The sequence below is a fragment of the Grampus griseus genome (assembly GCF_964374135.1).
Source record: "Grampus griseus genome assembly, chromosome: 1".
Classification (NCBI taxonomy): domain Eukaryota; kingdom Metazoa; phylum Chordata; class Mammalia; order Artiodactyla; family Delphinidae; genus Grampus; species Grampus griseus.
The window spans coordinates 135,570,997-135,859,354 of NC_139017.1; the positions used below are offsets into that span (position 1 = coordinate 135,570,997).

The window sequence follows — 288,358 nt, forward strand, 5'->3', positions numbered from 1 at the left end:
TACACCTGAGCAAGTTCTCCAGGCGTCATCAATTGATCGATCTTCTCCTTTGTGAAGCCTCCACTCACAGCATGACGCACGAAACCACTCTCCTCTGCTCCCGCTGCGCTCTCCTCTGCTCCCGCTGCGCCCTGGCCACATCCCCCCCTCTCTGAAAGACCGCCAACTTGTGATTCTGTGACCCTTGGAAGACAGGGCGGTGCTGGCCCAGAGTCTCCGTGCACCAGATGTGTGAGAGTCTGGGAATGGAACTAGCCTTCCACAGCCAGACTGACTTACTGTGCCCCACAAGCAGGCAATAAGGGACCACGGTGTGTGCACAGATATTAAAAACAACACTAAAGCCCACTAGAAGTCAGTCAGCTTTCGTTCGATCACCGTCTGCAGGCAATTCTAAACCATGTCTGTGGTGAAATCTCCTTCCCCACAGCCTTGCATGCTCCGTTTCCCTGCCAGCGCCACACTGGGAGAGCTGGTTCCTTTCCATCCCCCAGGACACTGGGAGCTTCTTGAGGGCAGGGGCCATGTTTCAGTCACCTTTGTATCCCCAGTGCTGGCACATAGGAGGTGCTCCATACTGTGTTTTATGCAGCACAGTAGGAAGATGACAGTTTTCAAGTCCAACATACCTGGATTGAAATCCCAGCACTATCATGAACCAACTGTTGCAACTTTGGACAAGCTATTTCACCACTATGCCTTAACTGCCCCTCCTGTATAATGGGTTTGATGATATATATACATATATATATATATAGCACACATAGACACACATAGTACCTCATAAATATTTGTTGAATTGACCTAAATTAACAGGCATTTCCAGGCAAAATCATGATGGATCCTGTTTTTCTTTGTAATCCTCTCACTTCTTGCCCTCTCTGTCGTGACCCTCTGCTCCAGAAACACACTCCTGTGACACTCAGGTGGGGGCTTGCTCTCAGTCCCATGACATCTGAGGAGTCAGTGATGCAGTGAGGGTCACTGAGAAACTGATACAGTAGACCTATGCATGTGTCATTTTTCTGTACGTTAGGCATCCCTATGTTATCAGGCCGTAGGTATATACCGCTTAAATGAGGCTTCTTAAGGATAGCGGCGCCTTTAAGCCTCAAACCAACAGTGACCCAGTGGATTGATCAGTCAGACCATAAGCTCTGGGAGGGCTACCCAAGCGTGGTGGGTTTTTTGTTTTTGTTTTTGTTTTTGCGGTACGCGGGCCTCTCACTGTTGTGGCCTCTCCCGTTGCGGAGCACAGGCTCCAGACGCGCAGGCTCAGCGGCCATGGCTCCCGGGCCCAGCTGCTCCGCGGCACGTGGGATCTTCCCGGACCGGGGCACGAACCCGTGTCCCCTGCATCGGCAGGCAGACTCTCAACCCCTGCGCCACCAGGGAAGCCCCCCAAGCGTGTTTTGTTCCGCATTGTACCACAAAGTAGCTGCATGTTGTAACCAGTTTATTACCTTCCTTCTATCAAGGATTGGGGCTCGGCACTGTGGGGGGTACTAAGTACTCAGGGATGGGTGGAGAGAATACAGCCCCTGCCATCACTGTGCCCTGCCCCAGATTGAGTGTGCCATGGGGACTTGCAGGGGGACCAAGCTGAGAGCATCCCAAACCGTTGCTTATCTGTGATTTGAGCTTTGAAGAAGGCGGTGGGTGTGCAAGGGTAGAAGTTTCCTTAGACAGAGAGGCGAAGAAAGGGCATTTCAGATGGAGGAAACAGCATGAGCAAAACCATGAAGATGCAAAGGGACATGACCAGTTTGGGGATCAACAGCTACCTGGTAGGCAGAGGCACAGGTAAAGGCCACATCAAAGGGCTTTTTTTTTTTTTTTTGGCCAAGACTAAGATGTAGATTTCACCCCTAAGCACCTGGAGGGGCTACTGAATAAATTGACGCAGCAGAGCCCCGTGATCAGGCTCTGGGAACACCTGGAGGATGGACTGGAGAGTGCTGAGCCCGAGGCAGAGAAACCAGCTTAGAGACTGACCCCCGGGCGCTGACACGGAAGGGGAAATGCTTGGGGGTGAGGGGGGTCGGTGGGAATTCAGAAGCTTGGGAGTCAGGCCTCAGGATGCATGTTTCGACCTCTGCAGGGTGGCATTGCATGACCTTGGGACAATCACCTCCGTGTCCACACCTGAGGGCTGACTCCTCTCTACAGCCTCCTTTGGGTCTGAAATCTTAGGCTTCTGTGATCCCGATCTGAAACCTTCCCCTTAGAACTACAGGGCTAGGAAACAAATCTCCATCTATTTCCAGACGCTTCAAGCTTCTCTTAATACTTTTATTCAGGGCCTGTCTTCCCAGGAGACACTCAGGGCTGTCAGCCTGTAATTAGACTTTCTCGCTGCTCATACAGCCAGGCTGTGCGGCACGGCAGCCGAAGCTAGATTAGCCCACTGTAAACAAATTTGGTCAGTCCCCTTCTCGCCGGCCTCCATTCCAGTTGAGCGGATTTCAGCAGCTCCTGGGTGAATGTTAATGCCTCCTATGTACATGGTTGCAAGAAAATAATCACGTGTGCCTCCCTTTGTTGAGATGCTGTGGCTTTCGCTTCTCAGGTGTCCAGGTGACACAGTGGGGTGGAGGTAGGGGTGGGAGGTGAGAGGATTGTGAGGGGGCAGGGAGACAGTGCAAAGAAACTCGAAAGAGCCTTCAGGCAGGACATGGGGGACCTGGGTTTCAAGGCAAGCTCAGCCACTAATTTTCTTTGTAACCTTGCAAAAGCTATTTCAGTTCCCTGGGCCTCAGGTATGTCAACCGTAAAATGAGGCCGAGAACACCTGCCTCGCAGACCTGCTGCAAAGGGTAATTGAGGTAATGGACGTGAGAGCCTTTGGTAAAACTTTGTGGCCGAGGGGCCAGTGTCAAGGATCACAGGCTCAGCTTTCCTGTGCAAAGGATAGGGGAGTCAGGACAGGTATAGAGCACGCAGGAGAGCTAGCTTCCAAATTCCCTTTGGCACCAGAGTCCTAGAAAACAGAAGGAGGGGTGCAGATCGGATGCGCCATGAACTGCCCACCGATTGAAATTGCCCTGAAACCGCATGTAGGTGTTCAATCTACAAGAAGAGTATTAACATTTACTGAATACTTGTGTTCTTCCTGTGATCTTTATGGTAGCTTTAGGTGAGGATTCTTATACCCAGTCCAAAGATGGGGAAACTGAGACCAGAAGAAAGAGAGGGGAGGGAGAGAGGATTTGAGGCCAGGTTAGTCTGACTTTAAAGACTGTCTCTACTCCCTGTCTTTGGAATTACAAGCAGATGAAGGTCAGAATAGGGGACAGATACATAGCACGTTATGAAAAAACAAGGGATGTATTTGGTGGAGAACCACTAATCTTTTCCCAGGGCATCTAGGAGGATGAAGCCATGTCATAAACTGTAAGTGTCATGAGGGCAGGGGCTGTATTCATCACGATGTCCCCAGCACACAGAACGCTGCCTGGGACAGAGCAGGCACTCAGTAAATATTTGTCGAATGAATGAATGAATCCCATGAGGCTCACAGTCATCCCCTTAGCTTTTCTGGCTGATCACAAATAGAAAGGAAAAGAAAGTCCTTCACAGAAATTGTCCAAGGAATACACACCTTTGTTGTTCCAATTGTTTCTGTGTCTACAGCTGTGTAACAACCCCCCCCAAAATTCAGCGGCTGGAAACAACGTTGATTTATTATTTCTTAGGATTCTGGGGAGGGTCACTCATGGGGCTGCATTCAGCTGAGAGCTGGGGCGCCCATAATGGCCTCTCTGCCTTCCGGATTTTTCTCTACAAGTCCTCTCATCACGCAGTAGTCTAGCCTAGGCGTCTTTCCAGCAAAGCAGCTGACTTCCAAGAGAGAATGCTCTGCTTATATCATGCTCGCTAATGTCCCATTGGCAAAGCAAGTCACATGACTAAACCCAGGATCACTGTAGGAGGAGACCGCACAAGGGTGTGAATCTCAGGACGTTCATGGAGGCCCGTTGGTCCCATCAGTCTTCATGAGCAGCACATAATAATGAATGTATGTGTGTAAAGCAGTTAGAAATGCGCCTGGCACTTAGTTTCTACTACTTCAGTATTAGTAATAGCTAATTATTATTAATAGATAATTACTGTAACTAAGTTAATCACTGCAATTGCCTTTATTTTATGGACTATGAAATAAGAACCCCCACTAGGGACACTCTGGTGTATCCCTCGAAGTCTGAGCGTAGGAACCCACTGAAACTGTATTTGAGGCGCTGCATCAGCGACAAAATATGAAGTTGGATCCTTCTTTCACCTCTTTCTCATTTCTTTTTACATCGTTTCCCTAAACGTGGGTATGCTTTTTGCTTATTCCTAAAAGTGATGTCGGAACCTACAGGAGGATTACTCATTTCTGTAAGAATCCATTCACTCAACAAGCATTTGCCTAAGGCCATTGTGGTATCTCTTTCCCTTTTCCAGAGATTCTTTTGGAGTTGGACAGGGTACCCAGTTCCAGCAGATGAGATGACAGAAAAATTTGTTGAGAACTTCTGAGGAAGACGGTCCATGCTGATGAAAAGAAAAAGGTATGCAAGGGGAATCCTCGGTTCCTTTCCTGCTTTTGGACATAGCCATATGAGGGCATGATAACTAGAGATGCCCTTTATGCCTCTGTTATCACCGTGAGAAGAATATGCCCTGGGTAGCCCTCTAGTCCCAGAGGAAAAAGACATGAAACAGAACAACTCAGCAAGCCTGCAGAACTTCTGCTTGAAGTAGATTTGCTCAGTCAGATCCAGACTCAATCTAGCTGCCACACCCTAAAGCAGAGCTGCTTAGCTGGCCATAGCTAGATCTGTGGTGAGAAAAAAATGTGATTTAGGCCACTGAGTTTGGGGATAGTTGTTACGTGGCATTAAGTGACAATAGCTAACCCATATAGCATCTTATTCCCTAGAGTCTGCTGTCTGCTGAGCTGTAGAACCTGAGGTCTCAGCCCAGCACCATCCTGAAATGAAGGAGAATACAGTAAGAAAGTTCTTGAGAGAGGTGCCCTTGGAGTTTAGGAATTTAGGAAAACACAGGGACTTGTGTCTGCTTCTCTCCAGGTTTCTGAAGACCGGAGACTTGCTGACACAGCCCACATAAGCAAGGTTGAGTAGGGACCAAGGCGTAGAATGGTTGGGACAAGGAAGTTAAAATACTGGACTGAGTCTATCCTAATAGCAGAGAGCAACCAAAATGCTATGGATTTACAAACAAAATATGAGGAAGCAGATTTAAACAGAGCTTAGTTGAAGTCCATGACTGGAAAAGAAGTGAAACTATATCTGGTTGATACCCCTCCGTGTAATTATTCAATAGATCTGCTCCACTTGGTACTTCTCTCTGCCTCAAAAATACAGTGTCACCTTCAACATGGAAATTTCACGGTGCCCTCTTTCACCCGAGCTGTCGGTGAGATTGTGGGCACTGCTCTCAATATGGCTTCCTTTCTGTTTATGTTTTACTTTCTCACTTTGTGCCAATACATGACTTATATACCAGGCTTTTGCAGGAGAAATCTTTCAAATGGTATTCGAATGTATACAGAATTTAAACCTTGTCTCCGAGCTTCCAGAAACTTTCAAGGAATATTAGGAATTTAGTCAAGTGTGATCAACACTGTTATTGCGAAAATTAAAATCATTAATGGCAGCAGCAGCAGTGACTACAATTTCCAGGGCACTTTCTACGTGCTTAGCTCCATGGAGGTGTTTTGCATGCAATTTATTCCATTCTCCTACCAGTTGATTAGGTGGTTATTATTATTCCATGTTCTTCTAATAATAATAAAACAACATCTGTTTGGCACCAGGTATTGAAGTGAGCCTTTTACATGCCTTGCCTCACCACCTTCTCGCACAGCCCTGTCAGCTGGAGTGATTATTTCCCCGTTTGTCAGATGAGAAAGCTAGAAGTCCTGACAGTAGAGGGACTTGCCCACAGCACACAGGCAAGAAGAGGCAGTGCCAGGCTTCGAACCCTGGTCTCCCTGCTTCGAAATCCATATTCAGTCGGCTTCATGATTATCTCTCAGAAACAGACCACGTTACCCATCCTGCGACTCTGACCTTTTCGCTCCAATCTAGATTGGTCTGCTCATTGGCTCCAGAGATCTCCCCTAGCACCAAAAAAACTGGATTACAGGATTCGAGTGTAATCCCATGTAGATGAAATCCACTGACTTCAGGGTACAAGGCAAGCACAGAAGGAAAGGAAAAGCTAACGCCCAACTAGCAGCTCCATTTTGTAGCTTCTGCCTCAGAGATCAAACTGTCACCAGCCCCAGGGCGAAGGGGACCCCACCCTGCTGATGCTGGGACGTTGACTGGGGAGCGGCCAATGGACGTTAACAAAAGAAACAAACACACACGTTTTTCTTTTGCAAGGTGTTACAGCTCACAAATCCCTTTTGTATATTTTGAGCTATGCACTCACTCTGTGAAATAAATATCTTTATGCCCAATTTATTTGCATGTCTCAGATTCCAAATTCAACTCTCCTTTATCGAAGACCTAGTATATGTCAGGAAGATTTCTGGGCTGTTTCCAGGACAACACCTCATTTAAATCTTGCAAAGTCTCTATGAAGTAGAGATTATTAGCCCCCTTTTGAAGAAAAGGGAATGAAGGTTCTGAGCAATGGAGTGACATATTCAATACCGCCCATCAGATCAACGCTAGAGTCTGGATTGGAACCCTGGTCACCGGTGATCACCCCTGTGCTCGGTCCACGGCACTAGGCTGCTGCAGGAAACCTCCCCGCTAGGCTCTGACACAGCAGCCCCGCCTCTGCTGAGCGCTGATGCTCTGATGGTTGGCCATGGTCTGTGTCAACATTGTATGAGGAGGCAGGCGTCCAGTCTTCTTTAGCTGCCAGGACGTCTGATCAAGAAGGAGCTGTATCTCAGGTCCCGTATCCAAGGAGCCTCACTGACACCTCGACCTGATTAGACGACAAAAGCCTGAACCCAGCACCCTATCCAGAGGAGACTTTCTGGGGATATTGGGAGGTGCTGGGTATAATTAGTCTGTGGAATAATATAAATAATTTGTGACCAGAGGACAGATTGGGGGTGAGCGGGGGGCTGTTTTAAAACATCCCCAAACCCACTGATGCTCTTCCCACTAAGAGGGGATCCTATGTCCCTTCCCCTTGCATCTGGACTCTGGAATGGCTTGGCCAGCAGAATATGACAGAAGTGGCATCTTGCCAGTTCCAGGTTTAGGACTTAATAAATTGAGCGCTTTCGCTTCCTGGGTCTTGGGACACCTACTCTTCACACCTAGCCATCACACTGTGAGGAGACCCAAGCCATGCTGCAGAAAGACCCACATGGGAGGCACCGACAAGCAGCTTTACCGGCCACATGGGTGAGCCGTCCCGGAAGAGGGTCCCCAACTGAGGCCCTCAGTCGTCAGTGCTGTATGTATGGAGCAGTCAGTGCTGTATAGAGCAGTCAGTGCTGTATGTATAGAGCAGTCAGTGCTGTATGTATGGAGCAGTCAGTGCTGTATGGAGCAGTCAGTGCTGTATGTATGGAGCAGTCAGTGCTGTATGTATGGAGCAGTCAGAGCTGTATGGAGCAGACAGTGCTGTATGTTTGGATCCATCAGTGCTGTATGTATGGAGCAGTCAATCAGTGCTGTATGTATGGAGCAGTCAGTGCTGTATGTACGGAGCAGTCAGTGCTGTATGTATGGAGCAGTCAGTGCTGTATGTATAGAGCAGTCAGTCAGTGCTGTATGTATGGAGCAGTCAGTGCTGTATGTATGGAGCAGTCTGTGCTGTATAGAGCAGTCAGTGCTGTATGTTTGGAGCCATCAGTGCTGTATGGAGCAGTCAGTGCTGTATGTATGGAGCAGTCAGTGCTGTATGGAGCAGTCAGTGCTGTATATATGGAGCTGTCAGTGCTGTATGGAGCAGTCAGTGCTGTATGTATGGAGCAATCTGTGCTATATGGAGCAGTCAGTGCTGTATGTATGGAGCAGTCAATGCTGTATGTATGGAGAGTCAGTGCTGTATGTATGGAGCAGTCAGTGCTGTATATATGGAGCAGTCTGTGCTGTATGTTTGGAGAGTCAGTGCTGTATGTATGGAGAGTCAGTGCTGTATGTATGGAGCAGTCAGTGCTGTATGTATGGAGCAGTCAGTGCTGTATATGGAGCTGTCAGTGCTGTATGGAGCAGTCAGTGCTGTATGTATGGAGCAGTCAGTGCTGTATGTATGGAGCAGACAGTGCTGTATGTATGGAGCTGTCAGTGTGCTGTATGGAGCAGTCAGTGCTGTATGTATGGAGCAGTCAGTGCTGTATGTATGGAGTAGTCAGTGCTATATGCTTGCAGCAGTCAGTGCTGTATGTATGGAGAGTCAGTGCTGTATGGAGCAGGGATGAGCTGTCTCTGCAGAGCCCTGACCACACTGTAGATTCACAAGCAAAATAGAGGATTGTTGTGGTTTTATGCCATGATGTTTGGGGGTGGTTAGTACAAAGCAAGTGGTAATTGGAAGAGAGGTGAACCTGACGTCTGTGGAGCCTCTACTATACAACAGGGTCATTACAGCGATGATCACTTTGAATTGTTAGAGAAACCCAGTGAAACAGATGAAGAAACTGAGGCTCACGAAGGATAGATGACCTGCTTGAGATCCCAGACCTAGTAAGTGGATCACCATGGATTTGGATTCAGTCTTGGTAAGGTCTCCAATCCCCTCCAATCCATGAAACCACAGAGAAGTGAAACAGAGACAACCACTCTCCAGCTCTGTGACCACCCGTTACCTTTTTCTAGCAAGATCCTGCATGGGTTGTAAATGCAAAACAAATGAACCGGACAACTGTTTTTAGTTTTTATTTTTGTTTTTCATGGAAAGGCATTTTATTTTAAATAGAGCAATGTGTACATGTCAGTTCTAAACTCCCAGTCTATCAGACAACTGTTTTTAGATTGCATGATGCTTATTTGGGATCAAATTCCAGACACACCTCCAGGGAGCACCCCTTGGTGTTGGCGGTCAGTTGAGCAACTTTCTCTCTTAACTTCTCTGAGCCTCAGTTTCCTCATCCATAAAATAAGGACAAAAACATCAATCTCATAGAGTTATCATCAGGATATAATGAGGCCATATTAGGTAAATGACTTCACATAGTACCCGGCCCCAAATAAACATTCAATACATCTTGTGACCCTGACCTTAAGGCTTTAAAGTCAGAAGGGTTTTCTTTGTTCATCTCTCCTTACCCCAGAGACAGACTCCCTAGGGTCACAATGAAACAGATGCACCCCACCCCCGAGCATCATTTATTTTAACCTCAAGGACTGAGCTCTTTATGCCTGCACTCCTGCAGCCCCTCTGGACAAGAAGAAAGCACAAGCCTCAGCCAGTGAGCTTTGCTCACAAATTCCTCCTTCACGACTGACTGAGCCCCGATACCGGAAAGAAACATTCCGTTGAATCATGTAAATCCCCACTCATCTCCAAATTGGGTGCTGGAGTGCCTCGGGGAAGCGATTTTACAAGCTCGCTGACTCCAGCCAAGGTAGTCGCCAGTTGCTGTTGAGAGATAATTCAGCCTGACCCCCACTCCCGCCCCAGCAGCAAGATTGAGGGGCTCCCTCCCTTCTCACTAGAGAAATGGCCCCCTGAGCTGCCAGGGAACAGTCCCTTCCCCCAGGAGGCAGAAGGAGAGAGGCCATAAGCCGCTTGCCTCCTGTCATACTCCCCAAACAGCACAGGTGGAATTCAGTGACTCGTGGCTCACCTTCTCACTTGAACAAAGGATCTCTGATACTGATGGAGAGGACTGTCTCGAGAGATGGCGTCTGGAGTACGAGGTCAAGGTTGCCTGTGCTTTCCCTCACAACCTCCTGGATTTCAGAGGCAGAGGGATGCTATGATGGACCCAGCCACCGTTGTGACTCCGGGCAAGAAGATGCTTTCTAGCCTGCTGTGCCTCTAGGGAGAACTGTTATCTTTTCTTGTATTGCTGCCTTTTTTAAAAGTTTATTCCAAAGCTCAGCTTCACGAATAGATTATTCAAGCCACAGCCAGCCCTGTGTAATTCAAGACGCTGTGTCTGCCTTGTCTTCAATGACACGATGCCCCATTTTTTTTGGAAAGATTATTTCCTTCCTAAGTCTTTGGGAGCCCAAGTCCAATCTAATATTTAGGAGCAAATATTAGAAGATAGGTCAGCAGCTCTACTGTGCTCATAATCATAAAAATTACTATCCATTTCTGAGAGCTTGGTCTCTAAGAATTTGATACCCACCCTATCATGGATTTCTTGCTTCCACTCCAAAAGCTAGAACTTACTGTCTGTATTTTGTGTATGCAGAAACAGGTTCAATAATCAAGTAATTTGTTTAAGGTCACACAGCTAATACATGGCAGAGTTGGGATTTCCATTCTGCCATCACTGACACTGCAAAAGTCTCTGGGGAAAGTCCTCCTCTGATGGCTGTCCACGCTAAAGAGGAACTTGCTATCGAGACTGGCTAAGCGACAGCACTTGCCTACCCCAGGCTCAGCTGGAGTCCCCTTGGATCTCCATCCATAGCTCACCTTCTCCATGTCCTGAGTCAGTATGGAACAGGCCAGAGTCCTGCTCTGTCCTCACCAGCAGATAGTGTCTGGGATTTGCCTTGCAGCCTCTAGCTCACTCTCTGGTATGTGGGGGACAGTGACCTCACCAAACCTCAAGGCCTACTGTTTTGGCCCAGGCTATATTCCCTCTGCTGTCTGCATTCTGCTTTCAGGGCTGGAGTAGATCAGCAGAATTCCTTGCAGAGGATGGAGCCATAAAAAAGACTCCCAGGGGCCGCAAGGGACCTGAATCAACAGATGTTTACAAATCATCCACAACTTCTTTATGAAGAGCACAAATGATTGACAGCGTTGCCCACGTACACCTCCCTCTCCGCCCCCACACCACAGCCCCCTGAGCTGCCACATTTAACACGTGACTCCCCGGGAGCCTGTGACTGCACTAAGGGTGGACAAAGGCCGGCTCTCATGTGGCCAAACATGGGAAGCTCCGCCCAGAGAGAGGTGAGCTGGCCAATCAGATTTTCACTCTAGGGAAGCTGAATTGAAAGATATAAGGAAAATCCAGTTATGAGTAGCAGAAACTAAGGCTGGTTGGATGCCCAGAGAAAGGCTATCGGGTAGAACAGAGGCCCTAAATAAACTGATGTGAGGTGCAAACAAAAGTCATGACGATGTGGAAACCCCAGTAACTAGAAGCTCTAAGGAAGGTGAAAGACAAGTGCAGAAAAAGAAGCAGAGAGAAGCCACTCCTTGGACAGAGCTCAGCTGTGCTAACGGCAGAACATAGGACGGCGATCCAGCCATCACTTCCTCGAGGTTCTGCAGGGACCCTGGATCCAGGCCAGGACTGGAGGGCCCAGCCACGCTCTGGTCCTGCTCTTAGATTCCCAGGGTACCCTCCTCTCTGTCACTGCCAAGGCCATCATTATGGTGACAGCCTCCCCGCCTCCTTCCCTTTCTGGCGCTGTCTGCACCATCCTATTTTTGTAACCTAGCAGGACCCTAAGGGGCCTTCCCGGGACAGGCCCTTACCCCGTTTCTTCTGCTTTAGCTCCTCCCTGATGAACCTAGGTAACAGTATTTGATGCACATTTCCTGAGTTGTTTTATACAGATGTGAACCCCCCCCCCCCCACCAAATGGAAGATGTTAACCACTTGATGACCTCGAGCACATAGCCCCAGGCCTCCTGGAGCCAAGGGTTGATACTGTTAACCCCTGTGACACCACCCCGCTACCTCACCATCAGCCAATCAGAGAATTGTGCAAGACCTAATCCCATAGCCTGTGACCTCCCTCCCTCACCTGGCTTTTAAAAATACTTTGCTGAAACCCTTCTGGGAACTCCAGCATGAGCCACTCATCTCCTTGCATGGCCCTGCAATGAACCTTTCTCTCCTCCAAACTCTGATGACGTTTCGGTGAGTTTGTTCTCACTGTGCATCCGGCACACGAACTTGTGCTAACATTTTCATTACAGCTAAGAGAAGGCTGCTGAAACTCCTATCTCCAAACACTTGTGTTTGTGCAGGTAACTGACTTATTTGTATTATTTGTATTTTATAGACTCGGAACTTAATAGATGCGAGACTTTGTGGGAGAGCAAGGGGCTGCGTGTGTGGCCTGCCAGTGATCAAGGGGGAGGTTACGATGCATGCAGTTTTCTTTTTTTGTGTTTTTGCGGTACGCGGGCCTCTCACTGTTGTGGCCTCTCCCATTGCGGAGCACAGGCTCCGGACGCGCAGGCTCAGCGGCCACGGCTCATGGGCTCAGCCGCTCCGCGGCATGTGGGATCTTCCCGGACCGGGGCACGAACCTGCGTCCCCTGCATCGGCAGGCGGACTCTCAACCACTGCGCCACCAGGGAAGCCCCCCAGTTTTCTTACTTTTATCTTTGGTTCCAAAGCATGCCCTTCTACCCACAGTTTTTAATTCTGCTTTTAACGTTGGTGATTTCATATCTTATATATCCTGATAAGCTCCTTTCTAAAACAAGATAATATATAAATAAATAAATATTCATAAAGGGATGCTATATCCATCAAGGCCCTGGTGGAAATCAGAATTTAGGTTGCGTCATTCAAAAGGAGAGATTTGAATGATGGGGCCTCTCAGGGAGCTGTGGATGAAGTTGAGGGAACTGACAAGGGGCGTTGAGGCAACCAGAGATTAGCAAGAGCAGGAAGCCGTTACCACCCATATGGCTGGAGGAAAGGTGGTGAATAGAGCCCAGTGAGTACCTGGCCAGGAGGAGGGCAGTGACGCTGTAGTGATGAGAGGACACAGGTGCTTCCAGAGACACCACTGCAAGCAGGGAGAGGGGCCGGGAGACAAATGCCCTGACCTCCTTCTCATCTCACCTTAGGAGTTCCCACTGGCGCTCCACAGCCTGAACCAAACAGTGAGGAAGGCCAGGTGATGCAGTCTGTGCAGGTCAGCCTCCCAGGGCCCAGAGAAAGGCTGAGGGAAGTGGCGGAGAGTGGGGGAGGTGGAATTGAGAATAGGCAGTCGTTATGCACACGGGGTCACAAACAGGGATCAGACCGGGAGGAGCGGGAGGGAGCAGAGGTGAGTGTAGGACCAGCTCTGGGAATGGAGAGCTGGCTCTGGGCTCTCCAGGCGGCTTGCTGGCAGTCCCTGTGGCATAGAGGACCTTCCTCCTAGGATCATCACTTTTCTCTCAGTTCTGGGGTGCTAACCTGATTCCCCAGAGTCCTGGCCCTTGCAGGATGCCTGCAACCCACCCTCCTTCCAAGCCCTAGGCCTGGCATGTCTGAGTTCCCCAGATGCTAGCTGAGGCTCTCAACTTCACCAGCTCCTGTTCTGCTTTTCATGCAGTCGGGGAAAAGGGTGTCTAAGTAACCATGCCAGCTGGTGGAGAACGTGGGGTTTATGTGTTCTTGTTCCCACCTCTCTGCTCCCTTGGTCTCTGTCCTTGAGAAAGCACTTGTTAGCTCAGTTAAGTGCCTGGGTCCCCTGGAGAGCGCACACCCCAACAAACAGGCTGCCTGTTCCAGAGCTAAGGGATCCGGGGAGAGAACTCCCGCTGTGCCTTCAAAGTAAGTCCTCATGAATCCAGGCCCACAGACTCAGAATTTGTTAAAATGCGGAACCAGACTCCGTTCAAACTTACTTGTTGCCCTCTTTAAGAAAACAAGGGGGCTCATCAAAGAAGAAAGCTGATATTCATTGACCACTCACGATGTGATGGTTACTCACGCATCCCACTTCATCTCATCTTAGTGCTCATTCTGTGAGATGGGTTTTGCAGAAACTGAAGATCAGAAAGGTTAAGTACTTTGCTCGAAGTCTCATTTTTACTAGCCCACAGAGGCAAGATTCCGGCTGTCTCTCTGGAGCCGAGGACCACGCTTGTCTCATTACCCCCAGGCTGCTGCTTAGCAAGAGTGCTGCTCAGAGGGTCAGCTGGACAGGGCAAAAGGGCCTGTCTTAACACAACAACCTGGTTTATGAAAGCAAGACCTTTTGAGCCACATTATTTTGTTTGTCTATAGAGCTGGGAATACCTAAAATAGTTCTATAATGTTCATCATTCAGTTGTTTGGACAAGATTATTCTGCCCTACCTCCCTTGTGCTGGGAAAGAATAAGGAGTCAAATGGGGTCAAATTCACTGTGGTTGCGCACACACACACACACACACACACACCACACACACACCACACACTACACACACACACCACACACTACACACACACACACCAAACACACACCAAACACACACACACACCAAACACACACCACACACACACACACACACACACACACACCACACACACACCACACACACACCAAACACACACCACACACCAAACACACACCACACACACACCAAACACACACACACACCACACACACACCACACACACCACACACACACCAAACACACACACACACCACACACACACCACACACATACCACACACACACCACACACACACACCACACACACCACACACACGCTACACAAACACACACCACACACACACACCACACACACACACCACACACACACCACACACACACACCACACACACGCCACACACACGCTACACACACACACACCACACACACACCACACACACACACACCAAACACACACCACACACACAACCACACACACAGACCACACACAGACCCCCCCCACACACACCACACACACACCACACACATACCACACACACACCACACACCCACACACCACACACATACCACACACACACACACACCACACACACACCACACACACCACACACACATACAACCACACACACACCACACACCACACACAGACTACACACACCCCCCACACACACACCATACACCCCCCACACACACACCACACACCACACAAACACACATCACACACACCACACACACCCATACACACCCACACACACCACACACACACACACACCACACACACCACACACACACACCACACATACCACCCATACACCACCCACACACCACATACACACACCACACACAAAGCACACACACACCACACACACAGCACACACACACACCACACACACACCACACACACCCCACACACACCACACACACACACCACACACATAGCACACACCACACACATACAGCACACATACACCACACACACCACACACACACCAAACACACACCACACACACAACCACACACACAGACCACACACACACACACCACACACACACCACACACACACAACCACACACACACCAAACACACCACACACACACCATACACCACACACACCACACACACACACCACACACACCACACACCACACAACACACATCACACACACCACACACACCCCCACACACCCACACACACCACACACCCACAGACACCACACACCACACACACCACACACACACCACACACACCACACACACCACACACACACCACACACACACCACACACACACCACACACACCACACACACACACCAAACACACACCACACACACACACCACACACACCACACACACACTACACACACACACCACACACACACACCACACACACACCACACACACACCAAACACACACCACACACCAAACACACACCACACACACCACACACACACCAAACACACACACACACCACACACACACCACACATACAGCACACACACACCACACACACACCACACACACCACACACACCACACACACACCACACACACAACCACACACACAGACCACACACAGACCCCCCCACACACACCACACACCCACACACCACACACATACCACACACACACACACCACACACACACCACACACACCACACACACATACAACCACACACACACCACACACCACACACAGACTACACACACACCACACACACACACCACACACCACACAAACACACATCACACACACCACACACACCCATACACACCCACACACACCACACACACACACACCACACACACCACACACACCACACACACACCACACACACCACACACACACACCACACACACCACCCATACACCACCCACACACCACATACACACACCACACACAAAGCTCACACACACACACACACACACACACACCCCACACACACCCCACACACACCACACACACACACCACACACATAGCACACACCACACACATACAGCACACATACACCACACACACCACACACACACACCACACACACACACCACACACACACCAAACACACACCACACACACAACCACACACACAGACCACACACACACACACCACACACACACAACCACACACACACCAAACACACCACACACACACACCATACACCACACACACCACACACACACACCACACACACCACACACCACACAACACACATCACACACACCACACACACCCCCACACACCCACACACACCACACACACACAGACACCACACACCACACACACCACACACACACCACACACACCACACACACCACACACACCACACACACACCACACACACACCACACACACCACACACATACACCACACATACACCACACACACACACCACATACACCACACACACAGCACACACACAGCACACACACACACACCACACACACCCCACACACACACACTCTCCAGCCACCTCCCCCAAGCCCATCAAATTCTACTGCCTTCAGGGGAATAACTCATGTCCACCAGGGCCAGAATTCACATCCTCTGATTTGAGTTTTAAAGACAGGGATTTACACAGGATTACCTTTTTTTTTTTTTTTTAGGTTGTGGTTGCTTCCGATTTCCATTGTCTGAATCATAGCCATGGAAATAATTGAATCTTTTTCTAATATAGAATATATTACTCTTGAAATAGTAGGAAGTGTTGATGATTTCCCTTTATTGGACTCACAAATAATTTATAAGTTGGTCCGGTTTGGAAAAAATATCATAGTCCTTTATTTCTTTGGCTTCTTCCTTGAGGCTAGGAGCAGCCTCTAAAATAGCTGCCTGTGCAGGGATGGGCCTAGCGCTCCCCCTGGTGGCCGTTACGTGGGATTGCGGGTCCAGTAAATGGACCGAAAGCTGCCGACAAGACATTTGAATAATTCTTTCTCCCCTAAGTACATAGAGAAATTTGATTTATTCTTCACAGTCATGTCTGCATTACAGAACACTTCTCCTTATAAAGTCCATCTGCTTTGAGGTTAAGTAAATGATCAATCCCTCATATACATTATCATGCAGTGAGCACTTCTCTGAGGTAGTAACAGCTTCTGGGGTTCTACCAAATGTCAGGGAAACTGGGAGTTTCTTCTTTCCTTCAGAAGATACTGAAGAAAAATACAAATTGACCTGTATGTAACTGCTTACAGAGGGAATTAACAAAAATGTGAATGTGTATGGTGGCCGGCAGGAGGGGGTGTTTAGAGGAGGAAAAAGGAGAAACCGGAGAAACAGAAGGCTTTGGAAACGCAATGCTCAGCTTAGAATCCTGGCTCCGCTTACAGAAGGTGGTAGGTGGCATCCTGAGATGGCCCTCCACAAGGGAGACAGACAGACATGCTCCCTCTTCCCTGGGGCACTTAGGAAGACTCTTCCCAGCCCACCTCTCCCACCAACTGGGAGCCATTGACTGAGTTCTGGCCAGTGGGATGTGGGCAAAAGTGATGCAGCCCTTTCAGACCTTATCCCTAAAGCATCCCTAGTGATTTTTCACACACTCTCTGTCTCTGTATCCACACCGATGGGAACAGAATAATCGAGGATGTCAGGGTCACACAAGGGAAGTGAGTCAAAACCGTGTGTTATCACTTAAGGACACTCACATAGGAGAACCACCTGATTACCTTCGAACTGTGATGTGAGCAAGAAATAAACTTATATATGCGAAGCCACTAATTAAGAGGTATTTGTTACAGCATCCAGTGTTAATTATCCTGCAAAAGCAAGTCAGGTCACCTGTTTCAGCCACAGTTTCCTCAACTAAAAATAGGGATAATGTATGAAGATTCAATTAAAAAACGTATATGAAAACATTTGGCACAGACTCAGGGCTCAATAAGTGCTGGTTTAAAAGCAATTGTGTCTCACATAAGCAATATTTTCATTCTACAAAAGAATTTTGTATTGTTATCACACAGGTTTCTATCACAAGAAAAAGAAGACCTAACTCCAAATGGCAAGCCAAACGGGGACTTTATTGGCTCCCAGAGCTAGAAATTCCATGTGTAGATTAAGCCTTAGGGCTGGTTTAATCCATCCAGCAGCTCGAGGACCCATGTTCTTTCTTCTGCCTGGTAAGCTTAATTCTTTTTTTTTTTAAATTTTTATTGACGTATAGTTAATTTACAATGTTGTGTTAGTTTCAGATGTTCTAAACCTGACTCTCCTGATGGTCAAAGATGGCTGTCAACAGCCCTCACTACTACATGTTCCTAGTGTACTTTGAGAACAAGAAGAAATCTCATTCCAGTATTCTAAGAAAGAATCCCCCAACTCCTCTGATTGGATTGGCTTAGATCACATGATCACCACTGACCCAATCACTTTGTTGGGGTGGAGGCAGGTGCTGATGACCTGTCAATCAAGACCCATACCCGGAACTAGGGGTGGGATCAGCTTTCCCAAGATCACATGGGCTTGTGGGGGAAGAATGAGGGCATACATTTTTTTGAAAGAATATTTTTAAGCAGGAGAAAGAGGGAACCGGGGGAAATGAATGCTAGCTACCAAAAGTGTGTGCTGCAATTGGTATGTTTATTTTCCCTGAAGCAAAAAAAAAAGTTGTAGGAGTAGATAGTAAATGTTATTTTGTGATCACTTGGAATGATCATCCAACCTTTCAGAAATCTGAAAGTTAACTGGACGTTATGGTTTTCAACTTCCAAACCTCTGACAATGAGTTCCCTAAAGTGTCCTCAGGTAGTGACGTCTTGAAATATATGCAGACATTGACTTCCTGTCTCTCTTGACAGTGCAGTGTTAAAAAATTGTCTCTTAAGAATAATTTAGTTTCTTGCCCTTCTGCCTCCTTTACCTATCTTTATTTCTTTGTAATTTCCTTGGATTTTGTGCAAGTGTTTTAGAAACCATGAGATGCTATACCAAAGGGAGGGGCTGTCCTTTTCATCTGCTCTTCATGCCTAAACTAAATCATAACGGTGCTCAATCATAAAATAATGAGACTGACTTTTAAACAGACTCCTTAGATATAAGAATGAGTACCGCTCTTCTGCGCAGCCACCTAGAGAAGTGACCTTCACATTCCAGTGATGGAGCCACAGCTCAGACTGTATTAATTACACCTCAGTTTTAGCCACAAAAGCACAGTGGCTTGTCTGACCACACTCTTCCTCTGATTGGATTCCCAATCCCCTGTGAGGTTTTCAAAAAAGTGAATCTGTCCTCCAAAGCAAAGTTGTGCCTTTTCAGAAAATCTATCTTGAGATCTGAAGACAGTTGTCAGATCAGAGGATTCCAAACCTATTTTGAATAAATGTTAAAAGTGAGCATTCAGGAGGACACATGCATTTCCCACTGGTTTAGTAGGAGAAGAGAGGATATTGGGGTATTAAACTTTTCCTGTGCAATGAAGATGATCTGCAAAGTCACCGGACAGCTGAATTCCCCAGGCCTCCAGGCTAAATCCGAACTCAGCAGACCCTTCAGGCCTCGGGCTGCCCCTGCATCCTGCTGTTACCTCCTCTGGGCTGCTTTCCTGCCCACATGCCCTGCCCTCCTTAAGGCTCTCTCTGCTCCTGGGGTTGCCAGCACCTCTACAGAAGCTGTGGTCCTCTGCATGCCATCGCCTCTCCTGAAATGTCCCCTCCCTGCTTTCACTTCATCCTCTCATGCCTCAGTCAAGACCTGGCTCATCTGTCGTCTCCTCCAAGAAGTTTTCCTAACCCTTGCCCTCCACAAAAAAGGCACGTTGTTACTCTATCTTTTCTTGGTCTTGCAACTTTAGAAAAGAAGTCATTGACTTTTTCTCTCCTGGTATTTGTATTTATCCTCTGTGCTTGACCTGGGTGAGATTGCCCACAGATCCAATCCTCACCCGACCCTGCTCTCTCCTGGGTGGCAGGGTGTCTGACCCTGCGGGCTGCATGGCTCAGGCCCTTGCACTGACTGGCATCTGCCTGGGTTTGTCTACTGGGAGGCACTGACAGGAGACAGGATGGGAGGAAGGGAGAAGCCAGGCTGATTGCATCCTTTCTACAGAAGCCTCAGGAGGTATATGTGCCAGAAACCATTTCTCTCTCATCGCCTCTGCGTGATTCCAGTTCCTGAGACCTGATAACACCACCTCTTCTTTTTCACTTCAGCCTAGTGGCTCCCAGCTGTTGGGAATCTCTAGGTTTCCTCGTGGTCCCCATTTTGGTCCTAGCTCTTCCATCCCCGGTGTAACCAATTCTTTGTGTTAAATCCCCTCTATTTCAAACATTTAGAGTGATTTCATTTTTCCGTACTGGACCCTGACGGATATACATCAGCTCACGTCCCCCATCCAGCAGTCAAGAATGGTTGGTTAAATGAATGACATCAGTGAATGTATGAACAGACGACCATGTTTACCTGTCATACATAATTTGTATATTTCTATTTCCTAAGACACTTTTACGACTCTTCCTATCGATCTTTTTTTCCTTCTGCTACCCCTAATATTTGTTTTCAAGCTCTATGCACTTTTCCTAGCTGAATTCCCCAACCCCAAACCCCTTGTTCAAGTTTACTCACACTCAAGTCCGGCATGGCCTCTGCGTCGCTGACAGATGGTGAAGACATCAGGTGTAGAGTGAGATCATCAAGATGAGAACAGCTGCGGAATCCAACAAACCCAGGCTGTTGGCCAGGACCCACAGGATGACAGTGGAGGATTCATGATCTCTCCGCTCTTCAGGTCTGTCTGTGACTTAAGCCAGAGCCAGGCCAATTCACAGTGATTCCTGGAGCCCAGTGCAATTTGCAGATAAAGGGAAGATGCACATTTGTGGCCAACGTGGAAGATTCGAGTATTAGCCTGGCTGCTAAAATGCTCCCCTGTGCGTGAGACCAGCACATGGCTCGTTGGTCTCCACAGCGCTGCCCAGAGCACCATTTTATTGCCATGGTCTGGAGGCCAGGTGAATACAAACCAGGCATTAGGAAGGGATCTGGGAGCGGCTGGAGGTTAATGCTCTGCTCCATGAAGAGGGAGGTGCCGCCCACCTTCCTGCTCCTTCCTGCCCCAGGCGTCTCTCAAATCACTTTGACCCCACATGGTTTAAAAGTTAGTTGCAATGTAGCTTTGCAAAAGTGACAAGAAAATGGGCTTCCTGCTGAGGACAGTTTCCTGCAAAGAGCTGCTTACAGCAGGGGGACCACCAGCCTAAGCCTACACCCCCCCCCCATATAGGGGATGGAGGGAAGCAAACTAGTTGAAGAGATGTTTTTGAGTACTCTTGTCATTTTCTGCGGTGAAACTAGACTGTAAGCCTCTTGAGGGCAAGGATGGTACCTCTTTTGTGCCAGAAAACCTCAAGTGCCTAACACAGGAATGGGCAAATATCTGTAAATATCTGTGAATGTTGTTGAATGAGGCACAGTCAATTACACTTGAAAAGTGAGGATTGATAGGAGTCAGGAATAGCAAGATTTCATGAGCTATTTGTACATTTTGGAGATTAATCCCTTTTCGGTCACTTCATTTGAGAATATTTTCTCCCATGCAGCTCAATATCAAAAAAACAAACAACCCAATCAAAAAATGGGCAGAAGACCTAACTAGACATTTCTCCAAAGAAGACATACAGATGGCCAAAAAAGCCCATGAAAAGATGCTCAACATCACTAATTATTAGAGAAATGCAAATCAAAACTATAATGAGGTATCACCTCACACTGGTCAGAATGGCCATCATCAAAACATCTACAAACAATAAATGCTGGAGAGGGTGTGGAGAAAAGGGAACCCTCTTGCACTGTTAGTGGGAATGTAAATTGGTACAGCCACTATGGAGAACAGGATGGAGGTTCTCTAAAAAACTAAAAATAGAACTACCATATGACCCAGCAATCCCACTCCTGGGCATATATTCAGAGAAAACCGTACTTCGAAAAGATATGTGCACCCCAATGTTCATTGCAGCACTGTTTACAATAGCCAAGATATGGAAGCAACCTAAATGTCCATTGACAGATGAATGGATAAAGAAGATGTGGTACATATATACAATGGAATATTACTCAGCCATAAAAAGCACAAAATAATGCCATTTGCAGCAACATGGATGGACCTAGAGATTATCATACTGAGTGAAGTAAGCCAGACAGCGAAAGACAAATATCATATGATATCACTTACATGTGGAATCTAAAAAAATGATACTAATGAACTTATTTACAAAACAGAAACAGACTTCAAAAACAAACTTATGGTTACCAAAGGGGAAAGGTGAGGGGAGGGATAAATTAGGAACTTGGGATTAACATATACACACTACTGTATATAAAATAGATAATCAAAAAGGACCTACTTTTATAGCACAGGGAACTCTACTCAATATTCTGTAATAAATGGGAAAAGAATTTGAAAAAGAATATGCGTATATATATATATATATATATATATATATATAAAACTGAATCACTTTGCTGTACACCTGAAACTAACACAACATTGTAAATCAACTACACTCCAATATAAAATAAAAATTAAATTCAGTTTGAAAAAAGGAATGGCAGGTTTTCTGCTTTGGAAAGTGGGTGAGCTTGATGCCATTTGAGTGGGTTTAGGGCATCAGGTTATGGCATTGGCTCAGTTATGGCCCTGTTGAATGTGAGATGTCTATGGAGCGCCCAGGTGAGCAGTCCATCAGGTAGTTGGATACATGGATCACTGTTATACAGAACAATGCCTAGCTCAACAAATAAACAAATCTTTGTGGGGGTGAATGAATGAGTGAATGGGTCTGGAATTCAGTTATGACCTAGACTCCTTAACCACCTTCTACAAAGTGGGGCTCCTTGTCATAGTGTTTCCTGTTGTTTTCCTTCACAGAAATGATGGGTATGAGTCATCAGATGACAATTCACCTGTTTGTTGGATGCCTGACTCCCTGGCTAGACTGCACGTTCCATGGCAGTGAGCACAGTGTGTGTTTTGTTCTTCACTGGATGTCTTGGCCTAACCTAGCTTAGAGTCAAGATTAGGTCAATACTGGTTGAATGAATGGAGGGCTAGAGATACGGATGTAGGCACAGACAGGATGTAAATACAAGCCAAGGGAAGGGATGGGTCTTTGTGAGCTGGAGCTTCCAGGTTCAGTTACTTGTTTGTAACATTTTTTTTCCAACTTCCTCCATTCCCTCCTCTTTCTCCACATGCTACTGCCCCCAAATCTAACCCTGATCAAGTCCTTTCAAGTCCTTCTCTGAGCTGCTTTTCCCTCATCTGTATAAGGGGGATTTATTATGTGCCCTGGTTGTGACATCAAATGAGGTAATTCAATTCACCAAATGTTTACATAGGTGATTAAATGCCGTGGTGAGAAATGCCTTTGAATAAGTACACTGACTTCCATGCTCTCTGTTCCACCTGGCTGGAGGCAGCATCCTCTGCTCTGGGAAAGAGTGGGAAACAGGATCTCTTTGACACACGCCACCCCTCTTCCCAGGAAGCCCTTCACTGCAACGACAAAAGGCTCTCATCTTGCAACCTGAACAGGGGCCGAATGGCCCGTCCCGTCCAACAGCCTCATTCAGACTTGACTGAGGTCTTTCACACAGGGCTTGGGGTGGGGGTGGGGGCCTGGCTGCAACCCACCTCCCTGCAAGCTGTTGGACCAGCTCTTGGTAGTGTGGGACCTGAGCTGCTGGCCGCTCTGCTAGCGTAGCTAGTGAGCAAGACACCAGCATTAGAGCAGAAAAGAATGCGCCATCACAGGGCTGCTTTCCGGACGACAAAGGGTCGGAGCAGCAACTCCTGAAAGCAGAGGCCATAAAGGGCCTGCTCGGGAGGCTTGGTTGTTAAAGGCAGGCCTTTGCACAGGCCCCTTTCTCCCTCTGGACTGTCCTCTCCTTGACTACTCTAGCACTAAGATCAAGCCTTGTTTCCTCCCTGAAGCCTTTCTCCACCCCCTGGGCAGAGATAGCTAACTCCCTCTCTATGGAGAGAGAAGAGGGGAGAGATCCAGCCTTCACCGAGTGCCTCCTAGGTGTCAACTACTGCACGGGATTCTTTATATTACCTTTTACCATTGCATACTCAGAACCATCTGAGGGGTTGCGTTTGTTAGACCCCTTTTAGATCGGGAAGCTGAGGGTCAGAGACACAGGTCACTTGGCTGAAGGAAAGCTCGTAAGTGGCTGAGCCAGAATTGGTCAAAAATCAAGTTCCCAGTGGATTTGCTTTCGCCATATTTCTAACAGAACACTAATTGTGTGGCTTTGGTTGATCTGTTCACAGTGGGCGCCTCAGAGCCAGAATCCCCTCTAATCCATCTCCCCTCCTGTCCCAGCTATACACTGAGCAGGTCTAGAGGCCTTTGACCACCAGGGCTCAGACCCTGAGCACCTCCTCACCAAGTAGGAGGATGGTAGCGGGCATCCACACCAGCAGGGGAGGGCTGGTGCTAATTTGCTACTCTGATCTGGTGTCCATTGTTCTCTGGGATGAATTTTCTGTCACCAGTGTGCCATTGTGCCTCAGCTGTCACCCAGCCTTTGCTGTGTGTACCTTGTTCCACGGATGAAACATTTGCCTCTATTCTTGGTTTTTACTCTTTTTGCTCTGTGAGTCCTTAAACCCTAGTCTGCTTGCCTGATGCCCTAATAACTTTTCTAGACGCTGCAGCTTCTTTCCCTAGGTGTTGAAATCTATCCCCCAGATGCTGCCAATAATCCCCTAACGAATGAATACCATCCCTCCCCTAAAATCACAATGATGCCACCCCTGTGGGCTTCAGCTTGGCTACAACCTATAGCATTGTGATCAATAGCACTTGACCCCAATCGAACAGATGAGTTTGAACCCAATTCTGCCTTTTATAGGCTTTGTACCTAAGGGAAAAACGCTTAGTCTCTTTGTGCCTCAGTGTCTTCATCCATAAAATAGGAGTAATGACATCTACCTCCTGAGATTAATGACAAGATTGAATGGTATATGTATTTGGTGTATATAAGGCAATTTGATATATGTAAAGTAATGACCACTGTGCCGGATACAACACAAGCACTCGATAAATAAAGGATGTCTGTTGTTATTCCCAGCAGCCCAGATAATGTCATTTAAGCATACATATCTGGTCTTCAATTCAATCCTCAAGAAGTTGGCTAAACCCACCCAAGGATTAGTTTCCTTATTCCCTGACCCAACTCTTCCTATTTCCTCTGCTTTTCCTACCAGCTCACTAATACATTTCACTAGTCAGAATAAGACAGATTATGCTGCAGGAACAAATAACCCCCCAATTTTAATAGCTTTATATAGCAAAGATTTATTTCTATCATAATCTGGTGACTATTGGACAGATCTCCTTAGTAGCTCTCTTAGAAGAAGGGACTTTGGGATCCAGGCTCCTTCTGTTTTGTGATTCCACCATCTTCAGCGCATGGCTTCTGAGACTGCTGCAAAAGGAGAAGAGAGAAAGTGGACAATTGAGCAGGCAGTCCTTCAAGTAACATTCACTAATTCTTCCCACCTCCCGTTGATGAGAACCTAGTCACACACCTAAATCTAATTGCAAGGGAGGTTGGGAAATATAGCCTTCTCATGTACCCAAGAAAGGGAGAAGGAATTGGGATTTGGTGAATACAAAGCATTTTCTCTGCTCATCTTACCTCCCTTAATAAAAGAACCTCCATAGCCCCCAACAAGTGAGAAGAGGTAGCTGTATCTCAGAACCCTGAGTCTTCCATCCCCTGTCCTCCAGGCTCACCAGCACTGAGTCTCTCATTAATCAGTACTGCACCCATCAGTACCTTTTCTACATCAGTACACCCATCAGTCATCAGTACTGCTGACCTCAGTGGACACTGCTCTTCCTTTATTTAACATTCCATCCCAAATGTGGACCAAAGGTGCTTCCTTTTTCGCTATGCCAGAGCTGAAGTTAAATATCTAACAATATTAGATTTTACCAAAGATTGGGGGATGATATATGAGGAATTAAACAGAGAGTATACATGTCAATCCCAATCTCCCAATTCATCCCACCCAGCCCCCCTTGGTATCCGTACGTTTTTTCTTTACGTCTGTGTCTCTATTTCTGCTTTGTAAATAAGATCATCTGTACCGATTTTTTCAGATCCCACATATATGCGTTAATACACGATATTTGTTTTCCTCTTTCTGACTTACTGTATGACAGTCTCTAGATGGGGATTGACATATATACACTATGGACACTATGTATAAAACAGGTAACTAATGAGAACCTACTGTATAGCACAGGGAACACTACTTAGTGCTCTGCAGTGACCTAAATGGGAAGGAAATCCAAAAAATAGGGGATATATGTATACGTATAGCTGATTCGCTTTGCTGTACAGTAGAAACTAACACAGCATTGTAAAGCAACTATACTCCAATAAAAATTAAACAAAATAAACAGAGAGGAAGTTACAGTTGCTAATTTGCTTTTTTAAAATGGATTTTATGCACCTTCAACTGAGTCTTCCGTAGGACCACCTGCCTGCCGCACTCCTATCCCACAGCCACAGGTCAGGGGCCATTTGACCCCTCCTACCCAGAAATGCTACACAGGTGTCTTAAGTCCACAAAACATAAGCATGGCATTTGAGGGAGAGTGGCTAGAAAGAGAGGGGGATGTGTACATGGGTGGAGGAGAGAAGGTATGCCTCCCTAACTCCTTGCAAGGAAAGCAAATCTAATTCTTATCCTTTGATAGAGCATTCAAATATATATAAAATCAGCTACCCAGATTATGATTCATGAGTCACATGCCGATTGACCTGTACCACTCCTATATCTTAGTACTCCGAGCCTCCAAGTTGCAATCATATGGTATTCCTGTGCCTTGAAGTCCAGACCCAAGGAAACATGACCAAAGAGAGAGAGAGAGGAATTCCTGCTTGAATTGTCCATCTGAGGACCCCTTTTTCTGGATGATGGGATATGGGAATGGCTGATACTGGGAACAATTCCCTACTTCCTGGCAAGCCCCATCTCCTTCCCGCAGAGGAGTGATATTCCTTTGATCTCTACAAGATAAGCAGATCAGAAAACATCTTAATCATTCATCTGAGTGATGCATACATAATGTAACTGGCATTAGTGGAGGAAGATGAGCCTAAAGGGCTGCTGTGTCTCCAGCTCCAAGCACAGCACTTGACATAAACTAGGTGCTTAGATTCTTGGTAAAAGGCTGTTAAAGGGAAGGCAACTTGGCTTGGTCATGTTGTTTAGCATCCTTCAAAAAAGCTCTTACTAAATTATGATATAGTGTTAAGTTGATACCTTAGATGAGCACAAAATTCAGCTGAGAGCTTCCTTCCAGGCAAAAGAGAAACCAGCTGGCTTATACAGTTTTTGCAAACCAGTAGAAAGGAAGCAAACCCCTTTTTGAACCCACATACCTCCTAAGATAATTTGAGGTATTTTATCCTTAAATGATTTCCACTTAGATAACTGTATACCTTGTAGTAACCATCCCATATTTCTGTACTGTTTATCCATCCCTTCTGCCTTCGCATGCACCCTGTCCTCTATATGGCATTTATCTTCCTGTTCAACCATCTTACTTTATTTGGCTTTGTATTGCCCAATCCTTCAAGTCCTCGCAGCATGGAAGGGAGGAAGGAGCCATGTGTGGAGGCAGGGTAGAATCCAAACAGAGAGTCAGACTTGGACTGTTCAAGGCCAGGGTATCTGCCTTGACCTTCCAGAGTCTCATGTGCTTCACTTGTCAACCAGGGATAACATCTCTTATCTCACCATCATCCTGAGGAATAGAAGAAAACATTTGCAAACCGTGTAGCTTCTTACACGATAGACTCTCAATAAATTTAAGTTCCCTTCCTCTTTCCTTCTCTCTGTCTCAAAAGTAGTCAGGATATAAATTATACATAAATAAATCATGCATTGTACTGGAAGTCCTCAGAAATGATTAATGTAACCAATAATAATTTTAATATTAATCATATGTTGCCCTAGCAGCACCGTCCTGATTCTGACAATCAATCTACTTGCTCCACCCTTGTCCTCATATAACAAATGGTGCTCAAAGTTTACCCTAGAAAGAGGTGAATGCACGTGATTCCCCATTTTTGGATGTTGTTTAAAACCTTTTCTACATCACAGTATTCTGCTACAAACCATTACTTATGGTGCAATTTGTAGCAATATGTTTGCCGAGAAATGAAAGACAGGAATGGAAACACTACAAGTCTACAAGCAGTATCTGAGACTGAAAGTAAGGTTTAGCAGCGTGAAGAATGTGCTGGAAATACTGATATCTACTGCTCAGTATGCCCAGGAATGGGGGGGACCTTGTTGGAGAGTGTGGTCCATTATCCCCATTACCACGGGGGCAAACTGAAGCTAGGGGCTTGAAAGACAGAAAGGTCTAGAAGATATCCAGCCTAACTTCAGCCAAAGTATCTGCTAAGCTTTCTCACTGAATGAGAGGAGGATTCAAAGAACCCTTCAAGCTCACAGATTCTGTGAGTTTATTATTCTGCATTTCTCTAAGATTTAAATGGGAGCGACCAGAGTGGTGGTGAGTGTGGGCTCTGGAGCCGGACTTCCTGGATTGCAAGGACTGCTCTCCCACGAGTTAACTATGTTGCCCTGGATTGGTGACTTTAACTGGTCTGTGTCTCAGTTTCCTCAACTGGAAATGAGAATCATAATAAGAACTAAATAAGGTGATGTTTCTAAGGTCTGGGAGACCATTCCCAGTGGGCAGTACACCCTCAGTCAGTCACTTCCTGGTCCATAATTAAGTGCAGATCACTGAAGCTCACAGTGGGCCACCAAAGCACCTTGTAGATAGAGGAGGATCTCATAGTTCTTTATTCAGTTGAATTACTTATTCCTAAAATGTAGCCAGAGCTAAACTTAGATCAAAACCCATCCCCCCCCATGTCTGCACTTTGTACCTGCCTCCACCCTCCCACATAAGCCTGTGTGAGTTCTCCTTGTATCAAGCTGGATGCAAGGACCTGTGTACTCACGGCGTGGGAGCTCATGAGCAAAATGAGATCATTATACGGAAATAAAACAATGCTCTTTCACTAGTACATCCAAGTGCAACATGTGCATTTTGACAGTGACATAACCACCATGAATTGAGAAGGAGAAAATAAAGGAAGAGAGGAACCAATGTTTTTGGTGCTTGTTAAGCAGTAAGCACTGTAGAGATTTTCACCTGGCACAGTAATCCTCAAACTAACACCGCCAGCCCTCTTTTCTAGCTGTACACAAGAGAAACGTACATCCTAGGGGTTTGTTGACGTCCCCAAGGCCAACATTTAGTGGGAAAACTGAGTTTAGCATCTCATAACGTAATAACAGGGTTCTAACAGTCATGGTTCTTAATCCCACTTGCAAAAGACTCCTAACAGCTACCAGTAAGTAGTGCCCACTACATCCTATGACCTGCCACTGTAACTTGTCCTGACCCAAACCAAAAAATCACAGAGCTGCCAGTCCTGGCAGGTTCAGGGAGGTGAGAGCCCTTCTGACCTAGTCCATCCGTCTCTGCCTTTGTAGGCTGGTCTGAAGCCACCAGGGGGAGCCCTTGCATTAAGAGCAAAGGAAATTTGACAGCCTAGTTATCACCTGGGATTGGGAGACGGGCTCAAGCTCTCCTGAGGGCTTCTGCCCTTGACTCCTCACTGTATCCTGTACACATGTATACAAGAAATACTTGCCTTTGACCTGAGTGAAGGCCAGGCCAGGAGGGAAAGTTACAGAGAACCTTGGGCTCGTGCCCCATGTAGCTTGGAGGAGTGGGCTCCTAATCTGATTGCAGGCTGAGCCCCCATAACGACAGTGTGGATCAAACTGTGAGTCATGAAATCAATGGAGTGGGTGTGTTGACCATTGATTTTTTAATTAAATATCACATCATGGCTCAGAAGAAAATAGAAAATATCACTGTGATCACACACAGCACGAGTGATTATTGTTTTGAGAAATTTTAATTTTAGTGTGTGTGTGCCTGTATGCTGACTCATCATGTAAAAGATAGGTCTGTGAGTCATTTATTATTAAAACATCTTGACCTAAAAAAGCTTATTGAAATCCAGATTCCCAGACCCTAGACTAGAAGAGTGGGCTCCTGTCTGCCCTGGGGCCTTGAAGCCTGTATTTGTAACATATTCCCTGGCAGCTGTGATGATCAGCACGGTATGGGAGCCACCTGTTAGAGGAAATGGGCAGGCAGGTGGGCTCTCCTCACCTGCCCTCCCCCCCCCCCCCACGCCTCTGCCCTGGACGGGGCAGGAGACGCTTTTCACTTCATGAGTTTGGCCCTAACAAAGCAAGAAAAGTCACACAGACTGCCTGCTGTGCTGGCCTTCCAAACTCCAGGACAGCTGTGAGCTTTTAAGAACTGGGAATTGACACGGGTTCGTGCCCCGGGCCGGGAAGATCCCACATGTCCCGGAGCGGCTGGGCCCGTGAGCCATGGCCGCTGAGCCTGCGCGTCTGGAGCCTGTGCTCCGCAACGGGAGGGGCCACAACAGTGAGAGGCCCGCGTACCGCAAAAAAAAAAAAAGAACTGGGAATTGGGTTTCCAGCACCAGCTCTGTCAGAAAAGCGAAAGAGCGCGCACACACACACAAACCCACACAAACCTAGAAAAATAAAATCCCTTTAGAGTCAGCCAGACCCGTGTTGAAACCCTGATCCTTCTACTTACTACCTGTGGGGCAGGTTACTGGGTCTCGCTGCACCTCAGATTCCTCCCCTTTTGAATGGGATTATAACACTTCCCAGGGCGATTGCAGGATTTGGGTAGAATAATGTATCGTGCTTAGATAGTGCCTGACCCCAAACAGATGCCCTATTATAGCAGCTCCCTTTCTGGCCTCCCTGGAATCCTTCTATGAGTTTGGGCACTACCTGCCCCCGTTGGGCTTCGGTTCCCCTGTCCTTTTGTGAGGGTGAGTAGCCATCCGCAGGGTCGGCCGGGATAGGCCGAGGCTTTCACTAAGGAAGATTACATGGTCGGGCCTGAGCCTGCTGCCCTAACGGGAGCCCCGCCGCCCCCTGTTCCCCAGCTACTCCCCCGAGCCTCGGGCACAATGTGAACTCCCTGCAGGGTGACTGTCGGCCCAGCCTGGGGGAGAACAGTGCGGACAGCCGCTTGCCGAGAAGGGCCTGAGTCTGCAGATCTTTGGTCGGAGAGATCCCTCTCGACCCCGGCAGGTGCCGGTCCTGCGAACTCGGCGGACGGAGGCCGGCGCGCGCCCCGCCGCGGGCAAGAGCGCTCCAGCCGCAGCAGAGGGAGGAGCTGCCGCCCAGGTGGGGCAGGTGGGGAGCCTGGGCTCAGGTGTGTGCGTGGCGGCCGGGGGAAGCGATTGCTTCCTGGCCGGTGCAGGCGGAGCAAAACGGACCCTTGGCCCCAGGACTCAGACTCTGTCTCCCAGCCTCTGCCTCGGAGGAAAGCCATGGAAGGGGTAAGTCTTGTGGGTCTAGCTGTGGGCTTTCTGTGGATCCTTTCTTGCCGGGTCCAGTTCCTCCCAGTAGAAAGCGTGGGGAGAGGCTGCCTGTGCACCCCCGCCTCCCATGGAGAGGAGTAAACAGGATGTGTTATTTGTGTTAGTGCCGCCCAGCTCACACTGGCCTGGCGTTGGGGGGGGGGGGGGACGGAAGAGGCGTATGTACCCGTCCTGTGCCACCTTGGAGGCTGAGGGCACAGAGGCTCTCAGGAGTGGTGGCATGAGGGACCCTACCTCTAACCCTACGAGCTGGGCTTCCAACCTCCCCTCCTCCCCCCTCTCCCCCACCCCGCCCCCAGCCTGGGTGTCAGTGAATGTTGGCCTCTTTGTTTGCTTGTCCTTGGGGACTGTGCCGGTCCTCCGGAGATTCGTGGGCTTCCTGGTCAGAGGGCAGGGCCGCGGGGGCTCTCCTGTGGCTTGTGACTTTCCTGCCGGCTCTGCGTCTTATAAACTGTGTGGCCTGGGGCCAGTAAGCGCATCTTCCTAAGCGTCTGGCTCCTCGCTGGTAGAATAGGATTACTTAGAATAACTCGCTTGTGAGATGATTGGAGCTGCTTGTAAAAAATAGACATGACCTATGGGGACGTGCCCAGCACAGAGCACGTGGGCTTCCCTTCTCCTTGGCTGGCCACGTGCTGTTTGCCTAGTTGGAGTTTCTCCGCCTGACTGACCATAGTTTCCTTTTTCCTTCTCTAATTCTCCACCCCCTCCCTTCCCCCCTTCGCTGTCAGTTTCTTTCCAAGGGAGCGGGGCAGGGACGCGTTTCACCTCCATACCTTTTTTTTTTTATACGTTTGGAGTCAAGTCGTTTTCTCCTGTGAATCAGGCGGCTTCCTTGCCAGAGGTACATTGGGATGGAGGACCCACTTCAGCAGTCACCCATCAGGAGAAGCTCCCCTTTGTCCCAGGGCAGCGGACATGTGTCTCTCTGTGGCTGACCCTCCAGTCTAACTAGCTGAGTTTTGGAAAAGAGAGAGCAAAGGCACGCTGGTATGGCTTCCGTCTCCCCTCCTCTGAATTCTCTCTCTCCCCTACCCTGCGGTTTAGCAACTTCTGAGAAACTCCTCCTTGATGGAAAAATGGCAGGCTGAATAGATCTAGTGTGATTGTGAGAAAAAGAAACGGACTTATGTTTTGCCCTCTCTGATGTGCCAGGATATGCACTGGCATCCATTATTTCAGTTTACCTACATGACAGCACAGTGAGGTCAATGCCAATTGCCCCAGCTCTTATGGCGGGAAACGGTCGGAATGTTGTCTGTTGCTCAATATCACACAGTAAGTAGCACAGGCTGCAATTTGCCAATAATAAATATTGAGTGCCAACTGTAAGCCAGGTATCACTAGCAAGGATGACAAGAAAACAGGTGGAATGTTAGGCAACTGAGGAGAAAAATGTACCAAAGGGCATGTTAGCTCATAACATTTTTATGGGAGAAGATAATGCAGTTATGGGGTAAGCTGATGTGGTGATGCAACTTTTTCTGCTCAAAGAGGGAAAAAAAGATCAAAAGAGAGATACGGGTTATTTCTCATTTTAAAAGGAGGATTTGGTTTTTTTCTTAAGTCAATAAAATATCCATTCAATATGTATTACTAAGCACCTGCATTGTGTTGTCAGGCCTGTTTCAGGGGCTACAGATGCCGCAGTGACCCAGTCAAAAATGCCTGCCTTTATACAACTTATATTCTAGTGGCGAAGACAAACACACACACATACACACACACAGTATATATATATATATATATATATATATATGGTCAAATGGCAGTGAATTCAACATAGAACCACAGCATGAGGAAGAGTTTAAGGAAGGGGAGGCACCAAGCAGGAGAGGCTGCTATTTTAAATGGGATAATTTCAAGAAAGGCCTCAATGTAAGGTGCCATTTGAACAGAATTTTGAAGCAGGTGAGGAAGATGGCCCTGTGGATCTCTTAGGGAAGAGTACTCTGCAGAGGGATAACAGCGAATGCAAAGGCCCTGGGGCAGAAGCTTGTCTGATGTGTTCAAAGGGCAGTAAAATGGCTGGCGAAGAGAAATCAAAGGACAGAGTGGTCAGAGGTAGAGGTCAGTTCACGCAGGGTGCCGGAGGCCATTGTCGGAATTGCAGGTTTTCCTCTGAGTGAGATGGAGAGCACCTGAGTGTCATGAGTGGCAGAAGGGAATGATCCAACTTACTTTTTAAAAGGGTCACCTGGCTATTGTTTACAAACTCGATGATAGAAAGAGCAGGATTAGCAGTTGGCTGACCAGTTAGGAGGCTCTTGCCCTAATTCAAGCAAGAGAACGTGGTGGCTCAATCCAGAATCTTAGCGGTCAAGGCGGCTAGAAGTGGTCAGATTCCAGATATATATTAAAGGTAGATTCAACAGGATTAACTGAAGGATTGGACCAAAAAGATGTGAAAGAAAATGACTCCAAGGTGTGAAGGCTGAGCCCCTGGAAGAGTGGAGTTGAGGTTGAATGAGATAATTTAAGGTAGCACAGGTTTGCAAGGAGATCAGGGGTCAGTTTTAGACATAGTAAGTTGTAGGTTGAGGGGCTGAGTAGGCAGTTGGATATTTGGGTTTAGAGTTCAAGGTAGAGGCCCAGACAGTAAGTATGATTAAGAGAGTAAACTTTCATTGCCTAGCAAATACTGGTGCATAGTAGTGTTTAGTATATGTTACCGTGGTGGTTTTCAAACTTGGCTACATATTTTCTGACATTCCTCCATAAAGAAGTGGAGTTTGCGTTCCCTTCCCTTGAATCTGGGCAGAATCATGACTGCTTTAGCCAGTAGACTGCAACACATGTGACATTATGTGACTTCAGAGGCTGTGACATAAAGGGCTATGCAGCTTCCATCTGGTTTGTGGGGACCCTCACTCTTGTAGCCCTCAGCCTCCACATAAGAGGTCTTTGGAGACACCTCAGGTAGGTGCTCTGGTTGAGCACCTAAGCCTAGCCTTCCAGCATTCCCGCAAGACAAGAACCAGGGCCCTGCAGACCAGCCCATCCACCAGTGAGATACCACTGGGTCAATTTCATCAACACCCTGTGGAACAGAAGAGTCACCCAGCTGAGCCTTGCTCAAATTCCTGTCCCACAAAATTGTGAGATATGGAAAAATGGTTATTGTTTCAGGCCACTCAGTTCTGAGGTGGTTTGTTTTGCATCAATAGGTACAAGTATCCTTCATTCTTTTTGGTTATAAAAAAACATAGCATTCACTCCTATAGCCATAAGGCTCCAGGGGGTTTCTATAAAAATATAGTTTATTATGTGGTTTAGCTACCCAAAGAGAGATTGATGAGCTTTTGTTTTTCTAAATCTGAGAGTGAAGTCCTACCCTAGTGCATTCCCTCAGCTGGGTAGCCCCACAGTCTTGGCAAGAGAGAATCCTACCATTTTTGAGCTGGGAATGCTAGTAAGCTTAGAAAATGGTACTTGAATTTTCGATCAATGAGCATTGGAGTTGGAGTTGAAAGATCCATATTTTGTTTACTTCTGCCTCTTAATAGCCAAGTGATTTGAGCCAGCCATTGAAAAATAAAATGTAGGAGTTGGGAGATTTCTCAAAGACCAGCCAGTCTAACAACTCCCATTTTAGAGATGGGAAACTTGGGACCCACGGGGGAAAGTGGGCACACACTTTGTAACTACTTCCCCACTGTGCCTCATACAGAGTGCATGCTCTTAAATGTTGTTAATTTTGAGAGTAAACTCCGAGCAGCAGATGCCTACACTCCCCCCTTGCATTATTTGATAGAAATTCACCAAACAGCTTCTCTGAATCAGGCCCTTGCTTAGAATTTCTGAGAGGGGACCTATCATAGATGCCCTCTCGTTGTTCAGTTTTGCAGGGGAGAGTGTCAAGAAAACAGACAACTGCAGTATTAATGAAAAGTCGAATAAGGAAGAAAGGCTCAGGTTTCAACAGGAGCACCGAGAATAGGGGGCTAACCCAAAGTGCAACCATCCTGGGCGCATTGGAGGAGTTGGTATCTGACTTGCACGTCAGAGAACTAGGTGGCCCTTCATCAGGGAAAGAGGAAAGGAGGGGAGGAAAGCAGAGCATGGACAAAGGAGCAGAGCTGAGCAACATGGTGGGGTGAGAATCCAGGAAGGAAGGAGCTAGAATCAAATCCCAAGAAGTAAATAGGGACCAGAAAGCCCCTGAATGCAGGTGTACTTCATCCTGGAGGCCAAGGGAGCCACTGAGGGACGGCACCTCCCAAATGGGACTAAACGTCCCCTGCAGTCTTCTCATGCTCTGATGTCCTGGGGCTGCAGGACTTTCTCAAGGTCTTATGTGGCTTATTTTTGACAGCACTTAGTCTAGAACCTGGGTTCTAAATACCTGTGAGACCACTTAGCAAGCCCTCAAGAACAATTTCAGGGTTTTTTCCTGAATATTCTGATTTTTAAAAAAAATTTATTAAAGTATAGTTTATAATGTTGTGTTAGTTTCTGCTGTACAGCAAAGTGATTCAGTTATTATACATATATCCACTTTTGTTAAGATTCTTTTCCCATATAGGCCATTACAGAGTATTGAGTAGAGTTCCCTGTGCTATACAGTAGGTCCTTATTAGTTATCTATTTTATATATAGTAGTGCATGTATGTCAGTCCCAGTCTCCCAATTTATCCCTCCCCATACCTTATCCCCTGGTAATCATAAGTTTTGTTTTCTACATCTATAACTCTATTTCTGTTTTGTAGATAAGTTCATTTGTACCCTTTTTTAAGATTCCACATATAAGTGATATCATATGATATTTGTCTTTCTCTGATCTTTAATAAATAGGTCATGAGACAGGGTAACATCTGAAAAAGGGGATGGGCCCGCTGAGAAGGATGTAGCCATAAAAATGGTCTGTTGTAACGAACTTGTTCTTGGGAGAGTGGAATTCACTGGGGATTCAGATCAGATCGTTGGGGTGAGGCTTCTTGGGAGTTCCAAGAGAATATCTGAGAAGGGGACAAGGAAAGATCACCCAATTATTCACGATTCCTAAAGACTGGCCATCTTACCACTGTCTTTGCGGAGAAAATGTGCTGCAGGGGCCTCTTGAACTGTGTTGCTTTGTCCTTGACCGTGAAACATCAAGTGGCCTGCACAGCTGCAGGGCTGATGTCCGGTCTTAACCAGCAGCTTGCACCCTGGATTCACCCAGTGTTACCTTGACATTGAGTCAAGCTTTCCCTTCCCCAAACTATGCACCTACATTTCTCCACTGGGGAGGTGGTTCTAATAGGCTAATCTGTTCATGTCACACCCCTGCTGAATCTCCTTCAGTTGTCCCCTGTTGCCTGTGCAGGTAGAACCCAAGCCCCTTCACCTGGCTGACAAGGCCAAGGTGCTCCCACCACAGCCTCCTGGCCCTGCAGCCCTTGTGCTCCAGCCTGTTCTACCCCATGCACACTCCTCTCTCCAGAATCCTGATTGTCATTTCATTAATACTCAGCTCAGGTATCACAGCCCTGAGAAGCCTTCCCTAGCCCCTGGGTCACAATTGGTCCTTCTCCACCTTGCAAGACCCCAGCCCTCTGAACAGCCCCAAGTTTGGACTGTGAGATCCCAGAGGCAGCACAGCCTGGCACTTAGAAGCACAGACTCTGGGGCAGCCCAGCTGGTTTCAATTTCTGGCTCCACCATTTACTAGCTGTTCAGCTTTGAGCAAGTTACCTAACCTCTCTGTGCCCAGTTCTCATTTGTAAATGGGATAATAATAGCTACCTCTCAGCAGTCAACTGAGTTTTATATAAAGAGCTTAGGACAGCTCAATGAGCTCAAAGGGCAGGTAATTCTACAAACTAAAATAGCAATACGGTACAGTAATAATAAATGGACCATTATGGATTGAACTGTGTCCCCTCCCCGCAAATCCATGTTGAGGTCTTAACCCCCACTGCCTCAGAAGGTGACCTTATTTGGAAATAGGGTCTTTACAGAGGTCACGAAGTTAAAGTGAGGTCATTAGGGCAGGTCTAATCCAATATGACTGGTGTCCACACAAAGAGGAGGGATGTGGACGTGGAGATACACACAGAGGGAGGACAGCATGAAGATAAAAGGAGAACATCTTGTGAACATGAAGACAGCCATCTGCAGGCCAGGGAGAAAGGCCTGGAACAGATCCTTCCCTCACAGCCCTCAGAAGGAACCAACCCTGATGACACCTTGATCTTGGACTTCCAACCTCCAGAACCGTTGTTTGAGTCACACAGTCTGGGGTACCTTTTTTATGGCAGGCCTTGCAAACTCTTACGTGGACCTGACCAGGAAATTAAGAGAATTTATGTGAATACCCAATGCAGTGCCCTTCCTCCATCATCCTGGGAAGGATTTTGTGCCATGTTGTCATTTTGACTTCTCAAAAACAGACAGCTGTGCTTAGCTCTTCAGAGAAGAAATCTGAGAAGTATTTATTAGTACCCCGCTTTGGAAATGGAGTGACATGCTCTCAGGGCCAGGGGTCAGTGTTCCTTGATCACTGACTCTTGGGTTTGGTTTTCCTCGTCTGTGAAACTCTAAAATAGCAAGCTCTTGGGGTGATTTTTTAAAATTAATACTAGTATTTTGTTAGGACATGCTAAATACAGGCAAGTTACAGATAACATGCTTCAGCAATAATGAACAGTTTTGAATCATAATACTGGGAAAAGTTAAAGTTTTACTCCTTACTCTTCACTCTATTACTGTTTTCATCTTACCCATTTTGCAGATAAGGCAGACTCAGGACTCAAACTCAGACATATTTGACTCAGGGTCCCTATTCTTTTTATTATTATTATTATTATTTTTTTATATTTTTTGCGGTACGCGGACCTCTCACTGTTGTGGCCTCTCCCGTTGTGGAGCACAGACTCCGGACGCACAGGCTCAGCGGCCATGGCTCACGGGCCCAGCTGCTCGGCGGCATGTGGGATCTTCCCGGACCGGGGCACAAACCCGTTTCCCCTGCATTGGCAGGTGGATTCTCAACCACTGCACCACCAGGGAAGCCCCAGGGTCCCTATTCTTGATCCCTGGTTTGGTTCCTTTTTAGAATGATCACAGTGAGTGGTTTATTGGACAGAGGTGTTTAGAAATGTTTCAAACAGAACGCCTGAATTTGAGTCTAGGTCTGCCATCCCAGCCACTTGTTATGTGGCCTTGAACGAACCACTTGTGTCTAATGATACCTACTTGATAGTTTGTCCGTGAGGATTACATAGGATAATGTATCTGAAGGTACTGTTGTAAATAATAAAATTCCATACAAATATTCAGAATTGTTGATATCATTACCATTCCCCAACCAAAATTTGAGCAGAGAAGACAGTAGAATTCAAAGCACTTTCCGAGCCCTGCGCTCTCCACTTTCTGTGAGCCAGCCAAGAGCTCATCTCAGAGATCGGTGTGTGATCTCAGGTAAGAAAAAGGAAAGAAAAAGGAAATCGTAAGAAGGAAATCATACTCGGGAAAGGTGTTTAACCATTTGAAGTTGATATACAAAAACAAAGCAGCATCGTCATTTAAATGTTTAAAGGATCAGTACAGAAGTACCACCTTCCACACCCTTAAAAATATCACCCCAAAGCCTCCTGTGTTCTGTTTTTCACCCGGTGCTGTTCCTGAGGACATGCTCTGGAGCTTTTCCCCAAGCTGCGGTACCCAGGAAAGGACACTGAATTGGGAGTCTGAGGACCGCTTTCTGAATTTAGTCTCTGCCGCTCCCGCCTGTGTGCGCTGAGGCAAATGTTTCATCTCAGGGAGGCCTCAGTTTCCTCACTTACCAACGAGGATTAAAAGAATGAGGTGACATATCGCAAAAAAGCAGCTAGCATCAAATATATCCATGCACTCTTAGTCTAACCTGCTAGTCCTTTTAAGCTGGGTGGTAAGACCTTAGGAAGAATTTAAGATGTTTCTGCCTCATTCTGATCTCCATGTCATGGGCAAGGGACCCTAATGCCTGGCTCTGTAATTCTCAGAAACAAATGCATTAACAGTAGATGTGCTCTAGCCAGCTCTGTGCTCTTAATTCCCCTTAGCGCCCACCCATGTGCCTTGCTTAGTGACTGTTGTGTTGAACTATATTGCAGGAAGGAAGGAAGACAGTATTGATGGAGGACCCACTCTGTGCCAATCCCTGCCTAAGTGCATTATTTCAGTCAAACTCACAAGTCACCTGAGAGAAATATTATCCCCATTTTACAGACGAGGAAAAAGAAGTTCTTTGGGCTTACTTGGTTTTGCTATTGTCATTATTAACAACAGCAGCTAACAGTGAGCACATCTGTACATCAGTCATGACTCTGAGCGATAGATATGTATTAACTCACAGCCACTCTAAGAAAGGCTCTGTCATTAGGGAGGTAGGCACTCCCTTTGAGAGACCCGGAGAGGTTGAACAGTTTGCTGAAGGTCACACAACCAGTTGGTGGTGGCACTGGGATGCAAACCCAGAAGCTGCAGTTTTAAAGAACATGTTCTGTAAGAGTTCCTCTCTCCCAGAAACTCTAGGATAGTGGTGTCAGGCTGTCAAAAGTACAGAGCTAGCTGAAAAAGGGGAGGTATCCCAGCACACTGATGCCGTGAAACCCAAGGACACAAGTAGCTTCAGTCTCTGCTTGGAAAACCAAAAGCAGTTTTGACCATATACTACCCCCAGGGAAAATGGCATAGTCAAAACATTCTTACCGTTCCTCAAGCCTCTCTTTCAGAAGACATCTCTGCATAGCATGCATTCACAATGAAAAACAGTAAGAAATCTCCCAGCAGAAAAACAGAACCTGGTAAACGCCCTTCATCTGAAAAGTTGTTTCCAAATGTATCTGTAACTGTTTTGAGTACTTTCCAATTAACTCCTTCAACAGGCAAGGCATTCATCTTTGCCTCACGGGCTATAAATCTCCCATATCTTTACTAGTGCTGAAGAGAGATTTCTATTGACTTTTAGCTTCACAAGACTGATTTAGGAGAGAATATTCGACTTTCAGACTCACTGTTGGGATGTTCCCTGTTTTCTCCTCCAACCCAGGAGTGCAGTGTGGACCTGGGGGTGGTAAGGGATGAGAAGGAATCCCATTATTGCCTTTCCATGCTACCAGCACTGATGGAGAGAGGGCCACGTCCACCCAGATGAGGCAGTGTGGTACAGGTTAGGAGCCTGGGCAGGGTTCCAGAGGCTGAAGGTTAAGCTGTACCCCTTGGGACATTAACTCCATGGACCTCAGTTTTTAAAACCTGAAATGTTGGAATAATATCTGAATCTATCTTATTAAAATGGTGCAAAGATTTACATGGAATGTCTTTCTCTGCTTCAATTCTCCCACCCAAAATGTTAAGAAAAGTGCTGTTTTGAGAAACAGTCTTGGCCTTGGCAGGAAATCTATGTGACTTTGGGCAAGTCTTCAGAATCTTCATCTATAAAACAACAGGTTGACTCAGAATCTTCAGTTACTACTTTGAGTGCTGACATTCAAAGATTTTATACCTAACATCAAGGGGAAATTTCTGGTTCGTGGGGAGGTTAAGAGGGTTAGTGACAGTTACTTTATTCATTGGTAAACCCACCGTTTTACCAAGTAGAATACGAAGCAACAACTCCACATTTCTCTTTGCTTCTCTGGCTAATGATCTCCAAATGTAGGATCGTAGTCAATACTGAGCATCTGATAGCTTCAAGTCAAACATTTGGTTCAAATTGTAGCTCCATGACTTTCAAGCCATGTGTTGAGAGGGTGACATCACTAGATGGCAGGTCCCTCAGTGAGGATGAGGAGCAGAGTCACTTCCAACTCATATCAGACATGTAGTGTGTGTGTGTGTGTCTGTGTGTGTGTGTCTGTGTGTGTAGTGTGTGTGTCTGTGTGTGTGTCTGTGTCTGTGTGTAGTGTGTGTGTCATGTGTGTGTGTCTCTGTGTGTGTGTCTGTGTGTCTGTGTGTGTGTAGTATGTGTGTGTCTGTGTGTGTAGTGTGTGCGTGTCTGTGGTGTGTGTGTCTGTGTAGTGTGTGTGTCTGTGTCTGTGTGTGTAGTGTGTGTCTGTGTGTGTGTGTGTGGGGTGTGTGTGTGTTTGTGTGTGTCTCTGTGTGTGTAGTGTGTGTGTGGTGTGTGTGTCTGTGTGTGTGGTGTGTGTGTGTATGTCTGTGTGTCTGTGTGTGTGTCTGTGTGTGTAGTGTGTGTGTGTGTAGTGTGTGTAGTGTGTGTGTGTAGTGTGTGTGTAGTGTGTGTGTGTCTCTGTATGTGTGTGTAGTGTGTGTGTCTCTGTGTGTGTCTCTGTGTGTGTGTGTAGTGTGTGTGTGTCTGTGTGGTGTGTGTGTCTCTGTGTGTCTCTGTGTGTGTGTGTAGTGTGTGTGTGTCTGTGTGTGTGGTGTGTGTGTGTAGTGTGTGTGTGTCTTTGTGTCTGTGTGTGTGTAGTGTGTGTGTCTCTGTGTGGTGTGTGTGTGTAGTGTGTGTGTGTAGTGTGTGTGTGTCTGTGTGTGTCTGTGTGTGTGGTGTGTGTGTGTGTCTCTGTGTGGTGTGTGTGTGTCTGTGTGTGTGTGTAGTGTGTGTGTGTCTGTGTGTGTCTGTGTGTGTGGTGTGTGTGTGTGTCTCTGTGTGGTGTGTGTGTGTCTGTGTGTGTGGTGTGTGTGTGTCTGTGTGTGTGTGTAGTTTGTGTCTGTGTGTGTGTAGTGTGTGTGTCTCTGTGTGGTGTGTGTGTGTGTAGTGTGTGTGTGTAGTGTGTGTGTGTCTGTGTGTGTGGTGTGTGTGTGTGTCTCTGTGTGGTGTGTCTGTGTGTAGTGTGTGTGGTGACTGTGTGTCTCTGTGTGGTGTGTGTGTGTGTGTAGTGTGTGTGTCTCTGTGTGGTGTGTGTGTGTGTAGTGTGTGTGTGTCTGTGTGTGTGGTGTGTGTGTGTAGTGTGTGTGTGTCTGTGTTTGTCTGTGTGTGTGGTGTGTGTGTGTCTCTGTGTGGTGTGTGTCTCTGTGTGTGTGGTGTGTGTGTGTGTCTCTGTGTGGTGTGTGTGTGTCTGTGTGTGTGTGTGTGTGTGTGTGTGTGTGTAGTGTGTCTGTGTGTGTAGTGTGTGTGGTGTGTGTGTGTGTCTCTGTGTGGTGTGTGTGTATGTGAGAGAAAGAGCGAGAGTGAGAGAGAGCGAGTGAGCCTGACCTCTAGGTTAAGCCGCTGAGATTGAGCAGTTGCTCGGTTACAGTAAAGCCTCCCCTATCCTAACCACCATATGCCGCAAAGCTTTATTTCAGAGCATGTATACTAGTTTCCTGTTGCTGCTCTAACAAATTACCATAAACTTGGTGGCTTAAAGTACCGCAAATTCATTCTCTTACCGTTCTGGAGGTCATAGGTTTAAAATGGGTCTGCGGGGCTGCGTTTCTTCTGGAGGCTCTCGGGAAGAATCTGTTTCCTTGCCTTTTTCAGCCTAGAAACTACCCACATTTTGGTCTATGGGCCCTTCCTCCAGCTTCAAACCCGCAGCAGAGTATCTCCTCTATGACCTCTGCTTCCGTCTTCGTATCTTCTATGACTTTCCTCCCTTCCTCTTATAAAGGCCCTTATAATTATATTAAGCCCACCTGGATAATCCAGGATAATTTCCCCATCTCAAGATCTTTAACTCAATCACATTTCTAAATCCTCTTTTACCATGTAAGATGACATATTCACAGGTTCTGAGGATTAGGGCATGGATATCTTTGGGAGGGGACATTATTCAGCCTACCACAGTCCTAGCCTATCCTGACCATATTCACCCCAAAGTTGTTGTGTTTTCTTTTTCAGAGCATGTGTCACAGCTTTTCTTTTTAAGTGTAAATATCTATTTAATTTCTCCCATTCTAGATTGTAAATTCCATTAGGAAGAAGCAGTGCCTACTTCTTGTTCACTGTTCTCTCTCCTGATGGTTTAAATGATTAAATAACAACAATAATGACAATAGATAACATTTTGGAGTCTAAGCACTGTGTCTAGCTCTTCCTTTGAATAATATAATTTAATCTGCCCAGCAATCTGGCAAGGAGGAGTAACATTACTGTTCCTGTGAGTTTAAGTGAGTTTAAGTAGCTAGACCCCAAAGCCACACAACTGTTAAGTTGATCCAGGAGTTGAACCCAAATCTGTCCCAGAGATCTTTCATTTAACAGACAAGGTGCTGAGGGACCACAAAATCAAACACAATTTATACCTTCCTCAAATTGCTCAGCGTTTAATAGGGAAGATATATAAAAATAACAATTATCATACAGTGTGACAATTATAACAATGTGAACAATGACACTATGTTCAAGTAACTGAGGGAGCAGAGAGAAAGAATCTTTTAACTAGACCTGGGTAAGGTAGAAAAGGCTTTCCCAAGGGAGGTAATTTCTGATTTGGGTTTTAAAAGATGAAAAGCGTTCACCAGGCAATGGGGGATGGGAAAGGGAAAGGCATTCCAGGCATAGGGAATAGCATATACGCAGGAACTGAGGCAGAAAATGACATGGCGTGTTTGGGTACAAAGGGACAGTGGCATAAGGAAAACTTGGGGACTTGTGTGCCTCTGCTGAGGACTGCATCCTCTGCACAGCAATGGACAAGTACTAGGGTGAAGAGTGTGTGTGTGGGCCGACAGCAAGGATAGAATAGATTCTGAATTAACTAAGTCCTTTCCCCCTTCCTCAAGTTGCTTGTGAGCCAGCGGATATGTGGTTAGGGAACTGCTTAGTTTCAAAGTTTCAGATAGAGCTTCATAGACTCATTATATTGAGTCCTGCTTTAAGCCATTCTCCCTCTTTTTACCCCAGCCCCCCATGAGGTTTATTCATCTATTCATTAATTTAGTATGTACTTTTGAGTATCTACCACGTGGTAGCTGCCTTGTTGAACACTGAAATCCCAAACTAATTGCTTCTCCCCTTTGGTAAGCCAATTCCAAGGGTTAACTGCTCTTTCCATCTGGAAAATCCTTTTGTGTCAGATCTATGGCATTTATACACGTTTTAAGATAATGTCTTAAATCTGTGTTGCATTCCGTTTATCTTTCATTTTATTCAAAGTGTCCTCATAATTAATTGTATTTGATATTTATAAGGACTTTGTGAGGTAGACAGGACAAATACAATTATTTACATTTTAAGTATTACAAAAAAAGAATGATTTTATATCTTCAATTGGTCAATATGTGTTTTAGCTAACTTCTTCAAGCCATGGTAAGTGCTGTGAGAAATAATTTCTAAATGGTTGAATAAGGTTGTGGTTAGTAAAGTTCTTGTATCCATGTTTCTTTAGTCAACATACATTCATTAACTGTTTACTGTGTGATCAGCATCAAGTTAGACTCAGGGATTTCTAATCCTTACCACGAACTTTCAAAAGCAAGGTATCCTATTCTATAGATGAACAAATTGAGGCTCTGAGAAACTAAATGACTTCTCAAAGATCACAGAGTGACATAGATCTTCACCCCTGGGCTGATTCCAATATTATTTCTATATTCAATTTGGCCTCAGTGAGTCAAAAGCTTACACATTCTTCACAAGGACCCAAGGAGATACACCTTAAAAATCAGCTAGATCACTTCTGTCCTAGTTCTCATATTTCTTCTCTCAAAGTTAGGCAGTTTTCAATGTTTTTTTTTTTTGTGGTATGCGGGCTTCTCACTGCTGTGGCCTCTCCCGTCGTGGAGCACAGGCTCCGGACGTGCAGGCTCCGCGGCCATGGCTCACGGGCCCAGTCGCTCCGCGGCATGTGGGATCTTCCTGGACCAGGGCACGAACCCGTGTCCCCTGCATCGGCAGGCGGACTCTCAACCACTGCGCCACCAGGGAAGCCCTCAATGGTTATTTTTTGTTTGCCAGCGTCATCTGTTATTAAAGCCTTATTATTTCCTCTGGTCACTTAACACAAAGAAAAATCTCAGTTAATATACCACTAAGCCATACATTCTCCTCATTTTGCCCTTCAATTATTCTGCCTGTTTACCTCAAGCTAGTATCTCTGAGCTAAGTGACAAAGTCTGACCCAGCACCCATGAGATCAGTACAAGGCTATCTCTGTCTAGTTGCCTTGTCATTTTTTTTTTCTTGCTTGGGGCCCCTTTGATATTTCTAGATTTAGCTGCCAATAAACAAGAAAAGCCTTCAGGAGGGAGTGCAAATGTAGATTGAGCCTCAGTAAAGCCACACTGAATGTTTGAAAGGTGGGTCCCGTATTGCCATCCATTATTCTGAACTAGCTTTGTTGGCTGGGTTGGGGCATGGGTGGGGAATGGAGAAGGATACAGAGATTTCACAAAATGAGTAGAACCAAGGGGTAAAATCCATGGATACTTCAGGTCAGCGAATGCAGAAGAAGAGGGGGGTCAAAATGGAAGCATTTCTGTTACTGGAAACCAAAATGCCACCAATTAGAATGGATACAATTTTTCCATCTGAAATCATCAGGCCAATTAATTCTGTACATATTTCCTAAGCATGTGCTCTTTGACACAGATAATCATTTCATCATTGTCAAAATCACCATGATAATCATGATCATCAACATCATGGTCCTCCTCCTGTTCATAATCATCATTCTTTTTATCTATATTACAGCTCTTCTCATCAAAATGTCGTTACTGGAGGCCTGCTTTGTGCCAGGCCCTGGGCCAGTGTTGATGCCATGGAGGTTCTATGATGTGAATAGTTGAATCTCCAACTTACTAACCTGGAAATAGGGAACAGAGAACAGAAATAGTTTTTTCAAGGTGACAGAGCCAGAATTCATACAGATAGGGTTTTTTTTTTTTTTTTTTTTTTTTTTTGGTATGCGGGCCTCTCACTATTGTGGCCTTTCCCGTTGCGGAGTACAGGCTCTGGACATGCAGGCTCAGCGGCCATGGCTCACGGGCCCAGCCGCTCCGCGGCATGTGGGATCTTCGCGGACTGGGGCACGAACCCGCGTCCCCTGCATCGGCAGGCAGACTCTCAACCACTGCGCCACCAGGGAAGCCCCCAGATAGGGTTTTAACCTAAGACTTTCAACTCCAAACAAAGCTCACATGCTTAATCCTATTGCTGCACTTACAGTAGCTCTTAGTCTAGGAAGGAAGGAGAAATGTAAAAGACAATAACTATGTAATCAACGCTGCAACTGAGAGAAGCACAGGATTTCCGGGAGCAGAGAAGAGTCAGTACCTCTCGCTGCATACTTGATGGACGGCTTCCTCAGGGAGTTACAACTGAGCCGAGTCAAGCAGTGCACACATTTCAGACAAGAAAAAAGGAGAAGAACATTCTAGGCAGAGGGTGAAGTGTGTGTGTAAGCATGGAGGCATTCATTCCTTCAGTAAATATTTACTGTCTTCTCTGCTCCAGGCACTATGTTAGGAAACCCAAGGGTGAGTAAGAAAGAAATATATCCAGTGCAATGGATGCCCTAGAGAAGATAAGTCTGGAAGCTTCAAGAACAATAAGAATTTAGAGGGGGAAATGAGAGGAAAACAAGCTGTTGATAATATCCTGTATTATGATTTAGCGTGCCTTTTCACATGCCTAGAACACAACCTAGTAGGCATAATAGGCATTTGACTAGTTAGTGAACGACTGAATGAATTACCTCTCTTGACCTTTAACACAATCCATTTGCTTATAATTAGTCCCACGAGGACAGAGAACATTCGTTCACCACGATCACCACTTGTATCTGCAGGGGAGCCACTGAGTGGCAGGTCTCCAGAGGACACTGTCTACAGGGTAGTCTATGTGAATGGTCTGTGTCATCACAATGTGACAAGTGCCCCTGGGGATGTGCAGCTTGGAAACTTGGGTTCACATCTGCTCCAGGGAATTCATATTTGTTGATTGAATAAGCTAACGAATGAAGAAGGCAGGAAGGAATGCTCAACAGGGATTAGTGTTATTCAGCCTCTTAGTCATGAAAGAGGCATTAGTTAACGCTCATGCTGTAAACCAGCATGTCTGTTTCGCAGATGGGGAAGGATATAAAGGGCCTCCCTCAAAACACACATCTAGGGAGAAGAGTCAAAAGAGGAACCCAGGCCTCCTCCAGTCAACGCTTTTCTGCTACAGTGTGCCGTTGCTCTGTAAATCCATCAGTGCATGGTTTCTTCCAAGGGGCCGAGGTTGCCTCTTTCCTAGGAAATGGCTGGGTTGCAGTTTGTCCCTGGTCCCACACAGCTGGCACCCTCCCAAGGTGAAGGAAATTGGGAGCTGGTGTCGGGAGCCTGTGTCAGGGATCAGTGTGTAAGTAAAATTGCTGCGGCAAACCTCTCACCAGAGGCTTTGCCTTCACTAGTTCCCTGATTAAGATCCCGAGGTTCAGTGAGTGCATCAGCAGGATATGTATTCAGAAAGTACAAAGATCGCTGAGCATCAGCTGTGGATGAAGAAATCTTGTCCCAGATGAAGGGCCTGGCAGACACTCTTCTGTTGCATTTCTTGACTGTTTTCAGACAAAAATTGAGGCTGCAGGAGTGTCTTAGAAAGAACTGGGGATGGTGGTCCCAAGGTCTAGGGTCAGCCATTTCTTAGCGCTTTGATCTTAGGCAAGTAACTTGGTCCCTCCAGTTTAGTCTCTTCATCTGTGAAAAGGAAGTGAACCACTTCTCCATGGCAGTGTTGAGTAAACAAAACAGTGTATGAAAAGGGTCTCACCCAATGCAGTAGAATGAAAGAGCTTGAGTTTTGGAATCAGACTTGATTTTTAAATTCAAATTTACCTCTTAATAATGATGCAAACTTCGACAACACCAGTAATAATAATAACAGCTAAAATTTATTGAAAACATGCTATGCACCAGGCCCCATGCTAGACACTTAACAAGGATTGTCTAAATTAATAGGCAACAGTAGAGTAAACACTATTGTTGTTTCCCTTTTATTCATGAGAACTGAGGTGATAAAGGTAAAGTTGGACATCACCTTGCTGAGAGTGAAAGGACAGGATCCAAACACACGAAGTCCACAACATGGTTTTTTTTAATTGGAGTATAGTTGATTTACAATATTATGTTAGTTTCAGGTATACAGCATAGCGATTCTTTTTTTATGCAAATTATATTCCATGATAGGTTATTATAAGATATTGGGTATAATTCCCTGTGCTATACAGTAAATCCTTGTTGCTTGTATATTTTAAGTACAGTAGTTTGTATCTATTAATCCCATACTCCTAATTTATCCCTCACTCCTCTCTCTCCCCTTTGGTAATCATAAGTGTATTTTCTATGTCTGTGAGTTTGTTTATGTTTTGAATATGGATTCATTTGTATTATTTTTTAGATTCCACATATAAGTGATATACTATTTGTTGTTCTCTGACTTACTTCACTTAGTATGATAATCTCTAGGTCCATCCATGTTGCTGCAAATGGCAATATCTCATTCTTTTTTGTGGCTGAGTAATATTCTATTGTATATACATACCACATCTTCTTAAGCCAATCGTATGTTGATGGACACTTGGGTAGTTTCTAGGTCTTGACCATTATAAATAGTGCTGCTATGAACACTGAGGTGCGTGTATCTTTTCAAATTAGAGTTTTCATCTATTCCGCATATATGCCCAGGAGTGAGACTGCAGGATCATATGGTAACTCTATTTTTAGTTTCTTAAGGAAACTCCATACGGTTCTCCATAGTGGCTGCACCAATTTACTTTCCCACCAACAGTGTACGAGGGTTCCCTTTTCTTCACACACTCTCCAGCATTTATTTGTAGACTTTTTGATGATGGCCATTCTGACTGGTGTGAGGTGATACCTCACTGTGGTTTTGATTTGCATCTCTCTAATAATTAGCGATCATAGCATGTTTTTTAATCTCCTAAGCTAAACTGTTCTCTCCAAACCTCAGTTTTCTTATCTTTAAAATGGGGATAATAACACCGGCCCAGCCTGGTTGGTAGGAGGTTATATCTGGAAAGCACCTGTTGCAGGGATCCACACAGCTTAGTGTGTGGTATGGTGGTGGGGCCATGGTGGTAGAGGTGGTGGAGGGGATGGTGATACCCATGGGGATTTTTGGCACTGCAAATCTTTAAGGTGACTTCTATTATTGGAGAGAGAAGATACTGAATAGACAGAAAAGGAGATAGGAACTGCTTTCTCTTCTTTAGAAAACAAAAACAAAACAAAAACATCAAACACCTGTAACATCTGTTCCCTGTTGCATTTAGAATGATGTCTTTGATTTACTGTTTCTTCATGCAGCTGGGACTGTAATATGAAAAGCAAACCTAAGAAATTAAAATGGCCGCATTGGCTAAGGAGTTTATCTCACACGCCGTAGGGTCAAAGCAATAAAGTGGCTCAAAGAAGTTATTCAGCCCTTCTCTTTTCAGTGTTCAGTGAATTGCACTTTAAATAAAACTGTCACAAACCCAATGGACGCTGAATGACTGTTCTGTCTGGGGCGCGAGAGGACGGTACGGAGAGCAGGAGCGTTTTCAAATAAGGACGCTCTGTGGTCAATTTTTCCAACTTGCTGGCAGCCAGTCTAGGGAAATTTCCCTGTTCTAGCCCCAACTTTCAGTGCCAAACAAGCAGGGAGAATGTAATGAGGAGGCTGGTAATGGGGTAGTTTAAGGACTGGCTGCTGTCGGAGATCATAAATTCTGACTTCAGGCCGTTATCCCCAGACTATTAGCTCAGTCATACTTGAGCCCCTCTGCTGGGAGTTGCATTTTGAATTAGGCATCTTAGGATGTATGGCCCAATATTTCCTCTGAGACCTTCACGCCACCACAAAATGCCCGTAAAAAGCAACATTTTGGTATCTTAAAGCAATCTCTAGACCATTGCGGTTTTTCTGGTTTAGGTTGTTTTTTTTTTCTTCTTCTGATTTCCTAAAAGGCATCATAAACCTCATTTGTTTGAAATGAATAGCTCCCTCCATTTTCTTCATCTTGAGGGTTTCTATATTGCCGTGACTTGAATGAGGGTAAATTGCAAAATATTGATTTCTAATTTACCATTTCCCTGTATAGCCTGTGAAGGTATTTAGAACCATAAAAATGCAAACATGTAAACATGTGTTGAGGAGTTTGTTTTTAATGGCTTGCAGGGCCTTTCAGGTTGCAGCCTTGGCCCAATTTCTTACCTCTCCCCATCTCACATTTCAGCCACACTCTCCACTTTGGAAACCCACACATACCAGACTTAGGTCTTATAAATGTCTCAGGTCTTACAAATGTCTCTTCTGCCTAGAATGTCCCCCACCCTTCTGATGGTCAAGCTCTGGTTTGTCCTTCACATCTGGTTTTCTCCAGGAAGGACTTTGCACTCCCCAAACCTGGTTAGGTTTTCCCTCTGCTAGCCCTGATGCTGCCTGGTCACAGTGACCATTGGGTGCTGTTATCATCTGTTTACTTGTCCGTCTTTTCCATAAGACTGTGAACACCATGAGGGCAAGGCCTGTGTGTGTTTTAATCATTCATGTTACCCATAGTAGGAATGCAGTACACAATTGCTGAATGAATTTGGGGAAAGACAAATGAAAGCCTGTCACAGAGAAAAGGCGTGCTATAGCATAGAGTTCATTTTAAAACATCACAGGCTTTAACTGTTTACAGTAGCCAGGACATGGACACAACTTAAATGTCTATTGACAGATGAATGGATAAAGAAGATATAGTATATATATACAATGGAATGTTACTCAGCCGTAAAAAAGAATGAAATAATGACATTTGCAGCAACATGGACGGACCCAGAGATTATCATACTCAGTGAAATAGGTCAGACAGAGAAACACAAATATTATATGATATCGCTTATATGTGGAATCTAAAATATGACACAAATGAACGTATCTATGAAACAGAAACAGACTCACAGACATAGAGAACAGACTTGTGGTTGCCAAGGCCAGGACCAGGGGGAGGGATGGAGTAGGAGTTTGGGGTTAGCAGATGCAAACTAGTATATATAGGATGGATAAACAAGGTCCTACTGTATAGCACAGGGAACTATATTCAATATCCTGTGATAAACCATAATGGAAAAGAATATGAAAAAGAATATGTATGTATGTATAACTGAATCACTTTGCTGTACAGCAGAAATTAACACAACATTGTAAATCAACTATACTTCAATAAAATTAAAAATAATAAAACATCACAGGCTTTAATGTCAGGACTGGGTTCCGCCCTTGGCTAGGCACTCATTAGCTGTGTGACCTGAGCAAGGTACAGAAAACTTTGATCCTTGCTTTGTCCTCACCTTCAGGGGTATAGCTCAGAAGCCCGTTATAAGGATTAGATTAACTGAGAGGAAATACATGTTGTGTGCACAGTGCCTGGAAGCTCAATAACATAATAAGGATTCAATGCACCTTTCTTTTTTTTTTTTTTTTTTTTTTTTTGCGGTACGCGGGCCTCTCACTGTTGTGGCCTCTCCCGTTGCGGAGCACAGGCTCCGGACACGCAGGCTCAGTGGCCATGGCTCACGGGCCCAGCCGCTCCGCGGCATGTGGGATCTTCCCGGACCGGGGTACGAGCCCGCGTCCCCTGCATCGGCAGGCGGACTCTCAACCACTGCGCCACCAGGGAAGCCCTTTCATATGCTTTTATTTGGAATTATTCCTAACTTTCCCTCAGTTTCCTCCATCTATAAATCCATCCAAATGCTTTCTAATCAGCTCAGTTCAATTCAAAAGAACATATACTGTCCATCTAAGTTCAGTGTGCCCAAGCATAGTGACAGAAGCACAAGTAGAAAAGAATATAGTCTGGTCCATGACCCTGAGGACCTCACAGTGTGAATGGGATGTGAGTAAGCAGACATAAATATAGAAGATTTTAATAAAATTAAACCAATGGGAAGGTAGAGGTAAGCCAAAGGTGCTACAAAATATGGATCAGGTATTCCTAGCCCAACCTAAGAGCTGGAAGGTGCTTCTGGGAGAGATCGATAACTCGGCTAAATCTCAAAAGATGAATACGTTTAGCCAAGTGAATAGGTATGGGAAAGGCATTCCAGGCAGAGGGAACGGCATGAACAAACGCACTGGCGCAAGTTCAGTTTTGCTGGAGGGGTGAGTTAGAGGCAGGAATTGGGAAACGAAGCTGGTGATAGAGGCAGGAAAATATCAGAGGTTCTTATATGTGTGCCTGAGGAAGGTATGATTTGTCATCAGGGTAATGGGGAACCACTGAAGGGTTTTAACAGGGAGTGACATAATCAGAACTGCATTTTTAGAACTGCATGAACTTGATTTGTAAGTCTCTAAGAAAGTCTTTTTAAAGAGCATCCTGGGACTTCCCTGGTGGTCCACTGGCTAAGGCTCCATGATCCCGATGCAGGAGACCCAGGTTCAATCCCTGGTCAAGGAACTAGATCCCACATGCCCCAACTAAAAAGACCCTGCCTACCACATGCCACAACTAATACCTGGCGCAACCAAACAGAAAAAAAGAAAAAGAGCATCCCCTCTAGGTCATTACCCCAGAAACCCATTTATTTGTTTCATTCAATATTCATTCGGCAAATACTTATTGAGTACTTACTAGGAGTAAAGCATCGTGCTTGAGCCTGTGGGCTCTACAGAGGTACATATTATTGTTCTACCTGCTGCCAAGGAGTTCACAGACTATTGGGGAAGACGAGGCATCTATTTGAGTAATAGTAGTAGGACATGAAAAGTGATAAGAGGCATGAGACCAAAAGAGATATGCAGGTAAAACTCTATAGACATGTTTCTCAATCTATTCCTTGGACCAGATGCAGGCTACATCATAAGCCCTCGAGATGATTCATAATACATGGGCTGTCCAGAAATTCTGTTTTATTGGGGCAGGTTTAGGAGTCCCCAGGACATTCCAGTGCACAGCCAGATTTGAGAACCATTGCCAGAGAGCTCTGAGGAAGGAGAGGTTACATTTTTAAAGGGGCCGGTGATGAAGGGCTTCATGGAGTAGGAAGCATTTGAGCTGTGTCTAGACAGATGAGTAGAATTTGGACAGCAGATGTCTGGCAAGGCCATTCCAGGTGGCAGGTGCATAGGCTATGATGGGATGTAGGAAAATAAACCACACACTGGGAGAACCCCAAGAGTTGTACATGACTGTAACATAAAGAGGTATAATGGTGGTTTGGGACCAGATCAAAGAAGCAAAGGAGTTGATACTTTAATTGCTAGATAATTATTAAACATTACTAATTTTTCAAAAAATGGAATGACATAACCAGAACTGTATTTTAGAGCCATTGAGTCACTGAAGAAATGTCTGAATGAGGCTAGATCACCTGTTAGAAAATGATTGAAAAAATCTTAGTGGAAGATGACCAGCTGAACAAGGGATAATTATAGTAACAGCTACCATTTACTATGCTTGGAGTTAAGATAATTGTTTCGCTTTATTCTCCTTCTTTAAGCCTTGAAAGAACCCTAGGAAATGAATAGGAACAAGTCCATGATTTCTTACCCATAGTTCCAAAATCCAATAAGCTCTAAAACCCACAAGTTTTTCATAAAAGGTAGGCTTTTTCAGAAGCCTACCTGAGCCAACATGAGCCATGTTATAGTCTTTATTTTTGCTACATTAGATGAACGTTAATATGTCTTACTACTGAAATAGTACCACATTTGATCACAGTATGCTGCCTTAGACCGCATATATAGAATTTGTAATCTGTAACCTTTCAAAAATTGAAAAATTTCTGAATTCTGAAGTACATCTGGCCCAAGGGTTTTGTAAAGGGATTATAGACGTAAATTAACATTGTTTTGTAAAGGCTGAAACTAAATCTTAGAGAACCCAAGTAATTTTCCAAGGAAAGAGGAAGAAATGGGGCCTGAGCTCCTATGAAGGGGGAGACATGGATGGAAGAGGCTTTACAGAGGTAGCGCTAACAGGATTTCATGTTGAATGCAAGGGAGGTGGTTATGTATGTTGGTGTCAAAATACGATTGGGATTCTTGAATGAAAGTTCTAATGGCTCTGTAGTTAGAGATGGGTGAGCAGAAAGGCCCTCATGAAGAGAAGGGCGTAGGTAGATGTAGATAAGAAAGTAGCAAAGTGATAGGATATTAAATCTTCCAAAAGGCTCTCTGCACCAAAACATCTTTTCTCTCTTATTGTCCATCAAAGGCAACTAAAATTTCTTATTACTTCTTTTTTAAAAAAATATTTCTTACTACTTAAAAAAAATCGTATTACTTCTTCTTTTTTTAATATAGTTGTGTAATTCCAGAAAGTTTCTCTTATATATATATTTTAAAAATTTTATTTATTTATTTGTCTTGGCTGCATTGGGTCTTTGCTGCTGCTCACGGGTTTTTCTCTAGTTGTGGTGAGCGGGGCCTACTCTTTGTTGAGGTGCGCGGGCTTCTCATCGCGGTGGCTTCTCTTGTTGTGGAGCACGGGCTCTAGGTGCGCAGGCTTCAGTAGTTGCGGCACGCAGGCTCAGTAGTTGTGGCTCGCGGGCTCTAGAGCACAGGCTCAGTAGTTGTGGTGAAGGGGCTTAGTTGCGCCACAACGTGTGGGATCTTCCCAGACCAGGGCTCGAACCCGTGTCCCCTGCATTGGCCAGCGCATTCTTAACCACTGCTCCACCAGGGAAGTTCTCTTATTACTTCTTTGAGTGAAAGCTTTGAAGGCCCTAAGTGAGAAGGGCTTCAGGGAAGAATAATGCCTTTCTCCTTCCACCTCACTCACTCTGTCTACTTGCCTGAAAATACAGTGGACCCGCATGCCTCCTGCCTTTGCCTATGCTGTTCCTTTAGCCTCGAATTCAGAGCCCCTGCCTCTCTCCAATGAAAACCCACTTATCCTTCAATCTTACCTCCTTTGGGAAAGACTCCTTGAATGCGCCAGGCCAAACTAATTTTTCATCTCACTGTATTTTCATGGGTCCCATACACAGACTTTGTTAGTTAATTGTTTACCTAAGTGCCTTCACTAAACAGGGATCAAAAGTTTTGAATTGGTCTGTTTAGCTAGCCTAGCAGTCAACTGAAGTCACAGTGATGGAATGACATTGTCTTTGCCCTGGAAAAAGATCCCACGGGTCAGTAAACCATTATGATAAGCTGGAGTGTGATAAGCACTGAGACAGAAGTCAGCAGAGGGAGGCACTTGGCCTAGAACTGAGAGAGGACAGGAGGTTTGGGAAACAATGCCTTGAATGAGACTTGAGTGTGTGGGGGTTACCTACTGTGTCTCTTTCCTGCTTACAATCTTTAGAGGCTTTCCAGTACCTACAGAATAAAATCCTAAATCCTTAACTCAGACTCCAAGTTTCTGCATGCTCCTACTCTGATAGATAATTCCAGCTTTTTATATACTGCAAGGTAGGAGCTACCGTGGGTACGCTACAGGTACAGATAAAGAGTGGGAAGAGAGTTTAAACAGGGATAGAATTATAGGCACATTTTATGCCTTCATCTAGGCATAAGTAATGGGAAGTGGGAGGGAGGCAAGAGAATTGATATACATGAGAGTGATTACAGTGACCATCTATGGGATCTAATCTGGGTATACGGGGAAATGAAGACAGCAGGGGAGACTAGACAGGGAAGAAGTACTGGGGCCTGAGGATTAACGTGATGGGGCCAAAAAATTGTTGGAGTTGAGGTACCAGAATAGGCAGGCTGAAATAGGAGGTGGTGATGCAGGAGTAAGATACTTGAAATTGATGTGTTGGAGATGGTCCAGTTATTGGTAAAGACAAAGTCTAAGGTGTATCCATGGAAACCAGTGGCTGAGGTCGGGGTGAAGACAAGGTCATCAGAAATGAAGCCAGGGTGTTGGAAGGATTATCCCTATGGATTCTGAATTTACTTGTTGTTATGGGTGTCGTAGGGAAGGGAGAGGAATGAGCCAGGTGCTAAAATCGTCATTAAAGAAGAGGATTGGCCAGGGATGTTGTAGATGACTTCCATAGGGAGCAGTGGGTTTAGTCTGGTATCCTGTTAGTAGCAGTTGGTATCTCTAAGGAAGAAGAAGTGATTTGGAAGCAACAGTGAAGAGCTAAGAGAACACTTTACCCACCTCCTGGCCCAGGAGTAGAGGAACGTGGCCGAAAAAAAGCCACACTTGGGAGAGCCTCAGGGGAAGCTGTGTCTTCAGGGGAGACAGCAGTTTGAGTTACAGTGAAGAGGCAGAGGGCGTGTTCCTAAACGAGACTGAAGATCTGAGGAATTTTCCTGACCACTGACTGTGATTTCCAGATTGCTCAGTGGAAGGATCGGGGAGGTGAGGGAAGGGTGAGAAATGGGATTCAACTGCGGATGTTGTAAAGGTCTGTGGGAGGTAAAGCCCTGTGCTAATGGGCTAGCTTGGCTTGCCAACAATGACCAAGGTAAACAGGGATATAAGGCATGATGGCCTGTTGTTTTAGGGGACGCTGAGTCATTGGCTAACTATTGCCCACTACAGCTTTCATGGTGATGCAGGGGATATTGTCGTGAGGGAGACACGGTAGTCTTATTAGGACCACGTGGGACTCTGTGGGCTGCTTTTAAAGGCGGCGGTGGGCAGTGTCATGGCTGGGGCAGGAGGGGTTTTACAAGTAGCATGGGGAGCTCTAGATGCCTCCATGCAGCACATGTGGTTGCAACCACAGGAGGGGCAGTCTCACCAAGAGCACTGGCCTGGGGCTGGGCACTTACCAGGCTTTGTACCCATTTGACTGAAACCTTACAATAACTCCATGTCTCGGGCATTCTTAGCCCCATTTCATACATGCAGAGAATTTAGTAGCTTACTCAGGATCACGCATCCGGCAGAGCTGGGCTTCTTGCCCATATCTAACGTGAAGGATGAAAAGTACTGAATTGACTTGATGGGTAATGGAGAGATGGTATGTGCAGTTATTGGTTCTTGCACGTTTATGATGGAAGCTTTTAACCTTTCTATCCTAGGTCTGTTCAGAGGGCAGGTGGGAGGATTTTAAACAGCACTTCTATGCTCTGTTGTTCCTACCCCTTCCTTGGGGGCTTTGGAATCAATCATTGGTACCAAGAACACAGACCACTTTTCCCTTGTTACAGCTCTTGTAGTATTGAGGATTGAATCAAAGCCCTTTTATTCATAAAGGCTGACTCAGATGCTAATATTAATCAACTTTTACTTCTTTACATCTTAGGTAGGATTTGACAGCTCTTTTCTTGGGCTTGTAATTTCTTGACTTCTACTGCCTTCCCCAAGCCTTGGATTTTGAGTCTGCATTCTCTTTAAGAGTCTTGCATTTGCTTACCAGAAGAATGTTCAACATTATAAACTGTTGCCATTTGATGTTGGTCATTGTTTCTCCCTGTGGAAGGCACTATTCAGTGATCTGCAGAAATTCAGGAATGAGTTCACTTTTCTTTTTAAATCAGCATCTAAACAGTGTCTTCTCCTTTGGGAACTTATTTTATGTATATTTTGATGGCGACTTTCACTTCCTGAGTCACTGCGAATCCACTGAGCACCTGTAGTCCTCGTTCACTGTGCTGGGATATATGTCATTGTAGATATAAACTCAGGGAGCTGTGACGCAGGAGCGGCTGCCACAGCAGGGCAAACTCCAGAGAAGGTGGAGCAGCTCCCTGTACCATATTTTATAAACCAGAAGTCAGGACATGTGATTTGACACAGAATTTATTCTCATTTGCAGGTCTATTTTGAAAGGTTATAACAACACTAACTTGTATTTTGTTATCTGGTTCTGCATTTTTTTATCACCTTTTAAATTACGTTAAACCACTGCCTTGAAAATACAAGATACCTGGTCATGGTGTAATATAGTTAAGTGGTTTTATTTTTTAAATTTTATTGAAATATAGTTGATTTACAATGTTGTGTTAATTTCTCCTGTACAGCAAAGTGACTCAGATATATATATATATATATATATATATATATATATATATATATATATATATATGGGTGTGTGTGTATATACATATATATATTTTTTTTCTTTTTCATATTCTTTTCCATTATGGTTGTCACAGGATATTGAATATACTTCCCTGTGCTATATATACAGTAGGACCTTATTGTTTATCCATACTACATATAATAGTTTGCCTCTGCTAATCCCAATTCCCATTCCTTCCCTCTCCTACCCACCCTTCCCCTTGGCAACCACAAGTCTGCTCTCTATATCTGTGAGTCTGTTTTGTTTCATAGAAATGTTGATTTGTATAGTATTTTAGATTCCACATATAAGTGATATCATATGGTATTTGTCTTTCTGACTTATTTCTCTTAGTATGATAATCTCTAAGTCCATCCATGTTGCTGCAAATGGCATTATTTCATTATTTTTTATGGCTAATATTCCATTGTATAAATATACCACATCTTTTTTATCCATTCATCTGTTGATGGACATAGGTTGTTTCCATGTCTTGGCAATTGTGAATAGTGCTGCTATCAAAATAGGGGTGCATATATCTTTTTGAATTATAGTTTTGTCTTGGTATAGCCCCAGCAGTGGGATTGCTGGATCATATGTCAACTCGATTTTTAGTTTTTTGAGGAACCTCCATATTGTTTTCCATAGTGGCTGTACCAGTTTACATTCCCACCAAAAGTGTACGAGGGTTCCCTTTTCTTCACACCCTCTCCAGTGTTTCGTTATTTGTAGACTTTTTAATGATGGCCATTGTGACTGGTGTGAGGTGATACCTCATTGTAGTTTTGATTTGAATTTTTCTGATAATTACTGATGTTGAGCATCTTTTCATGTGCCTATGGGCCCTCTGTATGTCTTCTCTGGAGAAATGTCTATTTAAGTCTTCTGCCTATTTGTTGATTAGGTTGCTTTTTTGTTGTTTAGTTAAGTGTTTAAACAATGCCTGGCCCACAGTGATGTCATGTAAGGCATGTGTACGTCAAATAGGCATGTAATGCCTGTCTTGGTTATTATTATTATCATCATCATGATCATTCCTTAGATTCCTGAAAAAGAAATACTGAATGAGAGACGTCTGTTTGATGGAGTCTTTTCCCCCTAGTTTGACTGTACATATTCATGTAGGTATAATACCACATGTAGAGAATGGGAGTTCAGACTTGTAACCTTCTCACACTGGTCTCCCTGTCCTTCTAGAATAGCAATGTCTTTGTTTTTCTTGGCCGATTCCTACCTCTTTGGTTAATTTCCATATCAAAGAGATAAATCCCTTCTGTTAAGAGGTCACCACCGTCTCTTATCTTCGGTTGTTCCTACGATATCTGGAATTGTTTTGGTCTTTGCTTCCCTGATGGGGTATCTGAGTCTTGTTCTATCCAGATCAGAAGCATGTAGATAACTTGCTTCTATGTGCATCCTAAGCTGTCCGTGGGAAAGAAAAGTTTTAAATTCTGTACAGCTACAGTGCATGCATTATATAAACCAGCCTAATTTTTCTAAATGTTCATTCACTGATTCATTCATTCAACAAACATTTGGTGCTCCCCAGGGCTCTAGTACTGGGGGTACCAAAATAAATGAGACACTATCCTTGTCTTGAAAGGATGTTGAAAGACTTGTAAATCAAGGATTCATTCATTCGCCTCATTTTTACTGAGCACCTGCTGTGGGCCAAATATGCTTTGGGGCACTGGTGCTATAGCGGTGAACACATACTGACAAAGTACCTGTCCTCAAGGAGTTTACATTCTGACGGAGGGATATAGATGGTATATTGGGCATTGATAGATGCTATGAAGAAGTGTAAACGAAGATGTACTGTCAATGGGTTTTGTTGTAGACAACCAAATTTGTAGTTGCCAGTTTGAGCAGAAAGGATTTTTAATAGGTTATGTTAGGGACCTCCAGAAAGGCTGGGGATGAGCTTGTATGCTACAACTAAGGGAAACGTCCAATGTGGGACCATTCCAGTGGGAACTCATCGATGCTACCGCCCAGTGCACAGCATGGAAACGTCCGTCACAGCTGCTCCACAGGGGATCCCCTCTCCCCCTGAGTGGCTACACCCTCATGTGCTCATTTCCCACACCCCACAGACATCTGTGCTTGGCAGAATTTTAGGTGAAAGACTGCCTGGGAAATATAATTCTGAGCTTTCCAAGATCTGTGTTAGGGGAAGGCTCACTGGGAAGAAAAATTAATTTAAAACCTTTGGTGGATGTTGAATCCCCTTCTAATTACTCCCCTCTCCTTCCTTTGCCATGCCAGCTTCCTCAAAGAAAAGTTACAGTCAGTTTTTTACTCCCTCACCTCCTATTCACTCTGGAATCTACTGCAGGTTTGCTTCTGCCATGACATTCTTTTGTAGTGTCCATGAAATGGTTTCCATCTTGACAGACTCCACCAGACGCTTTTCCATCTTTATTTTACAGAACTTCTTTGCTGCACTTGCCACTGTGGGCACTCGTTCCCCATTAATACTGCCCACTCCTTCTCTTTCTCTCCTAACCTCATACCTCTCTGCTTCTTCTTAGACTTTCTTCTTGGCCTCTGCTATTGTCCTATGACTCTGATCTCACCGCACATTCCCTTCCATGATCCCATCCAGTCTCACGGCCTCAACAACCACTTCTAATAATAACAGCAAGTGTTAAAATTTAATGAGCACTTATTATGCCTTCTAAATGCTTTATGTGTATTTATTAATTTAATCCTTATAACAGATGTGTTAGTTTCCTAGTGAGGCCTTAACTAATTACCACCAGTTTAGTAGTTTACAATAGCATTAAAAAGTTACTATCTTACAGTTCGGGAGATCAGATACCTAAAATCAAAGTGTTTGCCAATGTCATTCCTTCTGGAGGCTCTAGAGAAGAATCCCTCTCCTTACCTTTTCTAGCTTCTGGAGGCTACCTGCCTTCCCTGGCTCGTGGACCCTTCCTCCATTTTTTTTTTTTTTTTGCGGTACGCGGGCCCTCTCACTGCTGTGGCTTCTCCCGTTGCGAAGCACAGGCTCCGGACACGCAGGCTCAGCGGCCATGGCTCACGGGCCCAGCCGCTCCGCGGCATGTGGGATCCTCCCGGACCGGGGCACGAACCCGTGTCCCCTGCATCGGCAGGCGGACTCTCAACCACTGCGCCACCAGGGAAGCCCCCTTCCTCCATTTTTAAGGCCAGCACGTAGCATCTTCAGCCCCTACCTCCCTCATGTCTACTTGCATTGACACATCTCTTTTTCTGACTCTCCTGCTTCCCTCTTATAAGGACCCTTGTGATTACATTAGGCCCTCCGGTTAATAGAGGATACGCTTCCCATCTGAAGATCCTTACCTTAATCACATCTGCAAAGTCCTTTCTCCCATGCAAGGTAGCATAGTCACAGGTTTCAGGGACTAGGATGTGGACATCTGTGAGGTGGCATTATCTTACTTATGACATCCACCCTTTGAGGAATGCAATTATTATCTCAGATAAGGCAACAAATATAGAATAGTTAAGTAATTTGCTCTGAGTCGTAAAGCTAATAAATAGCAGAGCTGGCATTTAAACTTAGTTGGACTTCAGAGTCCATGCTCTTAAGCTCCATGCTAACCAATAAACTAATACTGTAATGCCAAATCTAAATTTCTAACCCTTATAGGATTCACCTGTTAGATGGCTTCCCTAAACATGCAACCCATCACATTCCAAACTGGGCTCATCATCTTTCTCCAATATCTATATCTCCAGTCCTTAGTGTTAGTTTCAGGTCCTAACATTCATCTCTCACCCAATTTAGAAACCTGGGCATTGTCCTGGAGTCCTTCCTCCCCTTTCCTTCAGACCCAGTAAATCTCCAGGTCCAGTCCATACCACTGTCTGCACATTTCTCTTATCTGTCCCCTTCTTCCATTCCCGCCAACATTGCCCAAGTCCAGCCTCTCATCATTTTTACTTGACCATTGTAGTGGCCTCTTAATTGGTTTCTGGTCTCTAATCAGCATGAAATAGAAATCGAACCATGTCATATCCCCATGTAAAACTCATCAGTATCTCTCCATCCACTCTGAAAATTAAGCTCAGCTACTTTAAGGAGACTTGATCTGTACTTCCTTCTCCAGCCTTACACACTGAACACTGGGGCTCCAATAAGATGGAATTCCTATTCTTCCTATATGTGATCTGTTATTTCACATGCCATGCCTCCTTTGTTGATGCCCTTCTCTCATCTGAGCTGCCTTTCCTGCTGTTCTTTGCTTGACTGCCTGTTTTATCCGAGGAGTTATCTCTAGGAAGCCTTCTTTGTACCCTCCCCCCCCCCCCGCCGTTGGCATCATGATCTCTTTTGATCTCTATGTTCTCAGAACAGGCTTTGTGCTGTGTACCTAATAACGTTCTGTTTTATGCCAGAATGATCAATTTGCGTCTGCCTCCCTCATTCCACAAGCTTAGAAAGGTCAGGGACTGTTTTTCCTCTTTTTTTTTTAATTGAAGTACAATTGACATAAAACATTATATTAGTTTTAGGTATATAACATAATGATCTGATAATTGTATACATTGAAGAATGATCACTACAATAAGTCTGCAAACATCCATCACCATACGCGTAGTTACAATTGTTTTCTTGGGATGAGAACTTTTAAGATTTGCTCTCCTATAGCAACTTTCAAACATGCAGCACAGTGTTATGAACTACAGTCACCATGCTGTACATTACATCCTCATGACTTACTTATTCTATAACTGGATGTTTCTACCTTTTGACCCTCTTTACCCATTTCTTCTACCTCCCACCCCCCACCTCTGGCAACCACCAGTCTGTTGCCTGTATCTATGAGCTTGATGGGGTTTTTGTTTTGTTTTCTTAGCTTACAAATATAAGTGAAATCATACAGTATTTTTCTTTCTCTGTCTGCCTTATTTCACTTAGCATAATGCCCTTAAGGTCCCTCCATGTTGTCAAAAATGACAAGATTTCCTTCTTTTATGGCTGAATAGTATTCCATCGTGTGTGTGTGTGTGTATCATTTTCTTTTACCCGTTCATCTGTCAATGGACATTTAGGTTGTCTCCATATATTGGCTATTGTAAATAATGCTGCAGTGAATATAGGGGTGCTTATGTGTTTTTGAGGTACTGTTTTCCTTGTCTTTAGAAAAATAACCAGAAGTGAAATTGCTGGAGATCATATGGTAGTTCTATTTTTAATTTTTTTGAGGAATCTCCTTACTGTTTTCCACCAATTTAAGTGGCTGCACCAATTTACATTCCCACCAACAGTGCACAAGAGTTTCCTTTTCTCTACATCCATGCTACCACTTCTTAGTTCTTGTCTTTCTCATAATAGCTGTTCTAACAGCCATGAGGTAATATATCATTGTGGTTTTGATTTGCATTTCCCTGCTTATTAATATATTATGTTGGGAAACTTTCATGTACCTGTTGGCCATCTGTATGTCTTCTTTGGAAAAAGATCTATTCAGATCTTCTTCCCATTTTAAAATTGGATTCTTTGTTTTATTACTATTGAGTTGTATGAGTTTTTAAATATACTTTAACCCCTTATCAAATATATGATTTGCAAGTGTTTTCTCCTATTCAGTACATTGCCTTTACATGTTGTTGTTGGTTTCCTTTGATGTGCAGAAGCTTTTTAGTTTGATGTAGCCCCACTTGTTTATTTTTACTTTTCTTGCCTTGGCTTTTGGAGTCAGGTCCAAAAAATCATCACCAAGACTGATGTCAAGGAGCCTACTACCTATGTTTTCTTATAGGAGTTTTATGGTTTCAGGTCTTATGTTCAAGTCTTTAATCCATTTTGAGTTAATTTTTGTGTATGGTGTAAGATAGTGGTCTGATTTCATTCTTTTGCATGTGGCTGTCCATTCTTCTGAACACCATTTATTGAAGAGACTGTTATCCCCATTGTATATTCTTGGCTCCTTTGTTGTAAAATAATTGACCATATATGTGTGGATTTATTTCTGGGCTCTCTGTTCTATTCTGTTCATCTATGTGTATGTTCTCATACCAATACCATACTGCTTTGATTAATATAGCTTTGTAATAAAGTCTAAAATCAGGACATATGATACTCCAGCTTTGTTGTTATTTCTCAAGATTGCTTTTGCTATTTGAGATCTTTTGTGGTTCCATAAAATTTTCAGAATTGTTTGTTGGAATTTTGGAATTTAGATAGGGATTGCATTGAATTCGTAGATTTCTGTGGGATATCTTTCCATTTATTTGTGTCTTCTTCAGTTACTTTCATTAATGTCTTTTTTCTTACTTGATTCTTTTTAAAAATGTTTTTAATTGGAGTATAGTTGATTTACAATGTTGTTACTTTCTGCTGTACAGCAAAGTGAATCAGTTATACATATACATACATACACGCTTCTTAAGATTCCTTTCCCATATAGGTCATTACAGAGTATTCAGTAGAGTTCCCTGTGCTATAGAGTAGGTCCTTATTAGTTATGTGTGTTATATATAGTAGTGTGTATATGTCAATCCCAAACTCCCAATTTATCCCACCCCTCCCCCCCTTTTCCCTGCTGGTAACCATAAGATTTTTTTCTACATCTGTGACTCTATTTCTGTTTTGTAAATAAATTCATTTGTACCATTTTTTTAGATTCAACATAGAAGTGTTATCATACTATATTTGTCCTTCTCTGTCTGACTTACTTCACTCAGTATGACAATCTCTGGGTCCATCCATGTTGCTGTAAATGGCATTATTTCATTCTTTTTGATGGCTGAGTAATATTCCATTGTATATATGTGCCACATCTTTTTTTTTAACATCTTTATTGGAGTGTAATTGTTTTACAGTGGTGTGTTAGTTTCTGCATTATAACAAAGTGAATCAGTTATACATACACATATGTTCCCATATCTCTTCCCTCTTTCATCTCCTTCCCTCCCGCCCTCCCTATCCCACCCCTCTAGGTGGTCACAAAGCACCGAGCTGATCTCCCTGTGCTATGCGGCTGCTTCCCACTAGCTATCTATTTTATGTTTGGTAATGTATATATGTCCATGCCACTCTCTCACTTTGTCACAGCTTGCCCTTCCCCCTCCCCATATCCTCAAGTCCATTCTCTAGTAGATCTGTGTCTTTACTCCCATCTTGCCCCTAGATTCTTCGTAACCTTTTTTTTTTTTAGATTCCATATAAATGTGTTAGCATACAGTATTTGTTTTTATCTTTCTGACTTACTTCACTCTGTATGACAGACTCTAGGTCCATCCACCTCACTACAAATAACTCAATTTCTTTTCTTTTTATGGCTAATATTCCATTGTATATATGTGCCACATCTTCTTTTTCCATTCCTCTGTCAGTGGACATTTATGTTGCTTCCATGTCCTGGCTATTGTAAATAGTGCTGCAGTGAACATTGGGGTGCATGTATCTTTTCAAATTATGCTTTTCTCTAGGTATATGCCCAGGAGTGGGATTGCTGGATCATATGGTAGTTCTATTTTTAGTTTTCTAAGGAACCTCTATACTGTTCTTCATAGTGGCTGTACCAATTTACATTTCCACCAACAGTGTGGAAGGGTTCCCTTTTCTCCACACCCTCTCCAGCATTTATTGTTTGTAGATTTTTTGATGATGGCCATTCTGACCAGTGTGAGGTGATACCTCATTATAGTTTTGATTTGCATTTCTCTAATAATTGGAGAAATGATATTGAGCATGTTTTCACGTGCTTTTTTGCCATCTGTATGTCTTCTTTGGAGAAATGTCTATTTAGATCTTCTGCCCATTTTTTGATTGGGTTGTTTGTTTTTTATTGAGCTGTATGAGCTGTTTGTATATTTTGGAGATTAATCCTTTGTCCATTGCTTTGTTTGCAAATATTTTCTCCCATTCTGTGGGTTGTCTTTTCATTTTGTTTATGCTTTCCTTTGCTGTGCAAAAGTTTTTAAGTTTAATTAGGTTCCATTTGTTTATATTTTCTTAATTTAATTACTTTAGGAGGTGGATCAAAAAAGATCTTGCTTTGATTTATGTCAGAGAGAGTTCTGCCTATGTTTTCCTCTAAGAGTTTTATAGTATATGGCCTTACATTTAGGTCTTTAATCCATTTTGAGTTTATTTTTGTGTATGGTGTTAGGAAGTGTACTAATTTCATTAGTTTACATGTAGCTGTCCAGTTTTCCCAGCACCACTTATTGAACAGGATGTCTTTTCTCCATTGTATATTCTTGCCTTCTCTGTCATAGATTGGTTGACCATAGGTGTGTGGGTTTATCTCTGGACTTTCTGTTCCGTTGATCTATATTTCTGTTTTTGTGCCAGTACCATACTCTTTTGATTATTGTAGCTTTGTAGTGTAGTCTGAAGTCAGGGAGCCTGATTCTTCCAGTTCCATTTTTATTTCTTGAGATTGCTATGGCCATTTGGGGTCTTTTGTGTCTCCATACAAATTTTAAGACTTTTTTTTTCTAGTTCTGTAAAACCTGCCATTGGTAATTTGATAGAGATTGCATTGAATCTGTAGATTGCTTTGGGTAGTATAGTCATTTTGAAAATATTGATTCTTCCGCTTCAAGAACATGGTATATCTCTCCATCTGTTTGTGTCACCTTTGATTTCTTTCATCAGTGTCTTATAGTTTTCTGGGTACAGGTCTTTTGTCTCCTTAGGTAGGTTTATTCCTATGTATTTTATTCTTTTAATGTGACAGTAAATGGGATTGTTTCCTTAATTTCTCTTTCTGATCATTTGTTCTTAGTGCATATGAATGCAAGAGATTTCTGTGTATTAATTTTGTATCCTGCAACTTTACCAGATTCATTGATGAGCTCTAGTAGTTTTCTGGTAGCATTTCTAGGATTTTCTATGTATAGTATCATGTCATCTGCAAACAGTGACAGTTTTACTTCTTCTTCTCCAATTTAGATTCCTTTTATTTCTTTTTGTTCTCTGATTGTCATGGCTAGGACTTCCAAAACTATGCTGAATAAAAGTGGCAAGAGTGGACATCCTGATCTTGTTCCTGATCTTAGAGGAAATGCTTTCAGTTTTCACCATTGAGAATGATGTTTGCTGGGGGCTTCTCGTATATGGCCTTTATTATATTGAGATATGTTCCCTCTATGCGCACTTTCTGGAGATTTTTTTAATCATAAGTGGGTGTTGAATTTTTTGAAAAGCTTTTTCTGCATCTATTGAGATGATCATATGGTTTTTATTCTTCAATTTGTTAATATGGTGTATCATATTGATTTGCGTATATTGAAGAATCCTTGCATCCCTGGGATAAATCCCACTTGATCATGGTGTATGATCCTTTTAATGTGTTGTTGGATTCAGTTTGCTAGAAATTTGTTGAGGACTTCTGCATTTATGTTCATCAGTGATATTGACCTGTAATTTTCTTTCTTTCTTTTTTTTTTTTTTGTGGTATCTTTATCTGGTTTCAGTATCAGGGTGACGGTGGCCTCATAAAATGAGCTTGGGAGTGGTCTTTCCTCTGCAATTTTTTGGAAGAGTTTGAGAAGGATGGGTGTTAGCTCTTCTCTAAATTTTTGATAGAATTTACCTGTGAAGCCATCTGGTCCTACAATTTTGTTGGAAGTTTTTTAATCACAGTTTCAATTTCATTACTTGTGATTTGTCTGTTCATAGTTTCTATTTCTTCCTGGTTCAGTCTTGGAAGGTTGTACCTTTCTAAGAATTTGTCCATTTCTTCTAGGTTGTCCATTTTATAGGCATATAGTTGCTTGTAGTAGGCTCTTTTGATCCTTTGTGTTTCTGTGGTGTCAGTTGTAACTTCTCTTTTTTCATTTCTAATTTTATTGATTTGAGCCCTCTCCCTTTTTTCTTGATGAGTCCAGCTAATGGTTTATCAATTTTGTTTGTCTTGTCAAGGAACCAGCTTTTTGTTTTGTTGATCTTTTCTACTGTTTTCTTCATCTCTATTTCATTTATTTCTGCTCTGATTTTTATAGTTTCTTTCCTTCTGCTGACTTTGGATTTTGTTTGTTCTTCTTTCTCTAGTTCCTTTAGTTGTAAGTTTAGGTTGTTTGTTTGAAATTTTTCTTATTTGCTGAGGTAAGATTGTATTGCTCTAAACTTTCCTCTTCGAACTGCTTTTGCTGCATGCCATAGGGGTTGGGTCATTGTGTTTTCATTGTCATTTGTCTCTAGGTGTTTTTTTATTTCCTCTTTGATTTCCTTGATGATCTATTGGTTGTTTAGCAATATATTGTTTGGTCTCCACATGTTTGTGCTTTTTACGTGTTTTTTTTTTTCTTTTAGTTGATTTCTAATCTCATAGTGTTGTGGTTGGAAAAGATGCTTGATATGATTTCAATTTTCTTAAATTTACCAAGGCTTGATTTGTGGCCCAGTATGTGATCTATCCTGGAGAATGCTCCATGTGCACTTGAGAAGAAAGTGTATTCTTCTGCTTTTGGATGGAATGTTCTACAAATATCAGTTAAGTCCATCAGTATCTAATGTGTCATTTAAGGCCTGTGTTTCCTAATTGGCTTTCAGTTTGGATGATCTGTCCATTGGTGTAAAGTGGGGTGTTAAAGTCCCCCACTGTTGTTGCACTACTGTTGATTTCCCCATTTATGGCTGTTAGCATTTGGCTCATATATTGAGGTGCTCCCATGATGGGTGCATATATGTTTACAATTGCTTTATCTTCTCCTTGGATTGATCCCTTATCATTATGTAGTGTCCTTCCTTGTCTCTTGTAACAGTCTTTATTTTAAAGTCTATTTTGTCTGATATGAGTATTGCAACTTTTGGTTTCTTTTGGTTTCCATTTGCATGGAATATCTTTTTATCAATCCCCTCACTTTCAGTCTGTATGTGTCCCTAGATCCGAAGTGCATCTCTTGTAGACAGCATATATATGGATTTTGGTTTTGTATCCATTCAGCCAGTCTGTGTCTTCTAGTTGGAGCATTTAAACCGTTTATATTTAAGGTAATTATATTGCCATTTTCTTAACTGTTCTGGATTTGTTTTCGTAGGTCCTCTTTCTTCCCTTCCTCTTTCATTCTCTTCTCTTGTGATTTGATGACTGTCTTTGGTATTGTGTTTGGGTTGCTTTTTCTTTTTTGTGTTTGTATCTATTGTAGTTTCTCGGTTTGCTGTTCCCATGAAGTTTTGATATAGCAGTCTATGTATGTAAAAGGTTGTTTTAAGTTGCTGCTCTCTTTCCCGCCTAAAGAAGTTCCTTTAGCATTTCTCGTAAGGCTGGTTTGGTGGTGCTGAATTCTCTTAGCTTTTGCTTGTCTGTAAAGCTTTTGATTTCTCCATTGAATCTGAATGAAAGCCTTGCTGGGTAGACTATTCTTGGTTGTAGGTTTTTCCCTTTCATCACTTTAAATATATTGTGCCAGTCCGCTCTGGCCTGCAGAGTTTCTGCTGAAAAAGCAGCTGCTAACCTTATGGGGATTCCTTTGTATGTTATCAGTTGCTTTTCCCTTGTTGCTTTTAATATTTTTTCTTTGTCTTTAATTTTCGTCAATTTGATTAATACGTGTCTTGCCGAGTTCCTCCTTGGGTTTATGCTATATGGGACTCTCTGCACTTCCTGGACTTGAGTGAGTGTTTCCTTTCTCATATTAGGGAAGTTATCAGCTATAATATCTTCATATATTTTCTCAGGCCCTTTCTCTTTCTCTTCTCCTTCTGGGATCCCTATAATATAAATGTTGGTGCATTTAATGTTGTCCCAGATGTCTCTGAGACTGTCCTCATTTCTTTTCTTTCTTTTTTCTTTATTCTGTTCTGTGGCAGTGATTTCCACCACTCTGTCTTCCAGCTCACTTATTTGTTCTTCTGCTTCAGTTATTCTGCTGTTGATTCCTTCTAGTATATTTTTCATTTCAGTTATTTTATTATTCATCTCTGTTTGTTTGTTCTTTAAATCTTCTAGCTCCTTGTTAAACATTTCTTGTATCTTCTCGATCCGTGCCTCCATTCTCTTCCTGAGTTTTTGGATCATCTTTACTATCACTACTCTGAATTCTTTTTTAGGTAGATTGCCTATCTCCTCTTCATTTAGTTGTTCTGGTCAGTTTTTATCATGTTCCTTTGTTTGCGGCATATTTCTTTTTCATCTCATTTTGTCTAACTTTCTGTGTTTGTGGTCTCAATTCCACAGGCTACAGGATTGTAGTTCCCCTTTCTTTTGGTGTCTGCCCTGTCGTGGATGAGGTTGGTCTAGGAGCTTGTGCAGGCTTCCTGGTGGGAGGGACTGGTGCCTGCCCTCTGATGGGTAGAGCTGGGTCTTGTCCCTCTGATGGGCAGGGCTGTGTCAAGGAGCATGTTTTGAGATAACTGTGAGCTCATTATGACTTAGGCAGCCTGTCTGCTGATAGGTGGGGCTGTGTTCCTACCTTTCTGGTTGTTTGGCCCGAGGAGTTCCAGCTTTGGAGACTGTAGGCTCTTGGGTGGGGCCAGGTCTTGGTTCCCAACTGGGGACCTCTGGGAGAGCTCACACTGAACAATATTCTCTGGGGCCTCTGCCACCAGTATCCTTGCCCACACAGTGAACTACAGCCAACCCCTGCCTCCCCAGGAGACCCTCCCAGACCCCTAGTTAGGTCTAACCCCAGTTCCTATGTAAGTATTGCTTTGTGCTGTGTCCCAGCACATGTGAGGTCTTGTGTGCAGCCTCCAAGAGTGGAGTCTCTGTTTCTGCCAGCCCTCTGGAGCTCTTACATTCAGGCCCCACTGGCCTTCAAAGCCAAATGCACTGGGGGTTCTTCCTCCTGATGCCTGACCCTCAGACTGTCTTGGAGGGCTATTTTTATGTGAGAACGTCCCTGGTGCAAGGGCTGTTTTTAGTATGGATGACTGCCCCCTCTTTCCTCTGTATGCTGGCCATTATCCCCTTGATAGGTGGTGTGACTGATGTTGTGGTGAACTGAGCCTGCACCAGATATTCAGCAGGGCCTCCCCTCTGCTCTGTGGTTGTTACTGCCCTGTCAGAGGCAGGGTCTGCTCCCTGGTTGCTGGAGTAGAGGCCCCCAGATCTGTTTCTGGGCTGTGTTTCTGATCTGCAGTGTGAGGTAGGTGGGATTGGAGCACTCCCACTGGGAGAAAAGCCACTGAGTTTTCCTTCTCTGGAGCTGTTCACCTGTGAGTGTACTCTTTTGTGTCACTTTTCACCCATTGTGCTGGCTCACAAATTACACTATTGTTGGAAGTGCTCTCAGCCCCACCTTAACTGTGGGTATGCCAGCAATTGGCCCTAGTGTCTCTAAGGAGTTGTTTTCACCAGGCCACCAACACGGATCCACCAAAGTCAGGTCCCAAGACTGTAATAATCATGTACCTGGATCCCCTGTGGGAGCTATGCAGACAGCTCAGATTCTGGCCTGGTCCCATCCCTGCATGTACATGCCTACTAGAGCTGAACCAATCTCAGCTGCGGGATCACTCATCCATTCAGATGTTCTGCAGGTGCTGGGTTTACAAAGCCAGCAGCGGGAGTGTAAATCCACGATTCCTGCAGCTGTGAGGAGAGAATTCAGCTCTTCTTTCTTAGCTGCATGGCCCCTGGGGCTCAGCTGTGGTTTCAGCCCCACCTCTGCATGTGTTCCTCCCACTGGTGTCTGCTTCCCAGGCTGCCCCAGAGCACATGCACCTGCCCAGGCAGGCAGGGGTGGAGACAGAGACAGGCGGGGCACGCGAACCCACTGGGGGCCAGCAGAGCTGGAGGAGGCATTGGTGGGAGGGTGAGCAAGACTGCTTAGGCGGGCAACCCTCCTAGTGCCCATGGAGGCAGGGGCTGGCACAAGGGAAAGGGGGCTGCAATGGCAGCCCAGCTCCTTGTGTGCCACTCAACAATGGCGCCTGGCTACTATGGTGGCCCAGGCTTCTTCCACAAACATTCCCGGTTGTGGAGCTCCTTACACCTGCCCCTTAGGCTGTCTCTTCCCAGCCAACAGCTGTCCTCTCCCTGAGTCTGCTCTCCAAACCCCATGTTGCAGCACCCAGCCCCACTCCATGCCAGCAGACATGACTCAGGCTGGGCCATGCAGGGCTGCAGCATGGACCATCCATGTAGGTCTTACTCGGTCCTACCTGCCACAGACTGGTTACTGTGCTCTCCTCCAAGCTTCTGAAGCTCCCTCTCTGTCCCAGCTGATCTCCCCACCTGTTAGGGGGCTTCTCTGAGTGCAGAAACCTCTCCTCTCCTGCAGCTGCCCCTGCAGGGGTGCAGGTTCCATCCCGTTTCCTCTTTTCTCCTTTTTCTTTCTTTTGTCCTACCTGGTTTGGCAAGGATTTTTCTTGTCCTTTTAGCATCCAAGGTCCTCTGCTAGTGTTCAGCAGGTGCTCTGTGAGAATTGTTCCATTTTAAAATGTATTCTTGATGTACTTGTGGGGAGAGGCAAACTCCACGTCTTCCTATTCCTCCATCTTGACTCCTCATCTCATTAATGTCTTATAGTCTCAGTGTACAAGTCTTTCACCTCCTTGGTTAAATTTATTTCTAGGTATTTTATTCTTTTTGATGCAATTGGAAATGGGGATGGTTTCTTAATTTCCCTTTCTGATAGTTCCTTATTAGTGCATAGAAATGTGACAGAATTTTGTATATTGATTTTGTATCCTGCAACTTTACTGAATTTGTTTATTAGTTCTGTTGACAAAAATTTAATTCCTATCAAGTTAAGAAGAAAGAAGGGAATTTTATTTGAGCCAAACTGCAGATTATAACCCAGAAAGCAGATTCTCAGAAAGCTCTGAAAACTGTTCCACCTTTTAGAAGTCAAAGGCTTAGTCATATACATTTTTGAGATAAAGGATCATACATCAAAATGACATACTGATATTTTACAGAAAGGTCACCAAGGATACATAGTCCAGGTAAGCATGTACAAAGTAAGCAGCAAGTCACCATGACCCCCTACAGAGCTGGCTAAGAACACTGTTCTTTTAAGAAGTTACACTGCTTGCGTCAGAAGAAAGAAAAAATGATCTTTATGGTTGAGCAGACACTCCCATCTTTGAGGAGCTTTGGTTAATGTGTAATGCAGATGCACACTGCATATTAGGGAGGGAGAAAGCCCAAACAAACACACAGGGAGAATTTTATGTTTGATTTTTTTTTCTTGTCCTGCCTTAAAATATAAATTTTATTTCATCAGTTTTTGGTGAAGTCTTTAGGGTTTTGTATATATAGTATCATGTCATCTGCAAATAGTGATAGTTTTACTTCTTCCTTGCCAATTTGGATCCCTTTTATTTCTTTTTCTTGCCTAATTGCTCTGGCTAGGACTTCTAGTTCTATGTTGTGTGAAAGTGGTGAGAGTGAGCATCCTTATCTTATTCCTGATCTCAGAGGAAAAGCTTTTAGTTTTTCATCATTCAGCTTGATGTTAACTGTGGGCTTATCATATATGGCCTTTATTATGTTGAGGCATGTAACCGCTATACCCACTTTGCTGAGAGTTTTTTTCTTATCATAAATAGATGATGAATTTTGTCAAATGCTTTTCCTGCATCTATTGAGATAATATGTTTTGTTATCTTCCTTTTGTTAATGTGGTGTATCACATTGATGGATTTGCCGATGTTTGACCATCCTTGCACCTCTGGAATAAATCCCACTTTGATCACGGTGCATGATACTTTTAATGGACTGTTAAAATTGGTTTGCTAATATTTTGTTGAGGATTTTTGCATCTATGTTCATCAGTATTGACCTGCAATTTTCTTTTCTTGTGGCATCCTTGTCTGGCTTTGATATCAGGGTTCAGGAAATGTCTTATTCATCTTTGTAACCCTATTGTCTAGCACATAATAGGAAACCAATGAATATTTTGAGGTGTCACAAGTTGAATTTTGAACAAGTAGGAATTTGCTAATTCAAGAAATTGGGTGAAAGGTGGGCATTCCAGGCAGAGAAAATGACATATTCAAAGGTATAGAGACATGAAAGAGCAAAATAAGTTTGGGAAAATGTAAGTAATTCAGTGAAGTCAGAAGGAAGAAAGCATGTCAGGCAGGGGGCCAGTATGATGTCAGAAAATTAACAGAGTTGGGATTTGGGAGTCCTTAGGTAGTAAGCAAGAGTTTAAGTTATATTGGAAAGCGTTGAAGATGCCAAATTGAAGGATTTTAAACTGGGATGTACATGATCAGATTCATGTTTTCAGTCAGATTTGTCTAACAGCTGGGTAAATGGTAGATTAGAGGGGCCTAGAGTGGAGGCAGGGAGGCCAGAAAGAAGTCATTTTAAGCAAAAAGTAAGGAAGACTCAAAGGCAGTGGCAATGGCATGAAGAAGGGGCAGGCTCATGGGCTTTTAAGAATTAAGATAAGCAGGATGTGATGACTGACTAGTTGTGGGCCCAGAAAAGTGGGGCATGCTTTTAACCAGAATGTCCCCTTGGCCACCTCCCAACCCATCCTCATTCAATTTGCTTCATACCCTCAACCCTGACCTCCCACCAATGGATGATGTATGATAGATGATAGTATGTGTAACTTTTATTTCCCATAGCAAGAAAAATAAAATCCAAATGTTAGTGATAGAAGGGGTCTTGGAGATCACCCAGGCAATTCCTTGAGTAGATAAATGATTGAACTCAGAAGAAGGGAATGACTTTCCTACGGTACCTCTGAAAATCAGTGGTAGACACCCAGTCACTCTTTATCGAGTCATCTATTTAATTCCCCACATAGAACTTATCTCTAATATTTTCAGGTGTATTTGCTTATTTTTTTGTCTCTCCCTGACATTAGAATGTGATATATAAAAGCAGAGCCCGTGACTGTGTAAAACAGTGTTTTGCCCATATAGTAAATACTTAATGAGCATTTGCTGAAAGAGGAATGAGCTAGGTATAATCAGGTTTAGTTCCTCCTGAACCAGCGATCTTTACCCAGGACCTTGGTTTGAAGGTTATCAATCCTTAATTCTGTTTCCTGCTGTGGTTTTTCCTAATCATTCCTATGGAGACTAAAATCTATCACAGTAACATTGTAGTTCACGTGGCTTCCTACAGTGAAGAGCTAAAAATTATCATTATTGTATTCCTTCAAAAATATTAACCACTGCTTACCTTGCACCTATTAGGATGGTTACTATAAAAAAAAACAAACAAAATAACAAGTATTGCAAAGATGTGGGAAAATTGGAACTCATGTGCCAATTAGGAATGTAAAATGGTGCAGCTACTGTGGAAAACAGTATGGTGATTCCTCAAAAAATTAAAAATAGCTTTACCATATGATCCAGCCACTACATTTCTGGGCATATAATCAAAAGAATTGAAAGCAGGGTTTCAAAGACATATTTGGACACCTATGTTCATAGCAGCATTATTCACAGTAACTAAAAGGCAGAAGCAACCCAAATGTTCATTGATGAATGAATAGATAAACAAAATGTGTTATATACATGCAATAGAATATTATTTGACCTTATACAGGAAGAAAATGTTGCAGTATGCTATAGCATGTGTGAACCTTAAGGACAATATGCTAAGTGAAATAAGTCAGTCACAACAAGACAAGTACCTATGATTCCATTTACATGAGGTACCTGGGGTCGTCAAGTTCGTAGATACAGAAAGTAGAATGATGGCTGCCAGGGTCTGGAGGGAGGGGGAATGGGTAGCTGTTGTTTAATGAATATAGTGCTTCAGTTTTGCAAGATGAAAGAGTCCTGGACATTCACAACAATGTGAGTGTACTTAACACTACTATACTGTACGCTTAAAAATGGCTATGGTGGTACATTTAAAGTTAGGTGTATTTTACCACAATTTAAAAAATATTAACCACTGAGGTATGTATATCTGTCATCTCATGTGACCCTTGCAATAACCCTGAACTGTTAGTAGCGTCGTCCCATTTTATAGTGAGGAACATAAGGCTCAGAGAAGCAAAGTGAACGTCCAAGACATGTGACTAGAAAATGGCAAAGCTGAGCCTCACACTTAGATCTCGAAGTTCCATGCCCAGTGCTGGCTTCTACCATATCAGGGGAAAGGAAGGTCAATGGAATCAACTTGACTGCTGGTTGAAATGTAAGAAATTAACCCTGGGCAATTTGTGAGGAAAGCTATAAATGTGGGTATGGGGTGTGTGTGTGTGTGTGTGTGTGTGTGTGTGTGAGAGAGAGAGAGAGAGAGAGAGAGAGAGAGAGAGAGAGAGGAGGAAAGAGGGAAGAGCATGCACGCAAGCTCCCAGACACCTGCTTCATATTTCCCGCTCAACTTTTCTCCCTTCCTAAATCTTCAGAGGAAGGTGTGAGTAAACTAATCTATAGTGTGAGTCAACTGTAAGCACAGTGAGAAAACGTCACCCAACAGTCATTCCTTCAGCAGGCAAAATCAGAAGTCACTAGCATGGAGGTTGTCTGTATACATGAAATTAAGACCTTTAAGATGATCAAGAGAAGATGGTGGCTCTTAATTTGGAAATGGCTCTATTAGATGTCCTCCCACGCTCTATGTCCTCCCCCTCCAACCTCCTCTGAAGACGGAAAATGACAAACGCACTTACAAAAGTAAATTAAATCTCGTGAGAGAAAGGGGGAAACTGGGAAGAGCACAGAGCAGGAGTCAAGCCTAATCCTACCTATGTAGTAGACCACCAACTCACCGTATAATCCCAGGTGTGTCCCTTCCTCTGCCCAAAGGGTTGCGCTGCTATTACTACCCCCATTTTCGTATACTGAATTTGAGCTGAATTTAGAAAGTGGAACACAGTCTCCCAAGGGGAGTCAAAAATACAAGAGCATCATCTCGTCTCTTATGAATAGCTTTTATTTATTATGTGTCAGGCACTGTGATGGACACTTTACATATGGCACCCCTCATCCTTCTGCCACTTGCAAGTTATTTCTATGATGAGACTGCACTGATGATACCAAGTTTCCCAAAGTATTTTTCTAGATGATAAAAGAGCAGAGTCTGAATTTGAACACAGACCTGTCTAGTTCCAAAGATTGCTCTTTTTTCCACCCTATGGTGTTAAGTTCAACAGCCAAGTTACGAGGAGCTGTGGAAGCAATGTGGAGTCAGGGAGGAGTTAGCTCTACGTGTCAGCCACAGGGGGAATGTTGATGGAGAAGGTGGGCGTTACTGTTGGAAGAAAGCAGTTGACAAGTATACGGGGGATGCACTTGGGGGAAGCAAGAACACGTGAGCGAAGTCGGGGTGGTGGGGAGTATAAAGTTACAGGAAAACTGTAAATTATCCTGTTTGGTTTAAGTGTGATTATGTTGACCTATGGCTGGAGATCATAATTCTGCCCTCTTTAAGATCATAATTCCACAACTTTTGCCAGTGTTCTTGAATGTCATGCAAAGGGGTTTATTTGCATAGGCAGCAGAGAGCCACCCAAAGTTTATATCAAGGGATTTATCAGTAATTGTTGGTACTGTCTCTTTTACAAGCGTTCTTTGTATGTTGTGAAGAAATTAAACATACCCGAAGTGTTTCAGAGAGCACACAATTGTTTTCACTCTGCCTCACATAGACAATAGCATTACTGGCTGGTATGACTCAATAGATAAGCGATGGCATTACATCAGCACCTACAGCCTCTTAGCAGGCACAGTGAAGTCAGCTAATCATGCTGCTTTCTTCCTCGAATAACAAGACATTACGGTTTTCTTTTATGCTCTAGGAAGCGTTAAGAAACTTCAAGGAACTTCGAGCCAAATTTCAAAAGCTTGATGCGCCATCTCTTCCAGGACCTGTTAAATTCCCAGAAGGTGTTTCTCAAAAGGGTGACACTGGAAGCAGACAGTCCACAAAGACTTTGGCCAGTGGGAAATACCCCTCTTCCAACCACAATGAGCCCCTACCAAACTGTGCCAGTGGTGACTCCCAGACTCTTAAACCCCAGAAAGTGAAGTTGGCTCAGAAGAGTGACACTCAGAAATGTTCTAATTCCCTGGAACCTCCTGAGAGTTCTTCTGGTTCTTCAGTAAATTCACAGAAGGCTTCTCTGCTGTTAGATGTGAATCAGTCAAATGCTGAGATAACCAATAAGAAGAAAGTAATGGTGAACAACAGCTTCAGAAAGAAGCTCTGGAACTGGGAGGTTTTATCTCAGAAAAGTAAGATGTCATCAGTCTTTATCCCTGCCAGTTGTGGAATCAGGGCCTTCTATCTGGAAGAGTGGAAAAGCATGGGGCTCACTCCAGAGGAGCCCAGGAAAAAGATGGAAAGAAAAGGAGGCCAGACCCTTCCTTCCCAGAGGCGCTTGATGGCCCAAAGAAGATTGTGTGCCACCTCTGAAGATCCCACTGTTCGACTTTCTCAACATAGCAGCAGGAGCCCAGCAAACCCCAGTCCTGAGACGAGCCCGGCAGGGAGCACCTGCCACCCTGTCTATGATGGTGAGCTCACCAGCCAGGCCCCAGGTGAGAAATCGAATCCCCACAGGCCTGGGGGGAAGGGGCACCGTGTTTCTAATGTAGAGCTTGCTGGCTTGGGATGGTCACATACGTGAGCTGGGCAATGTTTGCTTCAAACTCCAGCACAGGTATTCTAGGCCCATTTGCTAGGTTATAATTTCAGGTTTGGGTAAAGTGATTAATCTCCTGGAATTATATGGAGACACAGTTGGGGCAAACTTGGATTTGAATCTTAGCTCTACTTCTTACAAGATGCATGAAATTGGACAATCTGCTTAACTTCATAAAGCCTGGTCTGCTCTCCTATCAATCGATCCATCACCAATCTTCCTTGTCTTGGTGAATAGTGCAACCATGTCTTGGTTGCTCAGGCCAAAAATCTAGGAGTCATGCTCTATTCCTGTCTCCTCCTCATTCTTTGTGACTAATCCATCAGCAAGCTCTTGGTTCTATCATCAAACTATGTTCTGAATCCCTCTACTTGCTCCCATTTCTGCCTTCTGCCCATGTCTACACCACCATGGGCCATCTCTTGCCTGGACCTGCTTTCACACTCTTGCCCTCCTATATTGTACTTTCCTCCTTGCAGGCACAGTGATCCTCTAAAGCATAAATCCAATCATGTCACTCCCCAGCTCATTTCAACCACAGCCATATTACAGTGGCTCATATGATTTGCTCTTTGACTACCTCTCCTCTCTCACCACATTGGCCTTCTTGCTATTCCTTAGGTACGCCAAACTACTTCTACCCCAGGACCTCTGCACCTGCAGATCCCTCTTCTGGAACATGTTTCCTCTAGGACTTTGATGTCTCACTCCCTCACTTCATCAACATCTCAGCTCAATGTCACCTGCTGTGAGTGGACCTTGTAGATCGCTCTATCTAAAATAGCCACCCCACCGCCAGCATTCTTTATCTTCCTACATTGCTTTGGTTTTCTTCGTATCACTTATCCCTATCTGGTATATTATTATGTATTTGTTTGTTTATCTGAGTAAAATATAAGTTAAATGAGGATAAAAACTGTCTTCTTTACCACTGTATCCCCAGAACCTAGAAGAACAAGGCCAGTTTCAGTGGGTCCTCAAGAAAGTATTTTTTGAATGATTGAAGGCATGGATGGATGGATAGATGGATGTCCTGCTTATAATCTTATATGGTTTCTCTTTGCACTCAGAATAGCATCTAAACTACTTACTGACTTCATAGCTCTGCTGCTTTTGGTCCCTGCTTATGTCTCTGACTTACCTCCTGCTCCCTTCCCTGGTTCACTAGCCCACAGGTAGCACCCTGGATTTCTTGCTGTTCCTTGAACAGATTTTGTTATGACTCAGGACCTTTGCAATTGCTGTTCCCTCTTCCTAGACAACTCTTTTCTTTGATCTTTGCGTAATTGCCTTTAGATCTAAGTTCAAATGATACTTTCCCAGATAAGCCTTCTCTAACCAGAGATCTCCATCTAAAGACCACTACCTCACCACCAAGAGTTCACATTCTTTCATATCATCATTATTTCCTTTATAGAACTAATAGATTGCTATGATTTTCTTTTTTGGGTTTTTTTTTTATTGAAGTATAGTTGATTTACAATGTTGTATTAGTTTCAGGTGTACAGCAGAATGATTCCGTTATACATATATATGTGTTTCTATTCTTTTTTAGATTCTTTTCCCTTATAGGTTATTACAAAATATTGAGTAGAGTTCCCTGTGCTATACAGTAGGTCCTTGTTGGTTATCTATTTTATGTATAGTGGTGTGTATATATGAATCCCAAACTCCTAATTTGTCCCCCTGCTTCCCACCGCAGTCTGTGATTTTCTTATCTGTTTATTTGTTTGTATGTTTATCATCAGCCTCCTCGTATTAGAATGAAAATTCCTGAGGGCAGAACTCTATATGTTCTTGCTCTTAACTCTAGCCGCAGCCCCTAGAACAATGCTTGGAATATAGTAGATAGTTATTGATGAAGGGATGGAAATGAAGAGAGGATGAATGGGAGGAAGGAGAGATGGGAGGAGAGAAAGGGCTAGATAACCTACCTGATGGAGCTGTTGGGAGGATTAAGTGAGAAAACCTATGTAAACTGCTTAGCACAGTGCCTGGTAAAAATTAGGAGCTCAGTTAGTAAGTGATCATTCACTTTCACTGTCTTCTACCTAAGTTGATAAAGACTAAAATCTCTGACATTGCGGCTTATAATTCAAGCCTTAGAAGAATGCAGCTCTGGCCCTGACTATGTAACCCCTGCTGGTAGGGCTAGAAGGAAGCCCCGCTCCCGCCTGCAAAAGATAGCAGGGCTTTGAGGAGGTTGCCCTGAGGTACTTGTGAAACACTAGCCAACTTCTCTAGTTTTGCCATGTAGTCAACCACTGTATTATGTAAACCGAAAAATCAAGGTTTGAATAATGAATAATATAAGAATAATATTATTCTTGAATAGTATTGAGAATATTAAAGAATCTTGAATAATATAAGATTTGGGGCTATTTTCAGTGTAAGAGGCAGATACAATGTTTATATACAATGTTGAAATTTCTGTTGGTTGGCTTATCAGTGCAGAAAGACAAAATACATGAAATTGGGACGGTCCTGGAAAATTCTAGGACACAAAATCCACAGGTGCCCAGGTACCACAAAGCCAGCCTTGAAGCCTGTTCTAGGCATCGAGCCCCGGAAATCATTGACGAATTGTTACTCCTCTTCATGGCTCCCGTGTTAGTTGCCCGTCATCAGTGCTTGAAGAATCCTTTCAGGGAATAATCATTGTCCATTTCCCCTGATGCAGGCCCTGTGCTTGGTGCTGGGGGGAGGTCACTGGGGCCTAGTCCCTGCCCTCGAGGAGCCTACATTCAGTGGGAAGATAGACCAGCTCTTTTAATATGCCACCACACCGATGGAGAAGTGGTAACAATGTGCTAGGGGATACAGAACAAAGAGTGGTTGATTCTGAGTTTGTTTTCTGGTAGAAATCAAGAAAGACCTCCTAGAGGAGGTGTCATTGGAGCAGGGCCTTAAAGAATGAGTCAGAGTTCGCCAAGGGAGAAGTGAGGGAACAGCATTCCAGAACCAGGAGGAATGGCATGAACAAAATCTTGGATATATGAGAGCTATTTAAGGCTTTTAAAGTTAAATCTGGAATGCTGTTCCAGATTATATATATGGCTCATTTTGCTGTACAACCACAACTTTGTAAATCAACTGTACTTCAATTTAAAAAGTAAATTAAAAAAATAGAAACTATAAAAAAATCAAATCTGGAAAACGGAGAAGCCAGTGGTTGTGAGTGAAAGATGTTAGGGCTTTAGGTTGGGGAAGGAGGGTGGTAAAGTGTGATAAGAAAAGAAATGTAGATTGAGGCTGTATGGTGTTTAAATGCCAGAGTATGGAGTGAGTGGACGGCAGCTGAGGAAACTGGGCTTCATCCTCTGGGCAGCTGGTTGGTGACAAGATCAGGTTTGAACAGGGAACCCTATCTAAAAAAAAAAAAAAAAAAAGAGTGACTATATGTGTATGTATAACTGATTCACTTTGCTGTACACTTGAAACTAACACAACATCGATTGTAAATCAACTATATTTCAAGAAAAATTATTTATTTATTTTCTTTATTTTGGGGGCTGTATCAGGTCTTCGTTGCAGCGTGAGGGCTTCTCCCTCGTTGCGGTGTGTGGGCTTCTGTCTAGTCGTGGTGTGCAGGGTTTTTCTCTCTCTAGTTGTGACGCGTGGGCTCTGTAGTTGGCAGCACGCTGGCTGTCTCATTGGGGCACGCAAGCTCAGGAGTTGTGACGCGTGGGCCTAGCTGCCATGCAGCGTGTGGGATCTTAGTTCCCCGACCAGGGATTGAACCTGCGTCCCCTGCATTGTAAGGCGGACTCTTCACCACTGGACCACCAGGGATGTCCCTTCGATAAAAATTTAAAAAAACAAAAACAAAAACAAAAAAAGGTCAGGTTTGCATTTTGATCAGGACACTCTGTCTGCTGGGCGGAGAATAGATGGTAGGGGAGTGCGGCTGAGGCCAGCCATGAAATGGAAATATTAACCTACATTTTGGACTGTTTATGCTCAGAGGACCAGCCAGATGTCAGTCATCCACAACTTCCCAACACCAAGCCACTGCCTTCCGTCAAGTCCCTGGGTCCTCCTCCCGCAAAGCCACCGAGGCCCCCGGTCGTGAACCTCCAGGCCTTCCAGACGCAGGCAGCTGCCCTTCCCAAGACCCACAGGGAAGGTAAGGAAATGCGCAGGGCCCCGTGCACAGCCAGCCAACAGAAGTCACGGCTCCCGTGGCCGGACCCCCGTCACCTCCCGCTCTGCAGCATCGTCTCCCAGGGGACAGTGCCGGACTGCTTCTCTGTGGGGCTCGACATCCATCACTGCTTATTCTCACGTAGAGGCTGTGGCAGCTCGCCTGTGAAATGACACATCTGTGGGAATTGGCCCCTTATCGCTGCTGGGCCAGCCTGCTTCCCCTGAGAGCACTGCATTTGATCACTGGGAATCTGTCCAAGAGGAAGAAAACAAAAAGTAGCTGAGGAGGGAGGCAGGGAGTCTTCGTTTTCCTACAAAGCCCATGTTGTCAACACAACCAAGTGCCGTAGGGGAGGGGGAGGGAGTGAAGAGAGGAAAGTCAGTGTGAACTTGACCTGGGATCCTGCTGGGAGTTCCTTGGGCCTCTGTGATCTGCCTTCAGGAATGAATTGAAGGGCCCCTACCCCTGCCCCCATTAGTCCTTTCCAGGACCTGCATCCTTGGCAGCCATCCTCCTGTGCTCTTGTGTGTTTTCCTCTACTATGTAAAGGGAAACACCTTCTCACCCCGCGTTTCCCCCACTGCAGCTTGATCCTGCTGACACTGTAAACACCTTCACTTACATTTGCTCTAGTGAAACACAAGGTGAACATACACTTTGGGGTGATGCGTAGTGCTGTGCTAGCATTTGTCTTACTGTGTCCATGAGTGCCTGTGGATGGTACACTAAAAGAGCTAATTCTTCGTTCATTTATTCTTAGTTTGTTGTCTGTTCATTAGACTGCTTTGGGCAAACTTTGGGTGAAATTTCTTTAACTCAGTGATTCTCAAACTTCAGCATGCATCAGAGTTAGCTAGAGGACTTGTTAAAACACAGCTTACTGGGCCCAACCCCAGAGTTCTGATTCAGTTGGTCTTGGTTTGGGGCCTGAGAATTTACCTTTTTAACAAGTTCACGGCGAGATGCTGATGTTGCTGGTCCAGGGACCACACTTCGAGAACCACTGCTATAAGTCATCTGAAGTTTTATCCTAAAAGAAAATCCTATAGCGAGAAATCGAGCTCTGCTAAGTATACTTTGATAATATGGCCACCTCCATATCAAAGAAGGCTCAGTATGACTTTTATAAGCATTAAATAATTCAGGCCTCAAACCATCTCTCTGAAAAAGAAGGTTGTCAGAGAACAGAGAACATAGGACTAAGATTTCGGGAATAAAATGGGCTTTGTCGATCCCAGCTCCCCCCTCGCTAGCTATGTAAGTCTGGGCATGGTACTCACTGAGCCTCATTGTCGTTATCTATAAAATGGGGATGATAATAACCCTCGATGATTGTGAGGAGAAGTGAGATGAGGCCTGGGGAGACTTTGAACAGTGCTCGGCACTCCAGTAAATGCTCAATAAAGGCACTGTTATCATTCACTCAAGCACACGCTGAGCAGCTATACTCTCTTTGCCAGGCTCCGTGATAGAAACAAGGGATTAAGAGGTAAACCCCACAGGGCTTACCTGGAGGTAAGCCCCTCCAGGGCTCCAGGGGGTCAAAGTCTAATACAGGAGATTGCACTCATAAATAAGCACCATAAAGTGTAGGTGAACACTGCATGCAGGACCGACGGTCCCTGGGTGCCAGGGGGAGGGGCGGCTTGGGGCACAGGTAAGCTGCCCTTCTACATTTTGTCTTTGGGTCGGGGGAGGAGATGGCGGGGTGTGGTCATTGCACAAACAATTCACATAAACAGGCTGCCACTGAAACCCCTCTTTTTCACCCTGCCTCTTGCTCTTGCAGCAGCTGGGGAGGAAGGCGACATGCCTCCAGAGAGGTGAGTACCCGTTTTTCAATTGTGTAGGAGCGTAGCCCATCAAGGAGGCTGCTTAGCCTGCCCAAAAGCAGGCAATGAGCACACGCCAGGTGTCTGTATTTCTCAGAAGAGTTGCAGGAAGAGCAGATTTATAAGCACCAAACTGCAACTTTAGATTAAATGAGAGATTAAATAAACTGCATTTAAAAACCAGGCTGCTGTTAAGTTGCAAAGATGGTCATCTGAGGTCCTTTTACTTATGATACAGTTGGGTTCAGTAAATTGAAACATCAGCCTCTGTAGTAATAAATCAGATTACAGGCCACAGAGTGCTGTGGGCAGCCAGTGTGATGTTAGGAATCGGTAATGGGACAAAGGACCTTCTGGTTTTGGTGCACTCATTGTAAGATTTTGGCCATGAAGTGTCAGCCCATTAATCACTCAGCCACATACTATCTGTTGAGCCCTCTGATGTGTCATGCATCAAGCTGGCTACTGTATACAGATGTTCTCACTTCCTCTTCTCAAGAACGCTGTGAAGTTGCTGCCCCTGTCCTCATTTTCCAGCTAAAGACAGTTGGCCTCAGAAAGTTTGTCACTTGCAGAGGCATGACTCCAACCCAGGTGTGCCCAGACTATTTTTTTAACTGAGATATAATTGATATATAACACTGTATAAGTTTGAGGTGCACAGTGTATTGGTTCAAGACACTTATATATTACAATATTATTACTATGGTAGTATTAGCTAATGCCTTTATCACTTTGCATAATTATTTCTTTTTTGTGCTGCAAATAGTTAAAAATCTAGTTGCTCAGCAGCTTTGAGTTTATAATATAGCATTATTTTTTACTGTAATCCCTATGTCGTGCATTGAATCTCCAGAACTTATCTATCTACAGGTTGCAAGTTTGTACTCTTAAACAACATCTCCAATTTCTCCATCCCCCAGCCCTTGGTAACCACCATTCTATTTTCTGCTTTTACAAGTTCTGTTTTTTTTTTTAAGGTTCCACATATAAGTGATATCATGCAGTATTTGTCTTTCTCTGTCTGACTTATCTTACTTAGCATAATGCCTTCAGGGTTCATCCATGTCTTTGCAGATGGCAAGATGGCCTTCTTTTTCAAGGTTGAATAATATTCCATATATAAATGTGTGCATATATATATATCTCACATTTATAATATTACATTCATATATCTATAACATTATCTATCACATTTACACATTTATATATATAATATGTGGATTTTATATATATATATATGTATATATCTCATATCTTCTCTACCCATTCATCTGTGGACACTTAGGCGTCCATCCATATCTTGGCTATTGTGACTAATGCCGCAATGAACGTGGGAGCACAGGTATTTTTTTGAGATCCTATTTTTGTTTCCTTCAGGTGTATACCAAGGTATAGGATTTCTGGATCATATGGCAGTTCAATTTTTAAGTTTTCAAGGAAGCACCATACTGTTTTCCATAGTAGCTGTACTAACCGGTATGCCCAAACTATTTTGACTATACAAACTCCTTCACAAAGATGCTCCTGTTCTCTAGAAGGTCAGTCTTAGAAGGAGAACTAAACATAAAAATAAATAATCATACTACTTATTCATTCATTAAATGTTTATAATAGTAGAATGTGTTACATTTTGTAATAGAGAAAGGTATAAGTTTCAGAGGTTGCAAAAATGCAGAGGGATCATTTTTCCTTGGGAGGGTCAGGCAAGTCTTTATAGAAAACATATGAGTTGTCTATTGCTACAGTAATACTGCATAATACCAACAGAACATCAACAGTATACAAAGTGACTGTGGGTTCGGCTGATCTGGGCTGGGCTCAGCTGGTGTGGCTCACATGTTGAAGACTATCTAGACAGTTTTGCTGATACTGAGTCAGAGTGGAAGGGCATTGAAGCTTTACATGGCAGTGGGCAGGGATCCATGAAGGGGTGAAGAATAGGGGCATTAACTCAATCAACCTAACAGTGAAGAGGAAACATTTGAAATAAGTATTGAGGATAAACATCTGTTGGAAAACGTGGGAAGGTACACTATAGGCAGAGGCAGGAAGTGTGGAGTAACAAGTCTTCTTTTGGAAACTAGAACTACTTGAGTTAGAGTATAGAAAGTATAGTAAGGAATGGAAAGAAATGGGAGGGAGACAGGAACCAAATCATGGAGGATCTCGTACACTAAGGACTTGATACGATGCTCTTGTTCAACAAGGAACAGACCGAATGATGCTAGAAAAGATTCATGTGCTCTAGGAACTCCTGGTTCAGTTGTCTGTTTGAAAGAGTTCAAGGATGGCATGAGGTAGGTCAGTGGAACTGCCTTCTATGTGCATTTATATGAAAGAGGGAAAAAAATTTAGAAGGCTTGGGAGATGATTTGCACTATTTACTCAATGAACATGGGCCTCAGTATCACAGTTTGAGGGGAGAATGTAATTCTGCTGTGCTCTGAGTCAGTCTTAATTCCCTCTTGCCTCAAATACGGTGAGCACCTCAGTATGATTATGAGTGTGATTCAGCACACTCATAAGTTAGTGTTCAGCTAGATATGCATTTTCCCTACAGCTTGGCTCTAAACTAAGCTGACTCCTTCTCTGGCACTTGAATCATCCATTTCAACATGGGGGGCAAACTTGCTGTGATGGGCAAGTATTGGGAAACTGTAGTCAGCCTCTAACGTGACACCTTCTTCCTAAGAGATTTACAAGGACAGTTTCACTATTCTGTCCTTTCACACTGACTTTAGAACCTAGCCTCATCTAAGATGAGGCTCACTATACTTCGGTTATGATATGGGCCATACTGCTATAAGAGTGAAAGACAAGAGATGAAGAGGCACCAGAATACTTAGGCCTGTCTTCATAGAAGGAAAAACACCTTGAGATGTATCCTGTGTGATAGGTCAGGATTAGGTAGGCTTACTTATTTGTTCCCTTTTGTGTGACTGTAAGATAGGTGAGGGCAGGGTTTTGTCCCCAGAAATAACCACATTCTTGACTGGTAGTTGGTAGATGGATGGATGGACGGACAGATGGATGGACTAAAGGACAGAGCAATGGCTGGTCAGTATAGAGCTAGAACATGATTGAAAGCAAGGTGGTAGTAATAAAAAAGAGGATATAAAGAGACAAAAGAAGTATGCTGATGTGGAAAAGTAAGAGATGACATTAGATCCTGAAATACATTAAGTGCCATGCTAAGGATTTTGAATTTTATCTTGTCAATGATAAGAAATTAGCTTGAACAAGTAAATGCCATGATGCTAGGCAGCCTTAGATACAACTTCTGTGGAAACTGGCGCTTGTTTGGGAAGAACATCTTCCATGTTCATGGTATTAATTTTCAATAAAGATATTAGATTAGAAATAGAATATGTCAGATCTTATTACTGGAAGGAGACATGGCAATTATCTAATGCAGCCAGGCCATTACAGCATAATGTTAACAAAAATCTGGGCTTTTCATCTAAGCCTTACCATTTAACACCTATGTAGTACTGGACAAATGCCTTAACCTCTGCAAACCTCAGTTTCTACTTATGTAAAATGGGATATTGATAGATCCTAACTCATGCAATTGTGGTGTTGGTTAAATGAAGTAATGATTGTAAAGTGTTTAGCACATTACCTAGCATCTAGAGAGTGCTCAATACCATTTACTTGGCTGTTATACAACCTCCCACCAAAGGCAAGAATTCATGCTCAGAAGCTTAGTCTCTTCAAAAATCCTTTCATGGGGACCTCATTGCCTGGAGAGTCCAGTGTTTTTCTTTGTTGGGCCAGATTTTATCCACTGAACATATATTTATTGAGCATCTACTATATGCCAAGCCCTCTTATATACATTGAGAATACAGCAGTGTATAAAATATCTTACATGTACCCACACACACATTTGTTCGTTTGTTTATTCAAAAGTCCTTCAAGTTGGGCTGGAAAAAGAAATGACTTCCTTACTCTAGATTCCCAACCATCCCTCCAAGATCTATTCATTGGTATTATGGATGTTGTTCTTACTCCTCCTTTACGTGACAGTTTTTAAAACATCTAAGGACTACTTTCTTCTCTAATCTCAAACGGTCATTGTTTTCAACCATTACTCATAAAACGGGAGTCTTTGTGTTTTCACTGTATTTCTGTGGATATATTTTGTAATCCTCTTGTTAGGAACTCAGTGCATTTAGAATAGCCATTTTTACTTCTGAGCCTCTCTATATTGTGTATTAAATATAAGCAGCATTGTGTAATGGAGCAAGTACAGGTCTGGAGTCAGATTAGCATGGGTTCAACCACTCTATTTTACACAAGTCATTCAACAGCTCAGAGTTTTGACCTGTGCGTCTGTAAAGTGAACATAGTAATATTTACTTCATTGATGGTCACAAAGACTAAATGAGATAAATTATATAAAGCATGGAGTACACAGAAGATGATCAATGAGTCTTAGTTTCTTCAACTCTTGGCCTCTCCATTTCTTCTTATCTCTGGAATATTAATATCTCATTAATGAATTGACTCTGTGGAGTTTATCCTTTGTCATCACTCTTTCATGCAAACCAAGCTGGTTGGCATGCCTCTTGAATAAGCAGCTCCTATTTGTGTTTGTGAGCAAAGCAGGGTAGTCCCAGGGCAGTAAGCAGCCCTGGGTCTATATCAGTACTTAGCAGAGTTGGCTAATATTTTATTCATTAGCTATCAATATGGGTTTTCTCCTATTAAGAAGAGTCAGAGGGTAGTCCTGAGTCAGGGAATCTCTGACTTAGACACTAAGGCAGGGAGAGGCTATTTATTTCAGGAGTAGAAAAGATTCAGACAGTACACTGTTTCTCGCGTGAGGGTCTGTGCCTGGATCTCAGGATTCCACCATATTCTCTTCTGGACTTTTAATTTTGTATTTTCATTTTGATGATCATCTTTAAAAGATAATATAAGCCTATTTTCAATCTTCTGGATGGCCTCCTTCAACCTAATACTTTGGGACATACTTTTGTGTTTGGTTTTTGATATTTCTTTCCCATGCAGAGTGGGAAACACAAGCATCTTCTAGGGCTGAGCAGATTATGTGACTATGTCTAGGACCTGTATTAGACAACCGGGAAGAATAGAACCTGGGGAATAAATGCCTTTACTAAAGCGTTCAAGTAAAATAATGATGATAACAGAGAAATGACATCGTGGCCAAATAAGATGAAGCTGTAGTCCTTATTTGAATAGTGGTAAGTGCTATAAAGAAAAAAAATGTTTATACAAGTTTTAAAGGTTACACTCCACTTACAGTTATTACAAAATATTGACTATATTCCCTTTTTTGTACAACACATTCTTGTAGCTTATCTTACACCCGATAGTTTGTAACTCCCACTTCCCCACCCATATATTGCTCCCCCCAAATGGTAACCACTAGTTTGTTTTCTATCTCTGTGAGTCTGCTTCTATAAAGAAAAAAACTTAAAGCATATTAGGATAATAACAGGGGGTTGGGAGTGAAATAAAGGAGGTGTAGGATGATCAAGAAAAGCCTCCCTGAGGTGGTGACATTTGGGCTGAGACCTGAATGATGAGGACGCAGTTATGGAAGGTCTAGAAGATGTTCCAGGAGAGGGAACAGCTGGGCGAATTCTCAAGAACCGCCCTCTACACATTTCAAGAACCAGAATGGCAGGGAGCACAGCTAAAACACAGCGCTCTAGGGGAATGGCGGTGCTGGTTCTTGGGAGCCGTGGAATGAGTTTGGATTTTGCTCTAAATGCATTGGGAAGCCAGAGGAGAGTTTTTAAGCCAGGCAGTGACATGAGCTGACATTTATTTTGTAAAGATCAATCTGGATGCTGTCTAAATACTAAATTTAGTGGAGAAGCAGGTGGAAATAGGCAGACAGCCTAGGAAGCCATTGTGACAATGAAACAATGGCAATAACATTAAAAATAGCAATCAACACTGATATGGTGTCTGTTCTAAGCATAAATGATTCCATTTGTGACAATCTTTAAGAAGTAGATGAAGCTATTATATATTTTATAGATGAGAAAACTGAGTCACAGAGAGGTTAAGTAACTTGACACAGACAAGGGGGTAGAAATGGAGATAAAGAAATGAACGGATTCAAGTTATGTTTTAAAGGAAAGCCAGCAATTGCTGGATCAGCTGTGGGGAGTGAGATGGGAGGGAAAGAGAGGAATCTAGAACCTGTAGGTGATGTGTTGTTTCCATCCCTGTTGATATTTAACAATGTGCTTGGCACATCACCAGTGCTCAGCACAAGATGGTACTTTCCTAAAAGCTATTGGGGATTGGTTTCTATTTAACAAAACAAGCATGTCTTTGTACTGTATGCATGTAACACTAGAACTTCTGAAGGCTAGTTTTTAAATCGTTTGTAACTACAGTGCTGTTTCATGAATGGCTGCATTTTAGGTAGTTAATACTAGTATAGATCTGCTCCCAATGACCAACAGCGAAGTAGGCTCCTCATAATGCTATCTGGAATGTGAAAATTGGCCCCAAGATCCCAGTGTGTTAAACTGAGTCACTTTGGGGCAAAAATAAAGAGAAGGACTTTTTTTTTTTTTAAGCCTGTGCCTTTATTAATTTTTAGATCCAAACACTCAGGTGGCTTCAGCTCAAGCCGCTTCAATAACTTCTTATTATCCCTTTTTAATTGGACTTTAGGGACATACCAAGGCCACTGTTCGCTCTGCCTTTCACAAGGGCAAGGGTGGTGGGAACAGTGGATTTATTTAGGCTCTCTCTCTTCTTTCATGTTTTTAAGTTTTCCTCCTTTTAAAAAAAATCACCTAAAGATTCTACTTATTCAGCACTTTTTATAGACAAAGCCTTGTGCCCTATGTTTATGTCCCACTTTCATTTTAAAACTCCCAACTGCAACCACCCCATGAAGTAAGTGGTTAGTGGACTTTCTAACCATAGAGTCAGGTTAAGTAATCCAGGAAGATGCAACTGGATCAGCAGTGCCAGGGTCTGACCTGGTCAGCCCGACTCCAGAGCACAGCCTCCCAGGTGTCTTACTGTGGATTCGCATGGGACTCTTACCTGTGACAAAAGAGGGCAAGGTTTAAGAGACTCCTGGCCTCCTTGTGTTTTGTTTGGTAATTGACAGATATTTACAGCATCTCATGTGTGGCATAGCTGTGGATTCACCCCTCACGCTGTCCTCATTGCCTATTGTCCAGTTCTTTCTAATTAAAAATGAGTTTGTGAATAAAATGGAAATAAAATTATATATAAAAAAACAGACTTGTGGCCTTAGGATTTCATTTTCTCTTTGCAGAAAGATCTGTGTGAGGGAGGCTGGCTACAGTGGAAAGTGTTTAGAGTCGAGCAGTGCCTTCTCTCTTTGGTAGCATTCAGTTGATAAGGAAAAGGTCATGATTTAGGAAGAAATCAGACAATCACGAGTTGTAGACTTGGAGCCTTTTTTTGTACATAGGTATATTCAGCAAACTTGAGTGAAAACTAATCTTTGGTTACTGGGCACGTCCTGGGCATTGCTCAGCCCTTTATTTATATCTGTTAGACTCATTTGAACCCCATAACCATTTTAAGAGTGCAAAACTAATATTCCCATCTTGTAGAGGAGAAACCACGGGCTCAGAGACATTTCATGACTTGACCTAAAGTATAAGATAATACAGAGCTTATCCAGGTTGTGAACTCAGAACTGTGTGTTTATAAATATTTTCAACCACAGTGTCCTGTGTCAAGAGTTTTTCAACATGAGGGATTTTGGGACATTTCTGTCAGACTGTAAACTCAGTGAGGCAATGGATCATGTCTTTTTCACCTTTGTTTCCCCAGGAAGTAGACATGCAAGTAATAATGATGTATAACTAAGTAGGTGATGGACCAATGGAGTGACAGATAAACAGACTGATGGGGAGAAGGATGGACAGATAGAATGAATTACCCTCTATGGACTCTGATATAACTAAACATTCCAAGACTCTATCTGTATATTTTGCATTGCTTGTACATGCGATATCATATCCTTCTAATTTAAACAAAGCCGAATAAGGAGGATGATCTGACCTCTTCATTTGCCCTTGTGTATCACGTAAGTGTTCCTGCTGTATGAAGATGTGGATTTACATGAAATCCTCTCTCTTCTCTTCTCCTTCTTAGTCTAGCATCCAGCAAGTGACACTCCGCCAACAAGCTTATCCTTATTATTTTAGCCCTCTCTCCTCTCTTCCCTCTCTTCTGCGGACCCATTACACTCTGAATTAACTGTTGATATTTATTTAATCAAACTAATCATTGAGAACTTCACCTCTGTTTTACATTTAGAATAAAATTTTAAAATCCCGAACTCTTTACAAGGGCCAAGAAGGTCCCGTCATTCTGGCTGCTCTTTACTCCTCTCCTAACCTCCTCTTTCCCTTGTTCACTGTCTTCAGCCCACTGGCCTTTTGGCTTCTCTGCAGATACAACAAGCATGTTCTTCCCAGGCAGAAATACTTGCTTTTTCCTTTGTATAGAGTGGCCTCTTCCCAGATCTTCACCTGATGACTCCTTCTCATCATGCAGGATTTGTTCGATTGTTCATTCATTCAATTAATCTTTTTTGCACCTCGAGTATGTGCCAGACATCATTTAGATGCTGGTAATCCAACAGAAAACAAAAGAATCTCTGCCCTCATGACGCATACATTTCAGCTGGGAAGAAAAATAAATATGCAAATGATGGTATAACGTAAGGTAATGATAAATGCTGAAATGTCAGCCTCCCTGACTATAGCTTATGTTTCCTTTCCCAAGATACTATCTATTCCATATATAAGGCTGCTTTATTCTTCTGTTAGTATTTATTAATGCTTCCAATGATAATATTTATCCTAGTTATTTATTTTCTGTGTTATTTGAGACCATGAGAGTCTTGAGTTCAAGGACCTTGTCTCTCATTTGCCTTTATATTCTAGAACAGTGCCTGGCACAGAGGAGCTCAATGAAAAAATTAATGATATGACACCATCTACCTGTCCATCTAGTAGTTTTCAGTATTTCTGTGAGCATCAGAGGAGCACCCAGATCACTGGAGCCTGTAGTGTTATTCACTGGGGACCCAGCAGTGAGTGATACAGTATAAGACCCCAGAGTAAAAGAGACAATTAAACTAATAAAAGTAATGAAAAAATTTAAAGATTTATGACAACTATTAAGAATGGTATAAAGCAAAGAATTATGGTAGACGGAAACAGGTGGGGAAGAGGGCTCTCGGGAAAAGGTAGCAGGAGAAGGACTTTCTTGAAGGTGATGTCTGTCGACTGAAAAAAAAATGCACAACCTAAAAGCTGAGAATTGTGTTTTATTTGGCGGACTTGTTGAGGACTGAAGCCAGGCTGACAGCCTCTCAGATAGCTCTGAGAGACTGTTCCAAAGAGGTAAGGGAAGAGCCAGGGTATAGAAGAGTTTTGCAAACATCAGGTAGTTGAACATCAAAATATTTCTACTAATTAAAGGAAAAACAAAAATCTCAAGTGAATGAATTTAGCGCTTTTCTGTATGGGAAGGTGCAAGAGCCTGGGTTCATTGAAATTGTTCCTTTGATATGCACCTTAACTTACCTAAGGCCAGAATCCTGTTTTCTCCATCTTTAATCCCCTCAGGGTCCACAGTCAGGAGGTGGGTGGGGGTGGGGCGGGGTGCAGTGGCCTGATGGCCGCAACATCATTTTTTTTACTGATACAGCAGGTGACTTTCTTCGTCCACACATCTAAGGTGAGACCTCGTGGTTGAGAGGCAGCTGGCCATACAGGAGCATTCCAGGAAGCAGGAACACTATTTGCAAAGTCCTTGAGGTAGGAGAGAGGATAGTGTCCTTGCAAAACAGAAAGGAGGCCAGTGTGCTTAGAGTGTAATGAGGGAGGGAGAGGGTGGCAGGACAGGGGTTTGGAGAGGTTACTAAGAATGAGATCGTAAAGGTGAAGCGTTTGATGGTTTTGTTGTTGTTGTTTTTTTTGGTACACGGGCCTCTCACCGTTTTGGCCTCTCCCGTTGCGGAGCACAGGCTCTGGACGCACAGGCTCAGTGGCCATGGCTCACGGGCCCAGCCGCTCCGTGGCATGTGGGATCCTCCCGGACCGGGGCACGAACCTGTGTCCCCTGCATCGGCAGGCGGACTCTCAACCACTGCGCCACCAGGGAAGCCCTGTTGTTGTTTTTAATTAAGAATCGCAAGCAGGATTGTGACAAGGTCTGTTATCTTTAAAAAAAAATTTTTTTAAACATCTTTATTGGAGTATAATTGCTTTACAATGGTGTGTTAGTTTCTGCTTTATAAGAAAGTGAATCAGCCATACGTATACATACATCCCCATATCCCCTCCCTCTTGCGTCTCCCTCCCACCCTCCCTATCCCACCCCTCTAGGTGGTCACAAAGCACTGAGCTGATCTCCCTGTGCTATGTGGCTGCTTCCCACTAGCTATCTATTTTACATTTGGTAGTGTATATATGTCCATGCCTCTCTTTCACTTCATCCCAGCTTACCCTTCCCCCTCCCAGTATCCTCAAGTCCATTTTCTACATCTGCGTCTTTATTCCTGTCCTGCCCCTAGGTTCATCAGAACCATTTATATTTTTTAGATTCCATATATATATGTGTTAGCATATGGTATTTATTTTTCTCTTTCTGACTTACTTCACTCTGTATGACAGACTCTAGGTCCATCCACTACAAGTAACTCAATCTCGTTCCTTTTTATGGCTGTGTAATATTCCACTGTATATATTTGCCACATCTTCTTTATCCATTCACGTGTCGATGTAAGTTATCTTTTTAAAAGATCATCCTGGCTGCTGTGTGGAGAATAGACTGTAGAAGGACCAGAGAAAATAACACTTAGTGCTTTAAAGAACAAGTGGGAGTTTGTGAAAAGGACATCAGAGGTTAGGACATTACAAGCAGGGGAACCACACATACAAAAGCACAGAGGCAGGAAACCTCCTGGTGTGTCCAGGAATCACAGATAATTTGACATAATTGGAATGTATAGTGGTAGCGTGTATACAAGGCAGTGTAGCATGTAATAACAGTTCAACAAATGCTGGCTGAATAATAGAATGGACTTAGATGGTTCTTAGCTTGCGACTCTATTATATTCAGTCTGTTTTTTGTTAGTTTCCAGATCCTTGGGTGTAGTTCACCTCCCTGTCTAAATTATAAATTCTTTGAAAGCAGAGGGAGAATCAAATACTTCTTTCTTACCAGCTACATAAATGAAATTTGTTTAAATCGAATGACATAGCAATACTTGAAAACGAGAAGATCCAGGGAGTGTGTTATAAGGGGTTAAGAGCATAGAATTTGGGGTCAGGTCAGATAGCCTTGGGTTTATATTTTGAGCACCACAGTCTCTGTGTCATCTTAGGAGAGTTATTTAATATCTCTGGGCCTCCTATTTCTTCACATGGGAAAATGGAGAAATCAATAAATCCTACCTTTTAGGGTTGCTGTGAGGATTGAGATAAATATCTATAATTCTACAAAGTACCCAGCAATGTTGTAAACACTTGATAAATGGTAGCGATTTGTCGTGTGTTTCAAGTGGCAGGGTTTGTCTGTAACGAGGTGTAGGGCTACAGGAAGCAGCTGGGAGTCAGGAGGCTGGTCTCCTAGGAAAGTCTGCCAGCAGCTCAGAGGGTGACCTTGCCTTCTCCTTCTTAAAACAAATGCTCTCAGATATGATGGTGCACTTCAAAGCAGACACCCTGAAATTTGAAATTCAGATATTTTAAAGCTTGAGCTTAACAATGAAATTGAGGGCTTGAGGTCATCTTTTGTTCATGCTGTGGAAGTTGCCGCTGGATTATTGAGAAATTGCTTTCATGGTTGCATTAGTAGAAGTCAGGGTGCTTTTAAAGAGTCATTCCTAAGTTCAGCAGTGATTTCATAGATTCTGCCTTAACCTCAAAATACAGGTTAAGTAATACTGTTCTCTTATAGATGATAATGTCAGGCATAGGGAAGTATAGTAACTTCCCTCTCACATGTTCCCAATATAAGTGACTATTATATAGAGGAATTGATCTGTGAAACCGTTGGATCAGCCTAATGATATTTTAAAAAATATCATCCCAGACTCACTTGTTAGCTCCTTGACTTTCACCATCAACCTGGGCTTCATCATTTTCATTGTAGTTTCTCCTTGGTTCTAGAGTGACTAGTAGTTTAGAGGAAAAGAGCATAGACTAGGAATTAGAAGGCCTGGTTTCTGGACCCACAATGGTGCTACCTTGGGCAAGTACTGAATATCTCCAAGCCTTAGTTTCCACATGTGTAAAATGCCTTATAGTGCTACTGAGAGGATTCAAGGAGAGAACATACATAACATTAGCATGAAGAGTTTGGTCAAAGGGGGAATGAGGGCGTGTGAGTTAGTGAATGGAAATCTCAGATCTTCTGTACTTTCCCATCTTCAGCACATGTGATTGTTTCTCATCATGGCTTTGCTTCGTAGTTTGTTTTGTCGTCTGGGGGCCTCTCTGCTGTGTGTGCCAATGACCTCCTCCTGTGGTGACTTCCATGGCAGTGGAGCTGCTCATGCTCCGTTTAGCTTCCGCTGGCACTTCCGTTCCCTTCCGAGACGGTCTCCAGCAGAGTGGTTAGGACCCCAGATTCTGGACTCACATATCTGGCTTCTAATCTCTGCTCTGCCGCTTACTACTCTGTGACCGTGGATCGTGCCTCAGTTTTCTCATCTGAACGTGGAAAGAATGACAGTATCTTCATAGGTTCAAATGAGAATCAAACAAATTGATACGTATACTTGAAACAGTGCCTGCACTAGTAAGTGTGTAATAATTATTAGCTATCATTATTGTTGACACGCCCTCCTTTTGAATGAGATCAATGGTTTGACAAAGTAGCTTCAGAGTTAGTAATACTCCCGAAACTGGGATCACTTTAACAACATTTACTTGGTCATTGTATTAGTCAGGGTTCTCCAGAGAAACAGAACCAGTAGTAGCACATATATTTTATATACTTATATATTACATATTATATTGTATATATTACATATATAATATTTATTTAATCATTAAGTATGAGGAATTAGGGACTTCCCTGGTGGTGCAGTGGTTAAGAATCCGCCTGCCAATGCAGGGGACACGGGTTCGAGCCCTGGTCCGGGAAGATCCCACATGCCACGGAGCAACTAAGCCCGTGCGCCACAACTACTGAACCTGCGTGCCACAACTACTGAGGCCCACACGCCTAGAGCCTGTGCTCCGCAACAAGAGAAGCCACCACAATGAGAAGCCCGCGCACTGTGGCGAAGAGTAGCCCCCGCTCGCCGCAACTAGAGAAAGCCCGTGTGCAGCAATGAAGACCCAATACAGCCAAGAAATAAATAAATAAGTTAAAAAACAAAAAAGAAGGATGAGGAAATGGCTTACACAGTTATTGAGGCTAAGAAGTCCCATGATCTGCCATCTGTAAGCAGGAAAGCCAGTGGTGTAATTCCAAGTCCAACAGCCTGAGAACCAGGGGAGCCAATGGTGTAAATCCTAGTCCAAGGCAGGAGAAGATGAGTTGACATGTCCCAGCTCAATAAGTGAGGCAGGAAAAATTGAGCGAATTCTTTGCTTCTGCTTTTGTTCTATTCAGACCCTCAGTGGCCTGCATGATGCCTGCTCGCATTAGGGAGGGCAATCTGCTCTGCTGAGCCCACTGATGCAAATGCTGACTTCTTCCAGAAACACCCTCCAGACACATCAGAAATAATATTTATCAGGACACCCTGTGGCCACATAAAATTAACCATCCCAGTCGTCGTACTTTTATGACTCTTTATAGAAAGAATTGGGTTATCCATTCATGAATTGGAAACAAAGAAATACCTACTGCCCAGGGCTGAATGACATTGGAGGCCTTGTATATGTTGTTTGTTGTTGCTGTTGGTTGTAGACGTCATAGTAAAATCCGTAAGGTTATGAAACTTGCAATAGTAGAATTAGGCCTGCATACAAACACGTGTGTACATGTGTATATGCATAAACATATATATGATTCATAAAATATAGGCATGATATACAAAGATGTGTATGCAGAGGTGTGTGTGTGTTCTGTAAAAATGGTAGAAGTGAGAGAACTGGTGGTAGAGGTGGGAGAACTTGAAGTCCAAGTGGTCGATGTGTGTAGAGGTGGAAGTGGTAGTAAACGTAGTAGTGCAAGTGGAAGTAGTGAACTCTTTGTGCCAAGCACTGCACTAAGTACAGCATAATGTACGTCACCTCATCCTCATAAAAAAGAGGATTAAAGGAAGAAGTGACTTGGGTCCAATTACCAGTCCAGGATCACAGCCAGGTGAAGCTGAGATTCAACCCCACTCCTCTCTTTCCATAGCCTGTGTCTCCTTATAAGCATTCTGCTCAACTGCTTCGTCTTTAACCACTATCTTATATGTAGAAGACAGAGGTTGGAATAGCTTATGAGAAAAAAAGAATCCTTTAAAATTTCTCGTGCATTTTTGGGAACCTGGCATGAATGCATTTTGAGATCGATTTTAGATAGAATGGATGCCATTTTTTAAAGTCTAATTATCAGTTATTTGATTGAAGAGTTAATTCTTTTTTTTTTTTTTTTTTGCGGTATGTGGGCCTCTCACTGTTTTGGCCTCTTCCGCTGCGGAGCACAGGCTCCGGTCGCGCAGGTTCAGCAGCCATGGCTCACGGGCCCAGCCGCTCTGCGGCATGTGGGATCTTCCCGGACCGGGGCACAAACCCGTGTCCTCTGTCTGCATCGGCAGGCGGACTCTCAACCACTGCGCCACCAGGGAAGCCCAAGAGTTAATTCTTTCGTTCAAGAATTTCTTAAGTGAAAAGCCTATGGGGAGAGTAGTCTTACAAGAAGTATTTGTTGGAAACAGGAACTTTCCCAGTTTGGGACTTTGAGTAATTGAGAAATCGGATGGTCTCATCCTTCCTTGTCACCAGGAACCTGTGGAATGTCACAGAGAGCAGCTGCTGGCTAAGCTACAAGTGTTCTTCCTGTTTCCAGAACATGTGGGCCATTGACATAAGTGGAAGAAGCTGGATTTTTCAACTTAGGTCCACACCCCTGATAAAACAAATGCAAAAGCCTCACTGGTTTTGCTGTTCAAGTCTCAATCGTTCTACTTTAACGCAAGCTCTTTAGATTTTCCAGAACTGTCGCATTGAAACTTTTCGACCCACCCTCATGCAGTGTGGCACAGGAGAAGATGAGAAAGGAAACGTACCCGTCAGGCATTTTCACATGTTAACTCAGTTATTCGCCCATCAAACTGCCAATGACCCTATGAAGAAATGAAGGCTCAGAGGAGCTAACTGTTCGAGGCCACACGACCAATGAGAGGTGGATGGGATGAATCTAGGTACAGTGCCCAACACATGGTAAACCCTCAGCAAATAGCACCTAATCCTGCCATGAACAATGAGCAGATGTTTGAATGAGCTGCGTGAGCTGCTTCCCTAGCATGTACAGTCTGATACAGAGGTTGACGAATTATTTTCTCCAAAGGAAGGCGGTAGCCCAGGGGTGGACATGGCAAGTGGAAACAACCACAAGGGGAGTTCACAAGTCTGTGTTTTAGCCAGAGAGACCCCTAGTTGTTCAAAAATCTATTTTGAAGTTAGGTTTCCAAGCGTCCAAACACAATTAGAAAATACCTGCTTTTGTAAATCATCTGTAACATTTCCATTGCATTTATGGAGCTCTTGTTTCTCCAGGAACATGGATATTGTTGAAGATATCATTAAGAAACATTCGTGTTTTATTATGTAATATTTAAATTACTAGAGGTTTTCTATAAGAAAGTCAGAAAAGATAGAAACTGATGCTATGCCAGTAATAAAAGGAACTTTCCAAAATGCAAACCTCAACACTTCTTTTTTAAAATACTGTAATTTTGATAATATAATAAAATTACTAGCCCAATTTTGGTGATATGCCTATATACAGAGGGCAAATATTTCATTCAATATCTATAATATACCTTTAAAGTAGATTTTATTATTACTGTTGTATAGAGTAGGAAAGTGGGGATTTAAGGTATTTATTCAATACTTTAAAACTAGAAAATGGAAGAGATAGGACTCAAATTCATAAGTCTGACCCCAAGCTCCGAGTTTGTCTGTAATTCTGTGTTGCCTCCCAATAACGTCTGAAGTCCTGGAGACATGAATGTTTTAATAAATGTGGAAACAATGAAATTGAAGCATAGATGTATTTAAATTATAGAGTTATTTCTTCCCAGCAATCCAAGTTCATTATATTGACCCATGTTGTATTAAGTCAAGGTAGATCTCATATCCGGTTTGTTTTTTTTTTTTTGCGGTACACGGGCCTCTCACTGTTGTGGCGGAGCACAGGCTCCGGAGGCACAGGCTCAGCGGCCATGGCTCACGGGCCTAGCCGCTCCGCGGCATGTGGGATCCTCCCGGACCGGGGCACGAACCCGTGTCCCCCGCATCGGCAGGCGGCCTCTCAACCACTGCGCCACCAGAGAAGCCCCTCAGATCTGGTTTTAATGGACCGGGAAAAAGATAAAAGACATCCTCAGGTAACAAAAAGGGAAGTTTAAATACATGTACAATATCTTTTTTCCCTTTCAACATTAATCCTGGGACTGCGTCTCTACAAAGACAATTGATCTGAAAGACGACTTTTTTTTTACACTCTCTTGAAATTCTTTCAGATCATCTGAAGTCAGATATTTATTCATTTCTGACAAAAATAGTCCAAGAAATTGATTACACATCTTCTTTCAATATTTCCACAAATTGTTTCTTATTAATAAAGTTAATTTACCGTAGACACATTGAGATTGTTAGGCCATTGGAGCATAAGATATATGGCATAGTCTATAATTTAAGACCGTTTCTCTGGATTATTTCATGGAGGGGGAGGGGAACAAAATGATGAGGGGAGAAATTACTGGTGCATCAGAGTTCATATTTTTCCTCTTCAGCAAAATGAACTACTCATATACGTCTATTAAAATATTACAGAGATTGTGAAAAAAAAACCTGAAATATTCAAAGTGGTCAAACATAGATGGGAAAACAGTTGGTGGAATATGCTTATAAAATAAATAGAGGGAAAAATGTAAAGCGAACTCCAACCTTTTCATTGTCTATAACAACTATAAGAATATGGGGAAAATCAGGAAGATTACCAAAATGCAAAGAGCTCACTAGTGTGAAGGTGGGAGAATTATGGGTGATTTTTTTCTCTCTCTCTCCTATCCACAGTTGGGGTGAAGAAGTGGTTTTTCATTTGCTGTGGATACAGTTGAAGTCCCCTTTGTTTCATTCCCTAGTCCCATTTCTCATTCTTTCTTCCCAGTTGGAGGCAACTCCAACTGTGAATGTTGGAGTGAATCCAGTTAGGGTATTTCTTATTCTTCAGCTACAAACTCAGATATCTGTTAAAGATGCAGGATTTTATAGTTTTGTATAAACAGCATCTCATTTTATCCTTCTGAAACTTGAATTTTTTCAAAGCTGTTTTCATATTCTATCTATGATGATGCATGTACATCTAGTTTATTCATTATAATTGCATATTGTATGTTTCATCATATGAATGTATCACAATTTGTGTATTTTCTTACTGAGGGATATTTAGATTGTTTCATATTTTCACCTTTTCCAATGATACTGCAATGGTAATCCTCATGTATTTCCAGGTGAATATAAGCAAGTTTCACTAGGTTATTTACCTAAAGTAGAATTGCTAAACAATAGTAAATAAGGAGCTTCAGTTTTACTAGATATTGAAAAATTGTCTCCCAAAATGGCTGTGTCAATTCATACCCTCAAACCCGTGTAAAGAGTTTCTATTTCTCCATGTTCCTGCCAAATGTGATGTTATTTTCCAGTTTGGGGATTCTTGCTGAATTGTTGGATATGAACCAAATTCTCATTGTCTTCACTCCATTTCCCTGTTGACTATAAGATTGCATATTTACTTCTATAAACTATTCCCTTTTTCTCTTCTGTGATGTCTATCATATCCTTTTGTCCAATTTTCTATGGATTTGTTTTTTTTCCTATTTCAGGAGTTCCCAACAGAGTTTACATATCAGCTGAAGTTTATTACACTTTGCCATTAAGTGTGCTATTTGTTAGTATTTAATCTAGTTAAGAGAGTTATCTATGTGAAATGCTTTTTTGCATCTACTAAAATAATTTGGGTTTTTTTCCTCTCTTACTGTTTCAGTGTGATTAATTGCAATAATTTGCATCAGATAGATTTTCTGATGTTGAGCCATCATTGAAGTCTTGGAATAAATTTTAGTTATTCTTGAGTTAATTTTAATACTGACTAATTCATTTATTTAGTATTTAGTGAGTTTGGGCTAAAATTTCTTAAGTGAAATTGAGCTTTATTTTTATTTTATTGTTTGGTCATTTTGTGGTTTTCCTATCAAAATTACACTGTCCTCTGAAAATGAGTAGGGTAGCTTTTCTGTTTTTCTATCCCCTGAAACTTTGCTAAAAGTTGCCCATAAAACTACTTAGCAGACGAAAAGGAGAGAGGTGACCCGAGTGTGGAGGCGGGTGTGTGCACTATTGATTCAAGCCCTTTGATGGCTTATTGGCCTATCTGTCTTTCTAGTTCTTCTTCAGTCACTGTGGTAATTTTATATTTCCCTATTAATTTGCCAAATTTCCCTACATTTTCAAATTTATTGGCAGAGAGCTGATCTTAACATTTTCTTAGATTTCTGAAAATCTAAAACTAACTTTAGTTTTGTCCCCTTTCTTATCTGTGATTTACGTATGTGTGTGTGTATGCGTGCACGTGTGTGTAACTTCTCTCATTTTCTTGATCAGTCATGCTAAAGTATGGTCTAATATTTATATACCTACTTAAGCTTTCTTTTGGATAGTTTGTTTTGCATCTCTTTCTCCATACATTGATATGGGAGCTTTGGTTTGCCTGGTGGTTTTGAGCTGCATTAGCAAGATTTTTACAATGTCCTGTCAGATCCTCTCCATTTTTATTGGAGTAGACTAATCTATGTACATTTATTGTGATTCTTGATCGATTTGGACTTTTTCCCATTATATTTTATGTTTTAAATTTACTATGCAATTCCCTTACATGCATTTTTTTCCTTTTCTGCCTTCTTGTTTAATATTTAAGCTTTCTCATTGAATATTTTCCTTCTACCAGTTGAGAAGTTAAATATTCTATTTCTGTTCCTTTTAGTAATTACAATGAAAGGCATCCATAATTAACCAAGTCTAATGATAATCAAAATCTCTATCCTGCTCCTAAATGATACCTGAGAATAACTCCCATAGCCCTCTTTCACAATCTTCCATATTATTATTTAGTATTTTAAGTCTATTTTATTCTTAAACTTCTACAAATTAGTTATTTTTTACAGTCAGTATTTATTTAGATTTACCAATAGCTTTATTAATTTCTTTGATCACCATTGTTTCTTATATGATATTTCATTACTAGTTCAGTTTCATTCGATGTTTTCAGCAAGGATCTGCGAGCAGTAAGTACACGTATCTGTACTCTGAAAATGTCTTTGTTTCTCTCTTGCCCTTGAATGATAGTATATATGGAGAGGATTTTACATTGACAGCTATCTTAGCTCATTGCCTTAAGATATCCACAATACCCAGCATCTGTTGTTGCTAATGAGAAGTCCATTGCCAGTCTGACTGCTATTCCTTTGTAGATAATCTGTCTTTTCTCTCACACAGCTTTTACATTTTTTTTCTTTCACTTGTTCTGATTTATTAAAAACTGTATACCTGTGGATTTATTATTAAACCTGCTTCAATAGATAGATTTATTTCCCTTTTCAATATTAATGTCTTAGCTATTATCGTTTGAATATTGGCTCCCTTTCATCATCTTCTTTCTTTTTTGCTCTTAGAATCCCTTGTATATATAGATTGGACTTTCTCATTCTATCCTCCCTACTGTGAGCTCTCTTTTAATACTTTCCATCTCTTAATCTCTCTGTGCTACATGCTAGGTGACTTCCTCAGGTCTAACTAATTCACCGGTTCTCTTTTCTGCTGTGTCTAGTCTACTTTTCAACTTCTACATTTTTATTTCAAAAACTGTATTTAATGAAATATTGCCATTTGCAATAACATGAATGGACTTGGAGGGTATGATGCTAAGTGAAATAAGTTAGGCAGAGAAAGACAAATACTGTATGTAATCACTTAAATGTGGAATCTAAAAAATAAAACTAGTGAATATAACAAAAAAGAAGTAAATTCACAGATATAGAGAACAAAATAGGGGTCACCAGTGGAGAGAGAGAAGTGGAAAGGGGTAAGATAGGGGTAGGGGATTAAGAGATACAAACTACTGTGTATAAAATAAATAAGCTATGAGGATATATAGTACAACACAGGGAATATAGCCAATATTTTATCATAACTATAAATGGAATATAACCTTTAAAAATTGTGAATCACTGTGCTGTACACCTGAAACTTATGTAATATTGTACATCAGTTATACCTCAATTTAAAAATTAATTTTAAAAAAACTATATTTATGATTTCCATAACTCCTATCCTGCCCCCAAATCTATATTTTTTTCACACTCTATTGTTTTTCCTAATGGCTTTTATTCCTCACGTTATTTCTTTGAACACTTAAAACGTGCTTATTTTAATGTCACTTTCATATCATTCTAATATTTAATTCTCCCATTCGTTACATCTTCTGACTACCTATGGTGGTTCATCTCCTTGTGTGATTTGCACTTTTTCATTATACACTTGTTTTGAGTGGGAGTTGTTTCCTTTGGAAACCATAGGTGCCATGGGTGTGGGAGCATGTTTACAGAACGATTTCAGACTTCCTTTACAAGGCAGGTTGGGGGTGGATTTCAAGTAGCAGTTTTGGCTTTGTGTCTCAGAAATACACAGATCGTATGCATCTAGAACCCCTACTCGGTTCTGGGTTGTAGAGTTTCTGCCTTCTCGTGGGTGACTCTTTGAGCTCCAGTGGCCCTGGTCAGATAGCAAACTTCCCTGTTTGCTCCCTGGGAGAGTGCACAGTTATTTTTTAGAATTAATTTTAGAGATGGGATGGCATTTTGTGACCCTGGACCTTATTCTTTTAGCTCAGTTCCAGCTTCCCATTCAGGTGAGACCTGTGGCTCACACTGAACTTAAATCCCCAGCCATCAAATCCCCAGCCACCCAATCAGTGAGATCTTTCTTTGATCCCAATTTCCCATGGAGTACCTTGGATGCAATTCTCACTCATATCTTTAATTGTAAGTTTCCTCTTTATGTCTGGCACCTGGGGAATTTTACCTTATTGATTTCTAGGTTAGTTATGGGTTCTTGTTATAATTCTTTGCATCGTTATACTTCATCCAGAATTCCTCTGTATTTAAAGTGGGGGTGGAATGCCTTCCATGTCTGTTTAGGTCACCATATGGACCAGACTTACTTATATTCCTTCTCTAATGAGGAAAAAAATACCCAAAGTTTGAAAATATGTTTTAAAAATGTTTTGCTTTAAGTAACTTTTTTCCTCCACACTTCTCAGTGCTGAATTTGAAGAACCACATAATTCTGAGGCAACAATTTCCTGTCTGAGACACTCCAGCAACTCCATTAACCTGTGCACCACAAAAGAGATGGCTGATTGTAAGTCTGCTAAGCCAATTAATATTGTAACCCTGTATGGAATGAAAATGTGTCCAAAATGGTATTTTCCCCCCAGCTAACTCTAAGTTTAAAAATTCACAGTCATGTTGCTTTACTATCCCATTTCCTTTTATTTTGTCCTTGTCTAGTCTCTTAAAAACATAAATAAACCCAGTTGGGCATCAAGGCTATCTCCCAGCCCTAGTGCTGCCTTCTCTCTACCCTCTTCTATTCTCTCCTTCACCAATCTGCTTAGATGCTTTGCCTTTTATAGATACGTGGGAGGGAAAATCAAGATATGGCGATTCATTTTTCTTCCTTCTCCTCCCATGGAAACGTCATCTCTTTTCTCGTGGTGTCTGACTTGAAGTCCCCTGGTAACTCAGTGTGTGGAGAGGGAGATAAGAGACTGTGGGAATGAGGTCCTTTTGTTTAGCCTGAATAGAAGCAGAGGATGCGTTAAAAGGATCTGACCGCTCGTTCCGAGTTAAGTCTTCCGACAAAGCTCAGAACTTTCAGTGAAAAAAGAGAACCCCTCAGCCAAGATGATGAAGAAGCAGGGACTCAGAGCATTTCTACAGGTTTCTATATCTTTGTTCTGCCTATAGGATCAGCCAATTTTCTACAAAAGGCATAAATATTAGTGCTGGAATAAACACTAGTATTTATGGAGCCTGTACTATGGGCCACAGTTCTGTCACGACCTCTGTGTACATCCCTTTTGATCTAGAGGTTGTATGAACCCACTTTTAGAGACAGAAAACTGAAGATCAGAGAGATTGAGTTGCATAAGGTCACACAAGTAATACACGGTAGGGCTGTAATGTGCAACGGTTCAGACTGCCTCTAAGATCCATGCTCTTTCCACAATTTTATGCTGCTTCTCAGTCAGGAATGTTGACTTCCCTGAAAGGAGAGTTAGAGAGAGATCCTCTGCTACAACCTCTTTATTGTATAGACAAGAAGCCCAGGGCTCTGGGAGAGGAAGTCATTTGCCTGGGATCACACACTTAGGAAGTTCACGTGTAACAGTTAGAACCCGTTGAAATTTCCCTCCCCTCTCCTGGGAAATAAGGGGTTGAAGAACTCCTGGAAAAATTCTCTCCTAGACTGGGCAAACTCTAGGTTCTCCCATTTGGCTTGTAAAGTACTAGACATAAGAAGCAGGACTCCTGTCCCCATCAACCCAGAAGGCAGTGCTGCTCCATACTTGGGGTGTCCAGGCCCTTGCCTTAAGGGCACGGCTTCTCAAATTATAATGTTTGCATGAATCACCTGGGGATCTTGTTAAAACATCGATTCTGGTTCAGTAGCTCTGGGTTGGGCCTGAGATTCTTCTTTTCTAACAAGTGCCCTAGTGATTCTGATGCTGCTGGTCCACAGACCACACTTTGAATAGAAGGGCTGTGGGCTCTGTTGGGACTACATTCCAAAGCTAAGAGCTCACAGGGCCAAGGGGGCTCTCCAGTCAGAGCCTGCACCTTTTCTATGGATTACAGGAGACCCCCAGAATGCCCTCCCACAAGTGGCTTTCTAAGATCCTGCTTGGGCCTCTTCCCTAGGTCCTTCCTCCTCAGGACATATTGGGCTGCAGAGACATCTGTTCATGGGGGGCAGGAGAGGATGGGGTTGACATATGCAAGGCCCCTCCTGTGTAGGGTGAAGCTGAGGATTGAAAAGAAGGAAGGAAGGAAGCTGGACCAGAGGCCTACATTTGTTCTCTCCAGGCCACAGATGTCCAAGGTGGGCCTGTGGGGGACATCATTTGAGATACCCAAAGAAGGAACCACTAACCCAGGCCTCTCTTGAGTCTTCAACTGAGGAATTCTTTGTGTCCCTCCGTGCTGCTAAGGAAGCAAGTGTTTATGACTGAAAAGAGACAGGGCTCAGAAAATAACCCACTGTTGCAACTGAGAGGTAACTGAGCAGAGGGCAGTAGGAAGGCGGTAGGGTGAGAGAAGGGTGAGTGTGTGGAGAGCTTCCCAGGCCAGAATGGCATCTTGTGGGAGTTAGGAAGAGGCCTGCCAGGGCTGAAGAAGCTGGGGAACTGCAGCCTGGGATCAAAAAGATTCTGTTATATCCCCCACTCCTTTCTCTGTCCCTCTCTAAAGAGTCAAGATACAATTACCCTACAGGAGAAAAAGGGAAGGAAGTGGACTATTTGACCCCCACTTGTCCCTGTTCGTTTGACTGTTCCCATGTATTTCATCCTCTTTACACTTACTGGTTGAATGATATATGAACCTCAGTTTCTTCATCTACCAAATTGGTATAATGTCTCCTTTGTGTAATTGTTCTGTATGTTTGAGAAGGTAATACATTTAAAGTCAAGCGAACTCTGCTCTGAGATGATGGAGCAGATGTACTTTTCCCTGGTCCCCCTGCTAAGTACAACTAAAACCCCTAGATATTCTATATAAAAGTTATATATATATATATATATAGTATTTTTTATATTCAAACATAAGAAAACTAGAACATTCTGAAAATGTAGAAAGAAGAAGGTAGACCAGCTAGGGACCTCTGGACCCAACAAGGATAAGTGGTGAGATCCTTGGCTTTTCTTCTTGCTTCATATATCCCAGACTTGGAGCTGAAGTAGCTGCCAACCCAGAAACACCTATGGGCACAGACAAAACAGCTCCAACAGAAGCCTGCTCTTTCTGACCAAAGGACCAGGAAAAGGGGAGCCTAGAAAGGCCTCTAGACAACAACTGTTCTCCCCCAGCTGAATGTAACAGAAAACAAAACAAAACAAAACTGGCCCACCACCACCAGCCAATGCTGAGTGGGGAGTCTGGACATCCACCCTCATCAAGCTACAATGATGCACCCCAGCCCCTCCATTGAGGTGTTTTCAGAGAAGGCCAAGTAGAGAGCTGGGACTTTCATCCCTGCCAGGGTAACAAAACTCCACTTACAGTGATAGCCAGTGAAGACCATATGGGGAGCATAGACTCCAGCCCTCCACCCAGAAGTAACAAGGCATCCCTTCCCCTCCCTGTTGGGTTGGTGTCAGAGCAGACCTCATGGAGAGTCAGGACTTTAACAAACACCCAGTAGTAAAGGCAGCCACCCTCTCCCTGTGGTATCAGCAAAGGCTGTGTTGGGAGCAATAACAAGACTTAGCAATCCTAAATGTATACGCATGAAATTCCAGAGCTGCAAAATATGTGAACAAAAACTGAAAAAAGAAATAGACAAATAGACTATTATAGTTTGAGACTTTAATATTCCTCTCTCCACAATTGACAAAACACCTAGACAAAAAATCAGTAAGAATACAATAGAATTCAAAAACATTGTCAACCAGTAGGATCTAATTGACATCAATAGAACACACAAGAGCAGAATACACATACTTTTCAAGAGCCCATAAACATATTCCAAGATAGACCATATTCTGGGCCATAAAACAAAGCTTAAAAAATTTAAAAGAATTGAAATTATACAGAGTATGTTTTTAGACCACAATATAATCAAACTAGAAATCAAGAACTGAAAGGTAATAGTAAATTCTCCAAACACTCAGAAACAAAACAACACTTCTAAATGTGGATCAAAAAGTAAGTCTCAAGGGAAATCAAAACATACATTTGAACTAAATGAAAATGAAAATACAACATACCCAAAATTGTGGAACACAGCTAAAGCAATGCTGAGAGGGAAATTTTAGCCCTAAATTCTTATATGAAAAGTAGGAAAAGCCTCAAATCTAAAATCCTACCTCAAGAACATAGTAAAAGAGGAGCAAAATAAATTCAAAGCAAGTATAAAGGAAGAAGCAATAAAGAAACTTAAATAAACTTGAAAACAGAAAAACAATAGAGAAAATCAAAGAAATCAAAAGTGTGTTCTTTGGAAAGAGCAATACAATTAACAAACCTCTAGTAAGACTGACAAAGAAACAAAGAAGACACAAATTAACAATATTAAGAGCAAAACAGAGATATCATTACAAACCCTGCAGATGTCAAAAGGATAATTGAATATTATGCACAACTGTATACATGTAAATTTTGACAACTTAGGTAAATACTGAACAATTCCCCCAAAATCACAACTCACCCAATATAAATCATTTGAATAGCCCTGTAATTATTTTAAAAATTGAATGCATAATTTAAAAACATAAAAAAGTGATCTCAGTCTAGGTAATTTCGGTGGGGAATTCTACCAAATGTTTAAAGAAAAATTAATACCAATTCTACACAATCTCTTTTGAAAAATAGAAGTAGAAGCTAGCATTAACCTGATACCAAACCCAGATATCAGTACAAAAGAAGAAAACTGCAGCTCAATATCCTTCATGAGTATAGTCATAAAAATCCTTAACAAAATATTAGCAAATAGATTTCATCAAGATAGAAAAATAATTATATACCACGACTAAGTGTGATTTATTCATTGTAAAGTTGGTTCAGTACTCAAAAATCAATCAATTAAATCTGCCATATTGACAAGCTAAAGAAGAAAAAAAACACACAAACATATCGATCAATGCAGGAAAAGTGTTTGACAAATTCAACACCAATTCATGATAAAAAAAACTCTCAGAAAAATAAGAATAGAGGGGAACTTCCTAAACTAGATAAGAACATTTACAAAAAGTCTGCATGATACTTAATGATACAACTCTGAATACTTTACCCCTAAGATTGGGAACCAGGCAAGGATGTCCACTTTCACCACTCCTATTCAATGTAGTGCTGGAAGTTCTAGTGAGTGCAATAAGGCAAGAAAAGGAAATAAAGGAATACAGATCAAAAAGAAAGAAACAGTCATTATTTGCAGATGACATGATTGTCTAAGTAGGGTATCTCAAGGAATTTACAAAAAAAAAAGAAAACCTTCTAGAACTGATAAATGAGTTCAGCAAGGTCACAGTATACAAAATAAACATTAAAAAATCAATTGTGTTTCTATATACTACCAATGAACACTTGAACACTAAAAATGAAAAAAATGTAATACCATTTACAATCACTCAAAAAAGATAAATGCTTGGACTAAAATCTAACAAAACATGTATAAGAGTTAAATGTTAAAAACTACAAAATGCTGATGAAATCAAAGAAAATCTAAATAAATGGAGAAACAGTTATGCTACATTTATGGATTGGCAGACTGAATATAGTAAAAATATTAATTATCCCCAAGTTGATATACAGGTCTAACGCAATTTCTAGTAAAATCCCAGCAAGATTCTTTTATAGATATAGATAATATTATCCTAAAATGTGCATGGAAAGGCAAAGAAACTAGAATAGCTTAAAATAGTTTTGGAGAAGAAAAAGTGGGGGAGGTATCAGACTACCTAATTTTAAGAATTATAGCTTCTGTGACCAAAACTGTGTGGTATTGTCAGAGAGAAACACATAGAACCATAGAACAAAATTGAGAACCCAGAATTAAGACCTACACAAATAAGCCCAACTGATTTTGTTTTTTTACAAAATTGTAAAGCAATTCAATGGAGGATAGATAGCCTTTTTTTTTTTTTTTTTTTTTAGATAGCCTTTTGACAAATGGTGTTGGAGCAATTGGATATCCATAGGTAAAAAATAAATAAATAAACCTCAATGTAAGTCTCACATCTTATAAAAAAAATTAGCTTAAAATGGGTTTCTTCCTTCCTCTGCCTGCCAATGGTGAGGAATCTAAATGCTACCTTTCTGGGACAAAGAGAATGAGGGGGAAAGGAAGGGAAGGAGAAAGAGGCTTTGACATCGCTTTTGGGTGAGTCTGTCCCTTAAACAATGCCCAGAAAACAGAAGGCCATCACCTCAGAGGTGCATAGTTCGGCATAGGTGCCTTTCTGAAGCTTCACCTTTTCGTACAGAACTTGGTGATGTTTATGCAGGATTTAGGCTTGTCTGGAAGCTCTGCAGAATTGTCCTCAGAGCTCATCTAGACCAGTGCCTTTCAGACTGTGCTTCCTTGGACCAAGGGCTGTCCTAAGGGGTCCTGGAGACCCTCGGGGATAACTTCCAGAGAAGTTCTGTTTATGCTCCTGTAATACTGCGTTTAAATGAATGATTCCATGGCTAGAAGAAAGTTTGAAAGCCATTTCCTATTGAGCGAAGCTGGGCAAGTTGCTTCCTTTCTCTGGTGTCTATTCCTCATTGGTAAATCAGAATCTTAGTAGTGATTTTCATAAAAATAGTTAGCTATTTTTTATTATTGTCTTTATAATATTAGTAATAATTGTCTCACCTCCTGGTATAAAACAGGTGAAGGGACTTTTCCAAAGTCACACAGGGAGTTAGTAAATGGAAAAAGAGCTGAGGCCTGGAGGATGACCATGATAGGATACTGCAGTTGGAGGTTCGCTGAGGACCATCTTCTGATATTTGTCCTTTTTCTCCCAGCTGGGACAAAGCTATTCAGTGGAAAGAGTTATATAACTCCCTATGGAAAGTAAGTGAGGGCTCTAATGCTTTGGGTTACATCCTCCTGTTATAATTCCTAGTCCTTTCCTGACCCCCTGGGATGTGATATTTGTATTTTATATTCCTACATTGGGAGCAGGTTTTGATGGCAACACTTACTATTGGGAGAACCTCCACTTTGCTAAAAAACAGTATCAGATTATGAATGCATTATTAATTGTGTGTAGATTATCTTTGTTTACTAGCCTTAGCAAGTATTGAACAAGTCCTCTCTGAGCCTTGGTTTTCCCATTTCTAGGACAGAATAGTATCTCCCTCCCCACCAAGTAGCAGGTAGAAGCAAAGAGATCATGATTTGTTAATTCTTTCAAAAACACAGAACAGTAAATAAGTAGGGGGAGGGAGACAGAAGGAGATTATCATTTTTAAAATTGGAAAATAAACTTATGTTTGAAAAGGATGAGGCAGACTGCATTATAAACAGGTATTCTTAAATGTTTTTAAAGCACGTAATAGCAGAATAAAATGTGTTGATTCAAAAACTGGTGAAAATAAGAGTGTACAGTTACCGAAGCTGAAGTACATGTTATTAATCCTCCACACAGAATTTTAGGTCCCTGTGTCAACAATCACATGCACATAGTCCCTAAAGAAAAACTGTGATTTCATTTACTTTATTAATGGATTTTATGTGTAGAATAATAATGGCTAAGAAATGCATGTTATTGTTTGGTCAGTTCTATAAACTAAAGCTTTAGGACTCTAGCAGCCAGAAAGAGAAAAGGAACTAGGGAAGTCCTGTTTATTATGCATGCATATTCATTAACAGTAGGGGGAAAACTTTTATAGATAACTTATAAGCAAAGAAAAATTAAATTAACAATTTTATCAAAATACATGTCACTTTCTATACAACGTCTGGTGTTCTGCTAGGTATACGTGACCTACATCATTTCCTTTAATCTCCCCATGAACTCTGGAAGGCAGGTTCCAGTTGTCCCCATTTCACAGATGAGCAATCTGAGGCTCGAAGAAATGAAGTAATTTGTCTGCAGTTCCACAGGTAGGAAGTGGCAGGACTAGGCTGTGAACCCAAGTTTTTGCTACTACTTGTATTTGTTAATGGTTAAATTTGGCATCGTCATTAAATAAAATCCACAAAAGCTTTGAAAAAATCAAAAGGTATTCGAGCCTTAGTTGGTGGTCAGTCTCCTCTTTCCAAGCTGTACCAAGGAAACAAAACGCTCAGGGAGCCAAACACTTTTAGGCGTGCTGTGGAGTTTGACTTGTTGAAGTGGGATTTGGACTTTTGTTGGCCTTTTTCCTTTCCCTTTCCTTTCAAGTTTGCCTTCTGATTGCTACCACTAAATTGCAGCACTTTCTCTTCATCGTAGAGTATGAATCTGCTTAACAAAAAGGAAACTGAAAATTGTTTCAAATGTTTTTGAAACAAATTCACTGTCCATTCCATCCTAGAAATCCCCCAGAAGTGATACCGTGATCAATGACCTGAGAATTTCCCAAACCACGTGGACAAGTCTCCCATAGGCAGATTGTTCTGGAGGTTGAGAAAACTGAACACTGCCACCTTCTATAATTGCTTTAATCCTGCATACTGTATAAGAAATGGGTACTATAAGAAACTGCCTTGAAATAATTTTTTCATGTTTATTTTAGCAACTTATGAAGTCAGAATTGAAGAACTCCAAAAGGTATTGTTTCTTCTCTTCTTATCAGCTTCATAACTAAAGCAAGTGTGCAGAGTTGATTCTGAAGTAGTTTCTTTCATGAGGGAGGAATGGTCTTTGTTTTGGGTTTTCCCCTGATTTGGGGGGCTTTTCCAGACTCTAGCTGCTAAGATTCTGAAGCCTGAGGCCCTATAAGGTCAGAGACAGAAAATGTGTTAGGATGGGAGAAGGTGGTCCTAATCCATTCCTGGCCCCTTATCTAGGGTGGCCAGCACCAACTGGCCTGTAATAACTGTCCCTTCAGAGAGAAGAGCTCCTGTGCTTTCACACGAATGACCAGACTCATGAAGGCATATTTTCTGGGCTTCTGGTGGGCACAGTGCTAGCAACTTGATTTAGGGCTCAAGCAGAATCACGGGCTTTGATCCCGGCTCCTGTCTGTGTGACCCTGAACCTCCCTTTCCTCACGTGTAAAATAGTGGTCATAGAAGCATCCCCATCAGAAGTCATTGTGAGAATGAAAAGAGGTAAATTCAGGTAAACAGTTTAATAGGAAGTGCTGGAATCTATCCCAGGCATTTTACCTCTCTGAGCTACAGCTGTCTTCTGTAAAACGGTGTGTTCCCCATGAGGGCAGGAAGCATATGCCTTGTAGTTACCTAATCTGCAGTAGTAGAGGCTCAATAAATGAGGGACCAATACTTGTTTCACTGAATTGCTAAGAGAACTAAGCCAGACAAAGTAGATGAGCACCTAGTACAGCACATGGCACACAGTAGGCACTTACCTAATGTTTTAACTGGGACAGTTAAGGTACTACTCCTTTATCACTGGGTACATTTAGTTGAGGTCCTTCGTCTTTCTGCTTCATGGTTCTAATGCTTACTGGAAAGGATTGTTCATTTGTGATACACTTTATAGATAGAAAACTTTAAATGATTATTATTCCTATTAACGAAAGCAGAAACAGTTCATTAAGATGCTTCACTTAGCTGGCAGTATCAGCAAATAATAAACTTCTCTGCACAAGGGAACTTTCCAAATGACCAAATTTTATCTCATTCAAAATAAAAAGCATGAAAGTATTTTTTTTTTAATCTTTCACCCTTCAGATATGCATTATGTTCATCTCAGTGTTTTTGAGCTTGGTGGCTGGAATCTGATTTCACCCTTTCTTTATGACTTGGAGTCCCCTGGAACATAAGGGGCTGAATGGGCACTGTTTATGCTTTTCTTATGAGATGCTCTTGGGCCCTCATAGGTGTTCAGAGCCAGTTGCCCTCACACCAAACCACCACGGTCTGTTTGCTGTAGTTGTTTTCTTATCTCTATCAATTATTATTTCCTTCTCCTGTCAGCCTCTTGTGTCCAGCAGTGAGTGTCTTTCATGTGGTCGAGCACACACCAAGTCCCTGTTTGGGGACAGGCACTTGTGCCTGTGTGTGTGTGTGTCCCAGTCACCCTGTGAGCTGGTATCCCTGCTTGCATTTTACAGACGAGAACTCAAGGCTCAGAGAGGTTAAATAACCTATAAATAATATAGCAAAGATACAAAGCAAGGTCTGTCTGACTTGTCTTTCTACCAGTGCTGTCATCCAATCTGCTAGGATTATATGGAAAATGAGAGCCAGTCATCCCTGAATGAAAGCTGTGAGGCTGTCCTCAAAGGAGGGTATATGAGCTCTTGAGTCTGGACTTTGTGGCAGCATTTTAGATGCTTAGATATTTTCTGTTCTCTTCAGGTTCTTGGCTAGAATCCAGATAGGGAATGGCATCAGATATGTGACAACTGACTAAATGAGGAGCTATGTTATGGTCATTGGGACATAGTTTTAATGGCACCAAGTCTAGATTACGTGAGAGCTGAATTTTGATCAGGTGGTACGTGATCAGGAACGGGGAATTCCCAGCATGGCTTGCACACTTGCCTGTACCAATTTTGCCCACTGGAACATTGCTCAAATATCGCACATTCCTGTTTGCTCATAAGATTTAAAAGTTCTTTATTCTACAGATGCATTCCTGGAAAGGTGTGCAGAGAACAGTTTATTTTTCTAAGTCAAATTACACGTTCCCGCTGGCACGCGCCGTAACTTCAGAAACGCCTGTTTTCTTTTCGATTGATCTTCAGTTACACTGGCAGCAGTTCATGGAATGTTCTGTTGTCAGTGTCTACCTTTGCTCTGTACTGAGACCTCACTGGCCGGTCAGGTCTCTAATGATCTGTAACCAAACAACAGAGGCCTGGTTGGGGTTTGACTTGGGTAGGTTTCTGAAAATGACCGTTTTCCTCTTTACTTTCAGCCTTGGAAGAGTTTTCTCCATCAAGGACTCAGGTGAGTTTTATCGTCCAAAGGAAAAGCATGAATCAGCTGCTGACACTCTGCACTGCACGGGTTTTCCTTAATGGGCCAGCTGTTTCCAGTGCCTGACCTGGTTTAACACCCCTAGCACCTTTCAAGGTGCCTGGTGCAGAAACGGTGCTCAGAGGTCCTGCCTGGCCTTTCGGGTTCATCTCGTTCCAGCACACTGCACTCACTCAGCAGGGGCTTGCTGAGTCCCCAGCATGCTGGCCATCTGCTAACCACTAGGGCTGAAACAGAGACAGAGACCTAGCCACTACCCTTAGGGGTTCCCCAGCGGGAGAGACACAGTCAAACAGGCATATAACAATCACATGAAGCCCAAAGAATTTACAGTTTCCAAAATGCACCATGCTGTTTCAGGCCTCTTTGCCTTTGCTCATTTAATTCATTCACCCCAACTTAATGATCTGGCAGACTTCTGCTAACCATCAAATGTCCCCTCCTGTAAGAAGCCTTCCTAATTCCCCTCCTCAGAGAGAAGTAATCAGTCCCTTCCCTGCAGTACTGCTGTAAGGCACACACACGTTTGCACTAATGTCACGTATATCGTTTGTTTGCTAAGATTCCAGTTCATCCTCACTCTCCCCTCCCCTTCTTGTCTGTGTGCTCCTTGTGGGCAGGGCCCATTTTTCTCATTCTTGGTCCAGATCAGGGCCTTGGCACATAACAGTGCTTTCATCTGACTCTTCAGAGTCCGGCTCGCTCGCTCTCTCTCTCTCTCTCTCTCTCTCCCTGGAGGTTTTTTTTTTTTTAATTTTGTTTTAGCATCTTTATTGGAGTATAATTACTTTACAATGTTGTGTTAGTTTCTGCTGTGTAACAAAGTGAATAAGTTATACATATACATATGTTTCCATATCCCCTCCCTCTTGCGTCTCCCTCCCACTCTCCCTATCCCACCCCTCTAGGTGGTCACAAAGCACCAAGCTGATCTCCCTGTGTGATGCAGCTGCTTCCCACTAGCTATCTGATTTACATTTGGTAGTGTATATATGTCCATGCTACTCTCTCACTTCGTCCCAGCCTCCCCTTCCCCCTCCCTGTGACCTCAAGTCCATTCTCTATGTCTGCATCTTTTTAATGCATTAAAATAAACATGGTCCATGAGCTCTGGAGGAGCAAGTATCAACATTTCCTGGCTGAGGTTAAAAACACACGAGCTGAATCATGGGGGAAAACCCTGCTTCATCTCTCTCCTTGGGTTCTTGCCTGACCCTAAATTCATGACCCCTGCAATTACCTTGTAGCACCTGGCATGGTGCTGGGCTCATAGGAGGCACGTGTCAGATGATTACTATTTAGTTCAATATTTATTGAGCTTTTTCTCTGTCCAGACACTGCTAGACTCTGAGGTTCAAAAATGAATAGAATATATCTCTAATGCTTAGTGCAAGATGAGAGTGGAGACCGGAGTGGTTGGGATGAGGGGGTCCCTTGGAGGGAAGATGATCACGTAAGTAGGAAATTATAATATCATATAATCACTGCTAAGGCAGTTGTGAAAACACAGAGGTGAGGCACCAGGCATGCTTCCTTCAAGAGTGACAACTGAGCTGAATCATGAAAACATGTAGGAACTGGCCAGGTGAAAATGGCAGAAGGCATGCCCCAGGCAAAGGACAAGTGGGAACTAAGACATAGTGTTGAACCGTGAGGCCAGTACAGGGATCCACAAAGAGCTGGATGGTGCTTGAGCACAAAGTGTGGTGTGGGAACAGCAGGAATGAGGCCGGGGTCATATGCAGAGCTGGATCCAGGAGGGCCTGGGCTCCCTAATTAAATTCAGAGCAACCTTGTCCAATAGAAATGTAATGCAAACCACATATGTCACTTAATTTTTTTCTAGTAGCCATCTTTAAAAAGCAAAAAAAAAGTGAAATGAATTTTAATAATGTATTTTATTTATCCTGATAGATCCCAAACATTATCATTTCAACATGTAATCAACACAAAAGTTACTAATGAAATATTTTAGATCCTTTTTTTCATACCAAGTCTTCAGAATCCAGATATGTTTTATACTTACAGCTCAATTTTTTTTTCCAATATATTTATTTTTGGCTGCGTTGGGTCTTCGTTGCTGCGCACGGGCTTTCTCTAGTTGCGTTGAGCGGGGGCTACTCTTTGTTGCAGTGCGTGAGCTTCTCGTTGCGGTGGCTTCTCTTGTCGCGGAGCACGGGATCTAGGCGCGCATGCTTCGGTAGTTGTGGCTCGTGGACTCTAGAGCTCAGGCTCGGTAGTTGTGGCCCACAGGCTGAGTTGCTCTGCAGCATGTGGGATCTTCCCAGAGCAGGGCTCAAACCCGTGTCCCCTGCATTGGCAGGCAGATTCTTAACCACTGCGCCACCAGGGAAGCCCCGCTCACAGCTCAGTTTGGACCAGACACATTTCAAGTGTTCAATAGCCACACGTGGACAGTGGCCACTGTCTTGATGGCACGGATTTAGACCTTATCCTATAGGTCGGTGGAAACCACGGAAGAGTTTTAAAGCAGAAGTAATGTACTCCTCTCCCCTAGCATTCCTACGAGTCACAATATTAAATGTAACTTGACAGTTTTATATATACATCTCTCCAATTCTGAAAAAACTTGATTTTTAGAAAAGTTCATCTTAGGCTTTTGGAAAGAGACAGAGTGGGGGCTGGAACCCAGCCCTGCCTACACAGTCCCTGTTCTAATATATGTTCTAGAACTAGTGGCCTTAATGGTGGATAAGAGTCATCAGTCATTGGATGAATGGATGAGTGAAACTCCTTAAAATTCTTCCCGTTGTCTTTGGGAACAGCACTCTCTCCTGGTGTTTCTCCTTCCTTCACGACCACCACCTCTTCTGGTTTTCTTTTCTTTTTTTTTTTTTTTGCGGTACGCGGGCCTCTCACTGCTGTGGCCTCTCCTGTTGCGGAGCACAGGCTCCGGACGCGCAGGCTCAGCGGCCATGGCTCACGGGCCCAGCCGCTCCGCGGCATGTGGGATCTTCCCGGACAGGGACACGAACCCATGTCCCCTGCATCGGCAGGCGGACTCTCAACCACTGCACCACCAGGGAAGCCCTCTGGTTTTCTTTGAGGGCTCTTCTGTCTCTGCCTTCCATGTGAATGTGGTTGTAGGACTGTCTACTTCACTCTGATGCCAGAAACAGAAGTTCTCACGTGGAGGCTGATGCTCCTCAGTGTTCTGTCCCGGCTTCCAGCTTTTTCACTAAACTCTCCACCTCGACGCCCTCCTCTGCTCTTCCACTGTGGCTGGTGTCCATATTACTGGTGCATGGCAGTCATGCCTCTTATGAAGGAATACTGGCTGGGGATCACTTTGCTACCACAGGTTACACAGCATTAGTGCTGGGGATACAGATAAATAACAGAGCTCTGGTTTTTAGTTAGTTGACAAGGGAAAGTGGAGGAACTGGAAACAGATCCATAGACACTACAGTTTAATACAAGATAGACGGACAGCATCTTAGGGGAACAGATTAAACGCTTCTTGGGAGGATCAAGCAAAGCTTCTCAGAGGTAAGCTGATTTAGACAGATTGGAAAGGGTACTGTGTTTCTCAGCAGTGTAAGGTGTGGAAGGCATGACTGACGAGGGAAATAGCAAATACGAAGGGAGAGTTGCTCAAAATGGGATGGAAGGATTGGGGAATTAGGAGAGTGTAGACTAGAATAAACGTGGATAGAAGGTGCAGACGGAGACGGGGTTGGAAAGAAAGGTGGGGGCTGATATCTTATCCATCAGGCAATGGAAGTTATTAAGAGATTTTAAGCAGGAATTCACTCTGGCATTGATTGGAGCAGGCAGAAACTCAGGGAAATGTTCTATGTTCGACTTGATTCTGGTCCCCTCATCTTTAACAAATAAAAGGGTTAGGGGCACACTGTCATCAAAATACTCTCGCCTTCACTTTTTCCCTGGTATCTCTTCACATTTCAGCCTGAAACATGAAGACGAAGATAAAAAAATGAAGGAAAAAGAGCCGTGCAAATTGGAACCACGAAAAACAGAAAAGGATCTATGTTCAGACTATGTTTCCAAGGTATCTGTGTTCTAGGGTTCCAGACCAAACAGTCCACGTCAGCCATGTAATAGGATCAGTTCATGGGGTGACTTTTTAGAGGCTGAGCCATGTAACTCTCCAGAGAGACAGAGAGACAGTCCGAAGATGCAGTGGGTGTTGGGTGTTTTATCAAAGAAATCGACAGGACACTAACACTGAACTAGCCTTGGACTTATTAGCCAGGAAGCAGGCCTCATAAGCAGGCTGAGATGGGTATGAGTTCAGCAAGGTACCCAGAGGGCAAACTACAAAGAGACAGTCACTCAGGTGCCCACCCTGCTCTTGCAGAACCTGGAGGGAGGGCTCCTTAAGTTCTGTGCTCTGAGGCCCTGCTGAGAACAGGGAGTTAGTCTCTGAGCTCAGGCGTCTCATGTGTAAAGTGAGAATAAATAATCCACACCTGATTCTACCATCCCCGCTCCCATCCTGATTCTACCTCATTTGTGATGGGAAAATGAAATGAAATGAAATAATGGAGATGAAGGTGTGCTGTAAGCCACAAGCTACCATTAAAATGAAATATATTGTTGTTAATAAATTAATGGATTAATTAACATTGTTTGTTAATAGTAAACACTGTATATGTGTGTATCCATATCCAATGGACACTATCCCCTTCAAAACCAGAGGCTTAAACAATAGATACTACTGGGGCTACTACCAGGGCTCAAAACATTCGAGATGCCTGTTTGAGATGTGCCTAGCTCAACCTACCAAATTGTTCCAGTTCCACCCAGGGCTTGGGTCGATCAAGCGCCTTGGTGGTGGTGTGGGCCTGAACTGGGGTGTAGGCCCAGAGGCTGGGCTGGACCAGGTTGGGTGTTTACAGAGGGTCACAAAACGGCATAATTCAAAGAAGTAAGTCATTAATAACGAAAGACAGGGACCAGAGCCAGTGCGGCAGCATGGTGTGTCAAGGACAGAGGGCAGGAGCAAGGCCATAATGGGTAATGAGGCCAGAGATCAGGAAGGGGGTCATCAGGACCGTATGAGAAAGGCAGCAGAGGAACATGATTAAAGACACTGGCCATGAGGGACTTCCCTGGCGGTCCAGTGGTTAAGACTTCACCTTCCAATGCAGGGGGTGCGGGTTCGATCCCTGGTTGGGGAGCTAAGATTCCACATGCCTCGCAGCCATAAAGCCAAAACATAAAACATAACAGAAGCAATATTGTAACACATTCAATAAAGACTTTAAAAATGGTCCACATCCAAAAAAATAAAAAGAAAGAAAAAGGGATACTGACCATGAAAGGGCAAAAGCAGGGATGTGCCCTTTTTCAGTGCTGACCAAGAGCCAGAGGTGGGGTCAGGTTACCAAAGGGACACAGTCCTACTTTCATGGAGTGGATTTGAGTTTGGGAAATTGTTAAGTTATTTGGAATGTGTTAGGTAAATGTGGGGGGTAGTCTAGCTGGGCAGTGCTCTTTGGGGTCAAATGTAGATGGTACATCAGAAGGAATACGATCCATTGTGATTCAAACTGACTCTGTAGGAACCATTCCCCAGGACAGCCCTCAGAGAATCCATGCACTGCTGCAGTAGGGGCTCTGCTGAAGGTCGGTGGTCACTATATTTGCGTGAAACACCATATTTGTGTCATTTGTGGAAGGATATCATTACTTTGCTGTCATTTTTCCCCATTTAAAAATTTCATTCTTGGCTGTGTGACTTAAAAGAATGCCCCTCCTCTTCTTTTCCTCTTCATTTGCCCAGATCCCGCCAAGAACTCAGGAAATTCCATGCCTTGTATCTATTCATTATTTTACCTTTTTGCAAATACTTTCAGATGATTGTCACAGTGAACCCTGTGTCCACTTGTAGTCGAAAGGACAGTAATCTCCTCTCCCATCGTCATCTCGTAATTATGAAATACTTGGATGGCCAGAAGTGCCCCAATTCGCCTCTGCCTCCAGCGTCTCTTCCTGCCAATCTATCCAGATCTTTCTGAAATGCAAATCTGGTCAGGTTTCTCCCCTGCCTAGCTCCCTAAGACTAGGAGATAAAGCCCACACTTTTTGCCTCGTGTGCAAGACCCTTCATAACTCAGCTCCATTCTAGCTGACATTTTCAGCCTCGCCTCCAGTCTTTCCTCCTCTGTCCCCTTCACTGTTCCTTCATCAATAGCCTCTGTCCCACCCTTATGAGGACACTAACACTTCTGTCCCTTTGCCTGTGTTGATTTATCTACCAGGTATTCCTTATCCCTTCAACCAGTCTCTTACTTAAATTTTAAAATAGTTTCATAAAACCTGCTTCTGAAGTCTTCCCCACCCTGTCTCCTAGCCACAAGAACTGACCTGCCCCTCCTATTTCCACCTCAGTGAGCAATCCTGCTGTAAATGATATTCACCGCAATATACCTTAATTGTTTGCATGTATTGCTCCATGACCAGTGTGGAAGCCACTATGCCCATCGCATCTCTCTCTTTCTCCAGGGCTTAGCATGTTATTTCCTTCAGTAAGTGCGTGACAGATGCTGGAGGGAGGAAGTGTGGAAAGAAGCGGGGGGAAACAGAAGAATGGAGGGTGGGAAGATGAAATGTCAGGCAAAAGGAACACAGCATCCTTTGGTAGGCAAGAGCACAGGGCTCTGGGGTCCAGTCCTGCCTGGGCAGATGACTAGCTATGAGACCAGAAGTCAGTTATTTAACCTTTCTAAATTCTTTATCAAGAGGAATCATGATAGTTTTTGAATGGGGTGTCATGCAGAGTAAGTGAGATAAAATATATCAAGAGCCTATGCTGCGGTCAGAGCTCCATTATATCCTGACTGTGTCCTATGGGCCTGCCTCTGTGCCAGGCATTCACTGGCTGTTCAGAGGGCAACAAAAGACATTATATGTGCTCCTGTGAAACTTAGAGAGATAAGACTCTGTTAAATAAAGGAATAAACAGCAGCTACCTGGGAGGAATGAATGAATACAGAACAGCATGAGTAAGCAAAAAACCAACAGATAAACCAAAGCCCTGCCAGGCTGTCCCTGTTGCATGTGTTTAGGTGGGTGCCTATGAAGACACACCTGGAAAAACACAGATGGTGAAAGTCCACAGGGGTAGGAGGAGCACACCGGCCGGGAAGCAGGACGCTGAGATTGACGTCATCCAGACAGAGGATTGCCCCAAGGACCCCAAGCTGGCCAGACACTCCGATGGCCACTGTGAGTTGTGTTTCTTCCTGGTTCTCTTCACCATTATCGAATTATTTTAAAGCTGTGTGTGACCAAAATTTTAATTTCTTTTATAAATATGTACTGAGCATCTATTATATACAAAGTCACTTGCCTGAGTGAGGCAGCTGTGCAAGAGTGAACAATCACTGGATTTAGAAGTAGAAGGCCTGCATTCAAACCTAGGCTCTCATACTTATTAGCTACGTTACATAGTAACTCTATATTCCTTCATATTCCTCAGTTTCCTCATTTATAAAAAGGGATCATAAAAAAAGGGGGATCATAATATAGATCAGACTGGGGTTTGATGAGGACCAAATCTGACATATGTTACACAATAGGTACTCAGCAAATGTTGCTGATTTCTTCTTATATGTACCGGCTCCTATTGTTCTTTGTAGACACTGATGACATAGTATGACATTATTCTTTGACTTTATTCAAGTCGCATTTTACTTTCATGTGAGTCCAGACTCTTGATGGCAAGTAATCAAATCATAGTGTGTTAAGCAAAAGAGGAAAAGGAGGCTCACCTAGCAGAAGGTTTGGGCATGGCTGGACCCAGGGACACAAACAGTATCACAAGGACTCAGTATTACTTTTTCTACTCCTGGCTTTGCTCTCCTCCCTCTTGTCTCCATTTTCAAGCAGACTGTACCCTTGTGGAGGCAAGATGGCATCTAGCAGTGACAGGCTTACGTACTATCTGTCCTCTTAGGAGCCCCAGAAGAAAACTAGAAGTGGTTATCCTCTCAACAGATTCAAGAAAAGGCCCAGATTTGAGTCTTGTTGGCTTGATTGTGTCACATGCCAACCCCTATCCAGTTATCATGAATGTGGGATAGGATGGTCTGACTGACCCAGCCAGTGTCATAAATTCACATCTGGAGCTGAAGGTAGAATTAGTTCTACCCAAACGGTATCATTTTAGATTGAAGGATTTCCCAAGGAAAATTAGAAAGCTGTTATCATGAAAAAACAGTAGACACTGGGTAGGCAAAACAGATGTCTACTCCAGCCCAATAAGCCATGGCAAACATTTCATAATGTGCTATAATCAGAGTGATGAGAATACATTGCAATCATAAGATGGACTCAGGCCCTATAAAGTCTGCCTCCAGGCTAGACGGCCGCATCCCTGCCACCCACCTCCTTCCCAATATACTCTTTATTCTAAGTTAACTGACTATGTCATGTGCTTTAGTGCCCCTATAACTTCGCTTGACCTCTTTCCTCTGTCTGAGATGGTTTTATGCCCATTCTTTACCTGCTGATGTCCTAGTCATCTTTCAAGATCTATCTCGGAAGCCACTTCTTCTGAGGCCTTCCTTACCTCCATCCTCCTCTTTCCCACTCTCCAAAGACCATAATCGCTCACTCTTAACAGCAACCAAATGACCACTTTTCCATATTAAGTTTTAGAGTCAAGCATTTCCGAGACCCAGAATTACTATGCATTAATCCTACATCCTTGGGAAATTTACTTACTTTTATGTACACATGGGGGTAGTACTATTTATTTCCCAGGGCTCTTTGTCAATGCATATAAAGTACGTGGTTCATTGCTACATAACTGTCAGTTCTCTTTATTTCCTTTTTTTTTAAAAAAAATTACAGTATGCCTTACATTATAATTCATGGTGTACATGTTTGTTTCCCACGGTACACAGTGAGCACCATGGGATCAGAGACCATTTGATATTTTTCTCTGTATCTCTGCAACCTGGCACAGTGGATATACCCAACAGAACTTTGTTAAAGGGAGGAATGAAAGAATAAATCAAACTTCAGTGAGAGAGAATGGTAGATTTGATCATCTGAATGATTCTCCTGACTAAAACAAGCAAAGAATAATTTTTTTTTGGAAAATTCATAAAAGTATAACAGAACTGATTTAAAAGGAAGCATCCACATACCTGCAGTAACCAGGAACCCTGGGCAATGAATGAGTGCCAAAGCTACACTGGCCCTGAGGGTTTTCACTGAGCTCTGAATCCCTTGAGCTCTGGTTTTGACTGCATGGTGTACAGAGGACAGGAGCTATAACCCAGGGCTTGCCCAAAGTGAGTTTATAACAGATACCTCAAAGAATTATGTCCACACAGAATGAATAGGAATGTGCCTATTCTTAACAGTACTATATAGTGTACTTATAAATTTATTATAAAAGTAGACCTCAAGTGTTATTAACACAATAAAATTTAGAAAAAATAAAGAAATGGGACAAATAAAAAAAGACATTTCTAATGAGATAAATGACACATGAAAAGCACAGAGGTAGTGTTGAATCTAAAACCACACCTTAAGATTAGAAGTGGATAGACTAATTTGGAGTGTAGAAAAAAGTGGAAGGGGGGAAAACAAGCTGAAGTGAATAAAAGAGTTAAAGGAGAGGCCTAAATATGGGGCTGAAAACCATTTTCAAGCAATTAAGTACTGTCCATGAAGAGTCACTATAGATTTGGGAATTACACTATGTTGAAAACAGTCTGAAGAAGATTCTTCTAAGTAATCTATACATACTGCTAAAGTACAAAGGGAGTTTGTGCTAAACCCATTTAATAGTTCTCTGCAATAGTTCCCTACTCTCTTGTGATGAGAAGCACAAAATGTTTAGTCAAGGAAAGTGGGCGTGAAAACAGAGAGGAAAGTTTTGAGGAAAAAAAATACAATTGAGTGTCTTTCTATACTCCCTCTATACAAATGGGCCTCTTTTGAAAAAAATAAGAAGAATTACTTCCTTCCATTGAAAGAAAAGAAGAATTAATAAGACAAACCCCAGGGAGCAGAAGGAAATTTGCCCATTTTGCCCCTGGTGCTGGGTAAAGGGAAAAAAATCTGTTACCATAGCTGATCCTCATGCACACATTGGGAAAATTCACTGATCTATACTCTTATGATTTGTGCCCTTTCCTGTATGTTATACTGTAATTATAATTTTAACTTTACTAAGGTAACTGTCAAAAGATAGACACAGCATGTAAACTTTCCAAATAAATAAAAAAGAAAAACAGAATGAAGAAAAGAGAAGAAACCTCAGTCAATCAAGCACAAGGAAAATGAGGGAAAAATAGAACAAATAAAAAATATGTAATAAAATACTAGATATAAATTTCAAAATATCAGTAAACCCTATAAACATGAAACTCTCTAATTAGAGGACATATGCATTCAAATCATTCAATATTAAAAAATATTTGAGTAGCTTTTATGTCCCCAGCATTGTTCTAGGTGCTGGGGATATAGCAGTAAATAAGCCAGACAAAAATTCCTGTCCTCATGGAGATTACATTCTGATCTGAGGAGACGGATGATAAATATATACACAATAAAATATTCACTATGTGGAGTGGTAGTAAATACTATAGAAAAAAATAATAAAGCAAAGAAAGAGAATTAGGGGTCTTCCCTGGTGGTGCAGTGGTTAAGAATCCACCTGCCAATGCAGGGGACACAGGTTCAAGCCCTGGTCCTGGAATATCCCACATGCTGCAGAGAAACCAAGCCCATGTGCCACAACTACTGAGCCTGTGCTCTAGAACCTGCGAGCCACAACTACTGAGCCTGAGTGCCGCAACTACTGAAGCCTAGAGCCCGTGCTCTGCAACAAGAGAAACCACCACAGTGAGAAGCCCACACACCGCAGCGAAGAGTAGCCCCTGCTCGCCACAACAAGAGAAAGCGTGCACGCAGCAATGAAGACCCAATGCAGCCAAAAACAAAATAAATACATTTTTTTAAAAAAAAGGAAAATAAAGAGAATTAGGGAGGCAGGTGGAGGAAGTGGAAGTTGCAATTTTAAAGTGCGCACAGATGACCTCAAAGATGTAAAGTAGGTGAGGAATAGAGCCATGGCTATCCAGAATGTTCTAGGGAGAGAGGAAAAGGAGTGCAAATATCCCAGGGCAGGAGTCTACTAGATGTGTTGGTAGAATAGCAAGGAGGCCAGTGTAGCTGGAGCAGTGACTGAAGGAGACTGTAGGAGGAGATGAGGTCAGAGAGGTAACAAGGGGCCAGATAATATAGGGGCTTCTGTAGACCATTGCAAGAACTTTGGCATTTATTATGAGATATATATATTTTTTAATAACATTGAAAGGTTTTGAGCACAAGAATAGAATGATCTGACTTGTATTTTAAAGAATCATATCTCGGCTGCTGTCTTGAAAGAAGAATGTAGAAGAACCTGGGACCTGTTAGGAGTTTGTTGCAAGAATTTAACTGAGAGACGATGGTAGCTTGGAGGAGGGTACTGCAGTTGAGTTGTTGAGATATGCTTGGATTCAGGATTTAGATCGAAAGTCAAGCTGACAGATGGCTGTGGATTGGAGGTGGGACGTGAGAGAGAAAGGAGTCAAGGATGTCTTCAAGGTTTGGACCTGAGCAACTGAAAGGTTGGGGTTGCTACTCTTTGTTGATATGGGGCAGACTTCAGGAAGAGCACATTCACAGAGAGAAAGCAAGAGTTTGGTTTGGAATGTAATGTGTTGAGACGACCAAATGGAAATGGTGTGAAGGTTGAACTCACGAGAGATGTCTAAGTTAGGGATGTAACTTGGGAGTTGTCTGTGTTTTTAAAATGAAGCCATAAACATTTTTCAATACATCTGCCTCAAAAAGGAAGGAGTAAGAAAGAAAAAAATTGTCCTGAAGTAAGAATTAAGCAACTGTGTGTTCAGTATCATTGCTTTGTGCTGGAGAAACATACCGATAACTCTGTAAGAAAAAGTAGGGCCTTTATGCCTCTGGGAGCTGACATTCATTGAGACAGTTTGGGGCCTATATGCAAACTGACTTCTTGTCAGAGGATAAAATCTTGTTGCTTGGTGCCTTTAATTAATAGACAAAAGTCAGGGCTTCCCTGGTGGCGTGGTGGTTGAGAGTCCACCTGCCGATGTAGGGGACACGGGTTCGTGCCCCAGTCCGGGAAGATCCCACATGCCACGGAGTGGCTAGGCCCGTGAGCCATGGCCGCTGAGCCTGCGCGTCCAGAGCCTGTGCTCCACAACGGGAAAGGCCACAACAGTGAGAGGCCCGCATACTGCAAAAAACAAACAAACAAAATAGACAAAAGTCAGAGAGTCCCATATAGGATAAATCCAAGGAGAAACACGCCAAGACACATATTAATCAAACTATCAAAAATTAAATACAAAGAAAAAATATTAAAAGCAGCAAGGGAAAAACAACAAATAACATAACCTTATGTTAACATAACATAAGGTTAACAGCTGACCTTTCAGCAGAAACTCTGAAAGCCAGAAGGGAGTGACAGGACATATTTAAGGTGATGAAAGGGAAAAACCTACAACCAAGATTACTCTACCCAGCAAGGATCTCATTCAGATTCAACGGAGAAATTAAAATCTTTACAGACAGGCGAAAGCTAAGAGAATTCAGCACTACCAAACCAGCTTTACAACAAATGTTAAAGGAACTTCTCTAGGCAGGAAACACAAGAAAAGGAAAAGACTTAATAATAACAAACCGAAAACAATTAAGAAAATGGTAATAGGAACATACATGTTGATAATTACCTTAAATGTAAATGGATTAAATGCTCCAACCAAAAGACATAGACTGGCTGAATGGATACAAAAACAAGACCCGTATATATGCTGTCTACAAGAGATGCATTTCAGGCCTAGGGACACATACAGACTGAAAGTGAGGGGATGGAAAAAGATATTCCATGCAAATGGAAATCAAAAGAAAGCTGGAGTAGCAATTTTCATAACAGACAAAATAGACTTTAAAATAAAGACAATTACAAGAGACAAAGAAGGACACTACATAATGATCAATTATGAAGGGATCAATCCAAGAAGAAGATATAACAATTATAAATACTTATGCAGCCAACATAGGAGCACCTCAATACATAAGGCAAATGCTAACAGCCATAAAAGGAGAAATCGACAGAAACACAGTTATAGTAGGGGACTTGAACATCCCACTTTCACCAATGGACAGATCATCCAAAGTGAAAACAAATAAGGAAATACAAGCTTCAAATGATACATTAAACAACATGGACTTAATTGATATTTATAGGACATTCCATCCAAAAACAGCAGATTACAATTTCTTCTCAAGTGCTCTTGGAACATCCTCCAGGATAGATCATATCTTGGGTCACAAATCAAGCCTTGGTAAATTTAAGAAAATTGAAATCATATCAAATATCTTTTCCGACCACAACACTATGAGACTAGAAATCAATTACAGGGAAAAATCTGTAAAAAATACAAACACGTGGAGGCTGAACAATAGACTACTAAATAACCAAGAGATCACTGAAGAAATCAAAGAGGAAATCAAAAAATACCTAGAGACAAATGACAATGAAAACACGACAACCCAAAACCTATGGGATGCAGCAAAAGCAGTTTAAGAGGAAAGTTTATAGCAATACAATCCTACCTCAAGAAACAAGAAACATCTCAAATAAAAAACCTAACCTTACACCTAAAGCAATTAGAGAAAGAAGAATAAAAAACCCCCAAAATTAGTAGAAGGAAAGAAAGCATAAAGATCAGATCAGAAATAAATGAAAAAGAAATGAAGGAAACGATAGTAAAGATCAATAAAACTAAAAGCTGGTTCTTTGAGCAGATAAACAAAATTGATAAACCATTAGCCAGACTCATCAAGAAAAAAAGCCACAAAGTGGATAAGTCATTTAAATGTAGGGATTGAAGCCCCAGGGCTGCACCTTGGTAGACTTCAACATTTGAGGTCAGGAATTAGAGGAAGAAACACCCAAGAAGAGGGAGGACTCACTGGTTTACTGGGTAATTAGCCCCCTTCATAAATATGTATTAATCCTTGCCACAATCATCCAAGAGGGGTTACTGTCATTATCCCAACTTGAGAGAATCATAACTGAGGCTTAGCAAGGTGAAGTGGTTTGCCAAAGGATCCTGCATGTCAAGGTTATAATCCAGTGTTACCATATTTAATCTGCCTTTTCCTATTTTTGTCTCCATTGCCAGTGACCTGTGTGAATGCATTTATGAGAGCAGTTGATGAGATGTTCTCAGGGTGTTCTCTGTTTTCCTTACAGGGGGGTATGTGAAGGCCTTGGAGATGACTAAAGAGACCCCAGGCCAAGGAGCCTTTAAGCCAAATTCCATCTCCGAGACGTATGATGATGTTGAGTACCCTGGGAGAGAGGGGTAAATACGTGCCAGCCCTTCAGTGAGATGAATGTGATGAGACTTTAAAAGTACAATACAACAGGTCAATGGTCTTTGTATCTTTTCTCCCCACAGAGCAAAGTCAGATTTCTCTAACTCATTTGTCTCAGATAATGGTAAGTTTAAGAAAACATTTGAAACTGTCAATAGGAATTGCTAAGAGTTTCTGTGGCAGATTAGTAGTAAGGTATCTTTTATTTACATATTTTTATTAATGCCATTTGGGTGGGGTGATGATAAGCTAATAGAAGTGGTTCAAGGTATGTGTGAATAAATGCATTTAGAATCATGAAGGTGAAGATGCTGGTAATGGGTCTTTTGTGGCAAGAAAGCAACTTTGATGTGAACTTGCTTTCTTCCTGATCTCTTCACAATCCAAGTCTGAAGATAGGAATGTGTTTTACCTAAAACACTTGTATGGATTCTCAATACTTTTAAAAAATATTGAAGTATAGTTTACTTACACATTAGTTTCAGATGTACAACATAATGATTTTATATTTTTATAGATTATAGTCCACTTAAAGTTATTATAACATATTGGTCATAGTCCCTGTGCTGTACATCATATCTTTGTATCTTATTTATTTTATAGCTAGTAGTCTGTATCTCTTAATCCCCTTCCACATCTTGCCTATACCCTACCTTGCCCCTTCCTCCACCCTTCTTCCCACTGGTAACAATTGGTTCTCTATATCTGTGAGTCTGTTTTGTTATATTCATTTATATTTCTTTTTCTTTTTTAGATTCCACTTGTAAGTGAAAACATACAGTTTTTGTCTTTCTATGTCTGGCTTATTTACTAAGCATAACACTCTACAAGTTCATCCATGTTGTTGCAAATGGCAAATTTTCATTCTTTTTATGGCTGAGTAGTATTCCTGTGTGTGTGTGTGTGTGTGTGTGTGTGTGTGTATACACTACATCTTCTTTATCCATTCATCTGTTAATGGATACTGAGGTTGCTACCGTATCTTGGCCATTGTAAATAATGCTAATATGAACATTAGGGTGCATCTTTTTTGAATTAGTGTTTGCATTTTCTTCAGATAGACACAGGAGTGGAATTGCTGGATCATATGGCAGTTCTATTTTTAATTATTTGAGGAACTCCATACTGTTTCCCATAGTGGTTGCACCAATTTACATTCCCACCAACAGTGTAGGAGGGTTCCCTTTCCTCCAAATCCTCACAAACATCTTTTGTCATCTTTTTTTTTTTTTTTTTACCATCTTTATTGGAGTATAATTGCTTTACAATGGTGTGTTAGTTTGTGCTTTATAACAAAGTGAATCAGCTATATATATACATATATCCCCATATCTCCTCCCTCTTGCATCTCCCTCCCACCCTCCCTATCCCACCCCTCTAGGTGGACACAAAGCACTGAGCTGATCTCCCTGTGCCATGCAGCTGCTTCCCACTAGCTGTCTGTTTTACATTTGGTAGTCTATATAAGTCTATGCCACTATCTCACTTCATCCCAGCTTACCCTTCCCACTCCCTGTGTCCTCAAGTCCATTCTCTATGTGTCTTTATTTCTGTCCTGCCCCTAAGTTCTTCAGAACCACTTTTTTTTTTTTTAGATTCCATATATATGTATTAGCATATGGTATTTGTTTTTCTCTCACTTACTTCACTCTGTATGATACCCTCTAGGTCTATCCATCTCACTACAAATAACTCAATTTCATTTCTTTTTATGGCTGAGTAATATTCCATTGCAAATATGTGCCACATCTTCCTTATCCATTCATCTGTCAATGGACACTTAGGTTGCTTCCATGTCCTGGCTGTTGTAAATAGAGCTGCAATGAACATTTTGGTACATGACTCTTTTTGAATTATGGTTTTCTCAGGGTATATGGCCAGTAGTGGGATAGCTGGGTCGTATGGTCGTTCTAATTTTAGACTTCTGAGGAACCTCCATACTGTTCTCCATAGTGTTTGTATCAATTTACATTCGCACCAACAGTGCGGGAAGGTTCCCTTTTCTCCACACCCTCTCCAGCGTTTATTGTTTGTAGATTTTTTGATGATGGCTATTCTGACCAGTGTGAGGTGGTACCACACTGTAGTTTTTGTTTGTTTCTTTGTTTGTTTTGCGGTACGCGGGCCTCTTACTGTTGTGGCCTCTCCTGCTGCGGAGCACAGGCTCCAGACGCGCAGGCTTAGCGGCCATGGCTCACGGGCCGAGCTGCTCTGCGGCATGTGGGATCTTCCCGGACGGGGCACGAACCCGTGTCCCCTGCATTGGCAGGCAGACTCTCAACCACTGCGCCACCAGGGAAGCCCCACACTGTAGTTTTGAGTTACATTTCTCTAATGATTAGTAATGTTGAGCATTTTTTCATGTGTTTGTTGCCAATCTGTAAATCTTCTTTGGAGAAATGTCTGTTTAGGTCTTCTACCCATTTTTGGATTGGGTTGTTTGTTTTTTTGATATTGAGCTGCATGAGCTGCTTGTATATTTTGCAGATTAATCCTTTGTCAGTTGCTTCATTTGAAAATATTTTCTCCCATTCTGAGGGTTGTCTTTTTGTCTTGTTTATGGTTTCCTTTGCTGTGCAAAAGCTTTTAAATTTCATTAGGTCGTGTTTGTTTATTTTTGTTTTTATTTCCATTTCTCTAGTAGGGGGGTCAAAAAGGATCTCACTGTGATTTATGTCATAGAGTGTTCTGCCTATGTTTTCCTCTAAGAGTTTTATAGTGTCTGGCCTTACATTTAGGTTTTTAATCCATTTTGAGTTTATTTTTGTGTATGGTATTAGGGAGTGTTGTAATTTCATTTTTTAATATGTAGCTGTCCAGTTTTCCCAGCACCACTTATGGAAGAGGCTGTCTTTTCTCCATTGTATATTCTTGCCTCCTTTATTGAAAGTAAGGTGACTATATGTGCATGAGTTTATCTCTCGGCTTTCTATCCTGTTCCATTGATCTATATTTCTGTTTTTGTGCCAGTACCATACTGTCTTGATTACCATAGCTTTGTAGTTTAGTCTGAAGTCAGGGAGCCTGATTCCTCCAGCTCCATTTTTCTTTCTCAAGATTGCTTTGGCTACTTGGGGTCTTTTGTGTTTCCATACAAATTGTGAAATATTTTGTTCTAGTTCTGTGGAAAATGCCAGTGGTAGTTTGATAGGGATTGCATTGAATCTGTAGTTTGCTTTGGGTAGTATAGTCATATTCACAATGTTGATTCTTCCAGTCCAAGGACATGGTATATCTCTCCATCTGTTTGTATCATCTATAATTTCTTTCATCAGTGTCTTATAGTTTTCTGCATACAGGTCTTTTATCTCTTCAGGTAGGTTTATTCCTAGGTATTTTATTCTTTTTGTTGCAATGGTTAATGGTAGTGTTTCCTTAAATTCTCTTTCAGATTTTTCATCATTAGTGTGCAGGAATGCAAGAGATTTCTGTGCATTAATTTTGTATCCTGCTACTTTAACAAATTCATTGATTAGCTCTAGTAGTTTTCTGGTAGCATCTTTAGAATTCTCTATGTATAGTATCATGTCATCTGCAAACAGTGACAGTTTTACTTCTTTTCCGATTTGGATTCATTTTATTTCTTTTTCGTCTCTGATTGCTGTGGCTAAAATTCCAAAACTATGTTGAATAATAGTGTTGAGAGTGGGCAACCTTGTCTTGTTCCTGATCTTAGAGGAAATGGTTTCAGGTTTTCACCATTGAGAATGATGTTTGCTGTGGGTTTGTCATATATGGCCTTTATTATGTTGACGTAAGTTCCCTCTATGCCTACTTTCTGGAGGGTTTATATCATAAATGGGTGTTGAATTTTGTCAAAACCTTTTTCTGCATCTATTGAGATGATCATATGGTTTTTCTCCTTCAATTTGTTAATATGGTTTATCACATTTATTTGCGTATTTGAAAAATCCTTTCATTCCTGGAATAAACCCCACTTGATCATGGTGTATGATCCTTTTAATGTGCTGTTGGATTCTGTTTGCTAGTATTTTGTTGAGGATTTTTGCATCTATATTCATCAGTGATATTGGCCTGTAGTTTTCTTTTTTTGTGGCATCTTTGTCTGATTTTGGTATTAGGCTGATGGTGGCCTTGTAGAACGAGTTTGGGAGTGTTCCTCCCTCTGCTATATTTTGGAAGAGTTTGAGAAGGATAGATGTTAGCTCTTCTCTCAGTGTTTGTTAGAATTCGCCTGTGAAGCCATCAGGTCCTGGGCTTTTGTTTGTTGGAAGATTTTTAATCACAGTTTCAATTTCAGTGCTTGTGATTGGTCTGTTTGTGTTTTCTATTGCTTACTGGTTCAGTCTCGGAGGGTTGTGCTTTTCTAAGAATTTGTCCATTTCTTCCAGGTTGTCCATTTTATTGGCATATAGTTTCCTGTAGTAATCTCTCACGATCCTTTGTATTTCTGCAGTGTCAGTTGTTACTTCTCCTTTTTCATTTCTAATTCTATTGATTTGAGTCTTCTCCCTTTTTTTCTTGATGAGTCTGGCTAATGGCTTATCAATTTTGTTTATCTTCTCAAAGAACCAGCTTTTAGTTTTATTGATCTTTACTATCGTTTCCTTCATTTCTTTTTCATTTATTTCTGATGTGATCATTATGATTTCTTCTGCTAACTTGGGTTTTTTTTTTCTTCTTTCTCTAATTGCTTTGGGTGTAAAGTTAGTTTGTTTATGTGAGATGTTTCTTGTTTCTTGAGGTAGGATTTTATTGCTATAAACTTCCCTCTTAGAACTGCTTTTGCTGCATCTCATAGGTTTTGGGTCATCGTGTTTTCATTGTCATTTGTCTCTAGGTGTTTTTTGATTTCCTCTTTGTTTTCTTCAGTGATCTCTTGGTTGTTTAGTACTATATTGTTTAGCCTCCATGTGTTTGTATTTTTTACAGATTTTTTCCTGTAATTGATATCTAGTCTAATAGCATTGTGGTCGGAAAAGATACTTGATACAATTTCAATTTTCTTAAATTTACCAAAGCTTGATTTGTGTCCCATGATATGTTCTATCCTGGAGAATACTCCATGAGCACTTGAGAAGAAAGTGTCATCTGCTGTTTTTGGATGGAATGTCCAATAAATATCAATTAAGTTCGTCTTGTTCAGTGTATCATTTAAAGCTTGTGTTTCCTTATTTATTTTCATTTTGGATGATCTGTCCATTGGTGAAAGTGGGGTGTTAAAATCCCGTACTATGATTGTGTTACTGTTGATTTCCCCTTTTATGGCTGTTAGCATTTGCCTTATGTACTGAGGTGCTCCTATGTTGGGTGCATAAATATTTACAATTGTTGTATCCTCTTATTGGATTGATCCCTTGATCGTTATGTAGTGTCCTTTTTTGTCTCTTGTAGTAGTCTATATTTTAAAGTCTATTTTGTCTGATATGAGAATTGCTATTGCAGCTTTCTTTTGATTTCTGTTTGCATGGAATATCTTTTTCCATCCCCTCACTTTCAGTCTGTATGTGTCCCTAGGCCTGAAGTGGGTCTCTTGTAGACAGCATATATATGGGTCTTGTTTTTTATCCATTCAGCCAGTCTACGTCTTTTGGTTGGAGCATTTAATCCATTTACATTTAAGGTAATTATCGATATGTATGTTCCTATTAACATTTTCTTAATTTTTTCAGTTTGTTATTGTAAGTCTTTTCCTTCTCTTGTGTTTCCTGCCTAGAGAAGTTCCTTTAGCATTTGTTGTAGAGCTTGTTTGGTGGTGCTGAATTCTCTTAGCTTTTGCTTGTCTGTAAAGGTTTTAATTTCTCCACTGAATCTGAATGAGATCCTTGCTTGGTAGAGTAATCTTGGTTGTAGGTTTTTCCCTTTCATCACCTTAAATATGTCCTGCCACTCCCTTTGGCTTGCAGAGTTTCTGCTGAAAGATCAGTTGTTAACCTTATGGGAATTCCCTTGTTTGTTAATTCTTGCTTCCCTTGCTGCTTTTAATATTTTTTCTTTGTATTTAATTTTTGATAGTTTGATTAATATGTGTCTTGGCGTGTTTCTCCTTGGATTTATCCTGTGTAGAACTCTCTATGCTTCCTGGGCTTGATTGACTATTTCCATTCTCATGTTAGGGAAATTTTCAAGTAAAATCTCTTCAAATATTTTCTCAGCCCCTTTTTTTTTGCCTCTTCTTCCTCTGGGACCCCTATAATTTGAATGTTGGTGTGTTTAGTGTTGTCCCAGAGGTCTCTGAGATTGTCCTCAATTCTTTTCTTTTTTCTTTATTCTGCTCTGTGGTAGTTATTTCCACTATTTTATCTTCCACATCATTTATCCATTCTTCTGCCTCAGTTATTCTGCTATTGATTCCTTCTAGAGAATTTTTTATTTCATTTATTGTGTTGTTCATTATTGTTTGTTTGCTCTTTAGTTCTCTAGGTCCTTGTTAAACGTTTCTTGTATTTTCTCCATTCTATTTCCAACATTTTGGATCATCTTTACTATCATTACTCTGAATTCTTTTTCTGGTAGACTGCCTATTTCCTCTTCATTTGTTTGGCCAGGTGGGTTTTTACCTTGCTCCTTCATCTGCTGTGTGTTTCTCTGTCTTCTCATTTTGCTTAACTTACTGTGTTTGGTGTCTCCTTTACACAGGCTGCAGGTTCATTTTTGGTGTCTATTCCTAGTGGGTAAGGTTGGTTCAGTGGGTTGTGTAAGCTTCCTGGGGGAGGGGAATGGTGTCTGTGTTGTGCTGGATGAGGCTGGATCTTGTGTTTCTGTTGGGCAGGACCACGTCCCGTGGTGTGTTTTGGGGTGTCTGTGAATTTGTTTTGATTTTAGGCAGACTCTGTGCTAATCGGTCGAGTTGTATTCCTGTCTTGCTTGTTGTTTGGCATAGGGTGTCCAGCACTGTAGATTGCTGGTCGTTGAGTGGAGCTGGGTCTTAGCATTGAGATGGAGGTCTCTGGGAGAGCTTTCACCATTTGATATTACATGGGGCTGGGAAGTCTCTGGTGAACCAATGTCCTGAACTTGGCTCTCCCATCTCAGAGGCTCAGGCCTGACACCCAGCTAGAGCACCAAGACCCTGTCAGCCACACGGCCCGGTATGTGGGAAGTTTCTTGCCTTTTGGGAAGTCTGAGGTCTTCTGCCAACATTCAGTAGGTGTTCTGTAGGAGTTGTTCCACGTGTAGATGTAGTTTTGATGTATTTGTGGGGAGGAACGTGATCTACACGTTTTACTCCTCCACCAACTTGAAGGTGCCCCTTTTGTCCTCTTTTTGATGATAGCCATTCTGACAGATGTGAAGTGATATCTCATTGTGCTTTTGATTTGCCTTTCCCTGATGATTAGTGTTGCTGAACATCTTTTCTTGTGCCTGTTTGCCATCTGCAGGTCTTTTTTGAAAAGATGTCTATTCAGGCCTTTGCCCATTTTTTAAATCAGGTTGCTTGTTTTTTTGATATTGAGTTGTATGAGCTTGTTATATGTTTTGGATATTAACCCCTTTTCAGACATATCATTTGCAAATATCTTCTCCCATTCAGTAGGTTGTCTTTTTGTTTTGTTAATTTTTTCCTTTGCTATGCAAGAGCTTCTAAGTTTGATTAGGTCCCATTTGTTTATTTTTGCTTTTGTTTCCTTGCCTGAGGAGACAGATCCAAAAACAAATATTGCTAAAACTTATGTCAAAGCATGTTCTGCCTGTGTTTTCTTCTAGGAGTTTTCCCAGCACCACTTATAGAAGAGACTGTCTTTTCTCCATGTATATTCTTGCCTCCTTTGTCATAGATTAACCATAAGTGTGTGTGTTTGTTTCTGGGCTTTTTTTCTGTTCCATTGATTTATGTCTGTTTTTGTGTCAGTACCATACTGTTTTGACTACTATAACTTGGTAGTATATTCCCAATACTTTTAAGATTGACGTTAACATGGTATAGAGGACTTGAATGCCCCTACCTACCCCTCCATCCTCTTTTCATACATACTTAGTCTTCATCTTTGAGATCCAGTCATGCTGACCTGTTAGCTTCTCTGACTTTCTAGGCTCCCACTGCAGGGTGTTTGCATATTCTACTCCCTCTTCCTGGCATGTTCTTTCCTCCCTGTGCCCCTTTGTCTAAGTGACTCTTAATCTTTCTTCTGATCTCAGCTCAATCCTTATTCCCCAGGGAATATTCTCTTAGGTATACAGTCTTATAGTACCATGACCCTCTTTTTCATAGCACTTGCCACAGTTGTAATTCTATATTTATGTGGTTCTTTGATTAATAATTCTCTTCCCTCCTAGATGATTTCCTTCTCTATGCTCACCATTTTCCCTAGCCCCTGTCATAATGCCAGGCACATGTTACATATTCAAAAAATATTTGTTGAATGAATGAAAAGTTAATGGAGGAGGGATAATCAAATGCTACTCTGGTTGTTTTTGTCCTTCTTAGAATATTAGAATTTCAGATGGAGAAACAATCTTAGAGATCATTAAACATGGTACCCTCATTTTAAAAAAAGGAAACTGAGGCACAGAGAAGTTAAGTGACTGTCCTAAACTCATTGTGAATCAAGTTCTGAACTTGAAAATCCTCCATTGCCAGGGTGGATTCAAAGTATAACTGTGTATTTTAAGCTTATGTGTTGGACTAGGTGAAAGCCATGCTATGATGGGGGAAGATTTTTCAAGATGTGTCTGGTTGTCTCCATTATTTCCCCAGCATTCAGCACAATGTCTGCTGTTTAGTAGACTGATTGTTATATGTAAAATATGCAAAGGGGGAGGGTTGAAGGCGGGAATCTGTTAATAAATTAACTTTCTTTGACTAAATCAGACAGACTTGAAAACAGGGTAGAAGCAAAAATTAATTTTTGTTTGTACGTACTTTTATAGAGGTTACTTATTTTTACCACGTGCTTGTAAAAACATGTGCATATGTTTCAATAAAAACTACTTCACAAACAAAAGATTAGAGTACCTAGCACCTGGTAGGTATCCAATAATTTTGTGTCAAATATGAATCTGAATTATTGCCATTATAATGAATACTTTTTTTTTAATTTCAAAAGAAAATAGTGAAGAAATGTATGAAGAGGTCTACAGAACAAAGAGCAACTACCCAAAGACAGAGTGAGTTTCTCTTTTTCTTGGCTTCATAGCTAAGGGTATTTCCTGTTAGTCTAGGAAAACCAAAGTTTAACAAATGACCTCCATCCCTACCCACCCCATCTTTAGGGAAGATATGCATAGAGAATGGAGATAAGCTATTGTAATACAACATTGTGATCAATAGGGTACTTGTAATTGTGTACAATCATATCTAATCATTTTGATCACATTGCTTTCTCTTTTGAGAAAATGTCCATCTCCCAGAGTAGAGGACTTTGATACTGTGTTAGGGAATAAGTGAGAAAAGAGAAGTAAATATCAATAAAATACTTCAATTCTGTAATTGCTTTTCCAGGAAGAAATCAATGGTTATGATTTACCTGTATCTTTGAAAGTTAATGAGGCTATCTCTGGGATTGGGGCTTAATTTATTATCTAATAATTCAGTGTTATCAAGGACAGTATTTGTTCAAATGGGCATTATTAATCAAATTCAGTTATTAGGCACACATTGTGGGAAGGAAAACAGCAGTAGTCAAAAGCAAGAAGTTTGAGGGTTGAAGGGAAAAGAGGGCATTCGTGCTGGGTGGGATGATGTGAGTGTATCATTCCCTCTCCCTACGCTCCCCGGCCCCCAATCAAGAGCATATTTGGAAAAATTTTAATCATCAACCAGGCAGTCATTGTACCATCATTGTTATATTATCATTCCATAAATTAAAGATTAGTGATGTGAATTTCAGAAGCTAGGAATTTCTATAATGTATTTCTAGTATAATTTGTAAACTATGGGTCCCTGAGTCATCGTCTCTAAAAGGAAGACTTTGCTCCATAAAGTCTTTAAAATAGAAACCATTTGGAGTAGATGAAAGTTTGTATTGAAATATAGTAATTCCATCCATAGCTGATATGTGCTACTTCCTATCAGCATCTAAAGAAAGAAGAAGAGCATAGAAGCTGACAAGGCATTTTCCTGCTCTTCCTCGAGTGGGGTGTGTTGAAGAAATGAGACTGAAGTCTCTGATCCTTTTTACTACAGCAGGTTTCCATCCCCAGTACTCTCTCAAACATCGTGTTATTTATATCCTCTGATTCCTCTTAGTTTAGATGGAAAAGAAGCACTTAAAAGACTGCAGAGGTTCTTCAAGAAAGAAAAGGATAGATTTAAAATGAAGAAAAGCAAGTCGAAAGAAAATATAAGGTAAAAGGTCCCTTTTTATTTCTCTTTCCCAGAGAGTATTAGCAGTGCTGGCCTGGTTAGTTACACAGCTGATGGTCTCTATCCTGTTCTTCTAGTGAAGCGGTACCAGAAACTAAAACCAAAGGCCCTGGTTATCACCTACCACCTCCTTGCCAATATCTGAGTGAACTGCACCCACAGATGCTAATGAGAAAGTGACAATGTCCCTTTTGAAAAAATTGATGAGAAAAGGCTGTGAACAAGGGTAGAGGGAAAGTCTTAATCAAACAAAGTCCAGGAAAGAAACTTTCCTCATCATCCTTGGCATAGATTCCTGTTGTTGTTACTGAGCATTATGTTATTAATTACATCCTATTATGCTGTCTCAGCCCTACAAGTTCCAGCGGTTTTATTTGTCTACACGTCCAAATTCTAATTTGCCTCTCTTGAGAGAGGCAGTGTGTGGAGAGGGAAGATGAATTTCTCAAAGTCTTAGACCTGGAAGGGACCCTCCAAGATCACCCTAGCTAATTACCAGTGGGAATTGGGAAGGTTAGAAATTCATGAGTAGGAGAAAGAAACAAGAGGCCTAGGTTCTGGATTCTAGTTTCAGCTTCTCTGTTTATTCAGTGTGCAACCATGGGCAAATCACTTCCATTTTGCATTCATAGGGATCAAGTTTCTTCTTGCGTATAATGGGAGGGAGGAGGGAGACTGTGTGGTCTCTGGAGGTACTTCTCTCATATACGTGTGTGTGTGTGTGTGTGTGTGTGTGTGTGTATGAGAGACACACACACAAAAAAAAACATAGACATAGATCTGTATTTTATGAGGGCAGAGGATGGTAAAATAATTTGACCCAGGTTATTACATATCTTGACACGGAATTATGTTATTCTACCTTGAAGTTCTTTTCAATTATAAAACCTCAGAGTAACATGACTTTAAGTCTAATTTTCTGTTGGATGTAGATCTACCAAGAGATTTATATAGAATATGGGGTTTACAAATTGTAGTCCTGACCATGGAAGAAGAGGGAGTCTAGCTCCAGTGGCCAATGAGACCTAAAGGCAGACCCCGACCTTAGCAGGTTAGATGTTTCTGACAAAAATTATTAGTGTGATACCTGCAGTCCCTTAAAAATTTGATCCAGGTGAGAATGCTGATGCGTGTTTTTTTGTTTTGTTTTTTAAATAATATTTATTTATTTATTTTGGCTGCACAGGGTTTTAGTTGCAGCACGCAGGATCTTAGTTGTGGTAGGCATGAGGGATCTAGTTCCCCCGACCAGGGATTGAACCCGGGCCCACTGCATTGGGAGCGTGGAGTCTTACCCACTGGACCACCAGGGAAGTCCCAATGCTGACGTTTTTAAAATTCAAATGTTATTTCCTTTTTCTTAGAGCTATTCTTAGAACTGTAAGTGACTGCTTATGACTTTTAGAACAAATATCCAATCCCTTTTCATTGCAAGTCAGTACTTTTATGGCAGCCCCTTCCTACTCGTCCAGCTCCATCTCTCGCTCAGATTTGCTCTCATCACCAGCCCATTAACACATTCCCTCTTTGTATATGAGGGCCCTGGCGTTTCATGCCTCCTTGCTTTTGACCACGACATTCCGTTGGTCTGGAATGTACCTGCCCTTCTCCAACTTCCTTTGATTATCAAAGTTCTAGCCTTCCCTTAAAGTTTGGTCAAATATTATCCTTTCTGGGACGCATTCCATGAACCTTTCTACCCAAACCTGTATTACCGGTTTCTCTTCTATGTTTCTGTAACATCCCGTGCACATCTTGTAACATCTATTGATACTACTGAGAAACCCTTTTTCTTAGAGTCAGAGAATCAGGATAAGAAGAGAAATCCATATACCTAATCCAACCCACTACACAAGCTTCTCCGCAGATTTCCTAAGAAGCCAAATCTCTATGCCTGCACACCTCTATAAAGAGAAATTCACTATGTGCAGGGGGAAATCTGCCATTTGTAGGAAGGTCTAAAAAGCCTTTTTTCCCCTTAAATTTTGCCAAAATCTGCCTCTCTACCTTAATTTTTCAATTAATAGCATGGAGACATACCAAGGTAACAACAGAACTTTATTTATTTGTTTCTTTGTTTACCTTTTGTTGAGCCTTTTGATTGAGGGCTCCTCTCTGGAACATCAACTCTTAGTTTGTTGCGTTTTCTTCAGAAGGAGGTTGCAACCATGAAAATGTGACCTTTAAAAAGAGTTGGGGGCTTCCCTGGTGGCGCAGTGGTTGAGAGTCCGCCTGCCGATGCAGGGGACACGGGTTCGTGCCCCGGTCCGGGAAGATCCCACATGCCGCGGAGCGGCTGGGCCCGTGAGCCATGGCTGCTGAGCCTGCGCGTCCAGAGCCTGTGCTCCGCAATGGGAGAGGCCACAACAGTGAGAGGCACGCGTACCGCAAAAAAAAAAAAAAAAAAAAAAAAGAATTCGGGCTCTCAATCTTCTCTCTCTCTCTCACACACACACACACACACACACACACTCACAAACACACGCACACACTGCCTGTTAGGATAGTCATTATTAAATGGCTTGATTTAGGCATAAATAAACCAAGAATTAAATGCCACGGGTCTTAGCTATGCTATGAGTTTTACATGGGAATTAAATGTTAAGCCTCTTCTCACTCCCTCTGTTCCAAATGTTCTGACTTCTTCTTTCAACAGGCCAAGCACTCCTCAGCCTGAGGGTCTCTTTGCTGTTTCCTCCACTAGGAATGCTCTTACCCCCGATATCTAGCTGGCCTATTCTCTCACTATCTTCAGGCCTCTGCTTCAAAGTCACCTTATCAGTGAAGCCTTCCCTGAACGTCCTCTGAAAAATGGCAAACCAGCTCTCACCTCCAGTCCCCCTCCCCCCTTACCCTGCTCTATTTTTCTTAATTGCACCTATCTCCATAAATTTCCGTACATGACAGATCATAAATTTCCTTGTTTGTTTTCTGTCTGTCTCACTCTACTAGACTCCATGAGGGCAGGGATTTTGACTGTTTTGTCCACTGCAGTATCTCCAACATAAAGTACAGTGCCTGGAAGGAAAAAAAAAAAAAAAAAAAAAACAGTGCCTGGGATATAATAGGCACTCAATAAATATCTGTTGAATGAATAGATGACCTAAAGGAAGGAAATATCATTATAGATTTTTCTTTTTGTGGCCTCGGTTTCTGTGTTTAAACAGGAGCTACCAGCACCCTGACCTAATTAAAATGGAGGAAGGGAATGGGTGTTAAGAAAGGCTCCCTTAAGCAAGGGACCGCTTGCTTAAGCCATGGCCCCAAGGATATGTGCTCACTAGATGTGGAGGGCAGGAAGTGCACTAAGGCTTCACATGTGTTCTCTCTAATCCTCACAATAACCCATGAGTTAGAAACTTGTTCCTCCGTTTTACAGATGAAAAACTAAGGCTTTGAAAAGTTAAGTGACTTGCCCAGGGTAAGTGGCTACGTGGCGGAAGTGAGAGTCATATCAGCTCTGACTCTGGTGACCATGTATTTCTCCTACTGCGCCCTGCACATCACAGTCCTGGTCTCATAGACACCAACGGAAGGGGTCACTGAGTATCAGCCCTGTCCCAGGCACATTCACTTAGGAAAGCTCGTCCCGTACAAAGGGAACTCTACAAGATAGGTGCTGGTATTCATTTTGGAAATGGAGAACTAAAGCTTCCGTGAAGGTTAGTGCTGTTCTTTGGTCAGCCCTTTATCATGTTATCACAGAGTGTTATATTAACTTACTGTTGGTGCCCCTCACTAAACCGCGAGCTACTTCAGGACAGAAACTGTGTCTAATCATTTTGTATACCGAGCACATGGGCCTGGCCCGTGATGAGTGTCCCCAGCATACCTGTAGGACTGAAATTAAATTAATTGCTTAAAATACATGGATTTTTTTCCTACCACATCATGCTTCCTTTCATGTAATCTTAACTGTGAGATATGAGGAAAACCAGATGATCTACCTAGCCAATGTCCTCTCCTACTAAGCACATTTACCATCTTCCATTTCCACCTAGCCTGGAATTCTCCCCTCAAGTCACCTCTTTGGTTAAACATAAACATAGTCAGGGTCCAGCGTCTCCAGATGGTTCTCTCTCACCATACTTACCCCACACTGAATTGGCATCGTGGAAGGTAGAAGGCAGAAACAGAATCCTGTGGCAGGGCTAAGGGACAGCCTGAGATTGTCTCGTTAGGAAACGGGGTGTGGGTGGTCACTGGGGATAAATGAGCTCATTTACAAGAGAGGGGAGGTGATCAGAACAAAGCTGCAGGAAAGGTTTGCTTCGTATCTTTCCCCCAAAGCATCTGTATCAAGAAACCTAGTCATCAATATGTTATTTGAGATGTATCAGCTAATATTTCTGAACATGGCTTTTTCCCTTAACCCTTTGTGTCTTTTGTCAATTAACAGTGCATTTTCCATTTCGCTGCCTGATTTAGGTAAGTGACATTCGCTTATTTGCTGGAACAAAATTATTCAGAACTGACATGTTCACAGTCTGAGAAAGAGAAGTAGTAATCCTTCCTGCCTTCCATGTTTAATGAAAAATTGATACATCAAAATCAAAGACATTTTACACAATAGTAGTACTTACATTGGGGAAGATGAGTAACATTTCTCAAGTGCCTCCTGTACGCCAGGCCTCTTAAAATCCGAGAAATAGATGCATCATCCCTTTTTAGGAAGGCTCTAGGACTCACATCCAAACTTTAGTGACCTAGGATTTGTACTCAAGTCTCTGAATACGAAGCTCGTGCATTTGACATTATACCACATAACCTTCTGAAGGATTTAACAGCCAGCTCACCGGAATTAAGACATAGTAATTTGAACATGACCACTTTGCAGTACACATACTAACTGAATCAAGGATGGGTCATTGGAATACTTTTTGCTTTGCTATAAAAACAACAGTGCACAGATTAATACAGTGCCTGGGCCTGACACCTAGTGTGCTCGCTCTCAATCACATTCAGTAAGTTGAATCTATCGATGAGGAGGGCCATGTGTTTTGTTGTTTGTCAGGTTTAGTTTATGGGCTCTAGCGATGGTGGCTACTTTGATTTTACTCTGACTTGACAATTCAAATGTATATTATATTCCACAAATATAAGTTTGCTGCACTAAATAACAAATAGTTACATAAATCTGGTATAATAACAGCTCTCCCAGGCTTCCCCGGTGGCGCAGTGCTTAAGAATCTGCCTGCCAATGCAGGGGACATGGGTTCGAGCCCTGGTCCGGGAAGATCCCACGTGCCGCGGAGCAACTAAGCCCGTGAGCCACAACTACTGAGCTTGCGTGCCACAACTAACTGAAGCCCGTGCGCCTAGAGCCCGCGCTCTGCAACGAGAAGGCACCGCAATGAGAAATCTGCACACCGCAATGAAGAGTAGCCCCTCCCCCGCCGCAACTAGAGAAAGCCTGTGTGCAACAATGAAGTCCCAATGCAGCCAAAAATAAAAATAAATAAAATAAAAAAATAACAGCTTTCCCAAAATATCCTCAGTCTATGTAAAAAAAAAAAAAAGTGAGAATAGGCACACATTGTACCCCATCCAAATATATGAATAACTGAATTGTGAATAATTATGCCAAAAGGTTTCTAACTAGTTCAAATGGTGAGTCACTTGAATATTATGGAATTCTATGTAGAGCACCAAGGAATGTGAATATCCTAAACTGAAAACGTCTAATTATGATTATGTACTAAGTCAGATTCAATTTTATGCAAGCTTATTATAAAGAAGCAGTTGTCAGTGTTTTGAAATAAAAATCAGGGAAGAAAAATCAACATTAATGTTCTATTAAGTTGTTTTTTTTCCCCTAGGAATTAAGCCCTCTCACTGCTCTAGCATTATAACATCTTTGTCCAGTTCCAGAATGATGGGAACCTAGTCTAAACATGATCCTTTCAGCAACTCATATTTTCTGGAAATCCACATGAAATCAAATTGATATAAATATTTATGCATGTGTTTGAGATACTAGGACATCTCACTATTTTTTATTCCTTAGTTGAACTTTTTCCCAAATGGATACTTGTTTTGTTCTTTGATCCTTTCTATATCCTATGATCAGATTTTGATAAAACAGGCATGGGGATGCACCTAGATAATTAAGTAATTGTGTATAATTTGGAAAGCTGGGGATTGTATAAACCATACCTAATAATAGACTATTTTGATCCTATCTTGACCCTAGAACTTAGGTCTCAGGAAGTTATTATCTATGATGATGTGGACATAAAAGAAAAAAAGTCAAAGTAAGTCAATTTACCGCATTGGTCATCCCTACTGATATTTAACCCATTTCCTGGTGCTTTGTTAAATAGGGTCAGAGGGCCTCCCTTCAGATCCTTGGTTACTGGGTGAAAAGTCAAGTTGTGATATATTGCCCCCACTAGGAAGGAAAATAATGAGTAATGTAGATGACCTAACAGTGGTAGGTGATTCAAAACTCACTGGAGCTTTGTTTCTTTTTTTTTTTTTTTTTTTTTTTTTTGCGGTATGTGGGCCTCTCACTGTTGCGCCCTCTCCCGTTGCGGAGCACAGGCTCCGGACGCACAGGCTCCGGACGCGCAGGCTCAACGACCATGGCTCACGGGCCCAGCCGCTCCGCGGCATGTGGGATCTTCCCGGACCGGGGCACGAACCCGCGTCCCCTGCATCGGCAGGCGGACTCTCAACCACTGCACCACCAGGGAAGCCCCTGGAGCTTTGTTTCTTACCTTTGAATCTATAGACTTGAAACTCATTTCAACATAACACATACTTATTTAAATGCCTCCTGTGGAGGATGGCAAGCACTACCTGACAGAAGCTCTGTTCTCAAGGTCTAAATAACTAAAATCTATCAAAAAAGAGAAACATCCTGAAACTCAATACCCTTATCTCTAGCTACTTATTATCTGTCCTTTCCCTCTCAACTAAATGGTTGAAAATAAAGGTCTCCTCTGCTCATCTTGGACCCATCTTTCCAAGCTCACTGCAACTGGGGTTCTGTTCCACCATGACAGTGGACTTGTTTTTGGTAAGGTCACTAATTCCTTTGTTAAATCCAGTGGATACATTTAAGTCCTTATTATACTTGGCTTCTCTGTAATATCTTAAATTGTTGATCATGCCATCCTTCAAAGGAAAAAAATATTAACTTTCCCCCAGGTTTCTATGTTACCATTATTTCTTATTCCTCATCTTTGGCTGTTGCCCCTCCTGTTTGATTGGTTCGTTTTGGTTTTGTGTGCATGTATGTGTTCTAATTCATTTCTTTAAAAATGATGTGTTTCTCAGATTTCCTGCATCAGTTCTCTTCCCTTCTTCCTTTATATGTTCTTGAATGGTCTCATCTACATCTAGGGCTTTAATTACGATCACTATAGTAAAGATATCAAAATTTACACTTTTGAGGTCAGATTTCTCTCTTCCACTTTAATAAGCCTGCTAGATAACTCTGTTTGAAACTCAGAATTCCATAACTCATAATCTCAACTGTCCCCATCCAAATATGATCCCTTTCTTCTAATCTCTATGTTGGTGATTGTTTCAATAAACACACAGTTGCTCAAACCAAAACCCTAAGCATTCACTGTCCTTGACTCATCCTCCTCTGGTGCCCTGCACCCTCTTCTGTTTAAATAACTCTCAAAATGTTCCTGCTTCCCCATCCCCACTGCACAGCCACATGAAGGCACTCATTACTTCTCAGCTGGATTATTGCAACGACTTCCTGAATGGCCACCTCACCTCCACTTCAGTTTATTTTCCAAACTTTCTAAAGTACAAATAGGATCATGTCACAAAACCACCATTCACCAGCTTAAAAATGGTTAGTGGTTGTCCATTGCTCTCAAAATGAAATCCAAACTGCTTAAGAAGGCATAAAATTCATTATTGATCCAGCTCCTGGCAAACTCTCAGCCTCAGCTGTACTTCCCACTCACTCACCATTCCTGTGTTCCATCCATACTGTACATTTGGGTGTTCCTTGAACTCTTCAAGCTTTCCAGCATTTCTAAACCTTCACATTTGTTCCAACTTCTTCAATTCATTCAACAAATATTTACTGAGCATGTACTATATGCCAGACACTATGCTAAGTGTTGGTATAAAGCAGTGAGTGAAACAGATGTAATTCCTATTCCTTTCCGATTGGAGAGGCAGATAAATAAATTAATTTAAAAAATCTATAGGGCTTCCCTGGTGGTGCAGTGGTTGAGAGTCCGCCTGCCGATGCAGGGGACACGGGTTCGTGCCCCGGTCCGGGAAGATCCCACGTGCCGTGGGGCAGCTGGGCCCGTGGGGCGGCTGGGCCCATGGCCGCTGAGCCTGCACGTCCGGAGCCTGCGCTCCGCAATGGAAGAGACCGCAACAGTGAGAGGCCCGCGTACCGAGAAAAAAAAAAAATCTATAATTAAACATAGGGATTTGATTGCTTTGGATATTTTGAAAGAGAGTGGACATATGGTGTGTGTGTTGGAAGGAGACTGATAGTCATTTTAAAGTAGGTATCTGGGGAAGACCTTTCCAAGGAGGTGAGAATTTAAGAACAAAAGAATTGTTCTGTCTGTAACACAGTTTGCCATGCTTTTTGCTTGGCTGACTATTTTATCCTTCATTATTTAAAACTGAATTCATATTTTGCTTTCCCCAGGAAGTCCTCTCTGAGTTTATCTATTTGGGTTAGGTCCCCCTTTTTATCAGAACATTCTTTTCATAGTTGTATTGTCTTATTTCTTGCCTGTCTCCTCCTCTAGACGGGAACTCCCTGAGGTAGGGGCTGTGGCTTTCTGATCTCTATCATGTGGCCTCATACCAAAACATAGTTTGTTAAATCAGATAACAAAGAAGGACCTGCCTCCAAAAAATGTGCAAAATAATTTGGAAGTTCAGAATAGGTAGAAATTTCCATTATTTAGGGGATCAGAAAAGTCTCTGTGCCAAGTTAAAGAAGCAAGGATAGGAAACATTTTGACAGTTGGAGATTGGGGTTGAGAGAGAGAGAGAGAGAGAAGTGGGGAAGGTTTGCTGGAGGGAGAGGGGTGGACAGCTGTGTAAATGGAAAACAAGTGTGTTTGGGAAGTTTCATTGGACCATAAGGCATGTGATCAAGAAAGTGGGTGTTACGAGCAGGAAATGCAATTTGGCAGGAGATGGAGAGGAGAGCCCTGGAATATAAAATTAGAGTTAAGAATGAATTCTTTCTTAAAAATAAATTATATATTTGTAAAAATGAAAATAAGAAACATGTAAGTTTAAAGCAAGATAAAACAAATTTCCCTCAACCCATAACTCAACTTCAGAACTAGAACATATCCAGTGCCTTGGTTTCTCTACCTTGTGCACATCCCTTGGTCTGTCTCATTGCCTTCCCCCAAGGTAAACACTCTCCTACATTTCCTGTCTTTCACTTCCTGTTCAAAACTGAAACAATGTTATCAAGCACAGGTGATAAAAATATATTGTTTCATTAGGGATTTTAACATTGTAAAAACGGTATGTTGTATATAGAATTCTGCAACTTCTTTTTTACTCAAAATCCATCCTTTTTTAAGCCACTATTAATTTATTCATTTTTACTGTTCTACAATATTCTATGTACATACCACAATTTATCCATTTTCTTGTGAGTACTGAGGTAGTTCCATGTTTTTTGCACTTTTGAACAATACCGCTACAAATATTCTTATTTATATGTATACTTAGAAGGGAAAATAATGCAAATTTTATAGGGAATGAAAATTCATAAGAAAATGCCAACTTGTTTTCCAAAGGAAAATAGGCAGAAGATATGAACAGGTCTTCTATAGAAAGACATGAGGGGTGAATAAACATATTAAAAGGGGTTCAACATTGTTAGTAATGAAGATAATGCAAATTAATACCACAATGAGATAGTATCTTATACCCAATAAATTGGCAAAAATTAAGAATTCTTTCTGTGTTGGTGAGAATGTGGATCAGTATTCCCTTTAAATACTGCTGGGAAGAGTGTAAATTGGTACAACCACTTTGGAAAATAAGCTGGCATTTTCTTATGAATTTGCATTCCCTGTAAAATTTGCATTTATTGTATTTTCCCTTCTAAGTATGCACGTGATTTATGATTGTTGCTTTCTATATCTTTAAAGAAATCTTTATCCCAAGATCATATGACATGCTCCCATATTTTCTTCTAAAACTGTTTAACTTTTTGGCTTTTACACATAAGCCTTAGATCTACCTGGAACTGATTTTGGCATTTTTAGTGAAGTAGAGATCCAGTTAAATTTTCCTCCATGTGGGTAAATGTTCTAGCATGATTAATTGCATAGCCCCTATTTTCCCCATTTCTACAATGCCATCTTTGTCATACTAAGTTTCCAAAAATCTGAAGATCTCTTTCCATGCTCTGTATTCTATTTGTCATTTTTTTAAAAACATCTTTATTGGGGTATAATTGCTTTACAATGTTGTGTTTGTTTCTGCTGTGTAACAAAGTGAATCAGCTATACATATACATATATCCCCATATCCCCTCCCTCTTGCATCTCCCTCCCACCCTCCCTATCCCACCCCTCTAGGTGGTCACAAAGCACTGAGCTGATCTCCCTGTGCTATGCAGCTGCTTCCCACTAGCTATCTATTTTACCTTTGGTAGTGTATATGTGTCCATGCCACTCTCTCACTTCATCCCAGCTTACCCTTCCCCCTCCCCGTGTGTCATTTCTATCTTAATTGAATTGTGATCTGGAAGAGCAGTTGATATGGTATTAGTACACTGAGGAAGTAGCTGATATCAGTACTTTGACATATTCTGTGACATGATTCATGCCTAGTATATGGTCAATTTTTATAAATGTTCCATGTGTACTTTAGAAAAATATGACTTCTCTAATTGTTTGATACAAGGATCAACTTATGTCCTCTAAATCAAATATTTGGCTTGGCCAAAAAGTTCGTTCAGGTTTTTCTACTGTTATGGAAAAACCCAAACGACTTTTTTGGCCAACACAATATGTGTTAATTCTCTTAATAAAATCGTTTATAGATTTATGGATTTTTAGATGCTTGATCCATTAATATATGAAAGAAGTGGGTTGAAATCTCACAGAAAGATGATAGATTTGTCAGTTTCTTCCAAAAGTCTATCATTTTTTTCTTTATATATTTTTTTCTTTTTTCTATATTTTATATATATATATTTTTCTTTATATCTTTATATATATTCTAAGGCTCTTTTATTAGTTGCATACAAAATTTTAAATATCTTCTGGTGAATTAAATGTTTCTTTTTAGGTTGTAGCCATCTCCATTCCCCCTAATATCAATACTATTAATAAGAAAAATAATACTTATGTAGGTCTTACTGTGAGTCAGTCACTGTTTTTAGATTTAACATGTATTAACTCATTCAATCTTCACAACAATTGTGAAGTAGATACTATTATCATACAAATTTTGTAGAAGAGAGGTTGAGACACAGAGGTGAAGTTATTTGCCCAAGCTCATAGCGCCAGTAAGTGGTAGAACCAGGATTCAAACCCCAGCAACTAGACTCCCAAACCATTCTTTACTACAACACTAAGCTAATTTCCTAGTGATGCTTTGTCTTAAAGTCTAATTTGCCCAATCTTATACCTACCTGACCTTTCTTTTAGTTAGTATTTCCCTAGTATACATTTTTCATCCTTTTTCTGCTTTCCATATTCTTGTTCAATATGTCTTATATAAATAGCATAGAGCTGAACTGGCTTTTAAAAATATCTAACATGACGATACGTCTTAACTCCTACCTTGCCCTAATGTAAAGTTTAATCTTCTGAAATATTGTGGTGCTGATAGCATTTTCCTCAGGACAGACTTGTCTTCTGTGCTTGCATACTGCTTACTGCTCTGTCTGGTTCATTTGCTGGCGGCTATTAAGGTATAGCGTACAGGACTTAATCTAAGTGTAAAGTGTGGCAATTTGTTAAAACAAACCAAAAAAACCTTTATCCAGGATCTAGCAGTTTTGTACTGGGAGGGCCCGATCAGAAAATTCTTTTGCCCTACTGCCAAATAAGGAAGTCCAGAACTGTGGGCAAGAGGACAATGTAATCAGAGCCACACTTCAGGAAGAGTAACTAGACCTAGACCCTCTGCAGAGTGCTTTGAAGGGAAGGTTGGAAGTAGAACATTTGTTAGAATATTGTAAAGGTGCTCAGATGAAAGATGATCACAATGTGTTTTGGGGTGGTGAAAAAAATGAAGAATATATTTTAAGATTAAATGATATTTACCAAGTCCCTTAACCCTATCAAAATCTGACCAATTTCTTTTTCATGGGATAGAGTAAATCTTCTGTGGTTTGGCCTCAGAGAAATCAATTATTAAAGACATTTGTAGCAGATGGAACACTGATGGAAAATAGCAGAACTGGGGATAGGAAGGGAGATGGAAGATGATATCTGAGTTCTTGTCAGCTTGGCTAGTTTGCATGTCATGTCCTGGTACGTATTAGGTTGAAGAGATGCCTAAACAACTCTGGATTACATTGTTGCTAGACAATCCGGACCTCTGATTTTCATTTCCTTCTGTTCATTAGAATTTCCCCTAGAGAGTCAGCAAGGGAAGGAAGAAGAGGGGAATCTTGAAAAAGACACTGGAACAGCTTCCACAACCTGGTCCCAGTGGGCCCTATGGCTGTCATGTTACTTCTCTGAATCTTAGTTTCTTAACCCGTGATATGGCAAAAAAACAATCCTCATCCTGCCAAATTAATTAAGCTCTCTAACTAGATCCCTATAAAAGCTAAAATAAGTTGACAAAGAGTTGACTGTAATGGTCACATGGTTAGCATGGGTAAAAATTAGTATGACTTTTCTGAAAATAATATGTTGTTTTATAATCATTAAAGAAAATAAACTGTTAGGCAGGCATTTGCTTTGCCTGTTCCCTGCCCTCACAGCTATAGCTCCTGCCTAAGAAGTCCACGCACAAGTTCTCATTAAACACTTGCTCTGTGCCTAGCACTGTGCTGAGCTTGTGGTAGGTATATCTGGAATGTGTGTGTCTGGATCCCATCTTTTGCGAACCTAAAGTGAAGAGATAAAATGAGTGAACATGAGACAATTAGAAAAGAAGTATCTGCGGAGCTCCTTGTTATAGACTCCAAAGGCAACAGACATTGAGAAAAGAGAGTGATCGGAGATCCCTAGACGAGTCCTGGAAGTCTTCTTAAAAGCTTTCCCTAAGCTGTATCTTTCTTTTTTATTGAAGTACAGTTGATTTACAATATTGTGTTAGTTTCAGGTGTACAACACACTGATCCAGTTATTTTTTCTGATTATATTCCATTATGTTATTATAATATTGAATATAATTTCTTGTGCTATACAGTAAATCCTTGCTGCTTATCTATTTTATGTATAGTAGTTTGTACCTGTTAAACCCATATTCCTAGGCCTTATCTTTAATGCTGGTCAGATGCTGAGTCCCTGATATTCTGTTGGACCTCGTGACCATAATCTGAAGGGAATTGTGACACAATGTCACTGAAAAAATTTTAAGTTCCTCTGACGTAATATTCTTGTGGTTATAATTTATCCAGTGAAAAGTTGTGTTCTGATGTGCGGACACCATAGACATACAGACGGTTGATAGAGGAGGGGCCAGTTTTGCTCCCATCAATGATGAACATATTGGTTACTTTGTCAAACCAGCAAAGTAAAGTTTTAAAGCAGCAGGCATGATGAAAGACCATAGACTTTGGAGTCAAACACACTTGGATTCAAAGCCACTGGGTTCAAAGCCACTATTTCTGTGACCATAGTAAGTTACCTAGATCATCTCTTTCCCCCTTTGTAAAACTTTATGAAAGACTACTTTAAAGGACTGTTGTAATACTTCCTATAAAAACCACATTAGTTAACATATGTAAAATGCCTAGCATAAGACTTGACACATAGGGGCTCAAAACATATTAGTTCTTTCTATAATACCCTCTCTCCTCTCTGCATCCTTTTCTGCTAATGCTAAATACTAGTTGCATTAGTCTTGTCCCACAGTTCAAGTCCATTTTATCATTCACGTTTTAGAGGTGAAGAAACTGAGGCTCAGAAAGGAGAGGAAGTGTGATTATAAGCAGGTTGATTTCTTGCTTCTGGCTTCATTTTTTTTTTAATTTAAGTTTTATTTTATATTGGAGTATAGTTGATTTACAGTGTTGTGTTAGTTTCAGGTGTACAGCAAAGTGATTCAGTTATACACATACATATATCCATTCTTTTTCAGATTCTGGCTTCAAATTTGGATTGCCACAGATCAGGCGTTGGCAAGCCATGGCCTGGGGGCCAAATATGGCCGGCCACTTGTTATTGTAAATACAGTCGCAATAGCGGAGTTGTTACCATAGAGATGGCATGTCGTAATAGCAGAGTTGAGTAGTTACCATAGAGATGGCATGGCTTGCAAAGCCTACAATATTTACGCTCTGGCCTTGCCATAGATTATCAAAATATACTTCTAGATGACTTTTTAATTAATGTTTTGGTAAAACACAGTTTCCCAGAAAGTACTGATTGTTCCATAAGGGTTTTAGTTCAATCTTAATTTACTTGCGCAAAATATTTTTCTTCTCAGTGATGAAGATAAACTAAAGACTTGGAAGCCCAAGTTTTTGATATCAAAGGGAAAAAAAGAGAAAAATGGTGCTAAAGAATCAGAAAGGTAAGCACAAAAGTACACTTAAATTACAGCTTATCTGCTGCGATTTATACCTCTTACTAGCTGTGTGGCCTTGGGCAGGTCATTAAATTTGACTTTCAGGTTCCTCATCTACAGAATGAGAATATTAACACCTACATTATAGTACAACTGAGAGGATTAAAAGAGAAAAAAGAATATGAAAATGTAAAGTGTCACACACATTTATCTTTATCATTCCTGCTTTTGGTGGACAGGGAGCAAGAGAAGAATTCTAGTCACTCCTTATCAAATGATGAAAAATTTCCAGTCTTCCTTTGGGCAGTAGGAACTTCTCCCCAGTAAGACAGAACTTAAATAATACACCAATTAGTACTTAAATGATGCTTTGAGAAGAGAAACTAGGTATCATATAATAAGACTGATTTTCCTAAAATACAATATAATTCTAGTTATCACTACATTAGTGTTAGAAATAAAAAATAATGTTTTATTGATTCAAGATCTCACCTTTATTCATGTGATTCAAATTCCCAGTTGGCTTGGTGGGGTGGTCATGTTTTTTACTATCTCTGATGGTCACTTAGTGCTCTGTGCTTTAGTCTTCTCAGTTGCTGGGATATGGGGCAGGAGCTGAGGCACTTCGTTTAACAAGTGTCTTGGGGAAATCCTTGTCTAAACGGTCATTGAGCTGGGAACACTGCATGGTCTGTCTGCTCTGGGAAATCTGTCTAGAAAAGTCCTACATGGGCACCCCAAAAGAAATCAGACATCAGTCTGTACCAAATTTAAACTCAGAGGATGGCATAGGATGGCCCTTCCCTTAAGTTTGTTTTCTTTAAGTTTAGACTGGATGTAATTTATTTTTCCCAAGTTGGAAAGATGTATTCCTTAGACAAGAAGAGCATCTTTCTACCTTAAACTTCACACTTCTACTTTTGCGTAGCATAACGAAACAGAATTCCAAGAGATGAAATAACAGTGAAATTGTTTACCTTCCCCACCCCAAAAAAAGCTTTCTAGTATTTTAATGTCTATACCTAAGTCTTTTTAGGAAACAATCTTCTCGTGCTTTTTTATTTCTTAAAACAAACTGATATAATGGTTTACTTTTTTTCTCAACTGAGTAAATTTGAAAATGCAATATTGAGTCTATTATTATTCCTGTAAATTGATGTATCACTTTTCTATGTGTTCTTTGTTCCTTTTTAAATGGTTTCTACCATAACTTACTCTACCAATAAGAATTACTTTCTATATTAGTGCAACCCTTTTATTATCCCTTTATTAATCAAAGATGATGACCAGTTTTCAGAGAAGTCTGGGGAAGGGTATCCCTGGTATAAAGGCATAGAAATGACAGCCCACCTTCCAAGATGTTCCATGTAGACTTTGAATGTATATGGAAAAGGGCAGCTGGAAAGGTAGGTTGGGGCCAGATTATAAAATGCCCTGTGTACCACACTAAGGAATTTGACTTTATCTTATAGGCAGTAGAGACAGATTGAAAGGTTTTAAGCAAGAGAGTGACATGATCAATTAAATTTTAGAAAGATGACTCTGGAGGAAGGTATGCAGATAGATTTGAGGAAGGAGAGGCAACAGGAAGATGGTATAAAATTAAACACATAAAATTATATCTGAATTTATCCTGAAACAGAATGAGTTTATGGCTTTGGAAGCTTAGAGTTTTATTATAATACACTTCACTCTACCTGCATATTTCTGCCCGCTTATCTCCCAGGAATTTCTTCAAAACCAAGAAGCAAAACTTAGAAAAGAGCAGAATGGAAAGAGAAGAAAAACGTTTTAGAGAAAGATTCGAGGTACGTTCTCCTCTGAAAGTAAAAAATTAACAATAAGAGGAATTTCTGTTTTTAAAGATTCTATGAGTGTGTTGCACGTCTGCCTCACTGGGATTGACATGATCTTTGATTAAACATCTGATATGTTAATTTTTTCCTGATACATTTCTATATTATCATGCCTTCGTACATGCTGTTTCCTCTGCCTGGAAAAACTGCTAAGTCATTCTCTAAGGCTCTGTTCAAATGTCACCCACACTTCCCTAACTCAACCAGGCAAAGTCACTCCCTCAGCACATTTCATACATCTATTATACAGTATCCGTTATAACACTGATCAGGGATATTACTGTGTGTGTGTGTCTGTATTCTGAACTAAAGTCTTGAGTCCCTTCTGAAGAAGAGAGTTTTGTCTTGTTCAAGTTTTCCCTCCAGTTCCCAACATAAAAATGGTCACACTAAATGATCAAAAACTTCTTTCATTTAGAGTCCATAGAGCATTTTTCTATAATGGCAAGGTTCAAACACTCCTCCCTTTTGATTTCATATACTGTCACAGTGAGAATTTATTAATTTTAAGAAACATACATTGAACACCTTCCATGTACCAGACATTGGTTTGAGAGAAAGTATGCATCCTGCTCATGGAATCTGTCCAAATTACTACTTTGCCTAAAATCTTTCAAAAGTTCCCCATTGCCAAATAGATAAAGATTAGGCTTTCTTAACATAAGATATAAAGCCGTTCATGTCATGACCTTTGCTTGTCTTTCTGGTTTTATTTCCTGCCATTCTTCACCTTGCACTTTGTGCCTTGGCCACAAATTGTTCATAGTTCTGTTTCTTGAATGAACGTACACCTTTATCCTTGCCCTGCTATTTCCTTTCTCTAGGCATTTATCTGGTCCGTTCCGACTGTCTGGTGTACGCTTGCTACTTTTCTCCATCTGACTAGCTCCTGTTCATTTATGATGACCTAATCGAGGCATCTCCTCTAGGAACCCACACTTCCTGATTAAAGAAACTACATACCTATATACCTGAGCAAACCTCTAGCTTATCACAAGACATTAGCATTATTGCAATTACATGTTCATCAATTAAACTATGAGCTCCTGGAGGACAAGGGTATATTATCTATCCTTATATCCATACACAGAGCAGAATAGGAGTACCTAACACTGTGTAAGTATCCAAAAACGTTTTTGGACTGAACTAACATAGGAACATATACAAATCCCTCATAATCATTAATAAATTCTGCTTGGACCAAAGCTGATTAGGGTTACTATATCTAGGAATTGTGATATGAAATTATTTACTGCAAACTGTGACGTTATTTGATTAGCTGAAAAACAAGTGTGTAACAATTACTTGTTGAAAGGACCCTACGTTCCATCTAGTGCCCCCCACTGTAGCTGGGACACTCTGTGACACTCTCATATGGGACAGAAATCCCCATTCTCATATGTACGTGAGTCTATTCTTCCTAAGCACCTATGATGAGTTTCCTTGATATATCTTTAGAAAAACTACACAGTTTCAATAATTTTTATTCAGCTCAAATCACAAAATATTGGGTGCCCCATTTGTACCAGGCATTGAGGGTACAAGGATGGATAAAACTGTTTTCCATTTTCAATGTATGAGACAGTATGTTAATCAGAATCCATAATAGGGGTATATACAAAGTGCAGTTAATAGTAAATTATACATGGCAGTCATGAAAGTCTTCACAAAAGGTACCTAAGAAAGAAGAGTATTTCAGGCAGAGAAAACAGTAGGAGCAATGGCACGGACATATGTAAGGTACACGGCACATTCAGGCTTATCACATAGCTTGATGTGGCTTCAATAAAGGGGACAGAAACGGGGGGACGGGGAATGACGGTAGGCAAAGGACTCTGAATGTCAAACTAAGAAATGTGGATCTTACCCTGAATGAAGAGTTTCTAGGACTTTATAAGAAAAGAAGGTGACCACCTAATCAGGTTTATATTTTAAGAAATCACTGTGCATTCACAGTGAACAATGGCCTGGAAAGGGTAAGATCACTTTGTTAGGCAAAAGAAAAATTTTGTGGATTAGATCCCATTTGGTATAGGTTAATCATAATTTATCATCCAAATTCAGGACACTTCTGAGAGTGGAAGGAGGCACACTTAATCACAGTAAGTATTTATAAATAGAGACATTAACTATAAGTAGAGACTATCCCAAGCAAAGGAAGATGTTTGGCCACCCTAATTTGGTGAAGCAGACATCTGTAAATATAAGCTACATATTCTGGAACTATTATTTTCCAGTCAATGGATTTCAGTTACATTAGAAGGTGGTGTACCTGTTGATGTATGGGTTGGCTAGTTTACCACACAGAAAAAAACTCCCCTGAGGTCAGAAATCAAATTCCTCAGTTTTTTCCACAAATGCTCGTCTTTAACCACCAAGGGAGAGTGGGAATTGCCCCACACATCTTTAAAATGTGTGTGCTACAGCTGTATGTATATAAGAATATATGAGCCCACCAGAGAGGAAGGGTAGAAAGAACAGCTAGAAATGCTGTGTGTAAGAAAGAATTATAAACTCTAAAGCACTACACAAAGAAAGAGGTTTTCCTTTCCCTCTTTTTTTTTTCTTTTTTAACTTGTCCTTTCCCAGGTTTGGTGGTGACTTTATTACTGCAACAGTGGACGTACCATTCATGGTACTTAATTTATACCAATGTTAACACCTTCTCACCCACCAGAATTCATTCTAGTACAATTAGATAATGGGTGTGAAAACACTTTGAAAATATGATCGTAACAAATGTAAGAAAGATTGTGATAATAATAAATGTACCATTATTTCCTTAAATAACTTTTCTTTCCCTGAATATCTTGCTATTATATTCTGTCCCTTAGTCATTAGTTAACTAATTAATATCTAGCATCTTGAGTTTATTTTGAGGTTAGTATAGGATGTCTTCCGTTAATTTTGTTACAATGAAAAAGAATGAAAACTATGCAAGCACATTCCGATTAGGAATTTCTCCTTTCAGTATGACAAAGAAATTACTGTCATGAACACAGCAGTGGCATGTTCCAATAATTCAAGAAATGGAATATTCGACTTGCCAATAACCCCTGGAGAAGAACTGGAAGTCATTGATATCACTGAAGAAAATCTAGTGATATGTCGCAATTCTAAAGGCAAATGTAAGTTACTGGCTTATTGCCCATAAGATTTCAATCACTGTTTTCTAAAAAAAACCTCAAAGCATTATAACTTTCAGATTAGTAATAGTGATTTTTATTTCTATAGATGGATATGTGCTAATTGAACATCTAGATTTCAAGTAAGTGGTTTGATTTTATACTTTAAATAATAAATTCTAAATACATAATACATTATTATGTCTATAAGTCTCAAGGAAAGACTATTTCATGTATTTAAATTCAGGAAAAGTTTTTCAATATGCAATGCCCTATTCTGTAAGGATTACTTGGAAGAGACTATTTTTGTGTCTGCCGCTCCTGAGGTTATCAAACTTCTCTACGGAGCATATTTATAAGCATTTTAAAGGAGCATAAAAGTATTAAACTGGGGGCTTCCCTGGTGGCGCAGTGGTTGAGAGTCTGCCTGCCGATGAAGGGGATGCGGGTTCATACCCCGGTCTGGGAGGATCCCACATGCCGCGGAGTGGCTGAGCTCGTGAGCCATGGCCGCTGGGCCCGCGCGTCCGGAGCCTGTGCTTCGCGGCGGGAGAGGCCACAATGGTGAGAGGCCCGCGTACCGAAAAAAAAAAAAAAATTAAACTGGATAAAAAATTCCCCTGAAATCTCCTACTCACTATTCCATGGACCTGTATTTCAAAATGTTTGTCTATTTTTCTTTTTTCTCAGGCATGAAGTTTAGTCACCTTAGGAAGATCAAGATCAAATGGTACAGCCTGCACAAGTGAGAACTCGTTCTAAGGTCTCAGTCCTGCCTCACATCAGTTTACGTGTCAGCATAAGATGGTGGAATCTGTGGAAACTTTCATCAGGAATTTAGAGGAGAAAAACAAACCCTCCACATTTAGATGCAGATTTTGCTCCTAAGCAGTTATCTTTCAATGTCTATTTCAGTATCTATTTCACTGCTGGCTCAAGAGAATGTGAAACAGTGTGTGTTGGCATTCCAGCACTTGTTTAATGAGCCATGTCCAAAGTCAGAAATCACGCCTTATGGCACCTAGCCAGTTGTGCAGATGGTTAGTTTGCTTCTAATGCTTCTAATGTTAGTACACGAGTGTTTATAATTTCTAGACGATGTTGTGCGTTTAAATTGGGTGTAATTTAATTCTGAAAAGTAAACAGTATAACCAACATCTTTTAAATATTCCGATTTAAGGTATCATCTCAAAGCAGAAGGACATTTATATACCAGCTTTGTCACAAAACTAAAATCAGACAAATGCTGCCCAAAATTGGTTTCTTTGGGAATAGTATGCTGAAAAGTAGTTTTTTCCTAAATTCACCCAACATTTTGAGAATTGCCTAAATATATTTAATAAAATTTAAATAATATATATGCTGTTATCAGTTTAAAATAACCATTTTACTTATTTTAAACAACAGAATATTGTTTTGCTTATGCCCAGATTATCTATGAAAATAATTCATAGGTATTTTTACTTACAGAAAGTAAAGAAACATAAATAATCTGAGCCGTAAATAACATTCTATTTTTCAGATGATGTACACTGCCTGTTAGGGTGATCCTGCCCTTCAAGGGTATGATCCGTGGCTTCATCCTTTATACTGTGAGACTATTTTTTAAGCTTCTATATTCTTTTATCTTCTTTTTCTTGTTCCAAATGGCACGTGTCAATAAAGGCCAAGCTTATTCTAGAAGACAGGGATCAAAAGTATTCATAAAGTTTAGAGAGGAAGATAGGTACAGAGGTTATTACAAATAACAATTATAACACACAACATACAGGTGACACTGAAGCTTGGCCTTTAAACACATATATTTGTTAGACAAGACACAGATGGAAAAATCCATGCTCTGCCTGGTGACCAGGAAGAAATTCAAGGTAAAAGGACTACAGTGTATCTGATAGGAAATGGCAAGTGCTAGAATGGGGTAAGTCAGGGCTAGAATGTGACAGAGTTCACTTGGACTTTTTTTCCTTTAGAGAGTAGGAACCATTCAAAGGTCTTAAGCAGGAAGACAATGCCAGGTGTGCGGAGAAAAAAGGAAAAAAAAATCATGGCAATATGGCTGAAAGATTATGGATGACAGATTAGAACGAGAGGAGACTAGTTAATTTTGCAATATTTTGAGGCGTTAAGACCACTAGACCTTAAGACAGCAGCAACAGAAATATATAGTTTCAGGAGCCCCATTAGAGGTAGAAGTGAGAGAGAAAAGGAATTAGGAAGTGACACTGAGATTTCTTTTCTGGAAGATGAGATTAAGGCTGGCACCAAAGAAAGACTTAGAATATATTTCTGCTTGGACCCCCCCCCCCCCGATTGAATTTACTTCTCAGTGAGAGGCCAGGCAACCGGGCAACAGCAGCCCTCTCCCACACTGTGGGCACGGTAGAGGAGGAGGACATGGGACAGGTATGGCCCATGGGCAAAGCCAGAGGGAGTACCGGGCTGTTGAGCAGACACCATCCCTGCAATAATCCTGTACAAACGAGGATCAAAACCCACATAGCACACTTGCCACCGCACCAAAACATGAAGTATCTTAAATCCTGAGGTGGCAGGGGGACTACATTTTACCTGACATAGGTTTGTCCCATGCACATTCCATCTCATCACATGGCCTCTTATTCTAATTCCATGACTCAGCTCTGCGTCTCCATTTCCTCATCAGTAAAGCAGGGCTGATAACACTCACCTTGTCTACTTCTCAGGGTTGTTGTCAGGCTGTAATGTAATAATATAAATAAAAGTGTCCTAAAATCCTTAAGTGTTGTTATTTTTAGTACCTGGCCTTTTCTGAAGTTGGAAGATGCTGAACACAAAAACAGGTTTTTGAAATTCAAAGGTTAAGACTTGAAAGAATGGCTAGGATGTAATAATTTTACATAGGTATACTTAACAGGCTTTTGAAACTGAACACTCTTCTATGTTTTTTGAAGTATAAACCATTTGGTCTAACATAAACTAGTACCTAATTACTATTTATTGATATGGAATACATTTTTAGGAAGAACATTCCATCCACATCGAAGTAGTTTCTGTTTCGCTATCAGCCACATTTCTTCCATTCTTTAAATCACGGCACTGAAACTAAACTTCATATACTATTAATCTACAAGGTTCTTTAATGTAAACATTATAACTAAAGTTTCAGTAATGTCTCAAGCAAATGTCATCTGTCTCCTAGAAACCCTCATCTAGCAGAACATTTCAATGGAAAAACTGAGTGTCTATTTTACTGTTTAATTTTGCATAAAAAGAAATCATTAAAGATGAGAACACTCTGTTGGATAAAAGACAGCTTACAAAGGGACTTGACCCTAACAGAGGCTTCCACTGGGCCTCTCATTCATTTATAGGCCGGGCCACCAGCAACCTGTTAACATGCACCACCAAAGCTGTCCCTTCCTCCTTCTGAGTACCTCTGACACACTTGGTCTTCCAAGTCGACATAGCTTTCTCTTGAGCAGGGCCTCTCCCGCACATGTTCAGAACTTTTAAAACATAGCTTCTGAGGGGAAGAAGAGGAAGGGCAAAAAGTCAATATATAATGACAAATTCCTAAGAAGTGGTTGTTTCTGGGTAACAGGGTTTGGATGATTTTTTTCAGCTTCTTCAAACTTCCTACTCAGATTTCCTACGATAAGCATGTATTACCCATACAATTTAGGAAATAAAGGAAAAAAGTATTCACTAATAAAAACAAATCTGTTCTTCTAAGTTTGGATAAAGCAAATTGAAATCTTATATAGCTTGACTTTGATGTGTTTTTAATGAGAGCTAGCATATATTTTTCAAAAAGGTGCTTTTAGATATATAAATATGGGAGGTGACCATCATAAGCACATAGGACCACATCTACATTGCTTGTTCTCTATTCTCAGCAGCCTTCAGTGTAAAATTTTGTTGTAAACCTGAGGTCTTCTATGGTAAGCAGAATTTTGGCCTCCGTGATCTCCGTGTCCTGGTTTTAATACCTGTAGATATGTTAATGTGACTTGTAAAAAAGGGACTTTTTATAGATGAAATTGTTTGCTACCCAGCTGGCCTTAAATAGGAAGGTTATCGAAGTGAGCCCTATTTACTAGCATGGGCCCTTACAATCAGAAGAGGAAGGCATAAGAGTCAGCCAGAGATATAGTGAAGAAGAGGCAGGCGACATTTGAAGCATAAGCCCCCTGTCACTGGCTTTGAAGGTGAAGGGAGCCATGGACCAGAGAATGATGCTGGTCTCTAGAAGCTACAAGCCAAACCCAGAAAGGAAATGGGACTGCAATCCCACAGCAGCACAGAACTAAATTCACCACCAACTCGAATGAGCTTTGAAACAGACTCTGCCCCAGAACCATGCCCTACCAATGCTTTGGTTTTCAGCCTGTGTAACTTGATGCAGAAACACCAGCTAATAAGCCCACCGAACTTCTGACTCACAGAACTGTGAGAAAATAAATTTGTGTTAAGTCACTAAGTTTGTAGTAACTTCTTATGGCAGCAATAGGAAACTAATACAATGGCTGAAGTTAGAAACTACAGTGTACAACAAGGAAGACAAAAGTGGGCAAAGATGGTATGGAATCTCCAAGGAATCACAGGAAGCGAAGTTCTACTACAATGGCTTTGTCTGTAACTATTAATTGAGTTGCAGAATATTAGCTTAACGACTGAACAGAAACAAAACAGCTTTCAAATTAACCAGAGACTTTAATTTGATTTTGTGAAAAAAGCTTATAAGTAATCAGATAGGCTGCTTTTCTCTTTTGTGTTTGTTACCTATGAGTTTGTACAGTGCAGGTATTAACTAGGGAGAACCTATAACTACGAAATGCTGTGTAATTCAAGAAGACATCTTTACCACACAGTTGCTGGAAGACGTTCTTCCCACTGATCATTTAACACTCACAAAAAATACATAACAAACAAAACTGAACTTTGAATCTATGGTTATTAAAACACAAAAGCACTAAGAGTCTGGTCTTTTTTCCCCTTCCTGAAATGAATTATAGAAAATGATCCCAATTTCAACAGTTAAAAAAATTATTTTAATAGATATGTAATCAAGTGCTTCGGTGGGTAAGTAAGTGCATCAGCCTATGGGATTTTTTTTTCCAAAGATGGGCTAAGAAAGAATGAATGCAAAGTGTTCTTGAAAATTTTCTGAACAATTAATATCCAATCTTACATTTTCTTATGATTGTCTGACAACCTAATGGCTGTCAACTTTCAGTTTTGTTTGTTGCACTCAAAAAGTCACTGTATGATATTTAAGCATACATGATACAGAACACATTCTTCCTAAAACATTAAGATTACTATGCTTAGAGTTCACAGTTCTCTAACAATTTTACATTAAACACTCAAAACATCATACAACCATAGATATTTGTGAATAGTCTGGAGAGAAAGCTGTATTTTGGTACATTAAGGCATCTTCAGCCAACAGTTTAAGAAGTTCTGAATATCTGCTGCAACAAAAGACAAATTTGATATTTGGATGTTCGATACTTTAAAGAAATTTTTAAAGTCCCTTAAAATAAGAATACCATAATTTGTGAAACTGTGGTCTTAAACATTTTTACCACTATATTCTTACCACATAAGACTTACCTAAAATCAAGATACTCATCCTATCAGTATCAAAGATATCTATTAAAAAAAAGGAAGGGATTTACATTAAATATGATGATAAACCCTGTATTTTAAGCAAGGGCCTTCAGTTTCTCACACACATCTGTGAGGTAGGTTATTATCCACATTTTGTAGATTAAAAAAACTAAATGAGGTTAAATGACTTGCTGCTGTCAAGCAGCCAAACTGAGAATCAGATTCAAAATTAGATTTTGTTCTTTGCTCCGCATTATTTCTTTCCTTTACAAACTTTTTAAAGGGTTGAAATATAAAGATTGCTATTCATTGCATTCATTTAAAAACATGAAAAGGCAGCCATACTTTTACCAAGGTGACTTTAAAAAGTGAAACAACATAAAACAAACAGAAAAACACATTTAGTGAACAATTTCTGACAATGATAGTGAGGTCTGGCCAAAGGAACCTGAAAACAAACAGGCAAAAGCAAACAATGTGACCGTTTGTGGAGGACAGATTTAAGGAAAAATGAGAGGAATTAGGGAAAAAACAGTTTAAACAAGTTTTTGACTAATTATTAGTTCTACAACTCAAGAGAAAAGGCACAATTAATTAAGGTGTTTTTGTTTTTTTAGTGGATCTGTTTTTTCCATCTTAGGAAAATGTTATCTGTCTAGAAAAATGGACTTTCTTTGTAACAAAACTTAAAAAGGACTTTTAGCTGTGAAAAATGCATGCTTAAATTAGCAGCAAAAATTAAATATGCAGTTATCCTTGGCTAGAATGTTCCTATTCCTTCCTTGAAATTTTTTTTTCTTCAGTCTTTTTTTTAATACATCTTTATTGGAGTATAATTGTTTCACAATACTGTGTTAGTTTCTGTTGCCCAACAAAGCGAATCAGCCATGTGCACACACATGTCCCCACATCCCCTCCCTCTTGAGCCTCCCTCCCATCCTTCCTTGAAGTTTTAAATCGACACAAAGTAGCAAACAGCGAATTAAAGAATTCCCACTGTATGAACCTTGTCAACATTCTCTGTATGTTCAAAAGAGTTGTCATGCTAGGATATTCTATAAGCACTTCACTTTTTTCCTGGAAAGAGCATTCTGCTCTCGGATTTCCTTAATTGCACTTTTTCAAATGTAACTTAAATTTACTTACCCTGCTTGTCCAAATAACCACGAGCTACTTCCATAACATCTGAGCTGCTTGACCTATAAACGGTAGTTACCAAAAGACACATACACAATCACGGCTGCAAACTGGCGTTGCTATGCAGGCTGGCAGTAAACATTAACATTGGCTCATGAAATTAATACAGCCCCGCAGTCTAACTTCTAGACCCAGCCTGATTCTTATCAGGTTATGACTGAAAAAGTTTAATTAAAACTCAGCATAGTCTAGACTGTGGGTCCTGTTCTTTATGTTATTACTGTCCAGTGGCATCAAATGCATTATAATTATACAGGGAAAGGCTGGTAAGGATGCCAGCAACTTGCTTAAATAAGATACACTTTTAAAAGCTCAAACATAAATTACATTTCAAATTTTTATAAGGTTTAAAAGACTCCATATCAAGCCAATAATAATTAGGTAGTTTGTGAATAGAAATATACTCTATGAAAATAGCATCTTATCATCTAATATGCATATAAAATGAAAAATTATCAATCTGTATATGAAATTTAGATAAGCCTAATTTAGATTAATAGTCAAAAACTATGATAATTTAAGATAGGAGTTGGGGCTAGTTTTACTTTCTAAAAAAATCTTTGCTATGAGTATCATATAAATAAAGTTAAAGGAAGAATCATGTCCTAAAAAGTTTCTTCAGTATTTTTTAAGCACCCTCAATAACTTAGAAGTACTTAACAAAAATCAATATGCTAATCATAAATACTTACGATAATTACATCTAGTTAGTACAATCAACTGGTTCAAATAATTAAACTAAAAAATATTCAGTTAAGACTACTTCATGTCACTCTAAGACTTGAAAGCAATACATCTTTATTTTTATTACTCAACTATGCAGATATTTCAGTGATTCAGACTGTTTTCCCCCAGAGGAAGGGGGCATATAAAGAGCAGTGATCATCACTGAACACCTGTATGGCATTAAAGCCTTGTGAAGAGCTTTCTGGTCCTGCTTTCTCATCTGGAAAATCGTTAACTCACAAGGTTACTGTAACGTATTAAATAAGTTAATAGACGATATGGAGGGTCTCTGGATCTAAAAATCACTATTAAAATGTATGGAACACTTCCATCACTCCAAATTAGTAATCTTTTGCTTTATGGCAAGTACACATGACATTTGAACATGTTTGGTTTTCTGGATGATTTTTACCATTTGTATTCCAGGGAGGCAGCTGTATTTAGAAAAATATTTTAGTATATACCTTCAAAACACCTCGCCAAACAAATACAGACCATTCGCACTAGTATAAAATCTCTAAACGTGTAAAAAATGATCACTAATACACATCATATGAAAAGGCAGAGAAGACCGAACTTTAAAGCTGAAAGGTAACTCGGAAGTCTTTTAATCTATCCCTCCCACTTTAGAGGTTACAAAAATGAGGCCCAACACAGGATGTGACTTACAGACAGATTGCACAGATCCCTCATCCAGAATTTTAGAGTTTCTGAGAACTATTATTAAAATAAAGTACATTCCCTATTTTCAAAGTCACAGGGTGACAGAATGATCAGGTAAAGGAGTGCCAAATTGAAAACGTGGAGGTCTTTAAAAAGAAAGAAAAACAGACAAAACTGTGAACACGTCTAGCATTTAGATACTGAGATTTCACAGCCATTAACAGGATTTAAATTATTAACCAGTGAATAGACAAACATGCAGTGTCTATGGTAGGCACATTCCAAGATCTTGTATTTTATAAATGGAAGGTGCATTGCTTATATTAACTCAATATACTGTACATTTACAGATAAATCCAAATAGTCAAAAAATCTGTAACAGTTGTCTATGATTATCGTCTCAATTACGTCTCATCTAATAAAAAATCAATCTGTATTCCCTGAGTACAAACTGGCTAGGGAATAAGAGAAAGCAAGCCCAGGATTCTGTAACTGTCCCAGGAAACCTATTTGCAGAAAGGGGAGAACTGTCTGTACTACATATAGCCAATTCCCTGACATGGAATACTGTTATTTCTGAATAATTTAGGCTCTTGGATTCTCTTTATAGCTGGCAAGTATCAAGGAATGCAAACACTAGCGGTTACAAAAGTGTCTCAAAAATTTGTTGATGAAAACAAAAGCCCAACTTATAATAGTTTGCCTCCCTCCCTCCCAACATATCTAATTTGGGATGTTGTTTGTTCCTTCATTAAAGAATAACAGGAATTCGATCTAAATATGGTGTTCTATATATAAAAGTATTTAGAAAATGTTCACTGACTATACTTTCTGAAAGTAAGAATCAATGTTATTGACTCATTACCCATAGAGCCATAAGCATTAGTTACTAGTCTCTTAGACAATTTTTAGAAGTAATCTTGTTTAAGGTTTTTCAGTTCTCCATTCAACACAAAAAAGAATAAATTTTGCTCTCCACAAAATACCACAACCTGATTAAGAAAATCAAGGTGCTATGAAACAAGTTGTAGACATATAAAATTCTACTAATCCAGCATTCGCTCAAGATGAATATGTCTACAGGCTAAAATGGAATTATTCTGATTTTGAACCAGATTCTCTCCAATAACTGATAAGGGAAAAGGAAATCTTATTCTTATCTACCCATTATGGCAACCTGGTACAATAATTTTCTTAAAATAGTATTTTTCAAATATGTTTTTTCCCAGGGGCTGGTAAGTTTAAAACCATGTTTACATTAATCTGGGCAAAGCAGGATTAAACAAAGTTAAACGGTTTTCTTTTTTTCACAGAAGGACTGGTCAAAGGCTTTATGCCCGCATCCTTTGTCATCTTCAAGCAGGAGAGTAACATGCATCATTTTCCAAGCTTTGCTCAATGAAACTCCTTTTCTACAGAGCATCTGACAGAATGCAGTTTGGGAAATGCTGTTCTAGAACCAGTGTGGACTCCATTTCCATGATATAGCTAAGACTTTATCTATCTGTAGCCTAATAATAGAAGCTCTCCTCCAGAATCTTAACATGAAGAAACTGTTCCTACCCCAGGTCTGTCTACCACATACCATATCCACAATTACCCAGTTTACAAGACTGAAATGTGGGAATTTAGCAACTGATTTCTTTCCCTCTCCCTGCTCATTAGCAACAAAGAGCCTCCTATGAAAATGTTCTAGCCCTGTTATGCTGGGCTGAGCCTCCTGTAATCTTCTCTCTACAAACAAACAAAGTACTACGCCATCTACATTCACAGAAGAGCTGTGCTCTAAAACCTTAAGGACACAAGAACCCAAACTGTGACCCTTGGTTCTCCTAAAATTCAACAGATGGCTATCAAAATGTAGATATTCATAAATACTGGCAAGAATGAGAAAATAGTAAATAACTTCTTAACTCTTAAAAAACATGACAGTCATCCATTTAAAGCAATTTTGATATAAGTTTCTAACATTTGATTCATTAGACTAAAGAAGCTAAAATGCCACTGGATTCCTTCCTACCGTTTCTCTGTCTTCAAAATTGTTAGGGATTTTGTCCTTGGGAATAAGGAATCAGATTAATTCCTTATTTTGAAGGTCACCCCATTCATAGGCAAGTATTATGAGGTGGCCCTGTTTTTCCCTAAAGAAGTATTTACACATTTGTTGAGGCCAAAATTATGCCATACCTCTATGCAGCAGGACTGCTTTTCCCTATAAAAATATTCACAAAAAAGTATCCTTCGATGCCACTAGGTGGCAATCTTTCAAAGGTTTAAACTTCACACATCTTAACTGCCTGCAACCCCACCCTCTTTCCCAAATTGGCTAATAAGGATTCCTTGTATTTTGATATTAAGAAGTCAGGCTTAAAAGTTATATAACACCATTTTTAAAAAGTTCTGCAAAACAATATGATGTGACACACCGCAAACTCCTGACTCAAAGCTCTTTAAAGACAGACATACTTGTCTTTCATAAACACAAGAGAAATCTGGTCTAACATTCTCATTTGCTTCTTGGTAGAAAACACATTATTTTTGGCAAAGAGAAACCTGTCAAGGCAATGTCACTTTTTGTTTTCAAGCGCTTAATCTTTTATAGGGTAAGTCAGGTGAATGAGATTGTTAATTATAACATATTAGACAAGACAAATGAATAAATACAAATTCGATAAATTATACATAATTTTAAAATTAAATATTTTTACTAAAACAAAATATAATCAATGGGCTCTTATCTACCCTGCTGTATATAGGTTTTTTGTTTTTTTAAAAGCCTTAAAAAAACCTGCACATAGCCAAAAAAAAAAATGTTTGGTTTTTCATTTAAAAGCACTGGTGCGAATACATATATGTATATATGTAAACAACACATACATTTATTCAAGAGAGAATTTTTTTAATGTTTAAGGCTTCCCTGCCCTACCAGGTTCAAAAGTGAAAGTCACAGCCTACCAAACTTTGGAAGTACACAAAAGCCCTTAGGGCCAGAACAGTGTTTCAAACTGGATGGCTAGCAACCAAGATATAGAAGAAAGAAAGAGAACCAGAAAAGATTTCAAAGCTGAGTCAATCAGCCACTAAGGATCAAACAATAAACAAAGACAAAGGTGACTAGGGAAGGTGAGGGAGGGGGGTGAATACAGTAACAAACTTCTGATGAATAATTAGCATTATGGGATGCAACAGGACACACACATACACACAGCTCCACACCACCACACACAATAAGAGATCAAAGATAAGAGTCCTCTTTTAGAGACTGTTGACATTTTGCTTTGTTTCATTTAACTGTCTATTTTATCATGCTTGGTGAAGTACAAAAATAAATAGAGTGAAAAAGAATCTGAGAAACGTAGATTTTGAAGGCATGTTGTAAAATGATATAAGTTTATGAAAAAGACAAAGGTGGTTGTAATTCCGTATGTTCCAGTACTGAGTAGAACCTTGAAGGCTCTTAAATATGTTATTCGGGAAAATCTCGAGATAAAACCTCTAGTTGGTTATAGCTGTTTTTAAGGAACCTGGAAATGACCGTTACCTGTTTCAGGACCACAGCCCTTCTGTTTAACACTGGGCAATATTTGCAAAAACTGCTAGCAGAACTTGGTTTCTGAAATTTGGGGGGCTGGCTCTTAAGATTTCAAAATTTAATTACTATCTTACTAATGTTTGGGCTATTTTTTTAATCTTCTTGTGCATAAACACAGCTTAAAGCTTGCTGAAATTTAGGAAGCAAACTGGATTTATCTACACTAAATAGTAAAGCAAGAAGATGTTGCCAAACCACCCTTTGACTGAGATGGTTTACCAGTAAAGGTATATTAATCATCTGTAGTGAATCCACAATTTTAGATTAAGAATAATCTTCATCAATGTTCACGTATTAAAGATACTACCTATGTAAATTTATCATAGGCAGAACAGAATTACAGATATCTACAGTAAATGAAATGTCAGACTTTTACGTTTTCAGTCATTTCAGTGGCGTTGAGCGTCCCCTGGAGATAGTCACAGCTCTCAACCAGTACTGCAGAGTATGTGATATCCATAAGTAAAACAATAATTTAAAGAATATATCTGATTTTCACAGTGCAAAAACAGAAAGATAGAAACTAAGGAAAGATCATCAACGGGCTAAAGTAGTGATCAGACTGGCACACATTTCAAAAAAATCCATGGTGTGACTGCCCAGGCGAGGTGGAACTGAAGACGACGTGCTTCCGATCAGGGAGCCCGAGAGGGAGCCAGAGAGCAAATGGCTCTCCGCAGTTACAGAATCCAAACTGGATCGCGGTCTGTGTAAGCCAGCAGCAGAGCAGGACCGCTGGGGCGTTGAGGAGCCAGACCTCTGCTCCACCACCTCATCTGAAATGGACCAAAGAAGAGCAATTTATATGAAAGGTATATTTGCCCGAGCCCTTCCTATGAAGATACCTTATTCAGAATATTAAGTAAACACATCTGAGCAAGGGCAACCTGACAGCAAATGTCATGTTTCAGTGTTTTAAGAGCAGGGGTGGCAAAAGCTCTTCCCTCCCACAACGTAACAGACATCACTCACCAATCTCAACACTCCCGTACGGTCAAAATGGGACTCCTAAATCCTTCTCAACATAGTATTCGACAGTAACCTTGAAATCAAACTGATATCCCTTTCAGGTGAAGAAAGCACACCTTTGGAGGATTATTTTCTTGCGTTGTATCAATAGAAAAAAATCATTAAGATAAAAACAAAAGTTACCATTGCACTGATCCTTCAGCGTACATTGCAACCGCCTAGGGGAAGGGGCAAGGGAAATCTTGTTTAAAAGGCAGATTCCCAGTTTCCCAGGACCCATCTCCAGAGATTCTGATTTGCTAGGTCTGGGAGAGTTCCTAAGAATCCTCTTTTTAATAAGAACTCTGGGTAATTTTGATGAAGGTGGTCTGGGGACCATATAAACACAGCTATAGCTGATGGCAGTTTAAGAATGAAGTTTAAATGCTGTTGAAAACAACTTCCCTAACTATGCACTCCGTTTTCCTCTGGTTCCATCCAGCGGTGGACTCTTGGTTTATTCTGCTTGTATCCCACTTGGGCCCCTGCGTGGAATAAGCACATTTGCTCAGCCAGGTTTGACTCTTGGCACACACGAGGTCCTTGGACATGACCACCTCCGTTGACTCCTCTGCCTCCTGGATGGCCATGGGCACCAAAATCCAGCCCAAATCTCAGGAAAGGCCTATCTGGATACCTTGGCCACCCAAGATGAAAGAAGCTGATGAAGAATGAAGTTTAGATATTGTAATGTTTACTGATAAAAGATGAATGGAGAAGTGTGACAAAGAATCTAACAACATCAACTAATTTTAGGTAAAAAGTTGCTTTCCTGTTGTTCCTTACTTTTCTCCACAGGCAACACTACAAATGACTTTTTTTATGCCAAGGAAGCACTTCTTTTGGAGAAGTGCTAGATTAGAGATTTTCCACGTCTTCAATCCTCTTTGTTTCACTTACATTTTTAGTTAAGACTAGATTACTTAAAAACCGGTATAGAAGACCTACCCACCATGTCTTTGAGATGGTTTAATATCTTGTCAACTAGTGCCAAGTTTTATCTTCTCAGAGCTCATGCCTGCATGGCTTCCTTACCATCAATGCTTTTAAAGTCCAAAAGATAGCTTCTATTGTCAACTAGGTACAGCTGTAAGCTCATTTTCACATAATTGCCAGTCACTGGATTTCTTCTTCTTACACGTAGATGGTATGCATTCACTACCTAAAATGAAAAATCTTTAAGGAAAAACATTCGAAATAACAAACTGCAAAATATCTCCCTTATTCTTATTGCAAAGAATAATATCAAAACAAATAACTGATAGAGGTGGGGTAGAGAGGGAATTCCTGAATGATCTTTTTTTTTTAACATTACATAGTAGTTTAGTATTTATTTAATCCCACTAACAGTACTGTGTACAACAGTTATAATTCAAAGGGAACTCAGAGACTCTAGAGAGTCCAGCCTTCTTTCCAGATATGCCTCCACTCTAAACCATCGGTAATATTTTGGTTGCCCAAAGGTATCAACTTGGATACCTTTACCTATGAATATAGAATAGACAGAAAAAGGACAAATAACATGTCAATGGTTTGAATCAGGAACTGTTAACAGGTACTGCCACGAAATTTAAGTATCGTAGTAATCTCGTAAAGAAGATACTATTTGCCTTTTGAAGATAATAAAACCGCAACTCAGATAAAGAAGATTCTGGTTTTCAAAACATCTTATCAAATTAGTTCCAAAAATTTCTCAGTAAGAATTTTTTGTTTTTGCTTTTGTTTTCTTTTACGCGGGCCTCTCACTGTTGTGGCCTCTCCCGTTGCGGAGCACAGGCTCCGGACGCACAGGCTCAGCGGCCATGGCTCACGGGCCCAGCCGCTCCGCGGCATGTGGGGTCTTCCCGGACCGGGGTATGAACCCGTGTCCCCTGCATCGGCAGGCGGACTCTCAACCACTGCGCCACCAGGGAAGCCCCTCAGTAAGAATTTTAAAGACATTAACATCTCCTTTTAAACTAAATAAAACTGCTTCAGAAAAGGGAGATCTGTTTTTTTTAAATGGTTTTAAGGAAATATTATTTTATTTATTCATTCCAGGTACAAATAATGAAATAAAAACATGTCAAATGAATATTCACATGATATGTTTGAAAATTTTTTTCTTCCGTTAAAAGTACATTCACAGTCCTCGAGAAAGGAACAAGAGTAAAAGATGCCTGAAAATAAAAAACTGATTTTTCCCCCACATATACTCAAATAGAACTGAAATGAATTTGAGTACTAATAAAGAAGTAAAATGTGGGCTGAGAATAGGAAAAATAAACTGCAACTAAGGACTAAAAGAACAAGCCAAATAAGACAGATTTTTCTCAACTTACAGAAACGTAGTTGTTTACTGAATAAATATGTCCTGATGGTATAATTTGTGTCAACCACTTGCTGTTACAGCTACTGGCAGAAAGAAAAAAACCCTCCCTTAAGAAGGAGAGAGAAAAGTAAAAACACAGTGTCTTTGAAGACACATGACGTTTTATTGTTACGATGCATGCTGAAACAGGTTTTCAAGAGATTTCTCAAGAGATTCAAGAGATTCAATTCTCTTGAATTCAAGAGATTAATTTCTCAAGAGATTTCAAGTTGATTAAAACTTTGTTTCTCAGCCAAGAATGCTATTCTATAATTAAAAAAATACATAGGTCTCCAACACTGACAGTTCTTCATCCTTACAGAGACTGTTTTGTTTTGTTTTGAATGCACATGGTACGTTATTGGAAAGAATGGGATTTATCAGCCAGAAGCATCAACACCACTAAATTCATATCTAAATCAAAACCAACTTTTTTTTATTGACCTTAGTACTCAACTCAGCAGCTCAGAGCAGCTTACTACACAAAAAATGGCTTCTACAAATGATCTTCATATACTACAATTTCCTACCTTCCATTCAAAATCCAGCTGCTTCATAGCTCGGTAAACTTCAGCCATGATGTCATATGGTTTGCTTTGACTTCGGATTCCAAGATGCCACTTGGCTTTTTTCACGGCTAAAGATTTGGGCTTAGTTGTATTCAGTGCGTCCAACGGACATCTTGCTTTAGGGCTGTCTGCTACAAGAGGTGGCATCCTTTCTGGGTGAGGTTTCAGGCCTGGGGGAATATGCATGGCACTATCATCCATAAAAGAACCAGTTGGGGGACTAGAGGCGAGGTAGAACTCACTGGCTTGGTTCATTATTCTCCGATTGTCAATGATAAGATGATAAGCCACTGCAAGCTGGTCTTGAGGGTCACCACTATATAAACTGTTCATTACTTCTGATTCTGTACACTCAAATTTTTCACACACTTCTTTCACAGCCTCATCATCAATGATGTTAGCATCATAGGAGGGGTCTTCAGGAAATAAGTAACTGGGCAAATCTTGTTTAAACCATTCATGCTCTCTAGGAAAAATACCACAATACACTATTGTAAGAACATGCTTTGGCAAGTCCCGAACAATTCAGACATGGGGTAATACAATATAACAGAATCAGAAAGACCTGGTCTCTAGTCACTTACTAGCTATTGGACCCTGGGTAAGTTGATTCGTCCCTGCTCTTGAATAACTATGATTATTCAGACTTGGGTATTTGGCTGACATTTTCTCAAAAATAAATGAAATGAGCCTGCCACGTCAAAGGAAACAACTGGCAGTATCTGTTGCCAATCATAAAATTCAAGCTTTCAAGCAAAATGTTAGAATTTTGTATAATTTGTGTCTGTCTCCAAGAGTTTGACAGCTTCTCAATACTTAAAGACTACTACGTTTATCATGAAGAGGATAATGACTGTAATTTGATATTATATAATAAAATGTGTCACCATTTGGAACATCAGTCTACCTCAATAACCCAATATTTTCCATATGACCAATGCAAGATGTTACAGAATCATACATGGGCAAAAGATCCACTCAAATTACAGAACAGACCAGTGGATTTTAATGTAATAAAGTACAAAAGTTCACTGATATGTTTTCTTATTTGATATTATAATTAACATGTTAAGCTTTGGTTTAATATCAAAGAAAAATATCTGTAACTATCTGAAAGGCTATGAAAATGTTCCTCCCTTTTCCCACCACTTATTTGAGATCTGATATTTTTCCTAGACTTCAACTAATACAGCATATTGCAACAGATGACTGAAGAAGCAGATAATGAGAACCTAGCTGCTGTCTCTGATTTAGAGGATTTGAAAAATGTAAAATAAAGGTACTCTTGTCACCATATTTTCTTGTTTTGGAAAATAAGGTTATTTTTCATAAGAGACATATTATTCAGAATAACATGTAGTAGGTTTATTATTATTAAGTGAATTAAATATTTTTAAAATTTCTCAGTTTTGGTTTCTAATATGATATTGATAAATACGACCTATATTTAAAAAAAGACTCTTTGGAGTCCTCAATTTTAAGACTGTAAAGGGGCACTCAAACCAAAATGTTTGAGAACCAGTCTCCTAGATCTTATTTTCTCACTCTTCTGGGCCTTTGCACATGATGTTACTATTGCCACCCTAGAATATCCCACCCCTTTTCATTTAACCAACATGTACTATGCCGTCAAGATTGTGTAAGCATTGCTACATGGTAAATTGGGCACTCCCTAAGCTAAATTTAGATCAGTATATAGTTTACCTGAATGCCTTCTATTGACTAATTCATTTATGAATATTTACTAAGGACATACCATGGTAAAAAGGCACACTCCTTCTCACAGAAATTATATTCTAGCTGAATACAGATTAAACAAACACTCTCAAAAATGAATATATAGTTACAAATACACAAATATAAAAATCCTGTGATAAAGATTATGAGTGAAAAGTACAGGGTAAAATAAGAGTATATAATTCAGAATGGGAGGTAGGTGATTAAGGAAGCCACTCTCAGTAATATTTAAGAAGATACCAGAATGACTAGAAGTCAGCTAAGCAGGGCTGGGGAACAGGTATTCAGAGCAAAAGAAACAATACATGCAAAGACTCTGAGATAAGAAAAAATTTTGCCATGTTCAAGGAACTGAACTGAGGCCACACTCATGAAATCATAATGAGTTACGGGTTGGAGTGGCAAAAGATATCAGGTATTTCTGACAGCTGTAGGCTATAAAAAAGGTTTTTGGACAAAACTATGGGTGATGAAAATAACTGAAAGATTTTAAAGAGACAGGCGTGACATGATCTAACTTGCATTCTGTAAAGATCATTCTGCTTGTGATAAAGAAATTGAATTGAAAAGATAAGAGTAATAATGATGATGAGGAGGAGGATGCTAGTGCAATAGCCCAAGTGAGAAATGATGGTGTGCCAGGCCTTGAGTATACACACAGAGATGAAACTTCTACAGCTTCTAGTAGATGATGCTATTATAACACTCATACTTTCTTATAGTTGTTACAGTGTTTTTTTCTTAATCCTCCCCACTAAACTGGGAACTCCTTGAAACAGGGACCATGCCTTATTCACCTGCATTCCAGTACCCAGTACAGAGTAAATGCTCAATAAATGCAGAATAAATGATGAATAGCCAATGAAGTAAAAAATGAATTCATAAATGTGTTTAATTGCTATATCATGATAATAATAAGCACTTAAATAAATGTTTAGTAATAAAATGACTGGTGAATACTAATTTTTTCAAAAGAAATAATAGAAAAAAATAAATTGTTACACATCTAACGTTTTTAAAACATCAATATCAAATAGGGAAGATGAACACTTTTGAATGAACTCCAAAAATTCATTCTTCCATAACAGAAATGAGATTACTAGTGAAAATTGTCAAAATCAACTTTTTCAGAACTCTGGAAATTAACCAAAGGCCTGTAATAATCTGAGGAGTGTTTGTTTAAAAAACTGGCCGAGTCTCAGTAAGAACAGCGAGATCTGTGACACTTTAACACATTTTTGACCAGAGACGTATTGCAGCCACAGGTGTTAGTCTTAGTTTCTGCAAAAATCCCCCAGTCAATAAAGCGTTAAGTTACTCCATATCCATCTCCTTTCCCCATTTCTACGGTAGCCTTGAAAACCAACAGCCTCACAATCATTGCAGCCCAAAAAACCAGCATCTAGCAACCACTGGTGGGGGGATGGGGAGAAGAATAGGTTTAGAGTTCTCCAAAAGTCCTATCCCAAGAGAACTGTCGTTATTTGACATGGCTAGCAGATCTCTGGAAACCTCTACACTCAAGCCCTGTCTTCATCTGACCTGACTCAGAGCTCCCTCTACAAAGCCTTCTCCCCAGAACATTTGTCAAAAACAATCAATGGCAACTGTCTAACATCCCAGCTGCTAAAAGCAGCAATAAGAGTTGGAGCAAACAAGAAGCTCGTCAAAAAACTAAAAAGGAAAAGTTAGGGAAGTAAATTCCATAGGGGTCCTTGAAATACTCTTACATAATCCTGGGACTCACAAATGCAGGGCTGTGTTCATTTCCAAGAAAGGCCCTGATTTCTCATCACTGGTTGACTTTGAGGCTCTGTGCTAGCAGGAATGAAAACAAATGCAGAGTTATGAGCTTTTCATTAAAGCACTGAAGACATACCCCAACATGCACACGAAGTCCCTCAGCAAAGGCTGGGAGACTTATTAGATCAAGGCCTTTAAGGAAAGCTTTGTCTAATAATTAGCTGACCATTAAGCTAACCAAGCAGAGACTTCAGTGGCCACCCATGACAAAGAATATAGACTTACGGAATTAGTTCAATAAAATCACTTAACAAACAAGAGCAACAACAACGTACAACAATTACAAATTCTAGGCATCTATGCAAGAGGAATAAACACATATGACCATTTAAAAACCTATACATAAATGTTCATAGCAACATTATATAAGAGCCAAAAAGTGGAAACAACTCAAATATCCATTAAGTGATGAATAGATAAACAAAATTTAGTATATCTAAACAATGGAATATTTTTCAAGCAAAAGAGTAACGATGTACTGATGCATGCTACACCATGAAAGAACACTGAAAACATCATGCTAAGTGAAAGAAGCCATACTCAAAAGGCCACATGCCGTATGATTCCATTTATATGAAATGTCCAAAAGAGGGAAATCCATAAAGACAGAAAGTAGATTAGTGGTTGCCAGGGGCTGCAAGGAGGAGGAAATGGGTATAGAGTTTCTTTGGGGGATGAGAAAAATGTTCTAGAATTAGACAGTGGTGATGACAGTTTAACTTTGTGAACATACTAAAAACCACTGAATCATACAATTTAAAGAAGCAAATTTATGGTATGTGAATTATACCAATAAATGTTTAAAAAAATAAATAGAGAAGTAATCTAAATTTTCATTTCCAATTAATTCAGAAAAAGAACCACAGTTCTTCATAATAATAACAGTGCCGATTAAAAAGCCATAGTTTGGGGCTGGGGGAGGAATAAATTAGGAGGTTGGGATTAACATATATACACTACTATATATAAAATAGATAAGCAACAAGAACCTACTGTATAGCACAGGGAACTATACTCAGTATTTTGTAAAAACCTGTAACAGAAAAGAATCCGAAAAGGAATATATACATACATATATATACATATATGTGTGTGTGTAACTGAGTCACTGTGCTGTACATCTGAAACTGACATGACCTTGTAAATCAACTATACTTCAATTTAAAAAACTAATTATAATAATAAAGCAACCCTCCACATGTAAAAAAAAAAAAAAAAGCCATACTTTCAGCTTTTAATTTTCAGGAGTCAATTTCTAAATTAACTTGACCAAGGTAAGCAGTAACCAGGATGTTTATGAAGGTTCACCTGAGACAAAATCAATTCATTTCATATGGGTTACTATACAGCCACCAGAAATGTCTTTCTGTCACTATTGCCTAGTACCTGATTTTGATATATGACTTAAGACTAAATGAGTTATGATGACTACCAATCAAATTTTAGAAACTTCACAATGTGTGCAAACTTCTTTAAGTGCAGCTAAAAGGTCCTTATATATTCACTTTAATATTAATAGCTAATATTGTATGCTGGGCATTAGTCTAAAAGCTTTAATTATATTAGGATGAATGTTTGCAGTTTCTAATATTCAACTGTGCTTAGACCTACAGAAATAGTCAATTCATATGGTTCAACCTAAGGCTATCCTCCAAACAAATCCACTGTATACGATGTAGCTAAAGCATGAAGAGTTATAAGGAATATGCCAATAGCTAGTAAACAAAGAATCAGAATTTGTAATTAGACAGTTGAACTTCAGACACTCACTTTTAACCACAATAACATTAACAGTAATACTAAGCTTACAGCACTTAAAGATGTGATTTTCCTGAAGACAATGTCTGTCTTGCCTACCAATACATTCCCAGCACCTAGCATAGGACCTTAAACAGAGTAGATGTTAAATAAATAATTGTTAAAGAAATAAAAGCAAAAATGATTAAATGAACGAATAAATACTGAGATATATTTTCTAACCTCCAATAGCTTACCATCTTAAAAGACAAAAAAGATCTGTACAAAAATACAGGCATACCTTAGAGAGATTGCTGGTTTGGTTCCAGATCACTGCAATAAAGCGAATATTGCAATAAAGCAAGTCACCAACATTTTGGTTTCCCAGTGCATATAAAAATTACATTTAGAGTATACTGTAGTCTATTATGTTTGCAACAGCATTATGTCTAAAAAAGCAGTGTGTATACCTTAATTAAAAAACACTTTATTGATAAAAAATGCTAACCATCATCTGACAACACAAGGTTCCCACAAACCTTCAATTTGTAAAAAACACAGTATCTACACAGCACAGTAAAGCGAAGCGCAGTAAAACTAGGTGTGCCTGTAACTATAAGACGGAATGTGGTAACATGAGAGAAATATAACATATCATGGTATTTTGGAGAAAGGCTGGATGCCACAGAACTGGTGTGCCAAGCTGGATTAGTGGAAGTAGTACAGGTTCTGAGTAAGGCAATATCTGAGCCCTACTTCTGCCTGCCTCTTGTTAGCTGGGTAATTTTCACAAATACACATTTACCCAAAACCTAATTCATATCAAATGCACAATGCCTAGAACATATTAATACTTGGTCCCTAATTTAAAGGACCCTAAAATTTAATAGGGACAAACAGATACATAAATCAAAACATAACCTTTCTAAGCTTCAGTTTCACGGTTTGTAAAATGAGAATAATAATAGTTACCTGTTAAGAATCAATGCAATAAAATATGTCAAGTACCTAGCAAAATACCTGTTATATAATAATCGTTAATAATTAGTAACTCTGTTGAACCATATTTTGTCAAATGAAGAATTCCCAAACGTTAATAAACAGAATATGGATAAATAAAAAAATGATGAAAACTATAAATTCAAGTTATTATTTTAAGTACAGAGATGGTTGCCACTATTTTATACCACCTACATATGTGTAAATTAACTCATCCTAGTAGACTTTTATTTACATTTTTCTTCTAAAACGTGTAAATATACAGACACCTGTTTAATATAACAGAATCAGTACTTTTACTATTCTCAACGTATGTGCTGATACAAACAGGTGCAAGTACATATATATTAGCATACTTAACTTTCTTTTCTAAGGAAAAGCCAATTTTCTTTCTAAGGAAAAGCCAATTAAGTGAACTATTTATTTATTTTTTTTAATTTTTTTTTTTTTTGCAGTGTGTGGGCCTCTCACTGCTGTGGCCTCTCCTGTTGCGGAGCACAGGCTCCGGACGCACAGGCTCAGCGGCCATGGCTCACGGGCCCAGCCGCTCCGCGGCATGTGGGATCTTCCCGGACCGGGGCACGAACCCGTGTCCCCCGCATCAGCAGGCGGACTCTCAACCATTGTGCTACCAGGGAAGCCCCTGAACTATTTATTCTAAAGGACTATGAACACAACAGAGTTTTTCCCTGCTAAGTCCATTTCCATAACTAAATCTGGTTCTAATTTACAATTTTACATTTTTAGGTATGAGGCCTGGAACACTAAGAGAGGCTGGGGGAAGAAAACAGTACACGAATGCAACGGGAGTGCCAAAGAGATCAGCAGCAGTCACAAAAACAACTACCTCAGCCACCATTGAAATGTTCCAAGAGTCGTATTCTGGCTTATGAAGACAAGGCAAAGTATTCTGGAAAGATGTCAAAAGAATGCGTTTGCAAATAAATACCTGATGAAATGTTAGGTGAGAACAAAAAACCCTCTAAGAAACATGACTGATAAATAAAAAGTAGAAGGCAATGAATCATCCTGACTTGTGTGTGCTATATAAAGGTCATATTCACAGTAACACCAGCAACTGCACTTTCCAAAGTTTCTAACATAACAAGAAATCCTTCTCAGCAAACCCACTAGCGGCTATTTTTGGATTCAAAATCTTAGCAAAAATTTTTATGGTTTATTTCATCAACCGTATGTAAAATATATAACTCTCACCCTGTTTTTCCATTTGAAACTTATTCAAATACTTTCTGAGTGTACACTATATTTCTAGGCCTTCTAGCACTGTATACACAAAGATGATAAGACACTCTCTCTACCCTTTTATAGTTACAAGAGAGGAGAAAGATACACTGAAAACAACTAGATACAGAATGAGAATGAAAGAATGAAAGCATGAACAAAATGTGGAAATCTCAGAAGTGGAAGCAACTAAAACTGCTCAGGAGAATCAGAAGTGATTTCACAAGGAAGGTGATAAGTGAGCAGAATTTTAAAGGATGAATGGAAATCTTTCAGGTCCAAAAATGCAGAAAAGGCATCAGAGGCAAAGGGAATAATATAAACAAAGACATGAGGCATAAAATATGCATTATGTTTGAGGAACAAGGAAAAGTTCACTGTGGCTGAAGCTCTGGTGTAAGGGGTACGGCGTTGAGCCTTAACTATGAAGGGCCTTGTAGGCTTTGCTACCTAAACTGAAAAGTTTGGGAAACAATCTGAAATATTTAAAAGTTGAGTGACAGGATCAGCTTTATGTAATAAGGAAAGTAAAATTCGTACAAAATCAAGTGTTACAGTGCCTAACATAAAGCAGCCATTCAGGTAGTGGTACTAATATTAATACTAGAATATGTACTTAATAGCAACAAAAAGATATTCACCTTATGTCTTTGATAGTTGCTCGTTTCAGGGGGTCAACCTGTAGCATATGCATCAGGAGAGTGGCAACAGAACGATTGAGATATTCTGGGATATAAAAAACACCCCCTCGGATCTTCTTAAACAACGTAGGCACATGCTCATCATCAAATGGGAGGGTGCCACAGAGAAGAGCATACAAAATAACACCGCAGCTCCAGATATCAACTTCAGGACCTGCATACAATCTAGGGGAAGAGATGACAACACAAACCTGAAATGCAAGTGTCACTTCCCATCTACGTGTACCCTGTTTCTATGTGTACCTATATACACAGTACAGACTGTATATGTATTGCTTCCCAAGGTCTTTAGTGAAGTCCGTGGCCACTCCACAACACTCAATGGTTGTTCCCCAGAAAGAATAAGTGATCTAACCAAATACTATTCAAACTTCCCAAGAGAAAACAGTATTTTTATTTTTTGACACAAACTAAACTGAGCTTACTAATTGACTAATTAAAAAATATAAAACTTTCTATGGTTGATTTTTGATAGAAACATCGAAGTGGACGACCATAAATTTGAAGAAAAGCAATACTATATAGTGTATAGGCTAAATCTTCTTACCATAAAGCTATTAAAAGAAAATGCATATGTAATAGAATGTTTATGCCTGGCACACCTATTTTAAAGAATATTTGGAATAGTAAAGTACCTAACTAGTCCTACTGCAATCTCTTTCACAGTATTCAAGCTGTATCACATTATCCTGGGTACCTACTACTTTCATTCCAACCACTTGGTAGCCCCTGGGACTAAGATTACCTTTATCCAGAAAACCTATGCCTAGAATGTTATTCCTTTTTCCTCTCACCTTTCTACATTATTAAGATTCCACTGATAGCACATTACCAAACTCAAACCTAAGTCTGAGGTAACAAAGTAGATCTCTACAATTCCAATTAAAAAAATACACTCCATTTCAATAAAAATTGCTGTCCATTATTTATATTGTTTGCTGTATAGTCCAAACTGCTATATCTGCAATAATACCTTTTCTTTATTTTCTCTCATAGAATTCTGTACACTTTTAAAATCAGACATTGGTCACCACAGAAGACTTGAATTTATCACTGCACTCTGTATAAACATTTTAAAAATGTACCAATGAGTAAGTTACATGAATAAATTACACGGTCTTCTCTTGTGCAGTTAACTTCATGAAATGACAATACTGTCCCCCCAGAAAACCTCATTCTTCTAAAGACAAAACATAAAAATAATACTCTGTATGCTTTATAAAAGAGTATATACAGAATTATTAAAGGACTATGTCTGAGAAGTAAATAATGACACTAGCTTAAATGCAGCAAATGCTTGCTCTCCTAGCTGCAATTTTCTAAAATGAAAAAAATAAATCAAGTTTTGTTGCAGTTTTTAGTGGAAAAACTCCTTAAATACATTCATAACAAAATCTAAATCAAATGTTTTAAAAAATTGTTTAATATAAGTAATCTCTCTTCAACAATAGAAAAACTAAAGGGACAATATGTTTCTATTATGTTAAAAATCTTATCTTCCAAAGAGAATGTATTATAGTTAAATGTTATCAGAATGAACAAAGCATTACAAAAAGCTTACTCGTCACTGATATATTATTACCTGCCTGAGATGACTTCAGGTGCTGCATAATTTGGGGAGCCACAACTAGTTCGCAGAAATTCACCATCTGACATCATATTAGATAATCCTAAAAATAAGAGTAATATGTTTACGTGGTGCTACATATGTTTAAAACTAAATACAGATAAATGCATAAGGAAAAACGTCAAGTCTGTAATGCCTCACATATCATAATGTTTATTTTTAAAAGCAGTAGAAAGCATTTGTTGGACTAGAAAGACTCCATTTCAGAGTGCTCATACATGACAAAAAAGCCAAAGCACACCATGCCTAAGATTGAAATTAAACTCCTTTTCTAAATAAGAATGTTGATTCACTTCACAAATATGAGGTTATTCTAAATTATATGCACTTTTCCAAACATAAAAGCACCAAAATATTATTTACCCACGTCTGCAAATGAAAGAAAATAGAGACTACGATTACTTTTTTATACTCTGCTTTCAAAGGCATTTTTAAATATCTCTGAGCAGAAATCAGATAGGCTCCAATTTATAAATATTACGTTCCAAAAGTTTTTAATTTGCAGAGCTTTAATTCAACATAGAAAAACATTCCATTGAACCAGAAATCTAGTTGCACTACAGCAGTAAATGAGCTTTGTGATTTAGAGAAGGAAGAGAAATAGGAAAATGACTTCCCTGGCTTTTAGATTAAAGACAAGGTACAGACAAAAATTTTAAATAAGTAATGCTGAACTCTGATACCTTTTCATCTCTTTCTATAATCTCTCACTTTCTGATCCTCTCCTCTACTATGGCACCCTGTCCAGGTATGTTTATCCCAGAAAGTGTTTGGGGCGTAAGAATTACATTTTACCCTCTTATTTTACCACCAACAAAAACTCCTATTCTTCTACCAAGTTGTTACCTGTTACCCGTAGTCCACTGACATTCCTCCTCGATCAATTCAGAAGGACTGCAACGCTCCAAAACTGCGTGCAAATTTTCATGTACCTCCATTTAAGTGCATTTATCAGGGAAAGTGCCCATACTTTCATTAGATTTTCAAAGGAGTTTGTGGCCCTCACAAAAAAACAGTTAAGTCTCATTTCCTGAGGAAGCAACGCAGATTGAGTGGATTTACCTTGACGCAAGCCCTCTGAATGTCTCTAGAAATACTTGCATTTTTAAAAAGTGGTTTAAATGAATAGAGCAAGCTAGTGTGCAGACTGTCCAACTAATCCCTTTTCATGGTATAGGATTTACATCAATGAAGTTGAAAGTTCTTAGTTCATTAAGAGTTGGTACTGACACACCTGCAAAGGCAGCTAGCACACTTCTCAACAACCCTGGAGTTGCATACCAAAATCAGCTATCTTGGCATTCATGTGTGCGTCCAATAGCACGTTCTCTGGTTTCAGGTCTCGATGAACGACCATATGCCTGTGACAGTAATCCACGGCAGACAGAATCTGCTGAAAGAGGCGCCTGGCTTCCATCTCTTCAACCTATCAGGTATAAAAGAAACTGCACTAAGAACATTGGGGACATCTACATAGCAAAAGTTTTAGTTTCATAATCAGCCTAAATATAACTGAGTACACTAATTAGAACTGTGCCAGAATTCTCAACAAATGAGACAAACAAGCCAAAAACTTGCATTCAAGCTCAACATGTCAATCAACAGGTTTTTCTTTGCTGCTAGGCAGTTCATTTTCAATTAATATTACTAAGTGTGCACAGTGTTTCAGGGAATCAACAAGTAAAACATAATCTAAAACAGAACTTACGTGAAATTGCTAAGAAAAGGAAATAACTGAAGCGTCGATATGATGTTATGGAACAGATTTTTCATTTTGAAAAGCACAGGCTTTTCACGTTGGCAGTTAAGTGGAATATATTTCCTAAAATCAGTATTTCATAAGGTGTACTTTTTAAGGAAAAATATATCTAATACCCTGTATGTTTAGTTACACATTATTACAGAAGCAACCCCGACTCTGAAGATACATTTGTGGTTTGCTATTTCTCACTACTTTCTTCTTTTTTAGCTTAAGGGCTTATTGTACTAAACAGCACGTTACTCACCCGTCCATGTTTACAGATGTAGTCAAATAATTCACCACCAGACACATATTCCATTACCATAAAAAAATCTGTTGGAGTGCTGATCACCTGGTATCTTTTTTGTAAATGAAAAAATTTAATAAAAAATGTTACTTTAACCAGTATCAACCTAGTACCTCCATTCTTGCTATAAATTGATATTCCAGTATTCTACAATATTTTAAGATGGCAACAAATTATATAATGTTATCAAAATAATCACAGAGCTATAAACACGGAGCTTCACAAAACTCAATTACTTCCCAGGGCTTACAGACTTCCCTCCAGATCCCCCCTTTCATGTTTATAAAATTTAGGAAATCCTTCATTCCTCAACAACTAAATTAAGCATCAATTTTTCCATTTAAACAAAAATTTGTTTGTAGTCTATAGAGATGAGGTAGCTTATATTTAAACATAAGTGAAAAATATTCTTGGAAAGGTAAAATGATACCAAAAGGGATACAAATCAGCAAAATCTATAAAGTAGACAAATGATCCTTTCCTCAAAAAAATGAAACGCAAAAAAAGGGAGGGGAAGGTATAGATTAAAAGCAAATCAAGAGACATATTGACCAATTATACTGTATAGACTTGTTTTCATTCCAGTTCAAACAAACCAACTTTAGAAACCATTTATGAAACAATCAAGAAAATCTGAATACTGACTGGAGAGTTCATAATATTCTAACTGTTTAGGCGTGATACTGAACTGTGCTTGTTTTATTAAAATAGAGCCTTTAAATTCCACAGTAGATATTGAAGAATTTACAGACTAAAAACATACTATTTGGGATTTGCTTCAAAATAATTTGGGGTGGGAGAAGTAGGAGGAAGCAGATAAAACAATACACTAATAACTGCTGAAGCTGAATGACAGATAAATGAGGCTTCATCACTTTACTGTTGTATTCATTATGAAATATCCATAATAAAAAATTAAATAGATGTATGTATTTACGCATGTGTATGTGTTTATGTGTGTGAAAATGTATATGTACGTTTTCTAGGCACTCAAAGCTGAGCACATAAAACAATATAGAACCTTAGCTCTATTTGACAAAATAAAATTTTTCCTAAAAAACTACAACTTCCACATACACACACAATTGTACCAGAGTTTTGAAAACTTTAAATACAAGTTAAATATAACATTAATGTTTTAAATGAAGGTTGCATTTAACACATATAAAAGAAAAATTGTTCTACTCTGCTTTATTTATAAAGAATTACTTATAATCTGGTTAATCATGAGCAGTATCTAATTTACACTGAGTTGCTATTTAAAGCCACTAAGTGTAGCTGGCAGTTCTGCATGCCTTAAAGGCACCCAGTGGAAGGCACAAGCAGGGGCTGAGAAGTGGCTCAGATGCCCCCCTGTAGGCCGTATACCTTGACACAGGATGTGCCAGAAGCAGGGGAACGTTTTGGTAATTAGTCCACCCAGATGAGGCAACTTTTATTATTAATGTGCAAAAAAAGAGAGTATGTTCGAAATGGCGGTTCTGGTTACTAGTCTTCATTAAAGAGGAGGGTAAAAATGACCAGGAAGTCGGTGATATAACTATATACTATATATTTTAAAAGAGGACACATCATGTATAAATTAAACACTTGCAAAAAGTAAAATATTAACACAACATTGTAAATAAACTATGCTTCAATTAAAACAATAGAAAAAAGTAAAAATTAAGGCTGTAGTATTGAAAATGATTACAGACTTTCAGAAGAAATTTTTATAATAGCCATCGTCAGTCCTGGGGATGAAAAATGACAAGGTACCCCACTTCACACAGAATAAACTAATATAACTGGCAAATAAGGCTGAGTCTACTTCAAATGAACTGTGAAAGGGGAATCTTCCCTGAGAACTCGAGAAAAAAGATGGTTCTGTAAGAGCAGCCCTAACAGGCAGCAAACTCTTTTTTTTTTTTTTTTTTTTTTTTTTTGCGGTACGTGAGCCCCTCACCGCTATGGCCTCTCCCGCCACGGAGCACAGGCTCCGGACGCGCAGGCTCAGCGGCCATGACTCACGGGCCCAGGCGCTCCGCGGCACGTGGGATCCTCCCGGACTGGGGCACGAACCCGCGCCCCCCCCCCCGCATCGGCAGGTGGACTCCCAACCCCTGAGCCACCAGGGAAGCCCAGCAAACTCTAATTGAATAAAATGAATACTGAGGGGCCGGACCACCCGCTGTGTCACTTCACTGTAGGCTGATCTGATTTAGTAACAATTTTCAGTCACTTTTCTGCTCTGTACATCTTTGGGGTAAAAGAGAAAAGTGATACAATTCTAATAAATGTAGTTGCTGATTCCTCTGAGTATACTGCAGTCTTCAGTAAATACTGTTGGATCCAGAGGCCTGACCAGATTTCAGTTTGATTTTAATTTTCTTCTTAAAGACTAGATGGTGGTATGTGCTTCCAGCCACAGGTGCAGGATATCTGCCTCTTTTTTGAGATATTAGCAGTCATTACTGATCACAGCCTAGATTTTATTAACTCACAATGAAAATTTAAATGCTGGCCAGTTTCCATAGTCTAGTAATGAACTACGGTCTAAAGGAAATATTCCCTCAAAAACTCACTGTCTCTGAAGTGCAGGCCAACAGATCACACTACCCAATACCTTTTCTTGTTATAGTCATCAACCAACCTCATTGTCAACTCCCTCCCATTTTGACTTAATGTCTCTTTCCCCACTGCTAATGCTGTCATCATTCTGGGTGAACAAAATATCCATCTAGATGATCTGTCCAATACATGCCCTCTAATTTCCTTCACTCGTCAGTTCTAACTCTCTTTCCCTCTACCACACACAATGACTCATTCCATGGTCATATACTGTCTAAGACTAACTCCTCCAATTATGCACTGGATTCCTTTGCCCCATCTACTAAAGGACTTGGTTTCTACAATTAGCTCTTCCTTCTCAGCCTCATTTTACTCAATATTCAGCAGTATAGCAACAGTTAATAATCTCTCTTTCTTCAAACACATTTTCCCCTTGGCTTCAAGACGCCAAATTCTCTTGGTTTTCCTCCAATCATTTTAACTGTTCACTTTCATTCTCCTTTGCTGGTTCCTCCTCATCTCCCAGACATCTTACCATCATACTGCCATAGAGATCACTCCCTAGAATTCTTATTTATTTATATGCACATCCTTGGTGACATCATCTAGTCTTTGGGCCTTAAATATCTTAAATACCATCTATACGCTGATGACTTCCAAATTTATCTCTGGTTTATACCTCTCCCCTTAACTTCAGACTCACATATCAAATAACCTACTTCCATCTCTACTTGGATGCCTAATAAACATTTCAACTTCAAAAAAACCAAAATCGAATTCTTGATACCTAACATCCCACTTCAAACTTGTTCCTCCTACAATCTTTTCCATTTCAATTAACGGCAACTCCATTTTTTTATTTGCCCACGCCAGCTAACCTTGGAGTCATCCTTGACTTCTCTCCTTCCACAGCCTACATCTAATCTGTCAGCAAACGCTGTTCTCTATCTTGAAAATATATACAAAATATGCTTACTTCTCAACACCCTCCACACTATGCTCTATTCCAAGCCACCATCTCTTTTGCTCAGAATACTGCAATTGACCCCTAACTGATTTCCCTGCTTCAATGTAAGTCGGGTCACATGACACCTGTGGTCAAAACTTGCCAATGGCTTCTCTTTTACTCAGAGTTAAAAGCCAAAGCTCTTACAGTGGTCTAGTATATCCTACACAATCTGGCTCCCCTTTATGTCTCTGACCACATCTCTTACTCCAATTCCCCCTAGATCACTCTGCTACTATGATCTACCTACTATTGCCTGTAGCAATTTCCACCTCAGAACCTTTGTATGTGCTGTTCTCACCATCTGTTATTTCCCCCTCCAGATATCTGCAGGCATATTCCCTCTCCTCTTCACTGTCTAACATATAACATATTTTACTGACATAGCATTTATTGTCTATCTCTTCAATGCCACCCACTACACACACACAAAAAAAATACACACACACAGAAATATGAGCTTCATAATAGCAGAAATTTTGTTGTTGTCTCTTTTTGTTTGCTGGTGTATCCCCAGTACCTAAATGGTACCATTTGTTGAATGAATGGATCAACAAGCTAACACTCTGGCCTCATTTTCCTCCATCTCCCTATACATACTCTGTACATGAGACAAACCAGACTGTTTGTTCCCACCACACCATGTTCTTTACACTTTCATTCTTTTGCTTTGCTGTCCTCCTAGAATCATCAGGACCTTGTTCACATGTTACTTCCTTATATATGCAGTAAGTAATCACTGAACACCTAGTATTATACTAGGTGTTGGAGAGATAAAGATGGTATTGGACATCTCCACTTGGATATCTAATGGGATTCTCAACTTAACACAGCCAAAGCAGACCATTAATGTTCACCTGTATCCCAACATGGTTCTCCTCCATTCTTCGTATCTCAGAAAATGGTATCATTATCAACACCTAGTTTTTCAAGCCAAAACCCAAAATCCCAGTTGCTCAGTCAAAAAAAAAGTGGGGGGAGGGTCCTCACTCCCTTTCTTTTCCTCAGTAATTTATTAGTTTTACCTCCAAAATATATATTGAATTGACAGATTTACCTCCAGCTAGACCAGTGTTGTCAGATACAACTTTCTGCAATGATGGAAATATTTTATATCTTCTCTGTCCAATACGATAGCCACTAGCCACATGTGGCTATTAAGCGCTTGAAATGTGGATAGTGTGCCCAGAGAACCAAAATTTTTAATTAATTTAATTTAAATTTATGTCACATATGGCTAGTGGCTACTGTATTGGACAGCACAAATCTATACCACCACTTGGCTAAAGCCACCATTAATCTGTCAGCTGGACCATAGCAACAGCTTCCTAACTGGTCTCTCTGCTTCCACTTCTGCCTCTGTACCCATTCCACACTATGGTCATATCATGTCACTCCCCCAGCTCTCTGAAAGCTTCCCATTTTGAACAGAATCCAAAATCAGCAAGGTCTTCAAGATTCTATGATATGTGGTCCATGTCTACTCTCTGACCTCATGAACTACCTCTCTTTCCATCATTCACTCCACTCCAGACATTACAGCAATCTTCTTTTTCCTATAATACTCGAACTTTGTTTCAACCTCAGCAACTCTGAGGTTGCTGGTCCGCTTGCTTTAAAAACACTCTGTCCCCCGATTTTCAAATGGCTAGATCTGCATCATCCTTTAGGTCTTAGCTCAAACCTTACCTCTCAGTGAAGCTTTCTTAACAACCCAATCTAAATTAGCACCTCCTCCTTCCTCGGCACACCCTAGGACCGCACCCTGTTTCACTCTCCTCATAGCACTTATCAGTGCCTAAAACAGTCTGGTTAATTTGTTTACTTACTATCGAGAACTGCTAGATACCCCTAGAACATAAACTCCACAAGGGCAGAGACGCTGTCTTTTACCACTGTACCCCCAATGCCTTACCTATCAGATACTAGGTGCCCAATAAAAATTTGCTGAATAAAAGAAAAAACAAACATAGCTTCTGCTCCTAAAGAATTCAGTCTCGTGGCGATACTAATAAGAAAATGACCAATTACAATATAATGCCCAGGCCTTTGGAAAAGCTGAAATTCTGGGTGCTCCAGGACGGAGAGGATGAAACCTAACCCAGTGTTAGGACTAGGGCAAAGCAGTTTTTCTAGAGGTAGTTGCATTTAAAAGCTGATATTTAAAGGACGTTGGAATTGGAAGCCTAGAGGAAGGGAGATATAGGTAAAGTTTTCCAAGCAGAAGCAACAGTTGAAATATAGCAAGCAAGAGAAGATGGTGACCTGACAATAAAAGCAGAGAGAAATGAACAAGATTTAGGGGACACTCAAGATTAAGACTGGCAGAACTTAATGATCAATTATATGTAAGGGGCGAGGGAAGAGGAGTTAAATATGATGCCCAAGTTTTAGGCTTAGGAAGCTGTGTGAATGGTATTTTCATTCACGCGCAAAAAATATGTATATATGGGATAAAAAGTTCAACTTAGTTTCAGATGACTCTGTGACTCCAGAATGGAAACACCCAATAAATAGTTTGATAAATGTGTCCAGAATTCAGGAGCAATATAGATTTGTAAATTTTTAAGATAGAGATGACAAATGACACCCAAAAAGGGTTCACTAAGATTACTCTAGCTCAGAATGCTGAAATACATCAATATCTAATGGCCAGGCAGGTAACAAGGGACCCAGAATAGAAAGTCTCAAGAAGAGGCAAGAATGTAAAAAGAAAATCAGAAGACTGTGGTCCCATGGAGACCTAGAGACTACAACATTTCAAGGTGGTAGTGGTGAATAATGTTAAAAGCTGTCCGTAGGTCGGATAACATAAACATTTTTAAGAGTTGGCAGGCAAAACCATCTCTACCAAATTAGAAAGTATTGATCCTTTGACCAGTTAAAATGAAGTTTCCCTAAGAACCATGGGGGAATGAAAAACAAGGACAAAAGTCATTTCAACAAATTCTAGTTCATGGGAAAGTTTGGAGTTTCCTTTCAATCCTGTTTATTCCTTTTAATTTTCTCCCAGTGGGGTTTTTTCAATTGGAATTAATAGAGAAATTGTGCAATATATAACCTTCATTCTTAGTATTTACTTTTCAAACTTTCTTGCTTACTCTAGAAGCCCATTCTGTAGCAAGGAAACTATTCTTGGCAGTTAGTCCAAGACTGCAGAGAACAAACAAAACGACTAAAAGGATCAGGTCTCTCTCCCTGTTTAAATCACTGACGCTGTTAAAGGCTATGTCAGTAAGCTTGTTGTGTAGCAAGAATACATGAGTGCCTTTTTAAAAAAAATTCAGATCCACAATTAAAGAGGAAATGTGGCAGAATGGATAAGCTCAAGGCTGGAAGCCAGAAGCTTTAAACATTAAATTCACCTCTGCCAATTACCTTTGAGTAATATTGAGAACATTCTATAACTCCTTCACAAAACAGCAAATAATTAAATAATTCTAAAACAGAATGATATAAGTAATCAAACCAAAATCAAACAATTATAAGTAATTACAGAAATGGAAGGAAGAAAACACTAGTAGTTATAACATCAAAAATAAGCTTCTAAATCCTCACGACAACTGCAACTGCTTATTGACAAAATCTGATTTGTGTTTATAGGAACAGAACAGGAACTAGAACTCATACCCTAAATGGACAAAGGTTCCCTGGGATCTTTCAGGGTTGGCATTCTAAAAGTGGTGAAGTCAGGAAACAAGGAAAATACAGAGATCTCTCCCCTCTCCATTCTCACTTTGGCACGTGACATTTTTAGTCTGGTTTCCCAGTTTTCTCCTCTTATAGGAAGTGACCACTCAGTAAGGAAGAGCAAAGAGACTTAGCTTAGAAGTCATTCAGTAACTAGAATAAAGTCATTACTAACATGGAGCTGAAGTCAGACATGAGCTGTTTCAATTAACTGAAAATCATTCGGAATCATGAGAGGACTGGAATCAGCTTGCAGCCTGCCAATTCCTGCTTCTGAGCCAATGCACATCTAATAGCAGGCATTGTAACAGTAAGAACACATTTAATCCTCAAAGAGCACCATGGGGTATCCCCATTTTAAAGTTAAGGAAACAAAGAATACAAGAGTGAGTCACTGAACTCATAGGTGATATTTTAATTCCTATGATAATCTTTAAAAGCCTGTATATACATATTCTGGATTATCTAGAATACAGGTCCTAGACGACAACCTCATAATCAAGTACTGCCATACAATTTCAGGGGCCTCATTTCCTGTTTACGTTTATGATCAAGTGAACTTCAAATGAAGATCAAATGACACTGAAGCTTACTGTTAGAATGAAGTTTTCATCATAGTGATGTGAGAAAAGAGTCATCACAGGTCACCCAATGGCACACCAAACCCAAAAAAAGCCTTCTTTGAACAGTCAGTGACATATTCATGCTGTTGGTAAGATACACTGAGTGGGACCCTCATTTAACATACCAATTTGCAATGGTTCTCTAGCAATAAATGTATCTAGTTATAGAAATAGTATAAATACTAGAAATATATAAATGCATGTTCCAAATCCCAGCAATAACTGGATCAGCCATTCATTTAAGAATTTCAAGAATGCTACTGTATTGGTTTCCTATTGTTGCCATACTTAGTGCTTAAAACACCACAAACGTATTCTGTATTATCTTACATAGGGGTAAGAAGTCTGATAGGGTAGAAGTCTGACACATGCCTCACTGGGCTAAAAAATCAAGACATAGCAGGGCTGCATTGCCTTCTGGAGGCTCTAAAAGAAATCCATTTCCTTGTATTTTCCAACTTTTAGAGACCATCTGCAATCCTTGGCTTATGGCCCCCTTCCTCCATCTTCAAAGCCAGCCACAGCCAGTTCAGTCCTTCTCATATCCCATAACTCTGACCTTGCTTCCATCCTCAGATCTCTTCCTCTGGCTTATGATTCCCTCTTCCACTTCTATGGACCATTGTATTACACTCAGACCACCCAGATAACCCAGGAAAATCCCCCTATTTTTGTCAGCTGACTAGCAACCTTAAATCCATCCATAACCTTGGACTTCTCCTTTGCCATGTAATATAACATACTCACTGGGGATTAGGACATCTTGGGACTGAGGGACACTATTCCCTACCACAGCTACTACGCAGCCTTGTTATTAGGTAGACAACATACCTCTAGAGGGTTATCAAGTAGTTCCCCATCAATGCTGACATCTAAAGATGACTCACTAACGAAGTTTAGGCTAAATATAACCTCTGACTATAATGACCTAGCAAACAAAGCCTCAAAGATATTAATACTACTGCTTGTCATCTCAGTTTTCTCAGTACTGGAGTAGAAATTAACAGCATGGCATTTGAAATCAGATATGAACACAACTACTAGCTCTGCAACTTACTAGCTATTCAACCTTGGACAAGCTGCTGGTCCTCTTTAGACATGCAATTTTCTTATCCATAAAATGAGGATAATAATACTCCTTATATGCTTATTGTGAGAATGAAGTGAAATTATGTATGTAGAATGCTCAGTACAGTTTCTAGCCATTATCAGGTAGTCAATAAAATTAATATTTATTTTATTAAACTCTATCCAAGCTTTAAGATAAAAGTAAAGACAGTTTTCAGTGTTTAGCATATTACATTTTCACAATAAATATTAAACATAACTTCAAATGATGTAAAGGAACACTGCTGCATACTTAATGTCTAAATTTTCTATGGGTCTAGCTGATTTTAAATTATTATTTATCTTTCAATTTAATTACTTAGTGTATTTATTAAACTCTTAATTTACTTATCTTCTAAGTTTGTAACTTGTCTTATCCAAAAAGAAAAAAATTCATTTGACTTCCTAAGGGCTTTACAATCAGTAATTAAAGTAATGATTGCAGTTTGGCAAATAATATTCAGTACTATGGCAGATAATCTTTAATAGTAACTTTCTACCTTTTCCATAAAGAAAATATCTTGGTATGTTAATTAAAAGTGACTAGAAAATAATTATAAAAGAAATCTAGAAATAGCAAAGTACTAAATGACCTTCAACACGAATATTAGCGATGAGCCAATTTACAATTAGACTTTTAATTCTAAACCAGAAGTATGCAAAAAAGGATTGATATGGTTAAATGAATTAACACTTGCTAAATATAAATATGAAAAAATTGTATATTTATAAAAGTTTAACTAAAAATAAATAATTATTAAATATAATATTTCAAGACAGTTTCTCTTTTATATTATCAAGTGCAAAAATACTTACAGTTTGATAATATGAGGATGACGAAAGAGTTTTAGATTTTGAATTTCTCGTTTTATTTTTCCAACAACATCTAAACTGCGAATCTTCTGTCTATTTAAAATTTTAACTGCCACCTTATGGCCTGTTAATTGATGTTCTCCAACTAGAGAAAAGAAAAAGGAAAATAACCTTGCTGTCATAGCAACATAATTATTTATTCATGCTTCCTTCCACTGTAACTCCAAACTTCTTTACTCATATATGCCTCTTTGATATCATTTATTGCATAGAACAGAAGATATCTCTTTTCATGTCTGTCTCTTCTATTGGAGTATGCACTCCTTGAGGACAGAAACTATATCTTAGTCTCCTCTGTATCCTCAACACCTAGTACAGAGATGTTAATTAAATCTTTGTGGAAAGGATGACTGAAGTCCAAATTCTTACCTAAAAGTATAATCAAATTTGAAACATCTTTCGTATAGAATAGAATAGAATTTACTATGTTTTGTTAATCTCTTTCTTTCTCCTCTTCTGGTTAATCCAGTCATTGTATTATTGAAGAATAAATAATTGCTATAATAAACTAAAACCCATAACTAGTTTCAAAACTATTCCATCAGAAAATCCACAAGTAACCCTTTTTTTTTTTGCCTTTTCTATAAAGCTTTCCCATTTTCTCCCTATTTGATGGAATCTCAAATGATGTAATACTGAGGGTTTGAACTTCTTTCAAACCCTCACAGTATATTTATAAAGCTCATGTGTCAGTCATCATTTTGAGGCTATTTTATATATTTGTATTTTTGAAAAATCACATGACATGAGCTATTAGCTCTTATCCTCCTTGAATAAGACAGTCAGTATTCATCTGAATCTCCTAGGAAGTATATAAGCACAGTATTTTGTACATACTGGATGCATCATACTTCCTGATTTCAAACTACATTACAAAGTTATAGTAATCAAAACAGCACAGTACTGGCATAAAACCAGACACAGAGATTAATGGAATAAAGAGCCCATAAATAAACTCATGCATATAAGGTCAATTAATTTATGACAAAAGAATCAAGAATATACAATGGGGAAAAGATACTCTCTCCAATAATTGGTGTTGGGAAAATTGGATAGCCACATACAAAAGAATGAAAATAGACCCCTATCTCACACAGTACATAAAAATCAACTCAAAATGGATTAAAGACTTAAATTTAAAACCAGAAACCATAAAACTTCTAGAAGGGGGTAAGCTCCTTGATATTAGTCTTAGCAATGATTTTTTGGGACTTGACAACAAAAGCAAAGGCAACAAAAGCAAATATAAACAAGTGGGACTAAATCAAACTAAAAAGCTTCTGCACAGCAAAAGAAAACATCAACAAAATGAAAAGGCAACCTACTGAATGGAAGAAAAAATTTGCAAATTATATACCTGATAAGGGGTTTTAATACCCAAAATATATAAATTACTTAACAACTTAATAGCAAAAAACCAAACAATCTGATTTTAAAAATAGACAGAAAAACTGAATAAACCTCTTGCCAAAGAAAGTATACAAATGGCCACATACACAAAATCATCAGGTAATCATCACTAACCATCAGGTAGATGCAAATCAAACCCACCACCACAATGAGCTATCACCTCACACCTGTCAGAATGGCTGTCATTAAAACTGAAAAGATAACAAGTGTTGGTGAAGATGTGGAGAAAGGGGAACCCTTGTGCACTGTTGATGGGAATGTACATTGATGTAACCACTATGTAAAACAGTGTGGAGGTTCCTCAAAAAATAAAAAATAGAACTACCATATGATCCAGCAATCCCACTTCTGGATACTTGAAATAAAAACAGCATATCAAAGAAATATCTACACTCACATGTTCATTGCAGCATTATTCACAAAAGCAAAGATATGGAAACTACCTCAGTGTCCATGGACATATGAATGAATGAATAAAGAAGATGTGGTGTGCATATTCCCTCTTTCTCTCTCTCTCTCTCTCTCTCTCTCATGTACACACACACACAGAGACACACACACAGTGCAATATATTATTAGTTCATGAGAAAGAAAGAAATCCTATTTTCAACATGGATGGACCTTGAGGGTATTATGCTAAGTGAAATGAGCCAGATAAAGAAATACTACATGAGATCCTGTTATATGTGGGGTATCAAAGAAAAAATGTCAAACTCATAGAAACAGAGAGTAGAAGAGTGGTTGCTAGGAGCTGGGGGATGAGGGAAATAAGAAGTGGGTAAAAGGGCACAAACGTTCTGCACTAAGATGAATAAGATACGAGGATCTAATGTAAAACATCACCATGATGAACACTTTAAATATTTTATAATTTTGTCAATTATACCCCAATAAAGCTGAATCTTTAATTAAAGTTTTTTCAAATCATTGCTTTGTCTATGATATCTGAAGAAATAACACACTCATTTATCTTCATACCTGAAGAAATTTTTCCTCGCAAAGCAACAGCAAAGAAATGGCATCGATGGAGTTGGGGGAGGATCAAGATGGCAAAGGAGTAGGACAGGGAGCTCACCTTCTCCCACAGAAACATTAAAAGCACATCTACAAGTGGAATGATTCATACAGAAAATCTACTGAACACTGGCAGAAGACCTCAGACTTCCGCAAGGGCAAGAAAACCTCCATGTAACCATATAGGACAAAGGAAAAAGACAAAGAAAGGAACTGGGACAGGGCCTGAACCCCAGGAAGGGAGCTGTGAAGGAAGAAAGGTTTATGCCCCTTGGGGAGTACCCTCACCAGTGTGGAGATCAGCCTGCATGGAGGGGGAGCTTTGGAGCCTAGCAGGAGAGTGCAACAACCGGTTTGTGGAAGGCAAAATGGAGAGTAACGAACACAGAAGGTTGTCACTGCCACCCTGTGCTCCCCAGCCTTAGACACTTGCCTGTCAGTGTGGGTGGGGGCTGGGTGCTGAAGCTCAGCCTTCAGAGGTCAGACCCAGGAAGAGGACCGGGGTTGGATGTGCAGAGACAGCCTGAAGAGGCTGGACTGTGGCAACTGAGGGGGTACTCAGAAGAAACCAGAGCTCACTGGAGAGGCAAGGTGCCATTATTTGGGGGTTCACGAGGAGAGAGGCAGGAACACCATAAGAGCTTCCTTCCCTGTGGGCTCTCCCAGGCAAGAGGACACCACCTACAGCAACTCTGGGGGTGGGCACAAGTTGTCACCACCATCCTGGGCTCCAGAGGAGTGCTGTCCCAGGAGTGCATGGGTAGTAGCCACCCTTAGGAGACTGGTGAGCAGGTGCCAAGCTCTGTCCCGGGAGTGTGGGAATGGCAGCTGCCCCTAGCAGACCTGCAAGCAAGCAACGAGCCCTGCCACCGCTCTCCCCAGAGTGCACAAGGGCCACTGCACCTGCATACGCTGTATCAAGGGGATAATAGCCAACACACACTGAGGAAAGAGACAGCCACCATCCAGACTAAGAGCAGCCCCTCAATCCCGGAAAAGATGGTGGAGGAGAAGAACTTGAGCTCACTTCCTCTCATGAAAACACCAAAATCGCAACTTAACTGCTGAATAACCACTGACAAAAGACCAGAACCTACCAGAGAAGATATTTTACATTCAAAGACAAAGAAAGAGCCACAACAAAACTGTAGGAGGGGTGCTTTCATGACATAATCAAACCCCATACCCCTTTGTAGATGACCCACACACTAGAAAATACCTGTATTGAAGAGGTTCTCCCACAAGAGTGAAAATCTTGAGCCCCTGTCAGGCTCCCCAGCCTGAGGGTCTGGCATCAGAAGGAGGAACTCCCAGACCAACTGGCTTCGAAGGCCAGTGGGGCTTGAGTGCAGGAGCTCCACAGGACTGTGGGAAACAGAGACTCCACTCCTGGAGGGCTCACACAGGTTTCACATACACAGGGACCCAGCAGAAAGCAGTAACTCAATAGGAATCAGGGCTGGACCTACCTACAGGTCTTGGAGGGTCTCCTGGGGAGTCAGGGGTTGGCTGTGGTTCACTGTGGAGGCAAGGACATTGGTGGCATGGGCCCCAGAAAATATTGATCAGTGTGAGTTCTCCCAGAGGTCGCCATTTTGGTATCAAGACCTGGTCCTACCCAAGAGCCTACAGGCTTCACTGCTAGAATGCCTCAGGCCAAATAACGAGCGGGATAGGAACACAGCCCCACCCATCAGCAGACAGGCTGCTAACACCATACTGAGCTCACAGCCATCTCTAAACACATCCCTTGACAAGGCCCTACCCACCAGAGGGACAAGACCTAGATCCACCCACCAGTGGGCAGGAACCAGTCCCTCCCACGAAGAAGCCTGCATAAGCCCAAGGACCAACCTCACCCACCAGGGGACAGACAGCAGAAGCAAGAGGAGCTACAATCCTGCAGCCTGTGGAACGGAAACCACAATCACACAAAGTGAGACAAAATGAGACAGCAGAGAAAAATGTTCCAGACAAAGGAACAAGATAAAAACCCACAAGAACAATTAAATGAAATGGAAATAGGCAATCTACCTGAAAAATAATTTAGAGTAATGATAGTAAAGATGTTCCAAGATCTCAGAAAAATAATGGAGGCACAGATCGAGAAGATACAAGAGATGTTTAACAAAGAGTTAGAAGGTTTAAAGAACAAAGAAACAGAGATGAACAATACAATAGCTTGAATGAAAAATACACTAGAAGAAATCAATAGCAGAATAATCAAGGCAGAAGAACGAATAAGTGAGCTGGAAGACAGAAAGGTAGAAATCACTGTCACAGAACAGAATAAAGAAAAAATAATGAAAAGAAATGAGGACAGTCTAAGAGACCTCTGGGACAACATTAAATGCACTAACATTCACATTATAGGGGTCCCAGAAGGAGAAGAGAGAGAGAGAAAGGGCCTGAGAAAATATTTGAAGACATTATAGCTGAAAACTACTCTAACATGAGAAAGGAAACACTCACTCAAGTCCAGGAAGTGAAGCGAGTCCCATACAAGATGCTAAGACACATATTAATCAAACTGACAAAAATTAAAGCCCCCCCAAAATTTAAAAGCAACACAGGAAAAGCAACAAACAACACACAAGTGAATCCTCATAAAGTTATCAGCTGAGTTTTCAGAAGAAACCTGGCAGGCCACAAGGGAATGGGCATGATATATTCAGAGTGAAAGGGAAGGACCTACAACCAAGAATACTCTACCAGCAAGGCTCTCATTCAGATTTGACAGCGAAATCAAAATCTTTACAGACAAGCAAATGCTAAGAGAATTCAATACCACCAAACCAGCATTAAACAAATCCTAGGAACTTCTCTAGGCAGAAAATAAAAGGCCACAGCCAGAAACAAGAAGAGTACAAATCACAAGGCTCACCAGTAAAGGCAAACACAAAGCAAAGGTAGGAAATCACCCACACACAAATATGGTATCAAAACCAGCAACTGTGAGAAGAGTACAAACACAGGATATTGAAAAGGCACTGGAAATGAAGAGACCAGCAACTCAAAACAATCTTGTACATATATAGACTGCTATATCAAAGCCTCATGGGAACAACAAACCAAAAATCTCCAATAGATACACATACAAAAAAGAAAAAGCAAACCAAACACAGCACAAAAGCTAGACATCAAATCATAAGGGAAGAGAACAAAAAAGGAAGGGAAGAAAAAACACCTTCAGAAACAAAGCCAAATCAATTAACAAAATGGCAATAAGAACATACATATTGATAATTATCTTAAATTTAAATGGATTAAATTTCAAACCAAAAGACAGACTGGCTGAATGGACACAAAAATAAGACCCAAATATATGCTGTTTATAAGAGACCCACTTCAGATCTAGGGACACATACAGACTAAAAGTGAGGGGATGGAAAAAGATACTCTATGCAAGTGGAAATAAAAAGAAAGCTGGAGTAGCAATACTTGTATTAGACAAAATAGACTTTAAAATAAAGACTGTTACAAGAGACAAGGAAGGACACTACATAATGATCAAGGGATCAATACAAGAAGATATAACAATTGTGAATATATATGCACCCCACATTGGAGCACCTCAATATATAAGGCAAATGCTAACAGTCATAAAAGGAGAAATCAACAGTAACACAATACTAACGGGGGACCCCACTTTCATCAATGGACAGATCATCCAGACAGAAAATCAATAGGAAACACAGCCCTTAAATGGCACATTAGACCAGATGAACCCAATTGATATTTATAGACCATTCCATTCAAAAGCAAAAGAACACACTTTCTTCTCCAGTGCACATGGAACATTCTCCAGGATAGATCACATCTTTGGCCACAAATCAAGCCTTGGTAAATTTAAGAAAATTAAAGTCATATCAAGCATCTTTTCTGACCACAACACTATGAGATTAGAAATCAATTACAGGGGAAAAGAACTGTAAAAGACAGACACATGGAGGCTAAACAACATGTTACTAAACAAACAATGGATTACTGAAGAAATCAAAGGGAAATTAAAAAAAATACTTAGAGACAAATGACAACAAAAACACCACAATGCAAAACCTATGAGACACAGCAAAAGCAGTTCTAAGAGAGAAGTTAGGAACAATACAATCTTACCTCAGGAAACAAGAAAAATCTCAAATAAACATCCTAACCTTACACCTAAAGCAACTAGAGAAAGAAGAATAAACAAAACCCAAAGTTAGTGGAAGGAAAGAAATCAAAAATATCAGAGAAGATATAATCAGAGACAAAGAAAACAACAGAAAAGATCAATGAAATAAACCTGGTTTTTCAGAAAGATAAACAAAACTGACAAACCTTTAGCCAGACTCATCAAGAAAAAAAGATACAGGGCTCAAATCAATAAAATTAGAAATGAAAAAGGAGAAGTTACAACGGACACCACAGAAATACAAAGGATCATAAAAGACTACTACAAACAACTATAGGCCAGTAAAATGGACAACCTAGAAGAAATGGACAAATTCTTAGAAATACACAACCTTCCAAACTGAACCAGGAAGAAATATAAAAAATATGAACAGACCAATCACAAATACTGAAATTGAAACTGCGATTTAAAAACTTCAAACACACTAAAGTCCAGGACCAGATGACTTCACAGGTGAATTCTATCAAACATTTAGAAAAGAGTTAACACCTATTCTTCTGAAACTCTTCCAAACAATTGCAGAAGGAACACTCCCAAGCACATTCTATGAGGCCACCATCACCCTGATACCAAAACCAGACAAAGATATCACAAAAAAAGAAAATTACATGCCAATATCACTAATGAACATACATGCAAAGTCCTCAAAAAACTACTATCAAACCAAATCCAACAATACACTAAAAGGATCATACATGATGATCAAGTGGGATTTATCCAAAGGATGCAAGAATTCTTCAGTATCTGCAAATCAATCACTGTGATACACCACATTAACAAACTGAAGAATAAAAACCATATGATCATCTCAATAGATGCAGAAAAAGCTTTTGATAAAATTCAACACCGATTTATGATAAAACCTCTCCAGAAAGTGGGCACAGAGGGAAATTACCTCAACATAATAAAGGCCATATATGACAAACCCACAACTAACATCATTCTCAATGGTGAAAAACTGAAAGCATTCACTCTAAGATCAGGAACAAGACAAGAATGTCCCCTCTCACCACTATTATTTAACATAGTTTTGGAAGTCCTAGCCATGGCAATCAGAGAAGAAAAAGAAATAAAAGGAATACAAATTGGAAAAGAAGAAGTAAAACTGTCACTGTTTGCAGATGACATGATACTATACATAGAAAATCCTAAAAATGCTACCAGAAAACTACTAGAGCTCCTCAAGGAATTCAGCAAAGTTGAAGCATATGAAATTAATACGCAGAAATCTGTTGCATTCCTATACATTAAGAACAAAAGGTCAGAAAGAAAAATTAAGGAAACAATCCCATATACCATTGCATCAAAAAGAATAAAATATCTAGGAATAAACCTACCTAAGGAGACAAAAGACCTGTACTCTGGAAACTATAAGATGCTGATGAAAGAAATCGAAGATGACACAAACAGATGGAAAGATATACCATGTTCCTGAATTGGAAGAATCAATATTGTCAAAATGACTACACTACCCAAGGCAATCTACAGATTCAGTGCAATACCTATTAAATTACCAATGGCAATTTTCACAGAACAAGCCCCCAATTTTTAAAAATTTGTATGGAAACACAAAAGGCCCTAAATAGCCAAAGCAATCCTGAGAAAGAAAAAAGGAGCTAGAGGAATCAGGCCCCCTGCCTTCAGACTATACTACAAAGCTATAGTAATCAAAACTGTATGGTACTGGCACAGAAACAGAAATATAGATCAATGGAACACGATAGAAAACCCAGAAATAAACCCATGCACCTATGGTCAATTAATCTATGACAAACAAGGCAAGAATATACAGTGGAGAAAAGCCAGTCTCTTCAATAAGTGGTGCTGGGGAAACTGGACAGCTACATGTAAAAGAATGAAATTAGAACACTCCCTAACACCATACACAAAAATAAACTCAAAATGGATCAAAGACCTAAATGTAAGGCCAGACACTATAAAACTCTTAAGAGAAAAACATAGGCAGAACACTCATTGATATAGATTGCAGCAAATTCTTCTTTGAACCATGACATACAGTAATGAAAATAAAAACAAAAATAAGCAAATGGGAGCTAATTAAACTTAAAATCTTCTGCACAGCAAAGGAAACCATAAACAAAATGAAAAGACAACCCACGGAATGGGAGAAAATATTTGCAAATGATGTGATTGACAAGGGATTAATCTCCAAAATAGACAAACAGCTCATGCAGATCAAAAATGAAAAAAAAAAACAACATCAAAAAATGGGTGGAAGATCTAAATAGACATTTCTCCAAAGAAGACATACAGAAGGACAAAAAGCACATGAAAAGATGCTCAACATCACTAACTATCAGAGAAATGCAAATCAAAACTACAATGAGGTATCACCTCATACCGGTCAGAATGGCCATCATCAAAAACTCTACAAACAATAAATGTTGGTGAGGGTGTAGAGAAAAGGGAACCCTCTTACACTGTTGGTAGAAATGTAAATTGGTACAACCACTGTGGAGAACAGTATGGAGGTTCCTTAAAAAACAAAAATAGAACTACCATATGATCCAGCAATCCCCACTCCTAGGCATATATCTGGAGAAAACATAATTCAAAAAGATACATGCACCCCAATGTTCATTGCAGCACTATTTACAGTAGCCAAGACATGGAAGCAAACTAAATGTCCATCGACAGAGAAATGGATAAAGATGTGGTACATGTATACATGGAATGTTACTCAGCCACAAAGAAGAACCAAATAATGCCATTTGCAGCAACATTGATGGACCCAGAGATTATCATACAAATTGAAGTAAGTCAGACAGAGAAAGACAAATTTCATATGATATCACTCATCTGTGGAATCTAATTTTTTTAAAAAATGACACAAATGAACTTATGTACAAAACAGAAAAAGACTTACAGATATCAGAAACAAACTTACGGTTTACAAAGGGGAAACGTTGGGGGGAGGGATAAATCAGGAGCTTGGGATTAACATACACATACACACACTACTATATATAGATAACCAACAAGGACCTACTATATAGCACAGGGAACTCTACTCAATATTCTGTGATAACCTTTATGAGACAGGAATTTGAAAAAGAATGAACATATGTATATGTATAACTAAATCACTGTACTGTACACCTGAAACTAACACAACATTGTAAATCAATTATACTCCAATAAAATTAAAAAAAAAAGAAATGGCATCATCCCTTGAAACACTTAAGCACACTGATAAGCTAATTGGTTACCTGAGGTCAAAAGATTCAAATGCATTAAGAACACCTCCTCTTTTTGCTGAAATATACTAGCCTCTATTACCTAATAACTTATTAAGTGAATTAGTACTTAGCTATAATTAATTAAATCCAGATAGTTGTCTCATAATCACATCCTACCTGAAAGCCGAATGAATATTCCTAAAAATCTTGTAATATAAACAGATTTAACACCAAGAATTTCTTTTTGTGTATTACAGCTATAAATTTTCTATGGAAGTAACAGGGGGAAAAAGGCTTGGATTCATTAATGTTTAACTAACATTCATTTATTCAATCTAAAAACATTTACTGAGCACCATTTACATGCCACGGCTGTGTTGATCAAAGACACATGTAAAGAGAGATTTAATAGGTCTCCAAGTTTTAGTAGGGAGAAAAACAATCAGCAATAAAGGAGCTAAAATCGATTCTGTATGGTAGCAAATCTGTCTGAAAACTGTTAGGGATACCTTATTTGTGAAGGGAGAACATAGATGAGAAACAAAACATTTTTAAAAATCAAGGATGGACAAATTTGCCATAATTTATCATGTATATAAGTAAATATCCAGCTCAATACCTCTTTTGACAGGAGCAATAAAGAACACTCATCCATGGAACAACTATTTAATGAATGCCTACTATGGTGTATTCCATACCAAGTGAAGTTAATAGGCACTTGGGATGTAAGCAGTGAACAAATTAGTTCTGTCACACTGCTAGGTGTCCCCCAATATCTATTCCAGCCTTCCTTCCCAGACATGTGATTCCCAAATTACACCTGTGCACGTGTCTACCCAGAGTAGAGACTGCATCCTAATATCTCCTGTAACTAGGTATGGCCATGTGACCTATGTTCTGGCCAATGACATGCGAGCAGAAATGTCTCTAGCAGCAGCTTCTTCATCCCTTCCTCCATCCTGAAGCCTGGAACTACCTGCTCAGACTGTTACAAGAGAGTAAAATACTACCTTGTTTAAGCTATTCTTAACTTTGAAAATTCTTGTCATTCACAGCTGAACCTCAATAATACCCTATTCAGAATACTTTAAAATGCAAAATGTTTGAACTTATTTCAAATTTCCCATTTTGCTGAACTACCATCCATGAACTAATGGAAATAAACTATAATTTATAGCCCATACAATTTCTTGGATTAAAGGATTCTACGAAATTATCACTCATTAGTGGTCCATTTTGTTTTTCCCAAACTCTATTCAAATTATACAAAATACTCTCTAAAGCGATTGAAAAATCTATACTTACCCAATCTATCCTTTTAGAATTTTACATTTGATAAGGTGAAGAGTTGTTATACAGAAGAAAGAATAAAACTGTTTTATATTGTTCTAGGAGCAAAACTGGGAATAATCAATACAAATTCTTTCAACAGAGTCCTCTGCTCTACGAAGCCCCTCTCACCTCCTTTTTCACCACTCAAGCCTATACTGAAAATTAAAACATTAAAATTTTTTAATGTTACTACTGTACCCTGAGTATCCTTTTTTTCACAGGATGTGTAACACTAACATTTATTATTTTTCAGTTCATCTCTCAATACTAGATGGGAGGGGGCTGGAGGTCAGGTCCCCTGTAGTCTTTTTCTATTGCCAGGGTTGGCAATAAGCGGTAAGCCGAGAAAATGAGGCACAGAGAAGTTACGGATTTGCCCACATTCGTTCAGCTATGAAGTAGCAGGGCTGGAATTAAAACCCAGCAGCATGCACCATCCAATATTCAAACAGAGGAAGCTCAGCCATTTGTCAAGATCACCATAAGATAAATTCCTGCATTAACTAACAGGTTGGACTAGATCAAGCCTAATTCCCCTTCCAATTCTAAGATTTTTGTAATTATATCCCCAGGGATCATTCCACACTACATCTTTTAAGGGTATAAATCTTTTAAGCCACTCTAGCCTCTTGATTTTAGTTGTCATTTTCTGGATGCTTTCCAGCTTTTCTTGATACACAAGACGCAGGACTTCTTATGGCTGTATTATGGAGTTGTAAATACATGATTGTTTTGCACGAAGACTATAATTTTTCTAACGTCCAGTATCATTCCCAATGAAGTCTAGCGTTTTTTACCACAAGCATGGACCCTATAATTTTATGAAAAATAACTTGGAACACTTCTCTTCCTATATATTATTCCATATTAATTCATTTAAAATACTTCATTCAATTTTAATATCATAATTTAGAACAGTAATATAGCTAATAAACAATTAAATCTAATTAAGATTTATGAAAATATTTTAATAAAATCTAATTGAATAGAAATCCTTTATTAAAATCCAATAAAAGAACAATCAAAAAATAAACTATTGTGTATTTTAGGTCTAAATTATAATCTATTTATATTTGAGGCTCAAAGAACTGTCAAAATGTCATTCTTCTGTAAAGGCTACAAACTGTATAATATGTATAATAATTTGAATTATTATTATTATACAGTATGTATAAATAATGGTATAGTCTTAATGTAATACTATACAGCTATGAGAATGAGTGAATTACAACTACATGCAATGACGTGGGTAAATCTCACAAACATAATCTTAAGTTAAATAAATGAGAGAAATATGATTATACTTCTATGAAGTTCAAAAATAGATGAAACTATTTATAATCCATGGATAGTGGTGACCTTTGGTGGGGGTGGAAGATGGAAACGTTAACTAAAATGGGACAAAGGTGGGGGGCTTGGGTGATCCTGGTCATTTTTTGTGCCTTTAAGTAGTGGTTATATGTCTATGTTCAGTCTGTGAAAATTCATTGAGGATTTATGTAAGAAATCACTTGGAATGCATGTACCGCTTTACATATATGGTACAATTCAATTTAAAACGTTAAGAAAGAATGTTTGGATGACACTATATCCATACCTAGGCTATTACAAGCCAAGGGACACCATGTGTCAGCAAGCAGGGCCTTGTGTGGCATCAGCCACCCTTACTCATTTGTATCAAGAGCCTTCATTCTGGGAGTCAGGAGTGTCATCTGATGCACACATGGTCTGACCCCTACCTTCAGCAGACTCCTGCCAAAATAACACAAGCCTCCTTTCTTCTTTGCCCACGGTGAAACAAAACAGTCTCATTGCTTTTCTCAAAATTTCCTTTCCTTGAAAGTCCTTTAAAATTCTCTAAAGGACAGTTATGAACAGGAAGCAAAAGATTTCCTGTTTTGATATACCACTGATTAAAAAAGTACTATGGGCACCTTATATACAAATATTATTTATTCCCTAGAACCCTAAAAGTAAACATTACCCCTAGTTTACAGATGAAGAAACTAGAATTAGAGAACAATGAGGAGCAAGGTTTATCTGCCTCCAACACACAAGCTCAAAACTCACATTACTTTGCCTCCCAATAACCAGGCTCTCTTGATGATAACACGTCAAGAGTGCTTACTTGCATGTTTATCCTTCTATGTCCAGCATTTCAGCAGAGAAATCAGGGCACAGTAAAGGGATGGAGTGAGAAAAATCAAGGAAGAAGAATTGCTATGTTCAGCTCAAATGCAGGCTGGGGTAGGGCTGTGGCCTTTGCTATGGATCAGATACATGAAAGTTGTTCTTTAAGAACTGCCTAATGTCAAGAAAATAAATTGCAGACTGAAATAATCCCATAATACAATATGCAACATGCACTAGATTTTTACTGAGAGAACAAACTCACATATCATTGAAGACCTTCTTCTCTTAGTTGTTTTTACTCCCTGTTGGCCTGAACATTCATTTGTTCATTCACTCAATCAACAAATATCTTCTGAGGGTCTAATGTGTACTAGCCATTGCTCCAGATGCTGAAAATGCAGGTATAAATGGAACTTGTATTCTGGAGGAGAATATAAACAATAAACGAACATATAATAATGGTGATAGAATGATAAAAAAAATGAAAATCAAGCAGAGTACTGGGAATAACAAGAATGACTGGGATGAAGGTGGGAAAACTAATTTGAACAGATCAGGAAGGGCCTGAGGATGTGATTTTTCTTTTTTAGCAAAGACTTGTTCTGAAGCTACCTTCTTTGAGAACTGATTACATGATATGCTGTATTCTGCTTTATTTTTGAAACCTGTGTTTATACTGGCTTGGACTATAATTTTAAAGTACTTCTTTAAAACTTAAGTCAATCAAGAATTCCATAGGAGAATCAACTTACTTTTTACAGAATCATTTAAGATGAATCATTTACATAGAGTCAGGGAAAAAGTTTTCTGGTATAGAAGAGATTATTTAAAACTGCTGGAGAAAGTATTAGCATTCAGGTCAGAGATAACAGATTTGAAAAAATGTTCATAGATGTTTCTCACTCCAGATGAACAACAGAATCTTCCAGAAACACTCCCAAAGATTCTTAAATCATCCCCTCTCTTCTCTTTCCAACTCTGGTCCTTACGTGTCTATTCTCTTTCTGTGTTTCTCTTATTCTACATGCTTTGTCTCACTCTTGTTCACTCTCCTTCCTTTTCCTGTCTTCAAACATCTCCCCTTCTATGCCCATCAACTGCCCCTACCTGAATAATTTTTGTTTTTGAATATATTTACTGAATATCATTTTATGTTCCATAAAATTTCTCCTGAAAGTGGAATTGTGGAATAATTTAAAGGTCTCTCCAAGTGTTCCTTTTAGTGGCTACCCTAGAGATTACAACATTCATCTTGGACATTAATAGAATCTAATATAATGTTTTCACCATTTCCTAGACAATGCACGGACTTTAGAACACTTTAACTCTATGCTTCCTCTCCTACTTTTCTGTTGTTGTATTTTAATCCTACATGTATTTTAAATCCCGCAAGATGTTATTACTTTAGTCAATATCTATTTAGTTACCCACATATTTACCCTTTCCAACGGTCTTCATTTCTTCTTGTACTCTTGCTTCCATCTGGGAAAGCATCACCTATTTTTCTGCCTGAAGAATTCCCTTTGGTGTTCCCTTTACTGTAGGTCTGCTGGAGACGTATTCTCTCAGTTTATGCTTACCTGAAAATGTATTGTGCCTTTAATTTTGAAGACTATTTTTATTGGGTACAAAATTATAGGTTAGCAGTTTGTTTCTTTCACCTCTCTGAAGATATCACTCCACCGCTTCCTTGCTTTCATTGTTTTTGTTGAGAAAGTCTGCTTATTTTTGTTCCTTGGAAAACAATATGCCTTTTTTTTATCCTTTGGCTACTTTAACATTTTCTCTGAACATTTTCCCCCATCTCTGCATAGACAGATGAAGTCCACTCCATTATAGGAGAGTCTCAAGCAAAAACAAAACCAAACAAAAACAAAAAAACAGTTTTGAGCAGTTTTCCAATGATGTGCCTAGGAATGGTTTTCTTATATTTATTCTGCTTAGGGTTCATGTATCTTCTGAATCTGTGGCTTGATGTCTTTATCAATTTTGGAAAACTTTCTCCCATTATCTCTTCAGATATTGCTTCTGCCCCACTCCCTCTCCCTTCCTCTTCTGGAACTGTGGAAGTGCCTACTCTGCAAGATCATCAGTGGTCTTGGGTTCAAAATGACATTCATACTCACAGGACACAACAGGTAGTAATCTGAAGACTTAGCTTTTTGGAAGGACTTAGGACTGGAAACAGTCTATCAGCATGGCAAAATCAAACACATCTTTATCAGGAGTCCTTAAAAGATCAGTCGCTGCTTCCCAGACCCTTAATCAATCACACAGGGAGACTAGGTTGTAGATGGATACAATCTACTCCAGCATTCAGAAGTCTCAAACAGTAACCACATCAAATGCATGCAGCTTCTAAGTCCTGCACAAGGGGTGCACTGAGTTTTCCTTGGGTTATTTTTATAGATTCCCGTTCTCTGCTAAAATTCTCCACCTTGAACATATTAATCACAATTATTTTTTAATTGAATAAATTTGACATGCAATATTGTGTAAATTTAAGATGTATAGCATGTTACTTTGATACACTTAGATGTTGTAATATGTTTTTCAACACAGCAATATTTATTACATTATATAATTAGAGTATCATTGTCTATATTAATTATAATGTGAATTAGATCTCTGTGGCTTATTTACTATTCATTACAAGTTTGTACCCTTAATACCATCACTCTTATCCCCCCTTCCAATCCTCTGGTAACAACCACTTTACTCTGTTTTTTACAGGTTTAACATTTTATATTCCACATATAAATGACATGATACAATACTTTCTCTGACTTATCTCACTTAGCATAATACGCTCATATTGTCACAAATTGGAGGATATCCTCCTCTCCCATGGCTGAATAATATTTCATTATGTACATGTACCACAATTTTTCAGTCATTCATCTATTGATGAGCATTTGGGCTGTTTCCATATTTTTGCTATGGTGAATAATGCTGTAATAAAAATTGGATTGTATATATCTCATTAAAATCCTGTTCTCTTTTCCTTTGGGAATATACCTAGAAGAGGAATTGCTGGATCATATGGTAGATCCATTTTTAATGTTTTGAGGAACCTCCGTATCATTTTCCACAGTGGCTGGACCAAGTTACATTCCCACTAACAAGTATAAAGGTTCCATTTTCACCACATCTTCACCAGCACCTGTTGTCTCGTCTTCTTGATGACAGCCATTATAACAGGTGCGAAGTGATATCTCATTGTGGTTCTGATTTGCATTTCCCTGATGATTAGCAATGTTAAGCATCTTTTCATGTCTGTTGTCCATTTTCATGTCCTCTTTGGAAAAATGTCTATTTAGTTCTTCTGCCCACTTTTTCACTGAATTGTTTGTTTTCTTATTAAGGAGACTGCATTCTTTATATATTTTGGATATTAACCCATTATCCCATATGTGGTTTGCAAAAATTTTCTCCCATTCTATAAACCTACAGATGATTTAAGAAGCTTTGGGGGTGTTTCTGGAAGATTCTTTTGTTCATCTGGAGTGAGAATATCTATGAACATTTTTTCAAATCTGTTATCTCATTTTGTTAACTGTTTCTTTTGCTCTGCAGAAGCTATTGAGTTTGATGTAGTCCCATTTGCTGATTTTTGCTTTTGTTGCTTGTGCTTTTGGCATCATGTCCAAAAATCATTGCCAAAACCAAAATCAATGAGCTTCTTCCCTACATTTTCTTCTAGGAGTTTTATAATATCAGGTCTTTTGTTTTAAGTCTTTGATCCATTTCGGGTTAATTTTTGTGAAAGAGGGTTCCAATTTCATTGTCCTGCATGCGTTTCTTCAGTTTTCTCAGCACCATTTATTGAAGAGACTATCATTTCCCCACTGGGTATTCTTGGCTCCCTTGTTGAAAATTAGTTGACGATACATGCTGGAATTTAATTCTGGGCTATTTTGTGTCATTGGTCAATGTGCTTATTTTTATGCCAGTAAAATATTGTTTTGATTCAAATTCCTAAGTATGATACCTTCAGCTTTATTTTTTTCCTCAGGATTTCTTTGGCCATTCAGAGTCTTTTGTGGGTCCACATAAACTTTAAGATTTTTTTCTTCTATTTCTGTGAAGAAGGCTTTGGCATTTTGATGGTGACTATATGGAATTTGCAGAGGGCTTTGGATAGTACGGCCATTTTAACACTATTAATTCTTCCAACCCATAAACACAAGATGTTTTTCCATTTGTTTGTGTCTTCGATTTCTTTCAGCAAAGGCTCAGTTTTCACTGTATAGATCTTTCATTTCCTTGGATAAGTTTATTCCTAAGCATTTATTGTTTATGATGCTATCATGACTGGGAGAGTCTCCTTTATTTCTTTATTTCAGATGCTTCACCATTAGTGAAAAGAAATGTAATTGACTTCCGTATATTGATTTTGTATCCTGCCACTTTACTGAAATTGTTGATTCATTCCAACAGTTTCTTGACTGACTCTAGGATTTTTATGTAAGATCATATCATCAGCAAAAAGTGATAATTTTACTTCTTCCTTCCCAATTTGGATGCCTTTTATTCCTTTGTCTTGCCTAACTGCTCTAGCTAGGATTCCAGTACTGATTCAGTCTTGGTAGGTTCTGTGTTTCTAAAAATGCATCAATTTCTTCTATGTAATCTGTTGACATATAACTATTCATAACAGTCTCTTATGATTCTATATTTCTGTAGTCATCTGTAGTGTCTCCTCTTTCATTTCTAATTTTACTTGAGTCTTATTTTTCTTAGTCTAGCTAAAGGTTTGTCAATTTTGTTTATCTTTTCAAAGAACCAGCTCTCAGTTCCACTGATCCTTTCTATTATTTTTCTGGTCTCTATTTCATTGTTTTCCTTTCTGATCTTTATTTCCTTCCTTCTACTAACTTTGGGCTTAATTTGCTCTTTTTTTTTTTAATTCCTTGAGGTATGAAGTTAGGTTGTTTATTTGAGATCTAATTTCTTAGTATATGTGTATATTGCTATAAACTTTCCTCTCAGAACTGCTTTTGCTGCATCCCACAATATTTGATATACTGATTTCCATTTTCATTTGTCTCAAGACTTTTTATTTCCCTTTTGATTTCTTCTTTGACCCAATGGTTTCTCATAAGTGTGTTGTTTAGTTTTCATATATTTTTAGATCTTTTCACTATCTTCTTGTTGATTTCTAGTTTCATACCATTGTGATCAGAGAAGATGGTATGATTTCAATCTTAGATGTGTTAAGATTTGTTCTGTAGCCTATCATATGATCTAACCTGGAGAATGTTCCATGTGCACTTGAGAAGAATGTGTATTCTGCTGCTGTTGGATAGAATGTTCTGTACATGTCCATTTGTTTTAAAGTATGATTCAATTCCAACATTTCCTTGTTGAATTTGTTTGTATGATCCACTGTTGATAGAATACTGAAGTCCCCTACAATTATTGTATTATTGTTTATTTCTCCCTTAAGATCTGTTATTATTCGCTTAATACATTTTGGTGCTTGCATGTTAGGAGCATATATATTTATGATTGTTATATCTTCTTGATATACTGGCCCCTTTATCATTATACAGTGACCTTGTCTCTTCTTACACCTTTTGACTTGAAGTCTATTTTGTCTGATATAAGTATGGTTACGTCCACCTTCTTTGGGTTGCCATTTACTTGGAATATCATCATCCATCCTTTCACTTTGAGCCTTTGTGTGTCTTCAGAGCTAAAGAGTCTCCTGTAGGTCACATATAATTGGGTCTTTTTTTTTTTTTTAATCCATCCAGCCACACTGTGCCTTTGGATTGGTGAGTTCAATCCATTTACATTTAGGGTGATTATCTGATATGTAAGAATTTACTACTGCCATTTTATTTTTATCTTCTGTTATTTTTATCTCACCACTGTTTCTTTTTCCTTCTGTTTCTGTCTAACTTTATAAGTTGGTGATTTTTCATGGTGATTTGCTCAGTCTCCCATTTTTAAAAAAATATTTATTTTCCTTGTTTTTTGTGGCTGCGTTGGATCTTAGTTGCAGCACACACGATCTCTGTTGAGGCATACAGGATCTTTTTATTACGGTGCATGGTCTGCTCGGTTTCTCTCTAGTTGCAGATCCTGGGTGCACGGGCTCCAGGGCACCTGAGCTCTGTAGTTGTGGCATGTGGGCTCCAGAGAGAGTGGGCTCTGTAGTGTGTGGCACGCGGGCTCTCTCGTTGAGGCGCATGAGCTCAATAGTTGTGGCACGCGGGCTTAGTTGCTCCACGGCATGGATGGATGCTCCATGGATCCCTTAGTTCCCCAACCAGGGATCGAACCTGCGTCCCCTGCATTGGAAGGTGGATTCTTTACCACTGGATTGCCAGGGAAGTCCCTCCCCTTTTTTTTTTAATGTTTCAATCTCCATTCTAGATTTTTGCTTTGTGGGTACCATGAAATTTACATGAAACATTTCATAGATAAAATAGTCCTTTTTCTGCTGATAGCAATTTATCTTCATTTGCCTGTGAAGGTTCCATTCTTTTACTCTTCCTCTTTTACATTTTTGACATCACAAATTATCTTTTTATGCGGTGATTACAAGTTGTGGCAGCTACAGTTCTTTTCCTTTAAACTTTATACTCTAATTAAGAGTTTAATATACTATTCTAAAAAAGGTTAGTTTTCTGTCTAACATCTTAATCAGAGCTTTGTGTACTTTCACCTTTCATTTCAGCTTGAAGAGCTCTTTTCAACATTTCCTGTAAGGCAGGTCTAGTGGTGAACTGCCTCAGCTTTTGTTTGTCTGGGAAAGCCTTTATTTCTCCTTCATATATGAAGGATCATTTTGCCAAACTGAATATTCTTGGTTGGCAGCTTATCTTTCAATATTTTGAATATGTCACTCCACTCTCTCCTGGCCTCTAAGAGTTTCTCCTCAGAAATTGCTGATAGCCTAATGAGGGTAATCTTGTAGGCTACTATTTTTCCTTGCCGCCTTTTAAAGTTATCAGTGACCTTTGACAAGTTTAATATAATCTGTCTTGCAGAATGTCTTTTTGTGTTGAAATAATTAGTGGTTCTATTAGCTTTGTGGACTTGTATATCTAGTTCCTTCTCCGGGTCTGGGAAGTTCTCAGATATTATTTCTTTAATATACCCTCTGCTCCCTTTTCTCTCTCTTCTCCTTCTTTTGGCTCATCAGATGAAGTCCAAGAGTTCTTGCAGGGTTTCTTCACTTTTAAAAAATCTTATTTCTCTCTCCTCTGCCACCTCAATCATCTCTAAATTCCTGTCCTTGAGCTCACTAATTCCTTCTTCCATCTGATCTGCTCTATTTCCACTGCATTCTAATTCTTCATCCCACTTATTGAGTTCTTCAGCTACAGAATTTCTCTTTGGTTCCTTTTTAGAATTTCAATCTCTTTGGTAAAGTACTCCTTCTGTTTGTTAATTTTATTCCTGAGATCACTGTATTGCCTAAGTTTTCCTGTAGCTCATTGAATTTCCTCATAACAGCTAATTTCAACTCTTTCTCAGTTAGATCACAATATTCCATGTCCTTGGGTTTGGTTGCTAGAAAAGTGTCATTTTCTTTTTGTGATACCATATTACAATGATTTTTTTCCATGGTGTTTGATGAAAAGAGCCTTTGCTGCCACATTTGAAGTAGCAACACCTTTATATAGGCAAGGCTTTGTTTACTTTGCTCCTAACAGTTCAGTACATTGGTAATTAGAAGACTTCCTCTTGTTTTCAAGAAGGTGGCGCTATAGCACAGGTTTTTCATTTCTCTTACCAGTGCTAACTCATCCCTAAGGTTGGGAGTTGGGAGTGGTGCAATAAAAACAAAACAAAACAAAAACTGTCGGAGAAAAACGAAAGAGGGGAGGGTGGCTGGCGGCACAGTGAGGGAGCTATATATTAAGCACTTCAGACTTTGGGTGTGCCCACATCCTAGTAGAGGGATCCCCAAGTTTGGGGCTGGGGGGGATGGGCAGCCAGCAACCGTGGGCAGTCGTCTTGCCAGAATCCTAGGACCAACAGCGGGAGATGCTTTCCTTCAGTTTTCTTTGTCTGCCTAATTCCCTTTCCTTCCGCTCCCCCAGTCACTGAGGTCGCTCCTCAGAGAGAGCAACAAGCTCCTGCAGCTGCAGCATGCAGAGGTGGGCAGACCCCACTGACCACCTTCACCCTCACCTCCTCTGCCAAAATGGTCTGTGCTGGCCCATGGCTAGACCTGCTGCCACCATTCCCTCACTCCACAGCCTCTTCTGCAGTCCAATCTACCCACTTTCAGGTACACAGATGGATGGATCTCTGGAGTGTCCTGGTATGCTATGCAGAAGCGTTTGTTGTTGTTGTTGTTGTTGTTATGCATGTCCAGTTAGATGTAAATTGAAGGGCAGAGAAAAAAGGAACAACTCACACCACCATGACGCTGACATAACTCCAATCACAGTTATTTTAACGTCCATGTCTGATAGCTTTAATATCTGAATCCCTAGGGGTTTTTTTTTTCTATTGTCTTGGCCTTGTCTCCTGGAATGTTAAACACTGTGTGTGAAAAACTGTAGAGGGTCCACCTGATTTTACTTCCCTACAGAGAATAAAGATAGGAGGCAGATCATCTTAATAAGTCTAGGATTAAGCTGATTCTAAGGATTTCAGTCTTCACGGGGTTGCAACCAAAACCCAAATGGTTACCTGGGACTCTCCTCCTTGATAAGTTATGAACTCCAGCTGTTGTTCTCCCCAGGATTCAAACTCTGCAGTGCCTTTTAGCCACTGCTCTCTGTTTGGCTTCTTACAGTTACCATTTTTACAAATTGGCAAATGACTCAAAGAGAAAAGCCAAATAAAATGTCAGACTCCCTCCAATCCATTTTTCTTCTCCCAGGGATAGTGATCACTCAAGTCCTACCTGCCTTCAGATTTTTAATTTTCTCCAGATTTTCTAATTGTTTGTAACTAGAAAATTGATTTGATGCAAGTTAGAAATCACAGCCAGATATGGAAGTCAATCACACTGGAAAAAAAATGTATATGCAATAACAGAATATTAAAGTTAAAAAGAACTTTATAGATTATCTACACCAACTTTCCATTCAAACTAGAAATTTTATGGCAACGATCTTGGTAGCCATCTGGTACCCAAACAAGTATGTCAATAACAAATAAAACTGACGTGTGGTGTAAGTTGTAGCATTCCTAGACAGTCTCCTTGATAGAAAGATCCTCATTGTTCTGGATTATAATTTGCCTCCTTAAAACATTCACTCAATAGTCACAGTTCTATCCTCCAAAGCATCACTGAACATGGGGACTCCTTTTTCCAGATGATGGTACTTTAATTGTCTAAAAACAGCTACCACACTTAAAATAGGTTTTCTCATAGTATGAAAAATATTCTTTACCATACCTCATATGGCATACTTTTTGAACTCCCCTAGTTATAATGATCATTCTCTGAATGAAACATAATTGGCTAAGATTTTTTCCAAATTGTGGAACCAAGAACTAAACCCAATATTCAAAATTTGGCTTAATAAGAAGTACAGAACTATACTACCTCTACAGCTATCAACTAATATGGCCGCCATATGTCTATTTTCTATCCAATAACAATTTTTACATTTAAGCACTCATAATATATATTTCCAAAACTCATGGTCAGACAGAACTTCAACATCTTAGGAACTGCTATCAACTGTTCTACTCTTTTATGCACCTGTTTTTTGTTTCTGTTTTTAACCAAGTGCTAGATTTGACACTTATCCCTATTAAATTCTACCTAGCAATTCAAGCAGTCGATACAAATTTAAATTCTGATTCTTTGTCTATTAATTATCTCATCTAGCTTTGCACTACCCCAAATAGGAAATCTTACTATACCTGTTAAATAGAATAAACGACAAAGATTTCCCTTTAGAATGACTCCTAAATTCTTTGGGAATAGTTGTTCATCAGCAATAAGACATTCAGAGCACATTTCTTTATCTTATCCAAAAAGCTACCATAAGACACAAAGTCAAATTTCTTACTAAAAGCAAATTTACAGCATATAGTATATCTGTTATACTATCCAACTGTGAATTAGTAGAGCACTAAGAGGGCCTGGTATAAATCTGAGTAAAAGGTGGATTCATCATATCATATTTGACTTAGAATTCAAATGTGAGAGAAGAATCGTTTAAGTAAATTCTGTGATGAATATTTTCCTCTTTATTTTAAATTAGTAAATCATCTGTTGTAGTATCATTGCCACATTTTTAACACTGGTAAAAATAGTTTGCTTAAAATCCAGTATGACTGAACATGGTAGATGCTTAATATATATTCGTTCTATTATTTCATTAATTAAATCTGGAAGAACTGAAGTCAATTATGGAATACATATGGTACCAAGTTATGCTCCAACACATTAAAAACAAAAATTAAATAACTAATACTTATGGTATTTATCAAGTAAAGTAAGAATTTAGAAAAATTTATGGTATATTTAAAATTTTAATTACATTATTTTCAATTATGATAGCTAGATAACTTATAATTAATTTATAATTTAGAAACTGAGAGATGTTAAATGAGAACATACTGCTCATTATGTTTTTAATAGCGTGTAAAATGTACAAAATACTATGAAGAAAAAAGATTCTAAAAAAACTATTTTAATAAATTGATACATAAACGTTCAGGATAAGATACATTACAGCAAGATTTGATGATTATATAAAAGGCTGTTTAAAAAAACTAAGGGCAAATTAAAAAAAGAATTATTAACACTTTAAAAACTAAAGCACCACCAAAAGAAATACAGTAAAATTTATCAGAGGCAAACACTGTTAACCATAAGACACCACTTAAGCAAGAATACTGTTCCCTTGAAGGGGTGAAGTTTTCTATTATTAGCAGAGATAAGAGCTGCCTCAAATTCTTTCCTTAATAACACCAAACTAAAAATAAAATGGTTCACCACCTTTCAAAATAAACACATTACTTTGCACATGCATTTCAATGGTTTAAATAAGAGATAAAAATCTATTCAACTTGATTCAAAGTGTTTGCTCTTATATTTGCATCTAATAAATATACTAGGGAGACTGGCTCTCACTTTCATAATCCATTCAGTATTTTAGGGGTCTTGTGCCCCCACTTTCTCATTATCTCTTAAAGGATTTGAGATTAGATCTTCTGTTAGATCCAATTAAATTACCTACCTGGCTTCAAAAAATTAACTGCTTTCTCTATAAAATATTTTCTCTATCAAGGAAACCACAGGAATCTCAGAATAAATGGGGCAGTGTTATCATTACAAAACAGTACGAAATGCTTTAAGGAAGGCTAACATGGACCACGAGGTAAGTGAATATTTTTGCATGTTCTTACAAAAAACAAACAAACAAACAAAACAAAAAATAAAAAAAACCTAGATAAAGCAGTGCTGTGTCAGCATGGGAAAGGGAGAGAGGCCACAGAACTGAAGTAATTTCCTCAGTATATGATCAATTACAAAAATCCTTTCTAATTTACATAAATATGTTAGGAGAAAGTTTGTAGAAAGGCATTTTTAGTTCAGAGTCTGCATTTTCCATAGTTCTACAAAAACTGAACTGCATGTATTATTTTGGTTCTACTGTAAGTAGAACCTTGACAACAAGCCACACGTAAAAACTGCCAACTGCTGCTCACATCCTCCTCCCTGTTCCAGCTTTGCCTCCTTCTTCCAAGAGTTCTACGATCACTACCATGAGACCTGGAATATACATCTGTTACATGTTTGCATATAGGCATTGCATGCATACGCATGGTGTACAGAAGATGGTGATAAGTGAGCAGTGTCTAGAGAATTAGATTAATGAACATATTCAAATGAAGTAGGAAAGAAGACCAGGGAAAAATAAAACAGGAGATAGTAAACTCTTCCTCATCATCATCAAATAAATTCTGGTCTCAGAACCAGATCACAGATTATTCTCAGAGTTCAGCAAATTACAGGTTTAAGTACATAATAGGACCCAAGTATATATAAAGTACTTAAAAGTTAAGTACTTGTATCTTTTCACCTACATTTTCTCCTGTACTACTCTCAACAGTATAAAAGAACATACAGTCTTATTCCCTTTTTCAGAGATCAAGTGACTTTGGCTTAAGGCCGCATAGCTGGCTTATATAACAGCAAACTTCCACACCAGGCCTTCTAAAATCCAGTGTTCTCTATACTATATACCATGTTGCCTTTGTGGACTTCACCTGAAATCTATCCATCATTTATAACATTGTTTCCTATGGAAAAATATCTTTTGAGAGTCAATGGATTACACAAAATGAACAAAATCCATGCAGCACTAAGGACAAAATTACCTATGTTGAAATCATAAAAAACAATATATAGATCAGCAAAAGCAAAAAACAAAACCCTAAATAGCACACTGTTCACTTAATTGAGAGATACAATGAATTGATCTTCATTCCAACACTAATGTTCTAGTATTTTAGAAAATATATAGCTTCCTTATTTGGAAGTATTGTTTAACAGTTGTTTAGAATTTGCATATTTTCAAAAGTAAAATCAGTTCAGCTAGCAACTTACATGAACATTCAGTTATTTCCACTTCATTTTTATTTTATTCATTTTCCATATTTGTGAAAAAACAAATTTCATGGCTTAACCAAAAATGATACTGCATTTTTAATATAAACATTAATAATTATCATATAGCACAAATGAATTAGTCATTGGGAACTTTCCAATGCAGGCAACCAAAAAATAGGGGCAGATTATAAAAGCTCTGTCTCAATGTTGCAATCAGAATTGCAATCAGCAAACACTTATTAACACCTCACACAGGGTGCAGGATTCACTCACAATGGCCGTGTATCTAGTCATCTCCACAACAGTGCCATCTATTTGTACGGCAATTTATTTTTTAAAGCCATTTTAGTGCCTCAACTCATTTAATCCTCAAAAACATTCTAGAAAGCAGGTAGGCCAAGTGTTGTTATGGCCATTTTACAAAGGAGGAAACAGGCTCAGAGAAGTTTAATGGTTTTCCTAAATTCATATAACTGGCTGTGGTATGGAATTAAAAATCCCCAGTTAATGCCTTCCTAAACCAATGTTCTTTCTTCCTAGGACATCAAGTTATTTTTTTACAAATTCTCTTTAGTGTGTTTACTAAAGGTTACTGGTAATCTTTAGTCAAGGTTATTTTCATAATGGGGAGGAACCCTGAAATACCTGGTATTTTTTTAAAATTTGGGTGAAAACTGTCAGAATTCAGTAAATTTATCATGTAAAAAATGGAATGGATTAAGGCACCAGAGTAAAATTTATATGAAAATATAATTTTTAACCATCCATATGGAGTTTCAAAAAAACTGTTATTGGCTGTAAATTTGGATTAAAATAAATACATTTAAATCTTATTTTCTTAATCCCTGATAAATATCTATGGACATGTAAAACTTATATCCTTGTAGGTTTGAAACTCACAAGATATCACACTATGCATTTTTACTTTCCATTCCATATACCACAGACTTGCATCAGAGAACCCTGAATGTGCCATTTCTGCCACTTACTAGCACCATGACCTTGGGCAAATTACTTAAAGTAGCTGATTCTCAATATCTACAATTAGTAAAATGGAGATAATATCAAATGCAGGATTACTCTGGGGAATAAATAAAAATCAATTGCATATATAGTAAACATAGTAAGAACTGATTCAAGTTGCAGCTTTTATCACTAAAGTGTTACAAATGCGTTTCCCTTTTCTTTTGCTTTATATTACATCTTTATATTACATCTTTATTTCAGCTCTGGTCTTCGGTAATTCAAATTTCCATTAAGCCAGAGGAAACAATTAAACGTTCCCATTTTTTGAAATTAAATCTTTAAAAATTAAGTTGTAAAAGACCTCACAAATTTCATGTTCTAGTGCCGTGCTTTAGGAGAAGAAGAAAGCAAAGCCCAGAGAGTGTTTAGGGCCTCGATACTACATGAGAGTCAAAAACAATGCCAGTGTGGGCCCCAAATACCATAGGTGTAACTCTGAGGCCCACCAACTGACCAGGTAGTTGTCCAAAATCTAATTTACCATTTAGGACTTGCTACTTACATTTCAAAAAAGTAACACTACTTGTTTAAAAAAATTAATAAAAATTTTTCCATTTGCTTATCTTTCCTGTTATCTAAAAAATAAGTGGGGTATTAATAAAATATTTACTTAATTTCTTGAAAGCCAATTCTGTGAGCCATGCACATAACTATCTGAAAAACAGAAAAAGTAATGCCTTGATGAGACCTTGTTGACTAGAAAAGGCTACTTTGACTACAAAGGATCCTATGTTGTACAATTCCAATGAAGAGTAATTATTTCATAAATCAAATCTATCAGTCCTCACCTCAAAAATACAGGCTTCTTTTTAAACAAATAATTACCATTATATTAAAAACATTTTTTTTCTCCAACCAGTGTATAACACAAACACCAGATCTATTCTAGAATTTCTATCACGTTCATTATTTAGATAAGAACCGAGCAAGTCTAATTACAAGAGCTCTTAAACAGAAGTTCTACCTTACCCTGGAAAGAGTAAGAACCAAAACAATCAATATACAGAAAAAAAATTAAGTAGATAAAAAGCATTACTTCTAAACCCTGTCAGCCCACATAATCTGTTTCCATAAGCACTCCCCTTGTACTCTTACACTAGAACAATGGAGAAAAATCAGTTTAAAATATTTTAAATAAGGCTTCAATTATTTATCAACAAATAGAAGGATTTCCATATGCTTTTTAAAAATAGCTTGAAACCAGTACTATTAAATGAAAACTAGTTATTTCCATTTTTGTTTACTGTACCTAACTTTGGTCTGTAAATTGATACATCAACAACTGAAGTTAAACTTTCAATATCTGTAAATAACAACAGTTAAGAGAGAAGGCACATAAAATATTCATCACTCCTCCATTTCCATGTTTTTATAGCCACATAAAACTAAATCATTTACTACTAAGTTTTTTAGTATAAATTAAATTTACAAAGTCTAACTCTATACCAAATAAAAATGCATGTATTTCCAACAAACGGTGCTGGGACAATTGGATATCCATATTCAAAACGTTGGCCTTAGAACCTCATCTTACACCATATTCAAATTTTAACTCAAAATGGGTCATAGACGTAAATGTTAAGAGCTAATAAAACATTTATTTAAAAAAAAAAATACGAGCAAATCCTTGAAACCCAAAGCAAAGATTTCTTAAATATAACACCAAAAGCATTGTCCATAGAAGGAAAAAAGTCAATAAACTGGACCTCATAAAAATTCAAAACATTTATACTTTAAAAGACACCATTAAGAAAATGAAAAGTCAAACAACTGACCTGGAGAAAATATTTGCAGTAAGGGACTTGTATCCAGAATTTATAAAAAAAGATTCTTATAAACTCAACTTACAACAAACAACTCAACAAATGAACTAAATATATGAACAGACATTTCACCCAAGGAGATACCATTTCACTCCTCCTAGAACAGCTATAATAAGACAATAAACAAATCTTAGGATTTGGAGAAATAAGAACCCTCATACATTGTTGGTGGGATTGTAAAATGGTACAACCACTTTGGAAAAGTCTGCAGTTTCCCCCAAAGCTAAAAATAAAACCATGATATGACCCAACAATTCTGCTCTTAGGTCTATCTACCCAATGTGTCCGAGCACATATGTCTACACAAACATTTGCATGTGAACGTTTGTGGTGGCATTATTTGTAATAGCCCCAAATGGAAAACAATGGCCACCAACAAGTGACTGCAGAGGCAGCATACGGCATACTCATGCAACGGAATATTATTTAGCAATAAAAAGGAACAAACTACTGACACATGCCATGTCATGCATGAACCTCAAAGGCATTGTTAAAGAAGTCAGACATGAGAGACTCCATGTTGAATGATCTCATTTATAAGAAATGTCCAAAGAAAGCAGATTTATCCAGACAGAAAACAGATTAGCAGTTTCCTAGGGCTTAGGGTTAACTATAAGTGGGCAAGAGGAATCTTACTGCGGTGATGAAAATGTTCTAAAATCGATTTATGATGATGGCTGTACCATGCGGTAGTTACTGAAAATCACTGAATTGTACACTTGGAATGGGTGAATTTTATGATATGTAAAATACACCTGAATAAAGCTGTGTTTAAAATGCATGTGCTTTTGTTTCTAGTCCCTTAAAGAATTACAAGTGACCCTGAACAACACTGGAGTTAGGGGCACTGAACCCCAAGCAGTTGAAAACCTGTATTTAACTTTACAGTCAGCCTGCAGTATCCATGATTCCGCATTCTAGGAGTCAACCAGCCTGGGACTGTATAACACTGTATGTAGTATGTCTTTAGTGAAAAAAGTCTGCTATAGGAGTACACCTGTGCAGTTCAAACTCGTGTTTTTCCAGGGTCAACTGTAAATGAATAACTTTAGACTGCAGCAACTTATATAATTTGTATTAAGCAATTGTACTAATTCTAACCTTGGATGGGAAACCACAGACTAACTTTGGAGAAGTGCTAATATAGTGTTAGGAACACCCCTCCAGTTGGTTGCTCACTGGGAAGGGGTCCTCCAAGAAAAGGATTTCTCATAAATCAAAGTACCTTCTGTTGGTTTATATTTTAAGAAGTGCCTAGAAGCAGCTCAAGAATATATACAAAAGATATTTAAGTTGTCCTATGACAATGGACCGATTGATCTGATGGGCGTTTTAGCCAACATTCAGATTACAGAATTTAAAAAGACAAAATTTTAACACAATTTGAAAGGGCGTAGGGTACATTATATAACCTGGAGAGTGTACATGTCTAGATGGCAAAGGTTTGAGGGTATAACGTCAAAACACAATAGTCCTTAGTAATGGCACAGGCATTAATCCAATTCCTGGATCCTCCTATATTCATTCTAAATATATTCTCCTAACTGTCCACTTTATGATGTCTTTCAAACCTAAGCCAGGACTTCACAGCCCTCACGGGACTTCAAAGAATTTTACCAACTTGAGGTCTTTACACAAATACCACCCTGTCTGTGAGGCCTTGCCTGACAACCTTATTGAAAATTGCTAACCTCACTAAACTCCCTATCCTCCCTTCTCGATTCATTTTTCTCAATAGCACTAAAAATACTGTATATTGAATATTTTATATACATATTGCAATTATTGTTTGTCTTCCCCTACTAGAAGAGAAGCTTCACAAAAGGAGAGATTTTAATCTGATTTTGTTCCTAGGGTATCCCCATTACCTAGAACAATGCCTGGCACATTGTAGGCACTCAGTAAGTGTTTTCTGAACAAACGATAGGGTATCAGACACGTGGAAGTAAGTAAGAGCCAATCCTTGCCACAGGAATGAACGAGTCTCTTCTATCCATTTAACAGCCTTGATTTAAGGTTAAAATATGATTTTTTAAGGAAATAGAGGCCTCAGTAAAATCTCCAAAGTGCCTACCTAATATTTCCCCTGCAAAAAGAAAAAAAAAAAAAAAAGCAAACATTTTACTTATAATATTGGATTTGCAACAATCAAAAGAGAAGTATTTTTAATACTTCTCGTTCTAGTTCTGGAGAGACGACAAATTAATTAAATCCCACGTGACCCTTATTAACAAGAAAAACAGGAAAGTTCAATACTTAACTAGTAAGAAGTAAAGAAATTTCAAAACCAGCCTGCTTTACTACATCCAAAATGGGATCCCATCACCAAGAATACAGACCTCAGCAGAGCATGTCTTAGCAGTTCTGGCCTCAGCCCTACATACTCCAAGATCCCCATCACCGTCCTCCCCATCCCAGAAGCCTTCCTAGAACCATTTTACAAACACCAACCAACCTTCAGACCTCCCAGTTCTGATTAAGCCCTGACCCAAGCCAGCTGCATTCCAGCGTTTCACACAGGCATCAGAAAGACCCACCCCGCTCTTGCCCCGGGAGCATCCCCTAAACTGTCATCCCCACCCAACCCAGAGTCTGAGAGCACGAAAGAATCGGAATGTCAGGAACCGCCCAGCCTGGCCAAAATTAGAGGACATTTTAGACCTTCATCACGGTTCTGCCAATTTCAGTGTGACCTTGAGCACGTTCCTATACCCCAGGGGTCCCCGTTTTCTCACGTTTAAGGTGAAGATAACACCTGCACCTGCTATAAGGATTAAAGGAGATCACACGTGAAGCACCTAACTGGGCACCTGGCACGAAATGGAAACTCCACCATCAGGAACGTGGGTCATTCCCCAGTCCTATCCGTACAGCCTCCCAGCTGGAAGGCACCTCGCCCTACAGCACAGTCTCCCGGCTTCACAGAGGAAGGCACTGAGGTCGGCCGGGAGAAGCGCGGTGGGCGCCGGCCCTGGACCCCGCGACGCCCGCGCCCCAGCCCGCGCCCCCTCGCCCGGCGCCCACAGCTGCCGCGGGGCGAGGCGCTGCACGCTGCCCTCCCGGGGTCCCCAGGCTCCGCGCGGCCCGGGCGGGGCCACTCCACCTGCCGCCAGGCCCCGCCACCCGCTGCCAGCCGCCCGCCCGCGGCCCGGGGCTCCCGGGCTCCGGGGCTCCGGGACTCCGGGGCTTGGCCTCCCGCGAGGTTGGCAGCTCGGCGCGGTGGCCTCGGCGCGTACTCAACTCTTCACTTTGCCGAAGGTGCCGACGCCCAGCGTGTCCCCCAGCACGTAGTGTCCGATCTTCACCCGCCCGTCGTGCTTCTGCTTCTCAGCCATGTTCGGGTCGCGCAACCTCGCGCCGCCGCCGCCGCAGCCGCCGCCGCCGCCGCGAGCTCTTCTATGCTGCCGCCGCCGCCTACCCACAGTTCAGCGGGCCCGCGGGGGGGCGGGGGCCCAAGACGCCGGGGACCAGGCGAGGCGGGGGCGGGGGCGGGGGTGGCCCCCAAGAGCAGGTGGGCGGGGCGGGGCCCGTGTGCGCGCCCAGACCCCGGGGCGGGCGGCCGGGGTGGGCGCGGGAAGCCGAGCGCTGCGGGAGGAGTGGAGGGAGGGCCCGAGCTCCGTGCGGGGAGGGTCGGAGGCAGACAGGTGTGCGCGGGAGGGGTGGGGGCAGGAAGGCGCCCAGCTACCTGGGGGAGGGGCCCAAGGGCGGGAGCCGGGTTAGGGGGCCCGTAAGCAGGAGAACCGGAGGGAGTGGAAAAGAGGGGGTGAGATTTGGGCCGAATCTTAGGGAATGTAGAGATGGAAGTTGAATCTGGAGAAGAAACAGGCCTGAAGTGTGAGGAGAGGGACGTGAAAAGCAGCGTGTGGGTGCAAGGGAAGTGGGGCTGGAGACGGTGAGGAAGGGCATTGATCGAAGGTCAGTCGGAGGAGAGCCACAAGGAAGTTTCTTGAGTCACGGGCTGAGTGTTTTGATACAGGTCACGGCGCAATAGAGAACCCGATTCTGTGCTGGCTTCAGTGGTCCTCCTCTTCGTACTTTCTAATTCTCAATTATTTTGTCCTAGAGATGGAGGAGACCCTCTCCCAGAGCTCTCAATTTTAACTAGTTTGCACAAAGTTCTCCGGTCAACCAGTCCCAATATTTGCTCGATTGTATTTTAGCGCATACTTACATAAATATATAGAGTAGGAATAGTTTGTGGTAGAGCTGCACAAGAGGGAAACAGTGAAAGAAATGGAGAGGGAAACTGAATGTGGTGAGCATGGGAAGTAAGATACCTAAGGGACAAAGAATTACGAAAAGCAAGAGCAATATAAGGACACAAATTAAAGGTAAAGATTGAAGGGGGGAGAAAACCGGTAAGAGGTAACTAGAAGCGTGACATCCAGGCAGAGCATTTAAAGACTGCCGAGGTATAGTAAATGAAATGATTATTGCTTCCTCCTCCCTCCCTTCCTTCTTTTCTTCTTTCTTTCCTAACTTGCATGCCCTATTCTTCAGTGTTGCCTGTCTTTTAGTGCTTTAGTGATTGGGAATAAATGTTTAAGGATTAGTTGAACATTTTTAACTTAGTGTCTGACAGTAGAGTTTCAAGGTCACATTCCCCAAACAGTAAGTCTCATCTCACTATTTATAGGTAAAGAGAAAAATGTATTGATCAGAAAGAATAAGATGCAACAAAAATTTGTTTTCTGAGAAGTGATAAATATACAAATGACAAACATGCATCCATTCTTGCTTGGACACCAAGACAATCCAATGAGAGATGATCACAGCTTATAAATTATAGACATCACAGCTGTTGAACAGAGGCTATTTTTGTTCATTCTTGGGATCATCTTTCTTGCTGACAAGAAGTATCATTTAAGAATCACTCTACCTAGCCGACAATTCGGGGAAAATAGCCAGTTATTTTTGATACTGAACCTTCATTTGGTTAAGGGTCATTCCTTCAGTATTCATTCAAGTTAGTAAGAAAAAATACCTCTTCTACTTTTGAGGTACAAGAAGTGTGTGTCTCTTGTTATAACGTCTTAGTAAAAGATGTTAAAGAGTGTTAGATTGCTTTCTTGAAGCTATATGAAGACAGCCTATAAATAGAGATTTTAAAGCATTCAGCACGGTCTTAACTATTGGTTGATAATTGCAACTTGAACTATTATACACCTCATAACTGTGATCCTTACCTAGCAACTATGAACTACCTTGTAGCTTTATTATTATGCCAAACAAGTGGGTTGATACTTTGTTGATTAAAAAGTTCATTTAAACACAGTTATCTCACTAATTGTCATAAAAGAAACTTATTATTATCCCCGTTTCATAGATGATAAATCTTAGTTTTTCCCTTTCTGATTTGCCCAAGGCTAATCAGCTAAGTGGCAGAGTCAGAACTCATATCCAGTTCTGACTTGTCCATTTGTCTTTCTACTATACAACAGCTACCTATATAAAAAAGAATATGTGATGCTCTAAGAACGTTTACATTTTTCACAATTAAAGTCCAATTCTCATTTTTTTATTATTTTTAGGGCAGACTAACAATATATACTTTAAACTTACATTTTTGACTGTTTTCCCAACTTTTATTTAGAGGAAAGATCGAATGCTAGGTGGGTGAGGAGGGAGGGAAAGGACAACTCTTGGTGGCAGCACTCAGTCTTCTGTTGCCCTGAATATTTCAGATATGGGTCCATATTTGTCTCACCCTACCCCACAATACAACCTGACGGTTCATCAGACTGAATCTCCTTAAGAGCTGTGCCACTTGGGGGTCTCACCTCCCCGCTCCGAAGAAGTTCTAGTAAATACAATATTCCCCATTTTATTATTTTCCAGTGATGTTTTAGTGTCCCTCTGTTGTTCAGTACCAGTCTCTAAGATTAATGTCCCACGCAGCTATTCAATTCTTAACCCCAGTCCAACTGTTACTGCTTTACCCTCCTACTATTGTGACTTTGGAATTATTTTACTTCAAATATTCTAAGTTGGGGGCCTGAGTAATAGAATAATGAAGCACCACTAAACTTATATACTTAACTAGACTCCATTGATATTATCAATTACCAGATCCTTCAATTCTTTGCTTCTCCATGAGGCTTACCTACTCTGACCACCCCCAATGCTCCCTGCCCTGCACTCTCATCCCCTTAACCCTTCTCCTTTTTCCATGGCACTTACCTTCTGACATACTGTTTAATTTCCTTGTTTATTACATTTTTGTTTTGTCTGTCTCTCACAGCTAGAATGTAAGCTTCACAAGAGAGTTTTCTCCCCTCTATTTTTGCTCACTGATGGATATATTCTTAGCACTGACATATCCTAGCAAATTACAGAACCTCCAGTGGATTCAGCTGGTGGGGCACCTGAAGTTTATAGGGTGAGGGGGAACCTCTTTAATTAAAAAATACAAAATTGGGCATGAAAGTGAATATTTGAAATGAAAAAAACACAACTATCTACAAAATTTTTGAAGCTAACAAATAATACAAACATCCCTAAATCCAGAAAAATAACAATATTTTTATAAATTAGCTATTCCACATGTCTCTATAATACTTATTTTCTACATTTTTTGGGCTATGTTTTCTTTGATTGCCTCTTCATATTTTATATTTTTATAGAGAGAAGAAAGATAATTCTATTCTTCCTCTAACATGATTGATCAAGTTTCACTTCACATCTTCCTCTTTAGGATTCCCATAGTGCTTTTTTCATATAGTTAATACAGCATCTATCAATTCTGTTGTTATATATATGAATACTTTGTATGTCTTTCACATATTTTCATATATAAATTAATATTTCACATACATGTGAAAATGACATACCCCATCTACTATCCCTAGGGCCTAACAGACCTGGTACGTTATTGAAGAAATATTTATTGAATTGAAATAAAGAAAATTATTACCAAATTGTAGAACCAAGAAACAGAATACAGGGAAGAGCAATTTTTTTATTTTTTAATTTAATTTTATTTATTTTTTATACAGCAGGTTCTTACTAGTTATCTATTTTATACATATTAGTGTATATATGTCAATCCCAATCTCCCAATTCATCCCATCCCAAACGGACAAAGCTTGTGTTTCCTTATTTATTTTCATTTTGGATGATCTGTCCATTGGTGTAAGTGAAGTGTTAAAGTCCCCCACTATTATTGTGTTCCTACCAATATCCTCTTATATAGCTGTTAGCATTTGCCTTATGTATTGAGGTGCTCCTATGTTGGGTGCATAAGTATTTATAATTGTTACATATTCTTCTTGGATTGATCCCTTGATCATTATGTAGTGTCCTTCCTTGTCTCTTATAATATTCTTTATTTTAAAGTCTCTTTTATCTGATATGAGTATTGCTACTCCAGCTTTCTTTTGATTTCCTTTTGCAAGGAATATCTTTTTCCATCCCCTCACTTTCTGTCTGTATGTGTCCCTAGGTCTGAAGTGGGTCTCTTGTAGAGAGCATATATAGGGGTCTTGTTTTTGTATCCTTTCAGCGAGCCTGTGTCTTTCGGTTGGAGCACTTAATCCATTCAAAATTAAGGTAATTGTCATTATGTATGTTCATATTACCATTTTCTTAATTGTTTTGGGTTTGTTTTTGTAGGTCCTTTTCTTCTTTTGTGTTCCACACTCAGAGAAGTTCCTTTAGCATTCGTTGTAGAGCTGGTATGGTGGTGCTGAATTCCCTTAGCTTTTGCTTGTCTGTAAAGCTTTTGATTTCTCTGCCGAATCTGAATGAGATCCTGCTGGGTAGAGTAATCTTCGTTGTAGGTTCTTCCCTTTCATCTCTTTAAATATATCGTGCCACTCCCTTCTGGCTTGCAGAGTTTCTGCTGAGAAATCAGCTGTTAACCTTATGGGAGTTCCCTTGTATGTTATTTGTCATTTTTCCCTTGCTGCTCTCAATAGTTTTTCTTTGTCTTTAATTTTTGTCGATTTTATTACTATGTGTCTTTGTGTATTTCTCCTTGGGTTTATCCTGCCTGGGACTCTCTGTCTTTCCTGGATTTGGGTGGCTATTTCCTTTCCCATGTTAAGGAAGTTTTTGACTATAATCTCTTCAAATATTTTCTTGGGTCCTTTCTCTCTCTCTTCTCCTTCTGGGACCCCTATAATGCGAATGTTGTTGTATTTAATGTTGTCCCAGAGGTCTCTGAGGCTGTCTTCATTTCTTTTCATTCGTTTTTCTTTATTCTCTTCCACAGCAGTGAATTCCACCGTTCTGTCCTCCAGGTTACTTATCCGTTCTTCTTCCTCAGTTATTCTGCTATTGATTCCCTCTAGTGTATTTTTCATTTTAGTTATTGCATTGTTCATCTCTATTTGTTTGTTCTTTAATTCTTCTAGGTGTTTGTTTTTTAATTCTTCTAGGTGTTTGTTAAACATTTCTTGCATCTTCTCAATCTTTGCCTCCATTCTTTTTCCAAGGTCCTGGATCATCATCACTATCATTATTCTGAATTCTTTTTCTGGAAGGTTTCCTTTCTCTACTTTATTTAGTTGTTTTTCTGGGGTTTTTTCTTGTTCCTTCCTCTGGTACATAGTCCTCTGCCTTTTCATTTTGTCTCTCTTTCTTTAAATGTGGTTTTTGTTCCACAGACTGCAGGATTGTAGTTCTTCTTGTTCTGCTGTCTGCCCTCTGGTGGATGAGGCTATCTAAGAGGCTTGTGCAAGCTTCCTGATGGGAGGGACTGGTAGTGGGTAGAGCTGGCTGTTGCTGTCGTGGGCAGAGCTCAGTAAAACTTTAATCCGCTTGTCTGATGATGGGTGGGGATGTGTTCCCTCCCTGTTGGTTGTTTGACCTGAGGTGACTCAGCACTGGAGCCTACCCCACTCTTTGGTGGGGCTAATGGTGGACTCTGGCAGGGCTCATGCCAAGGAGTACTTCCCAGAATTTCTGCTGCCAGTGTCCTTGTCCCCACGGTGAGCCACAGCCACCCCCTGCCTCTGCAGGAGACCCTCCAACACTAGCAGGTAGGTCTGATTCAGTCTCCTATGGGGTTACTACTCCTTCCCTGGGTCCTGATGCACACACTACTTAGTGTGTGCCCTCTAAGAGTGGAGTCTCTGTTTCCCCCAGTCCTGTCGAAGTCCTGCAATCAAATCCCGCTAGCCTTCGAAGTCTGATTCTCTAGGAATTCTTCCTCCTGTTGCTGGACCCCCAGATTGGGAAGCCTGATGTGGGGCTCAGAACCTTCACTCCAGTGGGTGGACTTCTGTGATATAAGTGTTCTTCAGTATGTGAGTCACCCACCCAGCAGTTATGGGATTTCATTTTATTGTGATTGCACCCCTCCTACCATCTCATTGCAGCTTCTCCTTTGTCTTTGGACGTTGGGTATATTTTTTGGTGAGTTCCAGTGTCTTCCTGTCGATGATTGTTCAGCAGTTAGTTGTTATTCTGGTGCTCTCACAAGAGGGAGTGAGCGCACATCCTTCTACTCTGCCACCTTGAACCAGTCTCTGGGAAAAGTATTTTTAAAAATAAGTCAAAATTAATGTTTCATTTCATGCATACATATGTTAAATACAAAGTAGAATTTCCCATCTCTGTGTCGCACTCATTAGTGAGGTTGGCGATAGGCAGAACCTAGAACATATAGGACCTTAGAGAGTCATGACAAGATCTTCCTATTATCGTTCTGCAGTTTAAAATAAAAAGAAAGTTGGACACTCAGTGATTAATGAAGTGTGTCGATGGTGTCTTATATGTGGTATAAGTTCAATAATTCCTTCTTTTTAATTTTTATTATGAAAAATTTCAAACATACACCAAAGTAGGATAAATAACTCCCACCCTTAATGACTATCAATATCGTTAACATTTACCAGTCTATCTTTGCACTTTTTAATTTGTTTGATTCCTAAGGTGTTTTATAGCAAACATATTGTTTGCTATGTCACTGGTAAATACTTCAGTATATACCTCTAACAGATAGGACTTCTTTTTAGCATAACCATACTACCACTATCATATCTAACAAAATTAACAATAGTTCCTTACTATTATAAAACACCCACTCTGTGTTCAATTTCCCTTGATTGTCTAAGAATGTAATTGTACATTTAGTTTATTCTAAACAAGATTTTTAAAAGTCTACAGTTAGCACTTTGTTGAGATGGATCTTATATCTCTTTTAATCTATGATTTTTTTCTTCCCTCTTTTTAAAAAATGTCATTTATTTGCTGAAAAAGTGGGTCATTTTACCTGTGGAATATCATAAACCTTGTTGGACTTAGCTCAATAATTATTCTTGATCATAAGAGGTAGTATGGTGTTATAGTAAGCATAGCATTTAGAAACAAAATCCTGAGCTCATGTCTCAGCTTAGTCACTTAACAGTGTGTCCTTAAACAGATCATTTACATCTCATTGGTAAAACTAGTAGTGTTGAAGTAGATTATTTTTCAAGTTCTTTTCAACTGTTAGGCAATTCAATTCCCAAATCCCACTCCCCATTTTATCAAAGGAAAAAGGGAGATTACTGTGAAGTGCTATAGGCTATAGTCCAAGGTATCTCAACAAACTTATCTTGCTACATTGTTTTCCCTGCATACATTTTACCTCTTGACATTTATTATTACTGGTTTGTAAGTTTGAGAGAATGATATTACCTGGCCCAACATTCTCCAAAAAGATTTGTAGATACAATACATGTGACAACCGTTAAAACCCTTTCAAGGAAGTGTAAAACTTTGCGATGTTATTTTTAGCAGATAGCCTAGTAACAAATATTAAGCTTAATGTAATCCATTTCCATTTTGTGGCCTAGTAAGTTTCTAAATTGCTTCAATATGAGTCAACATTTTTTCAGCGTAGTTGAGAAAAAAATAAAACATTTTGGATCAGATTTCCTCCGTGAGCAGATTCATTAATTGGAATAACAAAGGTTGTTTGCTTTGCTGTATAAACATTATGGATCTAACAGCATTTTTAGAATCTTGCTTTGATGTGTGTGTTGACAGCTTGTCTGAAAAAAGCTCAAACATACTTTTAAATCAGTTAAATCAATTATTTCTCCCCTGGCATGGTTTCAGTGCCTATCTATACTGTGCTTTTAAACTAGTGAGGTTTGAATAAAGAGATACCAATGTCACCTTGAAACGATTATCATCTTTGTTATGGCTGTGCTTTGGAATTAAAACAACCCTTGACAAAACTATACAGTATATACATTATTTGAAGTCTTTTATAATACACTTTTAATGACCTCCAGCAGGTGTTAATGCTTTAGGTTCAGTCCTGTGAACATTAACTACAAAGCTTTAACATGATTAATTAGTGCAAACTTAAGATCAATTAGCTAATTTCAAATTTTGCAAATGCTCTGTAAATAATAAAATAACTCTCCCTCCGAGAATAAAGACCTTTAAAAATTGCCAGAGATTTCCATTTCTTTTTTAATTAGAATGTGGGCTTTCACTAGGTGCCCTTTAAGGGCTCTTAACTCTGAGGTTCTGATTTTATGAAATTAAATGTGTTAATAATTTTTTTAACTGTTCATTAATAAACTTTTCACTCTCATTTTTAAAATACTGAAATGTTTTAAAAGTGGTATAAAACTAGCTATTTCACTAAAGATTCCCAGAATCTTTGAGTATATTGTTCCTTGTTCTAAATATATTCATTCTTTGAAAAAAGATGTATTGAATGCCTACTGTGTGCTAGGCACTATTCTAGATACTGGGGATATGGTAATGAACAAGACAACCTGGTGTCTTTCTTGTTTACCACTCGTAGTGTTAACATTGGTTAAAGAAAAAAATATTCATGCCAATTTTAAAGAAGCTAAGTCATCCTTTATTCAGGACTATTGTTATAGGTATAGGGACTACTGTAATAGGGTTTTGCAGGAGGTGAGAGAAATTGGATTGGGCTCAACTCTGAATACAACAAAGAATAGTTGGGATTTACAGCCAAGGAGCAGGGTGGGAGTATTGGTGGGTAGAAAATTACTAAGAGGGTAGGGTAATTCTTTGTTAAACTAACCTAACAGGATCCGTGCCAGAGGAAGGCCAAGGTGATGGTGAGGATGAGGAATTTTGCTGGATATCAAGGGTGATTATTTTGGCTAAACTGACTTAGCAGGATTCCTGTTTAAACTGGGCTCTTGAAGACGTGCCCAAGGATGGGGCCTATTTGGGCTCAGAGGAGCCTGACAAGAGTTAGGTCAAGGAGAGAGTCTTTGTCACATTCTAGTGGAAAAGCCAGACAATAAACAATCAAACAAATATATAATATAATGTACTGTTAGTTACAAGTGCTGTAAAGGAAAATAAGCAGAGTAAATGCATACAAAGATGAAAGTGGGGAAAGGGGGAGGGTTGAATAGGCATTTTATATAGGTTGTCAGAGAAAGTCTTTCTGAGAATGTAACGTTTGAGCAGAGACCTGAGAATTCTGTGAAGGAAGGAGTCATTGAAATATCTGGGATAAGAGCATTCCAGACAGAAAGAAGGGGAAGTGCAAAGGCCCTGAGACAGTACAAATAGCATTTTGGAGGAATAGCAAGAAAGTCACTGTATTCAGAGTGGTAAGTACAAGAATGAGAATGGCAGGGTTTACAATTAAAATGCCTGGAGCCGGATCATCTAGAGTAGTCTATGTTAAAAACTATGGATTTTCTTTTAAAGTGTAATCACATATTTTTGGAACATTTTTGAACAGGGGAATGATATGATATGAATTATAAACATAAAGGATCTCTCTATTTGGCTGTGTGGGAAAGAGTCTAAGGGGACAAAAGTGGAAGAAAAACTAATTAAGAGCCCATTGTAGTAGATCAGTTGAGTGCTGATAGTAGCTTACACCACAGTGGTTACAATGAAGATGGTGAGAGACATTCAGATTTGGCACATGTTTTGATGTTAGCACCATGCGGATTTGCCAGTGTTGGATGGGAGGTGTAAGAAGAATCACCAAAGAGGGATCAAAGACTTGGGGGTTTTGGCCCGTACAACTAGATGAACAAGGGTGCCATAGACTGTCATGCAAAAGACTTCATGAGAAATAAGTTGGGAAGAAGGGAATGATGGGGGACAAAATTCTGTTTTGATCATTGTGAGTGTGAGATGTTTAATTGAAATTCGAAAGGATATGTCAAGTAGGTAGCTGACCACAAGTATGTGAACTTCAGGAGAGAGGTCCAGACTGAAAATGTAAGTTTCAAAATCATCAGCATATATACAATAGGACTGGAGATACCTTAGGAAGTAAATAGAAACAGCAAAAGGAAGAGATTCTCAGACTGAGATATCCCAGGTTTAAGGATATGTAAAAGGAAGAGGAGTTAGCAAAAGATACTGAAAAGGAATATCCACTAAAGTGGGAGGAAATTTAAGAAACTATTGTCAACTATTTCAAGACACTTATCAACCATGTCTCATGCTACCAAAAGATCAAGTGAGATGAGAATGAAGAGTTGACAGTTGGATTTGATGACCTTGACAAATGACTTTGTAGTGGAATGATGGAGATAAAAAGTGGACTGAGTTTATGAGAAAGTTGCAGTGAAGAAGTAGAGAGGTGATTCTATACAATTCTTTTAATGTTTGCCATGAAAGGGAGCAGAGAAAGTTTTGTTTTGCTATGAAGGGGGCAGTAGCAAAGCGGGGATGTGGAGGCAAGGGTAGATTTTTTTAGGGTGAAGAAAAACTCAACATGCTTGTATGTTGATAGGAATGATCGTGTAGAAAAAGAAAAAAGGATGGTGTGTGACAGAATGAATACTATAGAACATTTAGCTGTGGATCCCATTTTGACATTCCTTCAGGAACACCCATACCTGCTTTCAAGGAACTTAAACTCTAATGGAAAACATATACATTTAAATTAATAAATTTCAAAATGGTACAGTGAGTGATATGACAAAGCCGTGGATAAGACTGACTGAAGAGTATAGAGCAGGAAGTTAAAAGGCTCTTGTATTTAACCAGAGGAAAAACAATAAGGACCCGAACCACTGGCAGTTCCTGTAGGGAAGGAGAGGAATGGATGAATTTGAGAGATATTTAAGAGAGAGAATGAATAGGATTTAGTGGTACTTATTTATAAATTAGGAGAGAAACGGGGCAATTCTGGATGATGGTATTGTGATAGATGAATCTTCCAAAAACCATTCTTAGTCTATCACTTCCTTCCTTCAAAATATTCAAAGACTTTACATTGCCTAAAAATTAATGTTTAAAACTCTATACTGGAATTCATGGACCTCTAAAATCTGCCCTTTTGCCCTTCATCTTCCTGAGGTACTTCCTTGGAACTCAAGGACTTAGTGGAATGCAGTTTGCAAAGTACTGGTCTACAGAGTCAAATTCAAAGTCTTTAACTCTGCGTTCAAGGCCCTCTATATGGTCTCTGCCAACCTCATCTTCCTTACTCAAAGCTCTATTCATATCAAATTTCTTTCCATTCTGTGTACACACCAAGCTATAGTAAGCCTCTGTACTCATTCTCCATTGTTCTCATTGTCTGTAACTTCTTTAGTCCTTGGTACTCTCAATCAGTCTGCCTAAAAGACATAGTTTCAAAATTCACCTCCTCTATGCAGGCTTTCTTCAACCTCCTGGATGCATTTGACCACTTGCATGTAATAATGCTGTGTAAATTACACTTAATTAGATCCATCACTGTACTTATCTATTTATGTCTGGGCCACCATTTGACTGTTAAGTCCTTGAGAGCAGGCACTGTGAACATAGTAGGCATGAGTAACAAATGAATGAAATCTCAGCTCAGGCAAAACTTTATCTCAATTTACCTATCCCCTCCTAGGCAGCACTGAAGGCTTCTTTTGGTTGATTCCTATAAGGCCCTCTATCACTTCTGTTCTAGCACTATGTTGTGATATAACACTGTATTTGTTCTGTGGGATTGTTTTTTCTCCCTTTTTGAGAGAGAAAAACATTTCTCCCTGCCTGCAGTATTCAAGGGCGTGGGTTTTATCCTGTTTATCTTTGTATCCTAAGCACCTAGGTTCTCAATAAATGTTTTAAGAATGTATTACTTAATAATTAAAGAGCTATCTTACCTTTTAAAGTCTTATGTCATGTAATCATGCCCATCTTTTTCCACCTTCACAAAGAATTCCCTAATCACTCTTGGCTAGAATTAATCTTTTCCTCTGGCATCCTATTAAACTGTAGCTATATCTCTTCTGTGTAAATATCACTTTCTAGGATATTATTGATATACAGTATCTACGAAAGCCTAAGAACAAGAAAACTTTTATTCTTCATTGTATGTGCATACGTTGTGATTCTCAACTCTTCTATGTACTGCCGCACTTGGGTAGCACACACCCCTACCAATTCCTGGAGCACCTGGTATAATTCTACCCTTTCCCACTGGAGAGGAATGTAAATCAACACTCTTGGATCTGATATGGTTTATTTTGTTCAAATAAACAACTATTCTACTGCATTTACACTGTCATTAGTAACTATTTATGATTATCTTTTGCTCCACTGAGGCTTACACATTGTAGGTATTTTTTAAATGATTGCTGAATGAATAAGAAAAGGAAGGAAGGAGCATTATTTCTACTACCAAGTTCAGATGGAATTCAGACTTTGTCTTTTGTACAAAATAAGTCCACTCATTTAACCTATTACTATTTAGAGCCAGAAATAATTATTTGTGCAGGTTAGGGGAAGACAATAATGTCCTTCATAAACTAAATTCTCAAGAAAACAACAGTTTTACTTTTAAAAATGATGCTTCTTTCCCCAGGTCATGCTAGTCTTGGAATCAAGTAGAAATGTTTCAGGAACTGAGTTTACCCTGAGGTTTTATTAAGTTCTGACCTCTATTCTCTGTGGAACCCATGTGACCCACACTCATTTCCATCTCCCAGTGATCTTCAGCACTGTTTGTCCATCTGGCGCCCTCTGCTGCCATCCTGATTCTCAAAATTAAGGAGGAAGGATTTTTATTTTCTCCTCACTGTGACGACTCTAACAATTGACGAGGTGATTTTGTTCTTTTAGTCCACAGCCCCTGGCAATGAAGAGCTTGCAACAGATTTCTCAGGGAAAGAACTCAGCAACATACTAAGGACATCATCCACAAGTAGTCATAAGCAGTATCCCTGCAAGCCATAACTGAATAGCCCAAGTCAACTGTACCTGTCTTTTCTGCTTTCTTCTACCACTTGGGTTACCTTCGCAGGGAACATCTACTTTTCCAAAGATTGGAGGCAGCTTTTATTTCTCCCACTTTGTTTTTTTTCTTTTTCTGTCATCATCCTAGTGCCCCAGAAGGCTTCTCCTGTTACTGAGATAAAGGGAGAAGGGAGAACAAGCCATGTCGTGGGGAGAACCCTGTGCAAATTTGACACTTTGGTGCCCTTGCCAGAATTCGGAAAGTGAGCCTGTGGTTTGCATCTCCACAGGGATCCTTCTCCTTTACTCTTTCATTACTTGATCTACCTGATATCTCACATAGATTATGTAATAAGTTGTGTAGAATTTCAGGCGTACTTAGCTACAGACATAGGGAAATGCTAACAATTATGATGTATAATGAAAAACTTATCACAACATTTCTCATGAGTTGTTCCAGGAAAAAAAAAAAAAAGAATTCAAAGCTATCTTTAACTATATTCTTAGAAATAGGGCTTTAAGGTTTTCCTCCTAAGGAATTAAAAAAAAGCACCTTAAGTATCTTCCTCTCATTTTATAAAGTACATGTCAAGCCTTCTACAAACTGTTTCAAAGGCTGTTTGAGGAACAATTAATTTTTTTAAATTGGAGGCACTTTTTTAGCTGATCTAATTCACTTTTCTCAAATTTACAACTACTTTTAACATGACTTTTTTTCAGTTAGTTATTTGGCTTATTACAAAGTTGAATCATTAGAGGAATTTTTGGAGTAAGTTAAATGCTAATTTTTCAGAGTATGAGTCAAGCCTCTAGGATTTTTTAATGCCTACCATGCTAGATACAAAAGAAGTATCTCATGAACAATGCCCTGAAGGCTCTTACCTTCTCAAGGAGAAGACTTATACCCAGGAAACAATTTAAAGACAAGTTACTTATCTTTTAACTCATGGATGAAAACGGCGGCTCATTATATTTCTTTCACAAAACTCGCTTTAGTTACATAAGAAAGAAGTTACCCAATTTTTGTTACCTACTTTCATTACATTTAACATAAATACACTTAGAAACATAGACCTGTAAAAAAAAAAAAAAAAAAGACAGAGAGAGACTGTGATTATACATTTTTTCCACCCTTTTCTTTACTTCTTCATTCTAAAATCTAATGATGTTTTTATGATGCCCACAGGACAAAAACTGAATGATATGGTGATTACTTAGTGAAAACAAGCTGGAAGGCAAAGAGGTTTTGGGTATTTTTTTGTTTTTTGAGACAGAATTAATCAAACCTGTCTGTAATAAATCTTCTAAATCCTGACATTGATTATGTTCCTTGAATCCAAAATTCAGCTTCAACTCCGAGTTATTGCTGGAAGTGCTCTCTGCATTGGTCGTAAATACATGCTCACCAGCTCACCAGTGGTTCCTTACTTTCCCTCGTAGTTTGCCAGTTAATTCTACATTTTTGATGTTTACTCTTGTTTTCCATTTCTGTTCCATCCACAGTCTAAAGGTCTCAAAAACATCTGGCTCATCCTCACAGGTCCAAAATTCATTCTAAAAATTTTGGGCACCCCCTAGCAAGCTCCAGGCTTTTGCCTGAGTAAAAGGTTGCCATAGTATCAAATAAACCAGGAACATGCCAATCTGGCAAGTTTTTTGTCACACCAAGTAATCCCCAACCTTGTCCCTCACTAGAATTCATCAACTTTGGAAAGGAATTTTTTTTTTCTCTTCCTGAGCTTGATTTAAGAAGTCAAGCATATTGAGTGGTATCAGATGAGGAAATGTTTGGATTGGTAGAAGGAATGAATAGCTTTTATAAATTGGAGAAATGAATTCTCAGTTTGGTTAAAAGTACATTCAACACCTTGTTTCCTCTTCAATAAATGGAGCATTTTAGTGGGAATAATCCAAAGGTTTTATGAATAGCTCCTTACTTTTTCCCATCTGTTAGAAATATTTTTCAAATATAAATTAAGAAATAAATCCCTACAAGAATTTGTACATGCTCATTCCTTTGCTGTTGGAAGCTGTATATCATAGGTTTATGTCATGAGTCTTAGCTGAGTCTGTATTTGATAACATCCTTAGAATAGAATCAATCATCAAGTAAAAACGACAATCTTATTGTATTGCTAATATTTCTCAGCAGTCAGCAAAGATTTTGAGATTTCAAATGTTAACTATTTTTAATGACTTTAGTATCCCTGCCATGATATGTCTAAGTTCCAAAATTAAAATTTTCTTCTGAATATTCCTTATACATCTGATATTTCATGCGGCAAGCTGGCTTTGCTCTGTGCTTTGGATTATTCATTTAGTCTCTAAACTGTTACTCACATTTTAACCTATAAGGAAAGAAAACCCAAGGTCACTTGAACTGAGAAATCATCCCTCTGGGAGGTCAAAAGTTTTGTCATGAGCAATTAAGTTTTCCACAGTAAGATGATATGCATTTGTAAAAATCAAGAGCAAATTCTGTTTCTTTTTCTGTAGCTACATTGAAATATTTTCTACTCTTGCCACATACATAGTCTATCAAAAACCAGCCACAGAATTGGAAAGTCGTGGGGAACTGTAAAGATGATATCTCTATATTATTTCTTGATGACTTGCAAAGATGCAATTTTTTATGAACTTCATTTGAAAATACTTCAGTGTGAAGTTTAAAAATACACAATTGAGCCAAGTGAGTTTAACAATAATTTTATAGAAATTGAAAAGTTTATTATTTGTGTTGAATAGTAATAGAAACCAGTTGGCATTCTGCTATTTCCATTTTCATTTCTTTTGAATTATCATAGCTTTCTCATTCCTTTATTGTTGTCTGATATTTACTGTCAAGGCACTGCATTATACAACCTACTTGAAATCTTTTTAACTGTGCTAGTATGGTAATAGTCCTTCTGAAAGGCTCATAACTATATAATGTGACTCTCTGAAGGTTTTCCCAGTAAGCAAATCACAAAAGAAATAAATGTGGCAAGAACTCAGTTCAAGAACTGATATTCATTAATATATAGTGAATACCCTAAAGATATTTCCTAAATGTATAAAAACACAGATGTCTTTCTCTCTCACACACACACACTCACACACACACCCAGGTGCACACATGTGCGTTCACAAAGCTTATCTGCAGGAACACACTTGAGGTATATCAAACCAAGCATGTTCAACTTATTTTATTTAAAATAACCTCACTGACTGAGCTCTGCCCACCAGAGCAACAGCCAGCTCTACCCACCACAAGTCCCTCCCATCAGGAAGCTTGCACAAGCCTCTTAGATAGCCTCATCCACCAGAGGGCAGACAGCAGAAGCAAGAAGAACTACAATCCTGCAGTCTGTGGAACAAAAACCACATTCAAAGAAAGAGAGACAAAATGAAAAGGCAGAGGACTATGTACCAGATGAAGGAACAAGATAAAATCCCAGGAAAAACAATTAAATGAAGTGGAGATAGGTAACCTTCCAGAAAAAGAATTCAGAATAATGATAGTGATGATGATCCAGGACCTTGGAAAAAGAATGGAGGCAAAGATCGAGAAGATGCAAGAAATGTTTAACAAAGACCTAGAAGAATTAAAGAAAAAAGACCTAGGAGAATTAAAGAACAAACAAACAGAGATGAACAATACAATAACTGAAATGAAAAATACACTAGAAGGAAACAATAGCAGAATAACTGAGGAAGAAGAATGGATAAGTGACCTGGAAGACAGAGTGATGGAATTCACTGCCACAGAACAGAATAAAGAAAAAAGAATGAAAAGAAATGAAGATAAAGAGACCTCTGGGATAACATTAAATGCACCAACATTTACATTATAGGCATCCTAGAGGGAGAAGAGAGAGAGAAAACACCTGAGAAAATATTTAAAGAGAGTATAGTCAAAACTTCCCTAATCTGGGAAAGGAAATAGGCACCCAACTCCAGGAAGTGCAGAGAGTCCCAAGCAGGATAAACCCAAAGAGGAACATGCTGAGACACGTAGTAATCAAATTGACAAAAATTGATGACAAAGAAAAATTATTAAAAACAGCAAGGGAAAAACGACAAATAACATACAAGGGAACTCCCATAAGGTTAACAGCTGATTTCTCAGCAGAAACTCTGCAAGCCAGAAGGGAGTGGCACGATATATTTAAAGAGATGAAAGGGAAGAACCTACAACCAAGATTACTCTACCCAGCAAGGATCTCATTCAGATTCAACAGAGAAATTAAAACCTTTACAGACAAGAAAAAACTAAGAGAATGCAGCACCACCAAACCAGCTATACAACAAAGCTAAAGGAACTTCTCTAAGTGGGGTACACAAGAGAAGAAAAGGATCTACGAAAACAAACCCAGAACAATTAAGAAAATGGTAATAGGAACATACAAAATGATAATTACCTTAAATGTGAATGGATTAAGTGCTGCAACCAAAAGACACAGGCTCACTGAAAGGCTACAAAAACAAGACCCATTTATATGCTGTCTACAAGAGATCCACTTCAGACCTAGGGACACATGCAGACTGAAAGTGAGGGAATGGAAAAAGATATTCCATGCAAATGGAAATCAAAAGAAAGCTGGAGTAGCAATACTCATCAGATAAAAGAGACTTTAAAATTAAGAATGTTATAAGAGACCAGGAAGGACACTACATAATGATCAAGGGATCAATCCAAGAAGAATATATAACAATTATAATATATACGCACCCAATATAGAAGCACATCAATACACAAGGCAAATGCTAACAGCTATAAAAGAGGATATTGATAGGAACACAATAATAGTGGGGGACTTTAACACTTCACTAACACCAATGGACAGATCATCCAGACAGAAAATTAAAAAGGAAACACAAGCTTTAAATGACACAATCGACCAGATAGATTTAATTGATATTTATAGGACATTCCATCCAAAAACAGCAGATTACACTTTCTTTTCAAATGTACATGGAACAGTCTCCAGGGTAGATCACATCTTGGGTCACAAATCAAGCCTGGGTAAATTTAAGAAAATTGAAGTCATATCAAGCATCTTTTCCGACCACAACGCTATGAGATTAGAAACGAATTACAGGGAAAAAAATGTAAAAAACACAAACACATGGAGGCTAAACAATACGTTACTAAATAACCAAGAGATCACTGAAGAAATCAAAGAAGAAATCAAAAAATACCTAGAAACAAATGACGATGAAAAACGCAATCCAAAACCTACGGGATGCAGCAAAAGCAGTTCTAAGAGGGCAGTTTATAGCAATACAAGCCTACGTCAAGAAACAAGAAAAATCTCAAGTAAACAATCTAACCTTACACCTAAAAGAACTAGAGAATGCAGAACAAACAAAACCCTAAGTTAGTAGAAGGAAAGAAATCATAAAGATCAGAGCAGAAATAAATGAAATAGAAACAAAGACAACAATAGCAAATACCAATCAAACTGAAAGCTGGTTCTTTGAGAAGATAAACTAAATTGATAAACCTTTAGCCAGACTCATCAAGAAAAAGAGGGAGAGGACTTAAATCAGTAAAATTAGAAATGAAAAATGAGAAGTTACAATGGACACCGCAGAAATACAAAGCATCATAAGAGACTACTACAAGCAATTCTGTGCCAATAAAATGGACAACCTGGAAAAAATGGACAAATTCTTAGAAAGGTATAACCTTCCAAGACTGAACGAGGAAGAAATAGAAAATATGAACAGACCAACCACAAGTAATGAAATTGAAACTATGATTTAAAATCTTCCAACAAACAAAAGTCCAGGACCAGATGGCTTCACAGGTGAATTCTATCAAACATTTAGAGTAGAGCTAACACCCATCCTTCTCAAACTCTTCCAAAAAATTGCAGAGGAAGGAACACTCCCAAACTCATTCTACGAGGCCACCATCACTCTGATACCAAAACCAGACAAAGATACTACAAAAAAAGATAATTAGAGACCAATATCACTGATGAACATAGATGCAAAAATCCTCAACAAAATACTAGCAAACAGGGCTTCCCTGGTAACACAGTGGTTAAGAATCTGCCTGTCAATGCAGGGGACACGGGTTTGAGCCCTGGTCCAGGAAGACCCCACATGCCAGGGAGCAACTAAGCCTGTGTGCCACAACTACAGGAGCCTGCCCTCTAGAGCCCACAAGCCACAACTACTGAGCCCGCATGCCATAACCACTGAGCCCACATGCCATATCTGTAACTACTGAAGCCTGCATGCCTAGAGCCCGTGCTCCGCCATAAGAGAAGCCACCACAAAGAGAAGCCTGAGCACTGCAAGAAAGAGAAGCCTCTGCTCGCTGCAACTAGATAAAGCCTGCACCCAACAACGAAGACTCAAAAATAAATAAATAAAATAAATATTTTTTTTAAAATACTAGGAAACAGAATCCACATTAAAAGGATCATACACCGTGATCAAGTGGGATTTATCCCAGGGATGCAAGGATTCTTCAATATACACAAATCAATCAATATGATACACCATATTAACAAATTGAAGAGCAAAAACCATATGATCATCTCAATAGATGCAGAAAAAGCTTTTGACAAAATTCAACACCCATTTATGATAAAAACTCTCCATAAAGTGGGCATAGAAGGAACCTACCTCAACATAATAAAGGCCATATACAACAAACCCACAGCAAACATCATTCTCAATGGTGAAAACTTAAAGCATTTCCTCTAAGATCAGGAACAAGACAAGGATGTCTGCTCTCACCACTATTATTCAACATAGTTTTGGAATTCTTAGACAGAGCAATCAGAGAAGAAAGAGAAATAAAAGTAATACAAATTGGAAAAGAAGACATAAAACTGTCACTGTTTGCAGATGACCTGATACTATACATAGATAACCCTAAAGATGCCACCAGAAAACTAGTAGAGTTTATCAATGAATTTGGTAAAGTTGCAGGCTACAAAATTAATGCACAGAAATCTCTTGCATTTCTATATACTGAAACGAAAAATCAGAAAGAGAAATTAAGGAAACAATCCCATTCATCATTGCAACAAGAAAGAATAGAATACCTAGGAATAAACCTACCTAAGGAGACAAAAGACCTGTACTCAGAAAACTATAAGACACTCATGAAAGAAATCAAAGATGACACAAACAGATGGAGAGATATACCATGTTCTTGCATTGGAAGAATCAATATTGTGAAAATGACCATACTACTCAAAGCAATCTACAGATTCAATGCAATCTCTATCAAATTACCAATGGCAGTTTTTACAGAACTAGAAAAAAAATCTTAAAATTTTTATGGAGACACAAAAGACCCCGAATAGCCAAAGCAATCTTGAGGGAAAAAAACGGAGGTGGAGGAATCAGACTCCCTGACTTCAGAGTATACTACAAAGATACAGTAATCAAGACAGTATGGTCCTGGCACAAAAACAGAAATATAGATCAATGGAACAGGATAGAAAGCCCAGAGATAAACCCACGCACCTATTGTCAACTAATCTATGACAAAGGAGGCAAGGATATACAATGGAGAAAAGACAGTTTCTTCAATAAGTGGTGCTGGCAAAACTGGACAGCTACATGTAAAAGAATGAAATTAGAACACTCCCTAACATGATACACAAAAATAAACTCAAAATGGATTAGAGACCTAAATGTAAGACCAGACACTATAAAACTCTTAGAGGAAAACATAGGAAGAACACTCCTTGACATAAATCACAGCAAGATCTTTTTTGACCCACCTCCTAGAGTAATGGAAATAAAAACAAAAATAAACAAGTGGGGCCTAATGAAACTTAAAAGCTTTTGCACAGCAAAGGAAACTCTAAACAATATGAGAAAACAACCCTCAGAATGGGAGAAAATATTTGCAAATGAATCAACGGACAAAGGATTAACCTCCAAAATATATAAACAGCTAATGAAGTTCAATAATAAGAAAACAAACAACCCAATCCAAAAATGGGCAGAAGACCTAAATCGCCATTTCTCCAAAGAAGACATACAGATGGCCAAGAGGCACATGAAAAGCTGCTCAGCATCACTAATTATTACAGAAATGTAAATCAACACTACAATGAGTTATCACCTCATACCAGTTAGAATGGGCATCATCAGAAAATCTATAAACAACAAATGCTGGAGAGGGTGTGGAAAAAAGGGAGCCCTCTTGCACTGTTGGTGGGAATGTAAACTGATACAGCCACTCTGGAGAACAATATGGAGGGTTCCTTAAAAAACTAAAAATCGAATTACCATATGATCCATCAACCCCACTACTGGACATATACCCTGAGAAAACCATAATTCAAAAAGACACATGCACCCCAATGTTCATTGCAGCACTATTTACAGTAGCTAGGTCATGGAAGCAACCTAAATGCCCATCGACAGATGAATGGATAAAGAAGATATGGTACATATATACAATGGAATATTACTCAGCCATAAAAAGGAACGACATTGGGTCATTTGTAGAGACGTGGTTGAATCTAGAGACTGTCATACAGAGTGAAGTAAGTCAGAAAGAGAAAAACAAGTATCCTATATTAACGCATATATGTGGAATCTAGAAAAATGGTACAGATGAATCAGTTTGCAGGGCAGAAATAGAGACACAAATGTAGAGGACGAACATATGGACACCAAGGAGGGAAAGCGGGGGTGGGGGGTGGGCATGGTGGTGGGATGAATTGGGAGATTGGGATTGACATATATACAGTAATATGTGTAAAATTGATAACTAATAAGAACCTACTGTATTAAAAATAAATAAAATTAAATTTAAGAAATAAATAAATAAAAGGAAAAGAGATAAAATAAAGTAAAATAAAATAACCTCACTGAGGGAAGGAAACATGAAAAGTCCCAGGTAGAAAAATAAATGGGGAGTAGAAAAGCAAATATGTTAGTTCTCCCATGTCAGAAAATATAAATAACTTCACACTTAAAAAAAGAAACAATAGAACAATGTTTTCTGGGTTATGTGTGCATGGATTCATTTAGTCATTCAACAAACAGTCATTGAGTGCTTACTCTGCCAGGAATTTTACTCGGCCTCGGGTATACAAAGACAATCAGTAGTGCTCTTGTCTTAGAAATGAACAATCAGAAAGCACAGTGATAAGCAGCATGATAGAGGTAAGCACAGGTGCTAAGGAAGCCCCAAAGAGGAATGAATGTGTTTTGTTTTGTACTTTCTTAGATTTAATTAATGTACTGGACTTTTTTCTCTCAACTTCCACTCTGGCTCCCAAACAATAATGTCCTTGGTAAGTAGCTGTTCAAAAAAATATTAAACTTTTACTTACATTTGCAATGATTTTTTAGTATTTAACTCTTTTTGTAACTCAGGGATATGACTTAACTTTATAATCGGTAGTCATGATAGAGTGTGTTAATATTAACTCTCCAATCCCCCTTCCCTCACAATGGGAGGAATGTACTTCCCCAGGGACTTAGCCGTGTGACTTGCTTCAGCCAATGGAACGTGGGCAGATGGGACATACACCCCTTCTTTGCAGAGGTGTTAAGTATGCTTGCACAATTTGACAAGGCCTCTTGAGCTTCTGACCTCTGCCAAAAGAAGAGATTTCCTCAGATAGTCCTAGACTGAGAAAACGCACAGAGCACATAAAGGCTGTAGGCAACTCACAGACCTATGAGTATGAAATAAACCTTTATTAGTATAAGCCACTGCAATTTGAGGCTGTTTGTTACTGCAGCAAATAAGATTAATATGAGTCAAACTGGGCTTCCCTGGTGGTGCTGTGGTTGAGAGTCTGCCTGCCGATGCAGGGGACACGGGCTCATGCCCCGGTCCGGGAAGATCCTACATGCCGCGGAGCGGCTGGGCCCGTGAGCCATGGCCGCTGAGCCTGCGCGTCCGGAGCCTGTGCTCTGCAACGGGAGAGGCCACAACAGTGAGAGGCCCGCGTACCGCAAAAAAAAAAAAAAAAAAGAGTCAAACTTATGAGCACACATATGTGAAAACAAAAGGCAAGATATCTGAAGTGATTTTCAATACAAAAAAACAAGCTAATGTTATATACAGATTGTGGAATATGCTCCATTTGATCACCCTTAATAGAATGTCAACTTTTTAGTACCAAAGTGTATGTAAATATTAGAATGCAAATATTCGGAGCCAGGCAATAATCTACAGGTATGTCTATATATCTGTATGATTGTATAAATAATTAATAGCTATGTATCTGTAACGATTCTCCTTAGATTATAAAATTCAAAAGGACAGCAATTCATTTTTACAATAAAGTTTATTGCCATTAATCTAATGCAATGCAGAAAATTACATGAGGTAAGGGAGCTTCACTGTAATAAAATAGAACTTTAGACTTATTAAATGCTTCAGACGGTTTTCATTATCCACCAATGGCCACAGGAAACAAAATCAAAAAGCCATGTTTATGAATACAATGCCATATAACTATACACTGGAATATGTGTGATAATAAAAATAAGAATCATACCAAACATGAGCAATTTCCTCATTTGTAGCAAGGTTGTAGTTCTAACACTAAGAAAGACTTCTTGCTGAATGCTGTGCGTTAGCAATACATCACAAAACTTGAAAATCATCTACAACTAACACTCATTTATATTTCTGCTCTTCTCACTACAAAGTATGTGTGATTCTGAGTTATGTGGCTATCTCAGGACAACCTCAGCGTTCCAAAATTAATTATAATGTTGAAGATTTGTATGTGTGAATGGAGAAAATGTAACCATATAAAACATAGTGATATTATGCCAGTTCCAGTGTGAGTATTTTTATAGCCTCTAAAATCATGCAAGAAAGCATATTTTTATAAATTGATAAATGTTTTATAAGCACAAGTGGGATATAAACTTCCTTCACAAAGACATGTATTGGCTCGTTCCTGAGCTATCCGGTATTTTTCATCGAAATGTGTATGATTTTTACAGCTGATTTTTTCAGTAGTTTTTCATTGTACCCTGCAGATGTATTAATGTGTTTTTATCATGATGACATCTTATTATAAACAAATCCATTTTATGTTAAGCTTATGGTGTTTCCCCCATGCTTATATTAAGAGGAAGTGGGAGACTACTTTCAATCCAAAGAAGTATCTGTAATAGTCCCTCCAGGAGTCCCTAGTCCCTGTAGACCCTTACCAGCTTGCGGCTGATTTTTTTTTTTTTTTTGGAGTGGGGCAGGGTGGGAGTTGAACACAATTATCTAAAGTACAAACAAATGTGTGTTTTCCCAAAGTTCCTTGAATCAGAAAGAAAAAATATGTTTGGGATACACTACACAGATTTATTTGAATTCCTTTGCTTATTCCAAGTGAACCCACAGACAAATAAATGAAGCTTATGGTGACACAGCTGGACACTTATTACTTCTTCATTTTATAAAAATAAAGCCAAAGGTGATTGTGTACCAGTTGGTCTGAATTTGTACATGTAGCAAATAGGTAATGAATTACTTCCTCCACTTTCTGTAGATACGGAATAGAAGAATTTGTCATAAATATGTCATATACTGGATGTAGGAGACTTTTTGAGTGGCTATATTGTCCATTCATTCCTTGATTTGTTCCTTTGTCCTTTTCTTCATTTATTTATTCATTCATTTAAAAAATAATTATGGAACTCTTCCTGTGAGGTAGGCACTGTGGGAAGTTCTGGGAATACGGTGGTAAAGAGATAAACACAGGAGGAGCCAAAAGACAATTCTAGATCCTTCTCATATTCACTCATCCAGTTTTTCGCGTTTATTTCAAATGCACAGTACAATGGAAAGAGTCAAACAAGCATGGATTTAATTTGCACTTAAAAGCCGGGTGATCTCGGGCAAGTTGTTGAAATTCTCAGAGCCTCATCTTTCATATCTGCTATCTACCTCACAGAATAATAGAGTGGATTAAAAACATAACATATAAAACTGCATTTAATTTTTAATTAAAACTGGCATTTAATTCTCCCCCACTGCCACCCCAAATCTCACCTGTTCCCCACATGTTAGGTCCTAGGGAAATAAAATGGATGGATGCATTTACCATGTGCTTAGCTGTAGCTAAGAATATAGAGAAATATAAAACATGGTCCCTGCCTTTTGGAAAATTACATTTAGAATAATAGTGAGTAACATTCATCAACAAAACAAAAAGACATCCTACGGGTTGCGAGAAAATATTTGCAAAGGATGTGACTGACAAGGGCTTAATTTCCAAAATATACAAAGAGCTCATACAGCTCAATATCAAAAAAACAGGGCTTCCCTGGTGGCGCAGTGGTTGATAGTCCGCCTGCCGATGCAGGGGACACAGGTTCGTGCCCTGGTCCGGGAGGATCCCACATGGCTGGGCCCGTGAGCCATGGCCGCTGAACCTGCGCGTCCGGAGCCTGTCCTCCGCAATGGGAGAGGCCACGACAGTGAGAGGCCCACCTACCGCAAAAAAAACAAACAAACAAGAAAAAACAAACAAACAACCCAATCAAAAAAATGGCCAGAAGACCTAAATAGACATTTCTCCAAAAACGGTATACAGATGGCCAACACGCATATGAAAAGACGCCAAACATCGCTAATTATTAGAGAAATGCAAATCAAAACCACAATGAAGTATCACCTCACATTGATCAGAAAGTCTACAAATCATGCTGGAGAGGGTGTGGAGAAAAGGGAACCCTCCTACACTGTTGGTGGGAATGTAAATTGGTGCAGCCACTATGGGAAACAATATGGAAGTTCCTTAAAAAACTAAAAATGGGGCTTCCCTGGTGGCGTTGTGGATGAGAGTCCGCCTGCCGATGCAGGGAACACGGGTTCGTGCCCTGGTCCGGGAAGATCCCACATGCCGTGGAGCGGCTGGGCCCGTGAGCCATGGCCGCTGAGCCTGCACGTCCGGAGCCTGTGCTCCGCAACGGGAGAGGCCGCAACAGTGAGAGGCCCACGTACCGCAAAAAAAAAAAAAAACAAAACTAAAAATGGAGCTGCCATATGACCCAACGATCTTACTGCTGGACATATATCTGGAAAAGACAAAAACTCTAATTCAAAAAGATATATGCACCCCAATGTTCCTAGCCGCATTATTTACAATAGCCAAGATATGGAAACAATCTAAATGTCCATCCACAGATGAATGAATAAATACGATGTGGTATATATACACAATAGAATTTTACTCAGCCATAAAATAGAATGAAATAATGCTATTTGCAGCGACATGGATGGACCTAGAGATTATCATACTGCTTCACAAGGGGAGGCTACTGATACAAGAAAATAGATGATAAGCATCTTATGAGTGGTTTAAGCAGTAAGTGCATGAGGGGAGAGAAGTCAGGGGTATATGGTTCAGAACTGTAAAAATTAATAACATTTTAACAGAAATGTGAGTAGTGATAGATAATACAGGACATTTCGGGAAGGTTTTATTTTATCCCTTGAGTAAATGATTCTTCTATACATCTAACACAAATATATTATGCTGGAACATAAACCATTATATTCAGTGGCAATGGAAAAAAGATATTTAGAAAAATATCCTAAAATTTTTATTGTTTCTGATTTATAAAAGTAATATATGCTAATCATAGAAAAACTAATAAAATAGCAAAGAATAAAGAGATGCACTTTGAGATTCACCAACCAAAAAGATAATCACTTTAATATTCAAGAATATTTCCTTTGATTCTGTTTTCTATACATCTTTTTAAAATATATTTTTACATAAAAATAGGCAATGTATTTACATGCAGTTTTCAGTCCTGCTCTTTTCATCTAATATATTATCCTAAGCAACAAATGTTGTTTTTTCTTTGATGCCCCAATAGTCCCTAACCTCCTTTCCTGCTTTACTAATTCTGTAATACTATTTACATGCTGCACTTCTTTTACTTCTTTATTTTGTGTATCTATCTTCTATTTCTCCCCTCCCCTGCTTCTTATACACATGAGAAAGTAATCGCCATGAGGGTAAGAATATATTTATCCTGTTCTCTACTATATCCCCAGTGCCTAGAATAGTGTCTGGCACACAGTGGGTGCTCTCTCTGTGGAATGAATAATGCAAGGAGGAAGGTGTAACAGCACCATCACAGAAGATAATTCCTTGATTTAAAAGTTGGTCAGATACTGTGACTATGAAAACAAATATCCACAATGCAGAGTGAATCATTCTTACCTCATACCAGGTGCCCATTTCTAGTTATTCAGGCTAACAAACGTGGGTAGTTGGATGGACAATTCTTCATGAATAATGAATTAGATGGTTGCAGCTTACATGTAGTTTTGTTCTCATAAGTTCTCAAATCTCTTGTTTTTTCAGGCTTTTCTCTTATATCGTCTTCTTTGTCCTGTCTTTTTGTTGTGCCTCATGCATTCCCTGTAATTCTGTGTCCCTGTTTAACTGTTTTCTGGTTTCTTTTCATAGATAACTGGCAATATGTCAGGCATATATACTTTCTCTTTGAACTTGATTTCACTTTGATTGATGTTTTATTGGTTTGTTCAGCTAGCTAAGTCTTGTAATGCATACCTATACCTTCAATGAAATTAATCAGTTCCCTACATTACCTAGATATTAGGTGGTCAGGCAGGGGCTCATATGAACTCCTATCTTCCTATCTAATTAAAACCTGGTCATTAGATATATTTGTATTCTATAACCCTTTTTCTCATTTTTATCAGTAATGTTTGTTTTTTTCCTAGTCTTTTACATATGTACATAACAAGATACATATAAGTAGCATTGACATTTTAACTTGACTAAATGAGATAATGTATATGAAAGTGCTCGATAAGCTTTTAAGTGCTGTACAAACAATACCCCAATACAATCACCATGAATTCATTATCTCAGACTATGTAGTATGTCACATAAACACACCATTCTCTGTGTGAAACCCTTCATATGCCAGAAGGCCATTATCAAATCCTTATTCTAATTTTTAGACTCAATAGCCAAGTTTGCTTAAAATTTCCTCTCACAAGTTCTTTCTCAAACTTTCAATTATCTTTGTACTTTGTGACTTTGATCTCTCAACTGTCTTATTTTTATTACCCTGATAATCTTACAATTGAACCTCACTTTATGAAATACAGCCATGTGAAAATAATTTTTTTTATAAATCGTGTCATTGTACAAATGCACTAAGAATGCTTAAGTTACTTCAAGACCCTTTGTAGAGGGAAAGGGGGAAGTTAGAAAAGGACTTGTGTTGACTGAGCACCTGCCCCACTGCTTTTCTGTAACATGACCTTGTCACTTAGCTTCTCTATGCCCTGGTTTCCTCATCTGAAAAGTGGGGACTCACGGTCACCCCCTCCTGCAGTGGTACATTTGAAAGCGTGTGGGAGTGTTTTCAGTCCTCACAATAACTGGGATTGATTATTGCTATTTGGTGAGGAGGTGGGGTGGAGGCAGAGACACAAATATTCCTAAATGCCTGGGGTGGCCCCTCATAACTGGAAATTGTCCTGCCACAAAATGCTGGTAGTGCCGCCACTGGGAAACAGATAAGCAACTCCTTACAAATTTCCCTCTGATAAGCTAGTGAACGCTAGATGGCAGGACAGAGTGCTTTATGATTAAGGGGGAAAAAGTCAGCCTTCAGAATCCATAAGACTCTTTTGTCCTATTAAAATAACAATTTTAAAGTTGTTTTCTGCCCAATGCAAATCTGAAATCCTCCTGCTACGTTGAAAGTGTCTTAAAAATCTCTAGTCAGCTCATCATCCGGATTAGAGGACTTTATCATGACTTTAGAAACAGACTAGTTGATTTGCATTTTTGTCTGTGTTTCTAAAGAATTAGGTGAGTTTAAGGACTCCCTGGTGGTCCAGTGGTAAAGTATCCGCCTTACAATGCAGGGGACCCGGGTTGGAACCCTGGTCAGGGAAATAAGATCCCACATGCCATGGGGCAACTAAGCCCACGTGCCACAACTACTGAGCTCGCGTGCCACAACTAGAGAGCCTGCGTGCCCTGGAGGCTGCGTACCACAACTAGAGAAGAGAAAACCTGCACGCCACAACTAGAGAGAAGCCCGTGCGCCAGCAACGAAAGATCCCACGTGCCACAACTTAGACCCGACGCAGCCAAAAATAAAAAGAATAAATAAATTAAATAAATAAATAATAAATAAATCTTAAAAAAAATAAAGTATTAGGTGAGTTTAGTCAAATCAAGGAAGCCATATTCCCAGTTGTATCAGATACTTCTTTGGACGTACCTGTCTCTTATTCTAGCTGCTATGGGGCCAACCAGCTCTGCATGGGCTCTGACAAACTTCACACAGGCCCAGGTTGGAAGCACTTCACCTCCTGGCCCTGCCTGGTACCTCTCCCTTCCCATCCCAGGGTTTCTTTGTGTTACAGCCCCTTCTGGACCCTACTAGAGTGTAGACATCCAGACATATAAGACCTGGAAGCACAGGGGGTGAACCAAGGATCTCACAGATTATAGCCAATGGCTAAAATCTTCCTCTCTTCTACTGCATTCTTTCCTAAGAATGCCCTTCACTCTTCTTCCTTGGGATTGCACTCCTTAACACAATAAGAGCACCTAAGCCCTCTGCTTCAGGCTCTGCTTCTGGGAGATCCAGGCTAAGACATAAATAAAGTGGAAAATTGAAACCATCATCTGGTTAATTCAGACCAAACTCTTGCAGAGATAAATTTGGATTAATTTTACAAGCTAGGAAGTTAAATTGAGAAGAACAGTAATGTTACCAATTGACAAGTAAAATGAGCTGTCAGCACCTTCCAACCATAAGGCTACATTTCTCTCATAAGCTCACTTTCATATTCTCTGAGATATCTGTTTCATAGAATCTCTACCTTCCAACTTCCTATCCCCATTGCTATCACCTTCAACTGATAACCTCTCTTCATATTGAATGGGGAAAATAGAAACCATCAGATGGGCCCTCTGTCGTAATCTTATCACTAGGTCAACAAACCCTGCCCACATCTCCTCCTTCTCTCCCATTTCATCTGATGAAGTGCCCCTTCTCCTGTTGGCAGCCAGTTCCTCAATACAGATCTGATTCCCTCTGGCCTTCTCCCAGGCTTGGTTCCTTGTTATTTCTCCCTCCTCCTTGCAACCATCATCTCTCTCACTCGACTGCATTCAAAATGCTCTCCCATCTTCCAAAGACAACCCCTTACTGCACGTAGTCGTTTACTGCTTCTGTACTTCGTTTCTCAGTCTACAGGGAAAGCTGTCTCTGCTCTCTCACCTGCTATCCACCCCTCAACTCACTTTAATTGGGCTTCCACATCTACCACTTCACTAAAACTGCCCTTATAAAGGTTACCTAGGACTTCTCTGTTGCTCAATCTAATGATCTTTATTGATGGCTTCATTTTAACTCAGCCTCAAGCAGCAGTCAACACAACTCAGCATTCTCTCCTTTAAACACTCTCTTTCCCTGGCCTCCTTTTAACCCCACTTACACGCTACCATTTTTCTATTACATTTGTGCTCTCCTCCTCTTTCTGGTTGTTAATGCTGTGAGTCCTCGGGACTTGGCCTAGGCCTCTTCCCTCCTCATTACATACTTAGGCATTCTCATATACACCCCTGATTTCAAATTATGTTATTTGCAGATGACTCACAAGTATATCTCATCAATGAAGAACTCTCCTCTGACCCTTATTTCCATTTTGTGCTTACTATCTTATCTTGGAATCTCAAATGCACTGCAGGCTCAGTATGTCCAAAAAAGCAACTCACTATTTCCAGCCCACCTTCCACTCTGCCCAACCTGGTTGTCTTTTGGTGTTCTCTGTTTCAGTGATTGGTGTGACTGACCATCAAGTCATATAAGCAGAAACATGGTTAAGGGGGAAGTACCCCCTTAACCAGCCCATCAGTAAGCGTGTCTATTTGTAGAGTTTTTAAGTATTTTAATTCATTTAATTGCAATTAAATCTATTTAAAAATACTTCTTGAATCTGTCTGTTCTGCCGCCACCACTGCTACCAGTCTGGTACCTCTTGCCTGGATTACTCCAGTTCTTGTTGACCCAGCAGACAGAATAATGTTTCAAATTTCCAAATCTGATTGAGTCACCCGGTTGCTTAAAATCTTTAAATTGTTTCTATATATTTTAGAATAAAACAAGGAATCCATAATCTAGCCTACAAATTCTGCATGTTCTAGCCTCTACCTACCTCTTCAGTTTATTTTATTTCGCTTTGTGCTTCTAACTCATTGGCTTTCTTTCAGTTCCTCACAATATTTATGCGCCCTCCTACCACAGTACCTTAGGATATGCTTTTCCCTCTGCCTAGAATGCCCTTTCTCTAGTTAATGTCTGTTCAGTCTTCCGGTATAATTTTAGAAATCATCTTTTTAATGCAAGCATTCTCCGACTTTCCAACTAAGTCAAATGCCTACTGTACACTCCATCCTAGGCACCAAGACACCAATAATATGATGTAAGAGACAACATGTCCAAACAGTTTACAAGGGTTTGAATGAAAGCAGTGGCTTTAGGGATTCAAAGTCAGAACCCAATTTGAAACCTCCCTGGAAAGCAAAATTATTTTAATTTTATACCTATTTTGACGGTGGCAGGGAATAAAAGGAAGGTTGGAGGAAATTTCCAAAAGTCTGACTTGCTCGACTGGATAGAGAGAGGTTATTTGTGGGAAGATGGTAAATTAAAGAGCAGAAAGGGATTTCATGGCAAATTAAAGAATGAATGCCAGTTAATATCTTGCAAAATTACATATTTATTTGCTCTTCGACTTGGCGATTATGCTTCTGAGACTCTATCCTAAAGATAAACTGATGACAAAATACTGAAAACAACCCAGTGTCATCAACAGGGAATTAGATGAGCATGCTATAGCACATTCATATAATAGAGTACCAAGCAAATGTAAAAAGAAAGGAATAAAGACATATATTACTATGGTGTTACCTTCAGGATATAGTGTTAAGTGTAAAAAGCAAGGAGGAGAAAACATATAGTATGTTACCACTTATCTAAAAATGGGAGGGGAGGATTCAGCTATATATATTAGTATTTGCTTATATGAAAAAACAAAACTGCAAACCATATATATCTTGAATAGTTACCAATAAAGCAGGGCATAAGACTGAAATGTAGAGCTGACAAAGTCTTAATCAATCCAATGAGGAGCTCTAGAGCAAAGATTTAGGGTTCTGATTCAGTAGTCTGCTCAGGCTGTCATAACAAAAGGCCATTAGACTGGGTGACTTAAATAACAGACATTTATTTTCTCATAGTTCTGGAGGTTGGGAAGCCCAAGATCAAAGTTGGACAGGGTTCAGTCCCTGGTGAGAGCTCTCTTTCTGGCTTGCAGACTACTGCCTTCTCTCAACATCCTCACATGTCCTTTTAGTTTCCTTTTCTTAGAAGGCCACAAATCACACCATCAAGGCCCCACCCTCATGATCTAATCTAACCTTAATTAACTTCAAAGTCCCCATCTCCAAGTACCATCTGTTTTAGTCTGTTCTGGCTGCTCTAACAGCATACCACAGAACGGGTAGCTTGTAAATAACAGTGATTTATTTCTCACAGTTCTGGAGGATGGAAGTCTTGAGGCCAGGGTGCCAGCATGGTTGCGTGAGGGCCCACTTCTTTGTCATAGACTTTGTGCTGTGTCCTCACATGGCAGGAGGGGCTAGTGAACTCTTTTATAAGAACACTAATCTTCAGAGGACTAAAGAACATCTCCTTTTTGACCGAAGCATCTGCCAGAGGCCCCACCTACTAATATCATCACCCTGGGCATTAGTATTTCAACATATGAATTTGGAAGGCACACAAACATTCAGACCATAGCATCATCACATTGAAGGTTAGGGCTTCAACATATGAATTGGTAGAAGTGGGACATGAACATTCAGTCCATAACACACCTCCACTGTGTTTAGTCATTGGCTTGGTGTCGCCTGGAAAGAGGAAGTTCTCAGTTCAAAAGCCAAAATGAATCCTGAAGGCACTGAGACTGGAAGCTGTCAACTGACTTCACTCTTTGCAACTGTGGCTGGACAACAAGTTCCTTCTTGAAGGGAGAGCTAAGTGGTGCACCACTATGACCACTACAGTCCACCTCTTGTGTCATGCAGTCCCTAGGGAATATCTCCTCCAGGGTTCTTTGGATGTTTGGGATACCCAGTTATGCAGTTTACTTGTGCCCTTTGGTTCTGCTTATGCTTGATCTCAGACGTAACACTTTCATCTTATGATGGATTACTATTGGGATTGCTCAAATTTATAAGTTGGTGGGTCTGACAGAGCCCAAGTCATGGCAGGCAGTTCTGAACACCTGGTCCTTAAGTCCTTAGTGACCTAAGTCATTCCACATCTAGCAGGAGCCAGTAACATGTCAGGAGCTCTTTCTCAAAAGGCACATAGTTCTTTGCTGTGAATAGAGTATCTTTGTTCCAGAAGCCCTAGGGCCTGCATTGTGAATCTACAACTAGAACTTTCCACAAACTCTACACGGAAATTTTTTCCACCACTATTTCCAACACATAGGATCTACCAAATGTCTGACCCAAGTGGCAGAACTGCTTGCCCTACAGCCTGGATCTTCTGCAGAGCCCTTTCGTATTCCAGGCCCAACTCAAGGCTGACAGACTTTCATGACACCAACATATGGGTGGTATTCCTAGGTGTGTAGTGTACTACCTTCAGAACCTAAAGACCTACCAGACATTGTGCTTCCATCTTTATAGAAAGGTGCAAGATGCATCAATTTGTCTTTTGCTCTGGAAGAGTTGTTCTGGCAAGTACCTGACCACTGGAGCTTTAAAAACTTTACCGAGGGCTTCCCTGGTGGTGCAGTGGTTGAGAATCTGCCTGCTAATGCAGGGGACATGGGTTCGAGCCCTGGTCTGGGAGGATCCCACATGTCGCGGAGCAACTAGGCCCGTGAGCCACAACCACTGAGCCTGTGCATCTGGAGCCTGTGCTCCGCAACAAGAGAGGCCGTGATAGTGAGAGGCCCGTGCACTGCGATGAAGAGTGGCCCCCGCTTGCCACAACTAGAGAAAGCCCTTGCACAGATATGAAGACCCAACACAGCAAAAATAAATAAATTAATTAATAAACTCCTACCCCCAACATCTTCTAAAAAAAAAAAAAAACTTTACCGAAATAGCAGGCCCCTTAATTATCATGGGGTATATCTCCCACCTCCTGGAGAACATGAATAACTAGTGTGCTAGCTACTTCTTATTCATCCTGCCAAATCAGCATGATGTCATCACTGCAATGGAACAACGTGATATTTTGTGGAACATCCGGAAAGGAAAGCCCTTATCTATCTTGACTGTATTAATGTCAGAAAGCAGAAGAGGTAAGGTAGCTCTGGGGACAAAATTGTCAATGTACGTACGTAGTTGTCCATTCCATGTGAACTGATTCTGGTCCTTTTTCTTGGTTGGAATAGGAAAGAATACATCCTTCAAGTTAATGATCACATACCATACACCTAAGGCCATAATTAATGTGCTCTTATAAAGGTTTATGTCCAGTCTGTTAGTTGAAATTAGGGTTATTACTTGGTTGAGCTCATAGTAGTCATTCTCTAGAATCTATCATCTGGTTTCTGCAGAGGCCAGACTGTCTGGACACATGGAGATATCGTAGGGATCATCACCCCTGCATCCTTGAGATCCTTAAGAGTGGTACTAATCCACTCCATCCTCCCTGGGATACAGTGTTGTTTCTATCTTGATTAAAGGGTGGGGATGGGGAAGCTTCAGAGGCTTCCACTTGGCCTTCCTTACCTTCATATCCCTTACCCCACAGGCTGAGGGTTATTCCAAATGCCAAGTATGTCAATCTCAATTATACATTCAAGGATGGGGGAAATAACCACAGGGTGGGTGCACAGGCCTAGTATATAGATTTTAAGTCAGACTTTGGCCAAGAATCCACTTACTGCTTGGCTCACTCTCGCATCCACTGTACAGATGTTTAGGATGACATCGGGCATCTAGGTATCTATATTAGCCTGAGTTTTCCAGAGAAACAAAACCAATATGGTGTGTGTGTGTGTGTGTGTGTGTGTGTGTGTGTGTGTGTGTGTGTGTGTGTGTGTATGTGTATGGAGAGAAAGAGAGATTTGAAGGAATTGGTTCATGTAATTATAGGGACTGGTAAGTCTGAAACCTGCAAGGCAGGCTGGCAGGCTGGACACACAGGCAAGGGTTGCTATTGTAGATCAAGTCCAAAGGCAGTCTAGAGGAAGAATTACTTTTTCCTACAGAGGACCTATCTTTTTATTCTTAAGGCCTAAGCTGATTGGCTGAGGCCCATTCAGACTTTGGAGGGTAATCTTCTTTGCTCAAAGTCTTCTAATTTGAATGTTAGTCACATCTGAAAAATGCCTTCACAGCAACATCTAGACTAGTATTTGACCAAACATCTGGGCACCACAGCCTAGCCAAACTGACACATAAAATTAACCATCACAGAATTGATGTCAAAAGTCAGACCCTTTTCCAATAGTTTAAAAAATGTGTTGGTATTTCTCTTTCCCCACTGTACAGTCACCCAAGCAAATGGCCCTAGGTCCCTTTGGGAAAGGTCTGGGACATCTGAGTATATACTTAGTGTGGTATTTCAGGATCCTTCTTCCTGAAGACAATCACCTCTTTATTCAGTGGTATACTAGTTATCAACTTATTACCTTCCAGCTTTAAATTTACACATTAATACGTACTCTATGAAAATGGATGGAATCCTTCCTTTTAAGCATTTGTTCTTTACAGTGAGCAAAATGCTAAGCTTTCTCTTTTTTTTTTTTTTACATCTTTATGGAGTATAATTGCTTTACAATGGTGTGTTAATTTCTGGTTTATAACAAAGTGAATCAGTTATACATATACATATGTTCCCATATCTCTTCCCTCTTGCGTCTCCCTCCCTCCCACCCTCCCTATCCCACCCTTCCAGCTTTCTCAGTAGAGAGCGCTAGAGAGGCATTGCTGGAGGAAAGGGCTTCTTTCACTATTTCTGGCTGCTCAATGCTGTCCTCTGCCCCAGCCTCGCTCCATTTACGAAGGCCATCAGGTATACACCAGTGAGAGAGGCACCTGCATCACTAAGATGAATGAACGGCCCCAGCCTAGCTTGATGATCTTCCCATAGCCCTCTCCACACAGACATTGTACCCTCAAAGCATACTGCCTGCACCAGCACCCCACCTCCTGCTGGCCTCCAGCCCTCCCCCCCGGAGGTTTTTCTTCTACATCCCCGGCAATGGTGTGGCTTTCCTGATACAGACGCTGTGCTCTCCAGGCATGGCATCTCCACTGGCACCCTGACTCCCCCTGCAGGCCATCCTCACTCCCAAAGGGTCGTCTCCCTGCTTGCCCAGAAACTGGTCCAGCCCTGGCCTGGGAAAATCAGCACATGTCCCTGCCAGTCAGTGTGTTGCAGCTATACCTTTTCCAACAAGATCTGAACCCAGTCTTCAGGAGAGACCTCCCACTTTACAAGTTGTCTTTTCTTGGGTACCTTCCCTCAGCCTTAGGGTACTAATGTCTTGTACTTACTCTTTTATCATAGCTTAATTATTCTTCATATGGAACGTTCCCTCTTAAAATTATGGTGTGGTTTCCGTCTCTTAATTGGACTTAGACTGATATAGAATGGGAATGGTCCCAGAAATTTAGGATTTGGGGATTGGGTAGCTCATGGGCTTGAGTGCAGTGCTGAGCACTTGGTAATGGGAAATGGGATGCTAGGAACCCATGACATGCAATGGCATCACAATTAATCCAGCTGTGGTCGATTGTGACGAAATGCCAGATGGAGCATGTGCCTTGGAAACTTGAGTGTCTACTGTGTTTGACCACTGTGACTGTCAGACGACTCTAAGGACTGTGGTATGGCGTGGATTCTTTTTTTTTTTTTTTGTGGTACGCGGGCCTCTCACTGTTGTGGCCTCTCCTGTTGCGGAGCACAGGCTCCGGACGCGCAGGCTCAGCGGCCATGGCTCACGGGCCCAGCCGCTCCGCGGCACGTGGGATCCTCCCGGACAGGGGCACAAGCCCGCGTCCCCTGCATCGACAGGCGGACTCTTAACCACTGCGCCACCAGGGAAGCCCTGGCATGGATTCTTTTGAGAGCACTTCAGCACAAACAGAGAAAAAAATGACAAACTCAAGCTAACTCTCAGCTCCCTTACTCAGGGAAGTAGCTCTCTCCTACAACCTGTGCATGCCAACTGGTTTCGGCTTGCCTATGTTCCAGAGGGTTGTCTCCTGCTTTCCCAGCGACTGTGGACCAGCTGTGGTCTGGGAAATCAGAGAATTTTTCATCATCTAGTGGACTGCAGCTACACATTCTCCAGTGAGGTCTGAACTCCTGTACTTGTTTGTCCTTTCTTGATTACTCTCCCTCAGCCCCAAGGTATACTTATATCTTATACTTACTCTTTTATCATTGCTTGATAATGTTTTATATTGAACTTCCCTTGTTTAAATCACAGTGTGGTTCCTATCTCCTGGTTGGACCCAGACTGAAAAAATTGGACTCCACGTTTGGTATCTGCCACAGGTCAGAGACTGATCAAGGAATCATCGACTTTTATTGAGGCCACTGTTTTCAGCTCCCTGTTTATCTATTCTTGCTTTGTTTTTATTAGAGGCATAAAGCAGTACCTTTTTTCAACTGCCCATCTGTTTTGCCTCCAGGGACACTGTGTTCTATTAACCATCTCTACAATTCTGTGGGTCAGTATCTTAGATGCTACATCAACTTTGCCCATTATGATCATTGTGAGCCTTTGACTTCTGGTGGTTAAACACTACCTGTTGGCCTCATCCCCTTTCCTAACAATGAGCTAAGTTCTCATACCTCTCTTACTGTCAGACCTGCCCTTTAGAGGAAAGCCACCACTAAACTTCTTGGTGATGCAGGTGCCTCTCTCACTGGTGTATACCAGATGGCCTTGGTAAATTGCATGATCTTTAGGACTTCCATGGAACAAAGTCTTCTGGTGGGTCTTTTAGCCTTACATGGTATGTCTACCCCAGCGTGTCCCTTGCCTGAACTTTTTATCCTCTCTGCCCACCATATACACAGAAATTCAAGCATCTCTATTTATCTTGGCATAAGCCATTACTTCCTGCAGCCACCCATGCAGTGAGTTTGCACTGTCGCTTGAGTGTCTTAGAAGGGTGTTACATCCAATATCTCAAGAGAGTTCCCACTGAGTTAATAAACTCTCCCTTATTCAGGTTTATGTTCCTTTGATAAAATGTTCTAAAATCCAGTACCACAGGTAACCCCTGGCTCCACCTGGAACATGCTTATGAATTCTCACAGTGCATTTGGAGTACTAACCTTATCCTCTCTTACCAGGCTCAACATGAACTCAGCTGGCTTATGCCGTTACTCTGTGGAGCGACTGGCTTGGCAGCTGGGTCCAGGTGCCCCGTCAAGAAGAGATCCCTCGAGTGTCTTCCTCTATGAAGAGCATGCTGGCTCTAAGTGAGGAAGGGTAGGCCACCTCTGTGGGTTCTGAGGGTTTAGATAAGTCTGGGGAGCAAAAATCTTCAGGGGATATGCAGTTATCTCTATTCCATGGGTCAGGATCCTAGGCTTTCCCAACCAGGGCACTGACATGGGCATGATGGACCTTCTTTGGTTATGTGTTCAATTGTCTTTGAAGTTAGGAACTCTCTCTAGTTCTTTTTGGTTTTAACTTTTTCTGCTTCTCACTGCAGGTGATGTAGGACTCTTTCTAAGATACCACAAAGGATCTCTGGCCTTCACAATTAATTTTCCATTGTTAATTGCCCTCAGCTTTTCATTATCCCTCTGTAGGAGGGGGAACCTGTAAGATACAGCTTAGTAACAACTAGCCAATTACATTGTCTTTGTATGCATCACCTCCCACTCCCATGCTTGAATCATTACACCAAACAAGGAATCCCCTTCACCAGAACATTCTTTCAAGCTACCACCTATGGGTTTTAGCAATTGGCCACAGATCAGGGACAATCCTTGCCCCAATCCACTGAGATGAGTTTCCTTTAGCCTGAAGAACTTCCTTTATTATTTCTTGTAGTGCAGGTCAGTTGGCAATAAATTTCATGTTCTTGTCTGAAAGAAACTATATTTCACTTTCATTGTTAAAGGATATTTTTCCTGGGTATATAATTCCAGATTGACATCTTCCCAAGAAACTTTCAGTATATTGTTATATGTTTTTCTGGCTAGAATTTTTTCTGACAATGTCTCATATGTGTAATATGTCTATTTTCCTCTGGTTGCATTTAGATTTTCTTTTTACACTGGTGCTCAGTAATTTGTTTATGATGTGCCTTTGGTGTGTGTGTGTGTGTGTGTGTGTGTGTGTGTGTGTGTATTCTGTTTGCTATTTGTTGAATTTCGTGGATCTGTGGATTTATAGTTTTCATCAAATTTGGAGATTTTTCAGCCTTTATTCCTCTTCTGGGATTCAAATTACGTATATATTACATGGCAAATAGGCATATTTTTGAGATACTGTAGATTCAGTTCCAGACCACTGCAATAAAGTATTGCAATAAAGTGAGTCACACAAACGTTTTGGTTTCCCAGTGCATATAAAAGTTATGTTTACACTATACTGTAGCCTACTAAAAGTGCAATCACATTATGTCTAAAAACACAATGTCTATATCTTAATTAAAAATACTTTATTGCTAATAAATGTCAAAACAATTACAAAAGTAATATCAAAGATGAGCGAACACAGATTACCATGACGAATATAATAATAATGAAAAAGTTTTGAAATACTGGGAGAATTGACAAAATGTGACACAGAGACACAAAGTGAGCAAATGCTGTTGGGAAAATGGCACCAATAGGTGCAGGGTTGCCACAAACCTTCAATTTGTAAAATATGCATATCTGCAAAACACAATAAAGCAAAGTGCAATAAAACGAGATATGTCTGTGTTATCCCACAAGCCATTGTAACTGCTCACTCTTTTTCAGTCTTTTTTCTCTGTGTTTCACTTAGCGATATTTCAGTTTACTATGTCTTCAGATTCACTCATCTTTTCTTCTGTAGTACCTACGCTGTTAAATCCATTCAGTGAATTTTTAAAATTTGGGATATTGTATTTTTCAACTGTAGAATTTCCATTCTACTCTTTTTCAAATTTTTAATTTCCCCTGCATTGTATTTATATTTTCCTTTAAATTCTTGAAATGTTTTAAAGCTCCTGCCTACATCTGTCATTTCTGAGTTGTTTATACTATTTTTCTCCTAGTTATGGGTCACATTTTCCTGCTTCTTTGCACGTTTCTTTGCTTCTTTGCAATTTTTCACTGGAATCTAGACATTGTGATGTTATGGTGCCAGGTATCAATTTTGATGTCTTTTTAAAAAGAGTGCTAAGTTATTTTAGCACTACTACTAAAACATATCATCCTATGTTTCTAAATATCTCTGATTGAAAACCACATGTATAAGAGTTATGGATTAGGAGGCAGAGGAATAGGTATATGAATGTAAAGTCTCTTTTCCCCTCAGTTTCTTTGGTGAAACAGAATCCTTTACATGTAAAACAAAACAAAACAGGAACAAAATCAATGTGGTGTGGTGAAAAATGCCCAGGACCAGGAATGAGAAGATCTGGGATTTTTTAAAAATTCAATTCATTTAAACTGAAAAACAAAAACAAAAAAAACAGAAGAACAAAAATCAGATCACCCCAAATCTGGGATCTTGGTCTTTCTCTATTTTAAGCAAGTTCCTTAGTCTTCCTAAAATAACTTCCTTCTTATAAAATGAGGTCCAAACAACTACTAAGAGTTCTTATGGCTCTAAAATTTGATGATGTTTATGCATTAAAGAATTAATTCTGCTGAGATACCTTATTTGTGTGGCAAAGGTGGTCACAGACCAGTTTTGCAACTTGTAAATTGCAGAGGGGAGGAGTGTAGATTCTATCACCCTTCTTCCTATTAGATACAATCAAATAATCTAGAGGTCAGATGACAAAGCCTAGGAAGAATTTCAACTGCCTCCCAGGCTTTTTCAGAGGAAGATTTTTATTGGTCTACATGAACTCACAGTCTTGTTTTCCTCCTTAGCTTTCTTTCTGTTTTGATGAATCTGTTTGCCTGGTTTAGAATACTAAGTTTCCTTTCTCATTTGTCTATACATTTTAGAAATTTCAGTTAGTTACTGAATGTGAAGCATTAATCCTTCGTGACAGAATGTAGTTTCTAGGGAGTCCTCCCATTACACTGCTGAAATATAAAACACTTACTGTGAATGGAGCATGTTATTTGGAACTTTATATACATTCTTTATTTAGTCTGCCCAGGAACACTTCAAAGCAGAGCTAGTCTCCTCATTCTACGGATCAGCAAACTCTAGGGACAGAGAGCTGAAGTCAATTGCCCGTGGTCACGCGTGCTAGTAAATAGTTCATCCTGACTCTGTACTATCATAATATCGAGTTCAATCAAATGAATCATTTAGGTAATTCAAGGAAGACATCCATTATCCTCCAAATTAAAAAAAAAAATACAGAAACATACCTATTAAGGGTTAAGGCACTTCCTCAAACATTAGTCCTAATATTTTCTCCTGTTTTCTGTTTCCTGCCCTATTTAATTTTTTTTTATTATTTTATTTTAGTTTATTTTTTTTTTGCTGTGTGTGAGGGCCTCCCACTGCTGTGGCCCCTCCCGCTGCGGAGCACAGGCTCCGGAAGCGCAGGCTCATCGGCCATGGCTCACGCGCACAGCCACTCCGCGGTATGTGGGATCTTCCCGGACCGGGGCACGAACCCGTGTCCCCTGCATCGGCAGGTGGACTCTCAACCACTGCGCCACCAGGGAAGCCCCCTGCCCTATTTTAAGAGAGAGTATCTGTATCAAATCCTGAAACCTGAATAACTACTGATTATGACCTAGAAGGAATACTCAAGGAAAGAACACAAACTTTTATGTGTGATTATCTTGAGGCAGTGACCTTTAACCTTTACTCCAACTCACAGATTAGGGAAATAGACAAAATACTTTGCCCAGATTCAACTGTGAGATAATATATTCTTTATGACTATATTACGAATTGGGTTAAAAAATGGAAAATTTGAATTTAAATAATACTGTAAAAAAAAAAGACTTAAAAAAAAAAAAGATGAACAGGCTTATCATTCTTATAAAAGATTGAGTGACAAGTCCCTTTGTGTTAACCCTTTCTTTTTGTTACTGTGGGACCACCTTTAACATTGTTAAACTTTCTCAGTGAGGTCACTGGGATCCCAAGCCCCCAAGTGGCTGCCTTTCCCATGGGGTCCTGGATGAAGTTTTCTTTCTGATGCTACAGCTACTCCAGGTCTCCCTGCTTCTCTGACACTTGCTGGGCTCATTGCAAAACTGCTGCTGCTTCCCTTCCTGGTATCACTGGGAATGGATAAGGGTCTTCCCCTTCCAGCATTCATAGCTCTGAATTTGGCTCACAAAGGGCTTTATAAGTTTTTCCCCATTGGCTGGAATGAAACATATTTGACAGTGATTCAACGTCTTGCTTAAAACAATTCCTCTTGTCAAACGATCATATTGAGCCCCAAGCTGTCTTAAGTCTTTCTTACCTCAAGATTTTACCCCATAAAAATTAGAGATGGTCTTTATCTCCCCCCCACCACCTTTTTTCCTTGAGGCTTAAACATCTATAAATTATAAATATATCTCTGAAAATATCCACAGAATTTATCTGGTGCTCCATTCTAAGGCTCTCCATGCTTTTTAACCACATGGCTGACTACCAGGACTGCTATGCTATCTATACAAGACCAGAGGCCTTCATATATGTCCACGTGGATGCAGATCCTGGAATTGTGTAGTCACATGTGGTGGCCCTAAGATTTTATACATTTCCAAAATCTTTATGGACGTATTTCTCTGTCCCCTTATTTGAAAATTACAAAACATGCCTCTCTAGTAAAATCCCTATCAAATCTTAGCATTAAACTAGGAGTCAGCTAACCTATTCCACTGAAGAATTATGATCCTTTTAACAGTAAAAATAATGTAATAATAGTATATCTTCTCAGAAGTTAATTTTTTTAAAGATGACTTTTTTAATATGGTCATTTCAGTCTGCAAAGAATTTCCACATTAATTATCTCATTGTATTCCCACATCAGCCCAGAATATAAGGTCTGCAATTCTCGCTTTCTCACACTGGGAACTGAGGCTTAAGAAGAGACAGCAACTTGCCCAAACTCACACAGCTACTTAGTGACTGATTGGAACTCAAATTGCTGATTCTACTTGCTGTGATATTTCCATTATGCTACTTTTTTCAAAAATTAGAAATATCTTGCCTGTGCCAGAGATAATTCCAGTGATCTCAGAGGTATATATAAAATCAAAGGGGGTTTAATGATATTACATAAAAACTCAAAAAGAGCAGAAAAACTACCCACAGATGTCAGAATGGTCTTTCTGGGAAATTTTATTTATTGTATATTAAATGTTTTTTATTTATTTTATTTTATTTTTGGCTGTGTTATGTTTTTGTTGCTGTGCGTGGGCTTTTCTCTAGTTGCAGTGAGCAGGGGCTACTCTCTGTTGCGGTTTGCAGGCTTCTTACTGCGGTGGCTTCTCTTGTGGAGCACGGGCTCTAGGTGCACAGGCTTCAGTATTTGTGGCACGGGGGTTCAGTAGTTGTGGCTTGTGGGATCTAGAGCACAGGCTCGGTAGCTCAGTAGTTGTGGTGCACAGGCTTAGTTGCTCTGTGGCATGTGGGATATTCCCAGCCCAGGGCTTGAACCTCTGTTCCCTGCACTAGCAGGCGGATTCTTAACCACTGCACCACCAGGGAAGCCCCTGTATATTAAATGTTTTAAATTTTATTTTGTTATAGTTGGTTGATTGACTCGCTCATTAATTCAGTATACATTTTTGGGGTGTCTGTTATCGACAAGGCAATGAACTGAACATGATGAGAACTGTAAAAATGTGTATGACACAATCACTGACCTCATGAGATGTACAATCTCCTAGTACACAAGTAACTATAATAGCAGACAAAATGTTACAGATGCTACCAGAGGCTGTGAGCACAGTGTTACAAGACATTAGCAAAGGAGACTGTTGCAACTGCCTGCTGGTCTCTGCCACCACAGGCACTTTGTATACACCCCAGTCGTGGCTGCTGTACTCCTCCCCAGCCTGAGTGAATTGATGAACAGCTGCCTCCCCGCCTCCCAGGAGACCTTCCAAGACCAGCAGGTATCAGGGAGACTAGGAAACATCACTCAAGGATTTTACATTCTCTTCTGGGAAAGAGAAGCAGTACAACAAACAACTATTCAAGAATAAGATATCACTGGGAGAATTTAATATAGTGCCATGTGGCTGACAGGGTCTTGGTGCTCTGGCCAGGTGTCAAGCCTGAGCCTCTGAGGTGGGAGAGCCAAGTTCAGGACATTGGTCCACCAGAGACCTCCTGGCCCCATGTAATATCAATTGACAAGAGCTCTCCCAGAAATCTCCATCTCAACACTAAGACCCCGCTATGCTCAACGACCAGCAACCTCCAGTGCTGGACACCCAATGCCAAACAACTAGCAAGACAGGAACATAACCCCACCAATTAGCAGAGAGGCTGCCTAAAATCATACTAAATTCACAGACACCCCAAAACACACCACCGGACATGGTCCACCCCACCAGAAAGACAAGATCCAGCCTCATCCACCAGAACACAGGCACAAGTCTCCTCCAAGAGGAAGCCTACACAACCCACTGAACCAACCTCAACCATTGGGGGCAGACACCAAAAACAATAGGAACTACGAACCTGCAGCCTGGGAAAAGGAGACCCCAAACAGAGTAAGTTAAGCAAAATGAGAAGACAGAGAAATATGCAGCAGATGAAGGAACAAGGTAAAAACCCATCAGACCAAACAAATGAAGAGGAAATAGGCAGTCTACCTGAAAAAGAATTCAGAATAATGATAGTAAAGATGATCCAGAATCTTGGAAGTAGAATGGAGAAAATATAAGAAACATTTAACAAGGACCTAAAAGAACTAAAGGGCAAACAAACAATGATGAACAATACAATAAATGAAATTTAAAATTCTCTAGAAGGAATCAATAGCAGAATAACAGAGGCAGAAGAATGGATAAGTGACCTTGAAGATAAAAGAGTGGAAATAACTACCACAGAGCAAATAAAGAAAAAATAATGGAAAGAATTGAGGACAGTCCCAGCCACCTCTGGGACAATGTTAAATGCACCAACATTCGAATTATAGGGGTCCCAGAAGAAGAAGAGAAATAGAAAGGGACTGAGAAAATATTTGAAGAGATTATACATGAAAACTTCCCTAATATGGGAAAGGAAATAGTCAATGAAGTCCAGGAGGTGCAGAGAGTCCCATACAGGGTAAATCCAAGGAGAAACACACCAAGACACAAATTAATCAAACTATCAAAAATCAAATACAAAGAAAAAATATTAAAAGCAGCAAGGGAAAAGCAACAAATAACATACAAGGGAATCCCCATAAGGTTAACAGCTGATCTTTCAGCAGAAACTCTGTAAGCCAGAAGGGAGTGGCAGGACATATTTAAAGTGATGAAAGGGAAAAACCTAAAACCAAGATTACTCTACCCAGCAAGGATCTCATTCAGATTTGACAGAGAAATTAAAACCTTTACAGACAAGAAAAAGCTAAGAGAATTCAGCACCACCAAACAAGCTTTACAACAAATGCTAAAGGAAGTTGTCAAGGCAGGAAACACAAGAAAAGAAAAAACCTACAGAAACAAACCCCAAACAATTAAGAAAATGGTAATAGGAACATACATATCAATAACTACCTTAAGTATAAATGGATTAAATGCTCCAACCAAAAGACATAGACTGGCTGAATGGATACAAAAACAAGACCCATCTATATGCTGTCTACAAGAGACACACTTCAGACCTAGGGACACATACAGACTGAAAGTGAGGGGATGGAAAAAGATATTCCATGCAAATGGAAATCAAGAGAAAGCTGGAGTAGCAATTCTCATATCAGACAAAGTAGACTTTAAAATAAAGACTATTATAAGAGACAAAGAAGGACACTACATAGTTATCAAGGGATAAATCCAAGAAGAAGATATAACAATTGTAAATATTTATGCATCCAACATAGGGGCACCTCAATGCATAAGGCAAATACTAACAGCTGTAAAAGGGGAAATCGACAGTAACACAATAATAGTAGGGGACTTTGACACACCACTTTCGCCAATGGACAGATCAACGATAATGAAAATAAATAAGGAAAAACAAGCTTTAAATGATACATTAAACAAGATGGACTTAATTGATATTTATAGGACATTCCATCCAAAAACAACAGAATATACTTTCTCCTCAAGGGCTCATAGAACATTCTCCAGGATAGATCATATCTTGGGTCACAAATCAAGCCTTGGTAAATTTAAGAAAATTGAAATCATATCAAATATATTTTCTGACCACAACACTATAAGACTAATTACAGGAAAAACACCATAAAAAATACAAACATATGGAGGCTAAACAATATGCTACTGAATAACCAAGAGATCACTGAAGAAATGAAAGAGGAAATTAAAAAATACCTAGAACAAATGACAATGAAAACACGACGACCCAAAACCTATGGGATGCAGCGAAAGTAGTTCTAAGAGGGAAGTTTATAGCAATACAAGCATACCTCAAGAAACAAGAAACATCTCAAATAAACAACCTAACCTTACACCTAAAGCAATTAGAGAAAGAAGAACAAAACAACCCCAAAGTTAGCAGAAGGAAAGAAATCATAAAGATCAGATCAGAAACAAATGAAAAAAAAATGAAGGAAACAATAGCAAAGATCAATAAAACTAAAAGCTGGTTCTTTGAGAAGATAAACAAAATTGATAAACAGTTAGCCAGACTCATTAAGAAAGAAAGGGAGAAGACTCAAATCAACAGAATTAGAAATGAAAAAGGAGAAGTATTAACTGACACTGCAGAAATACGAAGGATCATGAGAGATTACTACAAGCAACTCTATGCCAATGAAATAGACAACCTAGAAGAAATGGACAAATTCTTAAAAAAGCACAACCTTCTGAGACTGAACCAGGAAGAAATAGAAAATATAAACAGACCAATCACAAGCACTGAAATTGAAACTGTGATTAAAAATCTTCCAACAACTAAAAGCCCCAGACCAGATGGCTTCACAGGCGATTCTATCAAACTTTCAGAGAAGAGCTAACACCTATCCTTCTCAAACTCTTCCAAAATATAGCAGAGGGAGGAACACTCCCAAACTTGTTCTATGAGGCCACCATCATCCTGATACCAAAATCAGACACAGATGTTACAATAAAGAGAAAACTACAGGCCAATATCACTGATGAACATAGATGCAAAAATCCTCAACAAAATACAGCAAACAGAATCCAGCAGCACATTAAAAGGATCACACACCATGATCAAGTGGGGTTTATCCCAGGAATTCAAAGTTCTTCAATATACGCAAATCAATCAATGTGATACACCATATTAACAAATTGAAGAATAAAAACCATATGATATTCTCCATAGAGGCAGAAAAAGCTTTCAACAAAATTCAACACCCATTTATGATAAAAACTCTCCAGAAACTAGGCATAGAAGGAACTTACCTCAACATAATAAAGGACATATATGACAAACCCACAGCAAACATCATTCTCAATGGTGAAAATCTGAAAGCATTTCCTCTAAGATCAGGAACAAGACAAGGTTGCCCACTGTCACCACTATTATTCAACATAGTTTTGGAAGTTTTAGCCACAGCAGAGACAAAAAGGAATCCAAATTGGAAAGAAGAAGTAAAGCTGTCACTGTTTGCAGATGACATGATAAGAAAAAAACATAGAGAAAAAAAACACAGAGAATCCTAAAGATGCTACCAGAAAACTACTAGAGCTAATCAATGAATTTGGTAGAGTAGCAGGATACAAAATTAATGCACAGAAATCTCTTGCATTCCTATACACTAACAATGAGAAATCCAAAAGAGAAATTAAGGAAACACTCCCAATTACCACTGCAACAAAAAGAATAAAATACCTAGGAATAAACCTACCTAAGGAGACAAAAGACTTGTATGCAGAAAACTACAAGACACTGATGAAAGAAATTAAAGATGATACAAACAGATGGAGGGATATACCATGTTCTTGGATTGGAAGAATCAACTTTGTGAACATGACTATACTACCCAAAGCAATGTACAAATTCAATGCAATCCCTATCAAACTACCAATGGCATTTTTCACAGAACCAGAACAAAAAATTTCAGAATTTGTATGGAAACACAAAAGACCCCAAATAGCCAAAGCAATCTTGAGAAAGAAAAACAGAGATGGAGGAATCAGGCTCCCTGACTTCAGACTATACTGTAAAGTTACAGTAATCATGATAGTATGGTACTGGCACAAAAACAGAAATATAGACCAATGGACCAGGATAGAAAGCCCAGAGATAAACCCACGCATATATGGTCACCTCATCTTTGATAAAGGAAGCAAGAATACACAATGGAGAAAAGGCAGCCTCTTCAATAAGTGGTGCTGGGAAAACTGGACAGCTACATGTAAAAGAATGAAATTAGAACACTCTCTAACACCATACACAAAAATAAACTCAAAATGGATTTGAGAACTAAATATAAGACCATACACTATAAAACTCTTAGAGGAAAACATAGGCAGAGCACTCTATGACATAAGTCACAGCAAGATCCTTTTTGACCCACCTCCTAGAGAAATGGAAATAAAAACAAAAATAAACAAATGGGACCTATTGAAACTTAAAAGCTTTTGCACAGCAAAGGAAACCATAAATAAGATGAAAAGACAACCCTCAGAATGGCAGAAGATATTTGCAAACAAAGCAACTGACAAAGGATTAATCTCCAAAATTTACAAGCAGCTCATGCACCTCAATATTAAAAAACAAACAACTCAATCCAAAAATGGGCAGAAGACCTAAACAGACATTTCTCCAAAGAAGATATACAGATTGCCAACAAACATATGAAAGGATGCTCAACACCACTAATCATTAGAGAAATGCAGATCCAGACTACAATGGGATATCACCTCACACCAGTCAGAATGGCCATCGTCAAAAAATCTACGAACAATAAATGATGGAGAGGGTGTGGAGAAAAGGGAACCTTCTTGCACTCTTGGTGGGAATGTAAATTGATACAGCCACTATGGAGAACAGTATGGAGGTTCCTTAAAAAACTAAAAATGGAACTACCATATGACCCAGCAATCCCACTACTGGGCATATACCCTGAGAAAACCATAATTCAAAAAGAGTCATGTACCAAAATGTTCATTGCAGTCCTATGTACAATAGCCAGGACATGGAAGCAACTGAAGTGTCCATCAATAGATGAATGGATAAAGAAGATGTGGCACATATATACAATGGAATATTACTCCATAAAAAGAAATGAAATTGAGTTATTTGTAGTGAGGTGGATGGACCTAGAGTGAAGTAAATCAGAAAGAGAAAAACAAATACTGTATAGCTAACACATATATATGGAATCTAAAAAAAACAAAAGGTTCTGAAGAATGTACGGGCAGGACAGGAATAAAGACGCAGATGTGGAGAATGAACTTGAGGACATGGGGAAGGGGAAGGGGAAGTAGGGACGAAGTGAGAGAGTGAGTGGCATTGACATATATACACTACCAAATGTAAAATAGATAGCTAGTGGGAAGCAGCCGCATAGCACAGGGAAATCAGCTCGGTGCTTTGTGACCACCTAGAGGGGTGGGATAGGGAGGGTGGGAGGGAGACACAAGATGGAGAGGATATGGGGATATATGTATACATATAGCAGATTCATTTTGTTATACAGCAGCAAGTAAGCCAGCAGTGTAAAGCAATTATACTCCAATAAAGATGTAAAAAAAATAAAAATTTAAATATTTAAAAAAAAAAGAAATTAGCAAAGGAAAAGAAGATGCAACATAAATTTAAATTTTTGTCTACATTGAATATGTACTACTTTTGTAATAAGAATAAAAAGATTCATTTGTTTATTTTTTAAAGAAGGGATTGTTAAATTTATGAAAGAGAAACAAAGGTATGGAAGTGGCCATGGAGAGTCAGGAATGTATAGACCAACTTCTTTTTCTTTGTTCAGTGAATTAACAGAAGGAAAAGTAGCTGCCTTCCTCAGCAAAGTTTAAGGAAATGTTGTAAACTGGGGATAACTAGGTTTCAATTAAGGTAAGCAAATTGAAGGATTTTTAGGGCTGGGGTGGGGGAGGGATCTTGGCTATCATCTTGCACACCCCCCATTATTTTAAAATTTATTTTTGGCTGTGCTGGGTCTTTATTGTTGCACGGGGTCTTTCTCTAGTTGCGGCGAGCAGGGGCTACTCTTCGTTGCGGAGCACGGGGTCTAGGTGCGCGGGCTTCAGTAGTTGTGGCACATGGGCTTAGTTGTTCCGTGGCAATGTGGGATCTTCCCTAACCAGGGATGGATCCCGTGTCCCCTGCATTGGCAGGCGGATTCTTAACCACTGGACCACCAGGGAAATCCAACCCCCCATTTTAAAGTGGAAGAAATTGAAGCACAAACAAATGAAGATACTTGCCCAAAGTCACATAATCGATTGCAACTGAGACAGAACTAACATTCTTGTCTCCACACCCCATGCTGCTTTCACTGGCAGTATGTAGAATACTGTCAGAGGCATAAACAGAGTTAGATTACCTTTATTGGCTATCTACAGATGTGCCTTAAACATCTAGGCTTTCACTAATTGTTCACTGAATGAGTAAAAAATTAAATTAGTAGTATGTTATTTGATGATACAAGGACAAATAAAATGATATCTATAATATATATCTGTCTACTTGACATCCTGAACAACTAATAAATATTTCAAATTTTCCATGTCCAATACTGAACTCCTCATCTTCTCTCCCCATACCTGCTTCCCTCTCAGTTCTTCTTACCTCTAGGGATGGCAACTCCGTCCTTCTAGTTACCCAGGCTAAAAGCCTCCAAGTCATCTTTGACGTCTCTCTTTTTCTCCTACCACACATCCATTTTGTCAGCAAATCCTGTTGGTTCTACCTTCAAAATATCTCCAGAATCTGACCTCTGTCATCACCTTCTTTACCAGCACTGCCTTAAATTGACCCACAACTGTCTTTCTCTTGGATTACTGCAATAGTCTCTAAACTAGACGTCCTGCTTCTACCTTTGCCCACATCCAGTCTACTCTCAAAACATCCAGAATGATTCTTTTAAAAGTCAAGTCAGATCATCACTCCTCTGACCCCAGCTCTGAAATAGTCTTCCACTTCATTCTGAGTAAAGGCTAAAGTCCCTCCGTGGAACAAATGTTTAGAGCAGCTGTAGTCATAATAACCAAGAAGTGGAAGCAACCCAAATGTCACTCAATGGGTGTATAAACAAAAATGTGGTGTACCCATACAGTGGAATAATACTCGGTAAGAAAAAAAAAGTGAAGTACTAATACATGCTACAACTTGGATGAACCTTGAAAACATTACCCAATTGAAAGAAGCCAGTCAAAAAAGACCATGTATTATACGACTCCATTTATATGAAATATCCGGAATAAGCAAATCCACAGAGACAGAAAATAGGTGAGTGACTATTTAGCACTGGAGGGATTGGAGGAAATAGGGAGGTGACTGCTAATGGGTACAGGTTTCTTTTTTTTAATTTTATCTTATTGAACTACAGTTGATTTACAATGTTGTGTTAATTTATGCTGTACAGCAAAGTGATTCAGTTATATATATATATTCTTTTTTTTCAGGTTTCTTTTGAGGATGATAAAAATGTTCTAAAATTGATTATATATATATACATATACATATATATTTTTTCAGCTTTCTTTTGAGGATGATAAAATGTTCTAAAATTGATTGTGGTCATGGTTGCTCGTCTCTGTGAATATACTAAAACCATTGAACTGTACACCTTAAATGGGCATATTTTTTGGTGTGTGAATTACATCTTTATAAAGCTGTTAAAAAATGGAAGGTAATAGAAGGGAGGAAAGAACATAATAAGAGGAGCAGTATATGTAGACTCCAAATTGGGAAGGAACTTAGTATCTTTGAGGAATACAGGGAAAGCCAGTGTCCCTAGAGTATATGAACAAGGTGGGAAATAAGCTGGAGAGTTAGTTAAGGGCCACATTATGAAGGATTTTAAATTTTATCATAAGCCTCAAAGTTTAAAAAGGATTTAAGCAGGTAAGTGACATAAGCAAATTCCCATTTCAAAAATCATTCTGGCTGTTGTGTGGAGAGTTAGAAGTGGGCAAATGTAGAACCAGAGCAATTAAAAGGTTATTGCAATAGATAAGGAAGAAAGGATGGTTGATGTTGAGGCAGAGATAAGAGAGAGAGTTTGTGATCTACTTTGGAGGGAGAAGCAATGAAAGTTGGTGACTGGTTGGATGTAGGGCATGAAGGATATTGGTAGATGGAGATTCTATTTACTAAGGTGGAGACCCCTAGAGGAAGAGTGGTTTGGGATAGTATATTTCCGGACATGCTAAATTTGAGATGCATCTGAAAACAACAAAGCGTCTATGTACATAGGTAGTTTGATATAAAGTCTAAATTGGGTTCAAATATTGGCTCTGCCATTTACTAGCACTGTGACATTGAGTAAAATTATTTTTTCCTGATTCCTTCATCAGGAGATAGCAATACCCTCTAATAGTCAAATAATAGCCTATTGGGTTATTACAGCTTGTTGGTTAAGAGCACAGACTTTGGACCCCAGCTGTCTGTTTTGGATCCTGGCTCCACCATGACTATTGTTGTGTGACTTTGGGCAAGTTACTTAACCTCTTTGAATCTCATTAATAAAAGCACCTATCTCCTAGGGGCATTAAATAGTACATGCATTAGATCAGGGATCCCCAAGCCCTGGGCCGCGGACTGGTATCGGTCCACGGCCTCTTAGGAACAGGGCTTCACAGCAGGAGGTGAGCGGCGAAGCTTCATTTGCCACTTCCCATCGTTTGCATTACCACCTGAATCTCCCCCCAGCCCCGTCCGTGGGAAAATTGTCTTCCACGAAACCGGCCCCTGGTGCCAAAAAGTTGGGGACTGCTGCATTAGATAATACAAGCAAAGTGCTTTGGGCTTGGCATATTAAGCCCGATATAAGTGGTAACTATTACTATTATCTCACAGGGTTAACATGAAGAGATGAGATAATATACATGAAAGACACCAGTGTGTAATAGATGTTCAAAGAATGGGACTAAAATTTCTTTCCTTATTTTTCCACCTGAATTTTGTCTTAATCAAACTTTTAGCTTTTATCCAGATTAGATAAACCCAAGACACCCTCTCCTACTGGAAAGCCCACTATACCGCCCAACAATGTAAGATGGGAGATAAAGCCCGGTTAACATTGCCGAAGAGGGGACAATGGATAAAGGAATGTCTAAGAGAGGAGGCACAGTCCAGGCTGGGAAGATAGAACGCAATTAGCAAATTTGGAATTCAGCTTAAACAGTGAAGCAGACACTATAGTTCCTGAGAAAAGGAGAGTTGGGTTGGTCTGGGACACTGGCTGCTAAGAGATGAAACTCCACAGCTGTGTCTTTTATCTGATGAATATCATCAATAAAGCAGGCCTCCTCCCATGAGGACTCTGACTTGACAATATCTAAACTTATCATTAACTCTTCCCGAAGCGTTCCTGTGTGCCATCCCAGCTGGTCATTCATTCATTTACTCACTTGTTTGATTATTTAGTAATTCAGTTAGTTACTAAGTTGACTATTTACTAATTCAACAAATATTTGCGAAGTGCCAGGTGCTAAGGATACACAAGGTGAAAAAAGACAAAAGTTCTTATTCTAATAGAGCTTGAAGTCTGGTGGAGGAAGACAGGAAAGAAACAAGTAAGATGCATAAATTTTATGGAGAAAAATAAATTAATGGCATCAGGAGAAATGTGGTCATGGTGAATAAAGGGCTGAAGGAGGGGAACATTACAACAGAGGGAACATTCAGTACAAAGGTCCCGCATCTTCCTGTCTCTACTTTCTGTATCCCATTTCCCCATCCTCTAACATTTAAAGAAAGAAAGTTTTTGTTGGACTGAAGAAAATAATATACTCAGTAACTCAAGGTATTAGTTTCTTAGGGCTTCTGTGTGTCAATTTCTCCTTTTCAACATTATGCCTGAGAGATTCATCCATGTTCCTCTGTGTAGATGCAGGTCGTTCTTTTTCACTGCTGCATAGTATTCCAGTGTATGATATATCCTAATTTATTTAGTCATTCTATTTTTGATGGGTATTTGTGTTGCTTCTCTTTGTGAGCTATCATGAATAAAGTTGCTTTGAACCTTCTTGTACAAGTCTTTTGATAGACATATGCCTTTATCTTTGTTGGGCATATCCATAGGAGTGGGACTGCTGGATCATAGGATACGCATATGTTTAATTTTAGTAGATATTGCCAAAGAATTTTTCAAAGCAACTATACCAGTTTTCACTCCTGTTGGTCCACATCCTCATCAACACTTGATATTGTCAGGATTTTTAATTGTAGCCATTCTGATAGATATACAGTGGTTTTAATTTGCATTTCCCTAATGTCTAATTATGTTGAGCACCTTGTCCTATGCTTATTGGTCGTTCATACATCCTCCTTCATGAAGTGCCTATTCAAGACTCGCTCCTCTCCCCTGAACCTTTAAAAATTTGGGGGGTTGTCTGTATTTTTGATTGATTTGTAGTTCCTTATACATTCTGGATATAAATCCTGTTTGCAGATATACATCTTTTCCTAATCTGTCCTAATTGCCTTTTCACTTTCTTACCTGTGTATTTTGGCTGTCATCAAACTTTTTCCGTAAAGGGCCAGACAGAAAATATTTTAGACTTTGTAGGCCATGTGATCTCTGTTGCAACTACTCAACTCTGTCTTTGTAGCACAAAAGCAGCTGTAGATAGCCACACAATTAAATGAATAAGCACGGCTGTGTTCCAATAAAGCTTTATTTATGGGCACCAAAATTTTGCATTTCATATACATTTCACATATCATGAAACATTCTTCTTTAGAGTTTTTTCAACCATGTGAAAACGTAAAAACCATTTTGAGCTCACAGGCTGTACAAAGACGTGTAGTGGGCCGCATTTAACCTACAGGCCGTAGTTTGGTGACCTCGGATGTACTTCATAAATATAAGTTCTTAATTTTAAAATATTTCAACTTGTACCTCTTCTTTTGTCATTATTGTATTTTATTCCCATATAGGAAATCTTTGCTTACCCCACAGTCATGAATAGGTTCTCCTTTGTTCGATTCTAAAAGCTGTATTTTATCGTTCATGTTTATATCAATGATCCTTCTGGGATTAAGTTTTATGAATGGTTTAACTCTTTTGTTTCTATGTATTCAAGTTATTACATGTCTTTTCCAGCCTTATTATGCAGCCCTGCCTTATCTGCTTTGTGAAACTTTCCCTCATGGCCCTATGTGGAACTTATAACTCTCTGCTAGCCTTTTATTCAACAACTACTTTTTGACGACTTATTACGTACCATGCTAAGCACAAAGGTTTGGCTTTTGTCTGAAGATTACATGCTGTTTTTTTTTTGGCGGTACGCGGGCCTCTCACTGTTGTGACCTCTCCCGTTGCGGAGCACAGGCTCCTGACGCGCAGGCTCAGCGGCCATGGCTCACGGGCCCAGCCGCTCTGCAGCATGTGGGATCCTCCCGGACCGGGGCATGAACCCGTGTCCCCTGCATCAGCAGGCTGACTCTCAACCACTGCGCCACCAGGGAAGCCCGAGTACAGGCTTTTGAAGAAATCAATTAAGTCTTTATAATAAAATGTGATGAGAGTCAGGATAATATTGCCAGTATTTGGTTATGTTTTTCTCCTACTAAAAATGAGTCATTTGAGGAAAGGGACCATAAGCTTTTCATTTGATTATCTCTAGCATCTAGCATGAATTCTAGTGTAGAACAGGTGCTCATGAAAATGTGTGAGTGATTAAACGAATGAATAAACACCCATGTATATACAGTGAATAAATACACACATAATGTATGTGAATAGGTATACAGAATATGTATACATATGAATTCAGTAAATGCACATAAATGTGTATGTTTGTGTATACCCACACACAGACACAGAACTGTTCACATCTTCTACCCTTCTTCCCAGACACACACAGCTAAAGTGTCGCTTGGAGAAACCACTGATCTTTCCCTTGTGTACCTTAGACAGAGGACAAAGTTATTCAGTGTGGATTAATGATTAAAGTCTCAATGGCTCTTGTATCAGACAGCCCAGGTTCAAATCCAGGCTTTACCACTCAGTAACCTCATAATCTTAGACTCGTTTCTTAACTTCCCTGTGCCCCAGTAACCTTATCTGTAAAACGGCAAAACCTTCCTCATAGAGTTGTTTAATGAGTCCATACATATGAGATAATTAGAGACCTAATTATCCGTCCTCAATGAGAACAGTAATTCTTGTCTGCTTTGTTCATTGACATATCCCTAGCTCCTAAAATTATTTGGTACATATCAGATACTCAATATATACTTGTCACATGAATGATAAATACTGGATCAGGAAAATATCAAAAACTCTGGGCTATTATTATTTCACATATGGTATAAAAATTCTGAATTCCCATTACAGCCATTCCCCATCCCCCAACTATGACAATTTTCACTTTGGGAGTCCCAGCATTTTTCTACAGCGACACAAGGTGGCAGCATCAGTCTCCTTTTGAGTTATCAGCCATGCTCCAGTATTACCCATTCTGGAGACGAACTGCCACATCTTTATTTGCAAGTTCCTCTGTCCATTCTAGACTGCTTTTTTTTTTAAAAAAATTAATGAACAGCATTCACTCTTTGAATTATCATAAAGTTAGCTCTTAACTGCTATAATTTCTAGCTAAAGAAAAGACGACTGCTTGTAGAAAGGTAAACATATTGACATGAACTGAGGCTACTGTACAGTAATACTACTGTTTTGTGTTCTCAAGCTCCCTTTTTGTAACAAATAACTGCTTGACACACAATGAACCCAATTCTTGCTTTTCAGTGACACAAGGTGCAACAATGTTGTTCCTTTCCAAGTCTATAAGAAAATACAAAACAACATAAAACTTCTCCGTCTTTTTAGTAAAGATGCGAGGCTAATTCTGCAGTCCCTCTAAATTGCTCTGTGAAACCATGGTTGAGCAGCAGAAATTTCTGAGCACTTTTGAGGATGTACAGAAAAGAATTTTAGTTTAGAAATGAAGAGATCTGGAATTCTAGTCCTTCAGGAATCTCCTTACCTCCAATTTTAAGCAAATCTCTTATCTTTCAAAAATTCATTACCTTCATTTCTAAAATGAAGATAATAATCTCTGCCTTATCTACCTGAAATGAGATCAGTGAATGTAAATGCCTTTATAAACTGTGCAGGGTTCTATTTTACTCCGCATGAGCTAATGTTAGAATCATTTCCATTTTACCTTCAAGGAAAACCATTTCCATCCAGTTAAATGGGCTTGCCTCAGTTTTGTCATCTATAAAATGGGCTAACGATAGCAACCCGCCCCCACCTACTTTGGTGAACTGTAAGAATAAAATAATACATGTGAAAGTGCCTTTAAAATGAAAGTACTCCCATTTGTACAAGATTATTAGTTTAAGTAAATAGCTTTTC

At 40.1% G+C, this 288,358-nt stretch overlaps 2 protein-coding genes across 2 annotated transcripts; one reads left to right on the top strand and one right to left on the bottom strand.

Annotated features, from left to right (window-relative positions):
• Window positions 1-26,815: 26,815 nt before the first annotated feature.
• FYB2 (FYN binding protein 2) lies at window positions 26,816-161,542 on the top strand (the record flags this gene model as incomplete). Its single annotated transcript, XM_082666830.1, is given in 21 exon segments — window positions 26,816-26,878; window positions 31,332-31,629; window positions 31,632-31,672; window positions 78,131-78,872; window positions 82,941-83,102; window positions 84,913-84,946; window positions 106,505-106,605; window positions 114,675-114,709; window positions 116,990-117,021; window positions 120,982-121,084; window positions 124,107-124,266; window positions 131,345-131,456; window positions 131,553-131,593; window positions 140,478-140,538; window positions 141,620-141,718; window positions 146,136-146,164; window positions 147,930-147,990; window positions 156,326-156,412; window positions 158,133-158,214; window positions 161,234-161,390; window positions 161,497-161,542. Coding segments are annotated over 21 exon segments (2,538 nt in total). The 3' UTR covers window positions 161,535-161,542.
• Window positions 161,543-166,059: 4,517 nt separating this feature from the next.
• PRKAA2 (protein kinase AMP-activated catalytic subunit alpha 2) lies at window positions 166,060-230,850 on the bottom strand. Its single transcript, XM_082653518.1, has 9 exons — window positions 230,728-230,850; window positions 198,771-198,912; window positions 188,937-189,030; window positions 188,212-188,356; window positions 186,886-186,973; window positions 185,244-185,468; window positions 177,046-177,550; window positions 175,201-175,327; window positions 166,060-173,933 (listed from the first exon to the last, which is right to left on the bottom strand). Exons 1-9 carry the CDS (start codon window positions 230,819-230,821, stop codon window positions 173,695-173,697), a joined length of 1,659 nt encoding a protein of 552 aa, XP_082509644.1. The 5' UTR covers window positions 230,822-230,850; the 3' UTR covers window positions 166,060-173,694.
• Window positions 230,851-288,358: the final 57,508 nt, after the last annotated feature.

Bases quoted from the DNA above. Each gene is read 5' to 3' on its own strand.
- PRKAA2 (XM_082653518.1), bottom strand. From the start codon at position 230,821: ATGGCTGAGAAGCAGAAGCACGACGGGCGGGTGAAGATCGGACACTAC. The intron at 185,469-186,885 runs GTAATAATATAT...CTCTTCCCCTAG, and splicing joins CCTGAAGTCATCTCAGGCAG to ATTGTATGCAGGTCCTGAAG. The intron at 175,328-177,045 runs GTAGGAAATTGT...TTTTCATTTTAG, and splicing joins AGCTGGATTTTGAATGGAAG to GTAGTGAATGCATACCATCT.